General features: G+C 46.2%; 1 protein-coding gene across 7 annotated transcripts; it reads left to right on the top strand.

The window, feature by feature from the left end:
* Window positions 1-51681: 51681 nt before the first annotated feature.
* Window positions 51682-255786, top strand: AP1S2 (adaptor related protein complex 1 subunit sigma 2). Of its 7 annotated transcripts, none has more exons than XR_010241500.1 (6): window positions 51682-51784; window positions 120653-120831; window positions 138352-138460; window positions 140698-140835; window positions 163337-163493; window positions 166744-167071. XR_010241500.1 is itself a non-coding variant. In XM_063955802.1 (6 exons), the coding sequence occupies exons 1-5, from the start codon at window positions 120386-120388 to the stop codon at window positions 161101-161103; spliced, it is 492 nt and encodes a 163-aa protein (XP_063811872.1). In that variant the 5' UTR covers window positions 120156-120385; the 3' UTR covers window positions 161104-161140; window positions 255579-255786. The 7 variants fall into 7 exon arrangements, 4 of the variants coding, with proteins under 4 accessions (XP_063811872.1, XP_063811874.1, XP_063811871.1 ...); XR_010241498.1 differs by lacking the exon at window positions 51682-51784 and adding an exon at window positions 120154-120406; XM_063955802.1 differs by lacking the exons at window positions 51682-51784; window positions 163337-163493; window positions 166744-167071 and adding exons at window positions 120156-120406; window positions 161059-161140; window positions 255579-255786.
* Window positions 255787-288358: the final 32572 nt, after the last annotated feature.

Here is a 288358-nt window from a genome sequence, read left to right as displayed (position 1 = left end):
TATACACACAGCCTAAAGGTCATTTAATACAATATTTTTAATAAATTTGTGTATTAAACAAAGTTTGTGTACATTGAGCCATCAAAAAACAAAGGTTTCACCTTCTCACTCTCGCTCAAAAAAGTCCGTATTTCGGAATATTCCGTATTTCGGAATATTTGGATATGGGATACTCAACCTGTATCACTACTGCAGCCGGACAGGTATATATTATATAATGACGGACCTGCTGGACACTGTCAGCACTGCAGACTCCTAAAGTAAGCTACTAGTATCAAGAAGATAGGGAAAGAAAAAAAACACCACAGGTAGGTGGTATACAATTATGGATGGACGAGCGACTGCCGACACAGAGGTAGCTACAGCCGTGGACTACCGTACTGCGTCTGCTGCTAATATAGACTGGATGATAATGATATAAAAAATATATATATATCACTACTGCAGCCGGACAGGTATATATTATATAATGATGGACCTGCTGGACACTGTCAGCACTGCAGACTCCTAAAGTAAGCTACTAGTATCAAGAAGATAGAAAAAAAAAAACACAACAGGTAGGTGGTATACAATTATGGATGGACGAGCGACTGCCGACACAGAGGTAGCTACAGCCGTGGACTACCGTACTGCGTCTGCTGCTAATATAGACTGGATGATAATGATATAAAAAATATATATATATCACTACTGCAGCCGGACAGGTATATATTATATAATGACGGACCTGCTGGACACTGTCAGCACTGCAGACTCCTAAAGTAAGCTACTAGTATCAAGAAGATAGAAAAAAAAAAAAACACCACAGGTAGGTGGTATACAATTATGGATGGACGAGCGACTGCCGACACAGAGGTAGCTATAGCCGTGGACTACCGTACTGCGTCTGCTGCTAATATAGACTGGATGATAATGATATAAAAAATATATATATATCACTACTGCAGCCGGACAGGTATATATTATATAATGACGGACCTGCTGGACACTGTCAGCACTGCAGACTCCTAAAGTAAGCTACTAGTATCAAGAAGATAGAAAAAAAAAAACACAACAGGTAGGTGGTATACAATTATGAATGGACGAGCGACTGCCGACACAGAGGTAGCTACAGCCGTGGACTACCGTACTGCGTCTGCTGCTAATATAGACTGGATGATAATGATATAAAAAAAAATATATATATCACTACTGCAGCCGGACAGGTATATATTATATAATGACGGACCTGCTGGACACTGTCAGCAGCACTGCAGACTCCTAAAGTAAGCTACTAGTAGTATCAAGAAGATAGAAAAAAAAAAAAAAAACACCACAGGTAGGTGGTATACAATTATGGATGGACGAGCGACTGCCGACACAGAGGTAGCTACAGCCGTGGACTACCGTACTGCGTCTGCTGCTAATATAGACTGGATGATAATGATATAAAAAATATATATATATATATCACTACTGCAGCCGGACAGGTATATATTATAATGACGGACCTGCTGGACACTGTCAGCACTGCAGACTCCTAAAGTAAGCTACTAGTATCAAGAAGATAGAAAGAAAAAAAAACACCACAGGTAGGTGGTATACAATTATGGATGGACGAGCGACTGCCGACACAGAGGTAGCTACAGCCGTGGACTACCGTACTGCGTCTGCTGCTAATATAGACTGGATGATAATGATATAAAAAATATATATATATATCACTACTGCAGCCGGACAGGTATATATTATATAATTAATGACGGACCTGCTGGACACTGTCAGCAGAATGCGTTTATAGAATAAAAACACCACACGACGAGTGTTTAACTTTTTCAGGCAGACAATCACAATATACTGGTGGTCAGACAGTGGTCACTGGTCAGTCACACTGGCAGTGGCACTCTGGCAGCAAAAGTGTGCACTGTTAAATAATATGTACTCCTGCTACTGCTCCCCAGTCTCCCCCACAATTGAGCTGTGTGAGCACTGAGCACTCAGCACAGTCAGATATACATAGATGATGCAGCACACTGAGGCTGAGCACAGATATGGTATACTGTTACTGTGTCACTGTGTATCGTTTTTTTTCAGGCAGAGAACGGATTATATTAAATAATAATATAATAAAACTGCACTGGTGGTCACTGGTCAGTCACTAGTAAACTCTGCACTCTCTGAGTACTCCTAAGCTCCAGTAAATCAAGTGTCTCACTCTCACTCTCTCTCTTCTAATCTAAATGGAGAGGACGCCAGCCACGTCCTCTCCCTATGAATCTCAATGCACGTGTGAAAATGGCGGCGACGCGCGGCTCCTTATATAGAATCCGAGTCTCGCGATAGAATCCGAGCCTCGCGAGAATCCGACAGCGGGATGATGACGTTCGGGCGCGCTCGGGTTAGCCAAGCAAGGCGGGAAGATCCGAGTCTGCCTCGGATCCGTGTAAAAAGGCTGAAGTTCGGGGGGGTTCGGATTCCGAGGAACCGAACCCGCTCATCACTACCATAAAACTGCACTGGACTAGCAATACAAAGTAATACTCAGTATGGCTATATGTGTTAACAATAGATATAACAAACACAGTAAAGACTGGATGTATATCACAGGGTGTTTGTACCACACAACCCTGAATGTATGCACTCTTAACTAACACTGTCCCAGTGACAGGTAGAATACTTAAGTGTCCTGTAGGAAACACAGCACTGGCAATCAGGCGGTTCTACAGAGGAGGATTTGCCCCAGCAGTCCCAGGCACAGCGCAGCTCAATCTGTGATGGCCGCTGGTCAGTAGTGAAGGAGAAGAAAGCAGCTCCAGGGCGGGAACATTCATAGAAATGGCGCACTGGGGCTGGGTCGGAGTGGCCACAGATCCGACCTGCCCCCCCGCTAGCATCCCCACCTGCCGTTGCGGGCAGCTTAAAACGTGGTATATGTATATTAAAATACCCCCAGACCTGTGCCAATGAGTTGTCCCTGCTGGCTAGTGGAGCGGCTGCCCAGTAATTAGTGTCCACGCCAGCGCGCGCGCGGCCCGCCTCCTACGGCCGCACTGGATCGCGGTAAAGTGCGGGCACAGAAACCCCTTACCTTCCCCGTAGCTGCGGCCCCATGATCCGGGAGGACAGCGGCGCCTCCGCTGCAGTGACCCGGCAACCAGGGCGCGCGAGTATACAGCGCTGCTGGGGGTGAGGGAGCTGCAAACAGAAAAGTCTGTGAGACTTTGTCTGCTGCAGCCCTTGAAGTCTTTTGTAGAAAAAATCTTCTTCTTTCTGTCATTTAAGCTATCAATAGACTGCCTCAGGCATCCCACCTGTTAAGTGCCTGCTTACTGCATGGCACAAACTTACAAACTGAGCTCCTGTGCATGAGGGCGGGGTTATAGAGGAGGCGGCGCTGTGCATCTTGGGAACAGTCAAAAGCTTTGAGCCCGTTGGTGCCTCGGATCAAGATCCGACTCTACACCCCAATGTTAATCCTTGTGGAGCCCAGTGTACTCCGCAGCAGAAATTCAGCATTGCTGCGCATGCGTATGCTCCGCAATGCGCACACGCAATGTACGGGTACAAAGCCCTTTGTGGTTGTGCACAGGTTTTAGCAAAGTTTTCAGTCGCACTGACGTCCGCAAGAAGATTGACAGGAAGGGGGCGTTTCTGGATGTCAACTGACCGTTTTCAGGGAGTGTTTTAAAAAACGCAGGCGTGTCTGAAAAAACATAGGCGTGGCTGGGTGTTCGCTGGGCGGGTGTAGGATGTCAAATCCGGACACGATGAGTAGGTTCAGAGCTACTCAGAAACTGTAAAAACTGTTTTTGCAGAGCTCGGCTGCACATGCGTTTGCACTTCTGCTAAGCTAAGATACACTCCCCAGTCGGCGGCAGCATAGCGTTTGCATGGCTGCTAAAACTATCCAGCGAGTGATCAACTTGGAATGAGGGCCCATGTGCACTGCAGGGGGGGCAGATATAACATGTGCAGAGAGAGTTAGATTTGGGTGGGGTGTGTTCAAACTGAAATCTAAATTGCAGTGTAAAAATAAAGCAGCCAGTATTTACCCTGCACAGAAACAAAATAACCCACCCAAATCTAACTCTCTCTGCAAATGTTATATCTGCCACACCTACAGTGCACATAGGGGGTAATTCAGAGCTGATCGCAGCAACAAATTCATTAGCAGTTGGGCAAAACCATGAGCACTGCAGGTGTGGCAGATATAAAATGTGCAGAGAGAGCTAGATCCAGGGCTATGTCCCTGCCTAACACAGACAGCAGATTCACCAGTCTATAATTTTGTTTCTTTCTTTTCCTTTATAAGGACCATTGTCCTGTGTAATCATATATTTTTTCCAAAAAATCTTTTTCATTATTCTATTAACCTTTTAGGTGCTCTCTCATTAGTGCCTTATACCGGTTCAGTGACTCTACTACCATACCACACCACATATGCCTGATCTTGTCTGATCTTGGAAGCCAAGCGGTCCTGGGTTTGGCTAGTACCTGGAAGGGTGACCTCCAAGGAATACCGAGTGTTGTAGGGGTCTTTAGAACCACTAGTACGGTACAATCAGCATACACTAACAGCAGAAGCACCCCTATTCTTCCTTCTACCTGTTATCTTCCAATATTTAATATCGGTACCATACATACCCAGGTGGGGCTCCCTGTTATGCCCGGCCCATTGTGGCTTTATTTATAAAAACAGTTTATCTGTACTGGTCAAGGTGGCGGGATACAGTTCGATTCATGACTGAAAGCCCGCAAACCATAATGAATGGACCATGACCAGAACATATATTACTTTTTAGTAATATAAATTTTGCAAAGCATTGTAGCACATTATTTTCAAATACCAATTTAGTGGAGTGAAACTTCATTGAGATTTTGTTTTCAGTTGCATGCATCTACCAACTTATTTCATTTTGTACATTTAGATATCTCAGATACACTGTATTATTGCATTTTGTACATTTAGATATCTAAGATAACATCTCTAACTAGAGGTCGTGAGACACACATTATCTTAATGGCATTTCTATTAAAAGTTATGTTTTAGTATTCTCATTTAACATACGGTATTTACCGATTGTTAAGAGTCCGCCCACAAAAAGAGTCTTCTTTTCTCTCTCTGTATGTGCTTGTATATTGCAGATGCTGGCAGGTTAGCAAGACAGCATACCGATTATAGGGGGTCATTCTGACCCAATCGCTCACTGAAGTTTCTCGCAGCACATCTATCGGGTCGGAAGTGCGCATGCGCCGGAGTGCACCAGCGCATGGCAGCCGTCGTTGCCTAGCGATCACCTCTGAGACAGAGTCGGTCGCTGGGCGTTTAGGGGGCGCGGTCCGGCCAATGCAGGCGTGGCCGGACCGTTGGGGGGGGCGGACCGCGGCGACTGCGTGACATCACACGCAGCCGCTGCGGGCCGAGGAGCGACGAGTTGTTCCTGGCCAGCACTCGAAAGATGCGCTGGTCGGGAGCTACTCTGGAAGTTCAAAGGCATCGCCGCTGTGCGAATCCTTTGCACTTCTGCGCGGGGAGGATGGGTGGGCCGGCACTGACGTGCGGGGCAGACTAGCCCTGTGCTGGGCGTCCCCTCGCATGTCAGTGTGAATGATCGTAGCTGTGCTATGAATGGCCCTCATAGTACGGGGCATGTGCATTACCAAATACGAGTATATGTAATTCTTTGCAATGTATTTAATGACCATCTTGCTGCAATCTTCGCTTTGCAGAGGACAGGTGCCCAACTGTATTAAGCCTATAAAAGTGATAAAGCGGAGACGGATAAAGAGTGATAAATGACCAGCCAACCAGCTCCTGTCATTTTTCAAACACAGCGTGTTACATGGCAGTTAGGAAGCTGACTGGCTGGTCACTTATTACTCTTTATCAGTCTCCACTATATAACTTTTTAAGGCTTAAAACATTTGGGCCAGGGTTCCTTGTTCCCTATCCCAGGGGTGAGTGCACATGAATGGCTTCATAACTTTTAATTTGTCAATAAGCTGCAGTGTGAAGCAATGTGATACTTTCCTGTATGAATCAAACAATCTTTATGAATAGAGTCCTACAGAATTTTTGAAGTGAAGATGGTCATAAAGCAACGGGTATATATGCACTAAAGTGCGGGTTTTTAGAAGTGGAGATATTCTCTATAGCAATCAATCAGATTCTAGCTATTAACTTCTTGAAGGTGCTAGATAAACGATAAGGAGAATCTGATTGGTTGCTATGGGCAACATTTCCACTTCTAAAAACCGCACTTTAGTAAATATACCCCCTTGTGCATCTTCCTACACAGGCACTGGCAGTGCTGGAGCAATTTTGGAATCTAGTCAATTTGGAGTGCCATGGTTGGAGCTTGGGCCACCAGCTGTGACAAAAGTGTTTTTTAACCATCTAGTATGAAAGAAGTAATCTAAAGCATTCAATGAAACATTTTAAAAAAACTAGGAAAAATGGGGTTTTCTAAAACTTACTAAAAGTGAGGGTTTTTAGAAGTGGAGATGTCGCCCAGAGGAACCAATCAGATAATAATATATTTATTTACATAGCGTTCTTTCTCCAAAAGGACTCAAGATAGAAGGGCTCAGGCCAGGCTTCTTTAAGGGCCAGGGATTGCCCCCCCCCCCCCCTTCCCCCCAATAGGGTGCAGCCATACCCTCCCATCAAGAGAGCACAGCTCCTTCAAACTGCGCCAGAAGAGACATGACAACACAACCAATAAGCCAAGCACAAAAACATGTTAGCCCTCTAAAGTGCTTGGCTGCCCTGATGCCACCAATGGTTCTGTAATGGGAATCAAATCAGATTGGCCTAATAAAGATCCCAGGAAAAGACATGAGGATTATACATAATAACATTAATATTGTATACCGCTTCGTCCCTACAGTATATACTATTAAAGTCTGCAATACACAACCCATGGATTTATGTATTTTTACACTATTAATCTACATATATTATATGATTGTGGGCTTTTTTTTTCCCTTTCTTTTTTTTTGTAAAAAAGGGAAAAATAGGTTGAAATATACTGCTTGTTTTTGCAGTATATAAAAAAAAAATGATGCTGGGGCAGACCTTGCACTAAAGGTCTGTCTCGACCAATTTCCTGGAGATTAGCCTTGCTTGTTAATCTCTTGTGCGCCCAGGGCCATCAAGAGCAGCGAGAGGCCCAGGTACTGTGGGATGGCGCGGCCAAATTGGAGAGGTGTATGTTAACTCTTGGAGAAAAGTGTGGAGAAGAATGCTTCTCTTCTCCATAAATAGCATATATATTCCCATTTTTATCCGCAGCCTCAGGCAGCTACATTACCTCTGCTCACCTGGCAGATCCCGCTCCCCTGCCAGCTCCCTCTTCAGGCCGTACCTCCTGGCCGCTTCTCCGATCTGCTTCAGGCTGTCATCACAGATGCTGATGGGCAAATGCACAGACCATGCAAACATCTTTTGCAAAAATCTCCCCGCCAGGACAGGTTTTTACCACAAGGGCTGTCATGGCACTTAAATATGGAAATAAAACAAAAGGAAAAGCATAATTTGTTTTTTGTTTTTTTATTGTGCCGCTTTTGCTTTGTTTATTAAAAGACCCCTTTGGGCTCTATTTGGGCTCTATTTAGTAAACATAAAAACCTATATTTTTTCTCTTCTCCCTATTTATAGAAGAGAAAACTGCAGTGAAGAGAACGATTTTACAGAGTTTTTTTTTCTCTTTGCTTATACAGGTTGAGTATCCCATATCCAAATATTCCGAAATACGGAATATTCCGAAATACGGACTTTTTTGAGCGAGACTGAGATAGTGAAACCTTTGTTTTTGATGGCTCAATGTACACAAACTTTGTTTAATTCACAAAGTTATTAAAAATATTGTATTAAATGACATTCAGGCTGTGTGTATAAGGTGTATATGAAACATAAATGAATTGTGTGAATGTACACACACTTTGTTTAATGCACAAAGTTATAAAAAATATTGGCTAAAATGACCTTCAGGCTGGGTGTATAAGGTGTATATGAAACATAAATGCATTCTGTGCTTAGATTTAGGTCCCATCACCATGATATCTCATTACGGTATGCAATTATTCCAAAATACGGAAAAATCCGATATCCAAAATTCCTCTGGTCCCAAGCGTTTTGGATAAGGGAGACTCAACCTGTACCCCTTTCAGACATACGAAATGGGAAATTGCCAGCTCTATCAAGCTGACAAATTCACGGGTCTCAGCCCGACACTGCTAAAGGGTTGGGAACTCAGGACTTTGTCCTGGGTAGTTTGCATTAACACAAAACAAAAAATAAGAATTTACTTACCGATAATTCTATTTCTCGTAGTCCGTAGTGGATGCTGGGGACTCCGTCAGGACCATGGGGTTTAGCGGCTCCGCAGGAGACAGGGCACAATAATAAAAAGCTTTAGGATCAGGTGGTGTGCACTGGCTCCTCCCCCTATGACCCTCCTCCAAGCCTCAGTTAGGATACTGTGCCTGGACGAGCGTGCATAATAAGGAAGGATATTGAAAGACTCATACCAGCCACACCAATCACACCGTACAACCTGTGATCTGAACCCAGTTAACAGTATGATAACAACGAAGGAGCCTCTGAAAAGATGGCTCACAACAAGAATAATCCGATTTTTGCAACAATAACTATGTACAAGTATTGCAGACAATCCGCACTTGGGATGGGCGCCCAGCATCCACTACGGACTACGAGAAATAGAATTATCGGTAAGTAAATTCTTATTTTCTCTAACGTCCTAAGTGGATGCTGGGGACTCCGTCAGGACCATGGGGATTATACCAAAGCTCCCAAACGGGCGGGAGAGTGCGGATGACTCTGCAGCACCGAATGAGAGAACTCCAGGTCCTCCTCAGTCAGGGTGTGCCCCTGACCAAGTAGCAGCTCGGCAAAGTTGTAAAGCCGAGACCCCTCGGGCAGCCGCCCAAGATGAGCCCACTTCCTTGTGGAATGGGCTTTTACTGATTTTGGCTGTGGCAAGCCTGCCACAGAATGTGCAAGCTGAATTGTACTACAAATCCAGCGAGCAATCGTCTGCTTAGAAGCAGGAACACCCATCTTGTTGGGTGCATACAGGCTAAACAGCGAGTAAGATTTTCTGACTCCAGTCGTCCTGGAAACATATATTTTCAGGGCCCTGACAACGTCAAGTAACTTGGAGTCCTCCAAGTCCCTAGTAGCCGCAGGTACCACAATAGGTTGGTTCATGTGAAAAACAGAAAAAACCTTAAGGAGAAATTGAGGACGAGTCCTCAATTCTGCCCTGTCAGAATGAAAAATTAAGTAAGGGCTTTTATATGATAAAGCCGCCCATTCTGACACACGCCTGGCTGAAGCCAGGGCTAATAGAATCTTCACCTTCCATGTGAAATATTTTAATTCCACAGTGGTGAGTGGATCAAACCAATGTGACTTTAGGAAACTCAAAACAACATTGAGATCCCAAGGTGCCACTGGGGGCACAAAAGGAGGCTGTATATGCAGTACCCCTTTTACAAACGTCTGAACTTCAGGCACTGAAGCCAGTTCTTTCTGGAAGAAATTTGACAGGGTCGAAATTTGAACCTTAATGGACCCTAATTTTAGGCCCATAGACAGTCCTGTTTTCAGGAAATGTAGGAAACGACCCAGTTGGAATTCCTCTGTAGGGACCTTCTTGGCCTCACACCACGCAACATATTTTCGCCAAATGCGGTGAAAATGTTTTGCGGTTACATCCTTCCTGGCTTCGACCAGGGTAGGGATGACTTCATCTGGAATGCCCTTTCAGGATCCGGCGTTCAACTGCCATGCCGTCAAACGCAGCCGCGGTAAGTCTTGGAACAGACAAGGCCCCTGCTGGAGCAGGTCCTTTCTTAAAGGTAGAGGCCACGGTTCTTCCGTGAGCATCTCTTGAAGTTCCGGGTACCAAGTCCTTCTTGACCCATCCGGAACCACGAGTATCGTTCTTACTCATCTCCTTCCTATGATTCTCAGTACTTTTGGTATGAGATGCATAGGAGGGAACACATACCCTGACTGGTACACCCACAGTGTTACCAGAGCGTCCACCGCTATTGCCTGAGGGTCCCTTGACCTGGCGCAATATTTGTCTAGTTTTTTGTTCAGGCGGGACGCCATCATGTCCACCTTTGGTTTTTACCAACGGTTTACAATCATGTGGAAGACTTCCCGCTGAAGTCCCCACTCTCCTGGGTGGAGGTTATGCCTGCTGAGGAAGTTTGCTTCCCAGTTTTCCACTCCCGGAATTAACACTGCTGAGAGTGTTATCACATGATTTTTCGCCCAGCGAAGAATCCTTGCAGTTTCTGCCATTTCCCTCCTGCTTCATGTGCCGCCCTGTCTGTTTACGTGGGCGACTGCCGTGATGTTGTCCCACTGGATCAATACCGGCTGACCTTGAAGCAGAGGTCTTGCTAAGCTTAGAGCCTTGTAAATTGGCCTTAGCTCCAGTATATTTATGTGGAGAGAAGTCTCCAGACTTGATCACACTCCCTGGAAATTTTTTCCTTGTGTGACTGCTCCCCAGCCACTCAGGCTGGCATCCGTGGTCACCAGGACCCAGTCCTGAATGTCGAATCTGCGGCCCTTTCATAGATGAGCACTCTGCAGCCACCGCAGAAGAAAACACCCTTGTCCTTGGAGACAGGGTTATCCGCTGATGCATCTGAAGATGCGATCCGGACCATTTTCCCAGCAGATTCCACTGAAAGGTTCTTGCGTGAAATCTACCGAATGGGATCGCTTTGTAAGAAACCACCATTTTTCACAGGACCCTTGTGCAATGATGCACTGATACTTTTCCTGGTTTTAGGAGGTTCCTGACTAGCTCGGATAACTCCCTGGTCTTCTTCTCCGGGAGAAAACATCCTTTTCTGGACTGTGTCCAGAATCATTCCTAGGAACATTAGACGTGTCGTCGGAAAAAGCTGCGATTTTGGAATATTTAGAATCCACTCGTGCTGTCGTAGTACTACTTGAGATAGTGCTACTCCGACCGCCAACTGTTCTCTGGACCTTGCCCTTATTAGGAAAGCGTCCATATTTCTTTTAGGAAGAATCATCATTTCGGCCATTACCATGGTAAAGACCCGGGGTGCCGTGGACAATCCAAACGGCAGCGTCTGAACTGATAGTGACAGTTCTGTACCACGAACCTGAGATACCCTTGGTGAGAAGGGCAAAATTTGGACATGTAGGTAAGCGTCCCTGATATCCAGTGACACCATATCGTCCTGGTTCGCTATCACTGCTCTGAGTGACTCCATCTTGATTTGAACCCTTGTATGTAATTGTTCAAATCTTTTAGATCTCACCGAGCCGTTTGGCTTCAGTACCACAATATAGTGTGGAATAATACCCCTTCCCTTGTTGTAGGAGGGGTACTTTGATTATCACCTGCTGGGAATACAGCCTGTGAATTTTTTTTTTTTTTTTTTTTCCCAATACTGCCTCCCTGTCGGAGGGAGACGTTGGTAAAGCAGACTTCAGGAACTTGTGAGGGGAAGACGTCTCGAATTTCCAATGTACACCTGGGATACTACGTGTAGGATCCAGGAGTCCACTTGCGAGTGAGCCCACTGCGTGCTGAAACTCTTGAGATGACCCCCCACCGCACCTGAGTCCGCTTGTATGGCCCCAGCGTCATGCTGCGGACTTGGCAGAAGCTGTGGAGGACTTCTGTTCCTGGGAATGGGCTGCCTGCTGCAGTCTTCTTCCCTTTCCTCTAACCCTGGGCAGATATGACTGGCCTTTTGCCCGCCTGCCTTTATGGGTACGAAAGGACTGAGACTGAAAAGACTGTGTCCTTTTCTGCTGAGATGTGACTTGGGGTAACAAAAGTGGATTTTCCAGCTGTTGCCATGGCCACCAGGTCCGATGGACCGCCCCTTTATACGGCAATACTTCCATGTGCCGTCTGGAATCTGCATCACCTGACCACTGTCGTGTCTATAAACATCGTCTGGCAGATATGGACATCACATCTACTCTTGATGCCAGAATGCAAATATCCCTCTGCGCATCTCGCATATATAGAAATGCATCCTTAAAATGCTCTATAGTCAATAAAATATTGTTCCTGTCAAGGGTATCAATATTTTCAGTCAGGAAATCCGACCAAGCCCCCCCAGCGCTGCACATCCAGGCTGAGGCGATTGCTGGTCGTAGTATAACACCAGTATGTGTGTATATACTTTTTAGGATATTTTTCAGCTTCCTATCAGCTGGCTCTTTGAGGGCGGCCGTAGCTGGAGACGGTAACGCCACTTGTTTTTATAAGCGTGTAAGCGCCTTATCCACCCTAAGGTGTGTTTCCCAACTCGCCCTCACTTCTGGCGGGAAAAGGTATACCTCCAATAATTTTCTATCGGAGGAAACCCACGTATCATCACACACTTTAATTTATCTGATTCAGGAAAAACTACAAGTAGATTATTCCCACCCTACATAATACCCTTATTTGTGGTACTTGTAGTATCAGAAATATGTAACACCTCCTTCATTGCCCTTAACATGTAACGTGTGGCCCTAAAGGAAAATACGTTTGTTTCTTCACCGTCGACACTGAAGTCAGTGTCCGTGTCTGTGTCGACCAACTGAGGTAAATGGGCGTTTTTACAAGCCCCTGACGGTGTCTGAGACGCCTGGACAGGTACTAATTTGTTTGCCGGCCGTCTCATGTCGTCAACCGACCTTGCATCGTGTTGACATTATCACGTAATTCCTAAATAAGCCATCCATTCCGGTGTCGACTCCCTAGAGAGTGACATCACCAATACAGGCAATTTGCTCCGCCTCCTCACCAACATCGTCCTCCTACATGTCGACACACACGTACCGACACACAGCACACACACAGGGAATGCTCTGATAGAGGACAGGACCCCACTAGCCCTTTGGGGAGACAGAGGGAGAGTTTGCCAGCACACACCAAAAACGCTATAATTATACAGGGACAACCCCTTATACAAGTGTTCTCCCTTATAGCATTTTCACATATGTAATCATATCGCCAAATAAGTGCCCCCCCTTTCTGTTTTAACCCTGTTCCTGTAGTGCAGTGCAGGGGAGAGCCTGGGAGCCTTCCTCACAGCAGAGCTGAGCAGGAAAATGGCGCCGTGTGCTGAGGAGAATAGGCCCCGCCCCCTAAAATGGCGGGCTCTTCTCCCGGAGTTTGTGAGATCTGGCAGGGGTTAAATACATCCATATAGCCTCAAGGGCTATATGTGATGTATTTTAGCCATAAAAAAGGTATAATACATTGCTGCCCAGGGCGCCCCCCCCAGCGCCCTGCACCCTCAGTGACCGCTGGTATGAAGTGTGCTGACAACAATGGCGCACAGCTGCAGTGCTGTGCGCTACCTTATGAAGACTGAAAGTCTTCTGCCGCCTGTTTCTGGACCTCTGGACCTCTTCAACTTCGGCATCTGCAAGGGGGGTCGGCGGCACGGCTCCGGGACGAACCCCAGGGTGAGACCTGTGTTCCGACTCCCTCTGGAGCTAATGGTGTCCAGTAGCCTAAGAAGCAAATCCATCCTGCACGCAGGTGAGTTTACTTCTCTCCCCTAAGTCCCTCGTAGCAGTGAGCCTGTTGCCAGCAGGACTCACTGAAAATAAAAAACCTAACTTAAACTTTTATTCTAAGCAGCTCAGGAGAGCCACCTAGATTGCACCCTTCTCGGCCGGGCACAAAGATCTTAACTGAGGCTTGGAGGAGGGTCATAGGGGGAGGAGCCAGTGCACATCACCTGATCCTAAAGCTTTTATTATTGTGCCCTGTCTCCTGCGGAGCCGCTAAACCCCATGGTCCTGACGGAGTCCCCAGCATCCACTTAGGACGTTAGAGAAAAACGGGTTGATGCGCATTCACGTGCAAAAACCTGTGTTTTTGCTTCATATGTGAACGGGGTATTAGTGATATAGACCCCATAGGTTTAAGTTGGGAGAAATCAGTTATGCTATTTGTGGAGGAGAGAAAAACTTCTCCATAAATAGATTGCATCTTTCTTGCTTTTCTCCATTTCTATAGGTAAGAAGACGCCAGAGATGACATGTTTCTCAAAAAAGAGGAGAGAAAAATAAGATTTTACTTACCGATAAATCTATTTCTCGTAGTCCGTAGTGGATGCTGGGGACTCCGTCAGGACCATGGGGAATAGCGGGCTCCGCAGGAGACAGGGCACATCTAAAAAGCTCTTTAGGTCACATGGTGTGTACTGGCTCCTCCCCCTATGACCCTCCTCCAGGCTTCAGTTAGGTACTGTGCCCGGACGAGCGTACACAATAAGGAAGGATCTTGAATCCCGGGTAAGACTCATACCAGCCACACCAATCACACCGTACAACTTGTGATCTGAACCCAGTTAACAGTATGATAACAAAACGAAGTAGCCTCTAAGAAGATGGCTCACAACAATAGTAATAACCCGATTTTTTTGTAACAATAACTATGTACAAACATTGCAGACAATCCGCACTTGGGATGGGCGCCCAGCATCCACTACGGACTACGAGAAATAGATTTATCGGTAAGTAAAATCTTATTTTCTCTAACGTCCTAGTGGATGCTGGGGACTCCGTCAGGACCATGGGGATTATACCAAAGCTCCCAAACGGGCGGGAGAGTGCGGATGACTCTGCAGCACCGAATGAGAGAACTCCAGGTCCTCTTTAGCCAGAGTATCAAATTTGTAAAATTTTACAAACGTGTTCTCCCTTGACTACGTAACTGCTCGACAAAGTTATAATGCCGAGACTCCTCGGGCAGCCGCCCAGGATGAATGCCACCTTCCTTGTGGAATGGCATCTACATATTTCGACTGTGACAGGCCTGCCACAGAATGTGCAAGCTGAATTGTACTACAAATCCAGCGTGCAATAGACTGCTTAGAAGCAGACGCACCCAGCTTGTTGGGTGCATACAATATAAACAGCAAGCCGTCCTAACTATATATATATATATATATATATATATATATATATATTTATTTTTAGGGCCCTGACAACGTCTAGTAACTTGGAGTCCTCCAAGTCCCCAGTAGCCTCAGGCACCACAATAGGTTGTTTCAGGTGAAAACGCTGACACCCCTTTAGGAAGAAACTGGAGACGAGTCCCAGTTCTGCCCTGTTCAAATGGAAAATTATAATATGGGCTTTTGTAAGACACAGCCGCCCATTCTGACAATCGCCTGGCCGAGGCCAGGGCTAACAACATGGTCACTTTCCATGTGAGATATTGGTCAACAGCATGGTCACTTTCCATGTGAGATATTTCAAATCCACAGATTTGAGCGGTTCAAACCAATATGATTTTAAGGAATCCCAACACTATGTTGAGATCTCACGGTGCCCCTAGAGGCACAAAAAAACTGTATATGCAATACACCCTTTATAATCTGGACTTCAGGAACTGAAGTCAATTTTTTTTTTTTTTTTTTTTTTTTTTTTTCTGGAAGAAAATCTACAGGGCCGAAATTTAAATCTTAATGAACCCCAATTTGAGGCTCAAAACACTCCTGTTTTCAGGAAGTGCAGAAATCGACCTAGTTGAATTTCCTTCGTGGAGCCTTCCTGGCCTTACCCACGCAACATATTTTCACCACATGTGGTGATGACGTTGTGCGGTCACCTCCTTCCTGGCTTTAACCAAGGTAGGTATGACCTCTTATGGAATGTCTTTTCCCTTCAGGATCCGGCATTCAACCGCCATGCCGTCACACGCAGCCGCGGTAAATCTTGGAATATACATGGTACTTGCTGAAGCAAGTCCCATCTTAGCTCCCCAGGCCCTTAGTCCTCTGTGAGCATCTCTTGAAGTTCCGGGTACCAAGTCCCTCTTGGCCAATCCGGAGCCACTAGTATAGTTCATACTCCTCTATGTCTTATAATTCTCAATACCTTGGTTATGAGAAACAGAGGAGGGAACACATACACTGACTGGTACACCCACGGTGTTACCAGAACATCCACAGCTATCGCCTGAAGGTCTCAAGACCTGGCGGAATACCTGTCCCGTTTTTTGTTCGGGCGGGACGCCATCATGTCCACCTTTGGTTTTTGCCAACGGTCCACAATCATGCTGAAAAACTTCCCTATGAAGTTTCCACTCTCCCGGGTGGAGGTAATGCCTGCTGAGGAAGTCTGCTTCCCAGTCGTCCACTCCCGGAAAGAACACTGCTGACAGTGCTATCACATGATTTTCCGCCTAGCGAAAAATCCTTGCAGTTTTGACACTGCCCTCCTGCTTCTTGTGCCGCCCTTTCTGTTTACGTGGGCGACTGCCGTGATGTTATCCCACTGGATCAATACCGGCTGACCTTGAAGCAGAGGTCTTGCTAAGTTTGGAGCATTATATATTTGCTCTAAGCTTATTTATGCGGAGAGAATTCTCCAGACTTAATCACACTTCCCTGGAAATTTTTTCCTTGTGTGACTGTTCCCCAGCCTCTCAGGCTGGCCTCCGTGGTCACCGTCATCCAATCCTGAATGCCGAATCTGCGGCCCTCTAGAAGATGAGCACTCTGTAATCACCACAGGAGAGACACCCTTGTCCTTGGATATAGGGTTATCCGCTGATGCATCTGAGGATGCGATCCGGACCATTTGTCCAGCAGATCCCATTGAAGAGTTCTTGCGGGAAATCTGCCGAATGGAATTGCTTCGTAATAAGCCACCATTTTTACCAGGACTCTTGTGCAATGATGCACTGACACTTTTCCTGGTTTTAGGAGGATCCCGATTATCTCGGATAACTCCCTGGCTTTCTCCACTGGGAGAAACACGTTTTTCTGGACTGTGTCCAGAATCATCCCTAGGAACAGTAGACGTGTCGTCGGAAAAAGCTGCGATTTTGGAATATTTAGAATCCACTCGTGCTGTCGTAGCACTACTTAAGATAGTGCTACTCCGACCTCCAACTGTTCTCTGGACCTTGCCCTTATCAGGAAAGCGTCCATGTTTCTTTTAAGAAAATTCATCATTCCGGCCATTACCTTGGTAAAGACCCGGGGCGCCGTGGACAATCCAAACGGCAGCGTCTGAACTGATAGTGACAGTTCTGTACCAGGAACCTGAAGTACCCTTGGTGAGAAGGGCAAATTTGGACCTGTAGGTAAGCGTCCCTGATATCCAGTGACACCATATCGTCCCCTTCTTCCTGGTTCGCTATCACTGCTCCGAGTGACTCCATCTTGATTTGAACGCTTGTATGTAAGTGTTCAAATATTTCAGATCTCACCGAGCCGGTTGGCTTCAGTACCACAATATAGTGTGGAATACTACCCCCTTCTGTAAAAGGGGTACTTTGATTATCACCTGCTGGGAATACAGCCTGTGAATTGTGTGAGGGGGAGACGTCTCGAATTTCTAATGTACACCTGGGATACTACATGTAGGATCCCGGAGTTCCCTTGCGAGTGAGCCCACTGCGTGCTGAAACTCTTGAGATGACCCCCTACCGCACCTGAGTCCGCTTGTACGGCCCCAGAGTTATGCTGCGGACTTGGCAGAAGCTGTGAGGGGCTTCTGTTCCTGGGAATGGGCTGCTTGCTGCAGTCTTCTTCCCTTTCCTCTACCCCTGGGCAGATATGACTGGCCTTTGCCCGCCTGCCCGTATGGGGACGAAAGGACTGAGACTGAAAAGACTGTGTCCTTTCTTGCCGATATGTGACTCGGGGTAACAAAAGGTGGATTTTTCAGCTGTTGCCATGGCCACCAGGTCCAATGGACCGCCCCTTTATACAGCAATACTTCCATATGCCGTCTGTAATCTGCCTCACCTGACCACTGTCGTGTCTTCGTCTGGCAGATATGTACATCACATTTACTCTTGATGCCAGAATACAATATATGCCTCTGCGCATCACGCATATATAGAAATGCATCCTTAAAATGCTCTATAGTAAATAAAATCTTGTCCCTGTCAAGGGTATCAAAATTTTCAGTCAGGAAATCCGACCAAGCCCCCTCAGCGCTGCACATCCATGCTGAGGCGATTGCTGGTCGTAGTATAACACCAGTATGTGTGTATATACTGTTATGATATTTTCCAGCATCCTATCAGCTGGCTCCTTGAGGCGGCCGTATCTGGAGACGGTAACGCCATGTTTTTACAAGCGTGTGAGCGCCTTATCCACCCTAAGGTGTGTTTTCCAACTCGCCCTTACTTCTGGCGGGAAAGGGTATACCGCCCATAACTTTCTATCGGAGGAACCCCACGTATCATCACACACTTCATTTAATTTATCTGATTCAGGCAAAACTACAAGTAGTTTATTCCCACCCAACAAAATACCCTTATTTGTGGTACTTGTGGTATCAGAAATATGTAACACCTCCTTCATTGCCCTTAACATGTAACTTGTGGCCCTAAAGGAAAAATACGTTTGTTTCTTCACCGTCGACACTGGGGTCAGTGTCCGTGTCAGTGTCTGTCGACCGACTGAGGTAAATGGGCGTTTTTACAAGCCCCTGACGGTGTCTGAGACGCCTGGACCAATACTAATTTGTCCGCCGGCTGTCTCATGTCGTCAACCGGCTTGCAGCGTGTTGACATTATCACGTAATTCCATAAGTAAGCCATCCATTCATGTGTCGACTCCCTAGAGAGTGACATCACTATTACAGGCAATTTGCTCCGTCTCCTCACCAACATTTTCCTCATACATGTCGACACACACGTACCGACCTATAGCACACACACAGGGAATGCTCTGATAGAGGACAGGACCCACTAGCCCTTTGGGGAGACAGAGGGAGAGTTTGCCAGCACACACCAAAATGCTATAATTATACAGGGACAACCTTTATATAAGTGTTCCTCCCTTATAGCATTTAATATATATTTATATCGCCAAATCATTGCCCCCCCTCTCTGTTATAACCCTGTTTCTGTAGTGCAGTGCAGGGGAGAGCATGGGAGCCTTCCCCTCAGCCTTTCTGTGAGGGAAAATGGCGCCTGTGTGCTGAGGAGAATAAGCTCCGCCCCTTTCTCGGCGGGCTTTTCCTCCCGGTTTTTTAATACTGGCCTGGGTTAAAATACATACATATAGCCTTAATGGCTATATGTGGTGTATTTCTTTTGCCAAATTAGGTATTTATATTGCTGCCCAGGGCGCCCCCAGCAGCGCCCTGCACCCTCCGTGACCGTGTCAGTGAGCCTGTGAGACAACAATGGCGCACAGCTGCAGTGCTGTGCGCTACCTCTATGAAGACTGAGAAGCCTTCTGCCGCCTGTCACCGGACCTCCGTCTCTGCCGTCTTCAGCGTCTGTAAGGGGGATCGGCGGCGCGGCTCCGGGACGAACCCCAGGCTGACCTGTGTTCCGACTCCCTCTGGAGCTCAGTGTCCAGTAGCCTAAGACTTCAATCCTCCTGCACGCAGGTGAGTTGCAAGTCTCTCCCCTAAGTCCCACGTTGCAGTGATCCTGTCGCCAGCAGGTATCACTGATTAGTTTAAACCTAAAAAAGACTTTTCTAAACAGCTCTATAAGAGAGCCATCCAGGTTGCACCCTACTCGGCCGGGCACAGAAACCTAACTGAAGCCTGGAGGAGGGTCATAGGGGGAGGAGCCAGTACACACCATGTGACCTAAAGAGCTTTTTAGATGTGCCCTGTCTCCTGCGGAGCCCGCTATTCCCCATGGTCCTGACGGAGTCCCCAGCATCCACTAGGACGTTAGAGAAATAAGAATTTACTCACCGGTAATTCTATTTCTCGTAGTCCGTAGTGGATGCTGGGTACTCCGTAAGGACCATGGGGAATAGACGGGCTCCGCAGGAGACTGGGCACTCTAAAAGAAAGATTAGGTACTATCTGGTGTGCACTGGCTCCTCCCTCTATGCCCCTCCTCCAGACCTCAGTTAGGGAAACTGTGCCCGGAAGAGCTGACACTACAAGGAAAGGATTTGGAATCCAGGGTAAGACTCATACCAGCCACACCAATCACACCGTACAACTCGTGATAACTATACCCAGTTAACAGTATGACTAACAACTGAGCCTCACTGAACAGATGGCTCATAACAATCAGTGGCGTGCGGTGAGGTCAGTGGCTGGTGAGGCACTGCAGGCATAATGTTCTCTAAATCCCGCTGATGATCCCTACCGCCATCAAGCTAATACCCGCTACCACCCCCAAGCCAATGCCAGTTACCACTGACGTCCCTGATGCGTCAGCTTGGGCAGGTGAGGGATCTTTTCAAATCCCTCCCTGCTGTCAGAGACAGACAGGCAGACAGAGGATGTGAGAGGATGGTGGAGAGGAAAGAGACAGACAGACAGAGGATGTGAGAGAATGGTGGAAAGAGACACACAGAGGAAAGAAAGAGACAGACAGGCAGACAGACAGAGGATGTGAGAGGGTGGAGGAAAGAGGCACACAGAGGAAAGAGACAGACATGCAGACAGACAGAGGATGTGAGAGGATGGTGGAGAGAGACACACAGAGGAAATAGACAGGCAGACATAGGATGTGAGAGGATGGTGGAAAGAGACACACAGAGGAAAAAGAGACAGACAGACAGAGGATGTGAGAGGATGGTGGAAAGAGACACACAGAGGAAAGAGACAGACAGGCCGAGGATGTGAGAAGATGGTGGAAAGAGACACATAGAGGAAAGAGACAGACAGACAGACAGAGGATGTGAGAGGATGGTGGAAAGAGACACATAGAGGAAAAAGAGACAGACAGACAAAGGATGTGAGAGGATGGTGGAAAGAGACCTACAGAGCAAAGAGACAGACAGACAGAGGACGTGAGAGGAAGGTGGAAAGAGACACACAGAGGAAAGAGACAGACAGACAGACAGACTGAGGATGTGAGAGGACGGTGGAAAGAGACAGACAGACAGACAGAGGATGTGAGATGATGGTGGAAAGAGACACACAGAGGAAAGAGACAGACAGAGGATGGTGGAAAGAGACACACAGAGGAAAGAGACAGACAGACAGACTGAGGATGTGAGAGGACGGTGGAAAGAGACAGACAGGCAGACAGACAGAGGATGTGAGATGATGGTGGAAAGAGACACACAGAGGAAAGAGACAGAGGATGGTGGAAAGAGACACACAGAGGAAAAAGAGACAGACAGACAGACAGGCAGGCAGACAGAGGATGTGAGAGGATGGTGGAAAGAGACACACAGAGGAAAGAGACAGGTGACAGAGAGTAACAGAGAGATAGAAGGAAGGGACAGTCAGACAGAAGAACAATACACTACAGAGGGAGGAAATCACATACCAGCCCCTCTTCCCTGAAGCCATTACCTATACATGAAACACCAGCCTGCTCCTTCCTATTGCACACTTTCTTGTCAGGATCAGGAAGTGGAACAGCATCCTGCTCTGCAGAGGAAGGGGGGAGGTGCTGTGTAACGCTGCTGCACAGGGGGAGGGGAGGGGAGGAGCCCCGGAGACACAGTAGTACAGACCAGAAACACAGTGTTACGGCATAGGGGAGGGGAGGGGCTGCAACTGACCCCACAACTCCTATAGTTGAAATATAAATTTACATTGTGGAGAGACTTATGGGCACCTGTGTAGCCTTGCCCTGTATTTAAGTCCCCTACTTGGCTTCCTGTTACTGGCCGCTGCTGCTGCTGGAGTTCCGTGGGGGAGCTGGGGCAGAGCATGCATAGCAGCCCTCCCGCAGCCATTGTACTGTAACCTGTTGCTAAAGGACCAGTGACCACTACCCGATCAGAGCACCGATCGCGGTAGCGGCCATCTGGCCCTGCGCACACACACACAGTGTAAACCGGCCCAGCAGACATACCCCCTTACTCACAGAGATCCTTTCTCCTGCGGCCAGGCAGACTCAGCAGTGGTCACTCGTTACAAGAGAGCTCTCTCAGCCAGCGGGGCTCCCAGCACCTGAAGAGATCCCCCCCTGTCACAGAGCCCGAACGGTGGTGCAGATTCCAGAGAGGATCTAGGTATGGCGCAAACAACTAATGGGGCACCCTCAAAAGTAATGACAGGGCCGACCCTGCCCACTGCCCTATCACTGCTTCCTCAGGGACAGGGGCGTGCTTTCATGTGAGCAGACAGCACGCCCCTGTCAAAGCGGCACTTCCATTAGGTGCCGCTTCAGCTGCATTTTTTTGAATGGGCTTTCACTGCCCAACGTTTGGCCCCGCCCCCCGCTTCCTTCCCTTTCACACTGATTGCGGGAGGCACCGAGAGCGGTGCCTCCAACACACATTTAACACAGTTATACACAAGGTACAAATGATTAAAATAATATTAAGGCTAAAGTAGATACTTATGACACAGAATATGTGTCATAAGTATCTTCTTTGTATTATTTTAATCATTAATGACAGGGGAGGCACTGCCTCCCCTGCCTCCCCTGACTGCACGTCCCTGATATTAACAATAACCCTTTAGTTAAGCAATAACTATATACAAGTATTGCAGACAATCCACACTTGGGACGGGCTCCCAGCATCCACTACGGACTACGAGAAATAGAATTACCGGTGAGTAAATTCTTATTTTCTCTGACGTCCTAGTGGATGCTGGGTACTCCGTAAGGACCATGGGGATTATACCAAAGCTCCCAAACGGGCGGGAGAGTGCGGATGACTCTGCAGCACCGAATGAGCAAACTCAAGGTCCTCCTCAGCCAGGGTATCAAACTTGTAGAATTTTGCAAACGTGTTTGACCCCGACCAGGTAGCAGCTCGGAAAAGTTGTAATGCCGATACCCCTTGGGCAGCCGCCCAAGAAGAGCCCCCTTCCTCGTGGAATGGGCTTTTACTGATTTAGGATGCGGCAGTCCAGCCGCAGAATGTGCAAGGTGAATCGTGCTACAGATCCAGCGAGCAATAGTCTGCTTAGAAGCAGGAGCACCCAGCTTGTTGGGTGCATGCAGGAGAAACAGCGAGTCAGTATTTTCTGACTCTAGCCGTCCTGGAAACATAGATTTTCAGGGCCCGGACTACATCCAGCAACTTGAAAGCCTCCAAGACCCGAGTAGCCGCAGGCACCACAATAGGTTGGTTCAAATGAAACGCTGATACCACCTTAGGGAGAAATTGGGGACGAGTCCTCAATTCTGCCCTGTCCCTATGGAAGATCAGATAAGGGCTTTCACACGACAAAGCCGCCAATTCTGACACACACCTAGCCGAAGCCAAGGCCAAATATATATATATATATATATATATATATATGACAACTTTCCACGTGAGATACTTCAACTCCACGTTCTGAAGTGGCTCAAAACAATGTGATTTTAGGAAATCCAACACTACGTTGAGATCCCAAGGTGCCACTGGAGGCACAAAAAGGGGGCTGAATATGCAGCACTCTCTTAACAACGTCTGAACTTCAGGCAGCGTCTTTCCTAGCCTTTAACAGCGTAGGAATCACTTCATCTGGAACGCCCTTTTCCGTTAGGATCCGGCGTTCAACCGCCAAGCCTTCAAACGCAGCCGCGGTAAGTCTTGGAACAGACAGGGCCCCTGCAGTAACAGGTCCTGTCTGAGAGACAGAGGCCATGGGTCCTCCGAGATCATTTCTTGTAGTTCCGGGTACCAAGTTCTTCTTGGTCAATCCGGAACTACAAGTATAGTTCTTACTCCTCTCTTACTTACTATCCTCAGTACCTTGGGTTATGAGAGGAAGAGGAGGGAACACATAAACCGGCTGGTACACCCACGGTGTCACTGGTGCGTCCACAGCTATCGCCTGAGGGTCTCTTGACCTGGCGCAATACTTTTTTAGCTTTTGTTGAGGCGGGACGCCATCATGTCCACCTGTGGCCGTGCCCAACGGTTCACAATCTGCGTGAAGACTTCTGGATGAAGTCCCCACTCTCCCGGGTGGAGGTCGTGCCTGCTGAGGAAGTCTGCTTCCTAGTTTTCCACACCCGGAATGAACACTGTTGACAGTGTTAGCACGTGATACTCCGCCCATCGGAGAATACTTGTGGCTTCTGCCAACGCCATCCTGCTTCTTGTGCCGCCTTGTCGGTTTACATGGGCGACAGCCGTGATGTTGTCTGACTGAATCAGCACCGGCTGGTTTTGAAGCAGGGGTTCTGCTTGCCTTAGGGCATTGTAAATGGCCCTTAGGTCCAGAATATTTATGTGTAGGGAAGTCTCCTGACTCGACCATTGTCCTTGGAAGTTTCTTCCCTGAGTGACTGCTCCCCAACCTCGGAGGCTTGCATCCGTGGTCACCAGGACCCAGTCCTGAATGCCGAATCTGCGGCCCTCGAGAAGATGAGCACTCTGCAGCCACCACAGCAGAGACTGTCACAACTGAGGGCCTGAGCTGACGGGAGGCAGCCTCAGTTGTAGGGGCTGAGATGTACCGGAACCTGGGAGGTTGTATCAGACCCCTGGACATGTAAGTAACATGAATAATAACTGCCCGAAGGCGTGACCACGACAACTTAGATAAAAGTCAATGATGTTTATTATGACAACTCCGCATCACAGCAGCAATAAAAGAAAACGTAAAAGTCAGCAAAGAATAAATACAGTTCCTGAGTACTACAGCATGGCAGGAGCCACAGGGCACTGGTAGTGTGAGATAGTTCTTATGATCTTCTAGATGGAAAGTCCTTACCAGGCCCGACTGTAGCAATGGAGATAACCCAGGATTGTGCCAGCTGGTGTTCCAGGAAGAGCTGGGTTGCTGAAGGTAAAACAGCTGCTGTGGATACTGGCTGGAACCAGACTGTTGTTAGCACGGAGTGGATACTGGCTGGAACCAGTTAAATAATAAATGAACTTTGGGAGCGATGAAATGTGAACTGAAATGTAGAACTTGAGAGCGGAGAAATAATAATTCCGGTGGAGAGTGGTAAAGTGTAGAAAGGACACCGGCCCTTTAAGGGAAGCTGTACTCTGCTGGAAGCTGAGGCTGGAAGCAGGTAGTGTTGTAGCTGGAAACAGATGAATCCACAATGGATTGGAGAGTCAGGCTACACCGCAGGTGGAATGCTGGTGCGGGTCTCTATGGTGGAAGTCTTGAGACAGGAGCTGGAACCTGGAAGACAATCATAGAAGAGAGACAAACAGGAACTAGGTTTGACAACCAAAGCACTGACGTCTTCCTTGCTCAGGTACAGCTTACTTATACCTGCAGCAAGGAAGGGGTTGGCTAGGCAATTATGCAAATCAACAACACAGACAGCAGATTGGTGGAAATGATCAGATGACAGAATCCAAGATGGCTGCGCCCATGCAGACACTTGGAGGGAAGTTTGGTTTGTAATCCATGTGGTCTGGGAAACAGTAATGGCGGCGCCGGCCACCGGAGACAGGAGACGCCAGGCTGATAGATGCACATTTAACCACGCGGGCACAGCGGAGGCCGCGGCTGATGAAAAGACCACTCTGCATGTGGAAACTCAGGAACAGCGGAATCCGGTCCTGGAACGCTGAGCCCGCCTTAGGAGGCATCTGAAGGGTAAGTAATGGCGTCCAGATACCCGGATCGTGACAGCACCCCCCCCTTTAGGAGTGGCCCCAGGACACTTCTTAGGCTTTAAAGGAAACTTTGCGTGGAAATTTCGGACCAAGGCAGGAGCATGGACGTCAGAGGCATTGGTCCAAGAGCGTTCTTCAGGACCATAGCCCTTCCAGTCAATGAGATACTGAAGTTGACCGTAACGGTGACGTGAGTCCAGGATCTTGGCCACTTCATACTCAACGCCTCGTTGAGTTTGGACTTTCGGAGTTGGTGGAAGTGAGGAATGAAACCGATTCAAGATTAGCGGTTTCAACAGGGAAACATGGAATGTCCTGGGTATTTTTAAGAAGGGAGGTAACTGGAGTCTGTAAGCAACAGGATTGATGACTTGATCAATTTTAAAAGGACCGATGTAGCGAGGTGCAAACTTCATACTGGGAACTCTTAACCTCAAATTCTTCGTGGATAACCATACCCGATCACCCACCTTGAGAGCAGGAACTGCTCGACGCTTCTTATCCGCAAACTTCTTGTACCTGAACGATGCCTTGAGCAGAGCTGATCGTACGCTCTTCCAGATATTGGCAAACTGATGCAAGGTGATATCCACTGCGGGAACAGAAGTTGCTGGAAGCGGTTGGAACTCAGGGACTTTAGGGTGGAATCCAAAGTTGGTGAAGAATGGTGTTGAGGAAGATGAAGAATGATACTGGTTGTTATGACAGAACTCGGCCCAGGGAAGTAATTGAACCCAGTCATCTTGAGAGGAGGACACATAGATGCGGAGGAAGGCCTCCAAGTCCTGATTCACCCTCTCAGTTTGACCATTGGTCTGAGGATGGTAAGCCGTGGAAAACTTTAACTTGACTTGGAGGACTTGACATAAACTTCGCCAGAATTTGGCTGTGAATTGAACTCCTCGATCTGAGATAATTTCTTCTGGAAGACCGTGGAGTCGGAAGATCTCTTGTATGAATACTTGAGCCAACTTGGAAGCTGACGGAAGACCGGTGAGAGGAATGAAGTGTGCCATCTTGGTGAACCGGTCAACTACCACCCAGATGGTATTGAACTTGTTGCACATGGGCAAATCTGTAATAAAATCCATCGACAAATGGGTCCATGGTCGACGGGGAACAGATAGTGGAACCAGTTGCCCCGCAGGCGACTGGCGGGATACTTTATGTTGAGCACACTTTGGGCAAGATGCAATAAACTCCAAAACGTCCTTTTTCAGAGTTGGCCACCAATAAGACCTAGAGATAAACTCCAGGGTTTTTTGGATACCTGTATGTCCGGCAAAACGGGAAGCATGGGCCCAATGCATGAGCTTCTTCCTTAGTGTCGGCTTCACAAAACTTTTCCCTGATGGGGGCGTAGAGTCCATCCCTACCGTGGAGAATGCCAACGGATTTATAATAGGATGCTTGTCTGAAGACTCTGACTCATTTTCTTGCTCCCATGAGCGGGAAAGGGCATCGGCCTTGCGATTCTGAGAGCCCGGACAGAACTGGAGTTTAAAGTCGAACCTGGAAAAGAAAAGTGCCCATCTGGCCTGACGAGGGTTGAGACATTGTGCGCCTTTTAGATATAGAAGGTTCTTGTGGTCTGTAAGGATGGTGATTGAATGAGAAGCTCCCTCCAACAGATATCTCCACTCCTCTAGAGCGAGCTTGATGGCTAGCAACTCCTGGTCGCCAATGGCATAGTTGCGCTCCGCTGGGGAGAACTTCCGTGAGAAGAAACTGCAAGGATGTAAATGACCATCTTTAGCCCTCTGAGATAACACCGCTCCTACTCCAACGGAGGAGGCATCCACCTCTAAGATGAAAGGAGAGTCGATGTCAGGCTGTTTCAGGACAGGTGCAGAGATGAACCTCTGTTTTAAAAGATGAAAAGCTTGCATGGCTTCTTCAGACCACTTGGACGGGTTAGCACCCTTCTTGGTGAAAGCAGTAATAGGCGCCACAATGGTGGAAAAGTCTCGTATAAACTTTCGGTAATAATTGGCGAACCCTAAGAACCTCTGGACCCCTTTGAGGGTTAAGGGTACCGGCCAATTCTGGATTGCTTGTAGTTTCTCAGGATCCATCTCTAGTCCGGAACCGGACACAATGTACCCTAGAAACGGAATGGACTTGACTTCAAAGACGCATTTCTCTAATTTGCAGTAGAGATGATTGACACGGAGACGGGACAGAACCTCCTTTACCCAGAAACGATGTTCCTCTAAATCGTTGGCAAAAATGAGGATATCATCTAGATAGACCACGACATGACGGTATAGAATGTCTCTGAAGATCTCATTGACGAAATGCTGGAAGACAGCTGGAGCATTGCTCAATCCGAAGGGCATGACGAGGTACTCATAATGTCCGTCACGGGTGTTAAATGCGGTCTTCCACTCGTCACCCTCACGGATCCGGATGAGATTGTATGCACCTCTCAGGTCCAGCTTTGTAAAGATGGTAGCTCCGCTAACTCTGTCAAAGAGCTCAGTAATCAGGGGTAAAGGATAGCGGTTCTTGATGGTAATGTCGTTCAAACCTCTGTAGTCGATGCACGGCCGCAGACCACCATCTTTCTTCTTTACAAAAAAGAAGCCTGCGCCGGCTGGAGAAGAAGAAGGTCGAATGAACCCCTTTGCTAGGTTCTCTTTAATGTATTCCTCCATAGAATGTGTCTCGGGGAGAGACAACGGATAAGTTCGGCCTCGAGGTGGAACCTTCCCTGGAACGAGATCAATCGGGCAGTCCCATTCTCTATGAGGAGGAAGGATATCGGCAGAAGCTTTACTGAACACATCCGTGAAATCTTGATATGGAGGAGGTGGAACATCAGACGACCTGGGGGAGGAAGAACAGACAGGCAACACTTTAAACAAACATGTCTTAGTACAGGAGGAACCCCATGCCAGGATTTGCGTAGTCGTCCAATCAATTGTAGGATTGTGAAGACGGAGCCATGGAAGGCCCAGGACCACAGGATGTGTGGCTCTTGGAATCACTAAAAATGAAATAAGTTCGGAATGAAGAACTCCCACTCTCAGACGAACTGGTAGAGTCCTTAGAGAAATAACTGTATCAAAAATTTTACTGCCATCCACAGCAGTTAAGGAAAAGGACGAAGGAAGTCTCTCGGTGGGTAGGGACCACCGTTTAACATAGGCTTCAGTAATAAAGTTCCCAGCTGCTCCGGAATCCAGGAGGGCAATGACGTTCTGATAACGTTGAGCAACTTGAAGCGAGACTGGGAGGTTACAATCTTGAGGAGATGGAGAGGAGATCATTACTCCTAGCCGGCCCTCTCCTTGGCGAGCTAGGATTTGGAGTTTCCCGGACGTTTGGGACAGGCATTAATGGTGTGAGACGGAGCTGCACAATACAGACAGAGAAACTCGGAGAGACGTCTTCGGCGCTCAGCAGGAGTTAAACGGGAACGGCCAATTTGCATGGGTTCATCTGTAGTTGGTGACAGTTGGCGAGGAGGAGGAGTAGAAGATTTTGGAGCAGATGATCTTCCACGCTCAGTTGCTCTCTCTCTGAAACGTAAGTCAACTTTCGTACAAAGTGAGATTAGCTCATCTAACTTGGAGGGTAAGTCTCTGGTAGCTAACTCATCTTTAATACGCTCGGATAAACCATGCCAGAATGCAGCATACAGGGCCTCGTCGTTCCATGCCAGTTCGGATGCCAGGATCTGGAACTGTATAAGATATTGTCCTACAGTACGTGATTCCTGGCGTAAACGGAGAATCTCAGACGAAGCTGAAGTTACCCGGCCTGGCTCGTCGAAGATGCGCCTGAATGTTGACACAAATGCAGTGTAAGAAGATAGCAGGGTGTCGGACCTCTCCCATAACGGTGATGCCCAATCAAGGGCTGAGCCACTGAGAAGAGAAATAATGTAGGCAATTTTTGTACGGTCACTGGGAAAATTGCCAGGTTGTAGCTCAAACTGAATCTCACACTGGTTGAGAAATCCCCTGCAGAATCTTGGAGATCCGTCAAATTTTGCTGGCGTTGGAAGATGAAGACGTGGAGCAGAAATGGGTAAGGTGGGTGGGGTTATAGCTGGAGTCACTGTGGTTGACGCACCAGACGCGCCTGATCCACGGAGAGTTGTCTGAATCCCATCCAGCCGAGTAGAGAGATCCTGGAGACAGCGGATGATGTGGCCCTGTGCAGCCTCCTGATGTTCTAGTCGGGCTGCCAGTTCTTGCATCGGCCTGGCCGCTTGATCCTGGTCTCCGGCTGGATTCATTAGGTCAGTGCTTACTGTCACAACTGAGGGCCTGAGCTGACGGGAGGCAGCCTCAGTTGTAGGGGCTGAGATGTACCGGAACCTGGGAGGTTGTATCAGACCCCTGGACATGTAAGTAACATGAATAATAACTGCCCGAAGGCGTGACCACGACAACTTAGATAAAAGTCAATGATGTTTATTATGACAACTCCGCATCACAGCAGCAATAAAAGAAAACGTAAAAGTCAGCAAAGAATAAATACAGTTCCTGAGTACTACAGCATGGCAGGAGCCACAGGGCACTGGTAGTGTGAGATAGTTCTTATGATCTTCTAGATGGAAAGTCCTTACCAGGCCCGACTGTAGCAATGGAGATAACCCAGGATTGTGCCAGCTGGTGTTCCAGGAAGAGCTGGGTTGCTGAAGGTAAAACAGCTGCTGTGGATACTGGCTGGAACCAGACTGTTGTTAGCACGGAGTGGATACTGGCTGGAACCAGTTAAATAATAAATGAACTTTGGGAGCGATGAAATGTGAACTGAAATGTAGAACTTGAGAGCGGAGAAATAATAATTCCGGTGGAGAGTGGTAAAGTGTAGAAAGGACACCGGCCCTTTAAGGGAAGCTGTACTCTGCTGGAAGCTGAGGCTGGAAGCAGGTAGTGTTGTAGCTGGAAACAGATGAATCCACAATGGATTGGAGAGTCAGGCTACACCGCAGGTGGAATGCTGGTGCGGGTCTCTATGGTGGAAGTCTTGAGACAGGAGCTGGAACCTGGAAGACAATCATAGAAGAGAGACAAACAGGAACTAGGTTTGACAACCAAAGCACTGACGTCTTCCTTGCTCAGGTACAGCTTACTTATACCTGCAGCAAGGAAGGGGTTGGCTAGGCAATTATGCAAATCAACAACACAGACAGCAGATTGGTGGAAATGATCAGATGACAGAATCCAAGATGGCTGCGCCCATGCAGACACTTGGAGGGAAGTTTGGTTTGTAATCCATGTGGTCTGGGAAACAGTAATGGCGGCGCCGGCCACCGGAGACAGGAGACGCCAGGCTGATAGATGCACATTTAACCACGCGGGCACAGCGGAGGCCGCGGCTGATGAAAAGACCACTCTGCATGTGGAAACTCAGGAACAGCGGAATCCGGTCCTGGAACACTGAGCCCGCCTTAGGAGGCATCTGAAGGGTAAGTAATGGCGTCCAGATACCCGGATCGTGACAGAGACACCCTGGCCCTCGGGGACAGGGTGATCAGCCGATGCATCTGAAGATGCGATCCTCGCTTGTCTAACAGGTCCCACTGAAAGTTCCTTGCAAGGAACCTGTCGAAGGGAATTGCTTCGAAAGAAGCTACCATCTTTTCCAGGATTCGCGTGCAATGATGCACCGACACCTGTTTTGGTTGCAGGAGGTCTCTGACCAGAGATGACAACTCCTTGGCCTTCTCCACCGGGAGAAACACCTTCTACTGTTCTGTGTCCAGAAACATGCCCAATATCAGCAGACGCGTCGTAGGAACCAGCTGCGACTTTGGGATATTCAGAATCCAGCCGTGCTGTTGTAGCACTTCCTGAGATAGTGCTACTCCGATCAACGACTGCTCCTTGGACCTCGCCTTTATAAGGAGATCGTCCAAGTACGGGATAATTATAACTCCCTTCTTTCGAAGGAGTATCATCATTTCTCTAACGTCCTAGTGGATGCTGGGGACTCCGTCAGGACCATGGGGATTAGCGGCTCCGCAGGAGACAGGGCACAAAAATAAAGCTTTAGGATCAGGTGGTGTGCACTGGCTCCTCCCCCTATGACCCTCCTCCAAGCCTCAGTTAGGTTTTTGTGCCCGTCCGAGCAGGGTGCAATCTAGGTGGCTCTCCTAAAGAGCTGCTTAGAAAATAAGAATTTACTTACCGATAATTCTATTTCTCGGAGTCCGTAGTGGATGCTGGGGTTCCTGAAAGGACCATGGGGAATAGCGGCTCCGCAGGAGACAGGGCACAAAAAAGTAAAGCTTTACTAGGTCAGGTGGTGTGCACTGGCTCCTCCCCCTATGACCCTCCTCCAGACTCCAGTTAGGTACTGTGCCCGGACGAGCATACACAATAAGGGAGGCATTTTGAATCCCGGGTAAGACTCATACCAGCCACACCAATCACACCGTACAACTTGTGATCTAAACCCAGTTAACAGTATGACAACAGAAAGGGCCTCTTAAAGATGGCTCCTTAACAATAACCCGAATTAGTTAACAATAACTATGTACAAGTATTGCAGATAATCCGCACTTGGGATGGGCGCCCAGCATCCACTACGGACTCCGAGAAATAGAATTATCGGTAAGTAAATTCTTATTTTCTCTATCGTCCTAAGTGGATGCTGGGGTTCCTGAAAGGACCATGGGGATTATACCAAAGCTCCCAAACGGGCGGGAGAGTGCGGATGACTCTGCAGCACCGAATGAGAGAACTCCAGGTCCTCCTTTGCCAGGGTATCAAATTTGTAAAATTTTACAAACGTGTTCTCCCCCGACCACGTAGCTGCTCGGCAGAGTTGTAATGCCGAGACCCCTCGGGCAGCCGCCCAAGATGAGCCCACCTTCCTTGTGGAGTGGGCTTTTACAGTTTTAGGCTGTGGCAGGCCTGCCACAGAATGTGCAAGTTGAATTGTGTTACAAATCCAACGAGCAATCGACTGCTTAGAAGCAGGTGCGCCCAACTTGTTGGGTGCATACAATATAAACAGCGAGTCAGATTTTCTGACTCCAGCCGTCCTTGCAATGTATATTTTTAAGGCTCTGACAACGTCCAACAACTTGGAGTCCTCCAAGTCGCTAGTGGCCGCAGGCACCACAATAGGTTGGTTCAGATGAAATGCTGATACCACTTTAGGGAGAAAATGCGGACGAGTCCGCAGTTCTGCCCTATCCGAATGGAAGATTAGATAAGGACTTTTATAAGATAAAGCCGCCAATTCAGATACTCTCCTGGCAGAGGCCAGGGCTAGTAACATAGTCACTTTCAATGTGAGATATTTCAAATCCACCTTTTTCAATGGTTCAAACCAATGGGATTTGAGGAAATCTAAAACTACATTTAGATCCCACGGTGCCACCGGAGGCACCACAGGAGGCTGTATATGCAGTACTCCCTTGACAAAAGTCTGGACCTCAGGGACAGAGGCCAATTCTTTTTGGAAGAATATTGACAGGGCCGAAATTTGAACCTTAATGGATCCCAATTTGAGACCCATAGATAATCCTGATTGCAGGAAATGTAGGAAACGACCCAGTTGGAATTCCTCCGTCGGAACCCTCCGATCCTCGCACCACGCTACATATTTTCGCCAAATGCGGTGATAATGTTTCACGGTGACTTCCTTCCGTGCCTTAATCAAGGTAGGAATGACTTCTTCTGGAATGCCTTTCCCTTTTAGGATCTGGCGTTCAACCGCCATGCCGTCAAACGCAGCCGCGGTAAGTCTTGAAAAAGACAGGGACCCTGCTGTAGCAGGTCCCTTCTCAGAGGTAGAGGCCACGGTTCGTCCGTGAGCATCTCTTGAAGTTCCGGATACCAAGTCCTTCTCGGCCAATCCGGAACCACTAGTATTGTTCTTACTCTTCTTTGCCGTATGATCTTCAATACCTTTGGTATGAGCGGCAGAGGAGGAAACACATACACTGACTGGTACACCCAAGGAGTTACCAGTGCGTCCACAGCTATTGCCTGTGGATCTCTTGACCTGGCGCAATATTTGTCCAGTTTTTTGTTGAGGCGAGACGCCATCATGTCTACAATTGGTCTTTCCCAACGGTCTATTAACATGTTGAAGACTTCTGGATGTAGACCCCACTCTCCCGGATGAAGATCGTGTCTGCTGAGGAAGTCTGCTTCCCAGTTGTCCACGCCCGGGATGAACACTGCTGACAGTGCTATCACGTGATTCTCCGCCCAGCGAAGAATCTTGGCAGCTTCTGCCATTGCACTCCTGCTTCTTGTGCCGCCCTGCCTGTTTACATGGGCGACCGCCGTGATGTTGTCCGACTGAATCAACACCGGCTTTCCTTGCAGGAGAAGTTCCGCCTGGCTTAGAGCATTGTAGATTGCTCTTAGTTCCAGAATGTTTATGTGAAGAGACTTTTCCAGACTCGTCCATACTCCCTGGAAGTTTCTTCCTTGTGTGACTGCTCCCCAGCCTCTCAGGCTGGCGTCCGTGGTCACCAGGATCCAATCCTGAATGCCGAATCTGCGGCCTTCTAATAGGTGAGCCTTCTGCAACCACCACAGAAGTGACACCCTTGTCTTTGGTGACAGGGTTATTCGCAGGTGCATCTGCAGATGCGACCCTGACCATTTGTCCAACAGATCCCTTTGGAATATTCTTGCATGGAGTCTGCCGAATGGAATTGCTTCGTAAGAAGCCACCATTTTTCCCAGGACTCTTGTGCATTGATGTACTGACACTTTTCCTGGTTTTAGGAGGTTCCTGACCAGATCGGATAACTCCTTGGCTTTTTCCTCTGGAAGGAAAACCTTTTTCTGAACCGTGTCCAGAATCATTCCTAGGAACAGCAGACGAGTTGTCGGGATTAAATGGGATTTTGGAATATTCAGAATCCACCCGTGTTGTCTTAGCACCTCTTGAGATAGTGCTAAAGCTGTCTCCAGCTGTTCTCTGGACCTTGCCCTTATTAGGAGATCGTCCAAGTATGGGATAACTAATACGCCTTTTCTTCGAAGAAGAATCATCATCTCGGCCATTTCCTTGGTAAAGACCCGAGGCGCCGTGGACAATCCGAACGGCAGCGTCTGAAACTGATAGTGACAGTTTTGAACAATGAACCTGAGGTACCCCTGGTGTGCGGGGTAAATCGGAACGTGTAGATACGCATCCTTGATGTCCAAGGATACCATAAAGTCCCCTTCTTCCAGGTTCGCTATCACTGCTCTGAGTGACTCCATCTTGAACTTGAACTTTTTTATGTAGAGGTTCAAGGACTTCAGATTTAGAATAGGCCTTACCGAGCCATCCGGCTTCGGTACCACAAATAGAGTGGAATAATACCCCTTTCCTTGTTGTAATAGGGGTACTTTGACTATCACCTGCTGAGCGTACAGCTTGTGAATGGCTTCCAACACCCTCTCCCTTTCGGAAGAGACGGTTGGTAAGGCAGACTTCAGGAAACGATGAGGAGGATCCGTCTCTAATTCCAACCTGTACCCCTGAGATATTATCTGCAGGATCCAGGGGTCTACCTGCGAGTGAGCCCACTGCGCGCTGTAATTTTTGAGACGGCCCCCCACTGTCCCCGAGTCCGCTTGAGAGGCCCCAGCGTCATGCTGAGGTTTTTGCAGGAGCCGGGGAGGGCTTCTGTTCCTGGGAAGGAGCTGCCTGTTGGTGTCTCTTCCCTCTTCCTCTGCCTCGTGGCAGGTACGACAAGCCCTTTGCTCTCTTATTTTTGTAGGAGCGAAAAGGCTGCGGTTGAAAGGTCGGTGCCTTTCTCTGTTGGGGAGTGACTTGAGGTAAAAAAGTGGATTTCCCGGCAGTAGCCGTGGCCACCAAGTCTGATAGACCAACTCCAAATAACTCCTCCCCTTTATACGGCAAAACCTCCATGTGACGTTTTGAATCCGCATCGCCTGTCCACTGTCGTGTCCATAAGGCTCTTCTGGCTGAAATGGACATAGCACTCACCCGAGATGCCAGTGTGCAAATATCCCTCTGTGCATCACGCATATAGATAAATGCATCCTTTATTTGTTCTAACGACAGTAAAACATTGTCCCTATCTAGGGTATCAATATTTTCAATCAGGGATTCTGACCAAACTACTCCAGCACTGCACATCCAGGCAGTTGCTATAGCTGGTCGTAGTATAACACCTGCATGTGTGTATATATTCTTTTGAATAACTTCCATCTTTCTATCTGATGGATCCTTAAGTGCGGCCGTCTCAGGAGAGGGTAACGCCACTTGTTTGGATAAGCGTGTGAGCGCCTTGTCCACCTTAGGGGGTGTTTCCCAGCGCGCCCTAACCTCTGGCGGGAAAGGGTATAATGCCAATAACTTTTTTGAAATTATCAACTTTTTATCAGGAGCAACCCACGCTTCATCACACACGTCATTTAATTCTTCTGATTCAGGAAAAACTGTTTGTAGTTTTTTCACACCATACATAATACCCTGTTTTACGGTATCTGTAGTATCAGCTAAATGTAACGTCTCCTTCATTGCCAAAATCATATAACGTGTGGCCCTACTGGAAAATACGTTTGAATTTCTACCGTCGTCACTGGAATCAGTGCCCGTGTCTGGGTCTGTGTCGACCGACTGAGGCAAAGGGCGTTTTACAGCCCCTGACGGTGTTTGAGGCGCCTGGACAGGCATTAATTGATTGTCCGGCCGCCTCATGTCCTCAACTGACTGTTTAAGGGAAGATAAACCATCACGTAATTCCACAAATAAAGGCATCCATTCTGGTGTCGACCCCCTGGGGGGTGACATCTGCATATTTGGCAATTGCTCCGCCTCCACACCAATATCGTCCTCATACATGTCGACACCACGTACCGACACACACCGCAAACTCACAGGGAATGCTCTAATGAAGACAGGACCCACTAGCCCTTTTGGGGAGACAGAGGGAGAGTCTGCCAGCACACACCACAAAGCGCTATATATACAAGGGATATCCTTATATTAAGTGCTCCCTTATAGCTGCTTTAATATATATATATATAGCCATTAATGTGCCCCCCCTCTCTGTTTTACCCTGTTTCTGTAGTGCAGTGCAGGGGAGAGACCTGGGAGCCGTTCTGACCAGCGGAGCTGTGACAGAAAATGGCGCCGTGTGCTGAGGAGATAGGCCCCGCCCCTTTTTCGGCGGGTTCTTCTCCCGCTATTTTTCCAGTCAGGCAGGGGTTAAATATCTCCATATAGCCCCTATGGGCTATATGTGAGGTATTTTTAGCCTTGTATAAGGTTTATATTTGCCTCTCAGAGCGCCCCCCCCCAGCGCTCTGCACCCTCAGTGACTGCCCAGTGAAGTGTGCTGAGAGGAAAATGGCGCACAGCTGCAGTGCTGTGCGCTACCTTATGAAGACTGAGGAGTCTTCAGCCGCCGGTTTCCGGACCTCTTCACGCTTCAGCATCTGCAAGGGGGTCGGCGGCGCGGCTCCGGGACCGGACTCCACGGCTGGGCCTGTGTTCGATCCCTCTGGAGCTAATGGTGTCCAGTAGCCAAGCAGCAAATCCACTCTGCATGCAGGTGAGTTTACTACTTTCCCCCTAAGTCCCACGTTGCAGTGATCCTGTTGCCAGCAGGACTCACTGTAAAGAAAAAAACCTAAACTAAACTTTCTCTAAGCAGCTCTTTAGGAGAGCCACCTAGATTGCACCCTTCTCGTTCGGGCACAAAATCTAACTGGAGTCTGGAGGAGGGTCATAGGGGGAGGAGCCAGTGCACACCACCTGACCTAGTAAAGCTTTACTTTTTTGTGCCCTGTCTCCTGCGGAGCCGCTATTCCCCATGGTCCTTTCAGGAACCCCAGCATCCACTTAGGACGATAGAGAAAAAGTTTTTAGGTTTTTTATTTTCAGTGAGTCCTGCTGGCAACAGGCTCACTGCATCGAGGGACTTAGGGGAGAGAAGTGAACTCACCTGCGTGCAGGATGGATTGGCTTCTTAGGCTACTGGACACCATTAGCTCCAGAGGGATCGAACACAGGCCCAGCCATGGAGTCCGGTCCCGGAGCCGCGCCGCCGACCCCCCTTGCAGATGCCGAAGATTGAAGAGGTCCAGAAACAGGCGGCAGAAGACTTTTCAGTCTTCATGAGGTAGCGCACAGCACTGCAGCTGTGCGCCATTGTTGTCAGCACACTTCACACAGCGGTCACTGAGGGTGCAGGGCGCTGGGGGGGGGGCGCCCTGGGCAGCAATGTATAATACCTTTTTTATGGCTAAAAATACATCACATATAGCCCTTGAGGCTATATGGATGTATTTAACCCCTGCCAGATCTCACAAACTCCGGGAGAAGAGCCCGCCGAAATAGGGGGCGGGGCTTATTCTCCTCAGCACACAGCGCCATTTTCCTGCTCAGCTCCGCTGTGAGGAAGGCTCCCAGGACTCTCCCCTGCACTGCACTACAGAAACAGGGTAAAACAGAGAGGGGGGGCACTTTTTTTGGCGATGTTACTATATTTAAGCTGCTATAAGGATACAACACTTATATAGGGTTGTTCCCATATATATTATAGCGCTTGGGTGTGTGCTGGCAAACTCTCCCTCTGTCTCCCCAAAGGGCTAGTGGGGTCCTGTCTTCAATAGAGCATTCCCTGTGTGTCTGCTGTGTGTCGGTACGTGTGTGTCGACATGTATGAGGACGATGTTGGTGTGGAGGCAGAGCAATTGCCGGTAATGGTGATGTCACCCCCCAGGGAGTCGACACCGGAATGGATGGCTTTGTTTATGGAATTACGTGATAATGTCAGCACATTACAAAAATCAGTTGACGACATGAGACGGCCGGCAAACCAGTTAGTACCTGCCCAGGCGTCTCAGACACCGTCAGGGGCTGTAAAACGCCCTTTACCTCAGTCGGTCGACACAGACCCAGACACGGACACTGAATCTAGTGTCGACGGTGAAGAAACAAACGTATTTTCCAGTAGGGCCACACGTTATATGATCACGGCAATGAAGGAGACTTTACATATCTCTGATACTGCAAGTACCACAAAAAGGGGTATTATGTGGGGTGTGAAAAAACTACCTGTAGTTTTTCCTGAATCAGAGGAATTGAATGATGTATGTGATGAAGCGTGGGTTAACCCAGATAGAAAAGTGCTAATTTCAAAAAAGTTATTGGCATTATACCCTTTCCCGCCAGAGGTTAGGGCGCGCTGGGAAACACCCCCTAGGGTGGATAAGGCGCTCACACGCTTATCAAAACAAGTGGCGTTACCGTCTCCTGATACGGCCGCCCTCAAGGATCCAGCTGATAGGAGGCTGGAAACTACCTTAAAAAGTATATACACACATACTGGTGTTATACTGCGACCAGCCATCGCCTCAGCCTGGATGTGCAGTGCTGGGGTGGTCTGGTCGGATTCCCTGACTGAAAATATTGATACCCTGGATAGGGACAGTATTTTATTGACTTTAGAGCAATTAAAGGATGCTTTTCTTTATATGTGAGATGCTCAGAGGGATATTTGCACTCTGGCATCGAGAGTAAGTGCGATGTCCATATCTGCCAGAAGAAGTTTATGGACGCGACAGTGGTCAGGTGATGCGGATTCCAAACGGCATATGGAAGTATTGCCGTATAAAGGGGAGGAATTATTTGGCGTCGGTCTATCGGATCTGGTGGCCACGGCAACTGCCGGAAAATCCACCTTTTTACCTCAGACCCCCTCCCAACAGAAAAAGACACCGTCTTTTCAGCCGCAGTCCTTTCGGTCCTATAAGAACAAGCGGGCAAAAGGACAGTCATATCTGCCCCGAGGCAGAGGAAAGGGTAAGAGAGGGCAGCAAGCAGCTCCTTCCCAGGAACAGAAGCCCGCCCCGGGTTCTGCAAAGCCCTCAGCATGACGCTGGGGCTTTACAAGCGGACTCAGGAGCGATGGGGGGTCGACTCAAGAATTTCAGCGCGCAGTGGGCTTGCTCACAGGTAGACCCCTGGATCCTGCAGGTAGTATCTCAGGGTTACAGGTTGGAATTCGAGAAGTCTCCCCCTCGCCGGTTCCTAAAGTCTGCTTTGCCAACGTCTCCCTCAGACAGGGCGACGGTATTGGAAGCCATTCACAAGCTGTTTTCTCAGCAGGTGATAGTCAAGGTACCCCTCCTACAACAGGAAAAGGGGTATTACTCCACACTATTTGTGGTACCGAAGCCGGACGGCTCGGTAAGACCTATTCTAAATCTGAAATCTTTGAACCTGTACATACAAAAATTCAAGTTCAAGATGGAGTCACTCAGAGCAGTGATAGCGAATCTGGAAGAAGGGGACTTTATGGTGTCCCTGGACATAAAAGATGCTTATCTGCATGTCCCAATTTGCCCTTCACATCAAGGGTACCTCAGGTTCGTGGTGCAAAACTGTCATTATCAGTTTCAGACGCTGCCGTTTGGATTGTCCACGGCACCTCGGGTCTTTACCAAGGTAATGGCCGAAATGATGATTCTTCTGCGAAGAAGAGGCGTATTAATTATCCCTTACTTGGACGATCTCCTGATAAGGGCAAGGTCCAGAGAACAGCTGGAGGACGGAGTAGCACTAACCCAAGTAGTGCTGCAACAACACGGGTGGATTCTGAATTTTCCAAAATCTCAGTTGACCCCGACAACACGTCTGCTGTTCCTGGGAATGATTCTGGACACGGTTCAGAAAAAGGTGTTTCTTCCGGAGGAGAAAGCCAAGGAGTTATCCGAACTTGTCAGGAACCTCCTAAAACCAGGAAAAGTGTCTGTGCATCAATGCACAAGAGTCCTGGGAAAGATGGTGGCTTCTTACGAAGCGATTCCATTCGGCAGATTCCACGCACGAACTTTTCAGTGGGATCTGCTGGACAAATGGTCCGGATCGCATCTGCAGATGCATCAGCGGATAACCTTATCGCCACGGACAAGGGTGTCTCTTCTGTGGTGGTTGCAGAGTGCTCATCTGTTAGAGGGCCGCAGATTCGGCATCCAGGACTGGGTCCTGGTGACCACGGATGCCAGTCTGAGAGGCTGGGGAGCGGTCACACAGGGAAGAAACTTCCAGGGAGTATGGTCAAACCTGGAGATATCTCTTCACATAAATATACTGGAGCTAAGAGCGATTTACAATGCTCTAAGCCTGGCAAAACCCCTGCTTCAGGGTCAGCCGGTGTTGATCCAGTCGGACAACATCACGGCAGTCGCCCACGTAAACAGACAGGGCGGCACAAGAAGCAGGAGAGCAATGGCAGAAGCTGCAAGGATTCTTCGCTGGGCGGAAGATCATGTGATAGCACTGTCAGCAGTGTTCATTCCGGGAGTGGACAACTGGGAAGCAGACTTCCTCAGCAGACACGATCTACACCCGGGAGAGTGGGGACTTCACCCAGAAGTCTTCCACATGATTGTGAACCGTTGGGAAAAACCAAAAGGTGGACATGATGGCGTCTCGCCTCAACAAAAAACTGGACAGGTATTGCGCCAGGTCAAGAGACCCTCAAGCAATAGCTGTGGACGCTCTGGTAACGCCGTGGGTGTTCCAGTCAGTGTATGTGTTTCCTCCTCTGCCTCTCATACCAAAAGTACTGAGAATCATACGGCAAAGGGGAGTAAGAACGATACTCGTGGCTCCGGATTGGCCAAGAAGAACTTGGTACCCGGAACTTCAGGAGATGCTCACGGAAGATCCGTGGCCTCTACCTCTAAGACGGGACCTGCTTCAGCAGGGACCGTGTCTATTCCAAGACTTACCGCGGCTGCGTTTGACGGCATGGCGGTTGAACGCCAAATTCTAAGGGAAAAAGGCATTCCGGAAGAGGTCATTCCTACACTGGTAAAAGCCAGGAAGGAGGTGACTGCACAACATTATCACCGCATTTGGAGAAAATATGTTGCGTGGTGTGAGGCCAGGAAGGCCCCCACGGAGGAATTTCAATTGGGTCGATTCCTACATTTCCTGCAAACAGGATTGTCTATGGGCCTCAAGTTGGGGTCCATTAAGGTTCAAATTTCGGCCCTGTCGATTTTCTTCCAAAAAGAATTGGCTTCAGTTCCTGAAGTCCAGACTTTTGTAAAAGGAGTACTACATATACAGCCCCCGGTTGTGCCCCCAGTGGCTCCGTGGGACCTTAATGTAGTTTTGGATTTTCTCAAATCCCATTGGTTTGAGCAACTCAAATCGGCGGATTTGAAATATCTTACATGGAAGGTAACCATGCTACTGGCCCTGGCTTCAGCCAGGAGAGTGTCAGAATTGGCGGCTTTATCGTATAAAAGCCCATATCTGACTTTCCATTCGGACAGGGCAGAACTGCGGACGCGTCCTCATTTTCTGCCTAAGGTGGTGTCAGCGTTTCACCTGAACCAGCCTATTGTAGTGCCTGCGGCTACTAGCGATTTGGATGGAATTCCAAGTTGCTGGACGTTGTCAGGGCATTGAAAATATATATTTCAAGGACGGCTGGAGTCAGAAAATCTGACTCGCTGTTTATACTGTATGCACCCAACAAGCTGGGTGCTCCTGCTTCTAAGCAGACGATTGCTCGTTGGATTTGTAGCACAATTCAACTTGCACATTCTGTGGCAGGCCTGCCACAGCCTAAATCTGTCAAGGCCCATTCCACAAGGAAGGTGGGCTCATCCTGGGCGGCTGCCCGAGGGGTCTCGGCATTACAACTCTGCCGAGCAGCTACGTGGTCGGGGGAGAACACGTTTGTAAAATTCTACAAATTTGATACCCTGGCTAAAGAGGACCTGGAGTTCTCTCATTCGGTGCTGCAGAGTCATCCGCACTCTCCCGCCCGTTTGGGAGCTTTGGTATAATCCCCATGGTCCTGACGGAGTCCCCAGCATCCACTAGGACGTTAGAGAAAATAAGATTTTACTTACCGATAAATCTATTTCTCGTAGTCCGTAGTGGATGCTGGGCGCCCATCCCAAGTGCGGATTGTCTGCAATACTTGTACATAGTTATTGTTACAAAAAAATCGGGTTGTTCTTGTTGTGAGCCGTCTGTTCAGAGGCTCCTACGTTGTCATACTGTTAACTGGGTTCAGATCACAAGTTGTACGGTGTGATTGGTGTGGCTGGTATGAGTCTTACCCGGGATTCAATATCCTTCCTTATTGTGTACGCTCGTCCGGGCACAGTATCCTAACTGAGGCTTGGAGGAGGGTCATAGGGGGAGGAGCCAGTGCACACCACCTGATCCTAAAGCTTTATTTTTGTGCCCTGTCTCCTGCGGAGCCGCTAATCCCCATGGTCCTGACGGAGTCCCCAGCATCCACTACGGACTACGAGAAATAGATTTATCGGTAAGTAAAATCTTATTTTTGGCCATTACCTTGGAACACACCCTCGGTGCCGTGGACAGACCAAACGGCAACGTCTGGAATTGGTAATGGCAGTTCTGTACCACAACCTTGAGGTACTCCTGGTGAGGTGGGTAAATGGGGACATGTAGGTAAGCATCCATGATGTCCAGTGACACCATAATATCCCCCTCTTCCAGGCTTGCAATAACCGCCCTGAGCAATTCTATTTTGAACTTGAACTTCCTTATATAAGTGTTCAAGGATTTCAAATTTAGAATGGGTCTCACCGAACCGTCTGGTTTCGGTATCACAAACATTGTGGAATAGTAACCTCGTCCCTGTTGAAGGAGAGGAACTTTGATTATCACCTGTTGGAGGTACAGCTTGTGAATTGCCGCCAGTACTACCTCCCTTTCCTTGGGAGTAGCAGGCAAGGCTGATTTGAGGTAACGGCGAAGGGGAGACGTCTCGAACTCCAGCATGTATCCCTGAGATACCTGTAGAACCCAGAGATCCACCTGTGAGCGAACCCACTGGTCGCTGAAGTTCCGGAGACGGGCCCCCACCGCACCTGGCTCCACCTGTGGAGCCCCAGCGTCATGCGGTGGACTTAGTGGAAGCAGGGGAGGATATTTGTTCCTGGGAACTGGCTGTCTGGTGCAGCTTTTTCCCTCTACCCCTGCCTCTGGGCAGAAAGGACGCGCCTCTGACCCGCTTGCCTTTCTGAGGCCGAAAGGACTGTACTTGATAATACGGTGCTTCCTTAGGCTGTGAGGGGACCTGAGGTAAAAAGGTCGACTTCCCAGCTGTTGCTGTGGACACGAGGTCCGAGAGACCGTCCCCTAACAATTCCTCACCCTTATAAGGCAAAACTTCCATGTGCCTTTTAGAATCAGCATCACCTGTCCACTGCCGAGTCCATAATACTCTCCTGGCAGAAATGGACATTGCATTAATTCTAGATGCCAGCCGGCAAATGTCCCTCTGTGCATCTTTCATATATAAGACTACGTCTTTAATATGCTCTATAGTTAGCAAAATAGTGTCCCTGTCAAGGGAATCAATGTTATCTGACAGGGAATCAGACCATGCTGCTGCAGCACTACACATCCATGCTGAAGCAATAGCAGGTCTCAGTATAGTACCTGAGTGTGTATACACAGACTTCAGGATAGCCTCCTGCTTTCTATCTGCAGGCTCCTTTAAGGCGGCCGTATCCTGAGACGGCAGTGCCACCTTTTTTGATAAGCGTGTGAGCGCTTTGTCCACCTTAGGGGATGTCTCCCAGCGTAACCTATCCGTTGGCGGGAAAGGGTACGCCATTAGTAACCGCTTAGAAATTACTAGTTTCTTATCTGGGGAACCCCACGCTTCTTCATACAATTCGTTTAACTCATCAGATGGGGGAAAAGTCACTGGCTGCTTTTTCTCTCCAAACATAATACCCTTTTTTGTGGTAACCGGGTTAATGTCAGAAATGTGCAACACATTTTTCATTGCCGTAATCATGCATAGGATGGCCCTAGTGGATTGTATATTTGTCTCATCCTCGTCGACACTGGAGTCAGACTCCGTGTCGACATCTGTGTCAGCCATCTGAGGTAGCGGGCGTTTTTGAGTCCCTGACGGCCTCTGAGATGCCTGGGCAGGCGTGGGCTGAGATGCCGGCTGTCCCAAAGCTGCGTCATCGAACCTTTTATGTAAGGAATTGACACTGTCGGTTAATACCTTCCACATATCTATCCACTCAGGTGTCGACCCCGCAGGGGGTGACATCACACTTATCGGCACCTGCTCCGCCTCCACATAAGCCTCCTCATCAAACATGTCGACACAGCCGTACCGACACACCGCACACACACAGGGAATGCTCTGACTGAGGACAGGACCCCACAAAGTCCTTTGGGGAGACAGAGAGAGAGTATGCCAGCACACACCACAGCGCTATATAATCAGGGATTTACACTAACATAAAGTGATTTTTCCCTATAGCTGCTTTACATATACAGTTTGCGCCTAAATTTAGTGCCCCCCCTCTCTTTTTTACCCTTTGAGCCTGGAAACTGCAGGGGAGAGCCTGGGGAGCTGTCTTCCAGCGGAGCTGTGAAGAGGAAATGGCGCCAGTGTGCTGAGGGAGATAGCCCCGCCCCCTTCTCGGCGGACTTCTCCCGCTCTTATATTTATATTATGGCGGGGGATTTTTGCACATATATAGTTTTTTAGACTATATTATGTGCTGTTTGCCAATGTAAGGTACTCTAATTGCAGCCCAGGGCGCCCCCCCAGCGCCCTGCACCCATCAGTGACCGGAGTATGTGGTGTGCATAGGGAGCAATGGCGCACAGCTGCAGTGCTGTGCGCTACCTTAATGAAGACCGGAGTCTTCAGCCGCCGATTTCCAGGATGTTCTTCTTGCTTCTGGCTCTGCAAGGGGGACGGCGGCGCGGCTCCGGGACCGGACGACCGAGGCTGGGCCTGTGTTCGATCCCTCTGGAGCTAATGGTGTCCAGTAGCCTAGAAGCCCAAGCTAGCTGCAAGTAGGTAGGTTCGCTTCTCTCCCCTAAGTCCCTCGTAGCAGTGAGTCTGTTGCCAGCAGATCTCACTGAAAATAAAAAACCTAACAAATACTTTCTTTACTAGAAGCTCAGGAGAGCCCCTAGTGTGCAACCAGCTCGAGCCAGGCACAGATTCTAACTGAGGTCTGGAGGAGGGGCATAGTGGGAGGAGCCAGTGCACACCAGATAGTACCTAATCTTTCTTTTAGAGTGCCCAGTCTCCTGCGGAGCCCGTCTATTCCCCATGGTCCTTACGGAGTACCCAGCATCCACTAGGACGTCAGAGAAACTTTATATCCAATGGGGCCTGCAGGAATGTGGGGGTTATTCCGAGTTGTTAGCATTTAAAAAAAGCAGATTAATGGGCAAAACCATATTGCACTGCAGGTGGGGCAGATTTAACATATGTAGAGATTTAGATTTGGGTGGGGTGCAGGGCAGGGCCTTCTTTTCGTATGGGCTCAATGGGCAGTTGCCCAAGGGCCCAAGGTGTATAAGGGTCCTAGGCTGAGAGCTGAAGGCCCCCTCTTTTCAGGGGTACCAGATTTTTGAAAATCTGGCCCTGGGGAACCAAAGATCAGCGGTGCAAGTGTGTGGGTATGGGTGGGTACGGCGTACCCTTAAGACTTTAGCCGTGGGTACGCCGTACCCACACCGACGGACCGCCGCTCCCCGTCCCTCCCTCCCTCTGCTGCTCACCGCCGCCGATGTGAGGGGAGGAGAGTGCAGCCTGTGCCTCTCCTGCCCCTCTGTGTCTTTATTCAAGTCAGCGCCGCCCGTGAGCCAATCAGAGCTCGCGGACCAGCAGCCAAGGCTGCTGGACCGCGAGCTTTGATTGGATCATGGATCGGCGCTGAATTGAACTGAGACACCTGCACCCGCCGGAGATTGAGGGGGAAGGAGAGGCGCAGGCTGCGCTTTCCTACCCTCACACAGACACACACAGGAGAGGAGCAGCAGCGGTGAGCAGGAGGGGAGGGGAGAGGGGGCTACATGTATACCTGGCACTGGGGGGCATGTTTACCTGGCACTGGGAGCATATCTGGCACTGGGGGGCATGTGTACCTGGCACTTGGGGCATATCTGGCACTGGGGGGACATGTGTACCTGGCACTGGGGGCATATCTGGCATTGGGGGCATATCTGGCACTGGGGGGACATGTGTACCCGGCACTGGGGGCATATCTGGCACTGGGGGACATGTATATCTGGCACTGGGGGGACGTGTATATCTGGCACTGGAGGCATATCTGGCACTGGGGGGACATGTGTACCTGGCACTGGGGGGACGTGTGTACCTGGCACTGGGGGCATATCTGGCACTGGTGGGAAGTGTGTACCTGGCACTGGGGGCATATCTGGCACTGGGGGGACATGTGTACCTGGCACTGGGGGCATATCTGGCACTGGGGGCATAACTGGCACTGGGGGGACTTGTGTACCTGGCACTGGGGGCGTATCTGGCACTGGGGAGACGTGTGTACCTGGCACTGGGGGCATATCTGGCATTGGGAGCATATCTGGCACTGGGGGGACATGTGTACCCGGCACTGGGGGCATATCTGGCACTGGGGGACATGTATATCTGGCACTGGGGGCATATCTGGCACTGGGGGGACATGTGTACCTGGCACTGGGGGGACGTGAGTACCTGGCACTGGGGGCATAACTGGCACTGGGGGGACATGTATATCTGGCACTGGGAGCATATCTGGCACTGGGGGGACATGTATATCTGGCACTGGGAGCATATCTAGCACTGGGGGCATATCTGGCACTGGGGCATATCTGGCACTGGGGGGACATGTGTACCTGGCACTGGGGGCATATCTGGCACTGGGGGGACATGTGTATCTGGCACTGTGGTCATATCTGGCACTGCGGGGACATGTGTATTTGGCACTGGGGGCATATCTGACACTGTGGGCGCATTTCTGTATCTGGCACTGGGGGCATTTCTGTATCTGGCACTGGGGGCATATCTGGCACTGTGAGGCAATGGGTATCTGGCACTCTGGGGGCATTTGTGTATCTGGCACTGTGGGGGCATTTGTGTATCTGGCACAGTGGGGCAATGTGTATCTGGCACAGTGGGGCAATGTGTATCTGGCACTCTGGGGGCATTTGTGTATCTGGCTCAGTGGGGCAATGCATATCTGGCACTGTGGGGCAATGTATATCTGGCACTATTGGGGTCATATGTGTATCTGTCCCTCCCCCCATATGTGTATCACGCCCCCATTTCATTGGCCACGCCCCATGTAGCATTTTGCCACACCCATTTTTGGTGCGCGCACACAGTACCTATAAGTAATTTTTCTACTTGCAACACTGCTGAAGATATCCAACTTCAAAGCAGACATCCCCATCCGAGCCTGGTAATTGCTCTTCCCAGACAGATATCACGGGTTCTGTCTGACTTAAGACTCCCCACTTTCGGTGGACACTGGTAGCTTGTCTCTACTAGCCCAGATCCAGAGATAACTGGAAATATCTGCAGTCAAGCAAGCTGCTCTCCCACCTGAAAATTATGAATATTAAGCCCACTCCTCCCTTACGTATTAAACACCCCTTACCATCCTGGAAGTCATATACTGGGGCCCCTTTATTCAGCCCAATGCTCTCTTCTACAGTTTAGTGTTCTCCCTCCCTCCCCATATCCCACCATCTGTGTGGTAAAGGAGTAATTAGCAGAAATTACTGCTCCAGGTCCTACATGCTGAGAGGAAGATAGAACACTAACTACCGCCTGCAAGACATCAAAGCTGCCGCTGATATCACCCCTCCCCCCAGGCAGGGGCCTACACTGCTGTTAAAACAACCCTGGTAGGGTGTATTCAAACAAATCTAAATTGCAGTGTAACATAGTAACATAGTTAATGAGGTTGAAAAGCGGCAAAATGCCCATCAGGTTCAACCTGTATTTTCTGTATTAAGCTGTGCACATTATAATGTAACTGCTGAAGTAACGGTTTACTACCAATTAACAATTATAATTCGTATCACTCCCAGATATTTAATGTCAATATATTAAATGCTATAGCCTTGGATACTTTTTTTAGTTAGAAATTTGTCCAAACCATTTTTTAATGCATTTACAGAGTTTGCCATTATTACCTTTTCCGTCAGGGAGTTCCAAATCTTTATTGCCCTTACTGTGAAGAACTCTTTCCTATGTTGTGTACAGAATTTTCTCTCCTCTAGCCTTAGCGAGTGCCCATGTGTCCTATATAGAGTTCTTTTAATAAACAAATCCCCTGCTAACTCCTTGTTATGACCCTTTACATATTTGAAGATATTAATAATGTCTCCTCTTAGACACCTCTTTTCTAGTGTAAACATATTTAATCTAGTAAGCCTTTCCTCATACTCCAGTGCCTCTAACCCTTTAATCAATTTAGTAGCTCGCCTTTGAACTATTCCGAGTTACCCAATATCGTTTTTATAATATGGTGCCCAATATTGCACACAATATTCCAGGTGCGGACGTACCAATGATTTGTACAGCAGTAGGTTTACATCCTCGTCCCGTCTCAATACCCCGTTTTATGCACGCTAGCACATTACTTGCCTTCTTTGCTGCATTTTGACATTGTGTACTGTTATTAAACCTATTATATATGAGCACCCCCAAATCTTTTTCCACTACTGTTACCTCTAAATTTTCCCCATTTAATGTGTAGGATGCAAGTGTGTTTTTTATCCCAAAATGCATAACTTTGCATTTTTCTATATTGAACCTCATTCTCAATTTAGCCGCCACGTTTCAAGTTTAAATAAGTCATTCTGTAGAGACTCCACATCGATTTCCAAATTAATTACCTTACACAGTTTAGTATCATCTGCAAACATTGAGGTCGATTCAATTCGGCAACAGTTGAATAGCGCCGGGAATTAGCTCCCGACGCTATTCAATTCAGCTCCAGTTAAGTTGGCGATGGCCCGTTCTCGCCAACTTAACAGGTAGTTTTGTCGGGAGAACGGGCATTCTCCGACTTAACTACCCGCGGCGATGCTGATTCCCGACAGAATCAGCCTCGCGCCGGCCGCGCGGAAGCACTTTTGTCGGGTTTCTTCTCTCATCCCCCGGGGATGAGAGAAGAATTCCCGACAATTGAGGGTCAGTCGTCGCTGTATTGAATAGCGCCGGGAGCAAACTCCTGGCGCTATTCAACTGTTGCCGAATTGAATCGACCCCATAGACACTGTGCTTCCCAGGCCTATTCCTAGATCATTAATAAATATATTGAACGGTAGCGTGCCGAGTACGGACCCTTGTGGTATTCCGCTGACTACTAATGCCCAGCTGAAGAACATCCCATTGACCACTACTCATTGTACCCTGTTATCCAGCCAGTTACTTATCCAAGTACAAATAGTATTTCCGAAGCCAAGCTCCCTTAATTTGATGATCAGTCTCTTGTGAGGCACTGTATCAAAGGCTTTTGCAAAATCTAAATATACCACATCCACTGCTTTTCCCTGGTCAAGATTATCACTCACTTCCTCATAGAAGCTAATTAAGTTAGTTTGACATGATCTGTCCCTCACAAACCCATGCTGACCCTTGCTAATAATCTTAGTAGTCTGCAGATAATCCCTATGCTAGCCCTGAAAATTCCTTCCAATAGTTTACCCACTAAAGAGGTTAAACAAACCGGTCTATAGTTACCAGGATGCTTTTTATTTCCGTTTTTAAATAATGGCACTACCTCAGCTATACGCCAATCCTTCGGTACCATGCCTAATCTAATTGAACTATAGAAAATCAAGAATAGGGGTCCTGCTAGCTGTGACCTAAACTCCATAATAACCCTCGGGTGAAAACCATCTGGGCCAGGTGATTTATTAATCTTTATGTTGCTTAGTCTGTCCAGGACTACTTCCTCACTTAAACAAGCATCTAGCCAAGAGTCATTACCTTCATTGTCGTTATGCACTACTGTCACTGCCTGATCCTCCGTGGTGAACAATGATGAAAAAAAATTGTTCAGTATTTCCGCTTTTATTTTGCCATTGTTTATCAAGGATCCCAGTTCATCTTTTAGTGGGCCTACGTTCTCCTTTTTTAACCTTTTACTGATTATGTATTTATAAAACTTTTTAGGATTGGTTTTACTCTCTATAGAGATTTGCTTTTTGTTTAAAATTTTAGCTGCTCTTATTACTTTTTTGCATCTTTTATTGCATTTCTTGTAGTACTGGAATGACTCCTCCCCTCCATTAGATTTAAATGCTTTGCAAGCACGTCTCTTTTTAGCCATTTCTTCTTTGACCTCCTTATTAAGCCACATTGGTTTGAGTTTAGTACTCATGCATTTGTTGCCCATGGTAATGAATTTGTGAATATTGCTATCAAGCAACCCTTTCAAGGCATCCCGCATTTCCATTGTGTCTTTACCATGAAACAAAACTTCCCAGTCAATGTCATTCAGTGCCCATCTCAGCATATCAAAGTTAGCTTTACTAAAGTTTAATGTTTTGGTAAAAATAAAGCAGCCAGTATTTACCCTGCACAGAAATAATATAACCCAGCCAAATCTAAATCTCTCTGCATATGTTACAAAACCATGCCTTGTAAGTAATTGCCCCTACAAAAAAGTCAGAGGTTCGGCCGACATACCGCACGGCCACCGAACTCGGGCGGCATTACATCCAGCCCCATGAGTCTAATAAAAGGCATACATTACATAGGGATTAATTATGAGGTGGACGTTACTGCATCCGCAATAAGCAGTACACTGGAAGCTATAATATGCAAATGCTAATGTCAACCTTCCCATCTAGCACCAGCATGTGACAGACAAGCGTGGAGATGACAATTTTCAGAGTACGTATAGGTCAGTGCAACTATGTCTGTGGTTCTGAGCACTTCACCATTGGTGCACCATGGCCACTTGTGACACCGTATGGGCTGCTCAGGGGTTTCAGCAGAAATTTGTCTAAACATGGCCTCTTTGGCTCTGTAAATGGGAACGCAGGCGCATTCACTGACATGCCTGCAACATGCCCATAAGATGGCCTTTTTTTTTTTTTTGCAGTCACTTTAGGCGACTCTGTATGCAACCGCTGTGTCTATGTAATCAGGTTAAAGCTGGAAGCATCCATATTGTGTCCACCTCTTAATCAGGCCCATAGTGTACATACATTTTGTGGAAGCACCGTATCTATAACAATGAAGGAACGGTATGGGGTGAGGGGGTTGTGCGTATTTACTGCAGCTTTTCTTAATGTTTATAAATTAAAATAAATAATTGTCTACAGAACCAAACTGAGTCCCCACATGTTCCATGATTATTACTGTACTGCTTTAAACACACACCGCCCGGCTGCTGTAGTATACATGTAACTGTATGGCGGCGAGCTCCCCTCAGCATCCCTGGCAAGACCTCCCTGCCCGGGGCTGTGACCGGACTGGAGTACGGTCACTGTCACCACCTCTAGGAGGCACGCCGTGACGTCATGACGCGGTGGCTCTCGGCGGCGGGTGACGCGCTCCTCTGCCATCTCTCTGGAGTCTGCACAGCTCAGGGTATGTGACGGTGACACCTGCTCCTCCCGCCGCTCCCCCTTCCTTGTGTTCCCGTCCGTTATGCCCCCTGGCGCGGTGTGTGATGCTCTGGTAGCGCTGCTGCCGGATGTGTGCAGGAGTCTCTGTGTGCTCTTACTCTCCGCATCTCCCGCATGTGTCCCTCTCGCTGTATCCGCCCCTTCTCCGGCTGCCTCTGCTCTTACCTCCCTTCACATCACTATCGCTGTATCCCCAGCCAGCCTCCTCTAGTGGCTTAAAACAGCATATACTGTCTCTTTGGGCTTCCTTCCTAGCTGTCTCTCTCTGGGGGCTCCCTGTAACTGGTTTAAGGGTGTGTGTGTACACACGGTGAGATAAATCTGTGAGATTTTGACTATATAGTCAAAATCTTATGAAAAGTTAGTGCATATCTCATGGTGTGGGTGCATACACACGGTGAGATTCGGACTTATCCGATTCTCACCGTGCGACAGGGGGCCGGGTCGGCACTTAGCCAGTATCGCAAGCACATAATGAGTGTGCTTGCGATGCTGGCTATGTGCGATGTCAATCCTGACTATCTCTTCTATAGAGATAGCCAGGATTGACTTGCCTGCACAGCCTATTTTTTCTGCCGATGCCGACCGCGCGGGGCCGCGCATCGGCATCGGATCGGGATCGCAAGGTGACTGTCACCTTGCGATCTGCACTATCTTTTCTTCCAATTCTGACTATATAGTCAGAATCGGAAGAAAATATCTTGCCGTGTGTACACACCTTTAGGCAGCTTGCGATACAGATTCGATCCCAATGCGCGCTCCCGTGGGGTCGGTATCGTAAGGCTAGATAGACTGTGCAGGCAAGTCAATCTTGACTATTTAGTGTACGATCTAGTACAAAGTATAGTCAAAATTGGCACTTAGTCAAAATCGTACATAGACAAAATCTCAAGCACAGATAGTCAAAATCTGTACAATCTGGGCTCTGGGGGAGGTTCAAGGGAAATCGCAGAGTCAAAATCGAACATAGCAGGGATCTCACCATGTGTACACACCCTAAGTTTAGAACATTGTCATACCTCCCGACATGCCCCTCTCCAGGACGTATAGAATGCTCTGCTCCTGGACTTGCTGCTTAATTTCTGATTGCCATCACCTGTGCTGAAACACCTTTCTTATGCATTAAACTGTTCAAAACAGGAGCTGGCAATCATAAATTAAGATAAAAGTCCAGAGGCAGAGCATTGTGTCCCTCCTGGAGAGGGTCATGTTGGGAGGTATGCATTGGCCCCCTTGCGTTAGCATAACTAAACTTCAGAACATCATTAACTTGTTCAGAGGTGACTCTCTCTGCTTTGCTCGCCACAGGTTTTAATTCCCAGTAGGTGTCCGTGTGGATAGTAATAGTAGTCCAGGGGGTCCCATGTTGTGAACTTGAGCCGGGCTGTCTTTCTAGCTGTCTATATCCATTGATTGTGACTATTGATGGCTAACCCACTGATGGCCATTCCTACTTGCATATCCCCACAGCTATAGCATCTGTGTTTTCTTGTTGTCTTTACTGCTGCAAAATGTTTATTTCAAATGTTCCCAATTTATAACTCTAAATTCACATTTTAATAGGGTGTGTCTTATACATTACTGTCACATTGATATAGTTGACCCATTGGTTCCTAAACTATGTGCCTAGGATCCGGGGGGTGCCGTGAGACAGTTGCAGGGGTGCTTCGGGTTGGCGGTCCAGGGCCAAAACAAATTTTTTATGGTCAAAATGATAGGCAAAACCAGTTTTGGTGGCTGCCGATATTAAAATATGTGGACAATTATGTCCACCACCAACTACGTCCACCACCACATAACTGAACCTAAGGGTGATGAGTAAACACAATTTATTTAATATATTTCTGTAAATTTATCAATAAGAAACTTTTGGACTAGGGGTGCCTTGAAAAATTGCTGATATTCTAGCGTGCCGTGATTCAAGAAAGTTTGGGTGCCACTGAGTTACAGTACCATGTCCTGCAAGGTTTCTCTCTGTGCCATTTATTTCTTGTAACATTTATGACTGTATACCATCTGCCAGGATAGTATTACTCCCTCCTGGTCACACCACCCTTCCATGTGTCTACTCAGTTTCTGTTGTCACACTAATCTTTTCAGTGAAAATATCACAATATTCATTTATGTAGGTGTCAGCATTTTATGTAACTGGTGAATGTTACTAAATGTAGAGAGAGCCATTATTTTAACTCTCACTAAAGAGATGTATCAAACCTTCAATAAAGTGAATTGGTTGCTATTGGCTACTTTTCCACTATATATTTGTTGTAGGATTGATACACCACCACATATTTGCCAATTTACACATTCTCCAGCTGTTATGTGATTACAGTGGCTCCTAATATGTTGCAACCTGGTCTGTTATGAGGCAATTGTACTCTCCAGTACTTTTGGTATTGCTGGCCAATCATTGGGAAATATCCTGTGCTTGTCATGCAGCACAGCAGTTCATTAGTTACATTATGTTTCCGCAGTATTACTGCCCAGATTAATGTAGTACAGGTTGAGTATCCCATATCCATATATTCCGAAATACGGACTTTTTTGAGTGAGAGTGAGATAGTGAAACCTTTGTTTTTTGATGTCTCAATGTACACAAACTTTGTTTAATACACAAAGTTATTACAAATATTGTATTAAATGACCTTCAGGCTGTGTGCATAAGGTATATATGAAACAAATGAATTGTGTGAATGTAGACACACTTTGTTTAATGCACAAAGTTATAAAAAATATTGGCTAAAATGACCTTCAGGCTGTGTGTATAAGGTGTATATGTATCATAAATGCATTCTGTGCTTAGATTTAGGTCCCATCACCATGATATCTCACTATGGTATGCAATTATTCCAAAATACGGAAAAATCCCATATCCAAAATACCTCTGGTCCCAAGCATTTTGGATAAGGGAGACTCAACCTGTAGTAGGAGCGGTTTTTTTTGTTAGTTATTTCTCTGACGTCCTAGTGGATGCTGGGGACTCCGTAAGGACCATGGGGAATAGACGGCTCCGCAGGAGACTGGGCACAATTAAAGAAAGATTCAGGACTATCTGGTGTGCACTGGCTCCTCCCCCTATGACCCTCCTCCAGACCTCAGTTAGATTTATGTGCCCGGCCGAGCTGGATGCACACTAGGAGGCTCACCTGAGCTCATAGAAAGAAAGTATATTTTAGGTTTTTTATTTTACAGTGAGACCTGCTGGCAACAGGCTCACTGCAACGAGGGACTAAGGGGAGAAGAAGCGAACCTACCTAACTGGTGGTAGCTTGGGCTTCTTAGGCTACTGGACACCATTAGCTCCAGAGGGATCGCACACAGGACCCGACCTCGTCGTCCGGTCCCGGAGCCGCGCCGCCATCCCCCTTACAGAGCCAGAAGCAAGAAGTGTCCGGAAAATCGGCGGCTGAAGACTTCTGTCTTCTCCAAGGTAGCGCACAGCACTGCAGCTGTGCGCCATTGCTCCTCATGCACACCACACACTCCGGTCACTGATGGGTGCAGGGCGCTGGGGGGGGGGGGGCGCCCTGAGCAGCAATATTAACACCTTGGCTGGCAAAACTGACACCATATATAGCCCTAGAGGTTATATAGGTGTAAATTACCCCTGCCAGATTTACACAAACAGCGGGAGAAAGCCTGCCGAAAAAGGGGTGGAGCCATCTTCCTCAGCACACTGGCGCCATTTTCCCTCACAGCTCCGCTGGAAGGATCGCTCCCTGGCTCTCCCCTGCAGTCCTGCACTACAGAAAGGGTAAAAAAGAGAGGGGGGACAATAAATTTAGGCGCAGTATATATAATACAAGCAGCTATAGGGGAAAACACTCTGTATAGTGATATCCCTGTGTTATATAGCGCTCTGGTGTGTGCTGGCATACTCTCCCTCTGTCTCCCCAAAGGGCTTTGTGGGGTCCTGTCCTCTGTCAGAGCATTCCCTGTGTGTGTGCTGTGTCGGTACTGCTGTGTCGACATGTATGATGAGGATAATGATGTGGAGGCAGAGCAAATGCCTGTGAATGTGATGTCACCCCCTGCGGGGTCGACACCTGTGTGGATGGACTTATGGAAGGAATTACGTGACAGTGTCAGCTCCTTACATAAAAGGTTTGACGACATAGGACAGCCGGCTACTCAGCTTGTGCCTGTCCAAGCGTCTCAAATGTCATCAGGGGCTTTAAAACGCCCGCTACCTCAGATGGCAGACACAGATGTTGACACGGATACCGACTCCAGTGTCGACGACGATGAGACTAGTGTACCTTCCAATAGGGTCACCCGTTACATGATTGAGGCAATGAAAAATGTATTACACATTTCTGATAGTACCCCAGGTACCACAAAAAAGGGTATTATGTTTGGTGAGAAAAAACTACCAGTAGTTTTTCCTGCATCTGAGGAATTAAATGAGGTGTGTGAGGAAGCGTGGACTTCCCCCGATAAGAAATTGATAATTTCTAAACGGTTATTGGCAGCGTACCCTTTCCCGCCAGAGGATAGGTCACGTTGGGAAACACCCCCTAGGGTAGATAAAGCGCTTACACGTTTATCAAAAAAGGTGGCACTACCGTCTCCGGATACGGCCGCCCTAAAGGAACCTGCTGAGAGAAAGCAGGAGGCTACCCTAAAAGCTATATATACACACACGGGCATTATATTGCGACCAGCGATTGCATCGGCATGGATGTGCAGTGCTGCTGCTGCGTGGTCAGATTCCCTGTCGGATAATATTGATACTCTGGATAGGGACAATATTTTGCTGACAATAGAGCATATAAAAGACGCTGTCTTATACATGCGTGATGCACAGAGGGATATTTGCCGGCTGGCATCAAAAATAAGTGCAATGTCCATTATCGCCAGAAGGGGGTTATGGACTCGGCAGTGGTCAGGTGATGCCGATTCAAAAAGGCACATGGAAGTTTTGCCTTATAAGGGGGTGGAACTGTTTGGGGATGGTCTTTCAGATCTCGTTTCCACAGCTACGGCTGGGAAATCGACATTTTTGCCACAGGCTACCCCACAGCAAAAGAAAGCACCGTATTATCAAGTATAGTCCTTTCGGCCCCATAAAAACAAGAGGGCTAGAGGCGCATCCTTTCTGCCGAGAGGCAAAGGTAGAGGGAAAAAACTGCAGCATACAGCCAGTTCCCAAGAGCAGAAGTCCTCCCCCGCGTCCGGTAAGTCCACAGCATGACGCTGGGGCTTCACAGGCGGACCCGGGTACGGTGGGGGCCCGTCTCAGAAATTTCAGCGCACAGTGGGCTCTCTCACAGGTGGATCCCTGGATCCTTCAAGTAGTATCTCAGGGGTACAGGCTGGAATTCGAGGCGTCCCCCCCCCCCCCCCCCCCCCCGCCGTTTCCTAAAATCTGCTTTACCAGCAACTCCCTCTGCCAGGGAGGCAGTGTTGGTGGCTATCCAAAAACTGTATTCACAGCAAGTGATTGTCAAGGTACCCCTCCTTCAACAAGGAAAGGGTTACTATTCCACAATGTTTGTGGTACCGAAACCGGACGGTTCGGTGAGACCCAGCTTAAATTTAAAATCCTTGAACACATATATCAAAAGATTCAAGTTCAAGATGGAATCGCTCAGGGCGGTTATTGCGAGCCTGGACGAGGGGGATTACATGGTCTCCCTGGACATCAAGGATGCCTACCTCCATGTTCCAATTTACCCTCCTCACCAGGAGTACCTCAGGTTTGTGGTACAGGACTGTCACTATCAGTTCCAGACGCTGCCGTTTGGGTTATCCACGGCACCGAGGGTCTTTACCAAGGTAATGGCCGAAATGATGATACTCCTTCGGAAGAAGGGGGTTTTAATTATCCCGTACTTGGACGATCTCCTGATAAAGGCGAGGTCCAAGGAACAGTTGTTAGTGGGGGTAGCACTTTCTCGGGAAGTGCTGCAGCAGCACGGCTGGATTCTCAATATCCCAAAGTCACAGCTGGTCCCGACGACACGCCTTCTGTTCCTGGGAATGATTCTGGACACAGACCAGAAAAGTGTTTCTTCCAGTGGAAAAAGCCGAGGAGTTGTCATCTCTAGTCAGAAACCTCCTAAAACCAGGACAGGTGTCGGTACATCAATGCACGCGAGTCCTGGGAAAAATGGTAGCTTCGTACGAAGCAATTCTATTCGGAAGGTTCCACGCAAGGATTTTCCAGTGGGACCTGTTGGACCAATGGTCCGGGTCGCATCTCCAGATGCAGCAGCGGATAACCCTGTCGGCAAGGACCAGGGTGTCACTACTGTGGTGGCTGCAGAGGGCTCATCTAATAATGGGCCGCAGATTCGGAATACAGGACTGGGTCCTGGTGACCACGGATGCCAGCCTTCGGGGCTGGGGAGCAGTCACACAGGGAAGAAATTTCCAAGGGCTGTGGTCAAATCAGGAGATTTCACTACACATAAATATCCTGGAGCTAAGAGCCATTTACAATGCCCTATGCCAAGCAAGTCCCCTGCTTCAAAACAAACCGGTTCTGATCCAATCAGACAACATCACGGCGGTCGCCCATGTAAACAGACAGGGCGGCACAAGAAGCAGGAGGGCAATGGCAGAAGCCACAAGGATTCTCCGATGGGCGGAAAATCACGTGCTAGCACTGTCAGCAGTGTTCATTCCGGGTGTGGACAACTGGGAAGCAGACTTCCTCAGCAGACACGACCTTCACCCGGGAGAGTGGGGGCTTCATCCAGAAGTCTTCCGATTGATTGTAAACCGTTGGGAAAGACCACAGGTGGATATGATGGCGTCCCGCCTCAACAAAAAGCTAAAAAAGATATTGCGCCAGGTCAAGGGACCCTCAGGCGATAGCTGTGGACGCTCTAGTGACACCGTGGGTGTACCAGTCGGTTTACGTGTTTCCCCCTCTGCCTCTTATTCCCAAGGTGCTGAGAATAATACGAAGGGGAAGAGTGAGAACTATACTCGTGGTTCCGGATTGGCCAAGAAGAACTTGGTACCCGGAACTTCAAGAGATGCTCTCAGAGGACCCATGGCCTCTACCGCTAAGGCGGGACCTGCTGCAGCAGGGGCCCTGCCTGTTCCAAGACTTACCGCGGCTGCGTTTGACGGCATGGCGGTTGAACGCCGGATCCTGAAGGAAAAAGGTATTCCGGAGGAAGTCATTCCTACCCTGATCAACGCCAGGAAGGATGTGACTGCAACCCACTATCACCGCATTTGGCGGAAATATGTGGCTTGGTGTGAGGCCAGGAAGGCCCCAACGGAGGAATTTCAACTGGGTCGTTTCCTGCATTTCCTGCAAGCAGGGGTGACGATGGGCCTCAAATTGGGGTCCATTAAGGTCCAGATTTCGGCTCTGTCGATTATCTTTCAAAAGGAACTGGCTTCGTTGCCTGAAGTTCAGACTTTTGTCAAGGGAGTTCTGCATATTCAGCCTCCTTACGTGCCTCCTGTGGCACCTTGGGATCTCAATGTGGTTTTGGGATTCTTGAGGTCACATTGGTTCGAGCCACTTAAAACCGTGGATATGAAATATCTCACGTGGAAGGTGGTCATGTTGTTGGCCCTGGCTTCGGCCAGGCGTGTATCAGAATTGGCGGCTTTGTCGTGTAAAAGCCCTTATCTGATTTTCCATATGGATAGGGCAGAGTTGAGGACTCGTCCTCAGTTTCTCCTGAAGGTGGTATCAGTGTTTCACTTGAACCAACCTATTGTGGTGCCTACGGCTACTAGGGACTTGGAGGATTCCAAGTTGCTGGACGTAGTCAGGGCCCTGAAAATTTATGTTTCCAGGACGGCTGGAGTCAGGAAAACTGATTCGCTGTTTATCCTGTATGCACCCAATAAGCTGGGTGCTCCTGCTTCTAAGCAGACCATTGCTCGCTGGATTTGTAACACTATTCAGCTTGCGCATTCTGCGGTAGGACTACCGCAGCCAAAATCAGTAAAAGCCCACTCCACAAGGAAGGTGGGCTCATCTTGGGCGGCTGCCCGAGGGGTCTCGGCACTGCAACTTTGCCGAGCGGCTACTTGGTCAGGGTCTAACACTTTTGCTAAATTTTACAAATTTGATACCCTGGCTGAGGAGGACCTTGAGTTTGCTCATTCGGTGCTGCAGAGTCATCCTCACTCTCCCGCCCGTTTGGGAGCTTTGGTATAATCCCCATGGTCCTTACGGAGTCCCCAGCATCCACTAGGACGTCAGAGAAAATAAGAATTTACTAACCGGTAATTCTATTTCTCGTAGTCCGTAGTGGATGCTGGGCGCCCATCCCAAGTGCGGATTGTCTGCAATACTTGTAAATAGTTATTGTTCCACAAATCGGGTTGTTATTGCGAGCTATCTGTTCAGAGGCTCCGTTGTTATCATACTGTTAACCGGGGTTCATATCACGAGTTGTACGGTGTGATTGGTGTGGCTGGTATGAGTCTTACCCGGGATTCAAAATCCTTCCTTATTGTGTCAGCTCTTTCGGGCACAGTATCTTAACTGAGGTCTGGAGGAGGGTCATAGGGGGAGGAGCCAGTGCACACCAGATAGTCCTGAATCTTTCTTTAATTGTGCCCAGTCTCCTGCGGAGCCGTCTATTCCCCATGGTCCTTACGGAGTCCCCAGCATCCACTACGGACTACGAGAAATAGAATTACCGGTGAGTAAATTCTTATTTTTAGTTATACAGGTTGAGTATCCCATATCCAAATATTCTAAAATACGGAATATTCAAAAATACGGAATTTTTTGAGTGAGATTGAGATAGTGAAATCTTTGTTTTCTGATGGATCAATGTACACAAACTTTGTTTAATACGCAAAGTTATAAAAAATATTGTATTAAATGACTTTCAGGCTGTGTGTATATAACACATAAATTAATTGTGTGTAATTGCGTGTATGTACACAAAGTTTGTTTTATGCACAAAGTTATTAAAAATATTTTCTAAAATTACCTCCCGACTGTGTGTATAATGTGTATATGAAACATAAACGCATTCTGTGCTTAGACTTGGGTCCCATTGTCATGATATAACATCATGGTATGCAATTATTCCAAAATACTTCTGGTCCCAAGCATTTGGATAAGGGATACTCAACCTGTATAAGCTTGACATCACATTTTATCCCAGTACAATTCTAAAACATTAAATCTATTTTTTATTTAATCGTTTTTTCTTTTGTAAGTGATAGAAAGGGGTGGAGAAGCGCTATGATCTGGATTGGATTTGATGTACATGTGTTTTCTCTAAGAGAGGTGGTTTATATAGATGTGTTCTCATACACGGGTGGCACTTGATATGCCGGCTATCAGGATCCCGACAGCCGGCATACCGACAACTATTTTCCCTCTTGGGGTGTCCACAACATCCCTGGAGGGAGAATAAATAGCGTTGCTCCACCGCGCCCGCAGCGAGTCCGCAAGTGGCACTTTTGCGCTCGCCCCGCTGCCGGTATATGGCATGAGGCATGGCACGATTCCTGTGCTGTTCATTTTTTCCTCAATTTCTCTTATGTCCTAGAGGATACTGGGGTTCCATTTAATACCATGGGGTATAGATGGGTCCACTAGGAGCCATGGGCACTTTAAGAATTTGATAGTATGGGCTGGCACCTCCCTCTATGCCCCTCTCACCAGACTCAGTTTAGAAAATGTGCCCGGAGGAGCCATGCATGCTGAAGGAAGCTCCTGAAGAGTTATCTGCATTTATTTTATATGTTTGTTATTTTCAGGCAGGGCTGGTTAGGCAGCCTGCCTGCTTCGTGGGACTTAGAAGGGGGGGGGGGCAATCTCTTGAAGGGTTAATGGTGCCGTACCCCGCTGACAGGACACTGACACTATTCGCAAGCCCCACCATGGCGAGCGTACGTTCCCGCAGCACACCGCCACCCCTAACAGAGCCAGAAGAATGAAGAGTGGTAAGTACTAAGCCGGCGTCTCGACTAGTAGGTTGCCGGCCATTATGGCGGCATGAGGGTACGGAGACGCACGGCTTCTAACCGGGGTGGAATGCGTCTCCAGACACAGTACACAACTGCGTCTCAGTACACTGTACACAGTACCCACACTGGCAAAAACAGCCTGAAAACGGGTTTCTCTCCATTTTAAGCACCAGATTACCTCAGACAGTATAAAAAAGAGCGGGAAGACCGCGTGCCATTGAAGGGGCGGGGCCTTCACTATGAGCGGATGCAGCAGCTCACCAGCGCCATTTTCCCTCTGCAGTGGTCACAGACGCTGACTAACTAGGACGCGCAGCTCCTCTGGAGAGACTCCAGATTACCTCAGTGGTACCAGGGGGTCCTAGCATGGGGGCGTGATTACTAGTGTACTAAGTACTGCGACCAGGCTAAGCTTGGCATTAGCGATAAGGGCCCGGTGGTGGCTGGATCCAAATAAATCTGTGTCTCCCTGAAGGGCTCTTTGTGGGTTAATTGTGCTTAACATTTTCCTGTGTGTGTGTGCTGTCACATTTAAATTATGTCACGCAAAGAGTGTGTTTCTTGTATAGCGGAGTGTTCCTCTTCACCAGGGGGCTCACTACTCAGGGCAGTGCACCTTCCCAGAATAGCGGGGCTGAACCAGAGTGGGTTAATTCCATTAGGGGAATGATCTCAAATATTTCTTCAAAACTATTCCGCAATGAGAAAGAGACGCAATACTTAAGACAGACTGTGGATGAGTTTATTAATAGAGACTCAGTCCCCAAACCAGCGTCTCAATCCCCTCCCATTTGTCCGCCAAAACGATCTCTGGCCCATATCCTGCAGTCTGACTCTGATGCTGACGGGTCAGACATGGATGAGGGTGAGGTGGATTTGGAGGGGGGGGGATGCTACTCTGTCACAGGGAATAGCCTCTATAAGAGCCTCTATCAGAGATGTTCTGCAAATTCCTGATAAGGGGCCTCATTCCGAGTTGATCGCTCGCTACGGATTTTCGCAGCACAGCGATTATGGCAGAATGGGGCTAATCTGTGCATGCGTATGCACCGCAATGCGCAGGCGCGTCGTACAAGTACGAAGAGCTTTGTGGTTTTGCACAGCTTCTAGCAACGCTTCCAGCCACACTGGCGGACGCAAGGAGATTGACAGGAAGTGGGAGTTTCTGGGTGTCAACTGACCGTTTTCTGGGAGTGTTTGGAAAAACGCAGGCATGGCCGGGCGTTTGCTGGGCGAGTATCTGACGTCAATACCGGGACCTTCGTCGCAGCAATCATCGCACAGAATAAGTAACTACAGGGCTGGTCTTGTTCTGCACAAAAATAAGATTTTACTTACCGGTAAATCTATTTCTCGTAGTCCGTAGTGGATGCTGGGGACTCCGTAAGGACCATGGGGATAGACGGGCTCCGCAGGAGACATGGGCACTTTAAGAAAGAATTTAGGTTCTGGTGTGCACTGGCTCCTCCCTCTATGCCCCTCCTCCAGACCTCAGTTAGAGAAACTGTGCCCAGAAGAGCTGACAGTACAAGGAAAGGATTTTGGTAATCCAGGGCAAGATTCATACCAGCCACACCAATCACACCGTATAACACGTGAAAACAACCAGTTAACAGTATGATAAACAACAGAGCATCAGGTCAACCCTGATGCAACCATAACATAACCCTTATTGAAGCAATACCTATATACAAGTATTGCAGAAGAATTCCGCACTTGGGACGGGTGCCCAGCATCCACTACGGACTACGAGAAATAGATTTACCGGTAAGTAACGTCCTAGTGGATGCTGGGGACTCCGTAAGGACCATGGGAATTATACCAAAGCTCCCAAACGGGCGGGAGAGTGCGGATGACTCTGCAGCACCGATTGAGCAAACACAAGGTCCTCCTCAGCCAGGGTATCAAACTTGTAGAACTTTGCAAAAGTGTTTGAACCTGACCAAGTAGCCGCTCGGCACAGCTGTAGTGCCGAGACCCCTCGGGCAGCCGCCCAAGAAGAGCCCACCTTCCTAGTGGAATGGGCCTTAACTGATTTTGGCAGCGGTAATCCAGCCGCAGAATGAGCCTGCTGAATCGTGTTACAGATCCAGTGAGCAATAGTTTGCTTTGAAGCAGGAGCACCAAGCTTGTTGGAAGCATACAGGACAAACAACGACTCTGTTTTCCTGACCCTAGCCGTTCTGGCTACATAAACCTTCAAAGCCCTGACCACATCAAGTAACTCGGAATCCTCCAAGTCAGTAGTAGCCACAGGCACCACAATAGGTTGGTTTATATGAAAAGATGAAACCACTTTCGGCAGAAATTGTGGACGGGTCCGCAATTCTGCTATATCCGCATGGAAAAACAGATAGAGGCTTTTATGTGACAAAGCCGCCAACTCTGACACACGCCTATCCGAAGCCAAGGCCAATAGCATGACCACCTTCCACGTGAGATATTTCAACTCCACCGTTTTGAGTGGTTCAAACCAGTGGGATTTCAGGAAACTCAACACCACGTTAAGATCCCAAGGTGCCACTGGAGGCACAAAAGGGGGCTAAATATGCAGCACTCCCTTTACAAACGTCTGAACTTCAGGTAGAGAAGCCAACTCTTTTTGAAAGAAAATGGATAGGGACGAAATCTGGACCTTAATGGAACCCAATTTTAGGCCCAAATTCACTCCGGACTGTAGGAAGTGAAGGAAACTGCCCAGCTGGAATTCCTCCGTAGGAGCATTCCTGGCCTCACACCAAGCAACATATTTTCGCCATATACGGTGAGAATGTTGAGCTGTCACGTCCTTCCTAGCCTTTATCAGCGTAGGAATGACCTCATCCGGGATGCCTTTCTCTGCTAGGATCCGGCGTTCAACCGCCATGCCGTCAAACGCAGCCGCGGTAAGTCTTGGAACAGACAGGGCCCCTGTTGCAACAAGTCCTGTCTTAGAGGAAGAGGCCACGGGTCCTCTGTGAGCATTTCTTGCAGATCTGGATACCAAGTCCTTCTTGGCCAATCTGGAACAATGAGTATTGTTCTCACTCTTTTTTTTTCTTATTATCCTCAGCACCTTGGGTATGAGAGGAAGAGGAGGAAATACATAGACCGACTGGAACACCCACGGTGTCACCAGGGCGTCTACAGCTATCGCCTGAGGGTCTCTTGACCTGGCGCAATAACTCTGTAGCTTTTTGTTGAGGCGGGATGCCATCATGTCCACCTGTGGCAGTTCCCACCGACTTGTAATCTGTGCGAAGACTTCCTGATGAAGTCCCCACTCTCCCAGGTCGTGTCTGCTGAGGAAGTCTGCTTCCCAGTTGTCCACTCCCGGGATGAACACTGCTGACAGTGCGCTTACGTGATTCTCCGCCCAGCGAAGAATTCTGGTGGCTTCCGTCATCGCCACTCTGCTCCTTGTGCCGCCTTGGCGGTTTACATGAGCCACTGCGGTGATGTTGTCTGACTGAATCAAAACCGGTTGGTCGCGAAGCAAGGTCTCCGCTTGACGTAGGGCGTTGTGTATGGCCCTTAGTTCCAGGATGTTGATGTGAAGGCAAGTCTCTTGACTTGACCACAGACCTTGGAAATTTCTTCCCTGTGGGACTGCACCCCAACCACGGAGGCTTGCGTTCGTGGTCACCAGGACCCAGTCCTGAATGCCGAATCTGCGGCCCTCGAGAAGGTGAGCGCTCTGCAGCCACCACAGGAGTGATACCCTGGTCCTGGGGTGTAGGGTGATTAACCGATGCATCTGAAGATGTGATCCGGACCACTTGTCCAGTAAGTCCCATTGAAAAGTCCTCGCGTGGAACCTGCCGAAGGGAATGGCATCATATGATGCCACCATCTTTCCCAGGACACGAGTGCAGTGATGCACTGACACCTGTTTTGGTTTTAATAGGTTCCTGACCAGTGTCATGAGTTCCTGAGCTTTCTCCATCGGGAGATAAACCCTTTTCTGGTCTGTGTCTAGAATCATGCCCAGGAAAGGCAGACGAGTCGTAGGAACCAACTGCGACTTTGGAATATTTAGAATCCAGCCGTGTTGCCGTAACACTTCCAGAGAAAGTGCTACGCTGATCAGCAACTGCTCTCTTGATCTCGCTTTTATGAGGAGATCGTCCAAGTATGGGATAATTGTGACTCCTTGCTTCCGCAGGAGCGCCATTACCTTGGTAAATCTTCTCGGTGCCATGGAGAGACCAAACGTCAACGTCTGAAATTGGTAATGACAATCCTGTACCACAAATCTGAGGTACGCCTGATGAGGTGGATAAATGGGGACATGAAGGTATGCATCCTTTATGTCCAGAGACACCATAAAATCCCCCCCCCCCTTCCAGGCTTGCGATGACTGCTCTCAGCGATTCCATCTTGAACTTGAACCTTTTCAGGTATATGTTCAGGGATTTTAAATTCAATATGGGTCTGACCGAACCGTCCGGTTTCGGGACTACAAACATGGTCGAATAATAACCCCTTCCTTGTTGAAGGAGGGGAACCTTGACCACCACTTGTTGAAGATACAATTTGTGAATTGCAGTTAACACAATTTCCCTCTCGTGGGGGGAAGCTGGCAGGGCCGATTTGAGGTATCGGTGCGGGGGCATCTCCTCGAATTCCAGCTTGTATCCCTGAGACACAATATCTATTGCCCAGGGATCCAACTGGGAGTGAACCCACTTGTGGCTGAAATTTCGAAGACGTGCCCCCACCGGGCCTAGCTCCGCTTGTGGAGCCCCAGCGTCATGCGGTGGATTTTGTAGAGGCCGGGGAGGACTTCTGTTCCTGGGAACTAGCTGTGTTGTGCAGCTTCTTTCCTCTGCCCCTGCCTCTGGCAAGAAAGGACGCACCTCGGACTTTCTTGTTTTTCTGTGATCGAAAGGACTGCATTTGATAATACGGTGCTCTTAGGCTGTGAGAAAACATATGGCAAAAAATTTGACTTTCCAGCAGTAGCTGTGGAGACCAGGTCCGAGAGACCCTCCCCAAACAATTCCTCACCCTTGTAAGGTAAAACCTCCATATGCCTTTTTGAGTCGGCATCACCTGTCCATTGCCGAGTCCACAAGACCCTTCTGGCAGAAATCGACATAGCATTTATTCTAGAACCCAGTAGACTAATGTCTCTTTGAGCATCTCTCATATATAGGACAGCGTCTTTAATATGCCCCAGGGTCAATAATATAGTATCCTTGTCTAAGGTATCAAGTTCCTCAGACAGGGTGTCCGTCCACGCTGCTACAGCACTACACACCCAGGCCGACGCGATCGCCGGCCTCAGTAAGGTACCTGAATGTGTATAAATGGACTTCCGGGTACCCTCCTGTTTTCTATCCGCAGCATCTTTGAGGGTAGCCGTATCCTGTGACGGCAGGGCTACCTTCTTGGATAAGCGTGTTAAAGCTTTGTCCACCCTAGGGGAGGATTCCCAGCGTAACCTGTCAGTTGGCGGGAAAGGATACGCCATAAGAATCCTTTTGGAAATCTGCAGTTTTTTATCTGGAGATTCCCAAGCCTTTTAACATAACTCATTTAGCTCGTGTGAGGGGGGAAAGGTTACCTGTGGCTTCTTTTCCCCATACATATGTACCCTCCCGTCAGGGACTGGGGTTTCCTCTGTGATGTGCAACACATCCTTAATTGCTATAATCATATAACGGATGGATTTAGCCAATTTTGGCTGTAATTTTGCATCATCGTAATCGACACTGGAGTCAGAATCCATGTCGGTATCCGTGTCAACAATTTGGGATAGTGGGCGCTTCTGAGACCCTGTCGGCCTCTGCGACATAGGATCAGGCATGGGTTGGGTCCCTGACTGTCCTGAGGCTTCAGCTGTTTCTAACCTTTTATGTAAGGAATTAACATTATCATTTAAAACCTTCCACATATCCATCCAATCAGGTGTCGGCGCCGTCGGCGGAGACACCATTTGCTCCCGCTCTGCTTCCACATAGCCTTCCTCATCAGACATGTCGACACAAGCGTACCGACACACCACACACACAGGGAATGCCCTTTTTGAAGCCAGTTCCCCCACAAGGCCCTTTGGAGAGACAGAGAGAGAGAGTATGCCAGCACACACCCCAGCGCTATAACCCAGGAATAACACAGTAACTTAATGTTAACCCAGTAGCTGCTGTTTATATTGTGTTTTTGCGCCTAATTTATGTGCCCGCCCCCTCTCTTTTTACCCTCTTCTACCGTGAATCTGCAGGGGAGAGCCTGGGGAGCTTCCTCTCAGCGGAGCTGTGGAGAAAAAATGGCGCTGGTGAGTGCTGAGGAAGAAGCCCCGTCCCCTCGACGGCGGGCTTCTGTCCCGCTTAAATATGCATTTTCTTGACGGGGGCTCATACATATATACAGTGCCCGACTGTATATATGTTTACTTTTGCCAAAAAGAGGTTCCAAATGCTGCCCAGGGCGCCCCCCCCCCCCCCCCCCCTGCGCCCTGCACCCTTACAGTGACCGGAGTATGTGAGGTGTGTGGGAGCAATGGCGCACAGCTGCAGTGCTGTGCGTTACCTTAGTGAAGAACGGAGTCTTCTGCCGCCGATTTGACGTCTTCTTGCTTCTCATACTCACCCGGCTTCTGTCTTCCGGCTCTGCGAGGGGGACGGCGGCGCGGCTCTTTGATCGGATGGCGAGGGTGAGATCCTGCGTACGATCCCTCTGGAGCTAATGGTGTCCAGTAGCCTAAGAAGCAGGACCTAGCTTCAGAGAGTAGGGCTGCTTCTCTCCCCTCTGTCCCACGATGCAGGGAGTCTGTTGCCAGCAGAGCTCCCTGAAAATAAAAAACCTAACAAAATACTTTCTCTCAGCGAACTCAGGAGAGCTCACTGAAAAGCAACCAGCTCGTCTGGGCACAGTATCAAACTGAGGTCTGGAGGAGGGGCATAGAGGGAGGAGCCAGTGCACACCAGAACCTAAATTCTTTCTTAAAGTGCCCATGTCTCCTGCGGAGCCCGTCTATCCCCATGGTCCTTACGGAGTCCCCAGCATCCACTAGGACGTTAGAGAAATGTGTTTGCTGCCGCTCGGCTGCACAGGCGCTCGCACTCCTGCAAAGCGAAAATACACTCCCCGTGAGCGGCGACTATGCGTTTGCACAGCTGCTAAAAGTAGCTAGCGAGCGATCAACTCGGAATGAGGGCCAAGGTGTCAGAGGAGTGTGAGGAATCTTATTTTAATGTAAAAAATAAGTCCTCAGTCACTTTTCCTGCGTCAAAGGATTTGAATACCCTGATTGAAGAACTATGGGTTAATCCTGATAAGAAATTTAAAATCCTTAAAAGGTTGCTCTCATTTTTTCCTCTGGAGGATAGGAAAAAATGGGGAAAATCCACCGATAGTGGACGCATCAGTCTCTAGGCTGTCACGTAAAATTGTATTGCCTGTTCCTGGTGCAGCCTCTCTGAAAGACACAGCTAATCGTAAAATTGAGACTACACTCAAATCATTGTACACAGCTGCTGGGGTGGCCAAGAGACCCACTATTGCATGTGCGTGGATCACAAAAGCCATTGCTAAATGGTCAGGTAACCTAATTGAGGGGTTAGATTCCTTGTCTAGGGGGGATGTTGTTTTACTCCTGCAGCATATACAGGACTCTGCGAACTTTATGGTGGAAGCCATAAAAGAGATTGGTCTGCTTAATGCATGCACCACCGCTATGGCAGTGTCAGCACGCAGCGGCTTGTGGCTACGCCAGTGGTCTGCTGATACAGACTCCAGGAAAGGCGTGGAAGGCCTACCATTCACAGGAGAGGCCTTGTTTGGAGATGAAATAGACAAATGGAGCTCCAAAGCTACTGCGGGTAAGTCTACGTATCTTCCTTCTGCAGCTCCCCCAGCCAGGAAAGCTTATTCAGCTTCAAATTTACAGTCCTTTCGGACAGCCAAGTTAAAGGGAAAATCCAGAGGTGCTTCTACAGCCTCCAGAGGCGCAAGAGGTAAACCACGAAAACCAGCAACTGCAGGTGCTCAGGAACAGAGCTCAGGCTCTGCTTCCTCAAAGCCTTCAGCATGACGGTGGACCTGGAGGACTGTCAGGTGGGAGCCCGACTAAAATTCTTCAGTCACATCTGGTCAACTTCGTGCTGGGATCCCTGGGTGGGTCATAGATCTTATTTCCCAGGGCTACAGACTGGAGTTCCAAGAGCTCCCACCTCACAGATTCTTCAAATCAGGTTTACCAGCTTCACAGGAGGCAAGTATAACTTTACAGCAGGCCATCCAAAAACTGGTACAGACTCAAGTCATGGTTCCAGTTCCACCTCATCTGCACAACAAGGGGTACTATTCCAACTTGTTTGTAGTACCGAAACCGGACAGTTCGGTACAACCGATTCTGAACCTCAAGTCCTTGAACCCATTCTTAAGAGTGTTCAAGTTCAAGACGGAGTCTCTGAGAGCAGTGATCTCAGGTCTGGAGGAAGGGGAATTCCTAGTGTCTCTGGATATCAAGGATGCCTACCTTCACATTCCGATCTGGCCCCCTCATCAGGCTTAGCTACGATTTGCACTGCAGGACTGTCACTAACAGCTCCAGGCCCTGCCATTTGGTCTCTCCACGGCACCGAGGGTGTTCACCAAAGTGATGGCAGAGATGATGTTTATACTCCGCAAGCAAGGAGTGAACATAATTCCGTACCTGGACGATCTTCTGATAAAGGCACCATCCAGGTAGAGGTTGCTGGACAGTAATGGTCTCTCAACCAAACTTCTCCAGGATCACGGGTGGATTCTGAACCTTTCCGAAATCTCACCTAGAGCCAACATAAAGGCTCCCATTCCTGGGAATGATATTGGATACAGAGTCGCAGAAAGTGTTCCTTCCATTGGAAAAGGCATTGATAATCCAGTCGATAATTCGGAATGTCCTGAAGCCAGCCCGGCTATCAGTGCATCTATGCATTCGCCTTCTGGGGAAAATGGTGGCTCTTCAATATCGAAGGTTTCACGCAAGACCCTTCCAGCTCGATCTGCTGGACAAATGTTCCGTATTGCATCTTCACTGTCGCCAAAAGCCAGGATCTCCATTCTTTGGTGGCTACAGATTTCTCACCTCGCCGAGGGTTGGAGGGTCGGAATTCAGGGCTGGATCCTGTTAACCATGGACGCAAGCCTCAGAGGTTGGGGAGCAGTCACCCAGGGGGTGCAGTTTAAAGGAAGATGGTCAAGTCAGGAAGTCATTCTTACAATCAACATTCTGGAACTCAGGGCCATATACAAAGCCATTCTGCAGGCCTCTTATCTTCTTCATGATCGGGCCATTCAGGTACAGTCGAACAATGTGACGTACATAAACTGGTAGGGTGGAACGAAAAGCAGAGCAGCAATATCAGAAGTGTCAAGAATTTTCCTCTGGGCAGAAAAAAACGCTGTGGCGTTGACAGTGGTCTTCATTCCGGGAGTAGACAACTGGTAAGCAGACTTCCTCAGTAGATACGACCTGCACCCGGGGGAGTTGGGCCTTCACCCGGAAGTGTTCAAGTGCTTGACACGTCGGTGGGGATTCCACACATCGACATGATAGCCTCTCGTCTCAACAAGGAGCTCAAGCGGTATTGTTCCAGGTGGAGAGACCCACAGGCAGTGGCGGTAGACGCTCTGACAACTCCATGGGTCTATCAGATGGTGTACGTGTTTCCTCCACTTCCTCTGATCCTAAGAATTCTCAAAAGGATAAAAGGGAAAAGGTTCAAGCAACACTCATTGCTCCGGGCTGGCCAAGAAGGGCCTGGTACGCGGTCCTTCTGGAGATGCTCCTCAAAGATCCGTGGCCTCTACCTTTTCGCAAGAGTCTTCTGCAATAGGGCCCGTTCGTCTATCAGGACTTACCGTGGCTACGTTTGACGGCATGGAAGTTGAACGGCTGATTCAGAAGAGGGAACCCTAACAAAGTTATCCCGACTATGATCCAAGCCAGGAAGGGGGTAACGTCTAAACATTACCACCGTATTTGGAAGAAATACGTCTCTTGGTGTGAGAGCAGAACTTATTCTGCGGTGGAATTTCACCTGAGACGTTTCCTGTATTTTCTGCAGGCAGGTGTGGATGTGGGCCTATGTCTAGGCTCCATAAAAGTCCAGATTCTTTCAAAAACAATTGGCTTCTCTCCCTGAGGTCCAGACATGTTTGAAAGGGGTTCTGCACATTCAACCTCCCTTTGTGCCTCCCACGGCACCTTGGGATCTCAATTTGGTGCTGCAGTTCCTCCAATCAGACTGGTTTGAACCATTACAGGAGGTGGACGTAAATTATCTTACGTGGAAGACCGTCTCACACTGTTGGCCTTGGCTTCAGCAAGACGTGTGTCGGAGCTGTGGGCTTTGTCTCACAAGAGCCCCTATTTCATTTTCCAGAGCTGAACTCAGAACTCGTCAGCAATTTCTTCCGAAAGTGGTGTCTACGTTTCACATCAGTCAACTTATTGTGGTTCCGGTTATCACCGACACTTCGGCTACTTGAAAGTCTTTGGATGTTGTGAGGGCTTTGAAGGTATACGGAAAGAGGACGGCTCGTCACAGGAAATTCGACTCGCTGTTCGTTCTACTGTATATCATCCCCAAAAATTGGGTGTCCTGCTTCAAAGCAGACAATTGCAAGCTGGATCAGGCTTACTATCCAGCATGCTTAGTCCACGGCAGGTTTGCCAGTTCCAAAATCTGTACAGGCCCACTCTACTTGGTCGGTGGGTTCTTCTTGGGCGGCTACCCGAGGTGTCTCGGCTTTACAGCTCTGCCAAGCGGCTACGTGGTCTGGTTCGAACACGTTTGCTAAGTTCTACAGGTTCGATACTTTGGCCTCTAAGGACCTTCAGTTTTGTCAATCAGTTCTGCAGGAACCTCATCACTCTCCCACCAGGTTTGGGAGCTTTGGTACAACCCTATGGTACTAAATGGAACCCCAGTATCCTCTAGGACGTAAGAGAAAATAGGATTTTAATTACCTACCGGTAAATCCTTTTCTCGTATTTCGTAGAGGATACTGGGCGCCAGCCCGGTGCTTCGTTCTTCCTGCACTGTTACTTGGTTAAATATTGTTGGTTCAGCTGTTGCTGTTCCTGTTTAAAGTTGGGTTAGCATGGCTTTTCTCTGTTTTATGTGTGCTGGTTCGGAATCTCACCACTATCTTTATCTATCCTTCTCTCAAAGTATGTCCGTCTCCTCGGGCACAGTTTCCTAGACTGAGTCTGGTAGGAGGGGCATGGAGGGAGGAGCCAGCCCACACTATCAAATTCTTAAAGTGCCCATGGCTCCTAGTGGACCCGTCTATACCCCCAGTTTTAGCATGCCCTAGTAAAAAAATTGTGGCAGCACCTGCTGGGATGTGTAGTCCCACAACAGCTGGGAAGTCGCTTACTACCCGCCCCTGCTCTAAGGGCTCATACACATAGGAGGTAATATCAGGCTTCCAGCATGCAGATTTAAAGCCTTGTAACTGGGCATTTACCCGAATAGTCTTTGTGACAAGCGTTTTCTTCTAACGCTAGCTACTTACACGTGGTTGCCAACACAGACTGGTAAAAGACAAAGGGCCTAATTCAGACCTGAGTGTTGCTGCAAATTTGTTAGCAGTTGGGCAAAACCATGAGCACTGCAGGTGTGACAAATATAACATTTGCAGAGAGAGTTAGATTTGGGTGGGTTATTTTGTTTCTGTGCAGAGTAAATACTGCCTGCTTTATTTCTACACTGCAATTTAGATTGCAGATTGAACACATCCCACCCAAATCTAATGCCCCCTACACATTCAGCGAGCCGCCGGCAAGCTGCCCGACGGCGGATACAGCCGACGGGTGACCCGGCGGCGGGAGGGAGTGAAGTTTCTTCACTTTCCCTGTCACCCGGCTCGATATGCGTGAATGCTAATATGGACAAGATTGTCCATATTGGCCTGCATGCACAAGCGACCCGGCACCAACGATGAATGAGCGCGGGGCCGTGCATCGTTCATCGTTGGTGCCTACACACTGACCGTTACGAATGAGTTCTCGTTCATTAATGAACGAGAACATTCAAATCGATCAGTGAAATCGCTAAATTTGTAGGGCCCATTAGTGTGTAGGGCCCTCAACTCTCTCTGCACATGTTATATCTACCTCCACTGCAGTGCACATGGTTTTGCCCAACTGCTAACAAATTTGCTGCTGCGATCGACTCTGAATTAGGCCCTAAGTACTTAAGAGTTTTTGTAACAAAGGAACTGGTATAAAGTTGCAGATTAAGCATAACAATGCTTGGCAAGGGTCACTGGTGTCAGACCTGTCTTTTGCCTTTTTACCCTAGATTGTGTACTTTGGGGGTCATTCCGACCCGTTGGCACGCTGCGGTTTATAGCTGCTGTGCGAACGGGTGCGGAATGCGCATGCGCGGCGGCAGCAATGCACATGTACGACGTTGCCCGGCAACAGGGGTCGCCGGGTTACATCGCGTCTAGAGAACAAAGAGTTCGCAGAGCGGACCGCTAAGAAGATTGACAGGAAGAAGGCGGACCTGGACGTATCCACAGCGCTGGCGGCCGTTATCGGGGAGTGGTCCAGAATAACGGAGGACGGATGTCTGACGTCAGAAGCGGCTTCAGCATCGCAGGGATCATCTCACAGGGTAAGTAGGTATAGGGCTGGTCACGTTCTACTTGAAAACTTTTTAGCTTAGCACGGCTGCACAAGCGATCACAGCCCTGCTAAGCTAAAATACACTCCCCCATAGACGTGGACTATTGATCGCAGCAGCAGCTAAAAGTTGCTGGCTGCGATCAACTCGGAATGACCACCTTTGTTCCTCAGTGTTGCTACTTTTTCTTCAAGTTTACTACAGTTTAGCATTCTAGTTTGCTTATAGCGCCAAATAGGGTGACCAATCCCGGGTATCGGGATTGAAAAATGGTCAATCCGGAATTGGCTTTTTTCCTGTGTGTCCGCCCCTCTCGCACCGCCCCGCACCACACCGGCCCGCACACATAACTCACCATACTACGGGGGCGGAAAGGTGGGACACGTCCTTCGTTCTCGGTGACGGCGGACGGCTGACCTCTTATTTTCCCACATATAACTCTGCTGAGAGAGGGATATTCAAGTGGAATACGGTTACCTGCTGAGTCCCAATTTGGGGTGTGACCTGCTCAATGAATCCTGCATTGTGTCTACCTTGAAAAGTAGACCATAACTTCTGGTGCGATTCTTAATCATTATGACTGGTCTGAATGCACATTATATGTACTACACAATTGTGTTTTATTTTGTTTCTATTTTATTGGAGTACTACAACAGAGAAAACATTTGAGCGCCTGTGGACCCATTTGGTGAATTGTGGAAATTTGTGGTTTATTTGAAGTGTAAGGTGACACTTGTTTCCATTTGGGACTAAGGGGGTCATTCTGACCCGATCGCACGGTGCAGTTTATCGCAGCACAGCGACCAGGTTAGAACTGCGCATTTGCCGGCGCCGCAGTGCGCCAGCGCATGGCAGACGGCTGAGCTACGACCGCTTCTGCCTGATTGACAGGCAGAGGCGGGGGGAGGGGGCAAAACAGCGGCGTTTGGCCGCCGTTTCAGGGGCGCGGCCTGGCCAACGCAGGCGTGGCTGGACCATGCAGGGGGCGGGCCGCAGCGGCTGCGTAATGTCACACACAGCCGCTGTGGGCCGGGGAGCTCTTCCTGTGCAATGCTTTTGCACTTCTGTAGGGGGGGGGGGGGGGGGGCGGCACTGTCATGTGGGGCGGGATAGCCCTGTGCTGGGCATCCCCCCGCATGTCTATTGTCATGATCGTAGCCCTGCAAATCAACTACAATCAACTCTGAATGACCTAAGGGCAGACTTTTGGAGCACTTCATTTTATCTATTCTTTTTGCACGTGCTAGTGTATGGCAACAATCAGCAGAATTGCAGACCATTTCTAGTAAACTGATGAGCCTTTCAAGCTGTATTGCTGAAAATGATCTGCAAATCACTGTAAAATATCTGTAATATATAAGTGCAGATTGGTGGATTAGAGACTCTTGAAATCTGGGTTTAAATTCTCAGAATCTGCAAATAGTTTTTTGCGATTACTGATGTATGCGGACCTTAACATTGCATCGTGTCATGTTTTCCCTTGCAGTATATTTTTCTGCCACCTGATGGTAATTTAGTGGTGCGAGTGACCTAAAGTGAGGGGTCACCAAAAGTGTGACCCCTTGCAACAGAACATAATTACATTTAATATCACACATTGGGGTTGATTCACTTGTTTTTTAGGAGCCTGCCACTAGATGGCGCCCAGTGGCAGCAATTCAGTTATTTTGCCATTCAACCACAATCACCGCTGACGCCAACATTTCTGCTTGCTGCCTCCTGAAGTGGCAAGGAGAAATGTGCGAGAATTGTTTCGGTTCCCAAATGGGGCTGCAAGCGGAATTACTGGCGCTGGCAGCTGTTCGCGCCCGACAGGAGCAACAATTGAATTGCTCTGTTGGGCGCTTTTGCAGCCTTTTAGCACTTCGGAAACACTATGTATCCCCCAGAGATGTGGCCACTCTCACTGCAACAGGGACGTGACCCCTTTTGGGCACATCCCGTTTTCAAATTATCAGAAGTTGGAAGGTATTGGTACATGTTACATTTTTACATTAAGGTGGTTGATTGTCATGTTCAGCGGTTTCCTGCTACAGTTCTCTTTTACGCTTAGTTATTCTCATGGTACAATAAACTGAACCCATTTGGGCAATCCCCATAGAATTTATTAATGCTAGTCACTTTTTGTACATTTCATCTATCCAGCACGAGGGGCTGCGTGCTCTAATGTCTCTCCCCACAGCTCAGTGCACCTGAACGGAGCAACAATTGAATTGCTCCATTGGGCGCCATCTAGTGCCTCAACACGGGGAGAAACAATTGAATCCTCCCCATTGTGTCCTCTATCTCATTGTAGCAAATACAGAGATGGTCAATGCTGATTTTAAGCTTGATGCCCACATAAAAGCTAGTGTCTAGTCATCACTGTCATTACCAAACCTTAACCTCCTGCCCTACAGAAAAACACAGAAATTGGTGATCTGGGAACATCTCCCCCAATCTGGCTTCCAATAATTAAGGGCCACTTGCATTTGAATAATTGAAGCCCCCTCTTTCAAATAATGCATCCCCTTAGCAGCTGTTGTCTGATAGTATGTATTCTGCATATTGACAATCACTATGTCAACATGGATTATTTTCATTTCAAATACTTTAAGCTACATTTTAGCTTTGTTGGTATAATGCTGCCGATCTTCTGCATGTCAGTATAACGACTGTTGACCAAGTGTATGTATTCCTGTCTGGTGACCACTAGTTTCCAGACAGGAATACCCTGTATTATATAATAATTACGTTTTCCATAGATGGGGGAGGGCACATTGGGACACCATTGTTTGAAAGAGTGGGATCCCCTCTTTCACATGATGTACCCCTTAGTAGTTATTGTCTGGTGACAGTGACTAAAACACTACAAAAAAGAGTGCAATTTTCCACAGATGGGAATCTAATGCCCATATTTCCCCTATCCTGTGTCATATTATAAAAGGGGTCCCTTCGTTTATTTCCTTATTATTTTCAGGCACACAGACAACCGCTTCATAGAATCCTGCTTTTTTTCTGTTTTGTAAAAGAGATTTAATGCAGAAGCAAAAACCACAAAGTATTTTGTTGTGTATATTGAAAAAAATCTGGTTTACCAAGGTTCACTTTCTTGAAATTTCAGTTAAAATATATATATTTATATATAATATTTCTCTATCGTCCTAGTGGATGCTGGGGTTCCTGAAAGGACCATGGGGAATAGCGGCTCCGCAGGAGACAGGGCACAAAAAGTAAAGCTTTAGGATCAGGTGGTGTGCACTGGCTCCTCCCCCTATGACCCTCCTCCAAGCCTCAGTTAGATTTTTGTGCCCGGCCGAGAAGGGTGCAATCTAGGTGGCTCTCCTAAAGAGCTGCTTAGAAAAGTTTAGCTTAGGTTTTTTATTTTACAGTGAGTCCTGCTGGCAACAGGATCACTGCAACGAGGGACTTAGGGGAGAAGAAGTGAACTCACCTGCGTGCAGGATGGATTGGCTTCTTTGGCTACTGGACATTAGCTCCAGAGGGACGATCACAGGTACAGCCTGGATGGTCACCGGAGCCTCGCCGCCGGCCCCCTTGCAGATGCTGAAACAAGAAGAAGGTCCAGAATCGGCGGCATGAAGACTCCTCAGTCTTCTTAAGGTAGCGCACAGCACTGCAGCTGTGCGCCATTTCCTCTCAGCACACTTCACACGGCAGTCACTGAGGGTGCAGGGCGCTGGGAGGGGGGCGCCCTGGGAGGCAATGAAAACCTATTTTTGGCTAAAAATACCTCACATATAGCCTCCGGGGGCTATATGGAGATATTTAACCCCTGCCAGAATCCGTTAAGAGCGGGAGACGAGGCCGCCGAAAAAGGGGCGGGGCCTATCTCCTCAGCACACAGCGCCATTTTCCCTCACAGAAAGGCTGGAGGGAAGGCTCCCAGGCTCTTCCCTGCACTGCACTACAGAAACAGGGTTAAAACAGAGAGGGGGGGCACTAATTTGGCGTTAAAAATATATAAAAAAGATGCTATAAGGGAAAACACTTATATAAGGTTGTCCCTATATAATTATAGCGTTTTTGGTGTGTGCTGGCAAACTCTCCCTCTGTCTCTCCAAAGGGCTAGTAGGTCCTGTCCTCTATCAGAGCATTCCCTGTGTGTGTGCTGTGTGTCGGTACGTGTGTGTCGACATGTATGAGGACGATGTTGGTGAGGAGGCGGAGCAATTGCCTGTAATGGTGATGTCACTCTCTAGGGAGTCGACACCGGAATGGATGGCTTATTTAGGGAATTACGTGATAATGTCAACACGCGGCAAGGTCGGTTGACGACATGAGACGGCCGACAAACAATTAGTACCGGTCCAGACGTCTCAAAAACACCGTCAGGGGTTTTAAAACGCCCGTTTACTTTAGTCGGTCGACACAGACACAGACAGGGACACTGAATCCAGTGTCGACGGTGAATAAACAAACGTATTCCTTATTAGGGCCACACGTTAAGGGCAATGAAGGAGGTGTTACATATTTCTGATACTACAAGTACCACAAAAGAGGGTATTCTGTGGGATGTGAAAAAACTACCGTAGTTTTTCCTGAATCAGATAAATTAAATGAAGTGTGTGATGATGCGTGGGTTCCCCCCGATAGAAAATATGGGCGGTATACCCTTTCCCGCCAGAAGTTAGGGCGCGTTGGGAAACACCCCTTAGGGTGGATAAGGCGCTCACACGCTTATCAGAACAAGTGGCGGTACCGTCTATAGATAGGGCCGTCCTCAAGGAGCCAGCTGACAGGAGGCTGGAAAATATCATAAAAAGTATATACACACATACTGGTGTTATACTGCGACCAGCGATCGCCTCAGCCTGGATGTGCAGAGCTGGGGTGGCTTGGTCGGATTCCCTGACTAAAAATATTGATACCCTTGACAGGGACAGTATTTTATTGACTATAGAGCATTTAAAGGATGCATTTCTATATATGCGAGATGCACAGAGGGATATTTGCACTCTGGCATCAAGAGTAAGTGCGATGTCCATATCTGCCAGAAGATGTTTATGGACACGACAGTGGTCAGGTGAGGCAGATTCCAAACGGCACAAAGGTGTATTGCCGTATAAAGGAAGAGGAGTTATTTGGGGTCGGTCCATCGGACCTGGTGGCCACGGCAACTGCTGGAAAATCCACCGTTTTTACCCTAAGTCACATCTCTGCAGAAAAAGACACCGTCTTTTCAGCTTCAGTCCTTTCGTCCCTATAAGAGTCATATCTGCCCAGGGATAGAGGAAAGGGAAGAAGACTGCAGCAGGCAGCCCATTCCCAGGAACAGAAGCGTTCCACCGCTTCTGACAAGCTCTCAGCATGATGCTGAGACCGTACAGGACCCCTGGATCCTACAAGTAGTATCCCAGGGGTACAGATTGGAATGTCGAGACGTTTCCCCTGCGCAGGCTCCTGAAGTCTGCTTTACCAAGGTCTCCCTCCGACAAGGAGGCAGTATGGGAAACAATTCACGAGCTGTATTCCCAGCAGGTGATAATTAAATTACCCCTCCTACAACAAGAAAAGGGGTATTATTCCACACTATATTGTGGTACTGAAGCCAGAAGGCTAGGTGAGACCTATTCTAAATCTAAAAAAATTTGAACACTTACAAAGGTTCAAATCAAGATGGAGTCACTCAGAGCAGTGATAACGAACCGGGAAGAAAGGGACTATATGGTGTCCCGAGACATCAGGGATGCTTACCTCCATGTCCCAAATTTGCCCTTATCACTAAGGGTACCTCAGGTTCGTGGTACAGAACTGTCACTATCAGTTTCAGACGCTGCCGTTTGGATTGTCCACGGCACCCCGGGTCTTTACCAAGGTAATGGCCGAAATGATGGTTCTTCTTCGAAGAAAAGGCGTCTTAATTATCCCTTACTTGGACGATCTCCTGATAAGGGCAAAGTCCAAGGAACAGTTGGAGGTCGGAGTAGCACTATCTCGGATACTGTTACAACAGCAGGGGTGGATTCTAAATATTCCAAAATCGCAGCTGATCCCGACAACAAGTCTCCTGTGCTTAGGGATGATTCTGGACACAGTCCAGAAAAAGGTGTTTCTCCCGGAAGAGAAAGCCAGGGAGTTATCCGAGCTAGTCAGGAACCTCCTAAAATCAGTGCATCATTGCACAAGGGCCATGGTAAAAAAAATGGTGACTTCCTTCGAAGCAATTCCAGTCGGCAGATTTCATGCAAGAACTTTTCAGTGGGATCTGCTGGACAAATGGTCCGGATCGCATCTTCAGATGCATCAGCGGATAACCCTATATCCAAGGACAAGGGTGTCTCTCCTGTGGTGGTTACAGAGTGCTCATCTTCTAGAGGGCCGCAGATTCGGCATTCAGTTTTGGATGTTGGTGACCACGGAGGCCAGCCCGAGAGGCTGGGGAGCAGTCACACAAGGAAAAAATTTCCAGAGAGTGTGATCAAGTCTGGAGACTTTTCTCCACATAAATATAGCTAAGGGTAAATTTATAATGCTCTAAGCTTAGCAAGACCTCTGCTTCAAGGTCAGCCGGTATTGATCCAGTGGGATAAAACATCACGGCAGTCGCCCACGTAAATAGACAGGGCGGCACAAGAAGCAGGAGGGCAGTGGCAAAAACTGCAAGGACTTTTCGCTGGGCGGAAAAGCATGTGATAGCACTGTCAGCAGTGTTTCATTCCGGGAATGGAAACTGGGAAGCAGACTTCCTCAGTAGGCACGACCTCCACCCGGCAGAGTGGGAACTTCATGGGGAAGTTTTCCACATGATTGTAAACCGTTGGGAATTACCAAAGGTGGACATGATGGCGTCCCGTCTGAACAAAAAACGGGACAGGTATTGCGCCAGGTTAAGAGACCCTCAGGCAATAGCTGTGGACGTTCTGGTAACACCGTGGGTGTACCAGTCGGTGTATGTGTTCCATCCTCTGCTTTTCATACCTAAGGTACTGAGAATTATAAGACGTAGAGGAGTAAGAACTATACTCATGGCTCCGGATTGGCCAAGAAGGACTTGGTACCCGGAACTTCAAGAGATGCTCACAGAGGACTTATGGCCTCTGCCGCTAAGAAGGGACTTGTTTCAGCAAGTACCATGTCTGTTCCAAGACTTACCGCAGCTGCGTTTGACGGCATGGCGGTGGAACGCCGGATCCTAAGGGAAAAGGCATTCAGGAAGAGGTCATTCCTACCCTGGTCAAAGCCAGAAAGGAGGTGACCGCACAACATTATCACCACATGTGGCGAAAATATGTTGCGTGGTGTGAGGCCAGGAAGGCCCCACGAAGAAATTTCAACTCGGTCGATTCCTGCATTTCCTGCAAACAGGAGTGTCTATGGGCCTCAAATTGGGGTCCATTAAGGTTCAAATTTCGGCCCTGTCGATTTTTCTTCCAGAAAGAATTGGCTTCAGTTCCTGAAGTCCAGAAGTTTGTCAAGGGAGTATTGCATATACAACCCCCTTTTGTGCCTCCAGTGGCACTGTGGGATCTCAACGTAGTTCTGGGATTCCTCAAAACACATTGGTTTAAAACCAGTCAAATCTGTGGATTTGAAGCATCTCACATGAAAAGTGAACATGCTCTTGGACCTGGCCTGGACCAGGCGAGTGTCAAATTGGTGGTTTTTTTCTCAAAAAAGCCCATATCTGTTTGTCCATTCGGACAGGGCAGAGCTGCGGACTCGTCCCCAGTTCTCTCCCTAAGGTGGTGTCAGTGTTTCACCTGAACCAGCTTATTGTGGTGTCTTGCGCCTACTAGGGACTTGGAGGACTCCAAGTTGCTAGATGTGGTCAGGGCCCTGAAAATATAGGTTCCAGGACGGCTGGAGTCAGGAAAACTGACTTGCTGTTATCCTGTATGCACCCAACAAACTGGGTGCTCTTGCTTCTAAGCAGACTTTTGCTAGTTGGATGTGTAATACAATTCAGCTTGCACATTCTGTGGCAGGCCTGCCACAGCCAAAATATGTAAATGCCCATTCCACAAGGAAGGTGGGCTCATCTTGGGCGGCTGCCCGAGGGGTCTCGGCTTTACAACTTTGCCGAGCGGCTATTTAGTCAGGGGCAAACACGTTTGTAAAATCCTACAAATTTGATAACCTGGCTAAGGAGGACCTGGAGTTCTCTCATTCGGTGCTGCAGAGTCATCCGCACTCTCCCGCCCGTTTGGGAGCTTTGGTATAATCCCCATGGTCCTTTCAGGAACCCCAGCATCCACTAGGACGATAGAGAAAATAAGAATTTACTTACCGATAATTCTATTTCTCGGAGTCCGTAGTGGATGCTGGGCGCCCATCCCAAGTGCGGATTATCTGCAATACTTGTACATAGTTACAAAAATCGGGTTATTATTGTTGTGAGCCATCTTTCAGAGGCTCCGCTGTTATCATACTGTTAACTGGGTTCAGATCACAGGTTGTACAGTGTGATTGGTGTGGCTGGTATGAGTCTTACCCGGGATTCATAAATCCTTCCTTATTGTGTACGCTCGTCCGGGCACAGTATCCTAACTGAGGCTTGGAGGAGGGTCATAGGGGGAGGAGCCAGTGCACACCACCTGATCCTAAAGCTTTACTTTTTGTGCCCTGTCTCCTGCGGAGCCGCTATTCCCCATGGTCCTTTCAGGAACCCCAGCATCCACTACGGATTCCGAGAAATAGAATTATCGGTAAGTAAATTCTTATTTTTTGCCAATTTTTACATTTTATTTGGTGTGTTAGAAAAAGCAAAAAGACCAGTGCTGTTTTTTAAATTGCAATGTCTTTTGACAAAAAAAAGTATGCTGTGTGTGGCTGCTGCATAAAAAAAGATTGCAATATTGATGTTGAAATGGTCTCGGCCGACGAACGACCCGGCGGCGGGGGGGCAGTGACGGGGGGAGTGAAGTTTCTTCACTCCCCCCGTCACGCGGCTGCATTGAAGTGCAGGCAAATATGGACGAGATCGTCCATATTGGCCTGCATGCACAGCCGACGGGAGACCAGCGATGAACGAGCGCGGGGCCGCGCATCGTTCATCGCTGGAGTCTCCACACTGAAAGATATGAACGAGTTCTCGTTCATTTATGAACGAGATCGTTCATATCTTTCAAAAATTCGGCCAGTGTGTAGGGCCTATAAGAGTTTGAGAGCCTTCAGCAGTGAAGGGGTTATTTACAGCTGTACTTTGGTTTAATTGCATATCAAAATGCAGATGGATTCAAAGCTTTAAATGGGCACTGAAAACCCACCTGTTCATCAAAGCGTACCCTTTCACCACATAACCTAGTCGAAGTCGATCTCCCAACCCCCTGCCTCATGCCTTGGCCATCTCTGCCTCGCTTACTTCCTGCTATCAGGCCACCTTCCTCATGTCACCTGCCTGTCTCCCCCCTCCCCCTAGATTGTAAGCTTCTTGGAGCAGAGCCCTCTTTCCCATGTTCTCACAGACGTTTTCTCTCGTACTTAAGTTACAGCTCTCTCCTACTCTCCTCTCACTCTTAACCATTCATCTCTTCCAACAGCTGCCTGCCCCTAGCAGTACTCTGGTTACTCCTTTGCTTCCTCACATCTCAGCTGTATTGTGTACTGAGAATTGTGGTGCTAATTGTTACCAGTGCTCTGTTTTAGTTTTTTAGTTACTACAATGTTAAGTTCTGTGTACCCATGTTCTGTGTACCCTGTATTGTTCTAATGTGTACTGTATATACGGCGCTGTGAACCACTTGTGGCAGTTTCGAGTACCTGGAAAGACAGATTTGGGTGTTCACATGCAACACTATCCACTGTAGTTACATAAACACGTATACTATGTAAAGTAGACCACACTTCCAATATGCTTCTTAAGCTGGGTACACACTAATAGCATTCCATTGAATGAGTGATATATCTGTAGCGCATTGGCGGGTGTGTATACCCGATATGTCTGTTCACACACATATTGGGTTGGCCCTACAGCACAGTTGAACTTGATGCCGATATAGCTTGCAGATATACAGCATGTTTGGCTGTGTGTACGGGCGACCCACCGACCGCCTGTACACTGACTGCAAGGATTGTCATCACAGCTGGGCTGCCAAATTGAGGACAGACACATTGACCGATTGGTAAGTGTGTATGCTTACCATGCCTGTGGGTGGATCCATAGGCATCGTGTATACCCAGCCTTAGGAAGCTTATCTGTTGCTGCCCTCAAAGGCCTGATACAAAGATATGTACTCTTGACATAACTCCATGTCTTTACTAGGTAAAGAAAATTTCTGCAGCGGAGTACACTGTGTTCCACAGGGAATACATCGGGGTGTAGAGCGGGATCTTGGATCCAGAGGCACCATCAGGCAAAGCTTTGACTGTCCCAGGATGCATTGGGGCCTCCTCTATAACCCCTCCTCCAGGCACTAAGAGCTCAGTTTCGAGTAGTTCCTGCAGGACAGCAGGTCAACTAACAGGCGGGCTGCACTGGGCAGCCCTGAAAAAGCTGAAGACTTCAAGGGACGCAGCACTGTTATGTCAGGGTGACATTCAGTGCTGCGTCTCCGTCACCTCCCAAGTGGTGTTGCATACTCCCGCGGCTCAGATCCCGGGTAGCTGGACACTGCAGCTTAGGCACACGGTTGCTGGGCGCCATCTTCTGAGCATAGCTGCTACTGGGATTGCAGGGCAAGGTCTCCCCTGTAAAACCGCCTGTCCACAGTGCTGAGACTTTACAGACACTTGAGTATTCTACATATCTTATTACAGACAGCGTTAGTTAAGAAAGAGTGTACCTATTACAGAATATATTGTACGAGTATTCTGATATATGCCTCCGGGCTAGGACCGCGCTGTGTTTTATCTATCTATCTATCTATCTATCTATCTATCTATCTATCTATCTATCTATCTATCTATCTATCTATCTATCTATCTATCTATCTATATATATATATACTAGTCCAGTACTGTTTTACTGTGCTTATATTAATCTCTGCATTTCTGCATTGCCTGTGACTGTGTGTGTCTGTACCTGCTGTATAGTTTCACTCTCATATGTATCCCATCTAAGGTAGCTATCACTATATTCTATATCCGAAGGGACTAGGTGTATCAGGGTCAACTAATATAGTGTACACATTACTTAACGCTATACGGATATTTTACTGTGTTACAGTCACGTACACCAGGATTTAGTTCAGAAGTTTGTGTATTCTGACGCTGTTTGTATACTTAGTCCGCAAGTTGTGTACTCTGTCTGGCGTTATCGTACTAGTAGCCTGATTGTTGCTTTATTACAATGTCTAACAATAAGGGCAGTAAAACTCTGAAAGCTCCTGTAATTTGCAAGGCATGCTCCAGAGGTTTACCTGAGGGGGAAGTATTGTGTGATGGTCTATGTTCTAAGTGTCATACACCTCCCAGCCAGCCTGCAGCTCCTGTCACTACATCGAGCCACCCTGGGCTATGTTCACCACCCTCCTGGGTACCCTGGTGGACTGTTTAGCCCCCTCTATGGGACCTCCGGTGTCACTGCCACCACAATTTGTCCCTATTGTAAATCCGCCTTGGGTGGAAAATTTGTCTACCCAGCTGCAACAGTTAAATTAGTCTTTGGTGAGACAGAAATCTACTCTAGGTCACTCCCGTGTCCCTGGGTCATCTAAGCGGGCTGCTTCCTCATCACAATCCACTAACCTCTCTGATGTTTCATCTGACGAGGAATGGGAGCATACGGTCCTGTCAGACTCTGAATCATGTGTTACTGACGAGGATTCTACCTTACAGGTTGATGTCCCTGGCCTGGTGGATGCTATTAAGCAGATCCTTCAACTAACTGAGTATGAGGATTCCACTACAGTGGCCAAGAAAACTGATATGTTTAAACAGCAGAAGGTGGTTAAAACTGTTTACCCCATTCTAATCATCTTGTGGACATCAGGAAGGAACCCTGGTCTACCCAGACCAGGGCCTTGGGGAGTGGGAATAAGAAATTCCCACTCCCCAAACGGGCCTTGGCTCGCTATCCTCTCCCTCCAGAGTTATATAGTAAATGGGAAAACCCACCGCTGGTGGATTCTCACGTCACCCGTATGGTAGTGTTGTCTACTCTGCCTGTCAGCACTGTCACCTCCCTGAAGGAACCAACAGATAAGCGTGTGGAGGAATGCCTGAAGTCTATATATTCCCTCGCAGGGGACATCCATAGGCCCACCATAACTGCCTCTTGAGCTGTAAATGGTATTGAGGCGTGGGTTCAGGCGTAAGAGGATGAGCTACCTGATGATATTTCTGACAAAGCCAGACAATACCTGTCTCACATATGCACCGCCGCCTACTATGTTCAGGAGGTGTCCTCTGAGGCGGGGGTACTGGCGGCCAAAGCATCTTCCACATCTGTCCTGCCTTACCGCATACTGTGATTAAGGTCGTGGAAAGTGGATTTGGACTCTAAGAAGACCTTGGAGGTACTCCCCTTCACTGGGGACATTTTATATGGAGAGGACCTGAATAAAATAGTGTCTGAATTAGCAGCTGCTAAGACTGCTTTTCTTCTTCCTACTAATCCTTCTACTCAGGAGGCAAAGACTACCACTTTTCGTTCCTTTTAACCCCAAGGCAAAGCCAGGGGTCAGTCTTATCCCAGACAATCTCATGCTCCCAAGACCACCAAGCCCATGACAAAACAGTCCTGGACAGCACGTCAGCCTGCTTCAAAACAGGACAAGCCTGCCGCATGATGGGGCGTGCCTCCCCCTGGGGGACCCCAGAGTGGGAGGCCGACTTCTACAGTTCGCCCAGGTCTGGTTAAAGACCACTTCAGATGCTTGGGTACTAGAAGTTGTCTCTCGCGGGTACGCTGTCTCCTTCCAGAGACGTCCCCCTCACCAGTTCTGCGCTATGGTGCTCCCTTCAGATCCGTTGAAGGCGCAGGCTCTACAAACGGTGGTAGCTTCTCTCCTGAGTACAGGAGTGGTTGTGCCGGTACCTCAGTCCCAGCGTGACAGAGGCTATTATTCGACCATGTTTCTAGTGCAGAAACCCAATGGGTCTTTTCGGCATATTCTCAACCTCAAGTCACTGAACAAGTTTGTGTGGGTCGCCAAGTTTCGTATATGGAAACTGTCACAACTGAGGGCTGGTGCTGACCAGAGGAAGCCTCAGTTGTAGAGGCTGAGTTGTACATGAACCTGGGAGGCAGTATAAGATTCTTTGACATGCAAGGAACCTTGTAGCACAGATGCCTGAAGGTGTGACCAAGACAACAGAGTAAAAGTCAATGTGTTTTATTAAGCACAGTTCAGTTTATACATCGGCACTTGGTAAAAATAGCAGTGCTCAGCAATATGAACTAAAGCATAGAAGTAGTACACAGTTCCTAGAATGCAGCAGTGGTTAGGATGCCGTTAGGTGTGGTAACTGCACAATACAGTCTTGGAGACCTGGAGATGGTAAGTCCATAACCAACACCCATCCGCTAAATAAATGGAATAAAATAGGAACTGACCAGTAGATGACACACTGGAAGCTGTAGGTACTGATGAAACGCTGTAATGGGGTGAGCACTTATGAACTGCCGGGGATGCCGGGTGGAACCGGCCCAGGTGGTGAGGGTGCAACGGAACTCACTTGATGAAGTGATGGTTAGATGACAGGAGCACCGATGGTAAACTGTGAGGTGATGTTGGAGCACCAATGTAGTAGGATAATAAATGAGGAAACACCGATGGGGACTGGAGATCGATGGCGGAACACCGATGGGGACTGGAGATCGATGGCGGAACACCGATGGGGACTGGAGATCGATGGCGGAACACCGATGATGACTGGAGATCGATGGCGGAACACCGATGATTACTGGCAGGGTAGAGCATCTCTGGAAGCCGGTGTCGGGTAACTGCCGGTCGTAGGATGCAATGCTGGGACACTACAGAGAGGCTGCACCGCAAAGTGGTAGCTGGTGCGGGTCTCTAGTGGAGCTGAACACAGGAGCTGGAATACCTGGAACAATAGCAGAACAACCACAAGCCGGAGAGACTTGTATCACTGGGTTTGACAACCAAAGCACTGACATCTTTCCAGCCCCGGAACAGGATATTTATACCTGCTGGGAAGCAGGCAATTGGCTGGCTGATGAAGCAGAATCCAGAGCGCAGCGGATAGGTTGAAAAAATGACATGTGACTGGAAAAACATGGCTGCGCCCATGTTGGCATTTGGAGGGAAAGTCTGTTTGTAATTCCATGTGGAAAACGGCAGTAATGGCGGTGGAGGGCAGGAGACGCCAGTCTTGAAATTAATAAATTAAACTTATGAAGCTGTTGTGACAGCTCTTTGGGATCACAGGGAGGAGATGAAAAGTAAAGATATCAGCATACTACATGCTGACAACGCAGCTGGGATCCCGTCCTGGAATGCTGGGCCAGCCTCAGGAGACACTTGAAAGGTAAATAATGGCGTCCAGTTACCCGGATCGTAACAGAAACTTTGTGCTCTATTGTGCTGGCGATGGAACCCGGAGATTACATGGTATCCCTGGATATACGGGATGCTTATCTGCATATTCCTATTGCCATATCGCATCAGCAGTTCCTGCGGTTTGCTATTGGCGACAGTCACTACCAATTCCAGGCTCTGCCGTTTGGATTGGCCATGGCTCCTTGGATCTTCACCAAGGTTATGGCCATGATGACGATGCACATCCGTCGCCAAGGAGTCAGAATCCTGCCGTATATGGATGACCTGCTGATTCTGGCAAATTCCCACAATGTCCTCCTCAGTCACTTACAATTGACGGTGAGTTGCTTACAAACCCACGGATGGCTGATCAACTGGAAGAAGTCCTCGCTGGTCCCAGCTCCGAGCATGGTGCACCTAGGTTGCCCTTCTGGACACACACAGTCAGAGACTGTTCCTGTCTCCAGACAAGGTCCTGAAAATCCAGGACAGGATAAGATACTTCATCCGTCACCCCAGAGTGTCGATTCACTCGGCGATGCAGGTACTTGGCCTGATGGTGTCGACATTCGACATGGTGGGGTACGCTCAATTTCATTCCCGCCCTCTGCAACGATTAATTCTTGTCAAGTGGAATGGCCTACCTCATCGGATCAGATCCCAAAGGATCTTGTTGACTCCGGAGGTTCGTTTGTCGCTGACCTGGTGGCTCCAGGACCAGAAATTGAGTAGGGGCCATCCCTTGTGGATCCCCAACTGGGTCCTCCTGATGATGGGTGCCAGTCTGAGGGGATAGGGAGCGGTGTTGGAGCAACATTCTTTTCAGGGTCGGTGGACCAAGGAAGAATCTCTCCTAGAGTTGAGGGCGTTGTTCAATGCATTATCACTTGCCCTGCCTCTGGTACGGAACAGACCGATTCAGGTACAGTCAGACAACGCCACGACAGTGGCATACATAAACCATCAAGGCGGCACTCAAAGACGCATGGCTATGAAGGAAGTGTCAAAAATCTTTGTTGGGTAGAACGCCATCTGCCAAGTATATCGGCAGTGTTCATTCCAGGTGTCCTGAACTGGGAAGCGGACTACCTCAGTCGCCAGGACGTACCCGCCGGAGAGTGGAGTCTTCATCCAGAAGTCTTTGAACTCCTAGTTGGTAGGTGGGGTCTACCGGTTGTAGACCTAATGGCGTCTTCACACAATCACAGACGGCATTGGTTCTCAGACCTGCAGGGTCTATCGATGGGGTATCGCCTTCTACTTCCTCAGCAACCAAACCTCCTCGTACAGGGTCCTTGTCTCTATCCAGACCTGGCCAGACTGGCTTTGACGGCATGGCTCTAGAAGCATCACTCCTGAGAGCCAAAGGATTTTCAGAGGCGGTTATTCAAACAATGTTGAAAGCCCGCAAACCGGCATCTGCCCGGATTTATTATAGGGTTTGGAATTCTTACTTCACTTGGTGTGTTGAGAAGAATTACGATGTTCATAGTTTCAGAACTGGACTTAGGTCTTCATCTGGCCTCGCTCAAGGTTCATATATCTGGTTTTGTTTCAGAGAAAATTTGCCTCTATACCTCATGTTCAAATGTTCATTAAGGGCATTATACGGATTCAGCCTCCCTATGTCCCTCCTGTGGTTCCATGGGATTTGTCTGTTGTGCTGAATGCTCTGCAAGAGTCTCCATTTGAACATCTTGAATCGGTGGACCTTAAAGGCTCACAGCCAAGGTCCTGTTCTTGCTGGCCATCGCCTCTGCAAGACGGGTGTCTGATTTAGGTGCTTTGTCCTGTCGTCCACCCTTTCTCATATTCCACCAGGACCGGGTAGTTCTACGAACTCGCCCAGGTTTTCTGCCTAAGGTGGTGTCATCTTTTCACCTTAACCAAGAGATTGTGGTTCCGGCCTTTGTCTCTTCGGATTTGTCCCCCAAAGAACGTTATTTGGATGTGGTTAGGGCTCTCCGTATCTATGTGGAGAGGACTGCCTCTATCAGGAGGTCAGATTCCCTTTTTGTTTGGTTTGGTTTTCATAAACGTGGCTGGCCTGCGAATAAGCAAACCTTGGCCTTTTGGATTAGAATGGTGATTGCGCAAGCCTATGCGCAGGCTGGACTCCCAGCTCCTGCTGCAGTTAAAGCCCATTCTACTCTGTCTGTTGGACCTTCTTGGGCGGCCCGTTGTGGCGCGTCCCCAGAACAATTCTGCAAGGTGGCTACGTGGTCCTCTGTGAACACGTTCATTAGGTTCTATGCATTTGATACTGCCGCCTCCCAGGATGCTTCCTTTGGACGCCGGGTTCTCTTACTCCCTAAGGCGCGTCCCCTCCCTTGAGGAACTGCTTTAGGACATCCCCGATGTATTCCCTCTGGTAGACTTACAATGGTTAACTCTCTTTCTGCAAGGTACACTGGGTTCCACAGGACGCCCACCCTGATGCACCTAGCTTCTTTGGGTTGTATGGCATTAGCCGCTGGTACCCTCTCCTGTCGTGAGATTGTGGTTCTATGTGACTAACATCTGCCTTCTCTTTTACCTGCTCCTGCAATTGGACTGGTTAATGAAACTGAGCTCTCAGTGCCTAGAGGCGGGGTTATAGAGGAGGCCCCAATGCATCCTGGGACAGTCAAAGCTCTCCCTATTTAATTAAATGAACCTCTTAATTTCTAAGAATGAGTGAGAATGAGCATATATTTATTACTGAAGTTGTTAAAGGAGTGAGATATACAGTGCATCCGGAAAGTATTCACAGCGCTTCACTTTTTCCACATTTTGTTATGTTACCGCCTTATTCCAAACTGGAATAAATTAATTTTTCCCCTCAAAATACTACACACAATGCCCCATAATGACATCTGTGAATGCCAAATTGCTTTCTCACAAATATTTAAAATGCCCGCTCTAATATATATTGTAAACGCCTGCACCTCTTATTGCCATATCCCATGAATGTGCGCTATACTTCGCAAAACACTGCATCCCATAAGAGAAAACAATACACCCACACATTATCTGAGTTCCAAAGCTCATTGATGTATATATTTGTTATTAAAAAGGATATGGATTCAATATATATTAAAGTACAGTATACCTATAGTTACATGGTTACACTCGCACAGTAAGCAGTTAAAACATATAGTTACATGCCATTACATACAGTTTCAGTTACAGGCCAGCGATACAATTACCATTCCCTCCAATGCATCTTATGTCTCTCACTGTAAATAAATACAGGAACTGATCTGGCAGCAAGTCCATCATCCTCTGAGACCAAAAAGCCACTGAGCTCATGTGTGATCAATAAGTGTTATCTAGTTTTTGGGGGAGGGATTCACGAAGAGTCACCAGTCCCTTTGTATATGCTAATCAGGTTCAGCCTTGAAGACATCCAAAGGGCTGGCCTGAGTTTCCTGTTCATTACCTGTTTGGAATATCTATTGTTCTAATAAAAGTGATTTTAGCTTTTATACATTAAATCATAATTCCGTGTTGCAATGTCCTACAACTTAATAACAAGTATCAAATGAATCCACGCATTAATCTGGTCGTTTCAATAGTAAACATGACCGGTCTATCTTGTTTCGTTCAACTAATACACATACATGACACCACTCCATCATATACAATTCTAAACCATCATGATGTCTGGCGCTTGATATTATTATGTACTGTATGAAATAAGTGTCGAATCCATCTTAGTGGCATGTCCGTGTAAATGCGTGTGTTACCATATATTGCTGTGCTCGCTGCCCGTATTTGCAAGTATAGCGACTTATATGTGTGTAGTTTGTATGTTCTCTTTATGTAATATTTTTGACTTCGACACAACATGAAAATTTTTTAGATTGTTGCAAATGTATTAAAAATAAAAAAGTAAGAACTCGCATGTACATAAGTATTCACAGCCTTTGCCATGAAGCTTAAATTTGAGCTCAGGTGCATCCTGTTTCCACTGATCATCCTTGAGATGTTCCTACAGCTTAATTGGAGTCCACCTGTGGTAAATTCAGTTGATTGGACATGATTTGGAAAGGTCCCACACTTGACAGTGCATGTCTGAGCACAAACCAAGCATGAAGCCAAAGGAATTGACTGTAGACCTCCGAGACAGGATTGACTCGAGGCACAAATCTGGGGAAGGATACAGAAAAATATCTGCTGCTTCGAAGGTCCCATTGAACACAGTGGCCTCCATTATCCGTAAATAGAAAAAGTTTGGACTCGTCCTAGAGCTTGCTGGCCATCTAAACTGAGCGATCGGGGGAGAAGGACCCTAGTCAGGGAGGTGACCAAAAACCCGATGGTCACTCTGTCAGAGCTACAGCATTCCTCTGTGGAGAGAGGAGAACCTTCCAGAAGGACAACCATCTCTGCAGCAATCCACCAATCGGGCCTGTATGGTAGAGTGGCCACATGGAAGTCACTCCTTAGTAAAATGGCAGCCCGCCTGGAGTTTGCCAAAATGCACTTGAAGGACTCTCAGACCATGAGAAACAAATTCTCTGGTCTGATGAGACAAAGATTGAACTCTTTGGCATGAATGCCAGACGTCAAGTTTGGAGGAAACCAGGCACTGCTCATCACCAGGCCAACACCATCTCTACATTGAAGCATGGTGGTGGCAGCATCATGCTGTGGGGATGTTTTTCAGCGGCAGGAACTAGGAGACTAGTCAGGATAGAGGGAAAGATGAATGCAGCAATGTACAGAAACATCCTGGATGAAAACCTGCTCCAGAGCGCTCTTGACCTCAGACTGTGGCGACGATTCATCTTTCAGTAGGACAAAGGCCGGCACACAGCCAAGATATCAAAGGAGTGGCTTCAGGACAACTCTGTGAATGTACTTGAGTGGCCCAGCCATAGCCCAGACTTGAATCCGATTGAACATCTCTGGAGAGATCTAAAAATGGCTGTGCACCGACGCTTCCCATCCAACCTGATGGAACTTGAGTGGTGCTGCAAAGAGGAATGGGCGAAACTGCCCAAAGATAGGTGTGCCATGCTTGTGGCATCATATTTAAAAAGATTTGAGGCCGTAAATTCAAGATGGAATCTCTCCGAGCAGTGATCTCCAGTCTGGAGGAAGGGGTTTTCATGGTGTCGGTCGACATAAAGGATGCCTACTTACACGTCCCCATATATCCGCCGCATCAGGCTTACCTGAGGTTTGCTAATCAGGATTGTCATTACCAATTTCAGATGTTGCCGTTTGGTCTGTCCAGAATTTTCACCAAGGTAATGGCGGAAATGATGGTTCTCCTTCGCAAACAAGGAGTCACAATTATCCCTTACTTGGACGATCTCCTGATTAAGGCGAGATCCAAAGACAAGCTGGAGCAGGACATTGCGCTCTTCCTGACAGTTCTGCAGCAATATGGTTGGCTCCTAAACTTGCCGAAGTCACAGTTGAATCCGACGAAACGGCTGTCGTTTTTGGGAATGATTCTGGACACGGAATTACAGAGTTTTTTTCTTCCAGAAGAGAAGGCTCTGGAAATTCAGAGTTTGGTCAGACAAATTCTGAAACCAGCGAGAGTATCAATCCAGCAATGCACTCGATTGATGGGGAAGATGGTGGCGGCCTATGGGGCCATTCAATTTGTCAGATTCCATGCCAGAGTGTTTCAGTGGGACCTATTGGACAAGTGGTCCGGATCCCATCTGCACATGTACCGGAAAATAATCCTGTCCTCCAAGACCAGAATCTCACTCCTGTGGTGGCTGCACAGCTCTCACCTCCTAGAGAGATGCAGGTTCGGGATCCAGGACTGGATCCTAGTAACCATGGATGCGAGTCTCCGAGGCTGGGGAGCAGTCACACAGGGGGAAACCTTCCAGGGAAAGTGGTCAAGCCAGGAAGTTTGTTTACACATAAACGTTCTAGAGTTAAGGGCCATTTACAACGGCCTTCTTCAAGCGGAACGTCTTCTTCGCAACCTGCCCGTCCTAATACAGTCGGACAACATTACAGCAGTAGCGCACATAAACCGCCAGGGCGTAACAAAGAGCAGGGCGGCAATGGCAGTGGCCACAAATGTTCTCAGCTGGGCGGAAAGACATACAAGCGCTCTGTCAGCAATCTTTATTCTAGGAGTGGACAACTGGGAAGCAGACTTCCTCAGCAGACACTATCTCCATCCAGGAGAGTGGGGTCTTCATCAAGAGGTCTTCACAGAAGTGACAAGTCTTTGGGGAATTCCTCAAATAGACATGATGGCGTCTCGCCTCAACAAGAAACTTCAGAGTTATTGTTCCAGGTCGAGGGACCCTCAAGCAATAGCAGTGGACACGCTGGTGACACCATGGGTGTTTCAGTCGGTGTACGTGTTCCCTCCGCTTCCACTCATTCCAAAGGTGCTAAAGAACATATGAAGAACAAAGGTTCAGGCGATCCTCATTGTTCCGGACTGGCCAAGGAGGTATCCAGATCTTCAGAAATTACTCATAAGAGATTCCTGGCCTCTTCCTCTACGAGAGGATCTGTTACAGCAGGGGCCGTGCGTATATCACGACGTACCGCGGCTACGTTTGACGGCTTGGCGGTTGAACGCCGGATCCTAGCCCGAAAGGGTATTCCCAGTGAAGTCATTCCCACACTTCTTCAGGCTAGATTAGGAGTAACGTCAAACATTATCACCGTATTTGGAGAAAATATGTGTCTTGGTGTGAATCCAAGAAGGCTCCTATGGAAGAATTTCAGCTAGGGCATTTTCTCCATTTCCTGCAAGCAGGTGTGGATGCGGGCCTAAAGTTAGGCTTGATTAAAGTACAAATTTCGGCCTTATCAGTTTTCTTTCAAAAACAATTGGCCTCCCTTCCAGAAGTTCAGACTTTCGTGAAAGGAGTTTTGCACATCCAACCTCCAGTTGTGCCCCCAGTGGCACCATGTGATCTTAACGTGGTGTTGCATTTCCTTCAGTCACATTGGTTTGAACCTTTACAGAAGGTAGAGTTGAAATTTCTCACTTGGAAAGTGGTCATGCTATTGGCCTTTGCATCCGCAAGGCGGGTGTCTGAGTTAGCAGCTTTGTCTCACAAGAGTCCTTATTTAATCTTACATGAAGATAGAGCGGAATTGAGGACTCGTCAACAATTTCTGCCGAAGGTGGTTTCATCGTTCCACATGAACCAGCCTATTCTGGTACCGGTGGCTACTGACGCCCTCGCGGAGTCAAAATCTCTCGATGTTGTCAGGGCCTTAAAGATTTATGTCACCAGAACGGCTCAATTTAGGAAAATGGAAGCTCTGTTTGTCCTGTATGCTGCCAACAAGATTGGGACGCCTGCTTCCAAGCAGACTATTGCGCGCTGGATCTGTAATACGATTCAGCATGCTCATTCTACGGCTGGATTGCCATTACCGAAATCAGTGAAGGCCCACTCTACCAGAAAGGTGGGCTCATCCTGGGCGGCTGCCCGGGGGGTCTCGGCATTACAACTCTGCCGAGCAGCAACTTGGTCCGTTTCAAACACTTTTGCGAAATGTTACAAGTTTGATACCCTGACTGATGAGGACCTCATGTTTGGTCAATCGGTGCTGCAGAGTCATCCGCACTCTCCCACCCGTTCTAGAGCTTTGGTATAAACCCCATGGTTCTTGAAGTGTCCCCAGCATCCTCTAGGACGTATGAGAAAATAGGATTTTTATACCTACCGGTAAATCCTTTTCTCTTAGTCCGTAGAGGATGCTGGGCGCCCGTCCCAGTGCGGACTCTATCTGTAGTTATTAGTTATGTTTACACACAGGTTGTGTTTCTGTTATAGTCAGCCTGTTGCTGACATGGTTCATGCCGTTGACTGGAGTTCTGTTAAATGCCATGTTGTACGGCGTGTTTATGGTGTGAGCTGGTATGTATCTCACCTTAGTTTAACAATAAATCCTTTTCCTCGAAATGTCCGTCTCCCTGGGCACAGTTCCTATAACTGGAGTCTGGAGGAGGGGCATAGAGGGAGGAGCCAGTTCAAACCCCTTCAAAGTCTTAAAGTGCCCATGTCTCCTGCGGATCCCGTCTATACCCCCCCATGGTTCTTGAAGTGTCCCCAGCATCCTCTACGGGCTAAGAGAAAAGGATTTACTGGTAGGTATTAAAATCCTATTTTTTCTCCTATTTGGTTAGATTGTCTTTATGATATCAAAAATGTATATTTTGCTCTGTGCCATTGTATACTGTACCTGTAGCTCTCTTTATATTTGTTTTGTCATTGGATTGTGCAGAGGCATTTCAACCACCTGCCCCTTCCTATCGTTGCGAGTGGGGAAATTTAAAAGACGCGTTGGCGCAGAGTGCAGCTCAGGGATGGCTAAAGAGTAACCTTGGTCTTTCAGCCACCTGACGTGAGTGTTATGTGAGTGCAGGGGGTTTTGTCTTAATGTTTTTTGTATTATAGTTATTTCTACAGGGCTTTAACTTGTATCCTGTAGATGTAGGAATGCCGCATGCTGGCAAGGAAATATGCTTAGTGATAATGTGGAACAAAAGCTTCAAGCACACTGTCAGAAATGTGATGGAGTACATTAAAAGAGACACAGTTAAGTCCATACATATTTGGACACTGACACAATTTTCCTACTTTTGTCTCTGTGTGCCACCACAATGTATTTGAAATGAAACGATGGAGATGCATTTGAAGAGCAGCCTTTCAACTATATACAAGGTGCTGAACAAAAATATTGTATGTAACATTTAAGAATTACAACCATTTTTATACACTGTCCATTATTTTCAGTGGGCCAAATGTAACTGGGCCAATTAACATAATCATAAGTAAAATGTAAATTTTTAATACTTTGTTGAGAATCCTTTACAGGCAGTGGGGCCGATTCATTTGTTTTATTCACGGCTGCCAATAGATGGCGCCCAAAAGCAGCAATATAATTGTTCTGCCGTTCTGGCGCCCAGCAGCCACAGAGGACACATTATTTCCACCATCCTCCTGAGGTGCAAGAAAAAATGTGTGGAAACGCGGCACTTTGGGCATCCAAAAACGGAATTTGGATGCCCAAAGCAGGAGTTTAGACAGGTTTAGCCGGTTTCGGCAGGTAAACCCGGCTGTTTGGGTGCGACATGCGCTATATGCAAATATATAGTGAAAATTGTTTAGGTGTCTAAAAAGTCCCATTTAGACGGGAAAATTAGACGCCCAGAACAATTGATTTCCCCCAAGTGACTGCTTGAAGTCTGGAACTCGTGAACAATGCCCAATGCTTGGTTCCCTCCTTTGTTATGCTTTGCCAGGCCTTTACTGCAGCTGTCTTCAATTGTTGGTTTGTGGGTCTTACTGCCTTTAGGTTTGTTTTCAGCAAGTGAAATTGAGATCAGGTGATGGACTTGGCCATTGCAGAATGTTCCACTTCTATGTCTTAAAAACTGCTACTGTAGGTTGCTTTTGCTGTACACTTTTTTTGTCATTGTTCATATTGTGAAGTGCTGTCAAGTACCTTTGCTGCATGTGGCTGGATCTGAGCAGACAGCGTGTCCCTATATACTCCAGAATTCATTTGGCTGCTTCAGTCTTCTGTCACATCATCAATAAACATTAATGACCCAGTGCCATTGGAAGCCATGCATGCCCATGCCATCACACTACCTCCACAATGTTTTATAGATGATGTATTATGCTTTGGATCATGATATAAGTCTTCTATATGCCTTTTTCTTCCCACCATTCTGGTACAGGTTGATCTTTTGTACATCTGTCCAAAGAATGCTGTTCCAGAACCGGGCTGGCTTTTTAAGATGTTTTTTTTTGGCAAAGAGTAATCTGTCCTGTCTATTGAGGCTTATGAATGGTTTGCACCTTGTGGGGAACTCTGTATTTGCTCTTGTGAAGTCTTCTCTTTATGGCAGACTTGTATAATGATATGCCTACCTCCTGGACGATGTTCTTTAGTAGCTGGATTTTGTGAAGAGGTTTTACTTTACCATGGAAAGGATCCCACGGTTATCCACCACTGTTGTCTTCCATGGATGTCCAGACCTTTTTATGTTGCCAAGCTTACCATTGCATTCTATTTCTCTGACGTCCTAAGTGGATGCTGGGACTCCGTAAGGACCATGGGGAATAGCGGCTCCGCAGGAGACTGGGCACAACTAAAGAAAGCTTTAGGACTACCTGGTGTGCACTGGCTCCTCCCACTAAGACCCTCCTCCAGACCGCAGTTAGAATCTTGTGCCCGTCTGAGCTGGATGCACACTAGGGGCTCTCCTGAGCTCCTAGAAAGAAAGTATATTTTAGGTTTTTTATTTTACAGTGAGATCTGCTGGCAACAGACTCACTGCAGCGAGGGACTAAGGAGAGAAGAAGCGAACCTACCTGACTGGAGATAGTTTGGGCTTCTTAGGCTACTGGACACCATTAGCTCCAAAGGGATCGAACACAGGACTCGACCTCAATCGTTCGGTCCCGGAGCCGCGCCGCCGTCCCCCTTACAGAGCCAGAAGCAAGAAGTGGCCAGGAAAATCGGCGGCAGAAGACCTCGGTCTTCAACAAGGTAGCGCACAGCACTGCAGCTGTGCGCCATTGCTCCTCATGCACACCTCACACTCCGGTCACTGATGGGTGCAGGGCGCTGGGGGGGGGGCCCTGAGCAGCAATATAAACACCTTGGCTGGCAAATCATCACAATATATAGTCCCAGGGCTATATATGTGATAAATTACCCCTGCCAGAATTCCTGAAAAAAGCGGGAGAAAAGTCCGCCGAAAAAGGGGCGGGGCTAACTCTCTCAGCACACTGGCGCCATTTTTTCTTCACAGTGCAGCTGGAAGACAGCTCCCCAGGCTCTCCCCTGTAGTTTTCAGGCTCAAAGGGTTAAAAAGAGAGGGGGGGCACTAAATTTAGGCGCAATATGTGTATACAAGCAGCTATTGGGGGGAAAATCACTCAGTTATAGTGTTAATCCCTGCATTATATAGCGCTCTGGTGTGTGCTGGCATACTCTCTCTCTGTCTCCCCAAAGGACTTTGTGGGGTCCTGTCCTCAGTCAGAGCATTCCCTGTGTGTGTGCGGTGTGTCGGTACGGCTGTGTCGACATGTTGGATGAGGAAGGTTACGTGGAGGCGGAGCAGAGGCCGATAAATGGGATGTCGCCCCCTGTGGGGCCGACATCAGAGTGGATGGATAGGTGGAAGGTATTAACCGACAATGTCAACTCCTTACATAAAAGGCTGGATGACGTAACAGCTGTGGGACAGCCGGCTTCTCAGCCCGCGCCTGCCCAGGCGTCTCAAAGGCCATCAGGGGCTCAAAAAACGCCCGTTACCTCAGATGGCAGACACAGATGTCGACACGGAGTCTGACTCCAGTGTCGACGAGATTGAGACATATACACAATCCACTAGGAACATCCGTTGCATGATCTCGGCAATGAAAAATGTGTTACACATTTCTGACATGAACCCAAGTACCACATAAAAGGGGTTTTATGTTTGGGGAGAAAAAGCAGCCAGTGTTTTGTTCCCCCATCAGATGAGTGAATGAAGTGTGTAAAGAAGCGTGGGTTCCCCCGATAAGAAACTGGTAATTTCTAAAAAGTTACTGATGGCGTACCCTTTCCCGCCAGAGGATAGGTCACGTTGGGAGATATCCCCTAGGGTGGATAAGGCGCTCACACGTTTGTCAAAAAAGGTGGCACTGCCGTCATAGGATACGGCCACTTTGAAGCAGCCTGCTGATAAAAAGCAGGAGGCTATTCTGAAGTCTGTATATACACACTCAGGTACTATACTGACACCTGCAATTGCCTCAGCATGAATAGTGCTGCTGCAGCGTGGTCTGATACCCTGTCAATATTAATACCCTAGACAGAGATAATATTTTGCTAACATAGAGCATATTAAAGACGTCGTCTTATATATGAGGGATGCACAGAGGGATATTTGCCGGCTGGCATCCAGAATTAAGGCAATGTCCATTCTGCCAGGAGGGTATTAGAGACCCGGCAGTGGACAGGTGATGCTGACTTTAAAAGGCACATGGAGATTCTGCCTTATAAGGGTGAGGAATTGTTTGGGGATGGTCTCTGGGACCTCGTATCCACAGCAACAGCTGGGAAGAAAATTTTTTACCTCAGGTTTCCTCAGCCTAAGAAAGCACCATATTTTCAGGTACAGTCCTTTCGGCTTCAGAAAAGCAAGCGGGTCAAAGGCGCTTCCTTTCTGCACAGAGACAAGGGAAGAAGGAAAAAGCTGCACCAGACAGCCAGTTCCCAGGATCAAAAATCTTCCCCCGCTTCCTCTGAGTCCACCGCATGACGCTGGGGCTCCACAGGTGGAGACAGGTGCGGTGGGGGCGCGTCTCGGGAACTTCAGGGACCAGTGGGCTTGCCCACAGGTGGATCCCTAGGTTCTGCAAGTAGTATCACAGGGATACAAGCTGGAGTTCGAGGCGACTCCCCCTCGCCGTTACCTCACATCAGCCTTGCCTGCTGCCCTCGGAGAAAGGGAGGTAGTACTGGCGGCAATTCACAAGCTGTACTTCCAGCAGGTGAAATCAAGGTACCCCTCCTTCAACAAGGCCGGGGTTACTATTCCAAAATGTTTGTGGTACCGAAACCAGACGGTTCGGTGAGACCCATTCTAAAATTGAAATCCTTGAACACTTATATACGAAGGTTCAAGTTCAAAATGGAATCGCTCAGGGCAATTATTGCAAGCCTGGAGAATTTCATGGTATCACTGGACATCAAGGATGCTTACCTGCATGTCCCTATTTACCCTCCTCACCAGGAGTACCTCAAAATTGTGGTACAGGTTTGTCATTACCAATTCCAGACGTTGCCGTTGGTCTGTCCCCGGCACCGAGGGTATTTACCAAGGTAATGGCCGTAATAATTATCCCGTACTTGGACGATCTCCTTATAAAGGCGAGGTCCAGGGAGCAGTTGTTCGTCGGAGTAGCACTATCTCGGGAAGTGCTACAACAGCACGGCTGGATTCTGAATATTCCAAAGTCGCAGCTGGTTCCTACGACGCGTCTACTGTTCCTGGGTATGGTTCTGGACACAGAACAAGAAAAAAGGGTTTCTCCCGGAGGAGAAGTCCAAGGAGTTGTCGTCTCTAGACAGAGACCTCCTAATACAAATACAGGTGTCGGTGCATCAATGCACGCGAGCCCTGGGAAAGATGGTAGCTTCTTACGAAGAAATTCCATTCGGCAGGTTCCATGCAAGGATCTTCCAGTGGGATCTGTTGGACAAGTGGTCCGGGTCGCATCTTCAGATGCATCGGCGGATAACCCTGTCTCCAAGGGCCAGGGTGTCGCTGCTGTGGTGGCTGCAGAGTGCTCATCTTCTAGAGGGCCGCAGATTCGGCATACAGGACTGGGTCCTGGTGACCACGGATGCCAGCCTTCGAGGCTGGGGGGCAGTCACACAGGGAAGAAACTTCCAAGGACTATGGACAAGTCAGGAGACTTCCCTACACATAAATATTCTGGAACTAAGGGCCATTTACAATGCCCTAAGTCAGGCTAGACCCCTGCTTCAACACCGGCCGGTGCTGATCCAGTCAGACAACATCACGGCGGTCGCTCATGTAAACCGACAGGGCGGCACAAGAAGCAGGATGGCGATGGCAGAAGCCACAAGGATTCTCCGATGGGCGGAAAATCATGTATTAGCACTGTCAGCAGTGTTCATTCCCGGAGTGGACAACTGGGAAGCAGACTTTCTCAGCAGACACGACCTCCACCCGGGAGAGTGGGGACTTCATCCAGAAGTCTTCCAAATGATTGTACACCGTTGGGAAAGGCCACAGGTGGACATGATGGCGTCCCGCCTCAACAAAAAGCTAAAAAGATATTGCGCCAGGTCAAGGGACCCTCAGGCGATAGCTGTGGACGCTCTGGTAACACCGTGGGTGTACCAGTCGGTGTATGTGTTCCCTTCTCTGCCTCTCATACCCAGGGTAATGAGAATAATAAGAAGGAGAGGAGTAAGAACTATACTCATTGTTCCGGATTGGCCAAAAAGAGCTTGGTACCCAGAACTCCAAGAAATGATCTCAGAGGACCCATGGCCTCTGCCGCTCAGACAGGACCTGCTGCAGCAGGGGGCCTGTCTGTTCCAAGACGTACCGCTGCTGCGTTTGACGGCATGGCGGTTGAACGCCGGATCCTGAAGGAAAAGGGCATTCCGGAGGAAGTTATCCCTACGCTAATTAAAGCTAGGAAAGAAGTGAGCGCAAACCATTATCACCGCATATGGCGGAAATATGTTGCGTGCTGTGAGGCCAGGAAGGCCCCAACGGAGGAATTTCAGCTAGGTCGATTTCTGCACTTCCTACAGTCAGAGGTGTCTATGGGCCTAAAATTGGGTTCCATGAAGGTCCAGATTTCGGCTCTATCGATTTTCTTCCAAAATAGAACTGGCTTCACTGCCTGAAGTTCAGACTTTTGTTAAGGGAGTGCTGCATAGTCAGTCCCCGTTTGTGCCTCCAGTGGCACCGTGGGATCTCAACGTGGTGTTGGATTTCCTGAAGTCGCATTGGGTTGAGCCACTTAAATCCGTGGAGCTAAAATACCTCACGTGGAAAGTGGTCATGCTGTTGGCCTTGGCGTCGGCCAGGCGTGTATCAGAATTGGCGGCTTTATCATGCAAAAGCCCTTATCTGATTTTTTTATATGGATAGGGCGGAATTGAGGACTCGTTCCCAATTCCTTCCTAAGGTGGTATCAGTGTTTCATGTGAACCAACCTATTGTGGTGCCTGCGGCTACTTGGGACTTGGAGGATTCCAAGTTACTGGACGTAGTCAGGGCCCTGAAAAATATATGTTTCCAGGACGGCTGGAGTCAGGAAAACTGACTCGCTATTTATCCTATATGCACCCAACAAGCTGGGTGCTCCTGCTTCTAAGCAGACTATTGCTCGCTGGATCTTAGCACGATTCAACTTGCACATTCTGCGGCTGGACTGCCGCACCCTAAATCTGTATAAGACCATTCCACGAGGAAAGGGGCTCTTCTTGGGCGGCTGCCCGAGGGGTCTCGGCTTTACAATTTTGCCGAGCTGTTACTTGGTCGGGTTCAAACACTTTTGCAAGAGTCTACAAGTTTGATACCCTGGCTGAGGAGGACCTAGAGTTTGCTCATTCGGTGCTGCAGAGTCATCCGCACTCTCCCGCCCATTTGGGAGCTTTGGTATAATCCCCATGGTCCTTACGGAGTCCCAGCATCCACTTAGGACTCAGAGCAAATAAGATTTTACTCACCGGTAAATCTATTTCTCGTAGTCCGTAGTGGATGCTGGGCGCCCATCCCAAGTGCGAATTGTCTGCAATACTTGTATATAGTTATTGCCTAACTAAAGGGTTATTGTTGAGCCATCTGTTGAGAGGCTCAGTTATATTTCATACTGTTAACTGGGTATAGTATCACGAGTTATACGGTGTGATTGGTGTGGCTGGTATGAGTCTTACCCGGGATTCAAAATCCTTCCTTATTGTGTCAGCTCTTCCGGGCACAGTGTCCTAACTGAGGTCTGGAGGAGGGTCATAGTGGGAGGAGCCAGTGCACACCAGGTAGTCCTGAAGCTTTCTTTAGTTGTGCCCAGTCTCCTGCGGAGCCGCTATTCCCCATGGTCCTTACGGAGTCCCAGCATCCACTACGGACTACGAGAAATAGATTTACCGGTGAGTAAAATCTTATTTTTTCTCAGAATATACCAGTTCCTGCTATCTTTTTTTTTTTTTTTTGCTTTTGCAGCCTAATGATAGCCTGTTTCACTTGCATTGAGAGCTCCGTTGACCGCATGTTGTGGGTTCACAGCAACACGCACCCGGGAATTTGTACACGGGTGCTTCCCGGGTGCAACCTGGCTTGAGACCCCTTTCAGACTTGCGGATATTGCCGGGTATGTGACGTCGCCGCCAACGCTGCAAGAGATGGTGCTTGGAGATGATCCTCTCTAAGTGCTGCTTCCTCCTTTGCCGAGAACGGGTGCCGGGTCGCCATGACCTGCATTATCCGTTCACAGTGCACGCATCCCGGGTCATTTCCGGCTTTAATCCAGGTCGCGACCTGGGATGAAATGCTGGAATGCTCGACCCGGGATATTCCTTTTGGACCATTTCAGAATAAGCAAAATCCCGGGTTGATGCGCGTTCATGTGCAATAACCCAGGAAATTTTTGCTAGTCTGAAAGGGGTATTATAAATGCAAATGCCACACTTGGATTCAATTTCAGATTTTTTGCCGGTTTAATTGATAAAGAAACAACAAAGAAACATTTGCAGAGTCATGCTAGACTTTGTTTGGTCATATTTCTGCTGCGGGGTACACTGGGCTCCACAAGGATAGACATAGGGGGGTGTAGAGTAGGATCTTGATCCGAGGCACCAACAGGCTGAAAAGCTTTGACTGTTCCCAGAATGCATAGCGCCGCCTCCTCCATAACCCCGCCTCCCTGCACAGGAACTCAGTTTTGTAGTTGGTGCCGCAGATAGCAGGCACATAACAGAGGGGCTGCTCTGGGCAGCCCTAAGAAGAGCTTTATGAGAAAAAAAGTGAAGACTTCAAGGGCTGCAGCAGTGTGTTCATGTCTAGTGACATTCACTGCTGCAGCTCCATCTCTCCCCAGCGGCGCTGTACACTCTCGAGCCCTGGTTGCCGGGTAACTACAGCAGGAGGCTCCGGTTTTCTTCTATGGTCAGGCACACACGACGGGGGCTCTCCGGGATTGCGTGGCCATGCTTCGGGAGGTGGTGAGTGGGTCCCGCTTGCGGGACCCGTATTCTATCGCGATCCGGCGCGGTCAGTGGGAGGCGGGCCGCGCGCGCTGGCGGTGGACACTGTGGCAGTACAGGCGATCCCACTAGATCACCAGGGCATGGGTGCAGGTCAGGTTTTCCCTTAAAACCTTTTTATGTGTATCCCGCAGTACCTGGTGGTTTTGCCAGCAGAGGGGATAAGGCTTAGACCTGGAGCCCCTCCCCCAGCCCCAGGGCACCATTTCCCGCAAATGTTCCCACCATGGAGCTGCATATCTGTCTCTCCCTCACTCCCTGTCAATGTTTGGGCGCCATTTCTCTCAACTACACTGTTCCTGGGACTGCTTGGGCAAATCCTCCTGTGTAAAGCCGCCTGGTTGTCAGCGCTGTGACTTTACATGACACTTAAGTATTCTACCTGTCAATTAGACAGTGTTAGTTAAGAAAGAGTGCATTTAGTCAGGGTTTTCTAGTACAATTACCCTGTGATATACATCCAGTTCTTACTGTGCAGTGTTATATCTATTGACTACATAGCTATATAAGCTGGTCCAGTGCAGTATTATTGTTAGTAATAACCTCTGCATTGTACAACTGTGACTATATTTGTGTGCATTAGCTTGCTGAGTGGTTTCCATTCGTGTCTCTCACTCAACTTGCTATCCCTTTATTCTATAACCTGAGGGGGCTTGGTGCTTCAGGTTTTTAAATTTCTATAGGATTTTCACAAGATATACTCTGATACGTATTTTTCTCTGCGATTTTAGTCACCATATCTCTCCTATATCTCTGCTTGTGCTGACTACACTGCGCAGGGATTTGGGTAAGAGGTTTTGTGCTGCTGCCAATTGTACTGTGTTACCTGATACTGCAAGTTATATCATGTCTGCTTCTGAAGGTAACGGTTCTGGGGCTGACCACACTGCCGGTGTTGCTGAAGCCACAGATCCCTATGAGGAGAATATAGCAGCTGTGGGCTCTGTTTCTGGGGGCTTCTTGCCCCCCAGTGGGACTGTGGCAACGGAGGTACATAATGACCCACCGTAGGCTACTTTTTCCACGCTTCTACATACGCTAGTTAATAAACTAACACCCCCTATGGGACCCCCTATGCCGGTGCAACCGTATGTGGTCCCTGCAGCTAACCCGCCGCGGGCGGACAATTTATCTGCTCAATTGAAGAAGTTGAACCACTCCCTGACTACTAAAAAGTCTGACCCTCGCTCGTCTAAGCCCAAGGGGTCCTCTAAGCGAGCTCTTATCTCCTCACAATCCACTGCTGTCACTGACACCTCGTCTGATGAAGATGGCACTTACACTGACCCCACAGATTCTGACACAGATACTGCTGATGGGGAGGGTAGTTCACATGTGGATGTTCCTGATCTTTTGGAGGCTATAAAATTAATTTTACAGATTACGGATGATCCCGAGCCATCCGTCCCTCCTAAGAAACCAGATAGGTTCAAGCGTCAGAAGGTGGTTAAACAAGTTTTACCTCACTCTGACCACCTAGTGGACATATGTCAGGAACCCTGGGAAAACCCGGGTAAGAAGTTTATGCCTCAAAAGAAGATGCTGGCTCGCTATCCCCTTGCACCAGAGCTGTCTAAAAATTGGAAAACGCCTCCTCCGGTAGACTCACTTGTGGCTAGGATGGTGGTTTCCTCAGCTCTACCTGTCACTACCGTCACGTCTCTAAAAGAGCCTACGGATAAACGTGTGGAGGGTTGTCTGAAAGCGATTTACACCCTCACGGGTGCTGCACAAAGGCCCACTATTGCAGCAACATGGGCTGCAGAGGCTATTGAAGCATGGGCCTTGGAGTTAGAAGCTGAAATCTCTTCTGACCATGCTAGACAATGCTTGTCATATATTGTCACAGCTTCTCGCTATATTAAAGAGGCGGCTTCTGATGCCGGTATCTTAGCAGCCAAGGCATCTACTACATCAGTCCTGGCTCGCCGGATATTGTGGCTGAGACCCTGGTCTGTGGATCTGGACTCTAGAAAAACCCTGGAGGTACTCCCTTTCAAGGGAGATATTCTGTTTGGGGAGGACTTAAATAAGATAGTGGCTGACTTGGCTACTGCCAAAACTGCATGTCTGCCAAGTACCACTCCTTCGGTGTCGAAGGCTAAAGGTACTTCCTTTCGCCCCTTTCGTCCTTCAGGTAAAACAAAAAGTTAGGCGTACAACAAGCAGGCCCGCACTTCCAAACCTGGTAAGCCGAAGCCCAAAAGAGCCTGGGCGGCCCGTCAGCCAGCTTCCAAGACCGATAAGCCTGCCGCATGACGGGGCGGGCCTCCCCCTGGGGGATCCCAGGGTGGGGGGCCGGCTTCTAGGGTATACCCAGGAATGGTTGAAGACCACTTCAGATGCCTGGGTACGGGAAGTCGTCACTCGAGGTTACGCCATAGCCTTCAAAAACCGACCCCCTCATCGATTTTGCCGGACAGACGTCCCGTTGGCCCAGACAAAGGTAAACTGTTTACATTCGGTGGTACAGACCCTCCTGGATACAGGAGTCGTAGTACAGGTGCCTCTTGCGCAGAGGAGCCGGGGGTACTATTCTCCGCTGTTTCTCTGACGTCCTAAGTGGATGCTGGGGACTCCGTCAGGACCAAGGGGATTAGCGGCTCCGCAGGAGACAGGGCACAAAACTAAAGCTTTAGGATCAGGTGGTGTGTACTGGCTCCTCCCCCTATGACCCTCCTCCAAGCCTCAGTTAGGTTTTTGTGCCCGTCCGAGCAGGTTGCAATCTAGGTGGCTCTCTTAAGGAGCTGCTTAGAAAAAGTTTTTAGGTTTATTATTTTCAGTGAGTCCTGCTGGCAACAGGGTCACTGCATCGAGGGACTTAGGGGAGAGAAGTTCAACTCACCTGCGTGCAGGATGGATTGGCTTCTTAGGCTACTGGACACCATTAGCTCCAGAGGGAGTCGGAACACAGGTCTCACCCTGGGGTTCGTCCCGGAGCCGCGCCGCCGACCCCCCTTGCAGATGCTGAAGATTGAAGGTCCAGAAACCGGCGGCAGAAGGCTCTTCAGTCTTCTTGAAGGTAGCGCACAGCACTGCAGCTGTGCGCCATTGTTTGTCACACACTTCTCACCAACGGTCACGGAGGGTGCAGGGCGCTGCTGGGGGCGCCCTGGGCAGCAATGTAAATACCTTTTATGGCTAAAAAATACATCACATATAGCCCTTGAGGCTATATGGATGTATTTAACCCCTGCCAGATATTACAAACTACGGGAGAAAAGCCCGCCGGAATAGGGGGCGGAGCTTATTCTCCTCAGCACACAGCGCCATTTTCCTGCTCAGCTCAGCTGTGAGGAAGGCTCCCAGGACTCTCCCCTGCACTGCACTACAGAAACAGGGTAAAACAGAGAGGGGGGGCACTTTTTATGGCGATATTTTATATATTTAAGCTGCTATAAGGATACAACACTTATATAAGGTTGTTCCCATATATATTATAGCGCTTGGGTGTGTGCTGGCAAACTCTCCCTCTGTCTCCCCAAAGGGCTAGTGGGGTCCTGTCTTCGATAAGAGCATTCCCTGTGTGTCTGCTGTGTGTCGGTACGTGTGTGTCGACATGTATGAGGACGATGTTGGTGTGGAGGCAGAGCAATTGCCGGTAATGGTGATGTCACCCCCCAGGGAGTCGACACCGGAATGGATGGCTTTGTTTATGGAATTACGTGATAATGTCAGCACATTACAAAAATCAGTTGACGACATGAGACGGCCGGAAAACCAGTTGGTACCTGCCCAGGCGTCTCAGACACCGTCAGGGGCTGTAAAACGCCCTTTACCTCAGTCGGTCGACACAGACCCAGACACGGACACTGAATCTAGTGTCGACGGTGAAGAAACAAACGTATTTTCAAGTAGAGCCACACGTTATATGATCACGGCAATGAAGGAGGCTTTGCATATCTCTGATACTGCAAGTACCACAAAAAGGGGTATTATGTGGGGGGTGAAAAAACTACCTGTAGTTTTTCCTGAATCAGAGGAATTGAATGATGTATGTGATGAAGCGTGGGTTAACCCAGATAGAAAAGTGCTAATTTCAAAAAAGTTATTGGCATTATACCCTTTCCCGCCAGAGGTTAGGGCGCGCTGGGAAACACCCCCTAGGGTGGATAAGGCGCTCACGCGCTTATCAAAACAAGTGGCGTTACCGTCTCCTGATACGGCCGCCCTCAAGGATCCAGCTGATAGGAGGCTGGAAACTACCCTAAAGAGTATATACACACATACTGGTGTTATACTGCGACCAGCCATCGCCTCAGCCTGGATGTGCAGTGCTGGGGTGGTCTGGTCGGATTCCCTGACTGAAAATATTGATACCCTGGATAGGGACAGTATTTTATTGACTATAGAGCAATTAAAGGATGCTTTTCTTTATATGCGAGATGCTCAGAGGGATATTTGCACTCTGGCATCGAGAGTAAGTGCGATGTCCATATCTGCCAGAAGAAGTTTATGGACGCGACAGTGGTCAGGTGATGCGGATTCCAAATGACATATGGAAGTATTGCCGTATAAAGGGGAAGAATTATTTGGCGTAGGTCTATCGGATCTGGTGGCCACGGCAACTGCCGGAAAATCCACCTTTTTACCTCAGACCCCCTCCCAACAGAAAAAGACACCGTCTTTTCAGCCGCAGTCCTTTCGGTCCTATAAGAACAAGAGGGCAAAAGTACAGTCATATCTGCCCCGGGGCAGAGGAAGGGGTAAGAGAGGGCAGCAAGCAGCCCCTGCCCAGGAACAGAAGCCCTCCCAGGGTTCTGCAAAGCCCTCAGCATGACGCTGGGGCTGTACAAGCGGACTCAGGAGCGGTGGGGGGGTCGACTCAGGAATTTCAGCGCACAGTGGGCTTGCTCACAGGTGGACCCTTGGATCCTGCAGGTAGTATCTCAGGGTTACAGGTTGGAATTCGAGAAGTCTCCCCCTCGCCGGTTCCTAAAGTCTGCTTTGCCAACGTCTCCCTCAGACAGGGCGACGGTATTGGAAGCCATTCACAAGCTGTTTTCTCAGCAGGTGATAGTCAAGGTACCCCTCCTACAACAGGGAAAGGGGTATTACTCCACGCTATTTGTGGTACCGAAGCCGGACGGCTCGGTAAGACCTATTCTAAATCTGAAATCTTTGAACCTGTACATACAAAAATTCAAGTTCAAGATGGAATCACTCAGAGCAGTGATAGCGAATCTGGAAGAAGGGGACTTTATGGTGTCCCTGGACATAAAGGATGCTTACCTGCATGTCCCAATTTGCCCTTCACATTAAGGGTACCTCAGGTTCGTGGTGCAAAACTGTCATTATCAGTTTCAGACGCTGCCGTTTGGATTGTCCACGGCACCTCGGGTCTTTACCAAGGTAATGGCCGAAATGATGATTCTTCTGCGAAGAAGAGGCGTATTAATTATCCCTTACTTGGACGATCTCCTGATAAGGGCAAGGTCCAGAGAACAGCTGGAGGACGGAGTAGCACTAACCCAAGTAGTGCTGCAACAACACGGGTGGATTCTGAATTTTCCAAAATCTCAGTTGACCCCGACAACACGTCTGCTGTTCCTGGGAATGATTCTGGACACGGTTCAGAAAAAGGTGTTTCTTCCGGAGGAGAAAGCCAAGGAGTTATCCGAACTTGTCAGGAACCTCCTAAAACCAGGAAAAGTGTCTGTGCATCAATGCACAAGAGTCCTGGGAAAGATGGTGGCTTCTTACGAAGCAATTCCATTCGGCAGATTCCACGCACGAACTTTTCAGTGGGATCTGCTGGACAAATGGTCCGGATCGCATCTGCAGATGCATCAGCGGATAACCTTATCGCCACGGACAAGGGTGTCTCTTCTGTGGTGGTTGCAGAGTGCTCATCTGTTAGAGGGCCGCAGATTCGGCATACAGGACTGGGTCCTGGTGACCACGGATGCCAGTCTGAGAGGCTGGGGAGCGGTCACACAGGGAAGAAACTTCCAGGGCTTGTGGTCAAGCCTGGAGATGTCTCTTCATATAAATATACTGGAGCTAAGAGCAATTTACAATGCTCTAAGCCTGGCAAAACCCCTGCTTCAGGGTCAGCCGGTGTTGATCCAGTCGGACAACATCACGGCAGTCGCCCACGTAAACAGACAGGGCGGCACAAGAAGCAGGAGAGCAATGGCAGAAGCTGCAAGGATCCTTCGCTGGGCGGAAGATCATGTGATAGCACTGTCAGCAGTGTTCATTCCGGGAGTAGACAACTGGGAAGCAGACTTCCTCAGCAGACACGATCTACACCCGGGAGAGTGGGGACTTCATCCAGAAGTCTTCCACATGATTGTGAACCGTTGGGAAAAACCAAAGGTGGATATGATGGCGTCTCGCCTCAACAAAAAACTGAACAGGTATTGCGCCAGGTCAAGAGACCCTCAGGCAATAGCTGTGGACGCTCTGGTAACACCGTGGGTGTACCAGTCAGTGTATGTGTTTCCTCCTCTGCCTCTCATACCCAAAGTACTGAGAATTATACGGCAAAGGGGAGTAAGAACGATACTCGTGGCTCCGGATTGGCCAAGAAGAACTTGGTACCCGGAACTTCAGGAGATGCTCACGGAAAATCCGTGGCCTCTACCTCTAAGACGGGACCTGATTCAGCAGGGACCGTGTCTATTCCAAGACTTACCGCGGCTGCGTTTGACGGCATGGCGGTTGAACGCCGAATTCTAAAGGAAAAAGGCATTCCAGAAGAGGTCATTCCTACACTGGTTAAAGCCAGGAAGGAGGTGACTGCACAATATTATCACCGCATTTGGAGAAAATATGTTGCGTGGTGTGAGGCCAGGAAGGCCCCCACGGAGGAATTTCAACTGGGTCGATTCCTACATTTCCTGCAAACAGGATTGTCTATGGGCCTCAAATTGGGGTCCATTAAGGTTCAAATTTCGGCCCTGTCGATTTTCTTCCAGAAAGAATTGGCTTCAGTTCCTGAAGTCCAGACTTTTGTAAAAGGAGTACTACATATACAGCCCCCGGTTGTGCCCCCAGTGGCTCCGTGGGACCTGAATGTAGTTTTGGATTTTCTCAAATCCCATTGGTTTGAGCCACTCAAATCGGTGGATTTGAAATATCTTACATGGAAAGTAACCATGCTACTGGCCCTGGCTTCAGCCAGGAGAGTATCAGAATTGGCGGCTTTATCGTATAAGAGCCCATATATGATTTTCCAATCGGACAGGGCAGAACTGCGGACGCGTCCTCAGTTTCTGCCTAAGGTGGTGTCAGCGTTTCACCTGAACCAGCCTATTGTGGTGCCTGCGGCTACTAGCGATTTGGAAGATTCCAAGTTGCTGGACGTTGTCAGGGCATTGAAAATATACATTTCAAGGACGGATGGAGTCAGAAAATCTGACTCGCTGTTTATACTGTATGCACCCAACAAGCTGGGTGCTCCTGCTTCTAAGCAGACGATTGCTCGTTGGATTTGTAGCACAATTCAACTTGCACATTCTGTGGCAGGCCTGCCACAGCCTAAATCTGTCAAGGCCCATTCCACAAGGAAGGTGGGCTCATCCTGGGCGGCTGCCCGAGGGGTCTCGGCATTACAACTCTGCCGAGCAGCTACGTGGTCGGGGGAGAACACGTTTGTAAAATTCTACAAATTTGATACCCTGGCTAAAGAGGACCTGGAGTTCTCTCATTCGGTGCTGCAGAGTCATCCGCACTCTCCCGCCCGTTTGGGAGCTTTGGTATAATCCCCATGGTCCTAACGGAGTCCCCAGCATCCACTTAGGACGTCAGAGAAAATAAGATTTTACTTACCGATAAATCTATTTCTCGTAGTCCGTAGTGGATGCTGGGCGCCCATCCCAAGTGCGGATTGTCTGCAATACTTGTACATAGTTATTGTTACAAAAAAATCGGGTTGTTATTTGTTGTGAGCCGTCTGTTCAGAGGCTCCTACGTTTGTCATACTGTTAACTGGGTTTAGATCACAAGTTATACGGTGTGATTGGTGTGGCTGGTATGAGTCTTACCCGGGATTCAATATCCTTCCTTATTGTGTACGCTCGTCCGGGCACAGTATCCTAACTGAGGCTTGGAGGAGGGTCATAGGGGGAGGAGCCAGTACACACCACCTGATCCTAAAGCTTTAGTTTTGTGCCCTGTCTCCTGCGGAGCCGCTAATCCCCTTGGTCCTGACGGAGTCCCCAGCATCCACTACGGACTACGAGAAATAGATTTATCGGTAAGTAAAATCTTATTTTTTAGTCCCGAAACCGAATGGGTCCTCCCGGCCCATTCTCAACCTCAAGGCATTGAACAGGTTTGTGAAGGTTTCCAAGTTCCATATGGAAACCCTTCGCTCTATAGTTCTGGCCTTGGAACCTGGGGACTACATGGTCTCCCTGGACATACAGGATGCTTACGTGCATATTCCTATAGCAGCGTCACATCAGCAATACCTGAGGTTTGCAATTAGCAACCTCCATTACCAGTTTCGGGCGTTACCTTTTGGTTTAACTACGGCTCTGCGAGTCTTCACCAAAGTTATGGCGGTGATGACGGTGGTACTCTGCCGTCAAGGGGTCAGGATACTGCCGTATCTGGACGACTTGTTAATCCTGGCAAATTCCCCAGAACTTCTCCTACGTCATCTGGATATGACTGTCCGGTTTCTACAAGCCCACGGGTGGCTCATCAACTGGAAGAAATCCTCCCTGGTCCCTGCTCAGAGCATGGTGCACCTGGGAGCGCTATTGGACACTCACAACCAGAGGTTGTTCTTGTCTCAGGAGAAAGTCCTGAAGCTTCAGGACAGGATACGTCGCTTCCTTTCTCGTCCGCAAGTGTCGATACATTCGGCGATGCAGGTGCTGAGCCTCATGGTGTCAGCATTTGACATGGTGGAGTATGCTCAATTCCATTCTCGCCCCCTCCAGAGGCTGATTCTGGCCAAGTGGGACGGCCTGCCTCACCGTATCAGGTCTCACATGATCTCATTGACTCCGGAGGTCCGTCTATCGCTGCTCTGGTGGCTCCAGGACCGACAATTGTGCAGGGGTTGTCCCTTCTGGATATCCGACTGGGTCCTGTTGACGACAGATGCCAATCTAAGAGGTTGGGGCGTGGTGCTGGAGCAACACTCCCTTCAGGGTCGGTGGACCAAGGAGGAATCCCTCCTCTCGATCAACATTCTGGAATTGCGGGCGGTCTTCAATGCGTTGAACCTGGGCCAGCATTTACTTCAGAACCGTCCTGTTCAAGTACAGTCGGACAACGCCACCACAGTGGCTTACATAAATCATCAAGGCGGCACTCGAAGCCGTTTGGCAATGAAGGAAGTCTCACGGATTCTACATTGGGTGGAACGCCATCTACCGGCCATATCGGCAATATTCATTCCGGCAGTCCTGAATTGGGAAGCGGACTTTCTCAGTCGTCAGGACGTACATGCCGGCGAGTGGGGCCTCCATCCAGAAGTGTTTCAACTCCTAGTGGAAAAGTGGGGCCTTCCAGACGTAGATCTGATGGTGTCTCAACACAATCACAAGGTTCCGGTATTCGGAGCAAGGACAAGGGATCCTCAAGCAGCATTCGTGGATGCGCTGGCGGTGCCGTGGAGGTTTCGGCTGCCGTACGTGTTCCCTCCGGTGTCACTCCTGCCCAGGGTAATTCGGAAGTTCAAGCAAGAAAAAGAAATTCTGCTCCTCATAGCTCCAGCGTGGCCCAGACGGCACTGGTTCTCAGACCTGCAAGGCCTATCGTCAGAGCGTCCAATTCTACTTCCACAACGCCCAGACCTCCTCGTTCAGGGCCCCTGTGTCTACCAGGACCTAGCCCAGCTGTCTTTGATGGCGTGGCTCTTGAAGCTTCTGTCTTAAGGGCTAAAGGGTTTTCTGAGGCGGTCATTCAAACTATGTTGCGGGCCCAGAAACCGGCTTTTGCTCGGATTTACTATAGGGTCTGGCATTCTTACTTTGTTTGGTGCGCATCTAACAATTGTGACGTTTCCAAGTTTAGTATAGCCAAGTTGTTAGCTTTTCTTCAGCAGGGTCTGGACTTAGGCCTGCGTCTGGCCTCCCTCAAGGTTCAAATATCTGCCTTGTCGGTGTGGTTTCAGAAGAAGATTGCAACCTTACCTGATGTGCATACCTTTACTCAGGGCGTGTTGCGTATCCAGCCTGTGGCTCCTTGGGACTTGTCGGTGGTTTTGGAGGCGTTACAAGAGTCTCCGTTTGAACCTCTTGGTTCAGCTGATCTTAAGTGGCTTTCCCTTAAGGTGGTGTTTCTGCTGGCTATTGCTTCAGCTAGAAGAGTGTCGGATTTGGGTGCCTTGTCCTGTAGTTCCCCATATCTGATATTTCACCGTGACCGGGCGGTTCTTAGGACTTGTCCCGGATATTTACCTAAGGTGGTTTCTTCGTTCCACCTTAACCAGGAGATTGTGGTTCCGGCACTTGTTTCTCCTGATCTGTCTTCCAAAGAGCGGTCTTTGGATGTGGTACGGGCTCTCCGTATCTATGTGAAGAGAACTGCTTCTATTAGAAAATCTGATTCTCTCTTTGTGCTGTTTGGATTTCACAAACGGGGCTGGCCTGCTCACAAGCAAACTTTGGCCAGATGGATTAGAATGGTGATTGCACATGCTTATGTGAGGGCTGGTCTCTCGGCTCCTGCTCACATTACGGCCCATTCTACTCGGCCTGTTGGACCTTCTTGGGCGGCCCGCCGTGGTGCGACCCTTGAACAATTGTGCAAGGCGGCTACGTGGTCCTCTTTGAACACGTTCATAAGGTTCTATGCCTTCGATACTGCCGCTTCCCAGGATGCTTCCTTTGGACGCCGTGTTCTTGTGCCCGCTACAGTGCGTCCCCTCCCATAAGGAACTGCTTTAGGACATCCCCTATGTCTATCCTTGTGGAGCCCAGTGTACCCCGCAGCAGAAAACGATTTTTATGGTAAGAACTTACCTTTGTTAAAACTCTTTCTGCGAGATACACTGGGTTCCACAAGGCGCCCACCCTGACGCACTTAGCTTCTTTGTGTTGGTATGGCATTAGCTGCTGACACTTCTCCTGTCGTGAGACTGTGGTGTATGTGGCTACTAACCATTGTCGTCTCTTTTCATGCTACTGCATTGGGCTGGTTAACTAAAAACTGAGCTCCTGTGCAGGGAGGAGGGGTTATAGAGGAGGCGGCGCTATCCATTCTGGGAACAGTCAAAGATTTTCAGCCTGTTGGTACCTCGGATCAAGATCCTACTCTACACCCCCCTATGTCTATCCTTGTGGAGCCCAGTGTACCTCGCAGAAAGAGTTTTAACAAAGGTAAGTTCTTACCATAAAACTTGTTTTCTCTAACCTTCCTTCACAATGTGTATTTTATGTTGGGCTTTCTAGTTATCTGGATTGTTTTTCCCCCTGTCATTCTCTCTTCCCTGTTGTCTCTGTTCTTATTACTGTTTAAATGCTGATTTTGATATGCATGTACATTTTTTTTTTTTGTTTATGCTTGTTTTTTTCACGTTGTTTGATTTATCGACGCCATTTTGGGCTCTATTTTAAAAATTCTTAATCAATGTTTACATGTATGAAAAAAAGAAAAGAAATAACAAAGGAATAGACTAGACCTATCCGTGAAAAACGTTGAGTCAAATGTCCAATTACTTTTTGTCCCTTGAAAAAGAGGTGGCCACATATTAAACAGCTGTAATTCTTAATCCCTTCCTTCAGTCTGTATTTTAAAACCATATTCATTATATAATTATAATTTGAATATGTTTTGATAAACCACTAAAATTACAAAAATTGTGTCAGTGTCCAAATATACAGTATATGCAAGAAAAAGTTGATAAATGTGCAACCTCTAATTGGGGTAGGTCAGGGATGCGCCAACCTCAGATCTTTTCACTTTAGTAGTGATATCACAGTACCATATATCCAGAATATATCTTGTATCCAAATTATTATTATTATTATTATTATTATTACATTTTATTTATAGGGCGCCACAAGTGTTTCGCAGCGCCGTACAAAGGACAGTACAGGGAGACAAGACTTAGCATAACAGTAAATAAATAACAAAAATTGAGTGCAGGTAACAAAGAGCAACACAATTCTCAAAACATAATACACCTTAGATGTAAGTAGCGAAGGAGTAATCATTGTACTACTTGGGGCTGGCGGCCATAGATAGAGATGAGCCTTTACCAGCAGGAGAGAAAGCAGGTAAAGATGGTCACTGAGTGAAATGTGTCAAGAAGAGGGTTTAGACAAGAGGAAAGAGGGCCCTGCTCTGAAGAGCTAACAATCTAGTCAATACAACTCCTTTTCAGATTACAGAATCACATATAGCCTATATATTCAACACATAATTCAGGGTACACATAATAATTCAGTGCCTATATTTTTGATTAATCTGAATTACAGTATTGGGCACGCTAAGGTTTAATAACTCATAAACTTCTGCAAGAACTTTAGATTGATGTTAAACGTCTATTTACCTACTTAGTCAATGGTAGTATTCCATAAAACTTAATGATAATATGTTGTAATAATATTTGGCTAGTAAGAGCCTGATAGTTATATATTGGAAATAAGGATTTTGCTAACAAAACGTGTCTCTAATCCAGCGTTTCCCAATTCCAATCCTCAGGGACTCCTAACAGAGCATATTTTAGCTCCACCTGTGGATCTTTTAGAATGTGTCAGCCAGTAATGAATACCCCTGTGCACCAGCTAGGAGGTCTGTAAAACATGCATTGTTAGGCGTCCCTCAGGACTTGAGTTTGGAAACCCTGCTCTAATCACTTGTCTGTGAAGTTTTGAGACACGTGGCAACGTTTGTTGCGTTTAGATTTTTATATTGCCCCAAAAGCCTAGTCCATATTGTACAGGCTACCTGTATCTGAAAACATGGTGCTGTTATAAACATAATGGGGGAATCCTATCACATACCTCCCGACATGACCCATTCCAGGAGGGACAAAATGCTCTGCTTCTGGACTTTTCTCTTAATTTATGATTACCGGCACCTGTTTTGAACAGGTTAATGGATAAGAAAGGTGTTTCAGCACAGGTGATGGAAATCATACATTAAGAGGAAAGTCCAGGAGCAGAGATTCTGTCCCTCCTGGAGAGGGTCATGTCGGGAGGTATGCTATTAGCTACAAACAGCTTGTGGGGGGTGCGAGTTGCAACGGCGTATAAACTCCAGCAACGGTACCCAAACTCGCACCCCTCATGTCCCCTTGTAGTACCGGACTCGCACATTTTTGCTTATAGCCTTATGAGCTGCAAAGAAAAATCAACAAGTCCAACGGTGACATAATTGCATACAGACACACTGTTTGTATGGGCGGGCGATGAGCGCTGATGCGCACTCCCGCATCATTGCTGGCCGCCGCCGTCCGTTGCGCTGTTTGAACACCCGAGTGAAGCACTTTCCACAGTCTCCTACTGTGGAAAGTACTTCACCAACCCAATGAACATCACTGGACACAGGTAAAATAGCTCAGTGTGTATGCACTGAGCTATTTTCCTGCCAGCTGTGTTCACGATCATCAAACCGAATGAAACACCCCAGATGCAACTGAATCATTTGGAGACAGGGTCAGATTATTTACTTTATAAAGTACATATATTTATAAAGTGGCCCAGATTATACACTCTAATAGTATGGTGGATGGACGCACCACTAAGCATGGGCCCGTACCACTGCATTCCCCCAGTGGGCCCTTCATGCCGACACTGGTTGGATATATACGCAAAGATGCATATGTTCATTGGGGTGCTTGCTCTGTCTGCAAAATATTCTAGAGACGACCACGGTCGGTCTTGCGTGCAACTTTCACCTTTTATGCTTTTTATTCAAAATGGTTCAAAATACCAAAAACACAAAAAAATGCATTATTGCTTTCAAGTCCAGATTTTATTATGAAAACGTAAAACAAAACACTTATTTGGTCATTTTGAGAAGGTTTTCTTTACTATGTGAGGAGGTAAAGGTAAACTAATGGTATTTTCTGAAAATGTAAAATTTTCTGAAAAGAAGAACTGATATATATATATATATATATATATATATATATATATATATATATATATATATATATATATATATATATTTTTGCATGCACTTACGTAAAAAAAAAAAATTTGTGATATTGCTGTTGGAATGTGACCAGAAGGGTAATAGTTTAATTTCATAGAATAATGAAGTACTGATGTGGACCTGGCAGCCAGTCATTGTTTAGGCATGCTGGCACTTGTGGAATTAACAGTGTCGGCATGCCCACTTTATTATCCACCTACATCTTTAATGAATCTTCTTCTATAACTACTGAAAGCTCTAAGTAACCGTAAAATGCTTGAATTACACATTCCATAGGATTTTCTGAAGGTTTAGAACCATCACTCCGTTTTGTCTGCAATGCAGCCTGTGGCCATCTCTGCCCTCAGGAAAGGTTTCACCTTCTATATCTACAAACTTTTATATTATTGTAAAACCCACATCACAATTATCTTTTTACCTTGCTGCCAATAATGAACTGAATGTGTTTTTGTGCTCTGCGATGCTCTCATTGTGCAGTTGAGATTCCCCTGCAGTGTGTTGTATTTCATTATGTTTTTCTTTGGGAGGGGGGTTCCCAATCTGTGCTGCTTGCTGTTTGGAAGCAGAGGCTACTTACTATGCAGAGATAAAGGAAAACACCCAGTAAGACATCCTTGCAGCAGAGTGGAAGCATTGCAGATCATACATCATCTCCTTGTTCTGCCAGCGGTTCTTCAGTAGCTTGCTGGTTAAGGTTCCCTGTCTGGTGACCCGCTCTAGCTTGATGCCTTCTCTCTCTCTTTCTCTCTCCCTCTCCCTTTCTTTCTTTCTGCATAGTAACTCCCACCACCATTCCCCTCCTCATGTGTGTCACAGGGCTGTAGCTGGGATCTTGCCAAAGCTATGAATGCAGATAAGCGTCTGGTACAGAACAACCTCTCTATTGTGATGTAGAAATAAAAGCACTGCACGTCCAAGATTTCATTCAAATTCAGTTGGGTCCAGATACTGGAGGAGAGATGCCTCTCGGAAGACAAGTCATGAATATTTTATTGATTTGTATTGATTCTGTTGTAACTATACCTAGTTGTCAGCATGCTATGTGTTTTTTTGTCATTCTCCTAAAATCCCTTCTTGCTGTGTTTAAATGTTTTATTTTGCCGTTTACAGATGCAGTTTATGTTACTCTTCAGCCGTCAGGGGAAGCTGCGGCTTCAGAAGTGGTATGTGCCGCTGTCTGACAAAGAGAAGAAGAAAATTACCAGGGAGTTGGTCCAGACTGTATTAGCCCGAAAACCGAAAATGTGCAGCTTCCTGGAATGGAGAGATCTGAAGATCGTATATAAAAGGTGGTTCCTGCTCCCCTCTCCTCCCTTCCCTTTCCCTGATATTAACCCCTGGGATGCAGCACTGCTGTATACTGATATGTATTCTAGGCCTGTAGGACATGTCAATTAATTAGCAGCCTCCGCTTTGCTAGTGAGCATACCTATTGTCCTTCATAGTAGAAAATGTATCTGCGGAAGCTTGAGTGAAATGCTTGTACACATGTTCAGTCATCCATGTATTAATCTGCAATGTAACCATTCTGTAGCAGGGTCAGGCAACCCTTCAGGGAGTTAACTGAGCATTATGGGAGATGTGGTTCACATGTAGCTGGAGCACCCTGCTTACCATAATAAGGAGTATTGAGAGTCAGTTAAAATTCAAGCAGCGCGTTAGTGTTTTTACTTTGGTTCACACCTTGCTGTATAAATGATATGTGTGTGATTTATTTATCACACTCATACAAGTTAAATCACACACACTGTTCACACTATTCTTAAGAAGCCAGGCTTGTTCTGGCATCTAGCAGTCCAAAAGTACATTTTCTTTTCAGAGATCCATAATCTCTATACCTTAGTCACACAATGTGTGTTTACTGTGTAGTCATTGTCTTTTCAAAAAACATAGTCTTTCGCTGAGGTTAGTTGTTGGCTTATGGACTTTTGTGTCAGTCATCATAGATTTGTTGTAGAATTGCCACAAATGCTACTGTGCCATCTTTATGCTTCCACTGAAATCTTTTCTGGTTTGATTGTATCTACGACAGTGTCTTCACAATCAGTGCTCGCATAACGTGTGGGTATCTTTAGACTGGGAACACACTCCACTTATCGATATGTCGTTCATTCAGTTGAACAGTATATACATACAGTATGATATATCTGTGAATAACATTGTTCACCAACATTTCAGGTCGGCCTGCAGCACAGCTTATACCGATATATAATGCAGATATATCAGTGCATCTGGCTGTGTGTATGGCCTACCCCCCTCTCCCCAACTGCGCAGTAGGTCGGCCGTAGCAACCAATATGAAAATGACGTCAGACTTGTGCTGGCAGACATGTTGTGCAGTAGATTGGTTAGTGTGTATGTATGCGCATGATCAATTGTGCATACACCTTACCAATCGATAGATTGCTCAGTTCTTCAAATAAGTGTGTAGCCAGCCTTAGAGATGCAAACAATATTTGGACAGATTTTGGTAAGTCGAAGAAACCCCCCAAAAATGAAATACAACAATTGTACATTAATTTAGGAAAAGCAGATCTGTGGTGCGACCACTTGAAAGATGATATCTTCGGGGACATAACTCCTAGATCACAGGTTCTCAAACTCGGTCCTCAAGACCCCACACGGTGCATGTTTTGCAGATGATCTCACAGAATCACAAGTGACATAATTAACTCCACCTGTGGACCTTTTAAAATGTGTCAGTGTATAATTAATACACCTGTGCATCTACTGGGTTACCTGCAAAACATGCACTGTGTGGGGTCCTGAGGACCGAGTTTGAGAACCACCGTCCTAGATGTACTACATACAGATGTGTCCTCTTTCATTATTGCTGCAGTTGCACTAAACAGCCCTTCTCTGCGCCAAGTTTTATGAGATTCTACTAGCACCAGGCATATTTTTTTGCTGAAACTGTCTTAGTCGCAATGTGTTGCAACTAGGACGTACCAGCAGCCCAGCCTGTTTTCCAAGCCAAGTTCTATTGTGCTTTGTATACAGACACAGGTACAGTATACATGTATTGCATGTATTACATGTATTAAATTAATCAACACAGTCTCCTGGTACGGTCTAGTCACCACATTTTGACTAAGACGCATTTTCGGCATAAAAAGATGCTCAACGCTAGGAGAGTTGTACAGGATGTGGTATCTCACTCGTGCCAGGCATCTGACACTGCATGGTTATTGGGGCTATATGTATGAGGACACATCTGTAGGATGAGATTCTTTTCCTAGACAACATGATGTGTCATTCTGTAACAGCATATCACATCTGCCGACAAAGTGAGCACTACCTTAAATAACCAGTATGTGCATACAGGCATCATGGCACAGTCTGGTGGGACACTGCACACAATTGAATCCCCCCCATAGTTTATAATGTGATAAAAGAAAGAAGTTAAGCTTTGAAATATTCTCAATCATAAATGCGTCACACAAGGGGGACAATTACCTAATGGTACCTAATGAATGACCCAATGTGCTGTTGTGCACATTGCAGGAAATTGCAGGAGGAAAACCTTTTTTGCTTGCACACCTATGAAGTTGTAGAAAAAGCAAGCAAGGTTTCTTGATCGTATAGTACATGTTGTATCAGTTTGCAAGGTTCTGACGGAACCTCTTTGCTAATTTCATCTGTTCCAAGAATAAGTCTTTTTCTAAAATAAGCCTTTCTGCTGCCTGGGCTCCACAGGGAATGACATTGGGGTGTAGAGTAGGATCTTGATCCGAGGCACCAACAGGCTCAAAGCTTTGACTGTTCCCAGAATGCCTAGCGCCGCCTCCTCTATAACCCCGCCTCCGTGCACAGGAGCTAATTTTTGTAGTTGGTGCCATGCAGTAAGCAGGCATACAACAGGGGGGCTGCTCCTGCAGCCCTGAGAAGAAGCTTTTAAAGAAAAATGAAGACTTCAAGGGCTGCAGCAGAGACACTGACTGTGTTAGATGTCAGTCAGACATCTCCTGCTGCAGCTCCATCACCTCCCCCAGCGGCGCTGTATACTCCCGCACCCTGGTTGCCGGGTACCTACAGCGAAGGCTCCGGTTTTCTTCCAATTAATCACACACATGACCGCTGTTTTCCTGGATCGTGTGGCCGCACTCAGGGAGGCGGTAAGTGGGACCACCTGGCGGGACCCGCTGTAAATCGCGATCCCGCGCGGCCTGTGACACTGTGGCAGTACAGGGACCCCAGCGCAAATGAGCCCCTTGCGGGCTCGCTGCTGAGCTATTTTATTCTCCCTCCAGGGGAGTCGTGGACCCCCACAAGGGAGAAAAAGTGTCGGTATGCCGGCTGTCGGGATTCCGGCGCCGGTATACTGTGCGCCGGGATCCCGACAGTCGGCATACTGAAGACCACCCCACTAGACCACCACGGCATGGGCACTGGTCGGTTTTCTCTCATAAAACCATTTATTTAAGCCCCCAGTACCCGATGGTGAAGCCCAGCAGGGGGATAAGGCTTTGACCTGTAGCCCCTCCTCCAGGCCCAGGGCGCCATTTAGAGTAAATGTTCCCGCCCTGGAGCTGCATATCTCTCTCTCCCTCACTCCCTGTCAGCGTTTGGGCGCCATTAGGACAAGCTGAGCTGATCCTGGGACTGTTTGGGCAAATCCTCCTCTGTAAAGCCGCCTGCCTGTCAGCGCTGTGCATTTTACAGGACACTTAAGTATTCTACATGTCTGCTGACAGTGTTAGCTAAGAAAAAGTGCATTTAGCCAGGGTTATTTAGTACAAGTACCCTGTGATATACATCCAGTCTTTACTGTGCATTGTTATATCTATTAAGTGTATAGCTATACTTCATGTCACTGCTATACTTAGTACTACTATGTATTGCTAGTCCATTGCAGTTTTATTGCATGTCATAATTTCTGCATTGTACAAACTGTGACTCTGTGTGTGTGTGTGTGTGTGTGTGTGTGTGTGTGTGTGTGTGTGTGTGTGTGTGTGTGTGTGTGTGTGTGTATAGCTGCTGTGTGACCTCCATTTCGTTTATCTCACTCAGATTGCTATCCCTATATTCGATAACCTGAGAGGGCTAGGTGCGTCAGGTTTATTATTTAATATAGGTAGTTCACAGGATATGCTCAGTGTGTATTTTTCTCTGATTTTTAGTCACCATATACCTCTAGAATTCCCTGTATGTGCTGAAATACACTGCACGGGGGTTCTTGTCAGGTACTGTGCTGCTGATATTGTACTGTGTTGCCTTGCATTGAGCTTTTGATTATGTCAGCTACAAAGGGCAACGGTGCTGTGGCTGATCCCACATTGCGTGATGTTGACGCTGCAGACACATTTGAGGATAACATAGCAGCTGAGGGTTCAGGTTCTGGGGGTTCCTTACCCCCCCAGTGGAACTGTAGCAACGGGGGTTCAAAATGACCAACCTTGGGCTACCTTCTCCACGCTATTGAATACGCTGGTAACTAGACTAACGTCCCCGATGGGACCTCCTGTGCCAGTACAACCGCTTATGGTCCCCGCGGTTAACCCGCCGTGGGCAGATCAACTGTCCAATCAGTTACAGCAATTGAACCAATCACTGACTACTCAGAAGTCTAACCCTCGCCCGCCTAAGACCAAGCGGTCCTCTAAGCGGGCAATTACTTCCTCACAATCCACCAACGTCCCAGACACCTCATCTGAGGAGGATGGCGTTTATACTGACCCCACAGATTCTGATATCCGATGCTTATTATGGGTAAGCTGTTTCACAGGTGGATGTTCCTGACTTGCTGGAGGCTATCAGGCTCATTCTTCAAGTTGATGATGACCCGGAGCCTGATGCTGCCCCTAAGAAACCGGACAGGTTTAAATGTCAGAAAGTGGTTAAACAAGTTTTACCTCACTCTGATCATTTAGTTGACATACGTCAGGAGTCCTGGGGAAATCCAGGAAAGAAATTCACGACTCACAAGAAGATGCTGGCTCGCTACCCCCTCGCTGCGGAGCTAAGTAAAAATTGGGAAACACCCCCGCCAGTGGATTCGCAGGTGGCGTGGCTGGTGGTATCCTCAGCTCTGCCTGTAACTACCGTCACGTCCATGAGAGAGCCGACGGATAAGTGTGTGGAGGGTTGTTTAAAAGCAATTTACACCCTAACCAGTGCTGCGCATAGGCCCACCATTGCAGCGACATGGGCTGCAAAAGCTGTGGAAGCGTGGGATCAGGAGCTGGAGGCAGAGTTGCTTTCCAACGCTTCTGATCATGCTAGACAATGCTTGTCATATATTGTCACAGCGTCTCATTACATTAAGGAGGCGGCTTCTGATGCTGGTATTCTGGTGGCCAAAGATTCTACTACGTCCATTTTGGCTCGCCGGATTCTCTGGTTACGGTCCTGGTCTGTGGATATGGACTCTTAAGAAAACCCTGGAGATACTCCCTTTTAAGGGAGACATTCTTTTCGGAGAAGACCTCAACAAGATAGTAGCTGACTCGGTGCCGAAGGCCAAGAGTACTCCATTTCGCTCCTTTCGTCCTTCAGGGAAAGCAAAAGGTCAGGCGTACCCGAAACAGGTTTGCACTTCCAAACCCAATAAACCCAAACGGGCTTGAGCCGCCCATCAACCTGCTTCCAAAACTGACAAGCCTGTCGCATGACGGGGCGGGCCTCCCTCTGGGGGATCCCAGGGTGGGGGGGGGGGACTTCTAGGGTATACCCAGGAATGGTTGAAGACCACTTTCGATGCCTGGGTACGGGAAGTCATCACTCGAGGTTACGCCGTATCCTTCAAGAATCGTCCCCCTACTTGATTTTGCCTGACAGACGTCCCTTCGTATCAGGTGAAGGCAAAAACTCTTAATTCTGTGGTACAGTCCCTTCTGGACACAGGAGTGGTAGTACAGGTGCCTCTGGCTCAGGGATGCAAGTTGTACTATTCACTGCTGTTCCTAGTCCCGAAACTGAATGGGTCCTCCCGGCCCATTATCAACCTCAAGTCCTTGAACAGATTTGTGAGGGTCTCCAAGTTTCGCATGGAATCTCTTCACTTTATTGTTCTGGCTTTGGAACCTGGGGATTATATGGTCTCCCTGGACATACAGGATGCTTACCTGCATATTTCCATTGCAGTGTCGCATCAGCAATACCTGAGGTTTGCGGTTGGCAACCTCCATTACAAATTTCGGGCGTTACCTTTTGGTTTGACCACGGCTCCGCGAGTTTTCACCAAGGTCATGGCGGTAATGACGTCTGTACTCCGCCGTCAAGGGGTCAGGATCCTACCGTACCTGGACGACTTGTTGATCCTGGCAAATTCCCCAGAAAATCTCCTACGCCGTCTGGATCTTACTATCCAGTTTCTGCAAGCCCACGGGTGGTTTATCAACTGGAGGAATTCTTCCCTGGTCCCTGCTCAGAGCATGGTGCACCTGGGGGCGTTGTTGGACACTCACAACCAGCGGTTGTTCTTGTCTCAGGAGAAAGTCCTGAAGCTTCAGGACAGGATTCGATGCTTCCTATCTGGTCCGCAAGTATCGATACATTCGGCAATGCAAGTGCTAGGTCTCATGGTGTCGGCTTTCGACATAGTGGAGTACGCTCAATCCTGCAGAAGCTGATTCTTGCCAAGTGGGACGGCCTGCCTCACCGGATCAGGTCTCAAATGATCTCCTTGTCTCCGGTGGTCCGTCTGTCACTGAGCTGGTGGCTTCAGGACCAACGATTGAGCAGGGGTCGTCCCTTCTGGATCTCCAACTGGGTCCTTCTGATGACAGATGCCAGTCTGAGAGGTTGGGGCGCAGTGTTGGCGCAACACTCCCTTCAGGGTCGGTGGACCAAGGAGGAGTCTTTCCTCCCGATAAACATTCTGGAACTGCTGGCGGTGTTCAATGCTCTGAACTTGGCCCAGCATCTAATACAGAACAGACCTGATCAGGTACAGTCGGACAACGCCACCCTGGTGGCGTACATCAATCATCAAGGCGGCACTCGAAGCCACATGGCAATGAGGGAAGTATCACGGATTCTTCAGTGGGCAGAACGCCATCTGCCAGCCATAACGGCAGTGTTCATTCTGGGGGTCCTAAACTGGGAAGCGGACTTTCTCAGTCAGGACGTTCACGCCCGAAAGTGGAGACTCCACCCAGTAGTGTTTCAACTCCTCGTGGACAGGTGGGGCCTTCCAGATGTGGACCTAATGGCGTCTCAACACAATCACGGGATTCCGGTCTTTGGAGCAAGGACAAGGGATCCTCAAGCAGCGTTCGTGGATGCACTGGCAATTCCATGGAACTTTCGGCTGGCATGCGTGTTCCCTCCGGTGTCACTCCTTCCCAGAGTAATAAGGAAGTTCAAGCAAGAAGGAGGAATCCTACTTCTGATCGCTCCCGTGTGGCCTAGACGGCATTGGTTCTCAGACCTTCAGGGTCTTTCGATAGAGTGTCCTCTTCTACTTCCACAGCGCCCAGATCTCCTCGTTCATGGCCCCTGTGTATATCAGGATTTAGCCCGGTTGGCTTTGACGGCGTGGCTCTTGAAGCTTTCGTCTTGAGGGCCAGAATATTTTCTGAGGCGGTCATTCAAACCATGTTAAAGGCCCGGAAACCAGCTGCTCGGATTTACCATAGGGCCTGGAATTATTACTTTGCTTGGTGCACATCTAACAATCATGACGCTTACAAGTTTAGTACGGCCAAACTTTTGGCCTTTCTACAACAGGGCCTGAAATTGGGCCTTCGTCTGGCCTCCATCAAGGTTCATATTTCTGCCTTGTCGGTTTGGTTCCAGAGAAAAATTGCGACTTTACCTGATGTACATACGTTCCCTCAGGGTGTGTTGCGGATTCAGCCTCCCTATATCCCGCCTGTAGCCCCTTGGGATTTGTCGGTGGTTTTGGAGGCGTTGCAATGGTCTCCGTTTGAGCCTCTTGAATCTGCAGACCTTAAGTGGCTTTCTCTTAAGGTGTTATTTCTGCTCGTTATTGACTCTGCTAGAAGGGTGTCGGATCTGGGTGCCTTGTCTTGTAGGTCATCATATCTGATTTTTCACCGTGATCAAGCGGTTCATAGTACATGTCCTGGGTATTTACCTAAGGTGGTGTCTTCTTTCCACCTCAATCGGGAGATTGTGGTTCCGGCCTTTGCATCTCCTGAATTGTCTTCCAAAGAGCGGTCTTTGGATGTGGTACGGGCTCTCCGTATCTACGTGAAGAGAACTGCCTCCATCAGGAGGTCGGATTCTCTCCTTGTTCTGTTTGGTTTTTACAAACGTGGCTGGCCTGCTCACAAGCAGACCCTGGCCAGATATGGATTAGAATGGTGATTGCACATGCTTATGTACAGGCTGGCCTTCCAGCTCCTGCTACCATAAAGGCCCATTCTACTCGGTCGGTTGGACCTTCTTGGGCGGCCCGCCGTGGTGCGACCCGTGAACAATTGTGCAAGGCGGCTACGTGGTCCTCAGTGAACATGTTCATAAGGTTCTATGCCTTCGATACTTCCGCTACCAGGATGCTTCATTTGGACGCCGGGTTCTTGTGCCCGCTACAGTGCGTCCCCTCCCATAAGGAACTGCTTTAGGATATCCCAATATCATTCCCTGTGGAGCCCAGTGTACCCCGCAGCAGAAAACAAGATTTATGGTAAGAACTTACCATTGTTAAATCTCTTTCTGCGAGGTACACTTGGCTGCACAGGGCGCCCACCCTGACACACTTAGCTTCCTTGGGTTGGTATGGCATTAGCTGCTGGCACTTTCTCCTGTCGTGAGAATGTGGTGTCTGTGGCTACTAACAGTTGTCGTCTCTTTTGCCTGCTACTGCATTGGCCTGGTTAACAAAAACTGAGCTCCTGTGCATGGAGGCGGAGTTATAGAGGAGGCGGCGCTAGGCATTCTGGGAACAGTCAAAGCTTTGAGCCTGTTGGTGCCTTGGATCAAGATCATACTCTACACACCAATGTCATTCCCTGTGGAGCCCAGTGTACCTCGCAGAAAGAGATTTAACAACGTAAGTTCTTACCATAAATCTCGTTTTTTAGACAGGTTATTGTTTTGGCTGGCACTTTTGATGCTTTTTCTTATTTTATTTATTTAAATGGAACAGAAATTTATATGAAAACTGGAGCATGGGTATTTAACTCAAACCAACTATGCCGAGCACAGCAAAGTGACAGAATCTTCTAAACCAAAATCTAAGATCCAAGTCTATATTAGCTACTTTTGCGTCAATTTAGTGGCAAAAGCATTAAAATAATAATAAGCAAAGTTTGTGTAAATATATATTTATTTCAGATGTTCCACAGTGAGGTTTTCCACTTTTAAAATTATCTCTACATCTTAAGGCCCATACACACTGGGCGATTTTGAGCTGAAAGCAGCTCACTTTTGGTGTGTTGAGCTGCTTTCAGCTCAAAACCGCCCAGTGTGTATGCCCCGGCGATGAGCGCTGATGCGCGTTCCCGCTTCATCGCCGGCGGCCGCCGTTCATCTGCTGGTATTACCAGCAGATGAACGGTGGTGTGAATGGCTTTCCATAGCGTCCTGCTATGGAAAGCCGTTCACCCCCGCTGACATCGCTGGGCGGGGGTAAAATAGCTCAATGTGTATGCACTGAGCGATTTTCAACCCAGCGATGTCCGTGATCATCGCTGTGCATACACGCTGGGCAAAAATGTCCAGTGTGTATGCACCTTTTGGTGTGAGAAACTGGGAAGCGGACTTTCTCAGTCAGGACGTTCACGCCGGAAAGTGGAGACTCCACCCAGTAGTGTTTCAACTCCTCGTGGACAGGTGGGGCCTTCCAGATGTGGACCTAATGGCGTCTCAACACAATCACGGGATTCCGGTCTTTGGAGCAAGGACAAGGGATCCTCAAGCAGCGTTCGTGGATGCACTGGCAATTCCATGGAACTTTCGGCTGGCATGCGTGTTCCCTCCGGTGTCACTCCTTCCCAGAGTAATAAGGAAGTTCAAGCAAGAAGGAGGAATCCTACTTCTGATCGCTCCCGTGTGGCCCAGACGGCATTGGTTCTCAGACCTTCAGGGTCTTTCGATAGAGTGTCCTCTTCTACTTCCACAGCGCCCAGATCTCCTCGTTCATGGCCCCTGTGTATATCAGGATTTAGCCTGGTTGGCTTTGACGGCGTGGCTCTTGAAGCTTTCGTCTTGAGGGCCAGAATATTTGAACAAATTTGTGAGGGTGTCCAAATTCCGTATGGAAACTCTGCGCTCTAACTGGCTATGGAACCCAAGGACTATAAGGTATCCCTGGGATATACAGGATGCTTACCTACACATACCTATTGCCATGTCGCATCAGCAATATCTTCGGTTTGCTTTTGGCAACCTTCGTTATCAGTTCCAAGCCTTGCCTTTTGGACTGACCACGGCTCCTCGGATCTTCACCAAGGTCATGGCGGCCCTTCTCCGTCGTCAGGGTATCAGGATCCTGCCGTATCTGGACTACTTTTTGATCCTGGCAAACTCCCCAGAGATTCTCCTCCGTCATCTGGAACTGACGGTCCAATTCCTGCAAGCCCACGGGTGGCTCCTTAACTGGAAGAAATCCTCACTGCTCCCTGCTCAGAGCATGGTACACTTGGGGGCATTACTGGACACACAAAACCAATGTTTGTTCTTGTCTCCAGAGAAGGTCCTGAAACTTCAGGACAGAATCAGATATTTCCTCTCTCGCCAAAGAGTGTCGATACACTCGGCAATGCAAGTACTAGGCCTCATGGTGTCGGCTTTAGACATGGTAGAGTATGCTCAATTTCATTCCCGCCCTCTGCAGAGGTTAATCCTTTCCAAGTGGGATGGCCTGCCTCACTGGATCAGGTCTTACATGATCTCCTTGACTCCGGAGGTTCATCTGTCACTGAGTTGGTGGCTACAGGACCAACAATTGAGCAAGGGTCGTCCCTTCTGGATCTCCAACTGGGTGCTCTTAACGACAGATCTTAACTACATCTATCAGATGTAGACCTGGTGGCGTCTCGACACAATCACAAGGTTCCGGTCTTCGGAGCAAGGACAAGGGATCCTCAAGCAGCGTTCATAGACGCACTGGCAATTCCATGGAACTTTCGGCTGCCATACGTGTTCTCTCCAGTGTCACTCCTGCCCAGGGTACTACGGACGTTCAAGCAAAAAGGAGGAATACTACTTCTAGTCGCTCCAGTGTGGCCCAGACGGCATTGGTTCTCAGACCTGTAAGGTCTCTCGATCGAGCGTCCTCTTCTATTTCCTCAACGCCCAGACCTCCTCGTTCAGGGCCCTTGTGTTTACCAGGACCTGACAAGACTGGCTTTGACGGCGTGGCTCTTGAAGCTTCACTCCTGAAGGCCAAAGGATTTTCTGAGGCGGTTAGTCAAATTATGTTGAAGGACGGCAAACCGTCTTCTGCACGGATTTATTATAGGGTCTGGAATTCTTACTTCACCTAGTGTTCTGCCAAGAATTATAATGCATACAAGTTTAGTACTTTCAGACTTTTGGCTTTTTTGCAACAAGGCCTGGATTTAGGATTTCGCCTGGCCTCCCTCAGGGTTCACATTTCTGCCTTGTCGGTGTGGTTTCAGCGAAAAATTGTATCTATTCCTGACATTCATACATTCACTCAGGGCGTACTACGGATTCAGCCTCCCTATGTACCTCCTGTGGCTCCATTCTGTCTGTTGTTCTTAATGTCCTTCAAGAGTCTCCGTTTGAACCTCTTGAGTCTGTGGACCTTAAATGCCTTGCACTTAAGGTCACTTTCCTGTTGGCTATTGCCTCTGCTAAGAGGGTGTCAGACTTAGGCGCTTTGTCCTGTCGTCCACCCTTTCTGATTTTTCACCGTGACCGGGCAGTTCTTAGAACTTGCCCTGGTTATCTGCCAAAGGTGGTGTCATCTTTCCACCTTAACCAAGAGATTGTGGTTCCGGCCTTTATCTCTCCTGGTTTGTCCTCCAAAGAGCGGTCTTTGGATGTGGTACGGGCTGTCCGTATATATGTAGAAAGGACTGCCTCTATCAGGAGGTCAGATTCTCTTTTTGTACTTTTTGGTTTTCACAAACGTGGCTCGCCTGCGAATAAGCAGACCTTGGCCAGATGGATTAGAATGGTGATTGCACAAGCTTATGCTCAGGCTGGACTCCCAGCTCCTACTGCTATTAAGGCCCATTCTACTCGGTCTGTTGGTCCTTCTTGGGCGGCCCGCCGTGGTGCGTCAGCTGAACAATTGTGCAAGGCGGCTACGTGTCCTCAGTGAACACGTTCATCAGGTTCTATGCGTTTGATACTTCCGCCTCTCAGGATTCTTCCTTTGGATGCTGGGTTCTTGTGCCCGCTGCAGTGCGTCCCCTCCCATGAGGAACTGATTTAGGACATCCCGATGTCATTCCCTGTTGAATACCAGTGTACCCCGCTGCAGAAAAGGAGATTTATGGTAAGACTTACCATTGTTAAATCTCTTTCTGTGAGATACACTGGTTTCCACAGGTCGCCCACCCTGACGTACTTAGCTTCTTTGGGTTTGTGTGGCATTAGCCGCTAGTCCCTTCTCCTGTCGTGAGAATGTGGGTCTATGTGACTAACATCTACCGTCTCTCTTACCTGCTACTGCATTGGGATGGTTAACAAAACTGAGCTCCAGTGCCTGGAGGCGGGGCTATAGAGGAGGCAGTGCAGTGCTTCCGGGAACAGTCAAAGCTTTAGCCTGTTGGTGCCTCGGATCAAGATCCAACTCTACACCCCGATGTTATTCCCTGTGGAAACCAGTGTACCTCGCAGAAAGAGAATTAACAATGGCAAGTCTTACCATAAATCTCCTTTTAGCTTATTTTATTCACAATGTCAATGGTGTTCAGTGCAAGACTTCGCTTTTATCCCCTCTTATCCTAAACATAGTACATTACAGCCCTGATGTCCTCTTCATATTATTTTGGCACTTTCGGTTATGGGGGGTCATTCCGAGTTGTTCGCTCGCAAGCTGCTTTTAGCAGCTTTGCACACGCTAAGCCGCCGCCTACTGGGAGTGAATCTTAGCATATCAAAATTGCGAACGAAAGATTAGCAGAATTGCGAATAGACACTTCTTAGCAGTTTCTGAGTAGCTTCAAACTTACTCGGCATCTGCGATCAGTTCAGTGCTTGTCGTTCCTGGTTTGACGTCACAAACACACCCAGCGTTCGCCCAGACACTCCCCCGTTTCTCCAGCCACTCCCGCTTTTTTCCCGGAAACGGTAGCGTTTTTTCGCACACTCCCATAAAACGGCCTGTTTCCGCCCAGAAACACCTACTTCCTGTCAATCACACTCCGATCACCAGAACGAAGAAAAAACCTCGTAATGCCGTGAGTAAAATTCCTAACTGCATAGCAAATTTACTTGGCGCAGTCGCACTGCGGACATTGCGCATGCGCATTAGCGACTAATCGCTCCGTTGCGAGAAAAAAATACCGAGCGAACAACTCGGAATGACCCCCATCATGTGACCATTATTTGTTCCACAGTCTTGGTGCAGAAGGGCTGTGAAATATCTATTTCTCATGCTGTCTAAACCCATGAATATATTGTATGCATGCTTCTGAGACAGGAGATGGAATATGACAGCATGGCTCATTCTTGGTGTGTAGAGGTCACATTAGGCCATTTGTTTTTTTTATAGTAAGCAGATGCTCCTTAGCACAACTGCTTCATGTTTTACCCTTGTCACACAGTTTCCCGCTTACATTTCTATTACAGTACTGTGCATTTTTTTTTTCACTTGTGCAGTAAAAAGCTACCATCTGTCATTCCACAGAATATCTTCTAACATCTGTGGGGTCATTTTATAAAGCCTTTTTCAACCTCAATATTTCCGAAACGGGGATAGCAAGTCATACTAATATTTAGAAATGTTTCTGAAGACTTTCTACACTTAATTGTGTGAAAAATATGGTGTTACTCATAGAAACTGTTTTTTTCCATTTTTATGTGCAACTTAGTGATATGCAACCTGATACATTTCAGGGGCTGAGGCGGGCAGCCTTCTAGCCTTCAAAAGGGCCGCACATTACCCTTAATGTCAGTGAATTAATTTAATACATTTATTCAATGAAGGAGACACCTGTTGTAACATATTGACATTTTATACAAGCATTCCATGCTATTGCAATCAAATACAACAACAAAGCAAGGAGGAGCTTGAGGTGCAAGTGGAAGCTTAGAGGACCGCATGTGACCCCTAATTCGTTGTTGCCCATCATGGGCTTAGAAAATAGAACATTTGGTTGCTATGGGTAACACCTTATTTTCTACACAGGTACCTGTGGAACAGTGTTCATAAATATCTTCCATTATTTGCTGTATCTCTGTAGCTTACGTCAAAAGGCAGTAGATATGTTGCCAGGTTTATTTAATAACATTCTGTAGATCATTGCATACCGCCCAACATTTTAGATTTGCAGTTTGGAACCCCTCCACGCATGTGCCCAAAAGGGGGTGTGGTCAAAGACACACTAGGCCACACCCCCTGAATGACTCCATCTGGGGGTCATAACCACATGTCACATTCCCGTTTTCACTTCATGCTGGGGCTGAGCCCAGCACTCTGCCAGCTGAGGACTACCCCCAGCCCCCTCTGTGTACTTAATGGATGCCGCATGCATGTAGCTTCACCGGCACTGCTGCTCAGTCTGCATAGCAGGGCAAAGTAAAGCAGGAGCAGTGACAGCGTCTCTTCCAACCACCCACGGGACACTGTAGGCCGTGTGGGACAGCGGGACTGTCCCACTAAAATTGTGACAGTTGGAAGTTATATCATTGTAAATAGCCATACATTAAATGGGTATTGCCACACTGGGGGGTTGCATTTGTTTCTGCAATGCTTGCTAAACTATTTTGTGATTTGCCTGTGTTGTACAGTCATAACTTAGAGCAGTGGTTCCCAAACTAGGTGCCTCAGGTCACTTGCCGGTGTGCCACGGGCTTGTGATCTGGTATCAAATAATTTAATTTTTGGTCAGTGTGACAGGTAAAACCACTGTTGGTGGCTGCCAGTCTTAAAATATGTGGACAAAAAAACACAACCCTGTCTACTACCACCTAACTGACCCTAAAGATGGGAGTCAAGTGTGTACCCAGCCAAAGATTGACAGGTAAGACAATTACAATTTTATGATTTTAGAATTTTTGCTAAATTTCTCAGGAAGAAACTTTGGGCCTAAGGTTGCCGTGGAAAAAATGCTTCTACTCTAGGATGCCTTGATACAAAAAGGTTTGGGAACCACTGACTTCAAACCTGTGTGTTTTCGGAGCAATGAACGCAGAAAAAATGCTGAGGCAGGCGAAACAATATCCCCGAAAAGTGCTGGCATCGGGGATAATAGGATAGCCCAGGACGAGTCAATTAGCCACTGTAAATTACCGTGGCTAATTGGATACTGCATCTATATTGTCCATTTTAAGGTGGTTCTTTCTCTTCTTGGCTTTTTTCTTTTTTTCTTTTCTTTTTTTAACTGAATTTCGTAATCTCCTTTTATCACTTATACTAAATATTTCTGATGTGGCTTCAGCTGTAGTACCGTTAATTGAGGTCTGAATAGACTGGACCTCATTTGCTTGAGTGTTATGTTAAGATTTGCTATTGAGCTGCATTGGAAAATAACTGATGTGCTAGTTTCTGTCATTGTACATCACTGCGTTCTTTAGAAATACATTTTGAAAATGATAAGATACTCAAAATGTATCCTCCCCTCCTCCCTTCTCCCATCCTTCATTTCTTTGTTTGAATGTAGTCGTGGTGACAGAAGATGTCTGGGAGACGAGCGATGACATACTGTAACATGGCAGGCTACTTGGATACATAATCATGCCCAGATTTTGTTTTTATCCAAATGTTTTCTTAATCATGTGTATCTGCATCTCCTCCCAAGGACAAATTGAACATGCATGCTCTCCCCATATTTCAAAAGAGTCTTAATTGCACTAATGTGACATAATAACACTTCCGCAAAATCAGACAACTTCTTTCCTTTGTAAAGAAGCGGATAGATGACTTTTTGGATGTGCGTAGGAGCACTCAGCAAACGCTCCTAATTACCATCTCCTGAAACCTGAAATGCTTCCCCACGGGCCTCACTGCTACCAGTGTCTGGCTGCTCTGTGACAGCATCTCAGAAATTAATGTACTGGCAGTTTGAGTTTAATAGTACAATGGTTAGCAAGGGAGGAGATGCTGGATGGATCAGGTCCAAGAGTATTCAATCAGAGACAAGCTTTTAGCAGATTTTTCCTTTTAAGTGTCAGTAATTATATAGCAATACTGAGGCTGACAGTCTTGGAAAGGTTACATTGTAAAAGGCGGTAAGACAAGTTCTTTTAGCATTTTCCTGTAGTTTTGCCTTAAAGTGTACTTCTTGTCAATGCACATTGAATGCAGCATTATTGTTGGCTAGATTCAAACTGAACCTGTTTATTTAACAGGGTCTAGTGTTATTAGAGGATGAGAGGTGGCAAATTGCACTCTGTCTTAGTAATATCACACATTTCAGGTTGATGAATAGGCTACCTCATAAATATTGTGGGCAGACGGCAGAGCCAATCGATAGGTCTCTTATTTTCAGACATGTGAGTTAATGTAATACTACTGGGAACAGTTTGTGTTCAGCACAAACAAAATAGTGGTTAGTTCATGAGTTAGCACAGGGTTGGCCACCCAGTAGATGCTAAAAGCCAATAAGTGTCTTTAGATACCAAAAAGAGCCATGCCCGCCAGATTTGCCCATCAAACCTCTCTACATTCCTCTCACATGGCTATCAGATTTTCCCATACTTCCCCCTTGTCTTTTCTAACTTCCTCCTCCTCCTCCTCCTCCTCCTCCTCTGGTTGTACTCCCTCCATCTACCAAAACAGAGAGTGTCAGATTAGGAGCATCTATCTGGAGAATAATCTGCCCCTACCAACAACCAGAGCACCTGAAGCTGGAAGCCACATATACAAGATCAAAGTGCCCCATGAGGCTCGATAGCCACAGTATAGCCACTGCTGACCTAGCACATAGAGCAGTGGTTCTCATACCTGTTTGACTCACTGCGCCCTAGAGTATCAGCATTTTTTTCATGGCACCCCTAGGTCAAATGTTTCTTGCTGAGAAATTTTGCAAAAAAGTATTAAATTAAGTAAATTGTGCTTACCTGTCATCTTTGGGATCAATTATGTGGTGGTAAGGGGGGTACACACGTACCGTTGTGTGCTGAGCGATCTAGCACAGAACGCTCAGCACACATCTCTCCCCCACTCAGCACACAGTGCGATGTGTGCTGAGCAGGGAGGGGGGCGCTCACTTCACCCATCGGTGAGCGATCTAACTAGATTGTGCCTAATCTAGAGTGAGCGATAGCGATGCATGGGGCCGCGCATCACTATCGCTATGGGGCAGACACATGGATAGAGATGTGTGCTTCATTTCTAAGCAATCTAGTCAGATTGCTTAGAATTTAAGCACACATCACTACGTGTGTACCCCCCTGTAGACAGGGTTGCAATTCTGTTTGTCACATATTTTATGATTGGCAGCCACCATCGCTAATTTTTCATTTCACATGGATCATTAATAATTTTATTTGGTCCTGGTCCAGCAACCCATAGCATGTACTCTGTGGCTCTCCAGGGTGCCACTGCACCCAATTTGGGAACCACTGACATAGAGGATATGATATGTCTGGTAGATCAGGTGAGAATCTCTGATTATAAATGTAATCGGTCACTTGATATATGCAGGTAAATCCTGACTTCAAGTCATATTTGGTCGTTTGTATAAACAAGTGATGAGTTATCATTTCTGAATGCTGATCCCATTTCATTTTCATCCCTACTAAAGATTCTTCTCTTTTTAGATATGCCAGCCTTTACTTCTGCTGCGCCATTGAAGACCAGGACAATGAATTGATCACCTTGGAAATAATACACCGTTACGTGGAGCTCTTGGACAAGTATTTTGGCAGCGTGAGTCTAATTATAGTCTTACTAAGGGCACTATTTAACATTAGCACTCACTAAAAAGGTTATGTCTTCCTTTCAGTATTTGGCAAACAGCTGTAAGCTTAGCTTACCAGTGTTTGTAACTGTACCACTTATGCCAGTGATGGGGAACCTTTGGCACTCCAGCTGTTGTTGAACTACACATCCGAGCATGCCCTGCTACAGTTTTAGAAGGGCTAAATAGCAAAATGGTAGCAGGACATGCTGGGGTGTGTAGTTCAACAACAGCTGGAGTGCCAAAGGTTCCCCATCACTGACTTATGCCATCTATACATTGCGCTAGAGATATGGTCCTCATTGCAGACTTTTTTGCTTCTTTTTTTGCTGGAAATGCGACTAGTTTGCAATACAGTAATTTGATCTGTGTGCAACCAAGTCACTAAATCTGTACACGAAGTGCTGCAATGTAGCAGCCGCAGGTTTTTTCCAATACAATATCTGTTCTGCACCATATACAGACTCAGTCACACACAATATGCAAGGGTAATATACCAAATGAATCAGCACAGTCTCCTAATGCATTATAGTCACATTACGTTGCGACTAAGACGCATTTTCATCAAAAATAGATGCCCAGCATTAGCAGGGTTGCACAGGACCTGGTGGCTCACTCACACCAGGCATCTCGCTCTGAATGGCATATTGAGGCAAGATGTATGAGGACACATCTGTAGGTCAGTATGAAGTCATTGGTCTTCATTTTCACTTTAATGTATATTGGGTATGAGGCCTAAAGAGAACTTGTCATTTCTGTTACGCATGACATTTTGAAAATGACATACCTGCTATCAGGCTTGTCCTGCTGAATGCTGCCACTGCTGCCCCCGCTCTATGGGCCTAATTCAGACCTGATCGTAGATATGCTAGCATATCTACGATCAGTCACACAGACATGCGGGGGGACGCCCAGCACAGCACAGGGCTAGTCTGCCTCACATGTCAGGCCCAACCTCCCCGCACAAGTACAGAACCATCACACAGCGGCGATGCTTTTGTACTTTAGGAGTAGCTCCTTGCCAGCGCAGCTCTTGCGTGCTGGCAGGAGCTACTCATTGCTGTGAGGGTCACAGCGGCTGCGTGTGACGTCACGCAGCCGCCCCGGCCCATCTCCCCAACAGTTCGGTCACGCCTGCGAAAATGCACAGCAGCAATCAGGTCTGAATTAGGCCCTATGTCCGTGTTGTAGATCAGGGGGGGAGCATTGGAAGGGCAGATGCGTCTGCTGGGAGGGGAGGATATTTGGCTCTTCAGTTTAAAGTGAAAAGCAATGCTTCCTAGCAATCCTTCAGGTCCATCTTTGTGTTAGTAGCCTGTAGTCAACGGAGATTATGGGGCATATGTAATAGCGTCCGAGTTTGCCGGAGGTGTGGGATGCTGGCCGATCTTGGATGTTTTTTTTAAAGCGCCAATTATTTACATGGCAAAACCAACCTGGGCTTTCCATTTTAATTTATCAGTTTATGGTTACCTACTCCTAGGGACTGGCTAGCAAATTTCAGCCTGGGGGGAAGGGGGCATTTCTGGGTGATGCGGCCACCTGAAAAGGGGGCCTATTTCAGACCTTATCGCTGCTGTGCGTTTTCGCACAGACGCCGATCAGGTCTGAACTGCGCATGTGCCGGCGCATGCCAGACAGCCGACGGCCGTCTCAGCCCTGCAGTCGCCTCTACCTGATTGACAGGCAGAGGCGGTTGGGGCGCGGACCGTGCGGGGGAGGGGGCGATCCGTGGTGGCTGCGTGACGTCACACGCAGCCGCTATGACCTGGACAGCGACGAGTAGCTCCCTGCCAACGCGCAGGAGCTGTGCTGGCTGGGAGCTACTCTTCAAGTACAAAAGCATTGCCGCTATGCAATGCTTTTGCACTTGTGTGGCGGGGTAGGGCCTAACATGCGGGGCGGACTAGCCCTGTGCTGGGCGTCCCCCCGCATGTCAGGGAAGCTGATTGTAGATGTGCTAAATTTATCACATCTACAATCAGGTCTGAATTAGGCCCTATAAGCGGATATCTGCACTTTCCCCCCAAGCACACAATGCAACCAAATTGTGTGTGACTATAAGTCCCTGTAAGTGCACTCAGTTACGTTTTTCTGCATTAGTTCTTATAAATTTATTGCAAGATTCTAATTTTCCTTTTATCACACATTTGTTATTAGAATTATTGCTTTGTTTGTCAGCATTTTCTTTGACTTTGATTTTCAGGTGTGTGAACTCGACATCATCTTTAATTTTGAGAAGGCATATTTCATTCTGGATGAATTTCTGTTGGGGGGAGAAGTCCAAGAAACTTCAAAGAAAAATGTTCTGAAAGCCATTGAGCAGGCTGACCTGCTACAGGAGGTAAGGAAAATGGAGTTTCTGTCGCATGCATATCGCTCCGCCATTTGTCTGTGTCATGTTACTAACCACTGATGTAAGGGTGTCCAACATCACCTGTCCACTGCTTCTCAAAGTTAAAAATGACTTCATCATCAGGGTGATTATTCTTGTCTATAATTACCGTATCCTAGTCTATACACATTCAAGTGGAGGATGCACCTATCTTGTTTTTGTCATGGCCAGCATTTGTATATATATATATGAAGGCCGTCATCATCACACACAGCAAAGAAACCAATTTTCGTTTAATATAGTGTACAGTATGTGACCCTTAGATACGCATACACTTGGGTATTGGCAGTTCAATAGCTTGTGGGCCTTGTTTCACATCTATGCATCAGTACTATCTATGTGTTGCATGCAACTCCATCTTGTACAATGTCGTTCACTATGTCCTGTTTTTCTCTCAGTTGATCAATATGTCCATATGAATTGATTTCTCCTACTGTATGTCTGTGTTTTGTTATAATGTTTGTTATATGATCAGAGTAATGTTTTTTACTGTGTTTTGGAAACTCTCTAGGTTGCTCCTTTTCAATCTTTTTGTCTCTTATTCTACTGATATTAACCTATTGTGCTTCTCTACTGTTTCATTGCTGAATTCTAGACGCTAGACTCTCTTCTTTGAGACTTTTTCAGGTATAGTTAATTAACACTAACTGTTCTAAGACCTAGAACTATACCACTAACCTACTAAACAAATAGATGACCAAATAGAGAATATAGACACTTTGATCAATATAATAAAATTTCTCTTTTCTAATAAGCTAAAATATAAAACCCTGTTATATACTGCATCAGCTAGTACCATACCACAGCAGGAACCAAAGGGCAAGTCTCACATTTTTGAGACAACAGTAGGAAGTGAATATGCCACATACAAAACTACAGGATGTGTAGTGCATGTATGTGCAATATTCATTTATATTATAGGATATTTGCAAAAACAGACTATCTACTATGTAAGCCTTCATATATACTAACTTTTAAAGAGGACCATAACTGATTTAGTCTTGCATATAGCCATGCTCATGATTAATGGTAGTATTTGTAGCTAAAATAATTGTAATCTTGTGATCTCTCTGTTTGTATATGGATCTGAAGACTACAAGAAGTGATTTATCATTCCTGTTTTTTGTGTGTGATAACAAACCTATAGGAGATGCTTAAATTCATTTGGGGATTTTCAGGACTACATACTGTACATATCTATCTCAATTTAGCTATGAAAATTTGTTCTAGTCACACTGGAGATCAAAGCACGGTTGCTATGCAACAGACAAACTTTGGTTCATGCTTTCCCTTCCTATCATTCATTTATTAAGAAGGTAAAGTGAAAGACTAAGGTAGGGGAAGGTCAGAGAGCAGCAGAAACATATCACAGCTGCTAGTGTATTTTGAACAACTATTACTTTCTCTAACGTCCTAGTGGATGCTGGGGACTCCGTAAGGACCATGGGGAATAGACGGGCTCCGCTGGAGACAGGGCACTTTAAGAAAGAATTAGGAATACTGGTGTGCACTGGCTCCTCCCTCTATGTCCCTCCTCCAGATCTCAGTTTGAATCTGTGCCCGGACGAGCTGGGTGCACTTTAGTGAGCTCTCCTGAGCTTGCTGAATAGAAAGTATTTTGTTAGGTTTTTTTATTTTCAGAGAGATCTGCTGGCAACAGACTCTCTGCTACGTGGGACTGAGGGGAGAGAAGCAGACCTACTCACTGTGGATAGGTCGTGCTTCTTAGGCTACTGGACACCATTAGCTCCAGAGGGATCGAACACAGGAACGCACCCTTGGTCGTCCGATCCCAGAGCCGCGCCGCCGTCCCCCTCGCAGAGCCAGAAGCCGGCGTGAGAAGCAAGAAGACTTCGAAAGCGGCGGCAGAAGACTCCAGTCTTCATATGAGGTAGCGCACAGCACTGCAGCTGTGCGCCATTGCTCCCACATTAAACCCGCACACTCCGGTCACTGTAGGGTGCAGGGCGCAGGGGGGGGGGCGCCCTGGGCAGCAATTAAGTACCTCTTGGCATAAAAAAGCATATATACAGTTGGGCACTGTATATATGCATGAGCCCCCGCCATTATTTTACACTAAATCGCGGGACAGAAGCCCGCCGCTGAGGGGGCGAGGCTTCTTCCTCAGCACTCACCAGCGCCATTTTCTCTCCACAGCTCCGCTGAGAGGTAGCTACCCAGGCTCTCCCTTGCAGAATCACGGTAGAAAGAGGGTAAAAAGAGAGGGGGGGCACATAAATTTAGCGCAAAATCAGTGTATACAGCAGCTACTGGGTAAACACTAAGTTACTGTGTAATTCCTGGGTCATATAGCGCTGGGGTGTGTGCTGGCATACTCTCTCTCTGTCTCTCCAAAGGGCCTTGTGGGGGTTCTATCCTCAAATAGAGCATCCCCTGTGTGTGTGGTGTGTCGGTACGCTTGTGTCGACATGTTTGACGAGGAAGGCTATGTGGAAGCAGAGCAGGTACAGATGAATGTGGTATCGCCGCCGACACCCGATTGGATGGATATGTGGAAGGTTTTAAATGATAATGTTAATTCCTTGCATAAAAGGTTGGATAAAGCTGCAGCCTTTGGACAGTCAGGGTCTCAACCCATGCCTGACCCTACAGTGCAGGGGCCGTCAGGGTCTCAGAAGCGTCCACTATCCCAAATAGTTGACACAGATATCGACACGGATTCTGACTCCAGTGTCGATGGCGATGATGCAAAGTTGCAGCCTAAAATGGCTAAAGCCTTCCGCTACATGATTATAGCAATGAAGGATTTTTTACACATCTCAGAGGAAAACCCAGTCCCTGACAAGAGGGTTTATATGTTTGGGGAAAAGAGGCATGAGGTGACCTTTCCCCCTTTACATGAGTTAAATGAGTTATGTGAAAAAGCTTGGGAATCTCCAGATAGGAAAGTGCAGATTTCCAAACGGTTGCTTATGGCGTATCCTTTCCCGCTAACGGACAGGTTACGCTGGGAATCCTCCCCTAGGGTAGACAAAGCTTTGACACGCTTATCTAAGAAGGTAGCCCTGCCGTCACAGGATACGGCCACCCTAAAGGATCCTGCGGATAGAAAGCAGGAAGGTATTCTGAAGTCCATTTATACACATTCAGGTACTCTGCTAAGGCCGGCAATTGCGTCGGCCTGGATGTGTAGTGCTGTCGCAGCATGGACAGATACTTTATCTGAGGAACTTGATACCTTGGACAAGGATACTATATTACTGACCCTGGGGCATATAAAAGACGCTGTCCTATATATGAGAGATGCCCAGAGAGATATTACCCTACTGGGCTCTAGAATAAATGCAATGTCGATTTCGGCCAGAAGGGTCCTGTGGACTCGGCAATGGACAGGTGATGCCGACTCAAAACGGCACATGGAGGTTTTACCTTATAAGGGTGAGGAATTGTTTGGGGACGGTCTCTCGGACCTAGTTTCCACAGCTACGGCTGGGAAGTCAAATTTTTTGCCATATATTCCCTCACAACCTAAGAAAGCACCGTATTACCAAATGCAGTCCTTTCGATCGCAAAGAGGCAAGAAAGTCAGAGGTGCGTCCTTTCTTGCCAGAGGCAGGGGTAGAGGAAAGAAGCTGCACAATACAGCTAGTTCCCAGGAACAGAAGTCCTCCCTGGCTTCCACTAAATCCACCGCATGACGCTGGGGCTCCACAGATGGAGCCAGGATCGGTGGGGGCGCGTCTCCGACATTTCAGCCACCAGTGGGTTCGCTCACGGGTGGATCCCTGGGCTATACAGATTGTATCTTAGGGATACAAGCTGGAATTCGAAGTGATGCCTCCTCACCGTTACCTCAAATCGGCCCTGCCAGCTTCCCCCTTGGAGAGGGAAATAGTGTTAGCGGCAATTCACAAATTATATCTCCAGCAGGTGGTGGTGAAGGTTCCCCTCCTTCAACAGGGAAGGGGTTACTATTCCACAATGTTTGTGGTACCGAAACCAGACGGTTCGGTCAGACCCATTTTGAATTTAAAATCCCTGAACATTTACCTGAAAAGGTTCAAGTTCAAGATGGAATCGCTCAGAGCGGTCATTGCAAGCCTGGAAGAGGGGGATTTTATGGTGTCTCTGGACATAAAGGATGCTTACCTGCATGTCCCCATTTATCCACCTCATCAGGAGTACCTCAGATTCGTGTACAGGGTTGTCATTACCAATTCCAGACGTTGCCGTTTGGTCTCTCCGCGGCACCGAGAATATTTACCAAGGTAATGACGGAGATGATGGTGCTCCTGCGAAAGCAAGGATTCACAATTATCCCATACTTGGACGATCTCCTCATAAAGGCGAGGTCCAGAGAGCAGTTACTGATCAGCGTAGCACGCTCTCGGGAAGTGTTACAACAGCACGGCTGGATTCTGAATATTCCAAAGTCGCAGCTGATTCCTACGACGCGTCTGCCCTTCCTGGGCATGATTCTGGACACAGACCAGAAGAAGGTTTTTCTCCCGACGGAGAAGGCTCAGGAACTCATGACACTGGTCAGAGACCTCTTAAAGCCAAAACGGGTGTCGGTGCATCACTGCACGCGAGTCCTGGGGAAGATGGTGGCATCATACGAGGCCATTCCCTTCGGCAGGTTCCATGCGAGGACCTTTCAATGGGATCTGTTGGACAAGTGGTCCGGATCACATCTACAGATGCATCGGCTGATCTCCCTATCCCCCAGGGCCAGGGTGTCTCTTCTGTGGTGGCTGCAGAGTGCTCACCTTCTCGAGAGTCGCAGATTCGGCATTCAGGACTGGGTCCTGGTGACCACGGATGCAAGCCTCCGAGGGTGGGGGGCAGTCACACAGGGAAGAAATTTCCAAGGTCTGTGGTCAAGTCAGGAGACTTGCCTTCACATCAATATCCTGGAACTAAGGGCCATATACAACGCCCTAAGTCAAGCGGAGACCCTGCTTCGCGACCAATCGGTGCTGATTCAATCAGACAACATCACCGCAGTGGCTCATGTAAACCGCCAAGGCGGCACAAGGAGCAGGGTGGCGATGGCGGAAGCCACCAGGATTCTTCGCTGGGCAGAGAATCACGTGAGAGCACTGTCAGCAGTGTTCATTCCGGGAGTGGACAACTGGGAAGCAGACTTCCTCAGCAGGCACGACCTCCACCCGGGAGAGTGGGGACTTCATCAAGAAGTCTTTGCGCAGATTGCCAGTCGGTGGGAGCGGCCACAGGTGGACATGATGGCATCCCGCCTCAACAAAAAACTACAGAGGTATTGCGCCAGGTCAAGAGACCCTCAGGCAATAGCTGTAGACGCACTAGTGACACCGTGGGTGTTCCAGTCGGTTTATGTGTTTCCTCCTCTTCCTCTCATACCCAAGGTACTGAGAATCATAAGAAAAAGAGGAGTGAGAACAATACTAATTGTTCCGGATTGGCCAAGAAGGACTTAGTATCCAGAGCTGCAAGAAATGCTCACAGAGGACCCATGGCCTCTGCCTCTAAGGCAGGATCTGTTGCAGCAGGGGCCCTGTCTGTTCCAAGACTTACCGCGGCTGCGTTTGACGGCATGGCGGTTGAACGCCGGATCCTAGCAGAAAAAGGGATTCCGGATGAGGTTATTCCTACGCTAATAAAGGCTAGGAAAGACGTGACGGCTAAACATTATCACCGTATATGGCGAAAATATGTTGCTTGGTGTGAGGCCAGGAATGCCCCTACAGAGGAATTCCAGCTGGGCCGTTTCCTTCACTTCCTACAGTCGGGAGTGACTTTGGGCCTAAAATTGGGGTCCATTAAGGTCCAGATTTCGGCCCTATCAATTTTCTTTCAAAAAGAACTGGCTTCTCTGCCTGAAGTTCAGACGTTTGTAAAGGGAGGGCTGCATATTCAGCCCCCGTTTGTGCCTCCAGTGGCACCTTGGGATCTTAACGTGGTGTTGAGTTTCCTGAAATCACACTGGTTTGAGCCACTTAAAACCGTGGAGTTAAAATATCTCACGTGGAAGGTGGTCATGCTATTAGCCTTGGCTTCGGCGAGGCGTGTGTCAGAATTGGCGGCTTTGTCACATAAAAGCCCCTATCTGGTTTTCCATATGGATAGGGCAGAATTGCGGACTCGTCCGCAATTTCTGCCAAAAGTGGTGTCATCTTTTCATATGAACCAACCTATTGTGGTGCCTGTGGCTACTCGTGACTTGGAGGATTCCGAGTTACTGGATGTAGTCAGGGCTTTGAAGGTTTATGTCGCCAGAACGGCTAGAGTCAGGAAAACTGAGTCGCTGTTTATCCTGTATGCATCCAACAAGCTGGGTGCTCCTGCTTCAAAGCAAACTATTTCTCGCTGGATCTGTAACACGATTCAGCAGGCTCATTCTGCGGCTGGCTTGCCGCCTCCAAAATCAGTAAAAGCCCATTCCACAAGGAAGGTGGGCTCTTCTTGGGCGGCTGCCCGAGGAGTCTCGGCATTACAGCTTTGCCGAGCGGCTACTTGGTCGGGTTCAAACACCTTTGCAAAGTTCTACAAGTTTGATACACTGGCTGAGGAGGACCTTGAGTTTGCTCATTCGGTGCTGCAGAGTCATCCGCACTCTCCCGCCCGTTTGGGTGCTTTGGTATAATCCCCATGGTCCTTACGGAGTCCCCAGCATCCACTAGGACGTTAGAGAAAATAAGATTTTACTTACCGGTAAATCTATTTCTCGTAGTCCGTAGTGGATGCTGGGCGCCCGTCCCAAGTGCGGACTTCTTCTGCAATACTTGTATATAGTTATTGCTTAAATAAGGGTTATTTTATGGTTGCATCAGGTTTATCTGATGCTCTGTTGTTGTTCATACTGTTAACTGGGTAAGTTTATCACGAGTTATACGGTGTGATTGGTGTGGCTGGTATGAGTCTTGCCCTGGATTCCAAAATCCTTTCCTTGTACTGTCAGCTCTTCCGGGCACAATTTCCTTAACTGAGGTCTGGAGGAGGGACATAGAGGGAGGAGCCAGTGCACACCAGTATTCCTAATTCTTTCTTAAAGTGCCCTGTCTCCAGCGGAGCCCGTCTATTCCCCATGGTCCTTACGGAGTCCCCAGCATCCACTACGGACTACGAGAAATAGATTTACCGGTAAGTAAAATCTTATTTTTGAGCTTTTTTGAATGGGGTGGTTCTTTGTAAAGGTTTCAGATCACATGAGAAATCATTCTGGGCTTTAGTTACTGTTTATAGTTTGTTATTGTTTTCTTAAAAAAGAATTCAGCATTATCGAGTCTTGGATTTTTTACTTCTGTGCAATGTCTGTCATTGTTTCTGTTTTGTGTTAAAGCACATTATACATTTCTAGATTGCAATGAGTGGAAAGCATGTAATGGGGATACAAATGTTGTGCGTGTATTTTGTGGTCTGCATACTCTTGCACCTGTATGTAAATGTAACTGCTTTAATACCATGAGGTTTAAAGCTTTTAGTTGTGTGCTGAATAGCTAGATGGATACCAGTATGGCCAGATCACGTAAAGCACCACGTTATAAAATAATGTTTACCTTCTATTTCATGTTACTGTATGTAAATTAGTTGTATCATTATCTTCATAATGTACAACGCTGTGTAATATGTCAGCGCTTTACAAGTAAAAGACAAGAATAATTTAAAGCTGTTAGGATGAAGTTCATTGTTTATTCCCAATGAGGTTGCATAATGTCAACAAAAATGACCCACATCCCAACACTTGATACCTGAGGCATACCTGTGGTAAGTGTATGGGCTACTACAGACCTGGGCAAAGTACGGCCCGCGGGCCACATACGGCCCTTTGGCAATCCCTGTCCGGCCCGTGTAGGCTCTCCGCCCACAGGCTCCCTGCACCATGGATGCTTGGGTCCTGCAGGACGCACTGTGAATCACAGTCCTGTGTGTGCCTCAGCCAATACTGAAATGCTATTGGCTGAGGTGCACACAGGACGAGTGACTCACAGCGCATCCTGCAGGACACAATCATCCGCAGAGTCATCCGCACTCTCCCGCCCGTTTGGGTGCTTTGGTATAATCCCCATGGTCCTTACGAAGTCCCCAGCATCCACTAGGACGTTAGAGAAAATAAGATTTTACTTGCCGGTAAATCTATTTCTCGTAGTCCGTAGTGGATGCTGGGCGCCCGTCCCAAGTGCGGACTTCTTCTGCAATACTTGTATATAGTTATTGCTTAAATAAGGGTTATTTTATGGTTGCATCAGGTTTATCTGATGCTCTGTTGTTGTTCATACTGTTAACTGGGTAAGTTTATCACGAGTTATACGGTGTGATTGGTGTGGCTGGTATGAGTCTTGCCCTGGATTCCAAAATCCTTTCCTTGTACTGTCAGCTCTTCCGGGCACAATTTCCTTAACTGAGGTCTGGAGGAGGGACATAGAGGGAGGAGCCAGTGCAGTGCATGACAGTCACCGCCAGCATGTTCCCAAGACGCCTCCTGATACGCCCGTCGGCCTTTCTTGCCTGACAGCGCGCCGCTCAGTCAGCACCATGCTGTGTGACAACTGCACACAGCAAGATCACTCTCCGGGGCCGGCATGTAACGTTGCTGACTAAAGGACCGTTCTCCTACCCCAATATAGAGATCCTGGGCAGGTACACATTATATCCCCTGTACATAACAAAAAAAAAAATAATTATGTGTATGTGTGTGTGTACCCTACGTTGTGTACGGCCCTCCAACACAGTTCAGATTTTTCATGTGGCCTCCTTATAGAAATTAATTGCCCACCCCATGGCTACTATAAGGCAGCAGCATTATCCGCCTCATTGATCACTGGCACTTCTGTGCAGTGCAGCTACAGGTGGTGTAGGACTGATGAGAGACAGCAGGAGGCACTGACACATAACATGAACCAGTCACTGTAGAAATGCTAAAGCTGTCAGCTGCTGGCAACCATTTATCTTCACTGATTGGGGTAAATTTACTATGATGGGAGTTCTATTTAAGATGGGATGTTGCCCATAGCAACCAATCAGATTCCAGGTATTATCTGCTAGAAGGTACTAAATAAATGTGAAGTAGAATCTGATTGGTTGCTATAGGCAACATCCCATCTTAAATAGAACTCCCATCTTAGTAAATTTACCCCATTTTCTCTGTTGTCCTAGTGGATGCTGGGAACTCCGTAAGGACCATGGGGAATAGCGGCTCCGCAGGAGACTGGGCACATCTAAAGAAAGCTTTAGGACTAGCTGGTGTGCACTGGCTCCTCCCCCTATGACCCTCCTCCAAGCCTCAGTTAGATTTCTGTGCCCGACGAGAAGGGTGCACACTAGGGGCTCTCCTGAGCTCTTTGTGAAAGTTTTAGTTTAGGTTTATTATTTTCAGTGAGACCTGCTGGCAACAGGCTCACTGCATCGTGGGACTAAGGGGAGAAGAAACGGACTCACCTGCGTGCAGAGTGGATCGGGTTTCTTAGGCTACTGGACATTAGCTCCAGAGGGACGATCACAGGTTCAGCCTGGATGGGTCCCGGAGCCGCGCCGCCGGCCCCCTTACAGAGCCAGAAGAGCGAAGAGGTCCGGTGAAATCGGCGGCAGAAGACGATCCTGTCTTCAGATAAGGTAGCGCACAGCACCGCAGCTGTGCGCCATTGCTCTCAGCACACTTCACACTCCGGTCACTGAGGGTGCAGGGCGCTGGGGGGGCAGCGCCCTGAGACGCAATAAATCGATAAAACCTTATATGGCTAAAATAAATGCATCACATATAACTCCTGGGCTATATGGATGCATTTAACCCCTGCCAAAACATATAGAAAAACGGATGATAAGGACGCCGAGAAAGGGGCGGAGCCTATCTCCTCAGCACACTGGCGCCATTTTCCCTCACAGCTCAGTTGGAGGGAAGCTCCCTGGCTCTCCCCTGCAGTCACTACACTACAGAAAGGGGTTAAAAAAGAGAGGGGGGCACAAATTAGGCGCAGTATAAACAATACAGCAGCTATAAAGGGAAAAACACTTATATAAGGTTATCCCTGTATATATATAGCGCTCTGGTGTGTGCTGACAAACTCTCCCTCTGTCTCCCCAAAGGGCTAGTGGGTCCTGTCCTCTATCAGAGCATTCCCTGTGTGTGTGCTGTGTGTCGGTACTTTTGTGTCGACATGTATGAGGAGAAAAATGATGTGGAGACGGAGTAGAGTGTCTGTAATAGTGTTGTCACCCCCTAGGGGGTCGACACCTGAGTGGATGTACTGTTGAAATTGCGTGACAGTGTCAGCTTTGTATAAAAGACAGTGGTTGACATGAGACAGCCGGCTACTCAGATTGTGCATGTCCAGATGTCTCATACAGGGGCTCTAAAGCGCCCGTTACCTCAGATACAGACGCCGACACGGATACTGGCTCCTGTGTCGACGTGAAGAGACAACCGTGATTTCCAATAGGGCCACACATTGCATGATTGAGGCAATGGAAAATGTTTACACTTTTCTGATAATATGAATACCACCAAAAAAGGGGTATTATGTTTGGTGAGGAAAAACTTCCTATAGTTTTCCTGAATCTGAAAAATAAAATGAGGTGTGTGATGATGCGTGGGTTTTCCTCCGATAACAATTGATCATTCTAAAAAGTTATTGGCAGTATACCTTTTCCCGCCAGTGGTTAGGGTGCATTGGGAAACACCCCCTACAGGGGATAAGGCGCTCACACGATTGTAAGAACAAGGGCTCTACCCTCTCTTGAGATGGCCGCCCTTAAGGATCCTGCTGATAAAAAGCAGGAGGGTATCCTAAAATGTATTTACACACATACTGGTGTTATACTGCGACCAGCAATCGCCTCAGCCTGGATGTGCAGTGCTGGGTGGCGTGGTCGGATTCCCTGACTGGTAATATTGATATCCTAGATAAGGACAGTATATTATTGCCTATAGAGCAATTAAAAGATGCTTTTCTATATATGCATGATGCACAGCGGAATATTTGCAGACTGGCATCAAGTATAAGTGCTTTGTATCTACCAGTAAAGTGGTCAGGGATTCCAAACGGCATTTGGAATTGCCTTAAAAAAGGGGATGTACCCTAGGTCGCCTCTCAAAATAAGACGCCGTATTATCAGGCGCAGTCCTGGTTGGCAAGCGGACAAAAGGGTTCCTCTTTTCTGCTCGTGACAGAGGGAGAGGAAAATGGCTGCAGAGATCAGCCAGTTCCCAGGAACAGAAACCCTTTTCCGCCGCTGCCAAGCCCTCAGTATGACGCTAGGGCTTTACAAGTTCAGGCACGGTGGGGGCCCGTTCTCAGTGAATTTCAGTGCGCAGTGGGCTCACTCGCAAGTAGACCCCTGGATCCTTCAGGTAATATTTCAGGGGTACAAATTGGAATTCGAGACGTATTCCCCTCGCCGTTTCCAAAAAGTCTGTTTTACCGACGTCTCCCGCTGTCAGGGAGGCAGTTTTGGAAGCCATTCACAAGCTGTATTCCCAGCAGGTGATAATTAAGGTACCCCTCCTGCAACAGGGAACGGGGTATTATTCCACACTATTGTGGTACCGAAGCCAGACGGCTCGGTGAGACCGATTTTAAAATCTAAAATCTTTGAACACTTACATACAGAGGTTCAAATTCAAAATTGAGTCACTCAGAGCAGTGATTGCAAACCTGGAAGAAGGGGACTACATGATGTCTCGGGACATCAAGGATGCTTACCTTCATGTCAAAATTTACCCTTCTCACCAAAGGTATCTCAGGTTATGGTACAGAACTGTCACTATCAGTTCAGACGCTGCCGTAGGGATGGTCCACGGCACCCCGGGTCTTTACTGAAGTAATGACCGAAATGATGATATTCCTTCGAAGGAAGGGAATTTTAGTTATCCTTTACTTGGACGATTCCCTGATAAGGGTAAGATCCAGAGAACAGTTGGAGGTCGGTGTAGCACTATCTCAGGTAGTGTTGCGGCAGCACGAGTGGATTCTCAATATTCCAAAATCGCAGCTGGTTCCGACGACTTGTCTTCTGTTCCTAGGGATGATCCTGGACACAGTCCAGAAAGAAGGTGTTTCTCCCGGAGGAGAAAGCCAGGGAGTTATCCGAGCTAGTCAGGAACCTCCTAAAACCGAACCAAGTTTCAGTGCATCAATGCACAAGGGTTCTGGGTAAAAATGGTGGCTTCCTACGAAGCAATCCCATTCGGCAGATTCCACACAAGAACTTTCCAGTGGAACCTACTGGACAAATGGTCCGGGTCGCATCTTCAGATGCATCAGCGGATAACCCTGTCACCAAGGACAAGGGTGTCCCTCCTGTGGTGGTTGCAGAGTGCTCATCTTCTAGAGGGCCGCAGATTCGGCATTCAGGACTGGGTCCTGGTGACCACGGATGCCAGCCTGCGAGGCTGGGGAGCAGTCACACAGGGAAAAAATATCCAGGGCTTATGGTCAAGCCTGGAGACAAAAATATCCTGGAACTAAGGGCCATTTACAATGCCCTAAGTCAAGCAAAACCTCTGCTTCAGGGTCAACCGGTATTGATCCAGTCGGACAACATCACGGCTGTCGCCCACGTAAACAGACAGGGCGGCACAAGAAGCAGGAGGGCAATGGCAGAAGCTGCAAGGATTCTCTGCTGGGCGGAAAATCATGTGATAGCAATGTCAGCAGTGTTCATTCCGGGAGTGGACAACTGGGAAGCAGACTTCCTCAGCAGACACGACCTCCACCCGGGGGAGTGGGGACTTCACCCAGAAGTCTTCCAACTGATTGTAAACCGTTGGGAAAAACCAAAGGTGGACATGATGGCGTCCCGTCTTAACAAGAAACTGGACAGATATTGCGCAAGGTCAAGGGACCCTCAGGCAATAGCGGTGGACGCTCTGGTGACACCGTGGGTGTACCAGTCAGTGTATGTGTTCCCTCCTCTGCCTCTCATACCAAAAGTACTGAGAATCATAAGAAGGAGAGGAGTAAGAACGATACTCGTGGTTCCGGATTGGCCAAGAAGGACTTGGTACCCGGAACTTCAAGAGATGCTCACGGAAGACCCGTGGCCTCTACCTCTAAGAAAGGACCTGCTCCAGCAGGGGCCTTGTCTGTTCCAAGACTTACCGCGGCTGCGTTTGACGGCATGGCGGTTGAACGCCGGATCCTGAAGGAAAAAGGCATTCCAGATGAAGTCATCCCTACCCTGGTCAAAGCCAGGAAGGATGTAAGCGCAAAACATTATCACCGCATTTGGCGAAAATATGTTGCGTGATGTGAGGCCAAGAAGGCCCCTACAGAGGAATTTCAACTAGGTCGTTTCCTCCATTTCCTGCAGACAGGACTGTCTATCGGCCTAAAATTAGGGTCCATTAAGGTTCAAATTTCGGCCCTGTCGATTTTCTTCCAGAAAGAACTGGCTTCAGTACCTGAAGTTCAGACATTTGTAAAAGGGGTACTGCATATACAACCTCCTTTTGTGCCTCCAGTGGCACCTTGGGATCTCAATGTTGTTTTGAGGTTCCTTAAGTCACATTGGTTGAACCACTCACCACTGTGGACTTAAAATATCATCTCACATGGAAGGTGACGATGCTGTTAGCCCTGGCTTCAACCAGGCGTGTGTCAGAATTGGCGGCTTTTATCATATAAAAGCCCTTACTTAATTTTTCATTCTGACAGGGCAGAATTAAGGACTCGTCCTCAATTTCTCCCTAAGGTGGTTTCTGCTTTTCACATGAACCAACCTGTTGTGGTGCCTGCGGCTACTAGGGACTTGGAGGACTCCAAGTTACTTGACGTTGTCAGGGCCCTGAAAATATATGTTTCCAGGACGGCTGGAGTCAGAAAATCTGACTCGCTGTTTATCCTGTATGCACCCAACAAGCTGGGTGCTCCTGCTTCTAAGCAGACTATTGCTCGTTGGATTTGTAGTACAATTCAGCTTGCACATTCTGTGGCAGGCCTGCCACAGCCAAAATCTGTAAAAGCCCATTCCACAAGGAAAGTGGGCTCATCTTGGGCGGCTGCCCGAGGGGTCTCTGCTTTACAACTTTGCCGAGCAGCTATTTGGTCAGGGGCAAACACGTTTGCTAAATTCTACAAATTTGATACCCTGGCTGAGGAGGACCTGGAGTTCTCTCATTCGGTGCTGCAGAGTCATCCGCACTCTCCCGCCCGTTTGGGAGCTTTGGTATAATCCCCATGGTCCTTACGGAGTTCCCAGCATCCACTAGGACGTCAGAGAAAATAAGATTTTACTTACCGATAAATCTATTTCTCGTAGTCCGTAGTGGATGCTGGGCGCCCATCCCAAGTGCGGATTGTCTGCAATACTTGTACATAGTTATTGTTAACTAAATCGGGTTATTGTTGTTGTGAGCCATGTTTTCAGAGGCTCCTTCATTGTTATCATACTGTTAACTGGGTTCAGATCACAATTTGTACGGTGTGATTGGTGTGGCTGGTATGAGTCTTACCCGGGATTCAATATCCTTCCTTATTATGTACGCTCGTCCGGGCACAGTATCCTAACTGAGGCTTGGAGGAGGGTCATAGGGGGAGGAGCCAGTGCACACCAGCTAGTCCTAAAGCTTTCTTTAGATGTGCCCAGTCTCCTGCGGAGCCGCTATTCCCCATGGTCCTTACGGAGTTCCCAGCATCCACTACGGACTACGAGAAATAGATTTATCGGTAAGTAAAATCTTATTGTTTCTTCCTCTGCTAGTACTAGAGCAGTCTTGTGATTTCATACTGTGGTTATGTATCAGTTTGGAGTAATTGCATAGTGCAGTGTTCTTCTCTGGTGTCGTGGTTACTGCTGAGAATAGAGGGCCCTATTCAGACCTGATTACTGTTATGCAAAATCGCACAGCGGGCAATTATCGAATGACTACGCGCGCACCGCAATGCGCAGGCACATCGCCAAACAGCGACAGGATGGTGTGAAAATTTCGATCTCACGGGCGTTCGCAAGGTGATTGACAGGAAAAGGACGTTTGTGGGTGGTAACTGCCCGTTTTCATGCAGTGTCAGGAAAACGCAGGCGTTTCCAAGCGTTTTCAGGGCGGGTCTGTGACGTCAGCTCCGGCCCTGATCAGTCTGTTTGTATTGCACTGTAGGAGTAAGTATTGGGCTGCGCACAGACTGCACAGACTTGAAAAATCATGTGTTGCGAACAGAATTGTAGTTGTCCGCTGTCTGCCGGAATTTTCACACGCCGTACACATGCATTCGCACAGTTGCATGGGGCAGGTTTTCACTCTCTATGGGCGGCGTCTATCTGATCGCAGACTGCTGCAAAAACGCACAGCAGCGATCAGGTCTGAACCGGGCCCAGAGTCAGCTGTATCCCATATTCAGTGGCAGCTGCTGTCATCAAGGAGGCAATGGAGATCATCAAAGGAGAAATGGAGATGGCAACATATATTATAATTAAGTTTTGCCAATGTTGGTGGCTGGTGGATTATTACAGCTGTTCCATTAGTTTTGTCCAGTTTGGTCTAAAAAAAGTTACTAAATTATTGGATGAGTACCCCTTGTGTGGCTAGCTTTACTCCTATGAGACCACAAATCTCAGAGAGCAAAGATCTAGTAACCAAGAACCAGGCTCATGTTCTCGCCCCTCCAGAAGGATTATGGTTTTATTTTTCAGCTGAGACCTGTTAGCTTGCGTATGCTACTAGGGCTTTCCATATTGGCAGGCCAAGGATACCAGGGTTGCTAGTGATTTATCTCAAGGTCAAAGCCACTGTCTGTGACCAGGTTTCTTTCACTCCAGATATCATCCATTAGCACTTTCAGACTGATGTCCCTTTTGTGACAAATAAGCCTTGGGCTCAAGGCTGAGAGAGGAATTTTTGCCTTGTTTTCTCTTTTTAGTCCAGGGAGTTCACCGTGATTTAACAAGCCTTCTGCCCATTGTATAGTTCTATGCTCTTAGGTATTCTCAAACTTTTGAGACAATCGAGAAAGGCGGAACCTTTCAGGGAAGAAAATATTTTTATATGACTTTATATCTTAATTGGTCCATGACACTCACAGGCAGTTGTTAAGCCATAATGATCACTCTTGATCTTATATGTAAACTACAAATTTTCACAGCCTGATATCCAAAAGGAAAAGCAAATTTATCTTGTGAACCTCTTAAATGCATGGAAGGAACAGGAAGCTGAATAGGGCACAAATTAATTTCAGTGAGAATGATCATTACCATACAGTGTGTATGGTGTATGTGTACTCTTATCCTGTGCTCCAAAAGTAGCGCTGCTTTGTTTGTTTCTGCAGAGTTATTATTATTATTATTATTATTAGCATTTATTTGTATGGCGCCACAAGCGATCTGCAGCGCCCAATTACAGAGTACATAAACAAAATAATCAAAACAGGAAAATAGTGACTTACAGTTGAAGACAATATAGGGCAAGTACAGGGTAAATAAACACAGCCCTTACTGTGACTGTCTCGAATAGTGGGGCAGATGTATTAACCTGGAGAAGGCATAAGGAAGTGATAAACCAGTGATATGTGCAAGGTGATAAAGGCACCAGCCAATCAGCTCCAATATGTAAATTAACAGTTAGGATCTGATTGGCTGCTGCCTTTATCACCTTGCACATATCACTGGTTTATCACTTCCTTATGCCGTCTCCAGGTTAATACATCTGCCCCAGTGTTTGCTATGACCTGTTACTGTTGTGATGCTGGTTACTGTGTTCCTGCACTTTTACTAATACAGGCACGTTTGGGACACATCTGCGTCCAGAATTCTGACTTGATCCTTGCCTATAAGCAAGAGTGTTAGAACATATATTCAAAATATTGGTTATTGATATTCTTAGATAATACAATTGAAAAACTTCAGGATTGACCTTTGTATAGAGGAAAAAAGTCCATCTTTTTTGTTTGTTTTTTATTATACAAAATGATTTGCAGACTCAATGAACTGAATATGGCTTGTGATTTCCCAAATTAAAGGCTGGTGATGATTGTTTGAAGTCAATTGCTTTTGAATAATAATAGGGGAATAGAGTTTACAGGACTTTGGGACTCATTTAAGAATTAGATAAAGAGCACAGGACATTTGTACAAATGCTTCTATTTATCCTCCTCATAGATAAATAGGTGCAACCCCCCATCTCCCCCCCCAACCCCACATATTCCATTTTTGGAACTGCTCCCAGAAAATCACTCTGTGCCTATTTTGGCAGCATTTCAGTTTCAACTGCAAATGCACAGAGAGGAAACACAAAAACTCCAAATACATCACTTACAAATCCTCCTGCATAACATCTTACCACCATCTGCTTGTTCATTTCAACTTCTACGTGTTTTTTTTTTTTTTTTCGTTTTTTTACTGGCATACCTTTTGGTTAAGCCTCTCTTATGTCTGACAACAATTATGAATTAGGGTACATTGGGGACTGCCTTTTCCATGTGACGTGTGCCTAGACAGTGCTAAACGGGGTCCCTTTGGAAGTACATTATAAGCCAATGCCGATCTGTCATTTGCAATTACCACAAGCAAATATCATAATTTTGTTTCCACAGAGAACAAGGTAAATTACATAGTCTATTTATATTAAAATCATGACAGATTGAAACAGGAAATGTGTAATGAACATTTTAATGAAACTCCGTTATTCAATGAAGAATTGTTACTAGCATGTTCAAAATAATATAAGAGATTAATGACCATGGATAGAGATGAGTTTCTGTTCTTCACTTCATAGATATGCATAGCCATACTGATAAACAGATTTAGGGGTATATTCAATTAAAGTCGGATCCATTCCGACATGTATTTGTCGGAATGGATCCGATAACCCCTATTCAAGCCCATCTAAAATTCGACTTTTTCAAGTCGAATTTAGATGGGACGCAGAGGAGGAGAAGGGGGGCGAGCCGCGGGGGGGCAGCCGGCGGGCATACAGGGAGGTAGCGCTGCAGCAGGATGTCACTCAGCCGCCCGACCTCACGCCAGCTTCCACCCGGCTCCAGCAGCGTGCTAGAGCCGGGTGGAAGCTGCCGTGAGGTCGGGCGGGTGAGTGGCATCCAGCTGCAGCGCTACTGTAGCGCTGATCTCCCTGTATGCCCGCCGGCTGTCCCCCCGTCTCCCTGCGGCTCCCCCCCCCTCGCTTCCTCTGGGTCCGCATCTCAGTCCGACATCATTTTGATGTTGGACTGAGATGGTCGAAAAGGGGGCCAAAACCTGTCGTATTTGGCCCCGTTTTCAACATCAACGCGTGGATCGGCAGCTATTCCGCCAATCCACGTGCTTTTCGACGAATCGAATTTATCGACTTGTTGAAAAATTTTATCAAAATATTGAATAGGTCGAATCGGGATTCGACCTTAAAAAGTCGAAAACTGCCATCTTTTTCGACAGACGGCAGTTTTTGACTTCAATTGAATATACCACTCTGTCAATACCCAACATTCACCATTCTAGGTGGTTTATTCCCTAATAACATAAGTTATGATTTAAAAAGGGCATCCAAAATCTTTTCTATCTTATTAGAAAGTGAAGTCCAAAGTTCTTTGACATAAGACAGTTTTGCCATACTGTGGCCCTCATTCCAAGTTGTTCGCTCGCTAGCTGCTTTTAGCAGCTTTGCACACGCTAAGCCGCCGCCTACTGGGAGTGAATCTTAGCATAGCAGAATTGCGAATGCAAGATTAGCAGAATTGTGAATAGAAATTTCTTTGCAGTTTCTGAGTAGCTCGAGACTTACTCTGCCACTGCGATCAGTTCAGTCAGTTTCGTTCCTGGTTTGACGTCACAAACACACCCAGCGTTCGCCCAGACACTCCCCCGTTTCTCCAGACACTCCCGCGTTTTTCCCAGAAACGGCTGCGTGTTTTCCCACACACCTATAAAACTGCCAGTTTCCGCCCAGAAACACCCACTTCCTGTCAATCACACTCCGATCACCAAAACAAAGAAATTTCCTCGTTAAGCTGTGAGTAAAATACCAAACTTTTTAGCAAATTTACTTGGCGCAGGCGTACTGCGAACGTTGCGCATGCGCAGTTTGCGACTAATCGCACCGATGCGAGGAAAAATAACGAGCGAACAACTCGGAATGAGGGCCCGTATGTGTTGCAGAGTACCATAAACTGAACCACTACAAAAACAAGAACTAGAAAGACATAGGCAGTGAAGTCTGTTGCAAGGGACTACATTGGTACAGTCTATAACTTTTAAAGAAGTCTGGTCAATGGTAAGAAACACCTGGAGCTGTCTTCTGATTTTAGCTTAAACAGCAGTTTGGTATCAGATTATGGTTGATGAGATTTAGACCATAACATGAAAGGGATGCCATTAGTATGCTTCAGAGAATGTTGTCCGTAAACTGCCCGGAAATAGTGATGTGCAGGAAGTGGTCAGTGTGAAGGCTGGATTGACAAGCATCAAACCAATGCATGATGATGATGATGTCAGAGAGGGCTTATAGTGAACTAAAGGGCTAAATCATGTTTGTACGCAAAGCTGATGCTCACGCAGAGTGAGTATTGGCAGACTGCGCATGTGTCGCTCTCGCAATGCGCACACGCCAAGCTACCTTGGCTGTGCCACTCACACAGAGATTTTTAAAACTTAACAAGAAGGGACCATTTGGGTGATGTAATGGGGAGTGGTGGCAAAAATGCAGGCATGGCCTTTGTCAGGACATGTATCTACCTTCAGCTGCAGTCATGTACACAGAGAAATAGTGTCGCTACTGCTGCGGCCGGTCTGTGTGACCATAGACTCACTCGGGGAGTTGCTGTTCCTTGTTATTGTGTTGATGTTGCGTATGTGTACGCAGTTGCTGAGGACTTTGCATTGGTTCCGGTATGCGCCTACGATTATTTTTATGATTGGGCGCTGCACAAGGGATCTGCAGCGCCCAATTACAGAGTACATAAACAAATTATCAGTTATCTCACACCTCTATGATGTGCAGAGTGCTTTATTAGTATATTATAGAAGTTCCTGCTTGCTAGAAGAGAGGTTATGCAACACACATAACAGTCTGCCCCTCTTGTGGTTCCCACTTCCTCAGTCAGAACACCTAAATTATAGGCAGCTTCTGTATCCATACAGAACCGAAAATGTACATCTGGACTGGAAAGGCTTTGCTGTGTATTGTACAGCCAATTATGACCACTGTCGCCAATGTTAATTTTTTTGTTCATGTATTTTTCCAAGGGATTGTTGGAGCAGAGAAATGTTTTCTTCTGAGAATCTTGTTTTCAACATGTGGTTTTATATTTGTAGAGCCAGAATGAAGACTGGGGAGGTTACTCAGAGGACATGCTATGATCATGGCCACCTCTGGGGGCTTAGCCTTCCTGAACTGGTAACTACGCACTTTTGTGTTCTGGTGGCACGTGTAAAGCTGGGTGCTGTGCAGGCTGCATGTGATAACTGATTGGGTATATGAGGGCAATCTTCATTAGCATGGCAGCACTTGGTGAGTGGGATTTTATTACTCCGTGTGATGCCTGCTCACAAATTGATTTATAATGAGGTTATATGCAAACTATTCCTCCTCCCGTTTTATTTCACACTTTTCTTAATCGTCTTTTCAGCTTATACTTTACCCTTTTCACATCGGTATGCCCCATCTGTCAGTTTCTCCATTTTGCAACAGTGTTGTAGAATTCCTGTATGAATTATACATTCTCTAATCCCTAGCACAATTAGAAGAGCTATTGAGCTTTCCAAGCTGCTCTCCTTGGGAATAGTATGCAAATAAACCACTCCAAAAAAGAGAGAGAACATTACCCACAAGTCCTTCTGCCTTCTGTAGAGACTTACGTATTTGCATAAATTCTCTCTCCGTTCCACAGAAAAATCAATGTATGAGCAGGATCTGTGACTAACGGCTTTGTATTTTTCTACTGGATGTTTGCGGTACGGTCCTGTAGATGTTTTCTAACATTAAATCATATAACATTTGGGCTTAATGAGGGAGTCTTGTGTAGCTTTAACAAAAAACTGTTGGTGTCAATGACCTTTTCTTAGTTATTAAACACCCCTGCAGTGTAAATGGTGTTCTACATTTGGAGGGCTTTTATTTATTGTCTTGTTTGTGCCTTTATGCAACTTTTACTTTTTTAGCTTGGTTTCCTCCTGCATTTTACCAGTATATTACAACTCGTCTTTCTGTAGTGGGTATGACTGTGTCCAGTGAGCAGCTCTGTGTTGTATTCACAAATTAAATAACAGAAAAAGAAAAAACACTGCCTGATTATTACTGTTGTATCTGTTTAATGTGTCACAGTGCTCTGCTGTACCAAACAGTAGGGGAGAGTAGAAAATAATATAAAACAGGTAGTCACAATACATATACATTCAGTACTCATCGTAACTGAAAGCAGACACAATTGAAACAAGAAGAGCGAGTGTCAGGAAAGCAAAGACGGTTAAAAAAAAAACATATATTTTATTACAGTTGCAGGAGTGTGTGTAGAAGCCAATATATCAGTCACCTCAGGGTAGATAATCCCTATATGCGTGTTTATTATCTCATTCTCCCTGCTAAAAAAAAAAAACGTCAACAGGAACAGGGGACCGTCCATTTCCTGGCTTTTAGTGGATGCTATTACTTACACTGTGTCGCTTTTTAAAGTTTTTGAGTTCTCACGATATCTTACTGTCTTAAGCAAGACAGATGCAGAGACCATGGGCCTGATTCTGATTTGGGAGTAAAGCAGTTAAGGGCATGTAACAGTGCACCTGACAAAACCATGCTGCAGTGCAGGTGGGGCAGATTTATAATGTGCAGAGGGATTTAGATTTGAGAGAGCCGTGTCCAAACCGAATTGTGTGGGCGACATGCAAAAGCAGCCAATGCAAAAAAATAAAAATAACAAAAATGTTTGTACTCCTTGCATTGCAAGATAGTTTGGTGCACAGGGGCAGATTTATTAAGCTCGGTGAAGTGATAAAGTGGAAGGTGATAAAGGACCAGCCAATCAGATCCTAACTACCATATCACAGGCTGGGTTTGAAAAATGACAGTTAGGAGCTGATTGGCTGGTCCTTTATCACCTTACAATTTATCACTTCACCGAGCGTCATAAATCTGCCCCACAGTTACTTGCTCTTTTTTTGCTTTACTTCCAGGCCCCATGGGAAAATGTGTTGTGGGAAAGAAATAAAAACAGTAATGGTAGCACATGCCAGTAACACAGCGGTAACATATCAGTTACTGGTATATAATATGCTAGTTGTCCTTTAAAGATATTTCAAATGCATCAGTTTTCATTATTGAAGGCAACAGCTAAGTAGTGGTTTCTAATGGTAATGAATATTGTATGAGAAATATTCCGTACCTTCCGCTTATATTTCCTTTCCTAAATGTATTGGGGGAGTAAAACTGATGTAATTAGTGGTGCGGATGATGCCGGTAATATACAATGTGTAGTGTATTTCACATACAATGTGTCACATACTGTAAGCCCAGTACAAGGTAACCTTGGTGAAAAGTCACTGACGGTGAATTAGCGATATTAATTAGTAGTCATCAGCAATAGTTTTTGTCTGTTAGCCTACTCTTTACAGTAACGATCATCATGCCGTGGGTACACGGGCTATCAGAAGCTGATTGAATTGGTCTTCCTCATCTCTGTTGCTGGAATGCAGTGTTCATGGGGGAATCTCTGCATATTTCTGCATATTTCCACATAGACTAGAAGAAGTTACAGGTAAGTTGGGATGTCTAGATTGAAATATTATGAGGTTTCTTGCCCACAATAGAGTGGTTAGATGCAGTGTAATCCGAATTTAATATCTACCGACATGACATATTGCACACTGAATCTAAGGGGAGAATACAATTTGGTGTGGGGTCAGCCTGTGAGGGGAAAAGCTGAGAGTTTCACGGCTGGAGCTATTCAGTTATCCAGCATTTTTGTGTGCAGTAAACAATGTATTAACATGCAGTAACCCATCAATTTCATGCACAGTGATGGAATCTGTAGGTTTCCCCATGCATGTACTGCAGAGTCTGCATTTGTAAAAAAAAAAAAAAAAGTCCATCCTCTGGGGATTAGTGCGCCGGGTTCCTGCAGCTAACTGACGTGTTCAGTTAGCTTCAGGGGAAACCCTGCACCTAATTGAATCTTCTACTAGGTGTGAACTATAAAGGGCTGTGTCTACACTGTTATTAAGAAATTAATAATTAAACACAGCTCGTATGTGCTCCCCGTATATGCATGGATTTCCTTAGACTAGGCTATTCTGTGACATGATTTGGTATCCTGTTGGAAGTAGCCATAAGTAAGTAGACTGTGCCTATAGAGGGGTGCGCATGATTAGCAACAATAATCAAGTAGGATATGGCATTTAAGCATTTAAACAATATTTGTCATTAAGGGACCTACTGTGTACCAATAACAAAATCCAGACATTACCACCACCACCAGCCTGAACTATGGATGGATCTGTGTTTTCTCCAAATTCTTACCTCACCATCAGCAGAAATTGAGATTCGATAGACCAGGCAATGTTTTTCCAATCATCAACTGCAGCCTCGGCGGGCCTGTGCCCACTGTAGCCTCAGTTTCCTGTTCTTAGCTGACAATAGGGGATCCCTGAGTGGTTGTCTTCTTCTGTAGCCCACTTCAAGTTTTAACGTGCTCTTCTCCATACCTGCTTGGTTATTTGAGTTAATGTCATCTTCATGGTAGCTTGAACCACTTTAGCCATTCTCCTCTGACCTATTAACGTAGAGATATTTTAAACTTTCTAAAGAGAAAAAGTGGAGGTGTTGCCCATAGCATACAATATATTTAGCTAGTACATTCTCTAAAGTGATAGCTACAATCTGAGTGGTTGCTGTGGGCAACACCTCCACTTGTTAGAAGATTTGTTAAATCTCCCCCTTATAACTAATGCCTTCTACACACTACACTACACAATGGGCCTAATTCTGAGTTGATCGCAGCATCAAATTTGTTAGCAGATGGGCAAAACGATGTGCACTGCAGGAGGGGCAGATATAACATGTGCAGAGAGAGTTATACCCCTTTCACACCGCAGCTTTAACCCGGTAAATTGCCGATTTTTAAGCCTTCCAAAACGGTTCTAGCTGTGGTGTGAAAGGGCCACCTTGAATTTACCGTTTTCAAAATACTGGTATTTTGAAACGGTTAAAAAGCAGGGTCCTACACGGTTCAGACCCGTTTCATTGTGCAGTGTGAAAGGCTCAGAAACGGTATTTCCAAGCCACAGAAAGTGATAGGCTGTCTCCATGCGTGCTGTCACCAGGCAGAAGCAGGAAACTGGAGGAAAAACACATGAGAGTGAGTTTAGAAACGTTTTATTACACAAAATATATTATACAATGGCAAATTGGAGTGATGAGGAGGTTAGGGAGCAGCTTAGGATCAGAGGGGATGAAGAAATATGTAGACAAATCACTGGGACAGTGAAGAATGCAGTAATTTACAAAAACATGGTAAAGATGCTTGAAGCTGCTGGGTTCCATCATACGACTAGCCAAATTATTAATAATTAGTTAATAATTAATAATTATTAATAATGTGTGGGCCAGAAAAGTCCATTTAAAATGACAACCACTGTTTTCTATGGGTGAAACGGGTTCAGTGTGAAAGGTACCAAAACGGTAATGAAATGGTAATATACTGGTTACAACATGCAATGTGAACGGGGTTTAACTGCTCAGACCCGTTTAAAGAACCGTTTCAAAAGCAGGGTTTGCGATGTGAAAGCAGCATTAGATTTGGTTGTGGTGTGTTCAATCTGCAATCTAAATTGCAGTGTAAAAATAAAGCAGCCAGTATTTACCCTGCACAGAAACAAAAGAGCCCACCCAAATCTAAAACTCTCTTCACATGTTATATCTGCCTCCCCTGCAGTGCACATGGTTTTGCCCAACTGCTAACAAAGTTCTTGCTGCGATCAACTCAGAATTACCCCCAATGTGTATACCCAGCGACAATGCGGGCGACGGTGCCCAACAGGGCGTGACGGCATCAGCAAGTTAGTGGGTACACACTAGATGATTTACCCGATATGTCGGTTCAATCTGCTAAATCAGACGACATATCGTATAGGGCAGAGGTCCTCAAACTCGGTCCTCAGGGGCCCACACAGTGCATGTTTTGCAGGTAACCCAGCAGGTGCAAAGGTGTATTAATTACTCACTGACACATTTTTAAAGGTCCACAGGTGGAGCTAATTATTTCACTTGCGATTCTGTAAGGAGACCTGCAAAACATGCACTGTGTGGGCCCCCGAGGACCGAGTTTGAGGACCTCTGGTATAGGGTGTACTCAGATTTTTACAACTGCTATTCACAAGATGGTTTTTCTTTAACGATAGAGCAATGTTTCCAAACTCGGTCTTCACTAACCATTGCCCTTGATCCAGAACTCTTCACAGTGTTGTCAACCTTTTTACACTGTGCCTCTCACATACACAAATTTCAGCCAAGAATCAGTCCACTATATGAATAGTCCACCCCTCTTTGTATTGTTCATCCTTCTACAGTAAACCGCAGGTTCTCAAACTATGTCCTCAGGACTCCAAACAGTGCAAGTTTTCCAAATCTCTTCACAGAATCATGGGTGTTGTGTCAGTGAGTAATGACTAAACCTGTGCACCTGCTGGGTGACCTGGAAAACATGAACTGTTTGGGGTCCTGAGGACCGAGTTTGTGAACCACTGGTCTATACAATTGAGGCCCAAAAAAGAACTATGCGCAGTTAAAGCAGTTTTGGAAGCATGTGTGTTCACAAAATCATAATAATTGTGATAACAAATCCTTTTAACAACCAATCAATATAATGAATTTAACACTCCATGTTAGAATTAGTGTGCATTTCTGGCACCCATTAATTTACCTCAGTGATTTTCTTCATGCACAGTCTCTCGCTGTGTAGCAATCTCCCATTGGTTTATGTTGCATTTGAACCATCATTTCTTTTGTAGCCTCGCCATGAGTACTTTAATGTGCCAGTGTATTAAATGACTGCACTCTCCATGCATGCAGAGTATCAGAGGACTTTGAGTTGGCTACATCATGGCAGAAAATTTCCTTGAAATGGTGAAAAGATCCATCTGTCTGAGAGCAGTGTTTATCATTCCTACAGTATATATGGTTTGTGTTTTATGTCTGTTCCATTTGTATGTTTCATACTGTGACTCATTGCTTATGTTACATTTTTTGTTCTTGTTAATGTAAGCTTCTGTTAACAAATGTTCATTAAACTGTGTAAGCTTTTATTAAAGTGCATGTTGCAATTCGTGGAATACAATATTACATTTAACCATTCTTTTTTTTTCTACCATCATAATGCAGTATGAAGCTTAAAGCTGCTCTACTTACTACTATAAAATGTCCCTAACATGATATGTCCCCTAACCGGAGCCCAGGAGGTTGCTGCATGCATTTCTTTTTTGGAGGGAATCCTCCATTTCTCTTGGTCTAAACCCAGGGTTATGTGATGCTGCCATCTTTTAATGTACAGTGCCTAGTGGAAATGATTTGCCTGTAACAAACTTCCTTACTGGTCACAGACATTAGTTACTAGGTGACAATGAATACAGTATATGTGTCCATTTTTTGCCAGAGAGGTTTGCGTTGAGTCCTTTGTGCCGAAGCCAGAGGTCAGCAGAAAAGTTGTTGAAGATGATTTGGGGGGGGGGGGGTTTAGACTGCCATTGTATAAAGAATAAAGTGTTCTCACAAATTAGTACTAATGGAAGATTACAGTTAAGCATGTGAAAGGAAACTAAAGATCATGTAAAATTAAACTGAAAATGAAGAGAGAAAAATAAGTGTAGGTATACCAGGGAGGAATCAGAAATTAATTAAAGTAAAACAGATGGTAAAAGAATCTGGGGAGGGGGGAGGGGGTGTGCGAGCATATGGGATGCTGTTAATATATAGCATAGTAAACATAACAATAATAATGATGTACAGATGGGTCCTTGGTTATCTTGACTAGTTTTCTGCGCCTTGGCACAGCATGATTTATTAGCATAAACCCTTCATCTATTGTTCTCAGCTGCAATACAATACAGAGAACAATACAGCAGGGGATTAAGTCCGATTGGCCAGTCTCAGTTAATCCTATTAAAGGTCAAGATAAATGTGGACCCATCTGTACTGTAGTAAAATGTAGGTCAAATTGGTTGTTGCAGGCAAAACTGTGATTTTATGTGAAGCTTTAGGACAAAAATGTTCACAAAAATGTCCAAGCGTAAGGACAATCTGTTATATGGGGAATCTGTTCTTTCCTCTCAGTCTTTTATCCTAATTTTTGTTATTCTTCATCATCCATTTCCTATTCCTTGTTTAACCGTAGCTCACTATTAGAGATATATTTACTAAAATGCTGTTTTTTTAGAGAGATGTCGCCCATAGCAACCAATCAGAATCTAGATATCTTCTAGAAGGTGCTAGATAAATAATAAGTATAATGCAATTGGTCGCTATGGGCAACATCTTCACTTCTATTAGCCTGCACCTTATTAAATATACCCCTTAGTATCAATTTATGTCCAAAGTTTTTCTTCACCTCTTGCATTATCTTACACTTCTGTTACCTAGCAGCCTACTTCCACCCTCCCACTCCTCGGTCCAAATGTAATGGAATATGGGTTGCCGAAGGAGCAGATATTTTGGCGTTTTAATTGCAAGATTTAAGATGCTAATTTTTTAAGCCAAAACCAAGTTGGTTTCAATCTCGCGGTTCAATCACGAAAATATTGTCGCTTTCTGCATCCTTGCAGACTTATTACATTTGGCTCATTGTGTTTGGCCTCTGGCGATGGCTCTCTTTTACTCCTAGCATCACTAATGATGACATCACTGCACTCCACGCAGTGCTCTTTGGGTCACAGATAACTATATTTGTAATTTACCTTATGTTGGACACCATGGGACCGGATGTAATGGGTTGCGAGACGGCCGGAGCACCGAGACTCCTGCCGAACTCGTACATTTTTTTAAAGCAGCAAACGTTTACAAGGCAAAACCAACCTGGTTTTGCCTTGTAAACGTTTACTACTTTGAAAAAACGTACAAGTTCGGCTGGAATTTCAGAGCTTCGGCCATCTCACAATCCATTACGTCCGGCCCCATGTTGTAGAGTGCAGACACATTCTAACTCACACTACAGCTAAGGGCAGTTGTGTATCTGCAACTGACATAGTACGTATGTTTTCCAAATTCTCAGCTGTTCCTATCGCAGCCAGTCCACTTCCAGTGACTTGTGTACAGAATTTGCAAACACTGTGCTCTTCTTCCTCTTGCTAAAGTTGAGAAAGTTGGCTGGTTTGTACACTTGGGTTAATGCGCTTTAAGAAGGTGTGTGCACAGTAGAGTAAATCTATTGCAAGGAAATAAGTTAATTTGGGAAACATCTTTAAAATGTTTCTTTCTATAAAATACATTCTGCAACCAAGCAGAATTCTCAGATTTTATTTGTGTATTTATTTTCAGCCAGAACAATAAGACATTTTGTGAAAGGTTTGTCAGGCGACTGGGTTCTCTTTAAATAGTCAATGATAAACAAAATATTTCACTTGCTTCACAGTCAATAGAGCAAAAATGTAATGTTCTTGAAATATGCCATGTAGTGATGCATAATACACTAGTATACGATAAGCTTCACATTTCTAACAGTAATTCCAATTTACAGTACAGTACACGTAGCAGCCTCCACCAGATTGTTTGATCGCTAACACTGATTAATAAGGTAATTTAATTAGTAGGGATTTTTTTTTTTAAATGTATTGCCATGCTTCTCAGCCAGATTTCATTTAATAAGTGAACATGTTGCTGCACCCTATAGTGTCTGGTAATTGTCTAAATTAAATAAGTATGTCAGAATTGGAAGAAGGAAAGCCTGCTGCTTTCTCTGTAATACTCCAGATCTGCTCTCAGCTGTAGCGCAATTCAGCAACTGTGGTTTTTACAACTTACTGCATTTTAGTTTATTAAATATCCTCAGTCGGTGATTCCCATGAATGAGGCCTAATTTATCCTGACATTATTGCAATGACTTATTCCATGCTTTAAATGTAAAATTGGACATAATGTGCGCGATTCTGATTTACACACATGTCTGAGTTTGGCCACAGTGGGAATGCGGATGGATTGCTCACGGAATGCTAATGCGACTTACATGCGCCTTAATGCATACACATCGCACCACCCACATATTTGCCCATAATAACTATTATTGGCATTTACATCTACCCCATGCTAGGTGCAAAAAATATGCATCCCTTGGCATACAGACGACTCAGGATAAGGTGTAAATCTAGCTAAACGCCAATGAGATGATTCTTTTTTGGTGTACGCCTGGTTGCTATCTAAAAATACCCGTTTCACTGAAAGGTTTGAGATCCTCGGATATCACCTGGATACACACGAAGCTGCATATATTTGCGTCAGTGCGTGCAAAGTTTGCTGAAGCTTGCTAGATGCGGCACATTTATACATACAGCTCAGAGTCAAGATCAGTGTAACACCCCTTTCAGACTGCCAGCTATGAACATGGGGTATTGGCACATGAGCGCGCATAACCCGTGTTCATGTGCGGTCTGAAGGTGCCAAGAGAAAAATTTGTGTTCAACCCAGCTTGCTGTGCGGTGTGAACGGGAGCTGGGTTGGTGCGACCCGTTTCCCATTCACTGTGTGTGTATGGGTGGGGCTTGGAGATCATGTGAAAAAAGCGGTGTGAATCCCTATTGGACTCTACATTTACATTTTAATACTGGCCCTAATTTGCAAAATAGTAAAAAGACATGTATGTCAATCAGTGAGGTTGATGGTTCCAAAATAGTCTCAAGAAAGGCCTTTATGAGATTGTGAGCCTTATTAGATACAAAGCGTAGAAACACTGTCTTTAAAAATAGAAAGAACCCAACCAAATATTACAGTATATAAGATTTATCTATATCCAGGGCGTATTAATAACTGAAAACCCACTCCTCTGAGCAGCAGCCCCTCCACATCCTACCTTATACTGGCATGCGGGTACCCCCCTCCTCTGCAGGGTAGCCAGTGTATAGATCTACACTAAAAAGGTCTACAGTCAATAGGTCGACCATTAATATGCATTAGGTCAAAAGGTCCGCACCCCCTCTGCAGCACCATCAACCCAGTGATATTCAAGAAGATGGCACATGGGTTCAAGATACAAAGGCTGTGGCACAGTGCCAAAGTTATTGCTTTCACTGAGCGGTGCCATCTTTCCGTATATGTCACTTGGAAGATGGTGATGCAGAGGAGTGGGGACCTGCTTGCCAGCAGCCGGTGATTCCCATGTATGAATGTGGCCTAATTTATCCTGACATAATTGCAATGACTTATTCCATGCTTTAAATGTAAAATTGGACATAATGTGCGCGATTCTGATTTACACACGTCCGAGTTCGGCCACAGTGGGAATGCGGATGGATTGCTCACGGAATGCTAATGCGACTTACATGCGCCTTAATGCATACACATCGCACCGCCCACATATTTGTCCATGATAACTATTATTGGAATTTACATCTACCCCATACTAGATGCAAAAAATATGCATCCCTTGGCATACAGACGACTCAGGATAAGGTGTAAATCTAGCTAAACGCCTATGAGATGAGGTGGCGCAGTGAGGTGGCCCACTGGACCCAGGAGCTCATGTGCACTGTACACCCTGCATACATTGTAAATATTACTATGCATAGCACAGGATAGGGTCTGGGTTAGGTTTTGGGCATGATCAGAGTTTGCCAGATTAGCCAGGTAAGAGCAGGACTGTAGCAGGCTAGGGACTTGGAGCAGACAAAGGGCCTAATTCAGACTGTATCGCGGCAGTCTGAAGCCGTTGCTGGAGTGCGCACACGCAGTGGATGCCTTGCGTGTGTGCACCCCGGGAGCTCAGTGAGATGCTAACAGCATCTCAGAGCTGCGATCGCCTCTGCCTTATTGACAGGCAGAGGCGGTTGTGGGGTGGGAGGGGGTGTGCCAACGGCATTGGAGTGCCGTTGGCGGGGTGCGGTCTGGACAACGCAAGTGTGTGGGCCGCTGCAGGGGTGGCCCGCGGCAGCTGCGTGATGTCACACAGCCATTGCGACCCAGAACACGGCGGGTAGCCCCCTGCCAGTGCGCAGGAGCTGTGCTGGCAAGGTGCTACTCGCGGGTGCAAAAGCATTGCCGCTGTGCGATGCTTTTGCACTCTTGCGGGGTTGGCCAGATATGCGGGGTGGACTAGCCCTGTGAAGGGCGTCCCCCCGCATGTCTGAGAAACTGATCGTAGATGTGCTAAATTTAGCACATCTAGGATCAGATCTGAATTACCCCCAAAGTCCAGACATCTTTTACTAAATACGGAAAACACAATAATATTATTTGTCATCTGTCCAATTATTTCTGTTGCCTCCTGACAACCATATTGGGGAAAGCCTTTCCCCAATAAAACCGTAGTGTACAAATTTTCAGGACCCAAGCTGTCCACAATCATGGGACCCTCTGGTTTCAGGACAATTGAAGCAGGTCTGGGAAATGGCAGGACCTCTCTCCCCATTGTGTTGTTGTGGTACATTTTTATTTTACATTTCTCTAGTGCTGCTTGTATAATTAAATCTGTCACATTCCATTTAAAATGTATGTTGGTCTTTAGCTAAGATAAAGATTAGAGGTAACAAAAGACATATTTTATTTACCTATTTTATGGACACAGATGAAACAAGTCAGTAGACACAACAGATCTGCTCTTTGCTTACAAATTCCAGCTGTAATAACTCGGCTATGAAACAATACACAACCAAACAATAGTGATGATTTTTTTTCGGTTATAGAGAGACTTGGCTGATCTCCCCTAATGCTTTATGCTGTTCGCTGAACTTTGTAGTAGCATTTTTATCTGAGCTATGCACACAATCCTCGTGTTTTGTTGGCATATGTACAAATAAAATGTTTACTTACTGAAATGTATTTGATTTTTCTCATACGTCCTAGAGGATGCTGGGGTCATCATAGAACCATGGGGTATAGACGGGATCCGCAGGAGACATGGGCACTTTAAGACTTTGAAAGGGTGTGAACTGGCTCCTCCCTCTATGCCCCTCCTTCAGACTCCAGTTTTAGAATTGTGCCCAGGGAGACTGGACGCACTTCAGGGAGCTCTACTGAGTTTCTCTAAAAAATATTTTTTTGTTGGGTTTTTTTATGTTCAGGGAGGCTGCTGGCAACAGTCTCCCTGCTTCGTGGGACTTAGGGGAGAGAAGTATGACCCACTTCCAGTGAGATCAAGGGCTCTGCTTCTGGTTACAGGACACCATTAGCTCCTGAGGGTGCTGATCGCTGGGTACGCCTAGATGCTCACTCCCGCAGCCGGCCGTCACCCCCTTTCAGAGCCAGAAGTCAGAAGACAGGCGAGTAACCGAAGAAAAGAAGACTTCAGCTTCACTGACGGCATTTTCTGCGCGCCGAGCTCCCACACACAGCACTACAGGGTGCAGGGGGGAGGAGGAGGGGCGCCCTGGGCTGCTAAAATCATCCTCATTATTCCACTGGCAAGAGGGGACATTAGTGCCACGGCACTGTCCTAACCACCGCCAGTATAAATATCAGAAAAAGTGGTACAGAAGCGCGCCATTAAGGGGGCGGAGCTTCTTCCTCACAGCTCACGGCGCCATTTCCTCTCCGCAGGCTGCAGAGACGCTGGTCCTCCTCACACTGACAAGTACCAGGGGTACAAAACGGGGGGGAGGCAGGTCAATTGGTGCAATATATATGTGATTGTAAAAGCGCTTTTAGGTCTGAGGAAAATTCTTGGTGATTTCAGACCAATTGATTTAGCGCTGGGTTGTGAGCTGGCAAATCCCCTCTGTGTCTCTCTGACAGACTTTACTGTGGGTCTGTCCCCTATATGCCCGGTGTGTCTGTGGGTGTTTGGTGCACGTGTGTCGACATGTCTGAGGCTGAAAGCTCTTCCCAGGAGGAGGCTGTATTAGGGGCACAAACGGTTGCGGTGGTGACCCTGTCGGCACCGCTGACACCGGATTGGGTAAATGTGTTGAACGCCTTGAATGCTAATGTGGCTCTTATTAGTAAGAGGCTAGATAAGTCTGAGTCTCAGACCCATGCATGGAAGAAATCTGTAGAAGATATGTTATTGCAAAGTCAGGTCCCCTCAGGGTCGCAGAAACGTACACTGACCCAGTTGGCAGACACTGATACCGACACAGACTCTGATTCCACTGTCGACTATAGCGATTCCAGATTAGATCCAAAATTGGCAAAGAGCATTCAGTACATGATTGTGGCGGTTAATGAGGTACTACAGAACACTGAGGACCCGGCTGTCCCTGATAAAAGGGTCTGTATGTATAAGGAAAGGAAACCTGAGGTGACGTTTCCTCCCTCTCATGAACTGAACACGCTATTTGAAAAAGTCTGGGAAGGTCCTGACAAAAAGTTCCAGATTCCCAAAAGAATAAAGGTAACTTATCCGTTTCCCTCGGCGGATAGGGAAAAGTGTGAGTCACCCCCCACTGTGGACAAGGCCCTGTCATGTTTGTCTAAAAAGGTGGCTCTCCCGTCACCTGACACGGCGGCCCTTAAGGATCCTGCAGATCGTAAACAAGAAACTACGTTAAAGTCCATTTATGCGACCACAGGTACACTACTCAGACCTGTCATTGCGTCTGCGTGGGTAAGTAGTGCTATCAAAAAGTGGGCAGACAACTTGTCTGAAATAGATACCCTATATAGGGATAGCATCCTCTTAACGCTGGGTTACATCAAGGACGCTGCAGCATACCTTAAGGAAGCTGTGAGAAATATTGGTCTTTTGGGATCAAAAGCCAATGCCATGGCAGTCTCAGCTAGACGAGCATTGTGGATTCACCAATGGAATGCTGATGCTGATTCCAAGAAAAGTATGGAGTCTCTACCATATAAAGGTAAGGCCTTATTTGGTGACGGCCTTGATGATTTGGTATCTACAGCTACCGCGGGTAAGTCATCCTTTTTGCCTTATGTTCCTCCACAACAAAAGAAAACGCATCACTATCAGATGCTGTCCTTTCGGCCCAATAAATACAGAAAGGGCTGAGGTTCTTCCTTCCTTGCTACTAGAGGAAGGGGAAGAGGTAAACGATCAACAGCCTTGTCAGGCTCCCAGGAGCAGAAGTCCTCCCAGGCTTCTGCCAATTCCATCGCATGACATTGGGGCTCCTATGCGGGAGTCCGCACCGGTGGGGGCACGTCTCAAACTCTTCAGTCAGTTTTGGGTTCGTTCGGACCTAGACCCATGGGTTTTACAAATAGTATCCCAAGGGTACAAGCTGGAGTTTCAAGACGTTCCCCCTCGCCGTTTTTTCAAATCGGTCTTACCAGCTTCTCTTCCGGACAGGGAGGTAGTTTGCGACGCAATACAAAAGTTGTGTCAAAATCAAGTTATCGTCAGTGTTCCCCAGTCACAACAGGGAGAAGGTTTTTATTCGAGCCTGTTTGTGGTCCCGAAGCCGAACGGCTCGGTCAGACCAATCCTAAACCTGAAATCCTTAAATTTCTACCTAATGAAATTCAAATTCAAGATGGAGTCTCTCCGAGCAGTGATCTCCAGTCTGGAGATCTGCCTGTACTGATCCAGTCAGACAATGTAACAGCAGTAGCGCACATAACCCGTCAGGGTGGAACAAAAAGCAGAGCTGCAATGGCAGAAGCCACAAGGATTTTCCGCTGGGCGGAAAAGCATACAAGTGCTCTGTCAGCGATCTTCATTCCAGAAGTGGACAACTGGGAAGCTTACTTCCTCAGCAGACACGATCTCCATCCAGGAGAGTGGAGCCTCCACCAAGAAGTCTTTGCAGAGGTGACAAGTCGTTGGGGAGTTCCTCATGTAGACATGATGGCATCTCGTCTCAACAAGAAGCTTCAGAGATATTGTTCCAGGTCAAGGGGCCATCAAGCAATTGCTGTGGATGCACTGGTGACACCGTAGGTGTTTCAGTCGATATATGTATTCCCTCCACTTCCTCTCATTCCAAAAGTTCTAAAGATCATAAGAAGAACAAAGATCCGGGCGATCCTCATTGTCCCAGACTGGCCAAGGAGGGCTTGGTATCCAGATCTTCAGGAATTACTCATAGGAGATCCCTGGCCTCTTCCTCTGCGCGAGGACCTGTTACAACAGGGGCCGTGCGTGTATCAGGACTTACCGCGGTGACAATGCTAAATTCCTTTGTCGTATAAACAACCCTTTATGAAGCTAAGAACACTGTACGCTGTTTACTTAAGAAGTACCGTAATGGTACGCTAGTTGCGTAACGATCGCTCAGCCGTAGGCGAGACGCTCAAGCGTCACGTTCGCTCACGGCCCAGGGATCACAGGACACGTTATTGGCTATGACTAGAGTAATGGTTCGCTATGGCGTAGCTTACGCTCGAGACCACGAGGAGGTCACCAGCGGCGCAGACGCTCACAACGCTATACCTTAATGTTTAAACCTTATACCAAAGAAATACAAAGAATACCTTAATGTGAGTACAGGGTGTAAGTGCAACCTTGTGTAACCTGACTAACTACAAAGCTGCTTGAGCGTCACCGACGCTCAAGTGAACACTTAACGCTATAGAAAACACACAGATACTGGTTTAGGTTCCAAAGCCTATTAACTGTATTATATCTAATATACTTGTAAAAGGGGATAACAGTACAAATGATACACTACAATATAACAGAGACTTCCTAACCACAGAACTAAAATACAAAAAGACAATACTACTCTGACCTAAATGAAATACAATACAATACTATAATACTATGGGAGATATAAGAGAAAAGAGGAGAGAGAGGGAGAGAGAGAGAGAGACGGGGAGAGATGAGAGAAATTGGCTCACAGAAAGACAATGATTACGGAGAGAAACTTACGCACAAGGGGAAACGATCGCATGCGCCTGGACATCCAGCACCCGATTTTCAGCAATGAGAACCGTTGAAGAGTGAGAGCTGGATGTGGTCGGCCTGCCTATTTATGCCCCACACACAATGCAATCTCCTGGTCCTACAATCCCATTGTCCATTGGCCGAAGGAATTCGGCCCTGTATCATAACAAAAGGTCATAGGGTGATTCATACAGGTGGGCTGTGACGATTTCCAACAGCTCAGGTGGGTGGGAAACTGGGTTTCCCGCCGCATACCTGAGTATGTGTAAATAATAGAAATGGACATAAACTTCTTATGTCCATAACTATTCGCACGAGCGATTAATACGCTCCAAACCAACACCGGAATATTGCTAATTAAATACTCTTCCGATGGGTACCAAACACTGCTGTATGATTCCTGTTAGACCCTTCGTACGATATAAAGAGGGATTCCTCAGCTCTGGGACATTGTATTTTAACCAAACTTTCAGAATCTATCAAAGGGACCATGATCTATAAACTACATTAATTGTGAACATTTGTAACGAATGAGTCGCACGCTACGACTACATAAACTCTACCGTAAATACGCATACCGCGCCTGCGAGTGCACGCTATTGCGGGTATGCGCCTCCACGGGAGAGCGTACGCACGCGCAGCGTGCATTGAGACATTTTTCTGACTTTGACAGTCCACCCTTTGGCAGTCAATAATAACTGCCACAAAACATTTAAGGAGAAAAATGCAAGTCAGGGGTTAATTGATTTCCATGGTTGGGTAAGGGAGGAGAGAGGAGAAGGTGTGAAGAGGGTATGACCTAGTGAGATAGCAGAAGCATGTGTGTATGAATCCATGTTTGGGGGGTCATGTATCATCGTGCCGTACGTGTTGTAAATCAAGCTTCGAGGTATTGCGAAGTATACATTTGAATTCCTTCTTATCCTGTGGTACAGGTCTGTGGATGGGCTGTCAAACTTTACCGAGCTCTTTTCGGATTTTGAACAAAATGGGGAGCACATTTTAGTTGATGATACATGAATGGGGGAGGTATGTGGTTGCTGATATCTGTGCCTGTATTCCCTATCGTCTATGTGTGTCATTACCTGAGGGTTGTAGAGATGAAGATAAAGAACACTTATGGAAAATGCAATGATATTCTATGTCAGGGAAATGTACATCTGTCGTCGAAGTTGTGTTCGGTATCTGTTGAGAGTCGTCTTCTTTGCGCTGTATTGCTCCTTGGGCATGAGCAAATAGCTTTGTCTGAGCCATCAGATTTACAAAAAATGTTGGGCTAGCGTGAGTTTAAAAGTACTAGGGAAACTGGGGATCCATGGCAAAGTTCATCAAGTGTCCATATTTAAAGTTGTCAAATCTTCTTCTTTGGTCAATCCGTTGTCTGTATACATCTCGTCTCGTCAGCTTCCTCGTCCAAGGGGGTCTTTGTATCTTGGAGAAAAAGCAGAAAAACAGGTGAAAGAAACGGACCGTATAATCGCATTTTCATCACATCCTGGTTTCTATCATTGGGTCATAAATCAAATCCAGGTTAATTACGGTTTCCTCACTCCTCAAGCTCATCACTTTTGTACTTTGTTTGCACCTCATTAAAGCCTGCCCGCATCTAAATATCAATCCAATCGATATAATGACACCCAAGATACATAGTAGAAACTTTCCAACATCCATTATGACTCCTTGAGCCCAGTCTCCCAAACCGGAGAACCAATTTCGCGGGTTCAACCATGACACCCAACCAGTCAGCTCATTACCTACAGCAGCAAGGGTGAGATTGTGTTTTCGACGAAATTCCCACTTCAATTGGAGAATATCGTCCATCTTTTGGTCTATGACCTCTACCGGGTCCTCGGTGCTATTTGTGATATACGTGCAACACTTTATGCCGTACTGTGTTGCCAATGTAACACAATATCCGCCTGTTACTGCTGTAAGATAATTAAGAACCATCCTATGCTGAACTAGTTCTGTTTTGTAAGCTTGAAGTTCTCTTCCAGTGTATCTAAACGTGTCATCATACATTTCAGTGATATTATCTAACAAATTGGCGAGTGCGGAAATGTATCTATAATTCATCACACCTCGAGCGGTACGAGTGAAATCTAACGCTACCAGAACCTGAATCCCGGTGGATTCATGGATAAGATCAGAGGCCGGATGCTCTAACCTTTCTGACAGTTGTCTTTTAACTCGGTGCTCGTAATGAGTGTGAGTATAAGGAGCTTGGGCACCACGGTGTATGTCCTTCATTTTGTCATGTGTTACAGTCATCACTTCAGGCAATACTTTTCCAATATAACACAATCCTTCAGAGTTTGGGGCAAGCCACTTGTACGCCTTTCTCCCGCATATGAAATATGCATCATCGGGGAGAACATAAGGGACGGAGAAGGACATGATCATGTTACAAACCTTCCAGGTGAAATCTCCTGACCCTAATTCTTCCATCTGCTTAATGCACGTATCGGTTTGTACGATATGTGCACAGTATCCTGGTGATACCTCTCCAACTCTAGTAATCCTATTTCCTAAGGTATATCGATACCGGAAAGATTTTCCTCTACTGGTTATGTGGCGTACGAGCTCTGTATCTGTAGGCATTCTATCTGCTCTGTGTGAAAAGGTCATGGTAAGGTTGCTCCATGACACTTCCCAATTTCCCGGTTTTCTGGGATTGGAGATGTTAAAACATAAGAGGGACCTATCCACATGGTATTGGTGGAGCTTCAAACTAGGAGGGCTGGAGATGTTAAACCTCCGGTCCACCGGTCTCCCACCACTTAGCTCAAGTACCTCCCCTAACGTTAAAGGAAATGGTACTAGCCCTGATTTACTGTGACCCTGAGGTACTTGAGAGCATACCCAACAATCTGTTTGGTTTAACACGTTACCCACTAGAGAGTGATAGTCACTCAATGGATGCCGGTCCATATGGATATTAAAACTAGATTGGCATTTCTTTATGCATCCATCTTCAACCAGATTATCACAGAGCCTACAGATACAATTTTCTTCAGCTAACAATCCATCACAATTTCTTCTATCGGATCGTTTTCTGATACTCGCCTTTGCTTGTTGGTTTGGTTGATCTTGGAAAACTACGCCTCCATCATCATAATCGGAACCCATTCCAGAACCTCTTTCGACCTCTATGGTACTCTCGCCGGAACAGACTGCTCTGGTCAACATCATGGTTAACATCAAAATCCGGATCACAGTCTCTTGGGGCAAGTCCATCTTTGAGGAGGAAATAGAGAAGAATGAGAAGGGGGAAAAAGAAATTTTAAGGGAGAGGGGCTGGGAAGTGGAGAAAAACAATAAAAGGGAGAAGGGAGTCGACAACTGCTTTCGGTCTTCAAGGCTCAGGTGCCGCCTCAGTCCTCCTGGAACAGACACTCCAGTGATACAACCTCTACCGTCTGTTCCTTATCACGGGACTTCTCTGGATCGGCAACCTTTTTGCAGTGGGATGAATGGACCCAAGTCTCTCTCTCAGCAACCTTCAATGCTGTGGTGCTAGTCAATAAGACCTGGTATGGTCCTTCCCATCTATCAATAAGACAACCTGAGCGTAGAAAATTTCGTATCATTACATAATCCCCAGGTTCAATGTCATGACAATTACTATCTGGTAAATCAGGAATCACCAACTTCAGATTATCATTTTGATTCCTCAACTGTTTACTCATGTTAATCAAGTATTTTACAGTTACTTCATTGTTACATTTCAAATCATCCTGAGGGTTAATCATGACATGCGGTTGTCGACCAAACAGAATTTCAAAAGGGGACAGGTTAAGAGGGGACCTGGGAGTGGTTCTGATGCTATACAAAACAATGGGTAAAGCTTCTGGCCACGTCAATCCTGTCTCTGCCATTACTTTACTCAATTTATTTTTAATAGTGCTGTTCACTCTTTCGACCTTCGCACTCGCCTGTGGACGGTACGGAGTGTGCAGCTTACTATCAATTCCCATCAACTTACACATTCCTTGAAAGACATCACCTGTAAAATGGGTACCCCTATCACTTTCAATGATTCTAGGGATACCATATCTACATACAAATTCCTGCACAATTTTCTTAGCTGTAAACATAGCGGTATTTGTAGCTGCGGGAAAAGCTTCGACCCAATTCGAGAAAACATCTATACAAACAAGTACATATTTCAAATTTCGACGTGGGGGTAATTGAATGAAGTCAATTTGTATTACCTGGAAAGGGCCGCCGGCAGGTGGGATATGGGATGGTTCTGTAGGTATTGCTTTTCCAATATTCTTTCTCAGACAGGTAAGGCATGACATTGCTCTTTTACTCGCATGAGAGGAGAATCCTGGGGCGCACCAGTATGCTCTTACCAATTTGCACATCCCCTCCTTGCCTAGATGAGTCAGCCCGTGAGCTGCTTCAGCCAGACATGGAAGGTATGCCCTGGGGGCCACCGGTTTACCATGTCCATCCGTCCAGAGCCCTGAGGACTCCTGGCCATATCCCTTTGCCTTCCAGACTGCTCTTTCCTGTGTGGAACACAAATTCTGCATCTCACACAACTTCTGTGTGTTGATGGTATTAAATACCATCAGTTGTGTGGTGTCTGTCTGTATGGGGGTAGCAGCTGCAAGCTTTGCGGCTTCGTCTGCTCGGCTGTTACCAAGGGATACTGGGTCTTGGCTATATGTATGTGCTTTACATTTGATAACAGCCACTCTATCGGGTTCCTGTATCGCTGTTAGAAGCCTTTTTATGTGAGCTGCATGCGCTATCGGTGTACCAGCTGCCGTCATGAAATTTCTGAGCCGCCATAGGGCTCCGAAATCATGGACTACCCCGAACGCGTATCTGGAATCGGTGTAGATATTGGCAGACTTACCCTTAGCCAATTCACATGCTCTGGTTAGGGCGACCAGTTCAGCAACCTGGGCTGAGTGAGGTGGGCCTAGCGGTTCCGCTTCTATGGTGTCTTGGTCATCTACGACTGCGTATCCAGTACACAAGTCTCCCGAGTCTGACTGTCTGTGACAACTACCGTCCGTGTAGAACGTGAGTTCTGCATCTTCCAGTGGATTGTCACTGATGTCAGGCCTTGTGGTAAAATTTTGGGTCAAATATTCCATACAATCATGTGTATCTTCCTTTGCATTAAATCCTCCTTCCCCATCACTCTCACCTTCCACCCTTTGTGTCTGACCAGGCACACCTGGGAGAAATGTTGCAGGGTTTAATGCACTGCATCTCCTTATGGTGATGTTTACTGGGGCCATTAATGCCAATTCCCATCTTGTAAACCTTGCTGATGAGACGTGTCTGGTTTGGGCAGAATTCAATAAGGCAGATACCGCATGTGGTGTATGGATTGTGAGGTTGTGGCCTAGCACGACATCTTCGCTTTTTGTCACTAGCAATGCTATCGCCGCAACGCTACGCAAGCATGTGGGGAGGGATCGTGCTACCGTGTCTAGCTGGGCGCTGTAGTATGCAATTGGCCTGCTGGCGTCACCGTGTTTTTGGGTTAGTACACCTGCTGCGCACCCAGCACTTTCTGTTCCGTATAGTTCAAAGGGTTTCCCATAGTCTGGCATACCTAGTGCTGGTGCCTGCGTTAGACACTGAGTCTCTCAAATGCTGTTTCGGATTCGTCTGTATGCGAAATCCGATCAGGTTTGTTTGAAGAGACCATTTCCTGCAGAGGTAGCGCCAATATGGAAAACCCTGGGATCCAATTACGGCAATACCCACACATTCCTAAAAACGTCCTGATCTGTTGCTGGGTTTGTGGCAGTGTCATGTCTCTAATGGCTTGGATTCTATCAGCGGTCAGGTGTCTCAGTCCTTGTGTTAGACAGTGTCCCAAATATTTTACCTTAGCTTGGCATAATTGCAACTTGTCTTTGGAAACCTTGTGACCTGTGTCTGAAAGATGAAACAGGAGCTGTTTCGTATCCTTCAGGGATGCCTCCAATGAATCAGAACACAGTAGTAGATCATCCACGTACTGTATCAACACTGATCCACTCTCCGGTTGGAAAGACTGTAAACAATCATGCAAAGCCTGAGAAAATATACTTGGACTGTCTATGAAACCTTGGGGTAACCGAGTCCACGTGTATTGGACTCCTCTGTATGTGAATGCAAACAAATATTGGCTGTCAGGGTGCAGAGGTACCGAAAAGAAAGCGGAGCAGAGGTCAATAACAGTGAAAAATTTGGCAGTGGGAGGAATTTGCATTAGGATGACAGCTGGATTAGGCACTACGGGGAACTGACTCTCAACTATTTTGTTAATCCCCCTTAGATCCTGCACTAGCCTGTAACCCCTCCCCCCACTCTTTTTAACAGGGAAGATGGGACTATTTGCTGTGCTGGACGTTCTTACTAGAATGCTCTGTTGTAGCAAGCGCTCTATTACTGGGAAAACTCCTAACTCCACCTCTGGCTTCAGAGGATACTGTGGGATTTTTGGAGCTATCCTACCATCTTTTACTTGTACAACTACTGGAGCTACGTTTGCCATTAATCCAGTGTCCTGTCCATCTTTTGTCCAAAGTGACTCTGGTATCTGAGATGTCATCTCTTCTACTTGGGATGGATTCCTATTTGTCATAATGGAATGTGACATTAATTTTGATGGGGAGTCTAACATGTCTCGTACTTCCTGAGCGTGATTCTCAGGGATGTCCAAGAATACACCTTCAGGAGTACAATAAATGACGCAACCCATTTTACATAGTAAGTCTCTTCCCAGGAGATTAGTTGGTGCAGATGCAGCCAGCAAAAAGGAATGCTTGGTATGCAAAGGCCCTATTGTAATCTCGGCTGGTTTGCTAACAGGGTAGTGCTGGACTACTCCTGTTACTCCCATGGCTGGAATTGTCCTACCAGTGGTTCTCATGCCCACTGTCGAATTTATCACTGACTTGGCCGCCCCTGTGTCTACAAGAAAGTTTAAAGTTTTACCAGCTACATTGATTGCAATCTCTGGTTCGCTTCCAAGACTGGCAATCAACTTAACTGGCTGCAGATTACAGGTATGGCCATACCCCTATTGGGTATGCTGACCTCCCTGAATCCCATTGGCAGCAACTACTTGTGGGGGAGTTAGCTGGGAACTACCAGAGGCATGCCAATCTCTGTTCGGGGGATATCTTTTTGTTTCCCCTGTATGTGGCTCAAAACTCCGCCTCTGTGGACCCTGCTCCCAATGTCGTGTGTTGTGTTGTTGTCTAGGGGGTTGAAAAGATCTTTGTACATTCTTTGTTCTACATTCTCGTGCATAGTGTCCCGGTCTGTTACAAGAAAAACATGTTATTACACTTGCCTTACCCACAGGATTCGGTGGTACATACGCAGGCTGCCTTGTGGTCAGCGCCTGTATACTTACGGACATCAACTTATCACTTTGCGATTCCCTGTGCCTAGTGATGTTTCTGTCGTGATCAATAGCAGCCTCTCTCAATGTGGACACTGACAGACCTCGCCAACATGGCTGCGTGGTCTGTACCCTAGCTTTTAATGTTTCTTTCAAACCATCCATCAGTACAGATACTGCTACTTCTCGATGGTTTGGGTTGGTCTTAATGTCTTCTATACCCGTGTACTTTGCCATTTCTAATAGTGCCCGGTGAAAATATTCTATTGCCGTTTCGGACTCCTTTTGCTTAATGGAAAATATTTTATTCCATTTAACAACGGCTGGGAAATACTCTTTTAGCTGTAAATTTATCCTTTTTACATTATCCTTGTTGTACACGTCTGTAAGCGGTACATCTTTATCCAATGCACAATCAGCTAAAAATTGAGTTGCGTCAACATTGGAAGGTAAACAAGCTCTTAGCAGTATCTGCCAATCCTTGTTGTTGGGTTCTACAGTGTTACCTAGATCCCTGATGTATTTTTGGCTAGCAACTAAATCCTTCCTGGGGTCAGGAAATTCGGACACTATTGTTCTTAATTCCATTCGGGAAAATGGAGTGTACATGGCAATGTTCCTTATGGGAGTGGCTCCAGACACATCTGTTTTTCCATTGGGAACTGCTATTACCCTTACAGGAGCAATTCTAACAGCCTCTTCCTGTGTAGATTCTACTGCTTGTTGTGGTACAATTGTTTCAGTGTAGTGCATGGTGCCGTACTTACCCGTTGACACGACCTCACCTATCCCTCCGCTAGGGGCTTTCACTAATCTCGTGGGTGTCGCTGTGCCTACTGTGGTCTCTGCTATGGTGGCTGCAAGAGAGAGAGCTGAAATTGTTGCTGAATCGTCTTCTTGATCACACTCCTGAGGAAGGTTCAAAACAGGGTACATCTTGCACGGGTTAATACTTGCATGAGTTATTTGGTTAACGTCATTAACATTTACAGGGTTACTAAGAGTTTGTGTTTTACAACCCAGTGCGTTTCTCTCCGCAATCAACTTCTCTCCTGCAATGTATGGTGGAGGAGGAGCTGTGGCAATCAACTTCCTGACTGCCCCAGATCCTGCCGCCAGAGCCAAACCTCTCTGTATCTCACCTTCCTGGTGCCATAACTGTAAACAATCATGATGTTGAATTCGTCTCTTTGTTGATTTTACGAGACATATCCTCCTCCTTAAATTTTGTAACACTTCTGGACTGAAGCTACCTATTCTTGGGAATTTGTCCCTGTCTTGTACAGTCATTCTCTCCCATTCATCACATAAAACCTCTGTGTGACTACCGTATTTTTCACACATTACATATCGTGCCGACCCAACTGGTCGGTTCTCTGAATCAACCCGAACCGAGGTTGATCGCCCCCTACCTGAACAAATGGCCCCCATAATCTGCAGGCGTTGCTTATTCCTCCTTGGATCTTTATCTCAAGGTTTTCAGCGAACCCTTACAAACAAACCAAGATGTCCTTGGGCAGGCCGGCGGTGGTGGTTTATCAAGTACCCCACTTACTTCTCGCCCACGTTGGCCAGTACTGCAATCACTGTAACCAGAGCTGCTGTACCCAACCTAGGGCCCCTGTGAACCTTTATTTACTGGGGCGCGTTCCCCAGCAAGTATCGGTTGTTGGATAGTTCCTGAGTGACCAGCGAACTTCCCTTCCAAAAATAAAAAATTACACAAATCACGTCAGAATGTACAAATAGCGTTTGTGACCACTTTACTCTAATGGTATTAGGTCAGATTACTAACTACTGCACACAATTACGTGCGGTCCTATCGTTCAGTACACGAGCACTACTTGTCATGTACTGAAAGATCAATGGAATCGATGTTTCCGGCCGCGATTCCTTCAGCAGAGCTTGTATGGCCTATATGGGTTCTGCACCAACACCCCAGGCGTTGTGCCACTGGACTTTTATAGCGGACCTCTTTGTCTATTTTACCTGTTACCTTATGACCTCCTGGTCTGTTACCTTATGACCTCCTGGTCTTGTTACCTTATGGTCCGCTATACTCTAATGCTCAAATATTATTTAACCAGGGATGCCTCCCTAGCCACCGTATATGTCACTTACACGTATGTCCCTTGACGAGTACCCGGCTTTCCTTTTGGTTCCACATTAAAGTTATATAAACTTTTGTATACAAAACACACTCACTCAACACATGTACACTTTTGTTTCTATATCTATTTCTGCGCAGAAATTGTCTTTAGGCCAAAAGTGTTACCAATTAGGAGCAGGATCTGTTAAACTAAATTTCAGATTTTTCCAAAAATAGATTTGCGTTATTTACCGCGTCGCGTTATCTACCGCTGTGCGTTACTTATCGCCTTTGCGTTACTTATCGCTTTGCGCTAATTCACCTTTTCCGTGACTTGAGCTACGTGAGCGTAACCGGACGCTACGTTGCGTAATGAACGCTGCGTGCGTCTGCCTTTGGATTGCGTACGCTAGTCTTTGTTAGCGACACGTGTACGCAATATAAAGATCCACCGTAACACAATTTCTATTTTTATCAATGTAAATGATCCCTGATCATCTACCGCAATCCACACTGACTGCCTTGTATCTCAGACAAACCGTGTGTTTGTTCTATACTTTAACTATCACCTCTACTATGAAATAACAGCAAATCTCTTTTTAGCACTTTCTATCAACTATAAAATTTGGCAAACAGGAATAGTGATATACGAAAATGAAACAGAAAATGCAGATATATGTATGCGTGCGTGTATACGCAAGACAGAAGAGAAATAAACAGTTTTAAAAGACACAAGCGTTTTGTTCTTACTTCCGGTTCCCGGATTCCTTCAGCACTCTTTATCTAAGCGAAGCAGACGCTTATCCCGTCAGCACAGCGAGACAACCTCCCACCCTTTGCTGGAGGGATAATGTCTGCTGATCTACCTAGTGCAGATATGAGAAGGATAGGACGAGTCCCCAATTGACAATGCTAAATTCCTTTGTCGTATAAACAACCCTTTATGAAGCTAAGAACACTGTACGCTGTTTACTTAAGAAGTACCGTAATGGTACGCTAGTTGCGTAACGATCGCTCAGCCGTAGGCGAGACGCTCAAGCGTCACGTTCGCTCACGGCCCAGGGATCACAGGACACGTTATTGGCTATGACTAGAGTAATGGTTCGCTATGGCGTAGCTTACGCTCGAGACCACGAGGAGGTCACCAGCGGCGCAGACGCTCACAACGCTATACCTTAATGTTTAAACCTTATACCAAAGAAATACAAAGAATACCTTAATGTGAGTACAGGGTGTAAGTGCAACCTTGTGTAACCTGACTAACTACAAAGCTGCTTGAGCGTCACCGACGCTCAAGTGAACACTTAACGCTATAGAAAACACACAGATACTGGTTTAGGTTCCAAAGCCTATTAACTGTATTATATCTAATATACTTGTAAAAGGGGATAACAGTACAAATGATACACTACAATATAACAGAGACTTCCTAACCACAGAACTAAAATACAAAAAGACAATACTACTCTGACCTAAATGAAATACAATACAATACTATAATACTATGGGAGATATAAGAGAAAAGAGGAGAGAGAGGGAGAGAGAGAGAGAGACGGGGAGAGATGAGAGAAATTGGCTCACAGAAAGACAATGATTACGGAGAGAAACTTACGCACAAGGGGAAACGATCGCATGCGCCTGGACATCCAGCACCCGATTTTCAGCAATGAGAACCGTTGAAGAGTGAGAGCTGGATGTGGTCGGCCTGCCTATTTATGCCCCACACACAATGCAATCTCCTGGTCCTACAATCCCATTGTCCATTGGCCGAAGGAATTCGGCCCTGTATCATAACAAAAGGTCATAGGGTGATTCATACAGGTGGGCTGTGACGATTTCCAACAGCTCAGGTGGGTGGGAAACTGGGTTTCCCGCCGCATACCTGAGTATGTGTAAATAATAGAAATGGACATAAACTTCTTATGTCCATAACTATTCGCACGAGCGATTAATACGCTCCAAACCAACACCGGAATATTGCTAATTAAATACTCTTCCGATGGGTACCAAACACTGCTGTATGATTCCTGTTAGACCCTTCGTACGATATAAAGAGGGATTCCTCAGCTCTGGGACATTGTATTTTAACCAAACTTTCAGAATCTATCAAAGGGACCATGATCTATAAACTACATTAATTGTGAACATTTGTAACGAATGAGTCGCACGCTACGACTACATAAACTCTACCGTAAATACGCATACCGCGCCTGCGAGTGCACGCTATTGCGGGTATGCGCCTCCACGGGAGAGCGTACGCACGCGCAGCGCGGACCAGTGTGCGGTGCAAATATGGCAACGTGCATTGAGACATTTTTCTGACTTTGACAGCGGCTACGTTTGACGGCATGGCGGTTGAGTGCAAAATCCTAGCCCGTAAGGGTGTTCCCAGTGAAGTCATTCCCACACTTATTCAGGCCAGAAAAGGGGTAACGTCTAAACATTACCACCGTATTTGGAGAAAATATGTTTCTTGGTGTGAATCCAAGGGGGCTCCTACGGAAGAGTTTCGGCTAGGACGTTTTCTCCATTTTCTACAAGCAGGTGTGGATGCGGGCCTAAAATTGGGCTCAATTAAGGTACAGATTTCAGCCTTATCTGTTTTCTTTCAGAAACGATTGGCCTCCCTTCCAGAAGTTCAGACTTTCGTGAAAGGCGTGTTGCACATCCAACCTCCGTTTGTGCCTCCAGTGGCACCATGGGATCTTAATGTGGTGTTGCAGTTCCTTCAATCACATTGGTTTGAACCTTTACGGACGGTGGAGTTGAAGTTCCTCACTTGGAAAGTGGTCATCCTGTTGGCCTTGACATCTGCAAGGCGGGTGTCTGAGTTAGCGGCCTTGTCTCACAAGCACTTATTTGATCTTCCATGAAGATAGAGCTGAATTGAGGACACGTAAACAATTTTTACCGAAGGTGGTTTCCTCTTTCCACATGAACCAACCTATTGTGGTGCCTGTGGCTACTGACGCCTTCGCTGAGTCAAAATCTCTGGATGTGGTCAGAGCTTTGAAGATTTATGTCACCAGAACGGCTCGGATTAGGAAAACAGAGGCTCTGTTTGTCCTGTATGCTCCCAACAAGGTTGGGTGTCCTGCTTACAAGCAGACCATTGCACGCTGGATCTGTAACACGATTCAGCATGCTCATTCCACAGCTGGATTGCAGTTACCGGAATCGGTGAAGGCCCATTCTACTAGAAAGGTGGGCTCATCCTGGGCGGCTCACCAGGGGGTCTCGGCATTGCAACTTTGCCAGCAGCTACTTGGTCGGGGTCAAACACTTTTGCAAAGTTCTACCAGTTTGACACTTTGGCCGATGAAGACCTTAAGTTTGGTCAATCGGTGCTGCAGAGTCATCCGCACTCTCCCGCCCGTTCTAGAGCTTTGGTATAACCCCATGGTTCTATGATGACCCCAGCATCCCCTAGGAAGTATGAGAAAATAGGATTTTAATACCTACCGGTAAATCCTTTTCTCTTTGTCCGTAGAGGATGCTGGGCGCCCGTCCCAGTGCGTAATGTATCTGCAGTTATTAGTTGTGGTTACACACATGTTGTGTTACGTTATTGTCAGCACATTGCTGCAGTTGTTCATGCCGTTGGCTTGTGTTCTGTTGAATGCCACATTCTACGGCATGCTTGAGGTGTGAGCTGGTATAAATCTCACCTTAGTTTAACAATAAATCCTTTCCTCGAAATGTCCGTCTCCCTGGGCACAGTTCCTATAACTGGAGCCTAGAGGAGGGGCATAGAGGGAGGAGCCAGTTCACACCCTTTCAAAGTCTTAAAGGGCCCATGTCTCCTGCAGATCCCGTCTATACCCCATGGTTCTATGATGACCCCAGCATCCTCTACGGACTAAGAGAATTGATTTACCGGTAGGTATTAAAATCCTATTATTTTTTTGTTTTACTTTTGTAATTTTTTTTCCCTTGTGCTCTATATATTAAGCAGATAAAGCACTTGGCACATGCATTCTTATTAGTTCGTTCTCAGGTATTCTATTGATTTATGCCTAACCCTTAAAAAGCAGACAAATTTAAAACTACAAACAAAGCATAGTTATAAAATTATATATATAGTTGAATCAATTTATACTGTAGATGTTTTTTGTGTTTTCACAGTCACATTTATATAATGGAAAACAGACATACAGTGCTCATGATAGAAACTTCATGTTAAAACAGCAATCACACATTTTTTTTTTTTAATTTAATTTAAACATGTATGCGATAATGATTTGTAGGAAGGGTGAGGATGAGGATCTTACAATACAGAAAATAGACAATAGACCTGATGTAGCTTTAGTTGCAGTTTTGGCGCAGAGGCGTTCGCATCATTGTGATACGATCGCATTTGCCGACCCGCACACACGCAGATCTGGACCTGCACATGTACACTGGGCCTAAATGCAATCACATCGCATTAGCGGCTCATATTGAATAAGGCCCAAAGCACGGAGTGGTGTTCCAAAGCCTCTCTGCTCACTACATCATGTACCATGTGACTGTGATGGACACTTTAGACCAGGAGTCGGCAATTATTACAGCTGAGGGGCCAGTTTTCAGTGAACATTTGAGAGATGTTCAGAAAATATTTCAATAAATTTCTAATAGCATTATGGGTATTCTGAGTTAAAAGTGTCAATGCGGACAGTTCTCGTGGGTTTTTCAGCATACTGCGCATGTCGCAAAGAAATAAATCTGCAACTGCACATGGGCCAGATCAGATGAGGACACCACTGTATTTGTCACTGATACCTCGTCTGATGAAGATGGCGCTTACACTGACCCCACAGATTCTGACACAGATACTGCTGATGGGGAGGGTAGTTCACATGTGGATGTTCCTGATCTTTTGGAGGCTATTAAGTTAATTTTGAAGATTATGGATGATCCCGAGCCATCCGCCCCTCCTAAGAAACCAGATAGGTTCAAGCGTCAGAAGGTGGTAAAACAAGTTTTACCTCACTCTGACCACCTAGTGGATATATGTCAGGAACCCTGGGGAAACCCGAGAAAGAAGTTTGTGCCTCAAAAGAAGATGCTGGCTCGCTATCCCCTCCGCCAGAGCTGTCTAAAAATTGGGTAACGCCTCCTCCAGTAGACTCACATGTGGCTAGGATGGTGGTTTCCTCAGCTCTACCTGTTACTACTGTCACGTCTCTAAAAGAGCCTATGGATAAACGTGTGGAGGGTTGTCTGAAAGCGATTTACACCCTCACGGGTGCTGCACAAAGGCCCACTATTGCAGCAACATGGGCTGCAGAGGCTATTGAAGCATGGGCCCTAGAGTTAGATGCTGAAATCTCTTCTGACCATGCTAGACAATGCTTGTCATATATTGTCACAGCTTCTCACTATATTAAAGAGGCGGCTTCTGATGCCAGTATCCTAGCAGCCAAGGCCTCTACTACATCAGTCCTGGCTCGCCGGATATTGTGGCTGAGATCCTGGTCTGTGGATCAGGACTCTAGAAAAACCCTGCAGGTACTCCCTTTCAAGGGAGATATTCTGTTTGGGAAGGACTTAAATAAGATAGTGGCTGACTTGGCTACTGACAAAACTGCCTGTCTGCCAAGTACCGCTCCTTCTGTGTCGAAGGCTAAAGGTACTTCCTTTCGCCCCTTTCGTCCTTCAGGTAAAGCAAAAGGTCAGGCGTACAACAAGCAGGCCCGCACTTCCAAACCTGGTAAGCCGAAGCCCAAAAGAGCCTGGGCTGCCCGTCAGCCAGCTTCCAAGACCGATAAGCCTGCCGCATGACGGGGCGGGCCTCCCCCTGGGGGATCCCAGGGTGGGGGGCCGGCTTCTAGGGTATACCCAGGGATAGTTGAAGACCACTTCAGATGCCTGGGTACGGGAAGTCGTCACTCGAGGTTACGCCATAGCCTTCAAAAACCGACTCCCTTATCGATTTTGCCGGACAGACGTCCCGTTGGACCAGACAAAGGCAAACACTCTACATTCGGTGGTACAGACCCTCCTGGATACAGGAGTCGTAGTACAGGTGCCTCTTGCTCAGAGGGGCCGGGGGTACTATTCTCCGCTGTTTCTGGTCCCGAAACCGAATGGGTCCTCCCGGACCATTCTCAACCTCAAGGCATTGAACAGGTTTGTGAAAGTTTCCAAGTTACGTATGGAAACCCTTCACTCTATATAGTTCTGGCCTTGGAACCGGGGGACTACATGGTCTCCCTGGACATACAGGATGCTTACCTGCATATTTCTACAGCAGTGTCACATCAGCAATACCTGAGGTTTGTGATTGGCAACCTCCATTACCAGTTTCGGGCGCTACTACGGGCGTTTAACTACGGCTCCGCGAGTCTTCACCAAAGTTATGACGGTGGTACTCCGCCGTCAAGGGGTCAAGATACTGCCGTATCTGGACGACTTGTTAATCCTGGCAAATTCCCCAGAAATTCTCCTACGTCATCTGGATATGACTGTCCAGTTTCTACAAGCCCACGGGTGGCTCATCAACTGGAAGAAATCCTCCCTTGTCCCTGCTCAGAGCATGGTGCACCTGGGAGCGCTATTGGACACTCACAACCAGCGGTTGTTCTTGTCTCAGGAGAAAGTCCTGAAGCTTCAGGACAGGATTCGTTGCTTCCTTTCTCGTCCACAACTGTCGATACATTCGGCGATGCAGGTTCTGGGCCTCATGGTATCAGCATTCGACATGGTGGAGTATGCTCAATTTCATTCTCGCCCCCCTCCAGAGGCTGATTCTAGCCAAGTGGGACGGCCTGCCTCACTGGATCAGGTCTCACATGATCTCATTGACTTCGGAGGTCCGTCTGTCGCTGCACTGGTGGCTCCAGGACCAACATTGTGCAGGGACCGTCCCTTCTGGATATCCGACTGGGTCCTGTTGACGACAGATGCCAGTCTAAGAGGTTGGGGAGCGGTGCTGGAGCAACACTCCCTTCAGGGTCGGTGGACCAAGGAGGAATCTCTCCTCTCGATCAACATTCTGGAATTGCGGGCGGTCTTCAATGCGTTGAACCTGGCCCAGCATTTACTTCAGAACCGTCCTGTTCAAGTACAGTCGGACAACGCCACCACAGTGGCTTACATAAATCATCAAGGCGGCACTCAAAGCCGTTTGGCAATTAAGGAAGTCTCACGGATTCTACATTGGGCGGAACGCCATCTACCGGCCGTATCGGCAATATTCATTCCGGGAGTCCTGAATTGGGAAGCGGACTTTCTCAGTTGTCAGGACGTACACGCCGGAGAGTGGGGCCTCCATCCAGAAGTGTTTCAACTCCTAGTGGAAAAGTGGGGCCTTCCAGACGTGTATCTGATGGCGTCTCGACACAATCACAAGGTTCCGGTCTTCGGAGCAAGGACGAGGGATCCTTAAGCAGCATTCGTTGATGCGCTGGCGGTGCCGTGGAGGTTTCGGCTGCCGTACGTGTTCCCTCTGGTGTCACTCCTGCCCAGGGTAATTCGTAAGTTCAAGCAAGAAAGGGGAATTCTGCTTCTCATAGCTCCAGCGTGGCCCAGACGAAACTGGTTCTCAGACCTGCAGGGCCTATCATCAGAGCATCCAATTCTACTTCCACAACACCCAGACCTCCTCGTTCAGGGCCCCTGTGTCTACCAGGACCTAGCCCGGCTGTCTCTGACGGCTTGGCTCTTGAAGCTTCCGTCTAAGGGCTAAAGGGTTTTCTGAGGTGGTCATTCAAACTATGTTGCGGGCCCGGAAACCAGCTTCTGCTCGTATTTACTATAGGGTCTGGCATTCTTACTTTGTTTGGTGCGCATCTAACGATTATGATGCTTCCAAGTTTAGTATAGCCAAGTTGTTGGCCTTTCTTCAGCAGGGCCTGGACTTAGGCCTGCGTCTGGCCTCCCTCAAGGTTCAAATATCTGCCTTGTCGGTGTGGTTTCAGAGAAAGATTGCGACCTTACCTGATGTGCATACCTTTTCTCAGGGTGTGTTGCGTATCCAACCTCCCAATGTCCCGCCTGTGGCTCCTTGGGACTTGTTGGTGGTTTTGGAGGCGTTACAAGAGTCTCCGTTTGAATCTCTTGGTTCAGCTGATCTTAAGTGGCTTTCCCTTGAGGTGGTGTTTCTGCTGGCTATTGTTTCAGCTAGAAGAGTGTCGGATTTGGGTGCCTTGTCTTATAGTTCCCCACATCTGATATTTCACCGTGACCGGGCGTTTCTTAGGACTCGTCCCGGTTATTTGCCTAAGGTGGTTTCTTCGTTCAACCTTAACCAGGAGATTGTGGTTCCGGCACTTGTTTCTCCTGTCTGTCTCCCAAAGAGCGGTCTTTGGATGTGGTACGGGCTCTCCGTATCTATGTGAAGAGAACTGCTTCTATTAGGAAATCTGATTCTCTTTTTGTGCTGTTTGGATTTCACAAACGGGGCTGGCCTGCTCACAAGCAAACTTTGGCCAGATGGATTAGAATGGTGATTGCACATGCTTATGTGAGGGCTGGTCTCTCGGCTCCTGCTCACATTACGGCCCATTCTACTCAGTGTGTTGGACCTTCTTGGGCGGCCCGCCGTGGTGCGACCCTTGAACAATTGTGCAAGGCGGCTACGTGGTCCTCAGTGAACACGTTCATAAGGTTCTATGCCTTCGATACTGCCGCTTCCCAGGATGCTTCCTTTGGACGCCGGGTTCTTGTGCCTGCTACAGTGCGTCCCCTCCCATAAGGAACTGCTTTAGGACATCCCCTATGTCTTTCCTTGTGGAGCCCAGTGTACCCCGCAGCAGAAAACGAGTTTTATGGTAAGAACTTACCTTTGTTAAAACTCTTTCTGCGAGGTACACTGGGCTCCACAAGGCGCCCACCCTGACGCACTTAGCTTCTTTGGGTTGGTATGGCATTAGCCGCTGACACTTCTCCTGTCATGAGAGTGTGGTGTATGTGGCTACTAACCGTTGTCGTCTCTTTTCCTGCTACTGCATTGTGCTTGTTAACTAAAAACTGAGCTCCTGTGCAGGGAGGCGGGGTTATAGAGGAGGCGGCGCTATGCATTCTGGGAACAGTCAAAGCTTTTGAGCCTGTTGGTGCCTCGGATCAAGATCCTACTCTACACCCCTATGTCTTTTCTTGTGGAGCCCAGTGTACCTCGCAGAAAGAGTTTTAACAAAGGTAAGTTCTTACCATAAAACGCTGTAACCACACACGCACACACAAACTATATGTGGGTTTTTTTCCACCTTATTCATTATATTTTTATATTTTTATTTAATTATTCACACAATGATGGAGACAGACAACAATAAGTAACAGGAGAGGCTTTAGTCTAACGCAAAATAATGTTATAAATAATATTGCTTTATTACTTTACTATTATAGGGGATTTCACAGCTGGGTCACTTTGTAAAATCTTTCTGGTGCCACTGCCTCCGTTACTCAGTCATACTCAGCTGCTGCTGAAGTTACTTCTGGGGTGTGTACTCATGCCTCTGCTCTGATAGGGGGAGCCGCTACCATGCATCTCGGAACTGGTGAGTGTGTAGCCGGGAACATACAGCTGCACCCGGCTGTACTCAGTGGGTCCCAATGCATAGGTCAACAGAACGGACCCATATAGTGGACATGCATTATGTCAGCGTGGTCAAAAACGTAAAAGGTAGACAATGCTTTAGGTCGACACAAATGGTTGACACAAGGATTTTGGTGTTTTTTCATGTTTTTCCAACTTTTACTTGATTTACTGTCCACGTGGCCTATGAATGGGAATAGTAACATATAGCAGTCACAGATAGTCACCTTGCATGAAGCATAGCGAACCCGTGAGGGGACATGTTTCCACTGATTAGATATGGTTAAACGTACAAAATTAAATAAAAAAATAAAACAAAAACAACTTGCGTCCACCATGTCATGTTGATATTTTGACCCAGACAACCTTTTGTTCCTGTCGACCTTACCCACTGTCTACCATTTAACAGTCAACCTTTTAACTCTGTCGACCATATGGGGTCGTCATAATATCTGTCTTTCTAAACAGTTCAGATCTTCTATACCACTCCCGTTCTCAGCGGCAGCCGCAGCTCTATGGTACCTTAGTACAATAACAAGTGAGTGCTCGGGCTGCTTCTTATTGTGCAGTGGTGAAAGATGGAGCCCATGGGCCATATATCGCTCATTACTACTCAGACCGACACCCTGCCGAATTCTAAATCATTAATAACAGCCTGGGAAAAAAAAACAAGGATAAAGGGTAGATTCGAAGATTCTTTTTATAACTTGCCTTAATGAGTTTTGTTAAAATTAAAATAAAAAATCATGATATTGCTGCTTTAACAAAACATGTTAATCACAGACTGTAACTCCAAAAATGTCACATTGCAGACAAGTCACATTTACAAGGGAACTCCACACAGAACCAAATTGCCCAGCAGAACTTTATGGCATGTGTGTCTCTCATTTCTGCTTGCCTCCCATGAACGTGTGAGCAGAATGAGCCACCATATTTGCTGTTGTGTGCAGCGCATATATCACGAAGCTGCTCGGGTGTAATTGAATTTGCCTCATAGTCTTCCTGAATAAATTTGCAGCTCTCCAGTTACTGACAGGAGAGGTCCCAGACATGCAGCTCAGTTATTACAAACCGGTGGGAAGGAGGGTAACCAGCGTTTGCTTAATGTAGATCTCCCTTAACATTTGCCATAATTTCATATGTGTGGATATTGACACTCATACCTAGGCTTTTGGATGCAGATAGTAATTAAAAAAAATAAAATATGCCAGGTACCTTGTTAAGAAGTTACACAGACACTTTTGAAACCAATGAATAGATACAGTATGTGTTATGCATTAGGCCAAAAAGGCAGGCAAATAGAACTGTCATGTTGTTACGTCAAAATATCCCTGTTGTAAAATTCTTTCAGAACCAATGCTTTATTTCTTACAAACCATTGCTTTAGTTAATTGTTGGCAAATATAATACTGTTAATCTTATTTATGGCATGTGATTAACAAAAAAAGATGTTTGAACTCTTCTTGATGTCTGAATATTTAAATACAATGCTGGAGAGAGCACTGAGAGATTTTTCATGTCAGTGCTTCTATTCAGATGGTATAAAGTGTATTTTCCATTTTATTTGTGCAGTTTCAATAAGCTCATAAAACGTCCCTTTGATAAATTACGTATACAGCTCTTGCTGCATTACATTTCTATTAAAGTCAATATGTCAGAATTAACTTGCTTTCTCTTATGTCATAGAGGATGCTGGGGTCCACATTAGTGCCATGGGGTATAGATGGGGTCCTTTGGGAGCCACTGGCACTTTAAGAGTTTAATAGTGTGGGCTGGCTCCTCCCTCTATGCCCCTCCTACCAGACTCCGTTTGGAAAATGTGCCCGGTGGAGCTGGTCACAGCTAGGAGAGCTCCTAGGAGTTTTATTGTTTTTCTAAAAGTGTTAGGTACAGGAAGGCTGCTGGCAATAGCTTCCCTGCTTCGTGGGACTTAGGGGGGAAGTAGGAACCAACTCTAGAAGTTAATGGTTCTCTATCTCCGCTGACAGGACACTGAGCTCCTGAGGGTGCTGATCGCAAGCCCACGAGGCGACCGCTCACTCCCGCAGCACGGCCCCCTAACAGAGCCAGAAGAAAGAAGAGTGGTTAGCGGGTCGCCGGCGGGAATGGTGGCACAAGGGTGGAAGCGCAGCTCTGACAGGCTGCGCTCCAGGAAGGCTCAGCAACACACAAGTGTAGGCACTTTGAGGGGCGTCCTGAGCCAGCGCGATCACCCTAAACTGGTCCAGCAGCTAACAGGGGCTAATACCTGCTGTTAGCAAAAATCACCTCAGGCCAGTATAAACAATAAGTGCGGGAAGCCGTGCACCATTGCAAGGGGCGGGGCTTCCTCTCAGAGCGGTTACAGCACTCACCAGCACCATTTTCTCCCTGCAGATCATCAGAAAACGCTGACAGGGTACGCTGCCCTCCAGATAACTCCAGCTATCCTCTGCGGTACAGGGTGTTATAGACGGGGGGGGGGGGGGGAGTGTAGTATCATGACTAACTACCCTATTAAGGTTAGTTAGTCAGCGCCGGGCTTTTATCATAATAACTGCCTACTGGGGCGCTGTGTGGCTGGCTCCTTATACTCTGTGACTCTCTGAAGGTACTCTGGGGGAAACTGTCTGACATTTTACTGTGTGTGTGTGTGTGTGTGTGTGTGTGTGTGTGTGTGTGTGTGTGTGTATATATCCACATTACCATGTCTAAGAACTCTGTATCTTGTGCTGCAGAGTGTGTATCTTCTCCTGAAGAGTCTATTCCATGTACTCAGGACTGCAATGTGCTTTCCCAACCTTCTGAATCTGAACCCCCATGTGTGGATTCTTTGAGGGGAATGATTTCCCAAATCTCATCACGGGTTTCACTTAATGAGAAAGAGACGCAGTTTTTGAGAAAATCTGTAGAGAGTATGAAGTATTCTGCTCCCACTACTTCTGCATATACCCCACCTACATACCCGAAAAAACTTACACTTGCCCAGATAATGTAAGTTGATACTGATACCGACTCTGATACAGGGGACGGTGATGGGGATATGCAGGGGGGAGGGGGGATGCATCCCTTGCTAAAGGAGTGCAGCTAATGATTGAAGCCATTAGGGATGTTTTACATACAGATGTAGCCACCTTTATCTTGACTGGCTGAGGCGTTTGTCCCGATCGAGCATACGCATCGTAGTGAGGCGCGCCTAGTCACAGAGAGGCGTACCTAATCGCACGGAGGCAGACAGAGCGTTTGGCGTTACCTTTACGTGTAATATCTGCGATCATCCACCAGATGTCGCTTTTTACAATCACCACTGAGCATGCGTGTGGTCTCCCGTAAAATACAATACTGAAATATATAATAAGGACTACTTTACTAAGGCGTCTCATTACGCTGCATACAGTAAATACTCATTACGCTGCATTATTTAATACAGTATATACGATACAGACACAGATAGTACAGCATACAGTATATGATCCATCTACAGTACTTTATGAATATGTGAGCGTCCAAGTCCCGCAGACAAAACAACAGAAAACCAGTAGTGTACACTGTCGCAAATGGACGTGTTAGAAGTTCACTATTGCCTCTTGAGATTAGGAATTTTGTACAGTATGTTAGCGTCCTAATCCTGTAGTCATTACAGCATAATCAAAACCAATGGATTTATTCATCTGTCTGCGGCGAAGTGGTGAAGTGTTCCGCTTCCTATACTCAGAGTCCTGAGTTCGATTCCTAAAGTACAAATGCATGTTAGTTTTTTCCAGACACTTTATTATTTTTTTTATTCACATAAACCAGGGCAAAGCTGCATGAGCGGTTCTACTGTTAAGGTTCTATGCACCGTACAGTACACATACAATTCTATAGCAGGGCAGACTCAATTGAAATGGCTACCGCCTGTGTCTCCTCGCCCAATGGAGGCCCTCGGCTATGGAGCAAGTAACAGCACAGATTTGGTAGGTCACGGGGCAATGCTGAAGGAGCGTCAGAATCCCCTAGCTAAAATACACAGGGGTGATAGGGATAAGTGAGGTCTTTGCGCATAACGATACACCGCAAAGTTCCCCATGGTTTTGATTATGCCTTTTCTTTGAACACGGTATTTTCCACTGCCTCACCCTACCCCCATCCCACTTTCCCCTTCCCCCCCTGGGAGCCTGCAAAGTACATGCAGTAGACAGGGAGGGAGTTCCGATCAGGTTACAAGACATGTGCAACAGTATACTACTGTATGTAGGAAAATCCACCGCCCACTCTGATTTATGTGAAACCTGTGTGCACCCTTCCATTGAATGTATAACAAAGAAAAATAATAATAATAAAGTGAATGTTACAGGAACACATTAAAAAAAGGTTGGCACTTCCTTCCCATTGGTGTTGGTTTATGCCTTAGGGGACTCGGACGTTAATACTTGTATTTCAAAAGCACAGTGTTTTCCACCGCCTCTCCCTACCCCCATCGCCCTTCCCCCCTGGGAGCCTGCACAGGTCATGCAGTGGACAGGGAGGGAGTTCAGGTCAGGTACAATACACAACTGCTGACGATCTACAGTACTGTGTTGCTCAGTTAGTTGCGTTGGAATACACTAATTTATACTCATTACCGCTGTGTATTTGTATATAGCGGAATGAATCGCTGCTGCAGATTTACTTTGATTTATGTGAAACCTGTGTGCACCCTTTCATTGAATGTACAATAAAGAAAAATAATAATAAAGTGATCACGGGAACATAGAAAAAAAAAGGTTGGCACTTTGTGACTTTCGGCATGGGAGGTGGGAGCCTTCATCACTAGGTTGGTATGGAAGGGGAGACAATTAGCTACCGGAGGGTACCAACCCCAAGTTTCTGTGACCCCCACAAGGCTCATGGCAAGCGTCAGAACCTATGGTGGGTCTGAATTAACGGTCCCATTATAGTCTATGGGAAAATGGGTCCACTTTGCGTACTGATATCTCTGGTTCTGGGTGTCCCAGAGACTCAGGACTGGTACCATACAAAAGAGGAGACTCTTGGCTTTCGGGGCAGACCAACCACTAGTTTATGTGACACTGGAAAAGGAAACGGGAAGCAACCGTGTTTCGGGTCCCCTCCAGTTGTCCGCCTAGCTTGCACAGGATACAGGGTTTCTGGCTAGATAGGAAATACTGTACAGAAATGCTAAGCATGGTAATTTGACATCCAGGAACATAGGGAGGAGTTTTTATCTCACTCCATTATACTTAGAAAAATTACACTTGCCACTGTACGTTACAAGCTGTTTGTGCTAATTAGTACACTAGTAGAACATACTGTACAGCGATACTAAGGACAGTGATTTGGCATCCACGAACTTAGGGAGGAGCTTTTATCTCTCTCCATTGTAATCTTTCTAAGTATAATGGAGAGAGATAAAAGCTCCTCCCTAAATTCCTGGGTGCCAAATAACCGTCTTTAGTATCTCTGTATAGTATTTTCAATTAGGGTACTAATTAGCACGGACAGCTTGTAAAGTACAGCGGCAAGTTTAATCTTTCTATGTAAAATGGAGAGAGATAAAAGCTCCTCTGGAAGTTCCCAGATGCCAAATCACCATTCTTAGTATCTCTGTACAGTATGTTCTACTAGTATACTAATTAGCATGAACAGCTTTTAACTGGATGCCAAATCACCATACTTCGTATCTCTGTACAGTATGTTCTATTAGGGTACTAATTAGCACGAACAGCTTGTAACGTACAGCGGCAAGTTGAATCTTTCTATGTATAATGGAGAGAGATAAAAGCTCCTCAATAAGTTCCTGGATACAAAATCACCATACTTAGTATCTCTGTACAGTATGTTCTATTAGGGTACCAATTAGCTGTTTGTGCTAATTAGTACCCTAATAGAAAATACTATGCAGAGATACTAAGGATGGTGATTTGGCAACCAGGAACTTAGGGAGGAGCTTTTATCTCTCTATATTATACATAGTAAGATTAAAATTGCCACTGTACGTTACAAGCTGTTTGTGCTAATTAGTACTCTAATAGAAAATACTATGCAAAGATACTAAGGATGGTGATTTGGCAACCAGGAACTTAGGGAGGAGCTTTTATCTCTCTATATTATACATAGAAAGATTAAAATTGCCACTGTACGTTACAAGCTGTTCGTGCTAATTAGTACACTAGTAGAACATACTGTACAGAGATACTAAGTACAGTGATTTGGCATCCACGAATTTAGGGAGGAGCTTTAATCTCTCCATTGTAATCTATCTAAGTATAATGGAGAGAGATAAAAGCTCCTCCCTAAATTCCTGGATGCCAAATTACTGTCCTTAGTATCTCTGTACTCTATGTTCTACTAGTGTACTAATTAGCTGTTTGTGCTAATTAGTACCCTAATAGAAAATACTATGCAAAGATACTAAGGATGGTGATTTGGCAACCAGGAATTTAGGGAGGAGCTTTTATCTCTCTATATTATACATAGTAAGATTAAAATTGCCACTGTACGTTACAAGCTGTTTGTGCTAATTAGTACCCTAATAGAAAATACTATGCAGAGATACTAAGGATGGTGATTTGGCAACCAGGAACTTAGGGAGGAGCTTTTATCTCTCTATATTATACATAGTAAGATTAAAATTGCCACTGTACGTTACAAGCTGTTTGTGCTAATTAGTACCCTAATAGAAAATACTATGCAAAGATACTAAGGATGGTGATTTGGCAACCAGGAACTTAGGGAGGAGCTTTTATCTATCTATATTATACATAGAAAGATTAAAATTGCCACTGTACGTTACAAGCTGTTCGTGCTAATTAGTACACTAGTAGAACATACTGTACAGAGATACTAAGTACAGTGATTTGGCATCCACGAATTTAGGGAGGAGCTTTAATATCTCCATTGTAATCTATCTAAGTATAATGGAGAGAGATAAAAGCTCCTCCCTAAATTCCTGGATGCCAAATTACTGTCCTTAGTATCTCTGTACTCTATGTTCTACTAGTGTACTAATTAGCTGTTTGTGCTAATTAGTACCCTAATAGAAAATACTATGCAAATATACTAAGGATGGTGATTTGGCAACCAGGAACTTAGGGAGGAGCTTTTATCTCTCTATATTATACATAGAAAGATTAAAATTGCCACTGTACGTTACAAGCTGTTCGTGCTAATTAGTACACTAGTAGAACATACTGTACAGAGATACTAAGTACAGTGATTTGGCATCCACGAATTTAGGGAGGAGCTTTAATCTCTCCATTGTAATCTATCTAAGTATAATGGAGAGAGATAAAAGCTCCTCCCTAAATTCCTGGATGCCAAATTACTGTCCTTAGTATCTCTGTACTCTATGTTCTACTAGTGTACTAATTAGCTGTTTGTGCTAATTAGTACCCTAATAGAAAATACTATGCAAAGATACTAAGGATGGTGATTTGGCAACCAGGAACTTAGGGAGGAGCTTTTATCTCTCTATATTATACATAGTAAGATTAAAATTGCCACTGTACGTTACAAGCTGTTTGTGCTAATTAGTACCCTAATAGAAAATACTATGCAGAGATACTAAGGATGGTGATTTGGCAACCAGGAACTTAGGGAGGAGCTTTTATCTCTCTATATTATACATAGTAAGATTAAAATTGCCACTGTACGTTACAAGCTGTTTGTGCTAATTAGTACCCTAATAGAAAATACTATGCAAAGATACTAAGGATGGTGATTTGGCAACCAGGAACTTAGGGAGGAGCTTTTATCTATCTATATTATACATAGAAAGATTAAAATTGCCACTGTACGTTACAAGCTGTTCGTGCTAATTAGTACACTAGTAGAACATACTGTACAGAGATACTAAGTACAGTGATTTGGCATCCACGAACTTAGGGAGGAGCTTTAATATCTCCATTGTAATCTATCTAAGTATAATGGAGAGAGATAAAAGCTCCTCCCTAAATTCCTGGATGCCAAATTACTGTCCTTAGTATCTCTGTACTCTATGTTCTACTAGTGTACTAATTAGCTGTTTGTGCTAATTAGTACCCTAATAGAAAATACTATGCAAATATACTAAGGATGGTGATTTGGCAACCAGGAACTTAGGGAGGAGCTTTTATCTCTCTATATTATACATAGAAAGATTAAAATTGCCACTGTACGTTACAAGCTGTTCGTGCTAATTAGTACACTAGTAGAACATACTGTACAGAGATACTAAGTACAGTGATTTGGCATCCACAAACTTAGGGAGGAGCTTTAATCTCTCCATTGTAATATATCTAAGTATAATGGAGAGAGATAAAAGCTCCTCCCTAAATTCCTGGATGCCAAATTACTGTCCTTAGTATCTCTGTACTCTATGTTCTACTAGTGTACTAATTAGCACAAACAGCTTGTATCGTAGAGTGGCAAGTTTAATCTTTCTATGTATAATGGAGAGAGATAAAAGCTCCTCAGTAAGTTCCTAGATGCCAAATCACCATCCTTAGTATCTCTGTACAGTATGTTCTACTAGTGTATTAATTAGCACGAACAGCTTGTAACGTACAGTTGCAAGTTTAATCTTTCTATGTATAATGGAGAGAGATAAAAGCTCCTCAATAAGTTCCTGGATGCCAAATCACCGTCCTTAGTATCTCTGTACAGTATGTTTTACTAGTGTACTAATTAGCACAAACAGCTTGTAACGTACAGCGGCAAGTTTAATCTTTCTATGTATAATGGAGAGAGATAAAAGCTCCTCAGTAAGTTCCTGGATGCCAAATCACCGTACTTAGTATCTCTGTACAGTATGTTCTATTAGGGTACTAATTAGCTGTATGTGCTAATTAGTACCCTAACAGAAAATACTATGCAGAGATACTAAGTTTGGTGATTTGGCAACCAGGAACTTAGAGAGAAGCTTTTATCTCTCAATATTATACATAGAAAGATTAAAATTGCCACTGTGTGTTACATGCTGTTCGTGCTAATTAGTACACTAGTAAAACATACTGTACAGAGATACTAAGGACGGTGATTTGGCATCCAGGAACTTACTGAGGAGCTTTTATCTCTCTCCATTATACATAGAAAGATTAAACTTGCAACTGTACGTTACAAGCTGTTTGTGCTAATTAATACACTAGTAGAACATACTGTACAGAGATACTAAGGATGGTGATTTGGCATCTAGGAACTTACTGAGGAGCTTTTATCTCTCTCCATTATACATAGAAAGATTAAACTTGCAACTGTACGTTACAAGCTGTTCGTGCTAATTAATACACTAGTAGAACATACTGTACAGAGATACTAAGGATGGTGATTTGGCATCTAGGAACTTACTGAGGAGCTTTTATCTCTCCATTATACATAGAAAGATTAAACTTGCCACTCTACGTTACAAACTGTTTGTGCTAATTAGTACACTAGTAGAACATAGAGTACAGAGATACTAAGGACAGTAATTTGGCATCCAGGAATTTAGGGAGGAGCTTTTATCTCTCTCCATTATACTTAGATAGATTACAATGGAGAGATTAAAGCTCCTCCCTAAGTTTGTGGATGCCAAATCACTGTACTTAGTATCTCTGTACAGTACGTTCTACTAGTGTACTAATTAGCACGAACGGCTTGTAATGTACAGTGGCAATTTTAATCTTTCTATGTATAATATAGAGAGATAAAAGCTCCTCCCTAAGTTCCTGGTTGCCAAATCACCATCCTTAGTATCTTTCAATAGTATTTTCTATTAGGGTACTAATTAGCACAAACAGCTAATTAGTACAGTGGCAATTTTAATCTTACTATGTATAATATAGAGAGATAAAAGCTCCTCCCTAAGTTCCTGGTTGCCAAGTCACCATCCTTAGTATCTCTGCATAGTATTTTCTACTAGGGTACTAATTAGCACAAACAGCTTGTAACGTACAGTGGCAATTTTAATCTTACTATGTATAATATAGAGAGATAAAAGCTCCTCCCTAAGTTCCTGGTTGCCAAATCACCATCCTTAGTATCTCTGCATAGTATTTTCTATTAGGGTACTAATTAGCACAAACAGCTAATTGGTACCCTAATAGAACATACTGTACAGAGATACTAAGTATGGTGATTTTGTATCCAGAAACTTATTGAGGAGCTTTTATCTCTCTCCATTATACATAGAAAGATTAAACTTGCCGCTGTACGTTTCAAGCTGTTCGTGCTAATTAGTACCCTAATAGAACATACTGTACAGAGATACGAAGTATGGTGATTTGGCATCCAGTTAAAAGCTGTTCATGCTAATTAGTATACTAGTAGAACATACTGTACAGAGATACTAAGAATGGTGATTTGGCATCTGGGAACTTCCAGAGGAGCTTTTATCTCTCTCCATTTTACATAGAAAGATTAAACTTGCCGCTGTACTTTACAAGCTGTCCGTGCTAATTAGGACCCTAATTGAAAATACTATACAGAGATACTAAAGACGGTTATTTGGCACCCAGGAATTTAGGGAGGAGCTTTTATCTCTCTCCATTATACTTAGAAAGATTACAATGGAGAGAGATAAAAGCTCCTCCCTAAGTTCGTGGATGCCAAATCACTGTCCTTAGTATCTCTGTACAGTATGTTCTACTAGTGTACTAATTAGCACAAACAGCTTGTAACGTACAGTGGCAAGTGTAATTTTTCTAAGTATAATGGAGTGAGATAAAAACTCCTCCCTATGTTCCTGGATGTCAAATTACCATGCTTAGCATTTCTGTACAGTATTTCCTATCTAGCCAGAAACCCTGTATCCTGTGCAAGCTAGGCGGACAACTGGAGGGGACCCGAAACACGGTTGCTTCCCGTTTCCTTTTCCAGTGTCACATAAACTAGTGGTTGGTCTGCCCCGAAAGCCAAGAGTCTCCTCTTTTGTATGGTACCAGTCCTGAGTCTCTGGGACACCCAGAACCAGAGATATCAGTACGCAAAGTGGACCCATTTTCCCATAGACTATAATGGGACCGTTAATTCAGACCCACCATAGGTTCTGACGCTTGCCATGAGCCTTGTGGGGGTCACAGAAACTTGGGGTTGGTACCCTCCGGTAGCTAATTGTCTCCCCTTCCATACCAACCTAGTGATGAAGGCTCCCACCTCCCATGCTGAGAGTCACAAAGTGCCAACCTTTTTTTTTCTATGTTCCCGTGACATTCACTTTATTATTTTTTTTCTTTGTTGTACATTCAATGAAAGGGTGCACACAGGTTTCACATAAATCAAAGTAAATCTGCAGCAGCGATTCATTCCGCTATATACAAATACACAGCGGTAATGAGTATAAATTAGTGTATTCCAACGCAACTAACTGAGCAACACAGTACTGTAGATCGTCAGCATTTGTGTATTGTACCTGACCTGAACTCCCTCCCTGTCCACTGCATGACCTGTGCAGGCTCCCAGGGGGGAAGGGCGATGGGGGTAGGGAGAGGCGGTGGAAAACACTGTGCTTTTGAAATACAAGTATTAACGTCCGAGTCCCCTAAGGCATAAACCAACACCAATGGGAAGGAAGTGCCAACCTTTTTTTAATGTGTTCCTGTAACATTCACTTTATTATTATTATTTTTCTTTGTTATACATTCAATGGAAGGGTGCACACAGGTTTCACATAAATCAGAGTGGGCGGTGGATTTTCCTACATACAGTAGTATACTGTTGCACATGTCTTGTAACCTGATCGGAACTCCCTCCCTGTCTACTGCATGTACTTTGCAGGCTCCCAGGGGGGGAAGGGGAAAGTGGGATGGGGGTAGGGTGAGGCAGTGGAAAATACCGTGTTCAAAGAAAAGGCATAATAAAAACCATGGGGAACTTTGCGGTGTATCGTTATGCGCAAAGACCTCACTTATCCCTATCACCCCTGTGTATTTTAGCTAGGGGATTCTGACGCTCCTTCAGCATTGCCCCGTGACCTACCAAATCTGTGCTGTTACTTGCTCCATAGCCGAGGGCCTCCATTGGGCGAGGAGACACAGGCGGTAGCCATTTCAATTGAGTCTGCCCTGCTAATGAATTGTATGTATACCATATGGTGCATAGACCCTAAACAGTACAACTGCTCCTGCAGCTTTGCCCTAGTTTACGTGAATAACTCCCTCCCTGTCTACTGCATGACCTGTGCAGGATCCCAGGGGGGAAGGGCGATGGGCAAGCGGGAGGCGGTGGAAAATACTGTGCTTTTGAAATGCAAGTACTGTATGAGTCTGAGTCCCCAGTAGCCTCCTGCTAGCCTATTGCCCTTCCTCCCTGGGAGCCTGCACAGATCATGCAGTAGACAGGGAGGGAATTCAGGTCATGTGCAATACACAAACGCCGAATATCTACTGTATAGTACTGTTTTGCTCACTTAGTAGCGTCAGAATACACTCATTTCTACTCATTGCCGCTGTGCAGTTGCATTTAGCGTAAAGAATCGCTCCTGCAGATGTACTCTGATTTATATGTAACTTGTGTGCACCTTTCCATTGACTGTCTTACAATGTTGATAAAATAATACAGTGTATTACAATAAAAAAAAAAAAAAAGAAGGCACATCACGTCTCGAACCCTGGACCCCCAGCGTGGGAGGTGGGAGCCTTCACCCCTAGCCCACGACACCTCATGAGAGACTCCCAATTTCATGTGTGAAAGTACTGCAAACAGCGCCCGGCCCCCACCCTATTGGTGTTGGTTTATGCCTTAGAGGACTCGGACGCTCGCATTTGTAAAGCACAGTATTTTCCACCGCCTCCTGCTAGCCTATTGCCCTTCCCCCCTGGGAGCCTGCACAGATCATGCAGTAGACAGGGAGGGAATTCAGGTCATGTGCAATACACAAACGCCGAATATCTACTGTATAGTACTGTTTTGCTCACTTAGTAGCGTCAGAATACACTCATTTCTACTCATTGCCGCTGTGCAGTTGCATTTAGCGTAAAGAATCGCTCCTGCAGATGTACTTTGATTTATGTGAAACCTGTGTGCATCCTTCCATTGGATGTATTAGAGAGAATTTTTTTTTTTTAAATGAATGTCACGGGAACACATTAAAAAAAAGGTTGGCACTTCCTTCCCATTGGTGTTGGTTTACAGTATGCCGTAGTGGACTCGGACGCTCATGTACAGTAATTGCATTTCAAAGGCACAGTATTTTCCATCGTCTCCCCCTACCCCCATCGCCCTTCCCCCCTGGGAGCCTGCACAGGGAGGGAATTCAGGTCCTGTGCAATACACAAACGCTGAAGATCTACAGTACTGTTTTGCTCAGTTAGTAGCGTCAGAATACCCTCATTTCATTCCCGCTGTTTAGTTGCATTTAGCGTAAAGAATCGCTCCTGCAGATGTACTCTGATTTATATGTAACTTGTGTGCACCTTTCCATTGACTGTCTTACAATGTAGATAAAATAATACAGTGTGTTATTACAATTAAAAAAAAAAAAAAGAAGGCACATCACGTCTCGAACCCTGGACCCCCAGCGTGGGAGGTGGGAGCCTTCACCCCTAGCCCACGACGCCTCATGAGAGACTCCCAATTTCATGTGTGAAAGTACTGCAAACAGCGCCCGGCCCCCACCCCATTGGTGTTGGTTTATGCCTTAGAGGACTCGGACGCTCGCATTTGTAAAGCACGGTATTTTCCACCGCCTCCTGCTAGCCCTCCATTCCCATTATGCATTAGCGAACTCAGACGCTCATGTATTTTAAAAGCACGGTGTTTATACATTGTCCTGTACATTCTTCCTTTTACACAATTACTGTAGTTGCGTCTCCATACACATACAGTACTCCATACACATACAGTACAGTACTCTACAGTACTGTAGGTCACCATCTTTTTCCACCGCCTCCCGTTACGCCTACAGTATTGCCAGAGCTGTAGATCAATCCGCCGCTATACTGTACGATCGAAAGTACTGGATTAGTGGAGCATTAGCCACACAGTGGTGGAGATGTGTAATGCATGATGAGTATCTAGATCGCCTCAACGCGCCTACCTGTGATTAAACTCAGCTATCGCCTTAGCGTGACTAAACGCCCGTCTCGGCGGAGAAACAGTCAAGATAAAGGTGGCTACATCTGTATTTCTGAGAAGATACCTGAACAAGTAGAGGAATCTTATTTCTCTAACGTCCTAGTGGATGCTGGGGACTCCGTAAGGACCATGGGGAATAGACGGGCTCCGCAGGAGACTGGGCACTCTAAGAAAAATTTAGTAGTACTGGTGTGCACTGGCTCCTCCCTCTATGCCCCTCCTCCAGACCTCAGTTAGAATCTGTGCCCGGAAGGAGCTGGGTGCATTTTAGTGAGCTCTTCTGAGCTTGCTATTAAGAAAGTATTTTAGTTAGGTTTTTTATTTTCAGAGAGCTTCTGCTGGCAACAGACTCTCTGCTACGTGGGACTGAGGGGAGAGAAGCAAACCTACTAACTGCGGCTAGGTTGCGCTTCTTAGGCTACTGGACACCATTAGCTCCAGAGGGATCGAACACAGGAACTTAACCTTGGCCGTCCGTTCCCGGAGCCGCGCCGCCGTCCCCCTCGCAGAGCCAAAAGACAGAAGCCGGCGGGTTGAAGCAAGAAGACGTCAAAATCGTCGGCAGAAGACTCCTATCTTCATATGAGGTAGCGCACAGCACTGCAGCTGTGCGCCATTGCTCCCACACTAACCCACACACTCCGGTCACTGTAGGGTGCAGGGGGGGGCGCCCTGGGCAGCAATTGAGTACCTCCTGGCAAAAAGCAGCATATATACAGCTGGGCACTGTAATATGCATGAGCCCCCGCCATTATTTTTATACAAAATCGCGGGACAGAAGCCCGCCGCTGAGGGGGCGGGGCTTCTTCCTCAGCACTCACCAGCGCCATTTTCTCTCCACAGCTCCGCTGAGAGGAAGCTCCCCAGGATCTCCCCTGCAGACTCACGGTAGAAAGAGGGTGAAAAAGAGTGGGGAGGGCTCATAAATTTGGCGTAAAAACAATATATACAGCAGCTACTGGGTTAACACTAAGTTACTGTGTGATTCCTGGGTCATATAGCGCTGGGGTGTGTGCTGGCATACTCTCTCTCTGTCTCTCCAAAGAGCCTTGTGGGGGAACTGTCTTCAAATAGAGCATCCCCTGTGTGTGTGGTGTGTCGCTACGTGTGTGTCGACATGTCTGAGGTAAAAGGCTCCCCTAAGGAGGAGATATAGCAAATATGTGTGTGAGAGGGTGTCTTCGTCGACAACGCCGACACCGGTTTGGATATGTGTAAGTGCTAAGGTGAATTTATTGCACAAAAGATTAGAGAACAGACAGGAAATCTACCCATGTCTGTCCCTATGGCGCAGAGACCTTCAGAGTCTCACAATGCTCACTATCCAAAATAATAAACACTGATATCGACACGGAGTTTGACTCCAGTGTCGACTACGATAATGCAAAGTTACAGCCAAAATGGCAGAGAAGTATTCAATATATGATTATTGTAATAAAAGATGATTTGCATATCACTGATGACTCATTTGTCCCTGACACAAGGGTACACATGTTTAAGGGGAAGAAAGCTGAGGTAAATTTCCCTCCTCTCATGAGGAAAAAGAGCGAAAATATGTTGCTGGGTGTGAGGCCAGGAATGCCTCTACAGAGGAATTCCAGCTGGGCCGTTTCCTTCACTTCCTACAGTCGGGAGTGACTTTGGGCCTAAAATTGGGGTCCATTAAGGTCCAGATTTCGGCCCTATCCATTTTCTTTCATAAAAAACTAGCTTCTCTACCTGAAGTTCAGACGTTTGTAAAGGGAGTGCTGCATATTCAGCCCCAGTGGCACCTTGGGATCTTAACGTGGTGTTGAGTTTCCTGAAATCTCACTGGTTTGAGCCACTTAAGACCGTGGAGTTAAAATATCTCACGTGGAAAGTGGTCATGCTATTGGCCTTAGCTTCGGCTAGGCGTGTGTCAGAATTGGCGGCTTTGTCATGTAAAAGCCCCTATCTGGTTTTTCATATGGACAGGGCAGAATTACGGATTCGTCCGCAATTTCTGCCAAAGGTGGTGTCATCTTTTCATTTGAACCAACCTATTGTGGTGCCTGCGGCTACTCGTGACTTGGAGGATTCCAAGTTACTAGATGTAGTCAGGGCTTTGAAGATTTATGTAGCCAGAACGGCTGGAGTCAGGAAAACTGACTCGCTGTTTATCCTGTATGCATCCAACAAGCTGGGTGCTCCTGCTTCAAAGCAAACTATTGCTCGCTGGATCTGTAACACGATTCAGCAGGCTCATTCTGCGGCTGGATTGCCGCTGCCAAAATCAGTGAAAGCCCATTCCACAAGGAAGGTGGGCTCTTCTTGGGCGGCTGCCCGAGGGGTCTCGGCATTACAGCTTTGCCGAGCAGCTACTTGGTCGGGTTCAAACACCTTTGCAAAGTTCTACAAGTTTGATACCCTGGCTGAGGAGGACCTTGTGTTTGCTCATTCAGTGCTGCAGAGTCATCCGCACTCTCCCGCCCGTTTGGGAGCTTTGGTATAATCCCCATGGTCCTTACGGAGTCCCCAGCATCCACTAGGACGTTAGAGAAAATAAGATTTTACTCACCGGTAAATCTATTTCTCGTAGTCCGTAGTGGATGCTGGGCGCCCGTCCCAAGTGCGGATTTTCTGCAATACGTGTATATAGTTATTGCTTAAAAAAGGGTTATGTTATGTTGGCATCCGTGGTTGATGCTTTGTTGTTGTTCATACTGTTAACTGGGTATGTTATCACAAGTTATACGGTGTGGCTGGTATGAGTCTTACCCTGGATTCCAGAATCCTTTCCTTGTACTGTCAGCTCTTCCGGGCACAGTTTCCTTAACTGAGGTCTGGAGGAGGGGCATAGAGGGAGGAGCCAGTGCACACCAGTAGTACTAAATCTTTCTTAGAGTGCCCAGTCTCCTGCGGAGCCCGTCTATTCCTCATGGTCCTTACGGAGTCCCCAGCATCCACTACGGACTACGAGAAATAGATTTACCGGTGAGTAAAATCTTATTTTTACTGAAAATAAGAAATCCTCACTTGCCTTCCCTGCTTCAAAGGAGCTAAACTCTTTATTTGAAAAATCCTGGGAAAACTCAGAGAAAAAATTCCAGATCCCTAAAAGAATTCTCATTGCTTTTCCTTTCCCTGAAGAAGATAGGAAGAAATGGGAAACACCACCTATAGTAGACGCTTCTGTATCTAGGTCAAGGACATGCAGTCAGGGCCTCCCCTGTGATTATTTATTAAAATAATACAAAGAAGATACTTAGGACACATACCAAGAACTATCAAACTGATAAAAAGAACAAGAGTTCAGGCGATCCTCATTGCTCCGGACTGGCCAAGGAGGGCTTGGTACGCGGATCTTCTGGAATTACTGCTGGAAGATCTGAGGCCTCTTCCTCTTTGCGAGGACCTTCTGCAACAGGGGCCGTTCGCCTATCAAGACTTACCGCGGCTACGTTTGACGGTATGGAGGTTGAGCGTCAGATCTTAGCTCGGAAGGGTATTCCGAAAAAGGAAATTCCTACGCTGATACAAGCTAGGAAGGGGGTTACGTCTAAACATTACCATCGGATTTGGAAAAAGTATGTGTCTTGGTGTGAATCCAAGAAGTTTCCAACGGTGGAGTTTAAACTGGGACGGTTTCTGCTCTTTCTGCAAGCAGGTGTGGATGTGGGCCTACGCTGGGGCTCCATAAAGGTCCAGATTTCTGCCTTGTCCATTTTCTTCCAGAAACAATTGGCTGCCCTCCCTGAGGTTCAGATATTCTTAAAAGGGGTTCTGCACATCCAACCTCCCTTTGTGCCTCCTACGGCACCTTGGGATCTTAAGGTGGTGCTGCAGTTCCTGCAATCGGATTGGTTCGAACCTTTACAGGAGGTGGACGTCAAGATTCTGACTTGGAAGGTGGTTACACTGTTGGCATTAGCATCGGCTAGAAGTGTGTCGGAATTGGGGGCCTTGTCTTGCAAGTGCCCCTACTTGATTTTCCATGAAGATAGAGCTGAACTCAGAACGCATCAGCAATTTCTTCCAAAGGTTGTGTCTGCTTTTCATATCAACCAACCTATTGTGGTGCCAGTGGCTACTAACTCCTCAGTTACATCAAAGTCCTTGGATGTTGTGAGGGCTTTGAAGATATATGTGAAGAGAATTTCTCGTCACAGAAAGTCGGACTCTCTGTTTGTCCTTTATGATCCCAACAAGGTTGAGTGTCCTGCTTCTAAGCAGACGATCTCTCGCTGGATCAGGTTTACTATCCAGCATGCTTATTCAAAGGCAAGCTTGCCGTGTCCAAATTCCAAGGCCCACTCTACAAGTAAAGTGGGTTCTTCCTGGGCGGCTACCCAGGGTGTCTCGGCTTTACAGCTTTGCCGAGCAGCTACTTGGTCAGGGTCGAACATGTTTGCTAAGTTCTACAAGTTCGATACTTTGGCCTCTGAGGACCTAAAGTTTGGTCAAGCAGTTCTGCAGGAACCTCAGCACTCTCCCTCGCGTACTGGGAGCTTTGGTACATCCCCATGGTACTAATGTGGACCCCAGCATCCTGTAGGACGTAAGAGAAAACAGGATTTTAATTACCTACCGGTAAATCCTTTTCTCGTAGTCCGTAGAGGATGCTGGGTGCCCGCCCAGTGCTTCGTGTTCCTGCATAGTTACTTGGTTCAGTATTGTTGTTTCAGCCGTTGCTGAATTGTTCCAAGTTGGTTAATTTGGCTTTCCTTTTTTGTTATGTGTGAGCTGGTGTGAATCTCACCACTATCTGTGTATTTCCTTCTCTCAAAGTATGTCCGTCTCCTTGTGCACAGTTTCTAGACTGAGTCTGGTAGGAGGGGCATAGAGGGAGGAACTAGCCCACACTATTAAACTCTTAAAGTGCCAGTGGCTCCCAAAGGATCTGTCTATACCCCATGTTACTAATGTGGACCCCAGCATCCTCTACGGACTACGAGAAAAGGATTTACCGGTAGGTATTAAAATCCTATTTATATTCTAGTCACAATGGGCTTACTGCTAATGCTCTTATCACAGCTACTGTATATAGACAATTAGGGCGTCCGAGCGGTCTGTCAGATGACCCTATAAAGTACATATCTCTTATTGCTGCTCTGCACAGGTAACTTTTGATTTGTCTTTATAACTGCTTGTCTTGAGAACAAAAAGGGGCTAAATGTAATAGCCTCTGAGTTGCCGGAAGTGCTGGACTTTCTGCGAGCCTGCCTGTTTTTTTAAAGTAGCAATCATTTACAAGGCAAAACCAGGTTGGTTTTGACTTGTAAGTGATTGCTGCTTTAAAAAAAAAAGGACAGACTCACAGAAAGTCCCACACCACCGGCAACTCATACCCTTTTCAGACACAAATGTCTGAAAATCCCGGCTTTTACCCGACACTGAAATGCTGTTTTGCCGGTCCCTGCCTTACCCCCATTTCACACATACTGGCAATTTACCGGGTCAAGAATTTCTACCTGGTAATTTGCAGTTAAGCACTAGTATTTCGTCTGTGTGAAACGGTCAACCCGGGTCGAAATTCCCGGGTCGAAGTCCCGGGAATTTCAACCCGGGTTGACCCTTTCCAACAGAAAAGGACCCTTGTTTTTCGGCAAATTACTGGGTAGAACTGCTTCACCCGGGAATTTGTCTTTCTGTGTGAAAGGGGTATTAGTGCCAATTACATTTAGCCCCAGGTATTTAAGTGTATGCCCTACTCCTATTTTCTTAGCTGGCAGAAGTGTGGGGAGTTGACCAGTGTGGTATACATTGTAACTGAGAGGTTCTACGTTTCAAATATGGTATAAATCATACGTTTCAAATATGGTATAAATCAAATTTAAGTATAGACCCTAAAACAAAAAAAAGCAAAAAAAATCCTTGGTGCTGCTCTGTATTCAAAACCTGCATTTTCATAGACAAAACCAGCAAGCACCTCCTACAGTCACTTTAAGGCGCATTAACAAAGATAATGGTGAAGGGAATGTGAAGATAGAGCACTTCCTCCTATAGTAATTGTGAGGAGTATTGCGAAGTTGTTCGCTCGCAAGCTGCTTTTAGCAGCTTTGCACACGCTAAGCCGCCTACTGGGAGTGAATCTTAGCTTATCAAAATTGCGAACGAAAGATTAGCAAAATTGCGAATAGACACTTCTTAGCAGTTTCTGAGTAGCTCCACACTTACTCGGCATCTGCGATCAGTTCAGTCAGTTTCGTTCACTGAGAGGAGCACTGCTACATAAAAATAATGATAAAATGAATTCCATACAGGCAGACATAATTACAGAGCACATCCTCCTTTAGTCAATGTGAAGAGCACTGCTACATAGTACAACAAAGGAAGGAATGCCTTATAGACGGACATCATCACAGAGCACCTCCTCCTGTAGTCACTGTGAGGAGCACTGCTACATAGTGCAATGAAGATAGGAGTGCCATACAGACAGACAGACATACTGTAATCACAGAGCACCTCCTGTAGTCACTGTGAGAAGCACTGCTATATAGTGCAACGAAGGAAGGAATGCCTTATAGACAGACATAATCACAGAGCACCTCCTCCTGCAGTCACAGTGAGGAGCACTGCTACATAGTGCAATGAAGATAGGAGTGTCATACAGACAGACATACTGTAATCACAGAGCACCTCCTGTAGTCACTGTGAGAAGCACTGCTATATAGTGCAACGAAGGAAGGAATGCCTTTATAGACAGACATAATCACAGAGCACCTCCTCCTGCAGTTACAGTGAGGAGCACTGCTACATAGTGCAATGAAGATAGGAGTGTCATACAGACAGACATGATCACAGAGAACCTTCTGTAGTCACTGTGGGGAGCACTGCTACATAGTGCAACGAAGGAATGTCGTACAGATAGACATAATTACAGAGCACCTCCTCCTGGAGTCACTGTGAGGAGCACTGCTACATAGTGCAACAAAGGAATGTCGTACAGATAGACATAATTACAGAGCACCTCCTCCTGGAGTCACTGTGAGGAGCACTGCTACATAGTGCAACAAAGGAATGTCGTACAGATAGACATAATTACAGAGCACCTCCTCCTGGAGTCACTGTGAGGAGCACTGCTACATAGTGCAAAGAAGGAAGGAATGCCATACAGACATAATTGCACAGCACCTCCTCCTGTAGTCACTGTGAGGAGCACTGCTACATAGAATAATTAGGAAAGAAATACCATACAGACAGAAATGATCACAGAGCACCTCCTCCTATAGTCACTGAGAGGAGCACTGCTACATAAAAATAATGATAAAATGAATGCCATACAGGCAGACATAATTACAGAGCACATCCTCCTGTAGTCAATGTGAGGAGCACTGCTACATAGGGGGTAATTCAGACCTGTTCACTGCTGTGCGTTTTCTCACAGCCTGCGATCAGATCTGAACTGTGTGACGGACCGCAGCAACGGGGATTGCCAGTCAACAACGGGATGCTGCGAAATATCCGAATGCATGGGCGACCGCAAGGAGATTGACAGGAAGAGGGCGTTTGTGGGTGGCAACTGACCGTTTTCAAGGAGTGTCTGGGAAAACGCAGGAGGGACCAGGCGTTTGGAGGGAGGTATTCTGATGTCAGCTCCGGCCCTGATCATCGCAGCGGCTGAGTAAGTCCTGGGCTGAGCAGAAACTGATGTTTGTGCAGTTCTGCTACAAATGCGATCTCACACCTGCACACACTCCATACCCTCCCCTTGTAGGCGGCGTCCATCTAATCGCAGGGATGCAAAAAACGCACCCTAACAATCAGGTCTGAATTACCCCCATAGTGCAACGAAGGAAGGAGTGCCATGCCGACAGACATAATCACAGAGCACCTCCTCCTGTAGTCACTGTGAGGAGCACTGCTACATAGTGCAATGAAGGAAGGAATGTCATATAGACAGACATAATTACAGAGCACCTCCTCCTGTAGTCACTGTGAGGAGCACTACTGTATAGTGCAATGAAGGAAGGAATGTCATACAGACAGATATAATCACAGAGCACATCCTCCTGTAGTCACGTTGAGGAGCACTGCTGCATAGTGCAACGAAGGAAGGAATGTCATACAGACAGATATAATTACAGTGCACCTCCACCTGTAGTCACTGTGAGGAGCACTGCTGCATAGTGCAACGAAGGAAGGAATGTCATACAGACAGATATAATCACAGAGCACATCCTCCTGTAGTCACTGTGAGGAGCACTGCTGCATAGTGCAACGAAGGAAGGAATGTCATACAGACAGATATAATCACAGAGCACATCCTCCTGTAGTCACTGTGAGGAGCACTGCTGCATAGTGCAACGAAGGAAGGAATGTCATACATACAGACAGACATAATTACAGAGCACCTCCACCTGTAGTCACTGTGAGGAGCACTGCTGCATAGTGCAATAAAGGATGGAATGTCATACATACAGACAGACATAATTACAGAGCACCTCCACCTGTAGTCACTGTGACGAGCACTGCTGCATAGTGCAATGAAGGAAGGAATGTCATACAGACAGATATAATCACAGAGCACATCCTCCTGTAGTCACTGTGAGGAGCACTGCTGCATAATGCAATGAAGGAAGGAATGCCATACATACAGACAGACATAATCACAGAGCACCTCCTCCTGTAGTCACTGTGAGGAGCACTGCTGCATAGTGCAATAAAGGAAGGAATGTCATACAGACAGATATAATCACAGAGCACATCCTCCTGTAGTCACTGTGAGGAGCACTGCTGCATAGTGCAACGTAGGAAGGAATGTCATACATACAGACAGACATAATCACAGAGCACATCCTCCTGTAGTCACTGTGAGGAGCACTGCTGCATAGTGCAACAAAGGAAGGAATGCTGTATAGACAGATAATAACAAAGCAATTCCTCATACATTACCTGTGAGTAGTATTGTTGCATAGACTAATGAGGAAAGGAATTTTATATATAGATAATGTTCATAGATCACATACAGTAATCATGAAAACATTATTGTCTTGTCCTATTAAGTGGAATGGATAAGTGACTTTCACTTATTTATTCAAATTTTCCAAATGCAACTGGTTGGGAATTGATTTTCTACAAATCACTGGTCAGGGATCACTAATGGCAGGTGATTTGCTACAGGATGTAGTTATGTGACCGGCGGTCAGGAGACACCCATAGAGTGGGAATAGTACCAGCGTGGCGAGCGCAGCGAGCCCGCAAGGAACTTGTTGCGCTCCCCCCTCTCCTGGCGGCATTCTGTTCTGCTGCCGGGATGCCGGCGTCGCTAATACACACCCATTTGCCACAGTGCTTGTGGGAGAGAGAGATGTTAAGATATTAAAGGCTATTTTCACAAATATTATTTTACCACTTTTATTTTATGCCTTAAAATGAATGTTGTAAAATGCAAGGCCCTACATTAGACCTGCTCTGTAAAAGTGATATAGCCTGTTATTGAGGCTGCAATGCTCCAGGGATGGATATTGTAAAGTGTGAATAATGTGGAGAACAATATTTAATATAACACTGAGATGTTTTATCATTGATCCACTCTACAACATCCTTCAGAATTATTGGCTTACACCAGTTACACTGACAGATACAAAATGTGCATTTACTATACATTCCAGCATGTGTAATTATACACACTGTACTCTGGTGCAACTGCAGTGCTTCCAAAGCAGCATCTGCATAGGCCATATATCATCCCAAGTTACAGCCACTTCTATTTCTTCCACTCTGACAGCTGGAAATGTACTGCAGTGAAACAAATCCAGGACATCTTGAATTTCATACCCATGTAATGTTCAGTGTGAGCCGAATTATTCAAATTATTTCTGTTTAGTTTTAATTGAACAGCAAATCACTTGTGTGAGTTTCCTCCAATAGACTCTCTGCATCATTTAAGCATCACTAATTCACATTAGACTGTGAAATGTTCCTATTTATGCAAAGCTGTATCTTGTTTACTGTTCTGATAATTACCCTAGTATTGAACTCATAGAATGGACTGAAAGTGATTGGTTAGGCAGAAAATTACATAAGCTCCGTCGTGCCATTTAGCCCAATACCATACAGCAGTATATTTACTAAGATAGGTTGCACTGATGCACTCTATCCTAGCACCTATCAGACATTTGCTTTTATTAGTCTTAGTTGCTTAGGACTAATAAGGGTTTAATGCTGAATGGTTGATATTTGTTACTGCAGGCTCACACCTTGTCCTTATACCGACATCGGCATCCCTTCTGCTAGAATCCTGACAGCAAGGCAGCGAATCCCCTCGTGAGCTCACTGCGCTTGCTACACATCGGGCCCAGTGGCTCGCTTTGCTCACCACAGGTTCTATTCCCACTTTGTTGGTGGTGTGGACCCACCAACCGAGTGGGAATACCGGGTGAGTGTCGGGATTCCGGCTGTAGGTATATTATTGGGTTCGGGATTCTGGCCTCGGTCTCCTGAACGCCAGGATCCAGACAGCCGATAAAGTGACTGCATCCCCTTTGTACATATGCAAACCCTGTGTGCCATTTGCTGTAAAAGTATCACAGACATCAGTAACTCCAATTTCATGCTCATTTTGTTATACAGTGAATAAACAGTTCACATATGGGGCAATATGTAATAGCCTGCGATGTGCGTATTTTTAAAGCGGCAGTACTTTAAAAGACAAAACCAACCTGATTTTGCCTGGTAAATGATTGCCGGTTTAAAAATATGGGCAAATTTGCAGAAGATCCTGAACAACCTGCACATCGAACAACCTGCACATATTGCCCCTGGTCTGATATGTGTGTGTGTGTGTGTGTGTGTGTGTGTGTGTGTGTGTGTGTGTGTGTGTGTGTGTGTGTGTGTGTGTATGTATGTGTATATATATATATATATATATATATATATACATACACAATATATAAGCTCTGAATTCATAGACTTGTGGCTGCCTACACCAATTTACATTGCAGTTTAGAGAAATGTCTTGGAGTCATCTTATAACAGTAGAGGTCGTTTTGTCCCTGTCAAATGTATTTGTCATGTCCCTGAAGACACACTGTTAAACATAATAATTGTGTCTGATTAACAGAAAACGGTTAGCTGTCTTCCTCATTCTACCCATGTCACATCATTTCAATATGATGTAGCCATAGCAGGCGTCATTTAGAATCGGTGAATAAAGAAATTAATGCCCCACCTTTACATGACTTTAGCTTGTACGTTTCTTTCTGCAACTTTGACAATGTTGTTTTATTGTCCTTTGAAAACAACACAAAGCTGCTCTCTAAGCTGTATCCGATAGGGAGGCCAATCCCGGGATCGGCGGGATCCCGGGATTTGGCCCCAAAAATGCCGGGATTTGAATCCCGGGATTGAAGCCTCCAATCCCGGGATTCCTGGGATTAGAGTGCGCGCATTTTTGCCGGACAGCGCTGAGCACTACAGCACAGCGCTGCCCGGCTGTAGGCGATATAACACTGACCTCGCTGGCGGCATTTCAAATGTAGCGCCGTCCGCCAGCCAATCAGAGCTGGCAGACCGGCAGCCAATCAGGGAAGCGGCAGCAGCCGCGGCTCCTGATTGGCTGCCAGAATGCCAGTTCTGACTGGCTGGCGGCCGGCGCTACATTTGAAATGCCGCCAGCGTGGTCAGTGTGTGTGTGTCCATGGCGCATTAATTAGTAAGTGTTCTCTACCTACACCCACACTCCCTCTCTGCTCCAGACATCCCCCCTCCCTCTCTGAGCCTGAAATCCTCCTTGCTCGCTACACCCACCTTCCCTTCCTGCTCCCTACACAGCCACCCTCCCGCTGCTCCCTACAACCACTCTCCCTTCCTGCTCACTACATCCACCCTCCCTTCCTGCTCCCTACACCCACCCTCCCTTCCATCTCCTTACATGCTCCCTACACACCCACTGCTCCCTACACCCACCCTCCCTTCCTGCTCCTTACATGCTCCCTACACTCACTCTGCCGCTGCTCCCTACACCCACCCTCCCTTCCTGCTCCTTACATGCTCCCTACACTCACTCTGCCGCTGCTCCCTACACCCACCCTCCCTTCCTGCTCCCTACACCCACCCTCCACCCCTCGCTGCCCTCCACATATACTCTCCCTGCTCCCTACACTGATCCCTACTGCAATCCCGGGAATCCCGGGATTGAGCATTTTTCAATCCCGAATCCCGGGATTGAAAAAATGCCCCGGGATTGGCCTCCCTAGTATCCGACACAGACACACAACAAAGCTGTCTTATATACTAGGACTCTACCAGACCCTGGATATACATGTGTGAAAAGTAAAAAGTTGTGCGGGCTTATACAGTCCATGTAAATACTTTATGGGAAACCCTTTAAAGTGCGCTAAATACATATATTATTCATTTCCGGGGAAGAAATAATAAGAATTTACTTACCGATAATTCTATTTCTCGGAGTCCGTAGTGGATGCTGGGGTTCCTGAAAGGACCATGGGGAATAGCGGCTCCGCAGGAGACAGGGCACAAAAAGTAAAGCTTTCCGATCAGGTGGTGTGCACTGGCTCCTCCCCCCATGACCCTCCTCCAAGCCTCAGTTAGGTACTGTGCCCGGACGAGCGTACACAATAAGGGAGGAATTTTGAATCCCGGGTAAGACTCATACCAGCCACACCAATCACACCGTACAACTTGTGATCAAACCCAGTTAACAGTATGATAACAGAGGAGCCTCCGAAAGATGGCTTCCTAAACAATAACCCGAATTAGTTAACAATAACTATGTACAATTATTGCAGATAATCCGCACTTGGGATGGGCGCCCAGCATCCACTACGGACTCCGAGAAATAGAATTATCGGTAAGTAAATTCTTATTTTCTCTATCGTCCTAGTGGATGCTGGGGTTCCTGAAAGGACCATGGGGATTATACCAAAGCTCCCAAACGGGCGGGAGAGTGCGGATGACTCTGCAGCACCGAATGAGAGAACTCCAGGTCCTCCTTAGCCAGAGTATCAAATTTGTAAAATTTTACAAACGTGTTCTCCCCTGACCACGTAGCTGCTCGGCAAAGTTGTAATGCCGAGACCCCTCGGGCAGCCGCCCAAGATGAGCCCACCTTCCTTGTGGAGTGGGCCTTTACAGATTTAGGCTGTGGCAGGCCTGCCACAGAATGTGCAAGTTGGATTGTGCTACAGATCCAACGAGCAATCGTCTGCTTAGACGCAGGAGCACCCATCTTGTTGGGTGCATACAATATAAACAACGAGTCAGATTTTCTGACTCCAGCTGTCCTTGCAATATATATTTTTAATGCTCTGACAACGTCCAGTAACTTGGAGTCCTCCAAGTCACTTGTAGCCGCAGGCACTACAATAGGCTGGTTCAGATGAAATGCTGACACCACCTTAGGGAGAAAATGCGGACGAGTCCGCAGTTCTGCCCTGTCCGAATGGAAAATCAGATATGGGCTTTTGTAAGATAAAGCTGCCAGTTCTGACACTCTCCTGGCCGAAGCCAGGGCTAGTAACATGGTCACTTTCCATGTGAGATATTTTAAATCCACCTTATTTAGTGGTTCAAACCAATGAGATTTTAGAAATTCCAAAACCACATTGAGATCCCACGGTGCCACTGGAGGCACCACAGGAGGCTGTATATGCAGCACTCCCTTAACAAAAGTCTGGACTTCAGGAACTGAAGCCAATTCTTTTTGAAAGAAAATTGACAGGGCCGAAATTTGAACCTTAATAGATCCCAATTTGAGACCCATAGACAATCCTGATTGCAGGAAATGTAGGAATCGACCCAGTTGAAATTCCTCCGTCGGAGCACTCCGATCCTCGCACCACGCAACATATCTTCGCCAAATGCGGTGATAGTGTTGCACGGTTACTTCCTTCCTTGCTTTAATCAAAGTAGGAATGACTTCTTCCGGCATGCCTTTTTCCTTTAGGATCCGGCGTTCAACCGCCATGCCGTCAAACGCAGCCGCGGTAAGTCTTGAAACAGACAGGGACCCTGCTGAAGCAAGTCCCTCCTTAGAGGTAGAGGCCACGGATCTTCCGTGATCATCTCTTGAAGTTCCGGGTACCAAGTCCTTCTTGGCCAATCCGGAACCACTAGTATCGTTCTTACGCCTCTTTGCCGTATAATTCTCAATACTTTTGGTATGAGAGGCAGAGGAGGAAACACATACACCGACTGGTACACCCAAGGCGTTACCAGCGCGTCCACAGCTATTGCCTGCGGATCTCTTGACCTGGCGCAATACCTGTCCAGTTTTTTGTTGAGGCGAGACGCCATCATGTCCACCATTGGTCTTTCCCAACGGGTTACCAGCATGTGGAAGACTTCCGGATGAAGTCCCCACTCTCCCGGGTGAAGGTCGTGTCTGCTGAGGAAGTCTGCTTCCCAGTTGTCCACTCCCGGGATGAACACTGCTGACAGTGCTATCACATGATTCTCTGCCCAGCGAAGAATCCTTGCAGCTTCTGCCATTGCACTCCTGCTTCTTGTGCCGCCCTGTCTGTTTACATGGGCGACTGCCGTGATGTTGTCCGACTGGATCAACACCGATTTTCCTTGAAGCAGAGGTTCTGCCTGGCTTAGAGCATTGTAGATTGCTCTTAGTTCCAGAATGTTTATGTGAAGAGACGTTTCCAGGCTCGTCCACACTCCCTGGAAGTTTCTTCCTTGTGTGACTGCTCCCCAGCCTCTCAGGCTGGCGTCCGTGGTCACCAGGATCCAATCCTGTATGCCGAATCTGCGGCCCTCCAATAGATGAGCACTCTGCAACCACCACAGAAGAGATACCCTTGTCCTTGGAGACAGGGTTATCCGCTGGTGCATCTGAAGATGCGACCCTGACCATTTGTCCAACAGATCCCTCTGGAAAATTCGTGCATGGAATCTGCCGAATGGAATTGCTTCGTAAGAAGCCACCATTTTTCCCAGGACTCTTGTGCATTGATGTACAGACACCTTTCCTGGTTTTAGGAGGTTCCTGACAAGCTCGGATAACTCCTTGGCTTTTTCCTCCGGGAGAAAAACCTTTTTCTGAACCGTGTCCAGAATCATCCCCAGGAACAGCAGACGAGTTGTCGGCATTAACTGGGATTTTGGAATATTCAGAATCCAGCCGTGCTGTTTTAGCACTTCTTGAGACAGTGCTAATCCCCTCTCTAGCTGTTCTCTGGACCTTGCCCTTATTAGGAGATCGTCCAAGTATGGGATAATTAATACGCCTTTTCTTCGAAGAAGAATCATCATCTCGGCCATTACCTTTGTAAAGACTCGAGGTGCCGTGGACAATCCGAACGGCAGCGTCTGAAACTGATAGTGACAGTTTTGTACAACGAACCTGAGGTACCCCTGGTGTGAGGGGTAAATTGGAACGTGGAGGTACGCATCTTTGATGTCCAAGGACACCATAAAGTCCCCTTCTTCCAGGTTCGCTATCACTGCTCTGAGTGACTCCATTTTGAACTTGAACTTCTTTATGTATAGGTTCAAGGACTTCAGATTTAGAATAGGTCTTACCGAGCCGTCCGGCTTCGGTACCACAAAGAGAGTGGAATAATACCCCTTTCCCTGTTGTAGAAGAGGTACCTTGACTATCACCTGCTGAGAGTACAGCTTGTGAATGGCTTCCAAAACCGTCTCCCTTTCGGAGGGGGACGTTGGTAAAGCAGACTTCAGGAAACGGCGAGGCGGATCTGTCTCTAGTTCCAACCTGTACCCCTGAGATATTATCTGCAGGATCCAGGGATCTACCTGCGAGTGAGCCCACTGCGCGCTGAAATTCTTGAGACGACCGCCCACCGCCCCCGAGTCCGCTTGAGAAGCCCCAGCGTCATGCTGAGGCTTTTGTAGAAGCGGGGGAGGGCTTCTGTTCCTGGGAAGGAGCTGCCTGTTGGTGTCTCTTCCCCTTTCCTCTGCCTCGTGGCAGATATGAATATCCCTTTGCTCTCTTGTTTTTAAAGGAACGAAAGGGCTGCGGTTGAAAAGTCGGTGTCTTTTTCTGTTGGGGAGTAGCTTGAGGTAAAAAAGTGGATTTCCCGGCTGTAGCCGTGGCCACCAAATCTGATAGACCGACTCCAAATAACTCCTCCCCTTTATACGGCAAAACTTCCATATGCCGTTTTGAGTCCGCATCGCCTGACCACTGTCGCGTCCATAAACTTCTTCTGGCTGAAATGGACATAGCACTTACCCGTGATGCCAGTGTGCAGATATCCCTCTGTGCATCACGCATATAAAGAAATGCATCCTTTATTTGCTCTAAAGACAGTAAAACATTGTCCCTATCCAGGGTATCAATATTTTCAATCAGGGACTCTGACCAAGCTACTCCAGCACTGCACATCCAGGCTGTCGCTATAGCTGGTCGTAGTATAACACCTGTATGTGTGTATATACTTTTTTGGATATTTTCCATCCTCCTATCTGCTGGATCTTTAAGTGCGGCCGTCTCAGGAGAGGGTAACGCCACTTGTTTAGATAAGCGTGTGAGCGCCTTGTCCACCCTAGGAGGTGTTTCCCAGCGCGCCCTAACCTCTGACGGGAAAGGGTATAAAGCTAATAACTTCTTTGAAATTAGCATCTTTTTATCGGGGGCAACCCACGCTTCATCACATACATCATTTAGTTCTTCTGATTCGGGAAAAACTATAGGTAGTTTTTTCACACCCCACATAATACCCTGTTTAGTGGTACCTGTAGTATCAGCTAAATGTAACGCCTCCTTCATTGCCAAAATCATATAACGTGTGGCCCTACTGGAAAATACGGTTGATTCGTCACCGTCGCCACTGGAATCAGTGCCTGTGTCTGGGTCTGTGTCGACCGACTGAGGCAAAGGGCGTTTTACCGCCCCTGACGGTGTTTGAGGCGCCTGGACAGGCACTAACTGATTGTCCGGCCGTCTCATGTCGTCAAACGACTGTTTTAGCGTGTTGACACTATCCCGTAATTCCATAAATAAAGGCATCCATTCTGGTGTCGACCCCCTAGGAGGTGACATCCCCATATTTGGCAATTGCTCCGCCTCCACACCAATATCGTCCTCATACATGTCGACACACACGTACCGACACACAGCAGACACACAGGGAATGCTCTTAACGGAGACAGGACCCCACTAGCCCTTTGGGGAGACAGAGGGAGAGTTTGCCAGCACACACCAAAAGCGCTATATATGACAGGGATAGCCTTATAATAAGTGCTCCCTGTATAGCTGCTTTTATAATATAATTTTTGCCACTATTTTGCCCCCCCTCTCTTGTTTTACCCTGTTTCTGTAGTGCAGTGCAGGGGAGAGACCTGGGAGCCGTCCTGACCAGCGGAGCTGTGTAAGGAAAATGGCGCTGTGTGCTGAGGAGATAGGCCCCGCCCCTTTTCCGGCGGGCTCGTCTCCCGCTCTTTAGTGTATTCTGGCAGGGGTTAAATATCTCCATATAGCCCCCGGAGGCTATATGTGAGGTATTTTTTGGCCAAATAGGTTTTCATTTGCCTCCCAGGGCGCTCCCCTCCCAGCGCCCTGCACCCTCAGTGACTGCCGTGTGAAGTGTGCTGAGAGGAAAATGGCGCACAGCTGCAGTGCTGTGCGCTACCTTTAGAAGACTGAGGAGTCTTCTGCCGCCGATTCTGGACCTCTTCATGTTTCAGCATCTGCAAGGGGGCCGGCGGCGAGGCTCCGGTGACCATCCAGGCTGTACCTGTGATCGTCCCTCTGGAGCTGATGTCCAGTAGCCAAGAAGCCAATCCATCCTGCACGCAGGTGAGTTCACTTCTTCTCCCCTAAGTCCCTCGTTGCAGTGATCCTGTTGCCAGCAGGACTCACTGTAAAATAAAAAACCTAGCTAAACTTTCTCTAAGCAGCTCTTTAGGAGAGCCACCTAGATTGCACCCTTCTCGGCCGGGCACAAAAATCTAACTGAGGCTTGGAGGAGGGTCATGGGGGGAGGAGCCAGTGCACACCACCTGATCGGAAAGCTTTACTTTTTGTGCCCTGTCTCCTGCGGAGCCGCTATTCCCCATGGTCCTTTCAGGAACCCCAGCATCCACTAGGACGATAGAGAAAGCTAACATATCACCTATTCCCTCTGCCTTTTCCTTCCATTACTCATCACTTATCTCAGAATCATGTCTTCTTGTGTTCCAGGGCACATAGTTTATTACTGCCAGTCACATACAGAATGAGAGTTTGTAGGAAGGCTCCCATGAGCCATCTGAAATAAACAGCAGTGGTACACTGGCCATCCCAACAGTCAACTCCTGTGGCTATGGTGGTGATATCATCATTCTAATTTGATTCATTGGGGGATATTCAATTGTTTGAAAAGTCAGTTGGGTGTCTGTTTTCTCCTATCTAATAGACAGGAAAAATCAGACACCCAGCCGACTTTTCAAACAATTGAATTCCCCCCAATATCTGATATCTTGGTCTGTAGTTGAAATGACCTATCAAAATCTGCGTGAGAGCTGTTTAAAAGCCTCTTGACTACAGTATCAGGAGGTTCATGGGAACCTGGACAAGCATGTGCTGATTCCACCACTTAGCCTGGTTATCATCCTAATGGATGCATGATGAAGATCATTAGCTCATTTTAGTGCAAGGAAAACTGTAACAGTCTGCCCTGACCCTGCTGCGTAATGTCTCGTCACCATAGACCTGCCCCCTTCTGCACAACAAATCAACGCCATGATGAATAATGCAGCGGGTACAGGGCCATGATGATCCACTTGCCCTTTCAACTTACATTTCAGGGAAGTAACTTTACCTTTTATCACACTGCTGTGGAATTTCAGTGTAATACTGGTTTTAAAATGTTAACACAGTCCTTCAAATAAAAACTGAATGTACTTTCCATATATTTTGAATTATGCATAGTCCCACAAGGGAATACTCAGGATTCAAAGGGATAGCACTGGAGTTGGTGATATTTTGTCATGTTTTAACTGAATGTCAAGTCAGTAGTTATTATTATTATTATTATCATTATCCTTTATTTATATGGCGCCACAAGGGTTCCGCAGCGCCCAATTACAGAGTACATAAACAAATAATCAAAACAGGAAAACAGCAACTTACAGTTGGAGACAATATAGGACAAGTACAGGGTAAATAGACATAGCTACATTAGCACATGACACTGAAATACTGTAAGTATCAGAGTGGCAGAAAACTGCTGGATTTGATGCAGATGAGATTATTTAAGTAAGACAAAGGATAAGCACATGAGGGAAGAGGGCCCTACTCGTGAGAGCTTACATTCTAAAGGGGAGGCGCAGACAGACGGGGTACATAGAAAGCGTGGAACAGAGGGTTAGGATGAGATTTCGCTGGGTTTGGTGAAAAAGTGGGTCTTGAGAGCCTGTTTGAAGCTTTGTAGAGAGGTGGAGAGACTGAGGGGGAGAGGTAGGGAATTCCAGAGAAAGGGAGCAGCACGTGAAAAATCTTTGAGGTAGGAGTGAGAGGAAGTAATCAGTAGGGAGGAGAGTCGGCGTGCATTAGCAGAGAGTAGTGCTTATAGTTGCTCACTGTTCATTATCATACTTGTATGAAAGTACATCCAAAATTCCTGGTTACTTGTCAACTGGCCAGCTAGGAGCAACATTTGCTACAGCAGGGGGTGGGGTTTGAAGGGGGGGGGGGGGGGGTTATCAAGCTTTTTTCCTCTCACAATACAGAGTATTGTCAATGTGTTTTTTGCTTTATGGTTTAACACCATTTTAAATAGAACATCACCACCTTGAAATTGAACTTGTATTCAGTATATTCTTCTTTTTTTTATTTTTAGCCAGTACAATATCCTATTTTCCTTTCATTGTTATACAGGTACAACCAGCTCTTGTAACTGCAGCCAATACCCGGGCTTCCAAACTAACTTGCAGATCTACAACCCACAATGTACCTCTTCCTGTTTACCCTTAGTTAGCAAATCTGAAACTTGCAAAGTGGTTAGTATTTCTGTCTAACAGCACTGAGGTCATGAGTTCATTTCTAGAAGATGCACTGTGTGGAGTTTGTATGGTTTACACATGCTTAATTAATTTCCGCAAGGTATTTATTCACGCACACCAAAAATATACCGGTAGGTTTATTTGCTTCTCACAAAATGAACCCTAGTACAGTATGTATGTGTGTCTGTGCAGACTTGTATATTATGAATTTAGACTGTAAGCTCCATTGTAGCAGCACTGATATGAATGACTGCTTATCTTTGTATAGAGCTTTGTAAATTGGCGGTGCTATAATAGACAATAATAAATATAACCCTCATACAAGAAGACGTTGGTGGCAACGTTTTGCCAATAATTAACATAGAACCATTTAATTTGACGGCAGATAAGAACTTGACCCTTTGGCCCGTCCAGTCTGCCCTAAATACATGTACACACACACACACTTACACGCTGGAGTTATTTTAATTTTTTTTGTCGGTGAGCCAATTAACCTAACCTACTAGTATATTTTTGGATTGTGTGAGGAAATCGGAGTATGTGAAGGAAACCTACGCAAGTATGAGTAGAATATGCAAACTCCACACAGTTATGGCCATGGTGGGAATCAAACCCAAAACCTCAGTGCTGTGAGGCAGTAATGATAACCATCCGTGCTGCCCATCACAAATCACACTAAAGACAAGGTTTTTTTGTATATTTAATAAAGGTTTCCTTCTTCATTAAATCACATTGATTGACATAATACTATGATCTTAGAATGTAGGTCTGGAGTCTTAAAAGGAAATAAACACTGGCTTCTAAAGACTTCAGAAACCCCACTCTTCAGACAACTTGACATATATTGCAGCTGAGAAGGAATATAATGAAAGGCTTTTTGTTACGGTAGTTGACCGGATAAACATTTTTCAGAGGATCAAAGAATTTACTCTGTGTGAAGTTCTGGTAAATATTTTGTGTATTAATGCATTGTTCTACTGTATATTTAGTTTAGGAATGTGATTTCCCGGCATGTAATGCCTAAAACATAGGCCCTCATTCCGAGTTGTTCGTTCGTTATTTTCCTTCGTATCGGTGCGATTTTCCGCTAACTGCGCATGCGCAATGTTCGCACTGCGGCTGCGCCAAGTAAATTTGCTAAGAAGTTTGGTATTTTACTCACGGCATTACGAGATTTTTTCTTCGTTCTGCTGATCGTAGTGTGATTGACAGGAAGTGGGTGTTTCTGGGCGGAAACTGGCCGTTTTATGTGACTGTGTGAAAAAACGCTGCCGTTTCTGGGAAAAACGCGGGAGTGGCTAGAGAAACGGGGGAGTGGCTGGGCGAACGCTGGGTGTGTTTGTGACGTCAAACCAGGAACGACAAGCACTGAACTGATCGCACTGGAAGAGTAATACCCCTTTCACACCGCAGCATGTACCCGGTAATTTGCCGTTTTTACTGGCTTCCTAAACGGTTCGAGTTGCGATGTGAAAGGGTCACCTTCAATTTACCGTTTACAAAATACCGGTATTTTGAAACAGTAAAAAAGCAGGGTCCTACCCGTTTCAGACCCGTTTAATTGTGCAGTGTGAAAGGGTCTGAAACGGTATTTGCAAGCCCCAGAAGGAGATAGGCTGTCTCCATGTGTGATCTCACAAGGCAGAAGCAGGAAATAAACATTTAAAATGACAACCACTGTTTTGTATGGGTGAAACGGGTTCAGTGTGAAAGGTACCAAAACGGTAATGAAATGGTAATATACTGGTTACAACATGCGATGTGAAGGGGGTTTAACTGCTCAGACCCGTTTAAAGAACCGTTTCAAAAGCAGGTTTTGCGATGTGAAAGCAGCATAAGTCTCGAGCTACTCAGAAACTGCAAAGAAAAATCTTTTCGCTATATTGCGAATACTTCGTTCGCAATTCTGCTAAGCTAAGATTCACTCCCAGAGGGCGGCGGCTTAGCGTGTGCACTGCTGCGAAAAGCGGCTAGCGAGCGAACAACTCGGAATGAGGGCCATAGTGTACAATGGCATATTCCTGGCAACACTAAAATTCATCTCCATATTCTAAAAAGTATTTGCTGCCTTTAGCAAAACTGACCTGTTTGTGGATTGAAATAGAATGAAAGATTACCAGTCACAGATCAATTTACTGCAAGATGATAAATGGTTGCTCCGTGCCCTCAAGCATCCCACTGCTAAAATTCAGCAATCATCCATATGGATAGCGATACTTGCACATGCCCACTTTGGGGTAGATGGCATGTATTGTGCTGAAAATCAGCATCAAGTGGTGCCACAAACATGATGACCAATAGGTAGTGCTGCATCAGAGACAGGTGGGAAGTTTTACATTGTATAGTTGTTGTGAAAGCTGTTCAGTAAGCAAGTCACATTGGAAGTGGCCTAGCCAAATTAAATGTTTAGGATTTTTTTTCAAAACCATGGGCCGGATGTACAGTAATGCCGTCCGAGTTGGCCAGAGGTGCGGTTTGCAGGCTGAACTTCAAGGCAAAACCATGCCTTGTAAATGGTTGCCGCTTTAAAGTTCAAGTTCGACCCGGAACCCGCACCTGCGAAAAACTTGGACAGCGTTACATCTGGCCACAAGCATCTATTAACTGTGTGGAGTCTGAATAGTCTCCCCATGCTTGCATGGGTTTTTCCAGGTACTCTGGTTTCCTCCCACAAACCAAAAAGCTAGCGATATCGCACAGTGACGTCATGCCACAGCCGGGCTATACATGCAGCTTTGGATGATGAGTCCAAATTGAGCTGCATGTTTGGCCGACACCGAGGCTCGTTAATTACCCCCGTGGCCGTGCATCGGCCGTCGTCGGCTGCATACACACTAGGCGATATAGTAACCGATATCGCTCAGGAGGGGGGAAATGAGCGCTATCGTTTACTACAGTATATCGCTAAGTATGTATGCACCTTAACTCTGTTTGCACATTTTAAATCTAAACCCCACCTACAGTGCAGCATGGTTTTTCCAAGGTACAGTTACTTGCTCTTTCTTACTTTATTTCCAATCAGAATCAGGCTCTGAGTGAATGGATAATAGTTTCTGTACAGTGCCGCAGAATATGTGTGTGTTATATGTATATGTGGGTGATCACGTTAGGCAGCATTTAGTTACGGAGTAGCTCTAATTGCCTGTTGTCACCTGAAATAGAGAAGTGGTCAGCAGTAGTGGGTACAGTAGGTCATGGGTTAAGAAAGTAGTAACGAGCCAATTGGCAAGTTGTGCGATGGGTGGTTTTGTGGTTTGATAATTTATGTAACTGTTAGTGAAGCTGTGGTGACTTGTATATGGACATAGCAGTGGGCCTACCTTTGTAAACTTTACTACAGAAATAATACCTTTATAATAATAATATGGCAGTGGTTCCCAAACTTTTTTGAATCACGGCGCCCTAGAGTAACAGAATTTTTATCACGGCACCCCTAGTCCAAAAGTTTCTAATTGGGAAATGTATAAAAAATATTAAATTAAGTAAATTATGTTTATATGTCATACTTAGGTTCAGTTATGTGGTGAGGGACAAGATTTGCTTCTGTTTGTACACATATTTTATGACTGGCAGCCACAAGTACTAGTTTTTCCTATTACATGGATAATAAATATTTTGAATTGGCCCTGGAGCACCAACCCGAGGCACCCCTGCAAGTGTCCCGCGGCACCCCAGGGTGCCACGGCACACAGTTTGGGAACCACTGTAATATGGTATGAAATGGATGCATCACATCAGTGTGTGTCAAATAATCAAAAGTAAAACAAAATTGCTTTCATACTTATGGAATATGTACCCTTAATTTTTGATGACCCTCATTATGATATTAAGAGGGAGCAATATTTTGTAAATTATGAAATCTTTAGTTTCAATATGATTTTTGTACTTGATATACATCCTAATGCTGTTTTTTGTAACAGGTTATTTATACACGTTTTCAAAGTATTGCTTACAAATATTTGCTATTTTAATATAATCTTTTTTCCCTTTCATTTCTGTATGCCATTCCTTGTATTAGGATGCTAAAGTAAGTCTTCATTTCAATGTTAATTTAACAATCATAAATACATTTTTTATTATATTCTTCCTTTTTGCTGTATTACCCAATTATTGGGACTACTTCATGAATATGGGCCAGATATTACTTTGTTTGTAGACATTAAGAGATGAACATGGGTCAGACATGAAACTACAGTATATATAGGAATTAATATGGGTTAGACATCAGATTATTTATTGACATTAAGGGATGAATATTAAGCAGACATTAGGCTATTTATTGCTATTATTATAATATAATTATTATAGCCATGATTACCTGCAGACATTTGGCAGGTTTTTGCCTTTTAAAAAGTTGCTGCTTTAAGTCTTGTAGGCAAACCACTGACATCCCAACACCTGCAGCGACTCGCAGGCTATTACATATGTCCGTAAGCAGTCCATTTATTATCATTAAGGGATGAATATCAGTCAGACATTAGGTCATTAATTAGTGCTAAATCATGCACATGGCCCAGACCTTAAGCTGGGTACACACTGGAGCAATGTCTGCAGGATTTGCCATTTCGTAACGACAAATCACCTACATTGCTCAGTGTGTACGGGTGATTGCACGCTCCTGCAGCCGCTAGCGACGGACGATAGGTTTCATGTGCTGCACATCAAACCTAGCACTTGTTTGTGCTAATGAAGGACGGAACATAATCGTTCCGTCCTTCATTAAAGTCGTCTCATTGTCTACACAGAATCTGGGCTCAAGAAGGCCCATCGCTCCAGTGTGTACCCAGCTTTGCTTAGACTATTTTATGACCCTAAATATAATCCAAAATGTTTTGTCCTACCATGCTAAATAGTAGACATTCATACTTAGTCAATCCCTGGCCTGTTACTGTGCCTTGTACACCATAGAGGTATATCCCTGCTATGCACAATTGTGTCATTATGAGGGAGATGTATTAAACCTTCTAAAAAGAGTGGAGATGTAGTCCATGGAAACCAGTCAGTTTCTAATATCATTTTATATAATGTACTTGAAGTAGAAGCTGATTGGTTACTATGGCTAGGTAACATACGTGGCCTTTATAAAGTCTATTTAATAACACAGTAAACATAACACAGTGACAGATAATACTGTACGCCTTTTCTTTAGGGCTTATGCAGTCTGTCTATCCTCTTCTATGTCAGTGGAATGGAAGAGAGAGGGCTGAATGGTGGGGGGGTGGTCACTTCAGTGCTATTTGCTGCCATGTTGTTAGGCTCCGCTCATCAACATATATTACAGTAGCTAAATATTGCACATTTTCCTACACATTTCTGTGGTATGCCAGGGCAAATGAGCAATGTCTCATTCTGCAAAGTGCCTCTGGCTAATCCTGCCTGATCAAGTTCGTTATCATGGGTTAGATCACATTATATGCTATTTGTGCCATGTTATTAAATAATAGCCCTTATGATCCCAGTGCATTGCCCACCACCCTCCCTTATATTTCCTTTTTAGAGCTTGATATAGGTATCTGTATGGATCTACCACTCCCCTGTTGGCTCCAAATATCACAATACTAATTTCCTACTATATTTACTTCCATGCTGTGTTGCTTGCCGTTTCTATAGAATTATGTTTCATGTTTATTTGTTCTCACAAGTCTGTTACAGAATGTCTGCATCTATAGTTTGACCATCAAAACTGTTTATTTGCCATAATCTGAGTGTTTTCATAATGAAGGTGGCCATTTTGTTGGCTACACCAATATCCATGACAATGCAGTTCTCTAGGCTCACAGAGTGGCTCAGTGATGTCACTAATTCTTAATGTATTTATAAGCTGCATTCCCGAGGAATGTGTTATCAGCTTTAACAATCGATACAGTTTCATAGATTCATATTGAACTGTTGGCCTACTTGCAGTCCGTATAAAGGGCCCCAATAATGTCACTAGTTCCTAGTCACATCATAGGTTGCACGCTGATGAATATTGGTGCAGCTCATTAAATAGATACTATTATGTTTAAATAAAACACGGGACTTATAATGTGGAAGTTAATGAACTAGTGTAAGTGCTGACATTCCAGGTATTGACACTGTGTAAATGTATACCCAAGAACCTCGTGACTTTATTTTCAAATTGTGTTTATTCGTCATTTAATTTCTTACACCTGGATTTTCCCTCTAATTGTGTTACCTTCATAGTTACAATAGAAATTTATTTTACAAGTAACAATATTTTAGACCCAAGGAAATACTGACCCTGACAAATGTTTAAAAAGTGACCTGTGTCTTACAGTTACAGTAAGTGTCTTACAGTTAAATTTAGACCCCAAAATGTTGTGCATCATTAATTACTCATCCCCTTTACCTGAAACGCACACAAAGGGCGATTCAGCTAGCCACGTGGATTCTGTAATGACTTTCTGCGTGATGTGTAGGTAATAATATTTTTTTTTTGTGCAAGCAAGAAAGTGTGATATTATTATTACAGTATTTGACATTTTGTGCGCATAAACAATGCGCAAGGTTATTAAGGAACCTCACAGCTAACTGAATTGTTCCTATACCATCTTCCAATCATATGCTGCCTTGCATATACAGCCATACTCCTAAATGGTACACATCAGGGCGAGTAGCTGTATACATGAGGTAGCAACCTGATTGCATGCTGCTGGTTATAGCGATGGAATTCAGCAGTTTCAGGTAAGGTGAGTTTGTGGAGGGTTATTCGTTAGCTAGGCCTGGGACGTTAGAACAGAAATATTTTCATTTTCTTAGTACTTCAGTTGGTCATGCATCAGAGCATCTTGTGGAGCAAAGTATATGGTAGTTTTGTTTGTTACTGGTTAGCTCTCAGAATAGACCTGTGTTTATCCGAACCACCAAACATGAAGAATTGTACTATTTTTTCAGTAACATTACATTACCTCTGTGCAGCCTTACAGTTAGCATATTTTAGAAAATACCTGTCTCCTAAAACTTGCATAATACCCTAGTCTATTTAAGGGATTATTCCACTTTTAGGCAATCCAATCCTTTATGCCCCATTATTAATTTAATTAAAACAGGCACCACCTGATTCCTGTAATTAATCAGCTATTTCACCTCTACTAAAATGTAGCTTTCCCCAGGGGAAAACATTCATTACTTTGAGTAAAGAATATATGGGATCCTCTTCTCACAGGCTGTCATGTGACCGTATCTCCCCCCCCCCCCCGACCCCCTTAACCATAATAGTCAGTGAGCTACTGTGCAAGGTCACAAATCTTGGCCACTGCTGGTCTAACGGAGGTAACATAGTAACTAAGGTTGAAAAAAGGCAATTTGTGGTCTCCTATGCAGTCTTATTATAGGACTAGTTATTTTTATGTTAGGACTAGTTATATTAACTATAATTTGTGCCTATGCACCATAATCCTGAATATCTTTATCCAATAGGAATTTATCTAACCCATTCTTAAAGGTGTTGACTGAGTCCGCTGTTACTACTCTCAGCGGACTCAGGTGGGAACCAGCTCAAAATACATTTCCACAAAGTAACTTCTACTGGGGACTATTTCATTATTCATTACACCTAGAAAGTCCAACTCAGTAATTCCTCATATGCTTGCAATGATTTAATACTTCTGTGTAAAAATGTTATTATTTAAATCTTTGTATTTAAAGAAACAACATTCAATGTTCATTTTGTTCTATTTTAGTCAAGTTAGGTATGTTATTTCATACCTGGCTGAGATATATGAATTATGTGTGAAGAAATTATCAAAACGTTGGACTGTTATTTCCTTATATAACAAATGTCTAAATCCTTTGCTCTAGCAGTCCTTTCCCTCTTAATCATTGTCAGTATATTTCACACATCGGTATACAACATGGCTATTTAAAACTTCTATATATACATTTTAACAGTACAAAAATATTAACCAAAATATTAACCTTAGAAAAAAGAATGAGGTATTTAAAGCGACCACTGGTGTCAATTAACAGTATAGGACTAGGCAATTTAGAGTAAGAGGTAATACAATAATTTATTACAGAACGTAACACTACAAACGGAGTATCACTTGATAAAAGTCAATACAATAAAATGACATGCATAAAAAAATGAAGATAATCAAAAAACCACGAAAAATAGAATATAAAAAAATATAAAAACAATCTAAAAAGATAAAAAAGAGGAGATATATATATATATATATATATGGCTTAACTTCTGAGGATGAGTTTAGATCAAGTGGCATACAACGCGTTTCGTCCCATCTGGACTTCATCAAGGGGTAGTTTAGACAGTGAGACAGACCATGTAAAATATTAACCTGTCCATCAAGATGGCCGATCCTAAAGCCTATCCTCCTTCAGTATCGAAGTGGCTTTCCTCTTACACGTTTGAAATTCTTCGTTGTTGTAACATCTATTTAATTAAAAACATTCTAAACGGAGACACAGAATGCATCAGGACAGATTTGGAAAGAAGTTGGTAGCCTGTGGTTAAGGGTCCGGAGTGACATGAGGTACTTACAGTTAGTTGCTCTGTAAATCTATTGATCCCTGTGCCCTTCAAAGTTAATGTTGAAACAATCATAAAAAAGATAAAGACAAATGGAAGGTTTCAACATATGCAGTACCAATTAATAAATTGTGATAATGTAATAAATCTGGCCGACTGATTAGTTGGTGGGACCTCCAGTTACTGCAAAAAAGAAAAAGGAAGAAAAAAAGAAGGGTATTTACCTAAACTTACTGGACAAAAGTCTTTAAAAAAAAAAGATGGATATGCAGTGTAGCCAACTTCACACTCCAGATACTTTTTGTGAATTTAGATATTTTAGTAAAGGGTATAAAGGTAACCAAAAACTTGTATGACATACAGGTAACATTTGAAGGATTGATCTTTTTAATACCCTATTCACAATTGTTGGTGTAATTTCTGGAGGTATCTTGAGTTTATTCTAGTTTTCCTAATACTCTAATACATTAGATTCTAACTCTTATCTTTTTGAGTCTGGACAATTATGCAAAAGGAGACAAAGCAAACATGTAAAACTATGTTCTACCCTAGTTTCCTCTCATTATTATGACCATTAGGGTGTACAGTAGGGTTGGGTATGGGATACCGACTGTCAGCATGTCGACGGTCAGAATACCGACTGGCTAAAATCCCAACAGGGGTGCTTAACTAAACTAATCCTAACCCTTCCCATCATACTTACATTTGGGATTCCGGCATTGCCATTCTGACAGCTGTTGCAATTCCAGAGCCGGTATTCTGACCACTGGGATCCCGTATATCGGGATGCCAACTACATCTTGTACAGTATATTGAGAATTAGGGACATGAAACAGAACATGAGGAAACAAAGGTAAAATGAGCTGCTGTATCTTGTATTTGGTTAAAGGGGCTTATCACCTTCAGATTCATTTATGCTTACAGATTTGTACTCTGGCAGATTTTACTAAATACACAGTTTTTTTGTTCTGTCCTTTTACTCATGTGATTATTTCATCAGACATGGTAGTTATTTTACTTTCACTGGGATACAACACAAAACTGTTCTCTGTACTGATGTGTCCTATTCAGAGTGCATAGCAGGGCAACATATCCTCATAGGTAAAGATTTACTAAAGCTTCTAAAACAGACAAGTGGAGATGTTGCCTATAGCAACCAATCAGATTCTATAACTTTCTAGAACGCAATAGAGAAATTATGCCTAAAATCTGATTGATTATTATGGCAACAGCACTACTTTTCATTGTTAGAAGTCTCAGCAAATCTACCACACGGTGTATACAAATGGCTAAAAAGTACAGATGGAAAACATACAGGTAAAGCAATATACTTAGTGCATGCCATTCTTCAGCATTTAGAAGTTAATATAATCATTTTAAGGTGGATATTCCCTTGACAGTAATCCAGAATAGAGAAATTTCTGATTGCATTTCCTGCCCTGTTATTATTTATGTAGAACCATATTTATCTTTATGCTCATAGTTTGTTTACGCCATATGTTAATGTGTTTTTGAGCACAAAATAGCATTTTGTGTGACTTGTACATTCCCATATGTCCTATTCCACAGTGCAAAACTCATCTGATATAAAGGCTCTTTGTTATGGAACACATGACATTTCACTTTATGAATAGTCATCACAAGAGACTTAAGACGTTCAAAGAGACTTTAATTATTGTGTAAGGATTATAAAGATAAAAAGGTCTGTCTCACCCTAAATAAATCCCTACAGCATTCCTGGAACAAGCAAGATTTGTATGGAGTTTCTCCAGGTAACACTTTAAGAGAATATTTAAACTGCACTTTTTAAAACTATGTCAGAAAGTTTCTAAATAGAAATATAGTTTTAAGTAAAACATGGGCCAGATGTACTAAGCGTTGAAAAGTGATAAAGTGGACAATGATAAAGTACCAAGCTGACCGTATAGAGTAAGTGAATCCCAATCGGGCGCACTGAGCAGTCTGAAAAATCCCTTCCTTTTAAGAAGGTTTTCCTAAATCCTTAACCAATTCTAAACACCAAACAAAAATCAAGGTGGGACTTAACTGGTACTTTAACAGATCACGTTCGTCTCCCCTGCAGAAAAACCCCTTTCATGATCGTGAGTTTTCACTCCGGAGGTTTACATAAATGGGGGCGAGATATTGTCACATATAGGGGGTAATTCCAAGTTGATCGCAGCAGGTATTTAGTTAGCAATTGGGCAAAACCATGTGCACTGCAGGGGAGGCAGATTTAACATGTGCAGAGAGAGTTAGATTTGGGTGGGGTGTGTTCAATCTGCAATCTAATTTGCAGTGTAAAAATAAAGCAGCCAGTATTTACCCTGCACAGAAATAAAATAACCCACCCAAATCTAACTCTCTCTGCACATGTTAAATCTGCCTCCCCTGCAGTGCACATGGTTTTGCCCAATTGCTAACTAAATTCCTGCTGCGATCAACTTGGAATTACCCCCATAGTGAAGTTCCATTTAATACATTAACAACATTAAAACATAAAATGTCACTTCATTCAGTCTGTATTCCACACATGTAAGAGGCAGTGATTCCCTCAGGCTAAAGCATAGGTCTGCAAACTCAGTCCTCATTACCCCACACAGTGCATGTTTTGCAGGTAACCTAGCGGGTGCACAGGTGTATTAATTACTCACAGACACATTTTAAAAGGTCCGCAGGTGGAGTTAATTATTTCACTTGTGATTCTGTGAGGAGACCTGCAAAACATGCACTGTGTGGGGTAATGAGGACCGAGTTTGCAGACGTATGGGCTAAAGCAAAGTAATTACCAGCTGTTCCAGAACTGTGGGCACAGTTCTAAAAATGCAGTGGTGTGTAATAGAGTCCCGGACACTCCGACAACTCCTCCTGTCGCTGTTCTTGCCTAACGCCAAAACGGGTAAATCACCTGCCGCACCGACGCGTTTCAATCCCGTGCTGGGATCTTTTTCAAGGTAGTGTGTGGAGTCCTAAGTCTGTCTGTGGGTTTTTAAACCACAGCTATCCAATCAAGCTGGATCCCAGCACGGGATTGAAACGCGTCGGTGCGGCAGGTAATTAACCCGTTTTGGTGGCAGGCAGGACCAGTGAGAGAAGGAGTAGTCTCCATTACATACCACTGTGTTTTTAGAACTGTGCCCACAGTTCTGGAACAGCTGGTAATTACTTTTCTTTAGACTGAGGGAACCACTGACTCTTACATGTGTGGAATACATTGCTAGAGATAAGGGCGCACAAGCCAAAATACAGGTAAGTATGTTTAATTAGAGGCCCCCAGAAAGATTTATTGATTTAGTTTCATTCTAAAGTTATCAGAAAAAGTGGGGGGTACTACCACGGACATAAAGACTGCAATCACATGATTCAAAAAGAAGAAGAAAATGTCGAGTGTGGTGCACAAAATATTACATAGTAGCTAAAATATAACTTTTATTCGTATTCTGAGTAAGAGATGTTCATAAAAAGCGAAAAATTAATTTAAAAGAAAAAGTGTAGAAGTGTCAAAAGAAATGAAAATGTGTATTAAAAAATCGCTATATGTGAAAAGACTCCATGAAATATTTTTCTGAAAAAATTCAGGAAATGGAAGGAGAGAAAAGTATCTGTGCCCAGTATATTAATGTATCATGATATAATATCTATTCTTGGGTACAGTATGATCTCCAAAAAATATCAATCACTATTGAATCTGTGGGATTTTATAGGCTCATTTTTCATTAGCTTTACATCTTAAAGTATGCCCTAATAGGTAGAGTTCCCAATGTCCTCAAAGGGTGTCATGCACCTGGGTCTCTAAGCCTCGCAGTTAGACAAATCAGCTGGACACATCAGTTTTATGTATGTAATACATTAATAGGTGCTAACGCCCACTGCCGAGCCTCTTGTGGATATATCCAAATACATACACAAGTTGTGATTTGGATGTATTAATTATGAATGAATCCACCTATAGGGCTCAAAATTCCTCCTATCTCATGAAAAACAGTGGTGTGAACAGAGATTTTTCCCATCCCCCTATCAGGGGTACACACCCGCAAAGCGCCCACAATATATTGAATGGCCGATATATACATTGGACAGTGTGTACCCAGTGTGTACCCAGCATACGTTGTTCAGAGACATATCAGGGGTATACACCTGCCGCTACGCCCACAATATATTGAACTGCCGATATATATCGGCCAATCTGTACCCAGCTTAAGGGACCTATGTGTCATATTCTGGGCTGTAGAGAGCCTCACTGGGCCCGAGAGGGGGGGCATGGACTAGTCAGAGGTGCTGTTGCCAGACCTCCTACAAGGAAATATACTGTATATCACAAAAACGTAACTCTGAATGCACTACACAGGTGCAGGGGTAGTGAGGGGAGCGGGGCGCATAATCATCTCACCTTGCTTGCTCGGGGTCCCTTTCCCTTGGCCATGCCATCTTCTTATTGATATTCGGGAAGATGTCACGTGCACTAGATAACAAAGACTCTGGCATAGTGCCAGAGTTTCTGCTTTCACTGTGCGTGCTATCTTCCTGAAGATGTCGCCAGGAAGATCGCACTGCGGAAGAGGAGGGGCCCACTTCCTGGGGAGCAAGGTAAGTATACTCAATGTGGGGGGGGGGGTCTGGACATGGGCACCTCCAACAAACTCAGGCCCGGGTAATTAGTACCCGCTCCCTACCACCCACTCAGCGCTAATGGCCATACTAAGAAATGTAGTTAATGCTGCATTTTTTTTTATATCTGGGCCATTTACCAAGTGGGGAACTGCAGCAAATGTTTGCAAAGACAGACCGTAAAAAAGCCCCATTTACCATCTCTGGAAAGCTTAACTTTTTGCTAGCTAATGCCATCTTTAGAATGATCCTTATCTGGTAAGTACGCTTGCAAATGGATGGCTTGATGGCTACGAATGGGCAGCAGCTCAGTTGGGTCTGAACCCGGAAGTGATTGCCAGGACAGGCTCTTTTCCGTGTCCCAGCTTCTGAATGAAGGATGCTCCGAAATTATACAGTACCCTAAATCACTGTGATAAGTAGTGTTACGTTTCAGGGCTTAACCACAATTGTCCTTAAGTAAGCCCCTGAAAGTAAATACAGTTCCTCTTTTATCACACAGATATATATTCGCCCTCTCTGGAATTTCTTAACTTATTATATCATGCGATCAGAATGGATTTGTTCAAAAACGTTTTCCACTGTAATGTCATAGATATAAATGTAGTACACTATAGAAAGACAATAATTGATAATGTAAGCAGTCATAACTCTTGTTTTAATATAGTACTTGGTGAAAGTGGCTTTAGATGCAGTAACAGCTAGGGAGGAGAACAATCACCGGTACGTTATCACACAGCTAAGTCATTCAGTAAGCCCAGTCATGGTCAATGACCATTCCCTTAAACAGGATTTTGTGTGCGTTTCCGCTGATTCTGCTTGCGGCATTCCAGGTTCCTGCGGCATTCCAGGTTCCAGGTGGGAGCAGAAAGTAGTGACGGTGGCTGTATTGTATTTACCAGCTAGAGCACAGCCAACATTGCTAACTGAATTCCCCTCCTACCGATATGTCCTCATATAACTGTCCTTTAGCGCAGTATGGCACAAAAGGGTGTGGTATAGAAGATCTGTATTCAGTAGGTCTACAGTCATAAGGTCGACCCAATATGGTTGACATTGAGAAAAGGTCGACATCATTAGTGTCAACATGTACAAAAGGTAGTCACTTTTTTTTGCATATTTGTGGTTAGTGTCATGTATTTTGTACTGTCTGGTCATGGCTACTAATAACAGATGCAGAGACAAATTTCTTAAAGTTATGTGTGCAGATGCTAGGAGCTTAGGAGACAAAATTCCAGAGCTAATTGCGATAATGACAAGGGATATCCTAGATATTGTGGCAATTACAGAGTCATGGTGCAATGAGAATCATGACTGGGACATAGCTATACCAGGATACAATTTATTTAGGAAGGATAGAATGGGAAGAATAGGAGGAAGGGGTAGCAATGTATGTGAAAAAAAGCATAAATGCTACTTTAATACAAAATAGTGAAGACAAAACTGAGGCCCTTTGGGTCACTATGGAAACCAGGGAGAAGGACATTATTTGCATTGCGGTGATCTATAGACCACCAGGCCAGGGGCGGGATTTGGACAGGAACCTATTGGTGAACATCACTAAAATTGCTTTAAAGGGAGAAGTCATAATCATGGGAGACTTTAATGTACCTGATGTAAATTGGGAGGGGTCTTTTGCAAGTTCAGCTACAAGTGGCAAATTTCTAAATTCCTTACAGGGAGCATCTCTCAAGCAATTGGTGAGGGAGCCCACTCGCAAAGACTCAATATTAGATTTAATTATTACAAATGGTGACAGTATATCAGACATATATGTGGGTGAGCATCTGGGATCCAGTGATCATCAAGCAGTATGGTTTAGTATAAAGACAGCATCCAACTCCTGTCACACAAAAATAAAAGGTGTTGGATTTTAAAAATGCTGACTTTGCAAAAAACTATTAAAACAAATCAAACCACTTACATGATCCAAAACAGCATGGATTTATTGGTGGGAAATCATGCAAAACAAATCTTATTGACTATTTTGACTCTGTGACGAAAATAATAGATCAAGGGGGAGCTGTAGATGTAGCATATCTAGACTTTAGTAAGGCATTTGACACTGTTCCACATCGCAGACTGCTAAATAAACTTGAAAGCCTGGGGGTGGGTTATAAAACAGTTAAATGAATAATAATCTGGTTGCAGGATTGGAAACAGAAAGTTGTAGTACATAGAGTGCAATCTATGGAGGGGAAATGTGACCAATGGAGTACCCCAGGGATCTGTACTTGGATCAGTTCTCTTTAATATCTTTGTTGGTGACATTGCAGATGGTATTGAAGGGAAGGTATGCCTTTTTGCAGATGATACAAAGATATGCAACAGGGTAGACACACCGGGAGGGGTAAAACAAATGATTGATGACCTAGGTAGGCTTGAGAAATGGTTAAGAACGTGGCAACTACAGTTTAATGCAAAAAAAATGCAAAATCATACACTTGGGTCTCAAAACCCCAAAGGCTGAATATAGTATCAAGGGTACTATAATGGAAACTACTGAGGAGGAAAGGGATTTAGGAGTCACTATTTCAAGTGACTTAAAGGCAGGAAAGCAATGCAACAAAGCAATGAGAAAGGCAAGTCAGATGCTTGGTTGCATAGGGAGAGGAATTAGTAGCAGGGAAAAAGAAGTAATAATGCCACTGTATAGGTCGTTGGTACGGCCCCATCGGGAATTCTGTGGCCAGTACTGGAGACCATATCTCCAGAAGGATATAAATACATTAGAGCATGTACAAAGAAGGGCAACTAAAATGGTGCATGGCCTACATCACAAAACTTACCCGGAAAGGCTAAAAGATCTTAACATGTATAGGTTGGAGGAGAGAAGGGAAAGGGGAGACATGGTAGAAATTTTCAAATATACCAAGGGTCTTAACAAAGTTCAGGAGGGAAACATTCTTCAAAGGAAGAGAAGTATTAGAACTCGAGGACATACAATGAAACTGGAGGGAGACAGGTTCAGGGGAAATTTAAGGAAAAATTATTTCACAGAAAGGGTAGTGGATAAGTGGAATAACCTCCCATCAGAGGTGGTATAGGCTAAGACTATAGAGCAATTTAAACATGCTTGCGATAGGCATGTGAATATCCTTACAAGGAATTAAGGTTCAAAGAGGGTTGAGATTACCTAAATGATAAAAAAGGGGCAGGCTAGATGGGCCAAGTGGTTCTTATCTGCCGTCAAATTCTATGTTTCTAGTGAGGATAGTTTTTCTATTCTAGTACCACCATTTGTAGAAACACGTTTTCTCATGGGCTGCTTGGCTCGCTGCACTTCGGGCACAGTGTCTCACTTCACTACCTTGTGTCTGTCGATCATATGGGATCGACCTAATGACTGTCGACCTATAGTCCGAGTCTTGGCACAAAGCACTTGGCATGATTCCCTTGCTGTGCACTTTCTCCTAATTTTGATACCTTTCCCTCGATTTTGCATTTAAGTTTGCATGTGAGGACTGATTCATGTTTGTAAGCAAAGCAAAAATAGCAAGTAACTATGGGGGACATGTACTAAGCAGTGATAAAAGTGGAGAAGTGAGCCAGTGGAGAAGTTGCCCATGGCAACCAATCAGCATTGACGTAACATTTATAATTTGTAAACTATAAGAGTATACAGAGCAGCTGATTGGTTGCCATGGGCAGCTTCTCCACTGGCTCACTTCTCCACTTTTATTACTGCTTAGTACATGTCCCCCTTTGTGTCCAGAACAAATCATGCTGCAATGCAAGGGGAGCAAATGCATTTATATGTTTTCTGTGCAGGGTAAATACGGGCTGCCTTTGCATGTAGCCCACAAATGTTAGCTTTATTTTTACACTGCATTTAGATTTCAGTTTGGACACACCCCGTCCAAATCTACATCTCTCGGCACGCTTGCAGTGCAACATGGTTTTGCCCAGTTGCTTGCTTTTTAATTACAAACAAGAATCAGCCCCATTCTGTTCTAGTTATTCAGGATTAGTATTTTAGTAGCAAAGGAGTATAAAGTAGCAGATTAAGCATTAACGAGACATGGTACAGATCAGTACTATCCAAGGGGGTTATTCAGAGTTGTTAGCAATTGGACAAAACCACGTTGCACTGCAGGTGGGGCAGCGGTAACATGTGCAGAGAGATTAGATTTGGCTGGGGTATATTAAAACCGAAATCTAAATTGCAGTGTATAAATTAAACAGACAGTATTTACCATGCACAGAAACAATATGACCCACACAAATGTTAATCTCTCTGCACATGTTACATCTGCCCCACCTGCAGTGCAACATGCTTTTGCCCAGTTGGTAACTTTTTTTGTTTACTAACAACTGAATAACCCCCCAAGAGTAGATCGGGGGGGATTTCCCCCCATAACAATTCTTACCTGGCCACTACTGCTGCTTGCTGTAGAGCAGAGCAGTGGTAGTGACACATCAGTCAGGGAGAGAGCATCCGCATACCTCCCTCCCAAACCCAGATCACACTGATGTGTGCTGGGCTGTAAAGGGTCCAGGGAGCCAGCTACCACTGAACAGCAACAGTGTCTTCTTTCCCCCAGCCTGATGTGCCACAACTGCTGCGCTGCTATATAGTGGCCATCGGTAGTGGACAGGTAAGAAGAGGTGGGGGTGATAGCCCCTGTTCCTATTGGACCTGGCCTTTGTACCTTTCTGTCAGTTTTGCTACTTTGTTCATTTGTAAAGTACGAAGCATTTAAGATCAGAAGAATTTTAGGATTATTAGAAAATCTTTTTGTTGTGCAAATACTTTTGTTGTAGCATACCTAGCACATTTTTTTTTAGAGTTGTTGCAGAATTTGACATCTCAGAGTTGTGTTTTCTTTGAATAGTATTAAGAATTCACAAGAAATCCCTTATGCTTCTATTACATCAAACAATAGAAAGATAAATGACGAAGGAGAATATAGTTATTAACCATTGTATATGTCAGTGGTTCCCAAACTGGGGGCCCTGGGGCACTTGCAGGGGTGCTTGGGATTGGTGGTCCAGGACCAATGCATTTTAGTTTTTGTCAATGTAATAGGCAAAACCAGTGCTTGTGGCTCCCAATCATAAAATATGTGGACAAACAGAAGCAAGTCTTGTCCCTCATCTCAACCTAAGGATGACATATAAACACAATTTTTGGCCTAGGGGTGTTGTGGAAAAATTTGTGATACTCTAGAGCGCCGTGATTCAAAAAAGTTTGGGAACCGCTGGTATATGTGATGGTTTATATTAAACAATAGGGTAGCACTTGTTTATGTTAATACAAGACTTTGTGGCCTACACAATGCGGTATAAATGCTGCTTGTAACTATGGTGAGAACCACTGTGCTAGGACTGTTACATTAACTAGTTTTCTTCAGCTGGAACCCGGATGCAGGGTATGGATATATGGCATATGTAGAAAGGAAGGAATTTTGTAAATGTTCTTTAATGTACTGTATGCAAGAAATCCACTCAGGGGAAAATTCCACTTATTTCTCTTCCTCTACATAGCCTTCCTCCCCAGGTAGAATCTATAGATGTATTGTGGCATCTGCGTTGCATTCTGGTTCTCTCAACATCGCAAAGTCTTTATAAGCACATTCTGATTGGTACGGCAATTACATTGCATGGATTGGCTTTGTGGCCTTTGTTTTGTATTGATTTGTTTACGTATTTAGTATGTCACAGCATACCTTTTATATTCATGTGAAGGGCTAAGAATTATTATTATTATTTTTTAACATCTTAAAGTTAAAGCAAAAAGGAAAAGCTGGAAAAGATTATCACAAATACTGTATAATATACTAGACGTGCTAATAAATATAACATGCTATACCTTTATACTGTCTAAACCCCTCTTATTAATATCGGTAGAAACATTAAATTCTGATGTTATCCTGTCAGTGTCCTACAGGGAAACCTTTGTGGCCCTACTGTAAGTAATTATGGATATATTAAAAGTCTCTAGATTCCCTGGCTATAGTCTCCATACTTTTCTATGGTTACAGAACTGCCTGGTGTCTTCTAATATCCAAATCACTAGAATGCAGATTACATAGTATATCGTATGTATTCATTTAAAACTCAGGGGCAAACACAGTATTTGCAGGGGGTTTGCATATCTCATTTTAAAATCTTCAATCCAATCCTGGGTATCCCAGGATTGATAATTGATAATTTTTCAATCCCGATACCCGGGATTGGCCTTCCTAGTAACCACGCTTGTCCACGCATCATGGCATGGATGGTACAACTAGTGTACCCACGTCCATGACGGATTTACACACGCCATAGACTTCTGTTGAGCGAACACCGGCTGTGATTAGTCGCAGCACAGAATACACTGAAGCTTGTCGCAATACATATGCAAGTGCATGCGCATCATGACAACAGTGAGCGTGGCTACATCTGTAATTTGTGACCATCAGTGACAGTGTGAGTTGTGTGCACCTTGTCATTCAGTTAAATCATGAATTTTATATACACATTTCTCAACATGCCATACATATTCAAACTCTCAACCTCATACACCAAGGGGGTCATTCTGACCTGATCGCACGTTGCCGTTCATCGCAGCGATCAGGTCAGAAGTGCGCATGTGCCAGCACACATGCCAGACAGCCAACAACTGTCGTAGCCCAGCGATGGCCTCTGCCTGATTGACAGGCAGAGGCGGTTGCGGGGCGGGAGGCGGCATTTTGTGGGCGCGGTCAGGCCAACGCTGGCGTGGCCGGACCGTGTGGGGGGCGGGCCTCATTGGCTGCATGATGTCACATGCAACCGTTACGACCTGGGCTGTGCGATGCTTTTGTACTTCTGCGACGGGGCAGGGACTGACATGCGGGGCGGGCTAGCCCTGTGCAGGGTGTCCCCCCACATGTCAGTGTGCCTGATCGTAGCTGTGCTAAATGTAGCACAGCTACTATCAACTCTGAATCACCCCCCTAACACATTGGACTATTTGCTCCCACACAGAGGCAGAACTCTGGGAGGCAACGGAGTCAGCTGCCGCTGGGCTCTTGCTTTGAAGGGGGGCACCTCTCCTCCTGTTCTGTGTGTTCAGCAACATTAATCAATTAAGTTAATTGACAACAGCCGGTAACTCTTCTGTAGCCAACTTCCCCACTAGCCACTACACCTTACAAATCACACCCTCTTTATTATAGATATACTGGAACCAGACACCTTACTGATGAAGCTATTTGCTCCTATAAAGGAAGCATGAGAATTCTAACTATTTGAGGTTATTTCTCTGATGATTACAAGTAACTTCATATAGTTAGAATTCTCATACTTCCTATGCAACAGCAGATATCTCCATCAGTAAGGTGCATGCTTCCAGTGAATAGGTTGTGCGTTCTAATCCTGGGTATGACACTTGCAAAGTAATTGTCAGAGAAATAATCAGCATTGTGAGTGACTGAGCAGATCTATGTAGTGTGTGGCTGGACCCCTACATAGATCTGCCTAGTTGCAATGGTTTTGTAGTAGCTTCATATAGTTAGAATCTGCAGGCTTACTATGCAGGAGCAAATTATATACATGGGGGGGGCACCAATATTTTTCTTGCCTCCTGGCAACTGAGACAAACTTACGCCACTGCTCCCACACACTACATAGATCTGTTTAGCTGCAACAGTTTTAAACTGGCAATTACAGTACAACTACTTAGAAGAAAATAGTGTTAGTTGTCTATCTGGGATGTAGAAGGTTGAGAGTTCAAGCCCCAGTTATGGCATGTTGAGCAGCGTGTGAAATACAGGGGAGTGTAACTGAAGGTGCACATGCACATCTAAGATTTCATTTGAGAATACTATATTTAAATGAGATCCAAAAAGTGAGGAAGGCGCATGTACTGGGGTGGATCCTGGTTTATAGGATCCTTTTTGCAAAGGAACTTATTTACAGATCCTTGCACTTTCAAGGGCATATGTTTTTCATCTTTCATGTGTATTTTACATAGGGATGGCTTGTTAGGCTGCCTGCACACTCTCATTTTGCAGTTCATAAATAACTCTATTCAACCGTAACATGTTAAATATATATACTCTGTATTGTGAAGAAAATAGCTTTGCTCCAAGTGGACAGCTTTCAGATGTTTTATTATAAATATGGTATTTAACCTTAAGACAAAGGCTTCAAGATGTAAAGAGCAGTAACAGAAAATGGTGCAGAGTGGAAAGTAGACCATTGTGCTCAGACTAGAGGAATCATGTAGGTCATACTTCTTAATTATCATAATTTACATGCGACAGTGAGCTGATGAGCAGAGGGGAGGTGGCCAATGGTCCGAGCACTTCAGGCGTGATTGCACTAACAATCTGAACGCAATATGAATTTATAGATGTAGTCCTTTGTTAAGTACTCTGACCTGTTACCATGATTTGACCAATTTTTGTTCACAATTTTATTAATGTATAAAAGTTTTGATGAGTTTGTCATTGTGTGATAGGCAACACCACTTACTGTATGTGTCTTACTATAAGTAAACAGTATGGCCAATATATAAATTACTCTGCCACAAATGGGCATGCTGATTTTTCTCAAAACTATAAGATTGCTTTTCTAATACCCCTTTTCCACCTACGTACCGTGTCCGATCCGGGATGTTTAACACGGCTACAACCCGTGTCGGCTCCCCCGTTTCCACTACACTTCGACACGGGTTATTCCCGTGTCTGATCTGTTTCCACTTAACCCGGGTAAGCTCTGTAAAAGCCTATTGCTGTCATTACAAATGGACTTTTTACTGTCTCATCAAGATGATGTCATCAAAAGGACCAAAAGGGAGGGGTGGGGCCTGCTCACAGCATTGCAGCAATGGACGCCGGTGCAGTAGCTGTGTCTAGCATGGAGTCGCAGACTGTTTGCAGTTTACTGCTGCTTTCTGCTACAGACAGCTTGATGCAGCTTTTCACCTTGTGCTACCTACTGCAGAGCTGGAGAAGGAGAGCTCAATTCTTTGCAGAGAGGGCTACCTATCGACGCAAATATTTGAAAAGGAGGAGAGCGCGTATATCATCCACTGTTGTTATTTCTTTAATAACAATGAACTGTACACCAAGCCGAAGAATGTGGATGAGAGATCGCAGACATGGGGAAGCATTCATGCAGACTATTCTAGCATATCAGGAGGAGCAGTGGATGTCAAACTTCAGGATGTCTCGCGCTACATTCGAGTATGTTTTGGAACTACTGTCCCCCGCAATAACCATGCAGACCACCAGGTTCCGTAAGCCCATTGAGCCAGCCAGGAGGTTAGCGATTGCTCTCTGGTGGTATGCTACCCCTGGAGAGTATCGCACAGTTTCCAGTTTATTTGGAGTAGGGATTGGCACGGTCTGCAAGATTGTCTACCAGGTCACGCGGGCATTGCTGGATACCATGTACCATCGCTTTATTTCCTTGCCACAAGGACAGCGGCTAGATGAGACTATAAAAGGGTTTAAGAAGCGTGGCTACCCACAGTGTGCTGGTGCCATAGATGGGACCCACATCCCCATCATCGCCCCCCATGACAACCCAGCAGACTATTACAATCGTAAGGGTTGGCATTCCATTGTTCTGCAAGCTGTAGTGGACCACAAATACTGGTAAGCACTGTTTCACTAATGTGTTTGAAATAGGCTTGGCCTGTTTTATGATAATGCATAAACCTTTATTTTTAGTTTCACAGATGTCTTCATAGGGTGGCCCGGACGGTCACATGATGCAAGGGTTCTCGCCAACTCCGATCTTTACAGTATTGCTGAGGACAAGCTTGGTGGATGGCTTTTCCCTCGAGAGGTAAGATTATTTACTACTTAAACTAATGTTCGCCCATAAACCAATAGTCAAGTTTTACCCCTGTAATAATATTAATGTTTTATTAACAGAAATCGGTGATCGTACATGGTGTGGACATCCCGGTCCATCTCATTGGTGATGCAGCATACCCATTACAGCGCTGGCTAATGAAGGGCTACACCCAGCATGTTCACTTATCCCCCGAACAGACATCATATACCCATGCCCTAAGTTCGGCCCGTATGGCAGTGGAGAATGCGTTTGGGCGTTTAAAAGGACGCTGGCGCTGCCTCATGAAGAGGAATGATGTGGACTTGAAAATAATGCCAGATATAGTAGCGGCCTGCTGCATTCTCCATAACATATGTGAGATACAAAAGGAAAACTTTCTCCCCGAGTGGAATGTACATGATCATGGGGCGGGGGTCACTGTACATGATGCACCAGGCTTGGTGGGGGGGCATGACGCTGCCAGCGAGTGCATAAGGGCCACCATTGCAGCTAATCTTCAAACAATGTTGCAGTAGAGAAAACAGACAAGTTTTTGTGTGCAAACAATTTTTGTTTATTTCGTTTTTTCAGTTATAAAAATTTGGTTCAAAAGTTGTTATTATATTTTTCCTTTTAAACAGTTTGCACACATTTTCTGAGGTAACAATATAAAATATTTAAGTGCAAACATGTCACTGTAAAATTCCACATAACGCAAGGGGTCTTCAACATGTGTCCCTCCAGCTGTTGTGGAACAACATGTACCAGCATGTGTTGCTATGTGTTTCCACAACAGCTAGAGGGCCACATGGTGAAGACACCTGCCCTGAGGTAAAAGAGTAAAGTGCAAACAGGGCACTCTGTATAAAAAAAAACCTAATGTTTGGTTTGGCAGATATCGGGTCACCCCCAATATTTGGATCGCACTGCCGCACATTTTCTGAGGTAACATTATAAAATATTTAAGTGCAAACATGTAAAATTCCACATAACGCAAGGGGTCTTCAACATGTGTCCCTCCAGCTGTTGTGGAACAACATGTACCAGCATGTGTTGCTATGTGTTTCCACAACAGCTAGAGGGCCACATGGTGAAGACACCTGCCCTGAGGTAAAAGAGTAAAGTGCAAACAGGGCACTCTGTATAAAAAAAAAACTAATGTTTGGTTTGGCAGATATCGGGTCACCCCCAATATTTGGATCGCACTGCCGCACATTTTCTGAGGTAACAATATAAAAAGGTAGCCCAAATATCTGGATCCCACTGCCCATTTTCTGAGGTAACACTATAAAACTTTAAAGTGCCAACAGGGCACTCTGTAAAATCAAAATAATGTTTGCATTTGTAGGTATCAGGGTTGAGGATACAGTGCAAACATAACCTTAAAACACAAACATTGTTTTATAACCCGCTGCTCTAGGGCAGTTGTCTATATACCCGAAATTCTGAGGACTGCGGGATTTGTGTTGGGGGATTTGAGGGAGGCTCATAGTTGTATGGACCATATGGGTGCTGTGGGTAGGCTGTGTCTTGCTGTTGTGTTTGTGTGGTATTCCCTATGGTACGTGCAAACGTGCGTTCAAAAAATGTCATCTGCCTATCATGCATGGTCATTAACTGACTCATAAAAGTTTGATGCATTTCTTTTTCTGACGCAAGGAATCTCTCAAGCCGTGCATCTTCCTGGGCATTGAGCTCACTATCTGCCTCACGCAGGTGATCCAAGATAATGGACTTCATTGCTTTGACCGTTTGTTCTGTTTTGTTCAGTTTCTTTTTCCGCTGTGGAACGTTGTAGACTGTGAAGGAGATGAAACAGAATGTAAGCAACAATTTAAAAATAGCAGTGGTAGCATATACGTGTTTGTGGCCTTCTCCCACCTGCACACTAGCTATACTCTGCAACATTACCATGATTCTATTAAAAAATAGCAGTGGTATCATATACGTGTCTGTGGCCTTCTCCCACCTGCACACTAGCTATACTCTGCAACATTACCATGCCTTTACATATAGGGACTGCTGCAACTGTATTTGTAATGGTAATACTTACTATTTGAGCGCAAAGTCGTGGTCTTGGGGGGTTGCGACGTCTCCGCCTGAGACTGTGGTACGTCCTCAATAGTGGCACTGATGGAATCATCATTGACGGTCGAGTCTTCAAAACTGCTGTCCGATATAAGCAGCGGGGATGATGGGCTGCATTGTGAGCTGGGAAGGCTGTGCTGTGTTTCGTCACAGTCCTCGTCGACTGACATCTGGCGACTGGCAGAGCTGGATGACGATAGTGCTATGGGATTTGTTATCGCAGTTTTGCCGAAGACACTATAGCATAGGTCATAATATGGCCATTCCATACGCCCAGCACCACTTTTCTTGCGGTTATGGTCGTGTACTTTGGTGAATTGTCTGCGTAGTGCCTTCAATTTGTTAACGACTTGTTGCTGGGTTTTTTGGATGCCCCTTTCTGCCAGCATAAGGGATATGTTCTTGTAGACGATAGCATCCTTAACTGTTCCAGTCACCTGCCTTCTTATTTCTTCCTCTCCCCGAATATTAAGCAGCTCCTTGATCTCTGTGTCTGACCAGATATGGCTAGCCATGTTGCTGTGCTGGAGCTTCTGCTGCTGTATATTTTCTGGAAGCTGCTGCAATAAAAAGATCTGTATGTACCCAGCGCGACTTCAGAGTGTTTTGTTTGCTGCCTCAATGCCTGCATGTGCCCAGCGTGTCTCCCAGGGATGACATCATCTTCCAGTGCCCCAGAAGCACCAATCAGCGTCTCAGAGCGTTACTCGGGTCTGAAAACACGTGTAATGACCGTTTCCACTGCACCGCTATCCGTGTCATTACCGTGTTCTACCCAGGTAAATAGCCGGGTTGGATTCCCGGGTCACTCAACCCGTGTTGACCCGTTTCCACCTACTAAAAATCCATGTTGATGCGCGCCCCCGTGCAAAAACACGGGTAAAAACAGCTAGTGGAAAAGGGGTATTAGTTGCTTAGTAGATTTTTGGAAAGCGATTAAAGGAGACTAGATAGTTAAATGTATTTGTCAATATGCAGTTTATGCATCTTAGCTATACTGTAACTTACTTTTACCATACATCGTGATTGAGTGCAGCCATTGTAGACTGGAACTGATTCTCACATATCTTGTGTTACCTCCACAGGAAGCAGAGACACCGCGAAGCGTCCTGGAAGAAATTGGACTGACATAAACCCCCGGGCTCCCGCCACCGATGTCTCTGTGTTGTCACATCAATATTCACTGCCTTCACCTCAGTGTTAAACTAATAGTGTAAGATGCTGTCTGTCAGTATTAATGTACTGCTAAGCTGCTTTGGTTGAGCCCTCAATGAAAAATACATCTTATATCAATGTCAACATACTTCTCAGAAACTATCAACACAAAGGGACTTGGACTTTTGAAATTGTAGCACATTTACAACACGTCAAGAAACCCTTGAATTTTTTTTTTATTTGTAAAAAGATAAAACATAGAGTTCCATGGTGATAAAGAGGGAATATTTACATATATTAAGCCTCTGGTTCTGATACTGCTTGTAAACCAGGGTGTGTGAAATAGATTCTTCTTAACAAAGAGGACAGCATAACATAATTTTGACAACCAAAGAGCGTGCCCTTATTTATGACAGGCCATTTTTTTTTTATACATAAAGGGATTAAGAATACGGTTTACCACATTTTTTTTCAAATAAACCAAAGAATTAGTGTGAAACTCTGCAGAAAAGCCTGATAACATATATCCTTCAGGTCTGACAATGACTACAACTACTGTGCAGAAATAGCTTCAAAGTGCAGGCTTCCAGAATGGAACAGACAGTCCTAATGCTGTGAGAACATAAAAGCCATGGCTATTGCTAACTAGACATGAAACACCTCAGCCTAAACTTCTTTTATTTCGATACCTATTTCTCTTTCGCATCCATTACCTGCAGAGCTGGCTTCACTGTAAGTGGCTCTTTTGCTTATACGGTGTAGGTGGCCATTTTGAACCCTGCACCGATGTTCAGCCTCTCAACTCAATACTGACATAATTTCATACCTCATTACTGCCTATTAATTTGTCATTTCAGAAAATACGATAGCTAAATGACATATAGGTAATTAATAAGTGAAGTCTATGCTCATATAATCTTCAGATTTATATTAATAAATGATTATTACCCTTACAATCAGGAAAAATAATGGTATGTCTGTATAAACGTTCTGCAGCAGTTTGACCCATCATTTGCATGTCTAACTAATGCGTGTTTGGATCAAACTGGTGCGGTGTTCGGCACGATTTGCAGTGGAAAAAATATTTTTAGTTATTGCACTAAGCATAATTTTATTCAGTTATGTATTGTGTGTCCAGTGTCTCCCAGTATGACCACATACAAATTGAGTTCTACAACTTCATTAATATCTGTATTTGCAGGGGAGAGGAGGCATGCTTACATGTAGCTACTGCAGCCATTTTGCATTCAAACGCAGCTTATCAATTTACTAGGAACTAGTTTAGCAGGACGCTCATAAAATACATTTTTGACAATAATAATTTATAAGGAAACCTGAACAAGAGCTATACATTATGACCAAACCATTATCTTTTGTGTTCATGATATGCCAGGTCAGCACTGATTGTACTCAGTCTAATACAAATCACATCATCCAACAGTTGAGATGTATTAGGATGGCCTCACACAAGCTGATCCTTCCGCATGATCCAAGCGGTGAGCAACAAGGATCAGTGTGCAAGTCAGTCACACAAGTACTGCTGTAGATGACCAAATCAGACAAGATCCATGCATTCAGCCCAGCATCTGGCTCTTCCACATTACAGCCACACAAGTCAGCCTATAGCTGTCATTTACCAAAGGCAGTTTCTGCCATGCACTGCAATGGTGCTCTGAATTTCCATCATGTTATTATAAGGCATTCCATTCATTTTGGGACCACATAAAGCCAGATTTACACCCAAGTTATCAATTTGACTTTGCATCATGTTACTCTTAAAAGGGACATTACATTGTTTTGTTTTGTTTTTTGCAAAAGTTTAATTTGAAACAGGTACAATCCAAAAGCAGACCTCATAGTAAGGAAAACAGACCTTCTCTCCAGATGACCAAACGGCAGTGGGTTGTTATTAACAAAGTGGAAACAAGCAGCAATACATGGGAACCAGACAAAGGCTAACTAGCAGACCACACTTCCAGTTGGTTGCTATGGGTTACTGCAAATGTGCACATTGTTAGCTAATAACACAATGTATGTATTATGAAGCACTTGAAAAATGTGCAACAGTGGGGCCGATTCAGACCTGATCGCTGCTATGTGTTTTCGCACAGCAGGCGATCAGGCACAAACTGCGCATGCATATGCACCGCAATGCGCAGGTGCATCACACGGGTAAAAAGCGGATCGGCGCTCAGCAATGGGTTTGTGCGACGGATCCGTTCGCACGGGCGCTCGCAAGGAGATTGACAGGAAGAAGGAGTTTATGGGTGTCAACTGACCATTTTCAGGGAGTGTTTGTAAAAACGCAGGCGTGTCCATGCGTTTGCAGGGAGGGTTCCTGATGACAATTCCGGTCCAGGACAGGTTGATGTGACCATAGCGGCTGAGTAAGTCCTGGGCTGCGCAGAGACTGCACAAAATCTGTTTGTACAGCTCTGCTACACATGCGATCGCACACTTGCACAGCTAAAATGCACTCCACCCGTAGTCGGCGACTATCCGATTGCAGGGCTGCAAAAATCACTGCCCATCGATCAGGTCTGAATTAGTCCCAGTGTCAGAAGCTAAAAACAAATGGTCAGTGTTCTACTTGACAAACACTGTATATTGAAACAGGTACTTCTGTGCTGCATCATAAATAGCCCTCAATGAGTGCTGGATAGCACTCCTAATCATCATTTATGCTGCTGACGGAGTAGTGACATTTACAGTGAAAGTAAATTGCACAAATCCTATTTCTCGGTGGTGTCACAAAGTAGTAATGTCTAGAACTGCTTGTTGTCTTTAGAGCTGTGCATTACTGTAATAAACCGTTACTCAGGCGTAGGTTTAATACAGATATACTATAGATCATACCTGACAACATTTGTACTGTCCATAGTACCAGCCCAAACCCAGGGGTTTTGGCGCATTGGGTGTGCGGACAATATTTTTCTGATTACTTATTCATGTTGACAGTTATGGAACATGGGAAATCCAAACCCTCTCTGTAATTACTGAGATTTCTCTATCGTCCTAGTGGATGCTGGGGTTCCTGAAAGGACCATGGGGAATAGCGGCTCCGCAGGAGACAGGGCACAAAAAGTAAAGCTTTTCCAGATCAGGTGGTGTGCACTGGCTCCTCCCCCTATGACCCTCCTCCAGACTCCAGTTAGATTTTTGTGCCCGGCCGAGAAGGGTGCAATCTAGGTGGCTCTCCTAAAGAGCTGCTTAGAAAAAGTTTAGCTTAGGTTTTTTATTTTACAGTGAGTCCTGCTGGCAACAGGATCACTGCAACGAGGGACTGAGGGGAGAAGAAGTGAACTCACCTGCGTGCAGGATGGATTGGCTTCTTGGCTACTGGACATCAGCTCCAGAGGGACGATCACAGGTACAGCCTGGATGGTCACCGGAGCCGCGCCGCCGGCCCCCTTGCAGATGCTGAAGTCAGAAGAGGTCCAGAATCGGCGGCTGAAGACTCCTGCAGTCTTCTAAAGGTAGCGCACAGCACTGCAGCTGTGCGCCATTTTCCTCTCAGCACACTTCACACGCAGTCACTGAGGGTGCAGGGCGCTGGGGGGGGGGGCGCCCTGGGAGGCAAATGTAACCTATATAAAGGCTAAAAATACCTCACATATAGCCCCCAGAGGCTATATGGAGATATTTAACCCCTGCCTGGATTCACTAAATAGCGGGAGACGAGCCCGCCGGAAAAGGGGCGGGGCCTATCTCCTCAGCACACGGCGCCATTTCCTCTCACAGCTCCGCTGGTCAGGACGGCTCCCAGGTCTCTCCCCTGCACTGCACTACAGAAACAGGGTAAAACAGAGAGGGGGGGCAAATTTATGGCGATATTTTGATATATATAAAGCAGCTATAAGGGAGCACTTATTATAAGGCTATCCCTGTTATATATAGCGCTTTTGGTGTGTGCTGGCAAACTCTCCCTCTGTCTCCCCAAAGGGCTAGTGGGTCCTGTCTTCGTTAGGAGCATTCCCTGTGTGTCTGCTGTGTGTCGGTACGTGTGTGTCGACATGTATGAGGACGATATTGGTGTGGAGGCGGAGCAATTGCCAAATATGAGGATGTCACCCCCTAGGGAGTCGACACCAGAATGGATGCCTTTATTTATGGAACTACGGGATAGTGTCAACACGCTAAAGCAGTCGTTTGACGACATGAGACGGCCGGACAATCAATTAGTGCCTGTCCAGGCGACTCAAACACCGTCAGGGGCTGTGAAACGCCCTTTGCCTCAGTCGGTCGACACAGACCCAGACACAGGCACTGACTCCAGTGGTGACGGTGACGAATCAACCGTATTTTCCAGTAGGGCCACACGTTATATGATTTTGGCAATGAAGGAGGCGTTACATTTAGCTGATACTACAGGTACCACTAAACAGGGTATTATGTGGGGTGTGAAAAAACTACCTATAGTTTTTCCTGAATCAGAAGAATTAAATGACGTGTGTAATGAAGCGTGGGTTGCCCCTGATAAAAAGCTGATAATTTCAAAGAAATTATTGGCATTATACCCTTTCCCGCCAGAGGTTAGGGAGCGCTGGGAAACACCTCCTAGGGTGGACAAGGCGCTAACACGCTTATCTAAACAAGTGGCGTTACCCTCTCCTGAGACGGCCGCACTTAAAGATCCATCAGATAGGAGGATGGAAAATATCCAAAAAAGTATATACACACATGCAGGTGTTATACTACGACCAGCTATAGCGACTGCCTGGATGTGCAGTGCTGGGGTAGTTTGGTCAGAGTCCCTGATTGAAAATATTGATACCCTGGACAGGGACAATATTTTACTGTCGTTAGAACAAATAAAGGATGCATTTCTTTATATGCGTGATGCACAGAGGGATATCTGCACACTGGCATCACGGGTAAGTGCTATGTCCATTTCGGCCAGAAGAGCTTTATGGACGCGACAGTGGACAGGCGATGCGGATTCAAAACGACATATGGAAGTTTTGCCGTATAAAGGGGAGGAGTTATTTGGAGTCGGTCTATCAGATTTGGTGGCCACGGCTACAGCCGGGAAATCCACCTTTCTACCTCAAGTCACTCCCCAACAGAAAAAGGCACCGACTTTTCAACCGCAGCCCTTTCGTTCCTTTAAAAATAAGAGAGCAAAGGGCTATTCATATCTGCCACGAGGCAGAGGTCGAGGGAAGAGACAGCAACAGGCAGCTCCTTCCCAGGAACAGAAGCCTTCCCCGGCTTCTACAAAAGCCTCAGCATGACGCTGGGGCTTCTCAAGCGGACTCGGGGACGGTGGGTGGTCGTCTCAAAAATTACAGCGCGCAGTGGGCTCACTCGCAGGTAGATCCCTGGATCCTGCAGATAATATCTCAGGGGTACAGGTTGGAATTAGAGACAGATCCACCTCGCCGTTTCCTGAAGTCTGCTTTACCAACGTCCCCCTCCGAAAGGGAGACGGTTTTGGAAGCCATTCACAAGCTGTACTCTCAGCAGGTGATAGTCAAGGTACCTCTTCTACAACAAGGGAAGGGGTATTATTCCACTCTTTTTGTGGTACCGAAGCCGGATGGCTCGGTAAGGCCTATTCTAAATCTGAAGTCCTTGAACCTGTACATAAAGAAGTTCAAGTTCAAGATGGAGTCACTCAGAGCAGTGATAGCGAACCTGGAAGAGGGGGACTTTATGGTATCCTTGGACATCAAGGATGCGTATCTCCACGTTCCAATTTACCCCTCACACCAGGGGTACCTCAGGTTCGTTGTACAAAACTGTCACTATCAGTTTCAGACGCTGCCGTTCGGATTGTCCACGGCACCTCGGGTCTTTACAAAGGTAATGGCCGAGATGATGATTCTTCTTCGAAGAAAAGGCATATTAATTATCCCATACTTGGACGATCTCCTAATAAGGGCAAGGTCCAGAGAACAGCTAGAGATGGGATTAGCACTGTCGCAAGAAGTGCTAAAACAGCACGGGTGGATTCTGAATATTCCAAAATCCCAGTTAATGCCGACAACTCGTCTGCTGTTCCTAGGGATGATTCTGGACACGGTTCAGAAAAAGGTTTTTCTCCCGGAGGAAAAAGCCAAGGAGTTATCCGAGCTTGTCAGGAACCTCCTAAAACCAGGAAAGGTGTCTGTACATCAATGCACAAGAGTCCTGGGAAAAATGGTGGCTTCTTACGAAGCAATTCCATTCGGCAGATTCCACGCAAGAATTTTCCAAAGGGATCTGTTGGACAAATGGTCAGGGTCGCATCTTCAGATGCACCTGCGGATAACCCTGTCTCCAAGGACAAGGGTGTCTCTTCTGTGGTGGTTGCAGAGTGCTCATCTATTGGAGGGCCGCAGATTCGGCATACAGGATTGGATCCTGGTGACCACGGACGCCAGCCTGAGAGGCTGGGGAGCAGTCACACAAGGAAGAAACTTCCAGGGAGTATGGACGAGCCTGGAAACGTCTCTTCACATAAACATTCTGGAACTAAGAGCAATATACAATGCTCTAAGCCAGGCAGAACCTCTGCTTCAGGGAAAACCGGTGTTGATCCAGTCGGACAACATCACGGCAGTCGCCCATGTGAACAGACAGGGCGGCACAAGAAGCAGGAGTGCAATGGCAGAAGCTGCAAGGATTCTTCGCTGGGCAGAGAATCATGTGATAGCACTGTCAGCAGTGTTCATCCCGGGAGTGGACAACTGGGAAGCAGACTTCCTCAGCAGACACGATCTTCACCCGGGAGAGTGGGGACTTCATCCAGAAGTCTTCCACTTGCTGGTAACCCGTTGGGAAAGACCAATGGTGGACATGATGGCGTCTCGCCTCAACAAAAAACTGGACAGGTATTGCGCCAGGTCAAGAGATCCGCAGGCAATAGCTGTGGACGCGCTGGTAACGCCTTGGGTGTACCAGTCGGTGTATGTGTTTCCTCCTCTGCCTCTCATACCAAAAGTATTGAGAATTATACGGCAAAGAGGCGTAAGGACGATACTAGTGGTTCCGGATTGGCCAAGAAGGACTTGGTACCCGGAACTTCAAGAGATGATCACGGAAGATCCGTGGCCTCTACCTCTAAGGAGGGACTTGCTTCAGCAGGGTCCCTGTCTGTTTCAAGACTTACCGCGGCTGCGTTTGACGGCATGGCGGTTGAACGCCGGATCCTAAAGGAAAAAGGCATGCCGGAAGAAGTCATTCCTACTTTGATTAAAGCAAGGAAGGAAGTAACCGTGCAACATTATCACCGAATTTGGCGAAAATATGTTGCGTGGTGCGAAGATCGGAGTGCTCCGACGGAGGAATTTCAACTGGGTCGATTCCTACATTTCCTGCAATCAGGATTGTCTATGGGTCTCAAATTGGGATCTATTAAGGTTCAAATTTCGGCCCTGTCGATTTTCTTTCAAAAAGAATTGGCTTCAGTCCCTGAAGTCCAGACCTTTGTTAAGGGAGTGCTACATATACAGCCTCCTGTGGTGCCTCCAGTGGCACCGTGGGATCTCAATGTGGTTTTGGACTTTCTAAAATCTCATTGGTTTGAACCACTAAAGAAGGTGGATTTGAAATATCTCACATGGAAAGTGACCATGCTTCTAGCCCTGGCTTCGGCCAGGAGAGTGTCAGAACTGGCAGCTTTATCTTACAAAAGCCCATATCTGATTTTCCATTCGGACAGGGCAGAACTGCGGACTCGTCCGCATTTTCTCCCTAAGGTGGTGTCAGCATTTCATCTGAACCAGCCTATTGTAGTGCCTGCGGCTACAAGTGACTTGGAGGACTCCAAGTTACTGGACGTTGTCAGAGCATTAAAAATATATATTGCAAGGACAGCTGGAGTCAGAAAATCTGACTCGTTGTTTATATTGTATGCACCCAACAAGATGGGTGCTCCTGCGTCTAAGCAGACGATTGCTCGTTGGATCTGTAGCACAATCCAACTTGCACATTCTGTGGCAGGCCTGCCACAGCCTAAATCTGTAAAGGCCCACTCCACAAGGAAGGTGGGCTCATCTTGGGCGGCTGCCCGAGGGGTCTCGGCATTACAACTTTGCCGAGCAGCTACGTGGTCAGGGGAGAACACGTTTGTAAAATTTTACAAATTTGATACTCTGGCTAAGGAGGACCTGGAGTTCTCTCATTCGGTGCTGCAGAGTCATCCGCACTCTCCCGCCCGTTTGGGAGCTTTGGTATAATCCCCATGGTCCTTTCAGGAACCCCAGCATCCACTAGGACGATAGAGAAAATAAGATTTTACTTACCGATAAATCTATTTCTCGGAGTCCGTAGTGGATGCTGGGCGCCCATCCCAAGTGCGGATTATCTGCAATAATTGTACATAGTTATTGTTAACTAATTCGGGTTATTGTTGAAGGAAGCCATCTTTCAGAGGCTCCGCTGTTATCATACTGTTAACTGGGTTTAGATCACAAGTTGTACGGTGTGATTGGTGTGGCTGGTATGAGTCTTACCCGGGATTCAAAATCCTCCCTTATTGTGTACGCTCGTCCGGGCACAGTACCTAACTGGAGTCTGGAGGAGGGTCATAGGGGGAGGAGCCAGTGCACACCACCTGATCTGGAAAAGCTTTACTTTTTGTGCCCTGTCTCCTGCGGAGCCGCTATTCCCCATGGTCCTTTCAGGAACCCCAGCATCCACTACGGACTCCGAGAAATAGATTTATCGGTAAGTAAAATCTTATTTTTTCTCTCTGAACATATGTCATTTGGATACATGAATCACAGTTACCTGAATACAGGTGTTTGTCAAGTTATACCACTGAATTTATTTGGTAACTTACTTCTTGGGGTATATTTACTAAAGCTTCTAAAATAAACTAATGGAGGTGTTATCCATAGCAACCAATCAGAGTCTATCATTTTGTAGAAGGCAATAGATAAATGATGGCTGGGATCTGATTGGTTGCTACAGATGTATCCACATTTATCTTGACGCCATTTATCTTGACGGTTAATAGGATTAACTGTGACTGGCCAGTCAGACTTAATCCCCTGCTGTAATGAGTTAGGGGGTAATTCCAAGTTGATCGCAGCAGGAAATTTTTTAGCAGTTGGCCAAAACCATGTGCACTACAGGGTAGGCAGATTTAATATGTGCAGAGAGAGTTAGATTTGAGTGGGGTGTGTTCAATCTGCAATCTAATTTGCAGTGTAAAAATAAAGCAGCCAGTATTTACCCTGCACAGAAATAAAATCACCCACCCAAATCTAACTCTCTCTGCAAATGTTATATCTGCCCCCCCTGCAGTGCACATGGTTTTGCCCAACTGCTAAAAATTTTCCTGCTGCGATCAACTTGGAATTACCCCCTTAATCCCCTGCTGTATTGTTCTCTGTATTGTATTGCAGTTGAGAACAATAGCTGAAGGGTTTATGTTAATAAATCATGTTGTGACTAGGCACAGAAAACTACTCAAGATAACGGTGGATACATCTGTATAAGCCATTTGTGTGTTTCAGAAGCTGTAGTAAATCTACTCCCTTATCTTAATTATGGGTTTGTCCATTTTTTGGGGTTCTGGGAGATAGGTTGACAGGCATTAGGTAGACTGATACAAAAGGTTGAGCGGTTCATATAGTCGACACAATTTATGGAAAAAAAAATTTGGGGGGGTTTCAACATTTACCATCCATGTGGCCTACGATTGGGAATATTAACCTTGCCCAAAGTGTGGCACGTTTATATGTGGTTAAGCATACAAAAATAGTGTTGGCCATTCTCATGTAGACCTTATTTCTGCGTTGACCTTTTGTACCTGTCGACATTTTCATGTCAACCTTTTGACTCAAATCGACCTCTTTTTTTCTATACAATAAGTTTGATACCATTGGATGACTTTTTTTTTATTCATTTTCTTATTGCTTTCTTTTAAGGTTAGGACAAGTCTTCAATTAATGGTTAGTAACTTTCATTAGTTGATAAACTTCTGCAATTTTGTAAAAGAAAAAAAGTTTCTGACAGCCATAGATCTTTGCTCTTACGGAGTAATTATTAGTGTTAAGTAAATACTTGAATTAAAGACTTGACTTTATCCAATTAAAATGTTCCTATCTCATACACCTGCTGTTGAACAAGGTCTGTTAGATATAAAATTAATATTAACTCATCCCTCAAAATGCCTACATCCACCTGCATTTTCTAAGGGTGACTGCAAAGGGATTTCTGTATTATTCTCAACATAGTGTATATATCTGTACCTTACTGTATGTAAAGGGAATGTTCTTAACAAAAATAACATTACTAAATTATTAATGGCAAATTAAAATGTGAAAAGAAATATCAAAATAATTGTAATATTTCAGATTTCAGTCACTTCATATTGCATTCATTTAGTAGGTTACAGAGAGATATTCATCCAAACAGTTATCTTATAAACATGACTCTAAAGGTGCATACACACATTGAGATATTGGCTATCTCCGATTTTGATTCTGCAGCTTCCCCTGAATTCCCCGGAGACCTGAACCACCGATATTGACTATATATGTACTTGTGATATTGACTATGTGAGATTTTGACTAAGTGCCAATTTTGACTATACTATGTACTAGATTGTACACAATATAGTCAAGATTGCCTTGCCTGCACAGTCTATCTTTCCTTGCGATACCGACCCCGCGGGAGCGCGCATCGGTATCGCAAGCTGTGTACACATGGTGCGATTTGCGCTAACTGTCCTTACTGTTTTGACTATATAGTCAATATTGTAAGGTTGCATCACACCGTGTGTTTGCACCTTTACACATACTCCCTATTATGAGCACAACCCTACCCTGAATACCAAATAGGCCGTAGTAATAATAATCATCAGTGACTATAAAGACAGGCCTGTGGTTTGAGGCATTGCGCTATATACTGACAGTAGTTGTTAGTTATACAAGAAATTATACAAATCTCAAAAATATATAAAAAAAATACAGTGGTAGCCATTTACTAAAACAGATAGCAGGTACATTGGGCTGTACACTGGGCAGGTTGAGTCTCTCATATCTGAAATGCTTTGGACCAGAAGTATCTTAGATATCAGATATTTCCATATTTTGGAATATTTGCATACCATAATGCGGTATCTTCGGGATGGAACCCAAGTCTAAACATGGAATGCATTTGTTTCATATACACCTTATATATACATAGCCCGACTGTGATATTATACAATATTTTTTAATAATTTTGTGCATGAAACAAATTTTGGGTTCAATTTACTAAGATGGGAGGTCTATTTGAGATGGGATGTTGCCCATAGTAACCAATCAGATTCTACTTTTCATTTATCTAGCACCTTCTAGAAGATAATACCTGGAATCTGATTGGTTGCTATGGGCAACATCCCATCTTAAATAGAACTCCCATTTTAGTAAATTTACCCCTTTGTGTACATACACAAAATTCATTAGCTTTTCATATACACCTTACACACACAGCCTACAGATCATCTTATACAGTATTTTATAATACTTTATTGCATTAAACAAAGTTGGTGTGCATTGAACCACGAGGAATCAAAGACATCACTATCTCAGTCACACTGAAAAAAATCTGTATTTTGGAATATTCTTATTTCAGGATTTTAGATATTGGAGACTCATTAAAATAGAAGATGCTAATATATGTCTATCTACCTAAATATTTATAGTGTTTACCATGTACCGCTTTTCCCCTAACAACTATAGTAAATTCTACCCTATCAGTTATGTCTGTACTTCAGTGAGGCACAAGAATGGCAGATATTTGTCTTCTACATTCCGTCTCCTCAGGAACGTGGAGCAGGTTGCATCTGTGTGCTATTATGTAATCTACTGTTGTAAGTGAATGTTGCACGCTATAACTGTCATTTAGTGAACAATCCTTTTTGTGTTTGCTGTAAATAATATTCTCTAAGTGATGCTACAGCATGGCCAAGGATTTCGACTAGCATCTTTAAAAGCCATATACAAACACCACAAAGTATTTTAGCAGCAGGGACCATATTTACATACTGCATATACGTGACTGTATGGAGCAAACAAGACGTCAGGAGGGATAGTGGGGTTCTATATTCAAATTTACATTGATATGCACATTGTTATTTCACAAGCTGCTGTATTCTGTTTACACATGGGCAGGAGGTGAGAACACAGATTCACAGAGACTGTGATACACAAGGAGACACTTATGCAAACTGGTGCAAAGATCCCTCCTCTAAATGTGCTATAACCCAGAGTTACTAGAAAATATTAATTCATTTTCTATACCATACTAGTTGCAATCAGGCAAATTGCTATAGCGTGTTTTGTGCACCAGTATTCATAAATGTCCCAAACTACCTCTTATACTGGCGGGGCAACTGTTACATAATGCATTAACATATAACATCCACCATCTTTCCATTAACCCTATTAAATTATAAGGCATAACGGGTTTAACAGTGTTTATATATAACATTTACATGAACAGGACCAACTAATAATAATATTAAAAACAAACAAATGAACCATTTGACTATTGCAGGGGGATACATGTAGCCAGATCACATTGTCAGGATCTTAAATACAAAGAATAGACTGTCTACTAGTGTGACAGTAATTAAAAGGCACAATTATACATATTGTTACCCCTGGTGGCACTACGAATACACGGTGACCACTACAGGGCGGGCTCATCGGGAAGAACATTTGTAGTGCAGCAGTGAGTTTGTATTACAACATTTAGGTTGACTTTTGAATTGTCTTTATTATTTTCCATCTGTGTGTGCTTTGCTGGACTAAGCTTTGTTGTAACTGTGACCAATAACCTGTGTGACTAATGTCTTTGTGTTACATGTCATTTAATTTACAATAAATGAAACGTTTTTATTCCAGTTGGAGTCTTTATTTACTCTATTTCTAACCTTTACTAAGATATGGCATGCTGATGATTTTCCATAGGAAAGATTATGACATTCCCAACTCTATGCCCGATATGTTGTTTCTGGCCGAATGGGAATGACATATCGGGAATATTGTGAAGTGCGTTGCATGATATGCAGGTGCCTGCGGTTGCTAGCAACATTACCCGGTTGGCCCTGCTGCATGTCCAGATGGGTGATAACTCTAGCGACATGGTGTATGCTAATGAAGGACAGAATATTAGATCCGATATCCGCTGGGGGCACAACGCTCAGTGTGTACCCAGCTTTACAGTGCATGTTTTACATGCATAACCTGTGGATCTTTTATGTGTTGTCTAGTAATTATTACACTTGTGCACCAGCTAGGAGAGGGTATGAGTCTTTGTGTCAACACACATTAGGTCGACATGCATTGGGTCGACCGCTAAAGGTCGACATGCACTAGGTTGACAGGTCAAAAGGTCGACGTGGTTTTTATTTACTGTTTTTGGTGTCGTTTTCTTCGTACAGTGACGGGGAACCCCAATTAGTGCACCGCTTCGCTCGCCATGCTTCGGGTCCACGTGGATCGTAAAGTATGAAAAAGGTAAAAAAAATTGCGAAAAACTCATGTCAACCTTTTGATCTTGTACATGTCGACCTATTGAACCTGTCGACCTAGTGCATGTCGACCTTTAGTGGTCGACCTAATGCATGTCGACCTAACGACCGCAACCCCTAGGAGAGCTGGAACACACTGAAGACTGGAGTTGGGAAACACTGGGTTATGAAATCAGGTCTAGGGGGTAAGTGCATCAAGCCTTCTAAAGAGCAGAGGAGTTGCCCATAGCTCGCATTTATCAAGTACATTCTTTAACAGAGATAGGTAACCTGTGGCACTCCAGCTGCAGTGGAACAACATATCTCAGCATGCCCTGTCACAGTTTTAGCATGCCCTAATAGCAAAACTGTGGCAGGGCATGCTGGGATGTGTAGTTCCACAGAAACTGGAGCGCCACAGGTGGTTCTACATGATGATAGGTAGAAGCTGACTGGTGACCATGGGTTTCTTCTCCACTCTTTGGAAAGCTTGTGACCTCTCCCCCTTCAGTCTCTGAGGCAGAGGTGGCCAATAAATGGCCCTGCAGCTGCTGTTGAACTACACATCCCAGAAATCCCTGCCACAGTTTTAGCATGCCCTATTAAAAAAAATTGTGGCAGCACCTGCTGGGATGTGTAGTACCACAACAGCTGGGAAGTCGCTTACTGCCCGCCCCTGCTCTAAGGGCTCATACACATAGGAGGTAATATCAGGATTCCAGCATGCAGATTTAAAGCCTTGTAACTGGGCATTTACCCAAATAGTCCGAAAACAGAATGGAACACACACTTTGTGACAAGCGTTTGCTTCTAACGCTAGGTACTTACACGCGGTTGCCAACACAGACTGGTAAAAGACAAAGGGCCTAATTCAGACCTGAGCGTTGCTGCAAATTTGTTAGCAGTTGGGCAAAACCATGGGGGTCATTCTGACCCGATCGCTCGCTGCAGTTTATCGAATTGCGCATGCCGGACGGCCGAAGGATGTCGTTTCCCTGTGATCGCCTCTGCCTGATTGACAGGCAGAGGCGGTCACTGGGCGGAAGGGGGCGGCACAGCGGCGTTTTGCCACCATTATGGGGGCGTGGTCCGGCAAATGCAGGCGTGGCCGGACCATGCAGGGGGCGGGCCGCAGCGGCTGCGTGACATCACACGCAGCCGCTGCGGGCCGGGGAGCGACGAGTAGCTCCCGACCAGCACGTTAAAGCTGCGCTGGCAGCAGCAATCAGGTCTGAATTAGGCCCAAAGTACAAGGATGGGTATACACATAACATTTCCCAATACAGATCAGCTACTAAAATAAATGTGCTCTTCTGTTCTAGCACTAATACTACATCCAAGCTCACTTTTCTCAGATAATTTTGGGTCATTCTCAATCGGTGCTAAACTCTGTGGTCCATACCTACTTATCAGTTTTGATACATGGTTCCGGATGTAATGGAGTGGAGACGGCCAGAGCTCCAAGATTCTGGCCGATCTCTTACATTTTTTTTTAAAGCAGCAAACAATTTACAGGGCAAAACCAACCTGGTTTTGCTTTGCAAACGTATGCTGCTTTCAAAAACAAACATACAAGTTCAGTCGGAATTTCGGAGCTCCAGCCGTCTCGCAACCCATTACATCCGGCCCATGGTCTGTAATACTGTAAAACAAGAGCAGTTACTAAATGCATTTATAGACATTTTAAATGCACTTAGAGCAGATCTCATGTGTGTTATTAGAATTATTAAAAATAGTTGTATTGATGGGGATGTAGTCATTCAGTCGACAATAACAATGTTGACAACACAATGTTGACAGGCTACATGGCAACATCTCAGAATGTTGTGATTAGGGTTGGGTGAGTTTAGGCACTACAGGGTGGGTTAGGGATAGGGCAGGTATACTTACTGGAATGCCTCTCCATCAGATGACTCCACCAGAACTCATGGTCACATGACCGCTGAGCCTTGGAAAATGCTGTTGGAGCCACTGCAGCAATCAGGAGCAAGTACTGTAAGTCACCAATGGACTACCAGGTACTCTATGTCGACATTCCTTCACCCTCTGGATGTAGCCTAAATTTCAGCACACCACAGCATAGTCATTGAGTGCTGGCAGAGGTACATTATGGGCCTAATTTAGACTGGATCTCGGCAGCGATCGCAGTCTGAAGCAGTCTTTGCGGAGTGCACAACCTGGGAGCCCAGTGAGATGCTAACAGCTAATCGCCTCTGCATGATTGACAGGCAGAGGCGGTAACGGGGTGGGAGGGGCCATGCCACGGTGAATACCGTTGGCGGAGCGCGGTTCAGAAAACGCAGGCATGTGCGGACCGTTGCGGGGGCGGACCGCCGCTGCTGCGTATGAAGTCACCGGGGACACAGCGGGTCATAGCCTGCCAGCACAGCTAGGATGTGCACTAGCTGTGCAGGCAAGGAGTTAGCACCCATGTGAGGGGGGGCAGAGCCAGATATGCAGGGCGCACTAGCCCTGTGCTGGGTGTCGCCCCGCATGTCTGAGAAAATGATCGTAGATGTGCTAAATTTAGAACATCTACGATCAGGTCTGAATTAGGCCCTATGTTTCTAGCATACCTTGACAATAAGGGCCTGCTAGCGCTTGTAGTCTGTAAAATGAATACACTGCTTAAAAAAAATAAGATTTTACTCACCGGTAAATCTATTTCTCGTAGTCCGTAGTGGATGCTGGGAACTCCGTAAGGACCATGGGGAATAGACGGGCTCCGCAGGAGACTGGGCACTCTAAAAGAAAGATTAGGTACTATCTGGTGTGCACTGGCTCCTCCCTCTATGCCCCTCCTCCAGACCTCAGTTAGGACACTGTGCCCGGAAGAGCTGACACGATAAGGAAGGATTTTGAATCCCGGGTAAGACTCATACCAGCCACACCAATCACACCGTATAACTCGTGATACTATACCCAGTTAACAGTATGAAATATAACTGAGCCTCTCAACAGATGGCTCAACAATAACCCTTTAGTTAGGCAATAACTATATACAAGTATTGCAGACAATCCGCACTTGGGATGGGCGCCCAGCATCCACTACGGACTACGAGAAATAGATTTACCGGTGAGTAAAATCTTATTTTCTCTGACGTCCTAGTGGATGCTGGGAACTCCGTAAGGACCATGGGGATTATACCAAAGCTCCCAAACGGGCGGGAGAGTGCGGATGACTCTGCAGCACCGAATGAGAGAACTCAAGGTCCTCCTCAACCAGGGTATCAAATTTGTAAAATTTAGCAAACGTGTTTGCCCCTGACCAAGTTGCAGCTCGGCAAATTTGTAAAGCCGAGACCCCTCGGGCAGCCGCCCAAGATGAGCCCACTTTCCTTGTGGAATGGGCTTTTACTGATTTAGGATGCGCCAGCTGAATTGTGCTACAAATCCAGCGAGCAATAGTCTGCTTAGAAGCAGGAGCACCTAGTTTGTTGGGTGCATACAGGATAAAAAGCGAGTCAGTTTTCCTGACTCCAGCCGTCCTGGAAACATAAATTTTCAAGGCCCTGACTACGTCCAGTAACTTGGAATCTTCCAAGTCCCTAGTAGCCGCAGGCACTACAATAGGTTGGTTCAAGTGAAAAGCTGATACCACCTTAGGGAGAAACTGGGGACGAGTCCTCAATTCTGCCCTATCCATATGGAAAATCAGATAAGGGCTTTTACATGACAAAGCCGCCAATTCTGACACACGCCTGGCCGAAGCCAAGGCCAATAACATGACCACTTTTCCACGTGAGATATTTCAAATCCACAGTTTTAAGTGGCTCAAACCAATGTGATTTCAGGAAACTCAACACCACGTTGAAATCCCAAGGTGCCACAGGAGGCACAAAAGGGGGCTGAACATGTAGCACTCCCTTTACAAATGTCTGAACTTCAGGCAGTGAAGCCAGTTCTTTCTGGAAGAAAATCGACAGAGCCGAAATCTGGACCTTAATGGAACCCAATTTTAGGCCCATAGTCACTCCCGACTGTAGGAAGTGCAGAAAACGACCCAGCTGAAATTCATCAGTAGGGGCCTTCCTGGCCTCACATCACGCAACATATTTTCGCCAAATACGGTGATAATGGTTTGCGGTTACTTCTTTCCTAGCTTTTATCAGCGTAGGAATGACTTCCTCCGGAATGCCCTTTTCCTTTAGGATCCGGAATTCAACCGCCATGCCGTCAACGCAGCCGCGGTAAGTCTTGGAACAGACAGAGCCCCTGCTGTAGCAGATCCTGTCTGAGCGGTAGAGGCCATGGGTCCTCTGATATCATTTCTTGAAGTTCTGGGTACCAAGCTCTTCTTGGCCAATCCGGAACCACGAGTATCGTTCTTACTCCTCGCCTTCTTATTATTCTCAGTACCTTTGGTATGAGAGGCAGAGGAGGGAACACATAAACCGACTGGTACACCCACGGTGTCACTAGAGCGTCCACAGCTATCGCCTGAGGGTCCCTTGACCTGGCGCAATATCTCTTTAGCTTATTGTTGAGGCGGGACGCCATCATGTCCACTTGTGGCCTTTCCCAACGGTTTACCAACAGTTGGAAGACTTCTGCATAAAGTCCCCACTCTCCCGGGTGTAGGTCGCGTCTGCTGAGGAAGTCTGCTTCCCAGTTGTCCACTCCCGGAATGAACACTGCTGACAGTGCTAAGACGTGATTTTCCGCCCATCGGAGAATCCTTGTGGCTTCTGCCATCGCCATCCTGCTTCTTGTGCCGCCCTGTCGGTTTACATGGGCGACTGCCGTGATGTTGTCTGATTGGATCAGTACCGGCTGGTTTTGAAGCAGGGGCCTTGCCTGACTTAGGGCATTGTAAATGGCCCTCAGTTCCAGAATATTTATGTGTAGGGACGACTCCTGACTTGACCAAAGTCCTTGGAAATTTCTTCCCTGTGTGACTGCCCCCCAGCCTCGAAGGCTGGCATCCGTGGTCACCAGGACCCAGTCCTGTATGCCGAATCTGCGGCCCTCTAGAAGAAGAGCACTCTGCAGCCACCACAGCAGAGACACCCTGGTCCTTGGAGACAGGGTTATCAGCCGATGCATCTTAAGATGCGATCCCGACCACTTGTCCAAGAGGTCCCACTGAAAGGTTCTTGCATGGAACCTGCCGAATGGAATTGCTTCGTATGGAGCTACCATTTTTCCGAGGATTCGTGTGCAGTGATGCACCGATACCTGTATTGGTTTCAGGAGGTCGCTGACTAGAGATGACAGCTCCTTGGCTTTCTCCTGCGGGAGAAACACTTTTTTCTGTTCTGTGTCCAGAACCATCCCCAGGAACAGTAGGCGTGTGGAAGGAACCAGCTGTGGAATGTTTAGAATCCATCCGTGCTGTTGTAGCACTTCCCGAGATAGTGCTACTCCGACCAACAACTGCTCCTTGGACCTCGCCCTTATAAGGAGAACGTCCAAGTACGGGATAATTAAAACTCCCTTTTTTTGAAGGAGTATCATCATTTCTGCCATTACCTTGGTAAACACCCTCGGTGCCGTGGACAGTCCAAACAGCAGTGTCTGGAATTGGTAATGGCAATCCTGTACCACAAACCTGAGGTACTCCTGGTGAGGATGGTAAATGGGGACATGCAGGTAAGCATCCTTGATGTCCAGGGATACCATGTAATCCCCCTCGTCCAGGCTTGCAATAACCGCCCTGAGCGATTCCATCTTGAACTTGAATTTTTTTATGTATGTGTTCAAGGATTTCAAATTTAAAATGGGTCTCACCGAACCGTCCGGTTTCGGTACCACAAACAGTGTGGAATAGTAACCCCCTCCTTGTTAAAGTAGGGGCACCTTGACTATCACCTGCTGGGAATACAGCTTGTGAATTGCCTCTAGCACAGCCTCCCTGCCCGAGGGAGTTGTCGGCAAGGCAGATTTGAGGAAAACGGCGGGGGGGGAGACATCACGAATTCCAGCTTGTACCCCTGAGATACTACTTGAAGGATCCAGGGATCCTGTGAGCGAGCCCACTGATCGCTGAAATTTTTGAGGCGGCCCCCCACCGTACTTGGCTACGCCTGTGGAGCCCCCGCGTCATGCGGTGGGCTCAGGGGAAGCGGGGGAAGAATCTTGATTCTGGGAACTAGCTGACTGGAGCAGCTTTTTCCCTCTTCCCTTGTCTCTGTGCAGAAAGGAAGCGCCTTTGACCCGCTTGCTTTTCTGAAGCCGAAAGGACTGTACCTGATAATACAGTGCTTTCTTAGGCTGTGAGGAAACCTGAGGTAAAAAAAAATTTTTATTTTTTTTCCCAGCTGTTGCTGTGGATACGAGGTCCCAGAGACCATCCCCAAACATTCCTCACCCTTATAAGGCAGATCTATGTGCCTTTTAAAGTCAGCATCACCTGTCCAGTGTCGGGTCTCTAATACCCTCCTGACAGAATGGACATTACATTAATTCTGGATGCCAGCCGGTAAAATATCCCTCTGTGCATCCTTCATATATAAGACGACGTCTTTAATATGCTCTTATGTTAGCAAACTAGTATCGCTGTTTGACAGGGTCACAGACCACGCTGCAGCAGCAATATCTGCAGGTCTAAGTCTAGTACCTGAGTGTGTAAATACAGACTTCAGGATAGCCTCCTGCTTTTTATCAACAGGTACCTTCAAAGTGGCCGTATCCTAAGACGGCAGTGCCACCTTTTTTGACAAACGTGTGAGCGCCTTATCCACCCTAGGGGATATCTCCCAGCGTAACTTATCCTCTGGCGGGAAAGGGTACGCCAACAGTAACTTTTTAGAAATTACCAGTTTCTTATCGGGGGAACCCACGCTTTTTCACACATTTCATTCACTCATCTGATGGGGGAATAAAACACTGCCTGCTTTTTCTCCCCAAATATAAAACCCTTTTTTAGTGGTACTTGGGTTAATGTAAGAAATGTGTAACACATTTTTTATTGCCGGGATCAAGTCACGGATGTTCCTAGTGGATTGTGTATATGTCTCAACCTCGTCGACACTGGAGTCAGACTCCGTGTCGACATCTGTGTCTGCCATCTGAGGGAGCGGGCGTTTTTGAGCCCCTGATGGCCTTTGAGACGCCTGGGCAGGCGCGGGCTGAAAAGCCGGCTGTCCCATAGCTGTTACGTCATCCAGCCTTTTATGTAAGGAGTTGACACTGTCGGTTAATACCTTCCACCTATCCATCCACTCTGGTGTCGGCCCCACAGGGGGCGACATCACATTTATCGGCATCTGCTCCGTCACCACATAAGCCTCCTCATCAAAACATGTCGACACAGCCGTACCGACACACCGCACACACACAGGGAATGCTCTGACTGAGGACAGGACCCCACAAAGCCCTTTGGGGAGACAGAGAGAGAGTATGCCAGCACACACCAGAGCGCTATATAATGTGGGGATTAACACTATAACTGAGTGAATTTTCCCCAATAGCTGCTTGTATATACAATATTGCGCCTAAATTTTGTGCCGCCCCTCTCTTTTCAACCCTTTGAGCCTGAAAACTACAGGGGAGAGCCTGGGGAGCTGTCTTCCAGCTGCACTGTGAAGAGAAAATGGCACCAGTGTGCTGAGGGAGATAGCTCCGCCCCTTTTTCGCGGACTTTTCTCCCGTTTTTTTATGGATTCTGGCAGGGGTATTTATCACATATATAGCCTCTGGGGCTATATATTGTGATTATTTTGCCAGCCAAGGTGTTTATATTGCCCTCAGGGCGCCCCCCCCCCCCAGCGCCCTGCACCCATCAGTGACCGGAGTGTGAGGTGTACATGAGGAGCAATGGCGCACAGCTGCAGTGCTGTGCGCTACCTTGGTGAAGACTGAAGTCTTCTGCCGCCGATTTTCCGGACCATCTTCATGCTTCTGGCTCTGTAAGGGGGACGGCGGCGCGGCTCCGGGAACGACCACCAAGGACGGGTCCTGCGGTCGATCCCTCTGGAGCTAATGGTGTCCAGTAGCCTAAGAAGCCCAAGCTAGCTGCAAGCAGGTAGGTTCGCTTCTTCTCCCCTTAGTCCCTCGTTGCAGTGAGCCTGTTGCCAGCAGGTCTCACTGTAAAATAAAAAACCTAAAATATACTTTCTTTCTAGGAGCTCAGGAGAGCCCCTAGTGTGCATCCAGCTCGGCCGGGCACAGAAATCTAACTGAGGTCTGGAGGAGGGGCATAGAGGGAGGAGCCAGTGCACACCAGATAGTACCTAATCTTTCTTTTAGAGTGCCCAGTCTCCTGCGGAGCCCGTCTATTCCCCATGGTCCTTACGGAGTTCCCAGCATCCACTAGGACGTCAGAGAAATAAAGGGAACACTTAAACAACACAATGTAACTCCAATTCAATCACACTTCTGTGAAATCAAACTGTCCACTTAGGAAGCAACACTGATTGACAATCAATTCCACATGCTGTTGTGCAAATGGAATAGACAACAGGTGAAAATTTTAGGCAATTAGCAAGACACCCCTAATAAAGGAGTTGTTCTGCAGGTGGTGTCCACAGACCACTTCTCAGCTCCTATGCTTTCTGGCTGATGTTTTGGTCACTTTTGAAAGATGGGGGTGCTTTCACTCTAGTGGTAGCATGAGACGGAGTCTACAACCCACACAAGTGGCTCAGGTAGTGCAGCTCATCCAGGATGGGCCATCAATGCGAGCTGTGGCAAGAAGGTTTGCTGTGTCTGTCAGTGTAGTGTCCAGAGCATGGAGGCGCTACCAGGAAACCGGCCAGTACATCAGGAGATGTGGAGGAGGCCGTAGGAGGGCAACAACCCAGCAGCAGGATTGCTACCTCCGCCTTTGTGCAAGGAGGAGCACTGCCAGAGCCCTGCAAAATTACCTCCAGCAAGTCACAAATGTGCATGTGTCTACTCAAACGATCAGAAACAGACTCCATGAGGGTGGTGTGAGGGCCCGACGTCCACAGGTGGGGGTTGTGCTTACAGCCCAACACCGTGCAGGACGTTTGGCATTTGCCAGAGAGCACCAAGATTGGCAAATTCGCCACTGGTGCCCTGTGCTCTTCACAGATGAAAGCAGGTTCTCACTGAGCACATGTGACAGACGTGACAGAGTCTGGAGACGCCAAGGAGAACATTCTGCTGCCTGCAACATCCCCCAGCATGACCGGTTTGGCAGTGAGTCAGTAATGGTGTGGGGTGGCATTTCTTTGGGGGACCGCACAGCCCTCCATGTGCTCGCCAGAGGTAGCCTGACTGCTATTAGGTACTGAGATGAGATCCTCAGACCCCTTGTGAGACCATATGCTGGTGCGGTTGGCCCTGGGTTCCTCCTAATGCAAGACAATGCTAGACCTCATGTGGCTGGAGTGTGTCAGCAGTTTCTGCAAGAAGAAGGCATTGATGCTATGGACTGGCCCGCCCGTTCCCCAGACCTGAATCCAATTGAGCACATCTGGGACAACATGTCTCGCTCCATCCACCAACGCCACGTTGCACCACAGACTGTCCAGGAGTTGGAGGATGCTTTAGTCCAGGTCTGGGAGGAGATCCCTCAGGAGACCATCGGCCACCTCATCAGGAGCATGTACAGGCATTGTAGGGAGGTCATACAGGCACGTGGAGGCCACACACACTACTGAGCCTCATTTTGACTTGTTTTAAGGACATTACATCAAAGTTGGATCAGCCTGTAGTGTGTTTTTCCACTTTAATTGTGAGTGTGACTCCAAATCCAGACCTCCATGGGTTAATAAATTTGATTTCCATTGATAATTTTTGTGTGATTTTGTTGTCAGCACATTCAACTATGTAAAGAACAAAGTATTTAATAAGAATATTTCATTCATTCTGATCTAGGATGTGTTGTTTAAGTGTTCCCTTTTTTTTTTCTCCATGGTGGCATCCACAAATCTTGGCAAACTTACAAACCCAATGGACTGGCCCTATAGAGAGCTGTGACGAATGTGACCAGGTCACTCTTGGTCCCTTTCCATTGAAATGAATGGGACTCGTCTATCTCAGTCAACTGGCATGCCCAGCAATTTTTATGGAGTGTGACCCAGTCACATTCGTTGCGGTTCTCTACAAGGCCAGTCCGACGGGTTTGTTTTTTTGCTAAGGGATCTATGCAGTGCTTCGGCCAAACAGGTCTATGTTTTTTTGGTTTTGATTTTAGAATAATCAGACGTTTTTATTTATAGACATGCAATAAACAGATATGTATTTAAAACAATTACATGCACACTAAACTATCAGTTGACATAAGCAGTGGCCTAGCAATGTCAAATGTACTGTATGAGTCTTTAAATGATAGAAAACGTGAAATTTGAAAACTTGATGACACCAATACAGTTGATATAATACAAAAAGTAATATCAGGCACTGAAGTGGCGCCAACATACTGTAATTTCTTGAAAATGCCCAGACCTGTTCATCTGTAATCTTAGTCAGTTTGAACACTGGCTAGGCTGCTCATGGCAAGGTGACGTGAATTATCGGAGTTGGAACGGGGCACGATAGTTGGTGCCTGTCGGATGGGACATTTCAAATCCGAAGTTGTGTGGACATTCAACATTTCTTGATCTATGATGTCACGTGTGTTCCAGGAATACCTCATGGAAGGTATTACTACCCACCATGCACAGCGCAGTGACCGGCCATGGGTGCTTAATGGTCATGGTCAAAGGCGTCTGGCCAGAATTGCCCATGGTAACAGACAAGCAATACTGCCTCAAATCATATCCACATTCAATGCAGGAGGTAACAGACGCAAATCCAGCAGGCCAGTGCAGATTTCTTCTATATAGCTTCCATGTAATATGGGAGCAAAAGACTCACCAGAGTGCCCTTGTTAACACTATGATACCGGACACAGCACCTCACCTGGGCTTGTGATGTTGTTAATTGGACCCTACAGGACTAGCAACATGTTGAGTAGTCCAATGAGTCATGGTTCCAGTTGTGTCAGGCTCATGGTAGGGTTCAGGTGTGATGCAGACCTCACAAAGTCATGGGCCCCAAATGTCAACTAGGCACTGTGTAAGCTGGTGGTGGTTCCATAATGGCGTGGGTTGTGTTCATAAGGCATGGGTTGGGTTCGCTTGCCTGACTGAACAGGTCATTGACCAGTAACCACTACGTTGAAGTGCTTGGTGACCATTTGTAGCCCTTCATGTACCTCCACAACGATGGAATATTCCAGCAGGATGATGCACCGTATCATCAGACCTAAGTTGTCCAGAATTGGCTAGAGGAGCATTCTGGAGAGTTCTGAGGAATGGTGTGGCCACCACATATGAACCACATCCAGTATTCATGGGACGTGGTGGTGAAGTCCACTCTACCCCACAATACTGCGCCTACACATATCAGGAAGCTGTGGGAAACTTTCCAGATAGCATGGGTCAACATCTCTCCGGAGGTCTTCCATCCACTTGTGGAATTGATGCCACGTCAACTTGCTGCCTAGAGGGGGTCCTGCTCGATACCAGGCATCTATCCCATTACTTTTGGCACTTAAATGTATAACATGACTCAATAAACATGCAGCCATAGATGATAATTGATTTCAGTGACTTAATAATCTGGTTAAGCATTGTCTTTAAACAGCCTTCAGACCAATTTTTAAATTGTCTTTCTAATGTGCAGTTTGTTTAAGCCTATGAATTTTCCCAGGACTTATTATGTGCACAATAAGGATGTAGGTAGTTTGCTATGTCGATCTGTTTCTTATACCCTGACTAAATAGTGACTAAATGTATTATACCAGCACAGATCGTGCCGCTATAACACTTCCTGCTTTGCCTCATTACCGAGTACTAACATCTTATCAGCCGAAGAGGGTGAACGATGTCCCCCGAGCACACAGCGATTCAGCTCCAGTGCGCCTGCGCGGGATCTCACTACTCACGCATAGCGCCACTGTCACCCTGCAGACACCGCTGTTGTCATACATGGGGGAGGAGCGGTATAGTGCACATAAGGTGCACTGATACCGCTTCTCCCCCATAACGATGGGTAATACATTTACCCAAATGTGAGATCCGGCAAGTTAGCAGTTATAGAGCTATAAGAGTGAACAAAATTTGAACTGAAAAGAGTTAGGGGCCTATTTATTAAGTGTTTTCTTCATAAAGTTAAGTAGAAACTGCAGTTGCTATGTACTAATAGCCTGGTGCAGATTTCACAGAAATCTCCTTCAAAAGGCTAATTACTGCTGCAGATAGCAGGGCTATAACTCGGGTAATGTGGCACAAGCTTGGCACACAGCGCATATGCCCTGTAGGCGGAACCAGACACATCCACCAGCAAATGCCTTTGTATGCTCCACAGCCAGCTGCAGTGTTGCCCGCTGTAATTTATAATAGTAGCAGTGTGCCTGGCTCCTTCTTGCCAGATGTACAGTTACTAATACATATTACCGTGGGCCGCACTTCACCTGCCTGCCAGTGTTCTGTGCCCCCTTCCCCTGCAGTGTCTTCAGGGACTGGGAGAAACATTATGACAGCTCTCCCAGTTCAGTCCCACAGTGCCCTGTGAGGAGCCGTCCCATTTGCATTGGGCTGCAGAAGAGGCGGCCTAGCGGAGCCTGTGTCTTCACCCAGCTCCCACGGTGTTATATGGTAAGTGCTGCAATCCGAGAACAACACCTCCAGAGGAGGGGAAGATTTCTATTGTGTGTCATAATGTATATGGAGCATTACTAATGTGGGAATAATACTGTATGTATGGAGGGGATCGGTATATGATCCCGCCGCACAGGCGCTAGAATGCCGACAGGGGCGAGTGCAACGAAGCCCCTTACGGGCACGGTGGCGAGCTTCGCTTGCCAGAGGTTCTATTTTCCTCTATGGATGTAGTGGACACCCATAGAGGGGGAATCGCCTACCTCGCCGGTATTCCAGCGGCGGTATAGTACCTCGACGATATAGTGGCATCGGTGTTAAGACAGCTGAGATCCCGACGGGCGGTACAGTGCATCCGGAAAGTATTCATAGCACTTCACTTTTTCCACATTTTGTTATGTTACAGCCTTATTCCAAATGTAATAAATTCATTTTGTTCCCTCAAAATTCAACACACAATACCCCATAATGACAAAGTGAAAAACGTTTTTTGAGATTTTTGCAAATTTATTAAAAATAAAAAATCAAAGAAATCACATGTACATAAGTATTCGCAGTCTTTGCCATGAAGCTCAAAATTGAGCTCAGGTGCATCCTGTTTCCACTGATCATCCTTGAGATGTTCCTAGAGCTTAATTGGAGTCCACCTGTTGTAAATTCAGTTGATTGGACATGATTTGGAAAGGCACACACTTATCTATGTAAAGTCCCACACTTGACAGTACATGTCTGAGCACAAACCAAGCATGAAGTCAAAGGAATTGTCTGTAGACCTCCGAGACAGGATTGTCTCAAGGCACAAATCTATGGAAGGGTACAGAAAAATATCTGCTGCTTTGAAGGTCCCAGTGAGCAGTGACCTCCATCATCCGTAAATGGAAGAAGTTCGAAACCACCAAGACTCTTACTAGAGCTGGCTGGCCGACTAAACTGAGCGATTGGGGGAGAAGGGCCCTAGTCAGGGAGGTGACCAAGAACCCGATGCTCACTCTGTCAGAGCTAAAGCATTCATCTGTGGAGAGAGGAGAACCTTCCAGAAGGACAACCATCTGTGCAGTAATCCATCAATCAGGCCTGTATGGTAGAATGGCCAGACGGAAGCCACTCCTTAGTAAAAAGCACATGGCAGCCCACCTGGAGTTTGCCAAAATGCACTTAAAGGACTCTCAGACCATGAGTAACATAATTCTATGGTCTGATGAGACAAAGATCTCTTTTTAGCGTGAATGCCAGACGTCATGATTGGAGGAAACCAGGCACCGCTCATCACCAGGCCAATACCATCCCTACAGTGAAGCATGGGGGTGGCAGCATCATGCTGTGGGGATGTTTTTCAGTGGCAGGAACTGGGAGACTAGTCAGGATAGAGGGAAAGATGAATGCAGCAATGTATAAAGACATCCTGGATGAAACCCTGCTCCAGAGCGCTCTTGACCCCAGACTGGGGTGACGGCTCATCTTTCAGCAGGGCAACGACCCTGAGCACACAGCCAAGATATCAAAGGAGTGGCTTCAGAACAACTCTGTGAATGTCCTTGAGTGGCCCAGCCAGAGCCCAGACTTGAATCCGATTGAACATCTCTGGAGAGATCTGAAAATGGCTGTGCACCGACACTTCCCATCCAACCTGATGGAGCTTGAGAGGCGCTGCAAAGAGGAATGGGCGAAACTGCCCAAAGATAGGTGTGCCAAGCTTGTGGCATCATATTCAAAAAGACTTGAGGCTGTAATTGCTGCCAAAGCTGCATCAACAAAGTATTGAGAAAAGACTGTGAATACTTATGTATATGTGATTTCTTAGTTTTTTATTTTTAATAAATTTGCAAAAATCTCAAAAAAAAACTTTTTTGCTTCATTATTAGATATTGTGTGTAGAATTCTGAGGGAAAAAATAATTTATTCCATTTTGGAATAAGGCTGTAACATAACAAAATGTGGAAAAAGTGAAGTGCTGTGAATACTTTCCGGATGCACTGTATGTTAAACGCATACCATATGGAGCATTACTACTGCAAACATAATGTGTATGGAGCATTACTACTGCATGATCATAATGTGTAAGGGACATTGCTACTGCGTAGGGGCCAATTCAGTAAGGTTAGCAAATTCTGCTAATCAGTAGAATTTGCTAACCATTAGCACGCATGCTGCGGGCCGCCCAGCATGCTGACCGGTGCCACCCCACCTGCTTCAAGCAGAAATTGCGAACAGCATGCAATTTCTGCTTGTTAGCAGAAATTAAGGATGACTCCTGCCGGCGTAGCTTAGCTGCGACCACAGGAGTACCGGTGACATTTTTGCTATCGCAGCGGCTGCATGTGACGTCACTCAGCCGCTGCGGCCACACCCCCGACACGCCCCCATTTGTGCGTACCAGCCCACCGTTTCAGCTGGCACGCCCCCGCAATGCTCCTTTTCCACACAGAAAATGGAGCGTTGCCGCCCCCTTCAGCCCCGTGACCACCACTGCCTGATTGACAGGTAGAGGCGATCATATTTTCTGCGCCCTCCCCGCAGAAGATGCGGGCGCATGCGCAGTAGGGCCTGCTGCGCATGCGCCCGCGGCCCCTCAGCAAAAATTCCGTACGAATCGCTACTTGCGATTCATACTGAATTTGCCCCATAATGTGTAAGGGGCACTGCTACTGTGTGGCTTAATGTGTAAGGGACACTACTACTGTGTAAAGTAATGTGCATAAGGAACACCACTGTGCAGTGTAATGTGAATAAGGGGCAATACTGTGTGTTGCAATGTAAATTGGGAGTACTATAGTGTGACCACATCCCTTTTTTGAAGCACATGCCTGTGGCATGCAGAGTTTCTGTTAAGAATATAGGGGTGGGGGGCACCTAAATGTCTAGTTACTGCTGTGGCTGATCGTAGTCTCATTTTTAATGGAAGTAGGCTGTGCCTGCATGTTACATTTAGTAAATAGTGGGGATATTTTCATGCAACACAATACAGATTGTTAATAATGTGGCACTATTAACAAATAGGCCCCTTAATTATAAGTGGTTCATCACTACCCAAATAATATAAAGGTCTATATAACGGTCATATAGGACTATATTGGTACAGCAAGATAGAAACTAAGATCAAATCATGCACAGTGCAGCATCCTATGCAAGTATTAATACTATTGGGGTCATTCCAAGTTGATAGCTCGCTAGCAGTTTTTAGCAGCCATGAAAACGCATAGACGCCGCCCACGGGGGAGTGTATTTTTGCTTTGCAGAAGTGCAAACGCCTGTGCAGGCGCGTGGCAGCAAACACATTTTGTGCAGAACAAGACCAGCCCTGTAGTTACTTATTCTGTGCGATGATTGCTGCGACGAGCGACACGGTAATTATGTCAGATACCCACCCAGCAAACGCCCGGCCACGCCTGCGTTTTTACAAACACTCCCAGAAAACGGTCAGTTGCACCCAGAAACTCCCATTTCCTGTCAATCTCCTTGCGTTCGGCTGTGCGATTGGAATATTTGCTAGAACCACTACAAAACCACAAATGACTTTGAACCCGTACGACGCATGTGTGCATTGTGGTGCATACGCATGCACAGATTAGCCGTTTTTTTTTCACTGATCGCTACGCAGCGAACAACAGCAGCTAGCGATCAACTCGGAATGACCCCCTATGTCCATTTATTTCGAAACTTATTCACTTCCCATATTATTATTTTTTTTATCTACTTTTTAATAATATGAATAAAGAGTTATGGTAAAACGTACCTTTATTAACTCTTTTTCTTCGAGGTCCATGGGATCCACAGGGTTAACCTTGCGGTATGGCTGGTGGAGACCAAGACTGGCACTGAACAGTGTAACTTTGTGAGCCCAGAATGCACTGGTCTCCTCTCCCTTCATACCCCGTGCCCCATGCTCAGGCACTTCAGTTTTAGTTAACAAGCCCAAAGCAGGAGCTGAAGAGAAGAGAGAGAAGAAAGAATGGTACACACAGATAACACACTCTCGCATAAAGGAGAAGGGAACTGGTGACCGTAAAGTAACCCATTGAAGCTAGGTGTGTCAGGGTGGGCACCCTGTGGATCCGATGTACCTCTAAGTAAAAGAGTTATTGAAGGTAAGTTTTACCATAACTCTTTATTTTCTTCTTCGTGGTCCATGATCTCTACAGGGATAACCTTGGGATGTTCCAACACAGTAGTAATAGGGAGGGGATGCTCCTAAGCTGAAAGGACATTTCAGCCAAAGGTTGCATCCTGAGAGGCAAACATATCAAAGGCTTAGAACCTAACAAACGTGTGGGCAGAAGACCACATAGTAGCCTTGCAGGGCTGTTCAGCAGACACGCCACGGTGGGCTGCCCACAAAGGACCCACAGAGCAAGTAGAGTGAGCAGAGACTGTACTTGGAATAGGAAGATCAGCCTGTGTGTAAGCCAGTGAGATTGTCATGTGGAGCCACCATGCCAATGTTTGTTTATTAGCTGGCCTGCTCCGCTTGTGAAATTCATAGAGGATGAATAAGGAATCAGTCTTTCTAACGGAACTAGTATGGTCCACGTGGATCCTGAGAGCACAGACCACATCCAATGAGGCATCCTCTTGTGAAAGACCAGGCTCGTTGAAGGCTGGTGCGACAATCTGTTCAGTCCTGGTGAAATATCAAAAAGGGGGAGTGACAGGAGATGATTCTTTGGGCTGAAGCGATGGCCAGTAGGAAGAGAGTCTTTGACGTTAATCATTTGAGGTCCACTGTCTCCAATGGTTCAAAAGGAGTCCGTTGTGCTTCACCAAGGACAAATGCCACAGAGCAACTGGATGGAAAAATGGAGGCTGTATCCAGAGTACCCCCGGAGTAAGGTACGCATATCTTCTGGAACCAGACAGACAGGGCTAAGATCTGAACCATCAAAGAAGCCAGATGAAGACCCATGGCTATGCCCACCTGTAAGAAGGCTAACAGCCTAGGGATCCTGAGAACTTTAGGATCCTAGTTACGATGAGCACACCACTGAAAGTAGGAGTGCCATTTCCGGTAATATATGCGGGCTGAGGCTGGTTTCCGAGCCTGAAGCATAGTTTGAACCACTGCACTGGACAAGCCTTTTTCCCTTAGGAGGGATGTCTCCAGAGCCACGCGATCAAAGACAGGTGGGGCAGATCTGGATGGAGGCAAAGCCCCTGAGAGAGCAGGTCCAGACAAAGAGGCAGAGGGAAGGGCTCGTCTATGGAGAGATCCTGCAGATCCGAGAACCAATGGTATCTGGGCCATGCTGGAGCCACCAGGATGAGCGTGCCGCTGTCCTCCTTGAATATGTGCAGTACTCTGGGAAAGAGAGACACTGGAGGAAAGAGATAGGCCAGAGGAAAGTTCCATTGGACTGTAAGTGCGTCCACGAAGCTCGATTCTTCGATCTCTTGTCTTGGTCCCGTACATCCATACGTATTATTCCCACATTAGTAATGCTTCATACACATTATGACACATAATAGAAATCTTCCCCCCACTATCCCCCCTTCTCCAGAGGTGGTGTTCTCAGAATGCAGCAGTTACCATATAACACCATGGGAGCCGGGTGAAAACACAGACTCCGCCAGGCCGCCTCTTCTGCAGCCAATGGGACGGCTCCTCACAGGGCATGGACTGGGAGAGCCGTCATAATGTCTCTCCCAGTCCCTGAAGACACTGCAGGGGAAGGTGGCACAGAACACTGGCAGGTAGGTGAAGTGTGGCCCACTGTAATATGTATTAGTAGCTGTGCATCTGGCAGAGACGGAGCCAGGCGCACTGCTACTATAATACATTACAGCGGCAAACACTGCAGCTGGTGGTGGAGCATTCAGTACAAAGGCATTTGCTGGTGGATGTGTCTGGTTCTGCCCTCAGGGCATATGCGCTGTGTGCCAAGCTTGCACTGCATTACCTGAGTTACGGCCCTGCTATCTGCAGCGCTAATTAGCCTTCTGTGAAATCTGCATTAGTCTATTAGTACATAGCAACTGCAGTTTCTACTTAACTTTATGAAGAAAACACTTGATAGATAGGCCCCTAACTCTTTTCATTTCAATTTTGTTCATGTGGGGTAGAATGGACTTCACCACCATGTCCCATAAATACTAGATGTGTTTTATACCGGGTGAATGTGGTGGCCACACCATTCATCAGAACTCTCCAGAATGCTCCTCTAACCAATTCTGGACAACTTAGGTCTGATGATACGGTGCATCATCCTGCTGGAATATTCCATCGTTGTGGAGGTACATGAAGTACATGAAGGGCTGCAAATGGTCACCAAGCACTTCAACGTAGTGGTTACTGGTGAATGACCTGTTCAGGTAGACCAGCAAACCCAACCCATGCCTTATGAACACACTCTACGCTATTATGGAACCACCACCAGCTTGCACAGTGCCTAGGTGACATCTGGGGTCCATGACTTTGTGAGGTCTGCATCACACCTGAACCATACCTTCAGCCTGATACAACTGGAACCGTTACTCGTTGGACTACTCAACATATTGCCAGTCCTCTTGGGTCCAATTAACAACATCACAAGCCCTGAGGTGCTGTGTCCGGTATCATAGTGTTAACAAGGGCACTCTGGTGAGTCTTCTGCTCCAATATTACATGGGAGCTATATAGAAAAAACCTGCACTTGCCTGCTGGATATGCTTCTGTTACCTCCTGCATTGAATGTGGATATGTGTTATGCACACCAGTGCCAGCAGGAAAGTACTGGTGTCAGAACTGTTA

This window comes from Pseudophryne corroboree, chromosome 2 (genome assembly GCF_028390025.1).
Source record: "Pseudophryne corroboree isolate aPseCor3 chromosome 2, aPseCor3.hap2, whole genome shotgun sequence".
Classification (NCBI taxonomy): Eukaryota; Metazoa; Chordata; class Amphibia; order Anura; family Myobatrachidae; genus Pseudophryne; species Pseudophryne corroboree.
This window is presented reverse-complemented; position numbering and strand designations above follow the sequence as displayed.

Bases quoted from the DNA above. Each gene is read 5' to 3' on its own strand.
- AP1S2 (XM_063955801.1), top strand. From the start codon at position 120,386: ATGAATGCAGATAAGCGTCTG. The intron at 120,407-120,652 runs GTACAGAACAAC...TGCCGTTTACAG, and splicing joins TGAATGCAGATAAGCGTCTG to ATGCAGTTTATGTTACTCTT. The intron at 120,832-138,351 runs GTGGTTCCTGCT...TTCTCTTTTTAG, and splicing joins CTGAAGATCGTATATAAAAG to ATATGCCAGCCTTTACTTCT.